Source organism: Canis lupus, chromosome 24, assembly GCF_048164855.1.
Source record: "Canis lupus baileyi chromosome 24, mCanLup2.hap1, whole genome shotgun sequence".
NCBI classification, from domain to species: domain Eukaryota; kingdom Metazoa; phylum Chordata; class Mammalia; order Carnivora; family Canidae; genus Canis; species Canis lupus.
In genome coordinates, this window is record NC_132861.1 from 11,022,996 (window position 1) to 11,309,635 (window position 286,640).

Here is a 286,640-nt window from a genome sequence, read left to right on the forward strand (position 1 = left end):
AATAAATAAATAAATAAATAAATAAATAAAATCGAGAAAAGAAACTTAGTTCCAACTAGCTTGGGCAAAAAGGGAAATTGGCTCAAAAAAATCCAAGGAACTGAACAATGAAAAGCTGAAAAGAACAGAGTTGTGGTTGGACCTTGGAGGCCGGCCATTGTCTCTCTCTCTCTCTCTCTCTTAGTTCTCTGTCCCTCAATCTCTCTCTTTCTCTCTCAACTTTCTCTTGGTTTGTCTGCTTTATTCTCTCTGTAGACCACTTTTCTCCACAGTGTAAAGAACTAACTTCTTGCATCTAAATTCTTAGAAAACCATCTCATCGGCCCTGACTAGTCACATATCATTCTTAGGACAACCAGATGGCAGGGAAATTAAAGTACCTGGTAGTTTCCATAATTGTCACCTGGTTTAGAGAGATCCTTCCCTAAAGAAAGATTGGGCGTGGGGAGGTGGTAGGGATGGAGGGATGCCGGGTTTATCCACTATCAGGCTGCGACTGTCCACCACTTATGATTCCAGATTGAAACACCCAGCTGTTAAAGAAGTTTCTCTATCACACAGCCTGACGGCTTTAAGGCTCAGTCTAGTCTCCTTGTTGCTTGGGTGTTTGTGTTCATGGCATGTTAAATGTGTGCCACCGTTTGCAGCCACATAAAGAACAACATAGACAGAATCCAATGAGGCTTTGGAAAATCATCCAAGCCTGGGTTCCTGGAACTCAGGAACCTGAGAAGGGGCAGCCTCTCCTCTGGCTTCCCAAGCCTCCGGAGACCCCGTAAAATGATGTGTTGGGGGTGGGGGGAGCATTTCCACTTTAGAAGGCTTGAGGGCCCTGGTAGGAGGCTCGGTAGCTGCGCCCCCTCCACGTCGGAGCTCCCTGGACTCACCCCGCCAGGGTGGGGAGCACGTGCCGATGGAGCGAGTCCACTTCACCCTGGAAAAGCGTTTTAATAGGCAGCCGCCAAGGCCATTAAATTACAGTGCGCACATTAAGATTCTGGCTGCCGCCGCAGAGGAACACTTATCAGAGGTGAAGCCTCTGGAAATGCCATTCATCTCAATAGAGAGCTGCTGAGACAGAACAAAAAGACAGGGGCGCCCGGGGAGCGGGGGAGGGAGCGCGGCCCTGCTCTCCGCCGCCTTCCTAACAGCGTGGTCTCGGGCCTGCAGACAGGCCCCGCAGGACGCGCCCGACCTGGCCCGGCACAGGAGCCCGGCCCTGAGCAGCTTGCACCTTTGCTCCTCTCCACACAGCCACCTCGGGACAGGTTACTCCTCCCGTTGCCCAAAGGATAAAACAGGTTCCAAGGACACACATGTGGTAAGGAGCAGAGCCGGGATTCCAACCCAGGCTTGTCCTACTTCAAAGTCTAGGTCCTTAACCACTCTGAATGCTGCTCCTGGAGCTTCTGGAATAGTTTTCAGAGCTCAAGACTCCCTTGTGTCTTCCTTCCTTCTCAGTGCTTGACCATCTCCTCAGAAGCTAGTATGAGCAATGTCCATCCCCCCAGGCCCTAAAGAGAGATTTTTAAAAAGAAAGGAAAGGAAAACAGATACCTGTCACAGGAAATGACAGATACCGCAGATACCCACTATTAGTAAAGGTAATTTACCAAGAAGTCTCCCACAGCTCTGAGCTGAGAGCTCACCCTCCCTGCTCCCAGACCCCTGCTCCCAGCACCTCCCTGGTTAGGCCTGTGCTGCACTTACAGCGTGTGACAGGTTAGCTAGACAAATGTGCTGGGAGTAGAGAAGGATAATTAGCACATTCATTAATTAGAGTACTGCTAGTAGTTTGACTGTGAAGGACAACCATTTGTCAACAGAGATCAGGACAGCTGGGGCCAAGCAGCCACTCAGGGGGACAGCAATTCAAAGCAAGCAGTGGCACTGACCGGCTGCTATAAAAAACATGGGCGCTGCTCAAACACTTAGCGACAACAGGCCTCCGTCGCCATGGCAACGTTGGGCCACATCGTCTGGCTGTCAAGCAACAACATTCACATATCCTTCATCTCACCTCGGATGCACGTTGCCGTTTCATGACATCTCTTCCCGTCGCTTTCTGTGCAGGTTCGCCCTCCGTGTTGATAAGGACGAGGCTTTCCGGGTACATAAAGGCTGGGAGTGAGGGAGCCGGCACAGAATCCTCCTGAGCTGGGGCATTGACACTAGCTGGGACGTAGAGGCATAGCTCAGGTCCACAGGTACGAGCTGTCCACGGGTACAAAGCAGTTCCTTTCATTTCAGCTGATCTAAAAACTATTCAGACCAACATTGATCTGAAAGAAGAGCAATATGAACAAAGACCAGGCCATGGTCTGTTCTAGATATCACACATCTGTCTTGTAGCAGTCAGTTTTACCAGAGAAACAGAGCCTCTAGGAGATTATGTATACAACCCATATATGTACATGGATGTGTTATAGGCATCTGGGTTTACACAATTGTGGGAGCTCGTGAAATAGTCCATGTGAATCTATTTGTTTTCTAGGGTTGCTGTAAAGAAACTTAAAACGATAAAAACTTACTGTGACACAGTCTCCAGGAGAACCAAATCAGCCTGGTTAAAATGTCAAATCTCCTTCCCCAGTCACGGTCAGATGGTCTTTCTTAACACGAATATCCAGTTTGGTCCTGGATTGAACTGAATTACATAGAGATGCCATTGCATAGATGAGGAAACTGAGGGACAGTGAATTTGCTGTAACCTCACTGCTATTGACTAAATTCCACACATGCTCAGAACACTGAGCTAGGTGCTTTACAAAACAAAATGACATTTACAGTTATGACCTCCATCCCCTAGACTTTTGAGCTGTAGGCTGCTAGTATCAGTGCAAGAAAGCAAATGGACCCAGACCCATAGAACCTCACACACTGCAGCGACCTAAGGTGGCATCCAGAAAGCATCTTCCTCCCCATATCACAAACACGCAAAACACACTGCATTGTTATGAGTTTGTGGAAAAATTAAGCATGTAATCAGAAGTGCAGCAACCATCAAAAACAGAGCTTATACGTGGGTTCCTTTCCCCAACTGTCAACTTAATTTGTCTTACAGGCTCTCTAAGGAAAGGAGATCAGTAGTGGGCATGACTGGACATGATAGCATTCAGTTCTAACAGAATTAAAAATTGTGAAGCTTGGAGCACCTGGGTGGTTCAATCGGTTAAGCATCTGCCTTCAGCTCAGGTCATGTTCCCAAGGTTCTGGGATGGAGCCCTGCATCAGGCTCCCTGCTCCCTCTCCCTCTGCCTGCTGCTCCCCCTGTTTGTGCTCTCTTTCTCTCTCTCTCTCTCTCTCTGTCAAATAAACAAATAAAATCTTTAAAAAACATTGTGAAGCTCATATATGGTCAACTAATTTTTGACAGAGTAATTCAATAAGGAAAGCAAAGTCTTTCAAACAAAGGGTGCTAGAACAACTGGATATTCACATGAGGAAGAAATGAACCTTGACTCTACCCCCACATCACACAAATATAACTAGAAATGAGTCTTCAACCTAAATATAAAAACTAAATCTATAAAACTTCTAGAAGAAAAAAAGGAAGTCTTTGTGACCATATGGAGAGCGAGGTGGGTTTTTTTTATTTTTTTATTTGGGTATAGTTGACATACAACATTACATTAGTTTCAGGTGTACAACATGGTGATTCAACTTCTCTATATGTTATTCTATGTTCACCACAAGTGTAGTTGCCATCTGTCACCAGATAATGCTATTACAATGTCATTGACTAGATTCCCTATGCTGTAAAAGTTTTTTTTTTTTAAAGACACGAAAGTGTGAGCTGTGTAAAGGAAAAAGAAGATCAGTAAATTAGATTTAATTAAAATTTAAATCATCTGTGCTCAAAAGGCACTATTAAGAAAATAAAAGGGCAAGCCACAGACAGGGAGAAAATATTTGTAATGCATACACTTGATGACAGACTTATATGCAGAATATATATAAAGAACTTATTCCCAGTAAATGACAAGAAGATGAATAATCTCCATTTTAAAAATGGGCAAATGACTTAAACAGACATTTCACAGGAAAAGGTCTACAAATGGCCAATAAGTGCATAAAAAGATGCTCATCATCATTAGTCACTGGGGACATGCAAAGTAAAAGATCCCATCATAAACCTCCGAGAATGGGTAGCAAGGATGTGGAGTAAAATGGGACTCTAATCCGTTGCTAGTCAGAGTGTAAAGAGGAAAATATAAAAATGGCAAAATATAAATAAAAACACTTTGGAAAAAGTTTGGTAGTTTCCTAAAAAGCTAAATACACATTTACTCTATGACCTAGCAATTCTACACTCTTAAGTGTTCCAAAAGAAATAAAAACACATGTCTTGTAGCAGTCAGTTTTACCAGAGAAACAGAACCTCTAGGAAATTATGTATACAATCCATATATGTACATGGATGCATTATAGGGCTTTGGGCTTACACAATTGTGGGAGCTCGTGAAATAGTCCCTGTGAATGTATTTGCTTTCTAGGGTTGCTGTAAAGAAACTTAAAACAATAAAAACTTACTGTGACACAGTTCTAGAGAGTAGAAGAAGTCTGAAATCAAGGTGTTGGCAGGGCCATGCTGCTTCTGCAACCTATTAGGAAAAGATCGATCCCTGCTTGCACCAGCTTCTGGTGGTCCCAAAGTCCTTGGCATGCCTTAGCCTGCAGCTGCAACAGTGCAGTCTCTGCACCTGTAACCCCCTGGAGCTCACCCCTTATGTTTCTGTCATCACATGGTCATCTTCTTAGAAGGACAACAATCATATTAGATCCAGAACCCTCTCTGCTCTGGTATGACCTTTCTTAACTAATTATATTTGCAATGACCCCATTCTCAGATAAGGTTACATTCTGAGATGCAGGAGGTTAGGACTTCAACAGGCCTTTGAAGGACACAGTTCAACCCTTAACAGTACCACTGCTGTTCTCCACTGCTGGTGCTGAAGCCTAAAATCCCAAAGGACAGGCAGCCCAGGTGGCTCAGCGGTTTAGTGCAGCCTTCAGCCCAGGGCCTGATCCAGGAGACTCCGGATCAAGTCCCACGTCAGGCTCCCTGCATGGAGCCTGCTTCTCCCTCTGCCTGTGTCTCTGCCTCTCTCTGTGTCTGTCATGAATAAATAAATAAAATATTTTAAAAAATAAATAAATAATCCCAAAGGGCAAGCCATCAGGCGAAGAGGGTCAAGTAAAGAGGGACATGAAATGGTGGAAGCCCAGATGCCTGGGTGGCTCAGAGGTTGAGCATCTGCCTTTGGCTCAGGGCATGATCCTGGAGTTCCGGGATCAAGTCCCACATCGGGCTCCCTGCATGGAGCCTGCTTCTCCCTCTGCCTATGTCTCTGCTTCTGTGTGTGTATGTGTGTCTCTCATGGATAAATAAATAAAATCTTTTAAAAAAGAGAGAGAGAAAGAAATGGGGGAAGCAAGAACTGAACTGACACTAAAATCTATGAGGAAACCGAGACGACAGGCTAGAACCCATGTCTGTCACACATTGACTTTAAGTCCAAACCTCAATGACCAAGCTTTCCACAGGAGAATCTGGTTCCTTCACCACAGCCCAGTCAGAGAAGCTGAAGGAGTTCCCAGAAGCTGAAGAACTGAAGGCCCCAGCCAAGTGGGCCCTAAGTCGACCAGTTGAGTCAGTAGATAAGCAAGAATGTGTCTCCAAGAGTCATGTAGCCTGCCTACCCTGCTAAGCATAAAAGATGTCTGCCACTTCACTCCCATCTTCCAACCCCCTGTAAGATGTCTCCTGTTGTCCACACTAACCCAGAACTATGTAATGAAATGAACTAAGGAAAACATGGCTCCAGCTTACCTAAACTGACACAATACAAATCTATCTACCACAGTCTACCTCTTGTCAATTTGGCATCCATGTAACCAAACTGACAGTAGCTTTCAAGAAAGTGATAAAATCATGCTTCCGTGTGACATAATGAAACTTTCTCTCATAAAATAGAAAATGCACTTACCCTTTCCTCCAAAAGGGGATATAAATCCTCTTATATCTCTCCTTATCTTTGGGTGTTTCTTATTCTGATTCTGAGTCACATTCTCTCAGATACCTCAGAGATATTGTGAGTTTGATTCCAGATCACCACAATAAAGTAAATATCTAAAAAAAAAAATGACTCAAATGAAGTTTTTGGTTCCCTAGTACATATAAAACTTAAGTTTATGCTATGTTGCAGTCTATTAAATAGCATTATGTCTTTAAAAAACAATGTATGTACCTTAATTAAAAAAGACTTTATTGCTAAAAAAAAAAAAATAAAACACCAACCATCATCTAAGCTTCCAATGAATCATAATCTTTTTGCTAGTGGAGAGTGTTGCCCCAGTGTCAATGGCTGCTGACTGATCAGGGTGGTGGTTGATGAATGCTGGAGTGGCTGTGGCAGTTTCTTAAAATAAAATAACACTGACGCTTGCCTCATTGACTGACTCTTCCTTTCACAACTTATTTCTCTGTAGTGTGTGATGCTGTCTGGTATCATTTCACCCACAGTAGAACTTCTTTCAAAATTGGAGTCAATTCTCTCAAACCCCACTGCCACTTTATCTACTAAGTTCATGTACTGTTCTAAATCCTTTGTTGTCATTGCAACAGTCTTCATGGCATCTTCACCAGGAATAGATTTCATTTCAAGAAACCACTTTCTTTGCTCACCCATTAGAAGGAACTCCTCAGCCGTTCAAGTTCGATCATGAGATGGCAGCAATGTGGTCCCATCTTCAGGCTCCACTTCTAATTCCAGTTCTCTTGCTGTCTCCAACCCATCTATAGTTACTGCCTCCACTGAAGCTTTAAACCCCTCCAAGTCATCCATGAGGGTTGGAACCAACTTCTTCCAAACTCCTGTGAATGTGGATATTTTTACCTCTTCCTACGAATCATGAATGTTCTCAATGACATCGAGAATGGTGAATCCTTTCCAGGTGTTCAATGGACTCTGCCCAGATCCATCAGAGGAATCACTCCCGATGGCAGCTATAGGCTTACAAAATGTATTTCTTGAGATTTGTAAATCAGATTTACTACTTTATCCATGAGCTGCAGAATGGATGTTGTGGTAGCACGTGTGAAAATAGCATGAATCTTTAAGAAATTAATAGCATTAATCTTTAAGAAATTAATTCCTTGTAATATCCATCAGAGTTCTTGGGTGACCAGGTGAATTGTCAATGAACATAATTTTTGGAAGGAATCTTTTTGACTGACCAGAAGATCTTAACAGTAGGCTTCAAATATTCAGTAAACCATGTTGCAAACAGATGTGCTATCATCTAGGCTTTCTAGTTCCACTTATAGAGCACAGACAGAGTAGACTTAACATAGTTCTTAAAGGCCCTAGGATTTTTGGAATGGTCAATGTGCATTGACTTCAACTTTAAGTCACAAGTTGTGTTATCCCCTTAACACGAGAATCAGCTGGTCCCTTGAAGCTTTGAAGTCAGGTACTGACGTCTCCTCTCTAGCTCTGAAAGTCTTCAATGCCATATTCTTCCAATAGAAGGCTGTTTTGTCTACAGTGAAAATCTATTGGTGAGTGTAGCCACCTTCATTATTGTTTTAGCAAGATAATTCTGGGTGATTTGCTGCAGCTTGTACACCAGCACTAGATGCTTTGCCTTGCACTTTATATTCTGAAGCTGATTTCTTTCCTTATATCTCCTGAACCAACCTCTGCCAACTTCAAACTTTCCTTCTGCAGCTTTTTCACCTCTCTCAGCCCTCACAGAATGACAGAGAGTTAGGGTCTTGCTCTGGATTAGGTTTTGGCTTAAGGGAAGGTTGTGGCTGATTTGATCTATCCAGACCACTCAAACTTTCTCCATATCAGTAGTAAAGCTGTTTCACTTTCTAATTTATATGTTCACTGGAGTAACACTTTCAATTTCCTGCAATAACTTTTTCTTCCATTCACAACTTGGCTACCTCTTTGGTACAAGAGGCCCAGCTTTTGGCCTGTCTGGGCTTCCAACATACCTTCCTCACTAAGCGTAATTGTTCTTAGTTTTTGATTTAAAGTGAGAGATGTGCAACTCTTTCTTTCAGCCGACTGCTCATAGGCCACTGTAGGGTTATGCATTGGCCAAATTTCAATATTGCTGTGTCTCAGGCAAAAGGGAGACCTGAGGAAAGGGAAAGAGAAAGGGGAATGGCTGGTTGGGGGTACAGTCAGAACACACACAACATCTATTGATTAATTTCACCATCTTACATTGCTGTGGTTTCTGGCAACCCAGGGGCACCTGGGTGGCTCCGTTGGTAAAGTGTCTGCCTTCAGTCTCAGGTCGTGATCTCAGGGTCCTCAGAGCAGGGAGTCTGCTTCTCCCTCTCCCTCTGTCTTTCCCTCTGTTGCTTTATGTAAATAAATAAAATCTTTAAAAAAAAAAAAAAAAGGAAAAATGGCACCGATAGACTTGCTCAATGCAGGGTTGCCACAAAGCTTCAACTTGTGAAAAAATGTAGTATCTGCAAAGTGTAATTAAATAAGGCATGCCTACAGTCTTTCAGTTGGGTGCATTACTGCCCTGAATAGAGATTTGGGTGAATGGGAAATGGATATGGAGTAGGAAACTATTTCAGCCCTCTTTACAGAAGATATTAGGAACATCTTCCCAGAAGAGGTGGTATATAAGATAAAACCTGAAGGATGAATAGAAATTAGTTTAGCAGAGACTTGAAGAAAGAGCAAAGGATGTGTTCAAAGATCTCGAGCAAGAGGAAGATCACAATGCAGTAGCAGAACTGAAACAATTTGCATTTACTGAAAGATAGATTGAGGAGATGGTATGGGAGGGGTTTGGGGAATGCATCACAAAGGGCCTTGCCTGGACTGTTTTGAAATGATCCCAGAAACAAAGAGAAGCCACTCTAGGACTTTAAGAGTTGTCTCAAAACAAGACTTGCATTCGAGATCACCTGACTAGGATGGAGAACAGATTGGAGGGGCCAGCATGGAGAAAGGGAGAGCAGTTAGGACACTGTTCCAGAAGTCTATGGAGAAAAAGAGATGAATTAGATTGGTGTGCTGGCAATGGTGTTGGGCAGAAGTTGGTGGATTTGAGGGATGTTTATTGAATAGTAACTACAAGGTTTAGTGAGGGAAGGGGGATAAGGAAGAGGAGTCAAAAATGATTCGGGTCACCTGGGCAGCTCAGTGCTTAAGCATCCAACTCTTGATTTCAGCTCAGGTCATGATCTTAGGGTCCTGGGACTGAGCCTCCTCCCCATCCCCTTGAGATTCTCTGGCTCCCTCTGCCCCTCCCCCCACCTGCTCTTACTCTATCTCAAAAAAAAAAAATAAAAAATAAAGAAAGAAGAATGATTCTCAGATTTCTGACCTTCCAGATGAGAGTTAGTATTCTGAGTTCTGGTGGTCTGAGAAGTTCCTCGAGACTCTTTCACTTGCAAATGTTATCCTTACAATGTTTTACCAGGGCTCCTGAGGGCCCATAGTTGAAGTTCCCAGGCCTGGTTGACTTTGGCTACTCACTGAGTGAATGTTTGCTAAGCACCCCAGCTCCCAAAGAACAATCGCTTGGCCAGATTACTGTGATGTGGCAAAATTAGACTCCACGCAGATGTGTGTGTATTAAAAATGAATGCCCATCTTTTTTGGTCTTGGGTAGGAAAGGACTAGAGGGAGGTGTGTGCAGCTAGCAGAAGGGAGGCACATGGAGCATACCCACAAAAGGTCCAAGAACCCCTGTGCACTGACAGAGAAGGAACTTACAAGCTTCATTTCCCCCAACGACCTGGCCCCACGGGGTTCCCAGCTCTAGATTTGGGGTGCAGCATCCACAGGGAACCACAATCCCCACAATCACAGGGCCCACAGAGAAGTAGGGGGAGACATTAGAAAGGTGGTTGTGCTCCCAGGAGGAAGCCCTCGGGCTGCAGACAGCTCAGTCTCCCAGCAAGGAGCAGAGAGAAAAGAGAAAAACTGCTGTGGTGGTTGTTCTGTCTTATTTTATTGACAGAAATTATGCAACAGCAAGGAAATAGAATACTTGGATTAAATGACTGGGCATTTAAAGATTCAGAAGTTAAACTTCTTCCCCCAGGAAAATTAGCGACCACAGTAACAGAATATATATAGCATTAGAGTGTTTCTTGTTCCTGTTTTCCTTTGGAAGAAACCAGCTGAAAACATTATTGTTTGTGGTGTTAAATGGATTTCATAACCAATACAGGATGTGGCTAAATTCATATTACTGTGATAATTTTAATTGAATTTCCTGATTCTTACATGCTTAATTGTCAACTTTTAACACTGCATTAAACATAAGTTTCCAGTGTTATTAATATGAAATGTTCACATTCCCTGAAGACTGTGATTATATTTTGCTTATCACTCATGAATGTTGTATTAAGTCTACCTAAAATATATCCCGGGAGGCCCTTATATGTTTACTGCATTAGAAGAAAAACAGATGTTTTCACATATCCTGAGAGATATTTCAATTTATGTTGTATATGAAGGTTGCTGAGGACCATTTAGAGATTTTTTTTTTTTTAGTTGGCCGGAGGGTTTAAGGTTTAAGTACTCCATAGTCTCCGATAGTGTGTAATATTATAAAATTCAAAACAAACACCAATCAAATTTTCCAAATGCAAGCACCCATTTGAAAAGGACACTTGGGCAGAAGGGAAACAAAGCATTTGAACCAGAGCCTTCTCAGGCTGTGTTTGAATCACAGGCACGGCCAAGTTTATCCATAGAACAGCTCAAACTGTCCCTCCCCACTCACCTGGAACTTGTCCATCAATCTCGTGTATGTAGGACCCGCAGTGAAATACTACATAACAAAGTCAATCCTGACCAACCCAAATAGATTTAACAGAGAATATTTGCTAAGTAGTATTTGACTCTCTGAAATGCCCTAAAAAAACTGGTCATTTTATATAGGATTGTAACAAGCTTAGTTGTCTGAAATCTATACCTACAGCAAGTGAATAAGGATATGGCAACATTTACCAAATGCAGCTAAATACAAGCCACCTTAGGCATGTTACTTTACTGAGTCCTTATAATAACCATATGAAGAGATACTGTTAACCCAATTTCCAGATGAGAATACTGATACTGAGGGATGACACAGTGAGCACGTGGTAAAACTGAAATCCCAGTTGAGGTTGGTTTGGCTGTAGAGAATCATAATAACAATAAATAATTACTAATAGGCCTTGGGGATTACTGCTGCTTTCCCCCTGCGTGGTCCTGACAGGGGCATCCAGGCTTAGGAGCAGGCCAGGACAGGTATGGAGATGTTCTCTGCACCCACCGCCTGAAAAAGTACTCGTCCCCTTCACCCTGGCCAGTGCAGTGTGTCACAGCTATGCTCATAGAACCTTCCTAATAACAAAAGATAACATTTATCAATTACAGTAACGGTATCAGGCACTGTGCCAATTGCTTTGTACCCAACGTCTCATTTAATATGGACAAAACTCTACTATTATTATTGCCCTTTTTATAGATGAGGAAAGCGAAGCTCAGAGAGCCCCAGTAACGTGTATGTGGTCACACAGCAAGTTAGAAGAGCGCACTCAAAGCTAGACTTGTCACTCTCCAAAGCCAGTGAGACTTAGCCATTTTTTGGAGGCCCAGGGGGCTTAGGCAACCAGTCCGCGACCCCCTATCAACCCAGAGAAGGAGGAAGGTGGCAAACTCCAAAGAAAAGGACAGTCCTCCTACATCTTGTAATAAGCTATAGCCAGTTGAGAAATGACCTGACCTCAGAGATGCCCACGCCCCAGCCAAGGGATAATCTCTCACAACCTTGATGCACACTCAAAGGTACAGCACAATACTGCAGTGAGCAATGAGCCAGAAGCCAGGAATGGCGTTGTTCACTTCGTAAAATGAACGCTTTGGCAAGCCCTGAGTTTCCTAACAAGAGCCAGAGACCGTAAGCTAAGTGGAGACACTCTGCCAAATGCCCGGGGCCCACTGGCAAGCAGTCTTTTAAGAGGCCACAGAAAGTCCCCAATGGCACCACCTGCCAATGCTTCCCACCTCTAGGGTCCCCCCTCTCTGGGTCGTTCACCAGAGCCTGTCAGCAGCCTGTACACCGTGTGTGGGGTCCCCAGAGCACTCCTTCGGCTCCCGGGCAGCTGGCAGCCTGGCAGGACTCTGCCTGCCAAGCCCCCACCTGCCACTGCCTCTGGGGCAGGAGCCAGGGGAGGCAGGGAGAAGGGGCGGAATGAGCACAGCCTCCAGAAATGGAGCACTCACACCCCACGATGACGAAGCGCTCACCCCAGTGGTTCCCACCACGTGGATGTCTCCTTCTCCTTGCCCCATCCCCCTCACCCCTGCACCAGCAAAGGCTTCTCTGTGAGGAGGGGAGGAGAGCTCTTCTCTGCCAAGGTGTCTTTCTTAGGAGAGACTGAAAAGGGATTCCCGGCATCTCCCTCCAGAGGAAGAGGGAGATGTTCTGAGCTTTTGACGAATCTCTGAATGCTCAGCTCAGGTCTTTTCTTTTAAGGTTACTACATGCATCATTTACCTTAATGCTTATTCAGCAGCCATTTATAAAGAGCCAGGGCTGGGAGTTATGTCCACAAGGCACCTTTCAGGGACACACAATTATTTAATGCAAGGCAGATAAGAATCCCTTAGCTGTTGACTAGGAATGTGACCTCATGATTCAGATTTATGGAACAAGACTTGAGAAGAAACTTGGTTCAGAAGCAGGTGGAGTTGGACATAGATCTCAGGACCACTCCGGCTGCTCTTCACACTTCTGGGAATGTCAGCTCTTAAAACCACTGCATGGGACCCTAGGGCTTAGAGGGTTTTCTAGGAGGCATGTAGAAGGTGCCTCCAACACACACACACACACACACACACACACACACACACACACACACACACGTACCACCTCAGAGACAGTCAAAGCCTTATATGTTTCCAAGGCTCCCCAAGGTGTCAAAAGATTTCCCCGATTCAGAGGGTATTAGATTTTCCTGTGCATGCCACCAGAGTCGCTGTTAAATGCTCACATTTTTGCTTCTGCTGACTTCCCAGAGTTTTACAATGCCCCATTTGCAGTGAAACTAACTACATAGTTCTTGAAGGATCATCCAGGTATGTCAGAACTCTCCCTTTTCACAGGATTGTGGGATGAAAGGGGAGAGAGCGGTGGAGGTGGGGGTGGGGAAATTGGGACCTGCAAGTTACCCCATAGCTAGAGTGGATGCCCCTTCAGTCCCATCTCTGCCAGAGCTGTGACACCTCCACTCCTATACTCCCGCATGATGGGAAGTGATTTCTGTTCCTTTTCCGGGTGCCTCTCTCCTCATTAGCCTTCCCCAGATTGAACCCACTCCAGACAAGGATGGCGGTAGGCAGAGCTTTCTCACTGTGGGGTTAGGAACAGTCCAAGAAGAGGACCAGAAGTTGCAATGTTATCTCACTTACTCATTTCCTTGTACCAGTCAGGGAGGAAGGCTCATAGATTCAGGTCTGCAGAAGGACAAGTGCCCCATGTAGACACTTCCTCTTTCCTAAGGTCTGTGTCACTCCACTTAATCTGTCTCTTTCTGCACCCCTGCAGCCCAGTGTCCTTGCTCCTTCCCCTCTTTAGGATGGTAATCCCCCCTCCAGTGCTTTTAGCCCCTTGATCCTCAGTCCCCAACCCCCCATTCCCAGGTGTCCCGTCTTATACCTTGGGAAGTCCAGCTCCTCAGGCTTTGCTCAAATGCACATAGAGCATCTCCTCTGCTCAATTTTTGCCAATTTAGAATTGGAGAAAATGAAATGCAGAAAGGGAAGATTTGCAGGCTCACATACCCAGGCATGGCTGGAGAGGAGTCAACCGTAGGCACCTCCAGAACCAGGACCCCCAAGTCCTCAGAATGCTCTCTACCTTCAGCTCTGCATCTTTGCGGGCCAGTTTCTTCCTCTCTGGCTGCAGCCAGGCTCTAATGCAAGAGCGAAGGAGGTGGAGGGGGTGTCATTCCAGTCCAGACTCCCCAGCAGTGAGAGTTGTGGCAGACCACCTCTGTTACAATCTAGAGTAGCAACCCAGTCTGGCCTGACGTGAGGAAAACATGTTCTTCCTGTTAACATGACTTGTTCCTGGACCTTGCAGAATGATAATCCTGGCATCTTGGTTCTGGCTCACCTCGCAAGCTCTGTGGTATGTCTTAGCAGCTGTTACCGGTTGAACTGTGTCCTCCAAAACCATATGCTCAAGCTCTGTTGCCTGGGACCCCAGAATGTGATCTTATTTGCAAATCGGGTCATTGCAGATGTAATTATTTAAGTTAAAGTGAACTCATACTGAAGCGAGATGGGCTATTATCCTTTATAAGAAGGAGTACAAGAGATACAGAGACAGACACTTGGGGGAGAACACCATGTGACAACAGAGACAGAGAACTGAGCAATGGATCTACAAGCCAAGGATGGCTGGCAGCACCAGAAGCTAAGAGAAAGGCATGGAACAGATTCTCTCCTGGGGCCTTCAGAGAGAGCAGGATCCCGATGACCCCTTGATTTTGGACTTCTAGCCTCCAGAATGGCCAGAGAATAAATTTCTGCTGTGTAAGCCCTCCCAGTTTCTGGTGCTTTGTTACAACAGCTCTGGGGAACAAATACAGCAGGAAACCTGGGTTGTGCCAGCTCAGATAGATTTTTAAAGACCACTAACTATCACCGTGATAGAAGATGCTTGTATCTCAAGTCACCCAACCAAATGGAAAACTGTTTGGATTCAGGCTTGCAAGGCTCTTGCCTGGTTACTGTCACTCAATTAATTTCTTCCAGGAACTAGGATGGGGTAATATTAAAGGCTAAACAAATGACTCAATAGCAGGCAGTGTAAATGGAGCTATAGGCAGGAAATAGTACAATATCCACACAGGGAACTTGAGCAGTACCTGCTGGGGACGGTAAGACAGTCAATCTGTAAGGGCCCTCTTCACTCTGTTACTCAGTGAATGAAAAGTAGGTTCTGAACAGAAGTGGCTGTGCTCACAAATGCCTCTGGGACCCAAACATTTGCCATAATGCTTTCTCTGGTTTTGAGTTTGTAAGACATTGGATCATTTAAGATATTACCTGGGCAGTCACCTTTTCAAGATTCAAATTTTGCTAATTTAATTAATGATCTGAAGAAGATATTGGTGCTTGTATTGCAGTGAGTAGGGGTAGGCTTGTGGAAGGAAGGTTGCAACTTTTGCAAAACTCTGTTCATGAGTCTTCTGCCCTCTTGTGTACCCTTACTAGGTTGAGAAGCCCTGATATAAAATTAACTGAAGAAGCAAAACTCAATTTAAATATATATATATATATATATATATATATATATATATATATATATATATTCTGGATGTTTCTCTTTGTCCTCACTTTTCACTGTCACCCCAAGACATTCTATAGCATCCTCATGGTTTGTGAGATTGACCCACCTCCAGCTCCAAGGGTGGGTTCTGACCTGCCCAATCTAATAGGTGCAAATCCCTCCCCTTTTGCCTCAGTGGCCAACACACTAATACAGTCAGGGCACAGCATGCAAATATTCCTCTCCTCAGTTTCCACTGCTGCCAGGGGTTGGCCATGTGACCAGCTCTAAGCTATAAACAGAATTCTAGTTGGGGCCTCAGGAAGCTTGATTGTTTGGCTTTTGGGACTTGGGGATTTCTTTTTCTTCTGATAAAAAGAGGCAGACTCAGCAGAACTGTGAACTCATTTGTTTTCTTCTTATCAGAAGCTAGCATGTGATGCCAATGAGGAAGCGGCCATCTTGCTACCTAGAAAACCAAAACCACTTGCTGAAAATGGTGGAGCAGAGAGTTACAAGGAACCCGGCTCTGAGCAGACAACTCCCTGGAGCAGCTTCACCAGCCCCAGCCCACCTACCTCTGGAAACAAAATAAGAGTCCTATCTGAATCACGAAGGTAGAAATTGGCATAAGCAAGAGTAAATCAGTAGATCAATAGAAGGAAACGGAGAGCTCAGAAATAGATCCATGCTGGCCATAAAATTAAAACCTGATCTACTGGTCTTCATCAAAATTTAAAGTTTCCACTCATCAAAGACATTAAGAATATGAACAGGCAAACCGCACACTGAGAGGAAATATTCACAATACATTTATCTGACAAATATCTTGTATTCAGAATACTTATACAGCTATACATTAAAAATAAAAGATAACAAAGAGAAATACAACACAATGTTTTCAAAGAATGAACAAAATAGTTCAATGGGCATGTCACAGAGGAAGCTGTAGAAATGGCCGATAAGCACATGAAAAGATATTCAATATTATCAGTTATCAGAGAAATATAATAACAACCACGCAGCATTTCACAACCACCAGAATGGCTAAAATATTTAAAACTGGCAAAAACTAACTATCATTGTGCATGTGGAACAACAGGATTCTCATACGTTGCCATTTTGGGAGTGTCAATGAGCATAGGCATTTTGAAAGACTGATGGGCAGTTTCTTAAAATATTAAATATGTACCTATATATTACCCAACAATTTTACTTCTGGTTACTTACCCCAGGGAAATAAAAACTTATACAAGACTTATACAAGAATGTTTTTAACTGCTTTATTCACAATGGGCAAAAAATGGAAACATTCTGAATATTTATTTGTGAACGGATACACAAATTGTGGTATATTATTCAATGGAATACTACTCAGCAATAAAAAGGGAAGAACTATTGAAACTTTCAACAACATGGATGAATCCCATGAATATTATGTTGAACAAAAGAAGTCAGACACAAAAAGCAAAAGAATACATTCTGTATTGTTCTGTTTATATGAAATTCTAGAAACAGGCAAAACTAAACTAGGGTAAGAGAAATCAGAACAGTGGTTGTATGGGGGAAAGGGGTCAGGATTCACAAGAAAGGGACACAAGCTCATTTTCTAGGGTGATAAAAATGTCTTGTATATTGATGGGGTGGTATTATGAGCTACACTATCTTTGTCAAAACCCATTGATCCATAAACTTAAAATGCGTGGATTTACACTCCCAAACAACACCTCATAAAAAAAATACATACCTTATTTGGTTAAGCCCCTACAGTCAGGTTTCTGTTAATGTGGCCAAATGCAATTTATCCAGATTCAGGAAGGAAAAATGAGAGTAAAAACATAAAGATAATAATGGGAAAATGAAGAATCAATAGCAGGCAGTGTGGTATACAGCAACACCTCCATCCACAAGTCCTTAAATCTTCAGAAGTACATACCATTCATTCCATTAATCACATGGTTTAAAGGATTTTTTTGTGTAGGTGGGTGAGCTCTGTGCACAAGTCACGTTGCATGGAAATAGGACACAGTCTTCCTTCAGGGAGACTGAGGCCCAAGAGAAGGTAAGCTACCTGACATTCCAGGTATCCTGGGATCAGCTTTAGAAATTCACAGCCAGGAGACTGGTGTGTAATCAAATGTACCCAAAGCTTTGAAATTCCAAGAGGCTCAAACTAAAATAAGAGTTGGATTTGTTAAGGGAGAAGGAGGGGTTATCCAGGGTGCTTTGACTCCTTCTGAGGTTCCCCTGGTGCTTCTGCCCCTATCCTGCATCCAACATATCCACCTATGCTGGGGTTTGGTTTCAGCTCAGGGCAGTGTTCACAGTAGTATGGGACCCTCCTGTGAAGGATCTCTTCCCTTGCCCGTTTATTACTACCCAATATATAAAGTGTGGTCCTCTGGTTCCAGGGCAGGTGATCACCCCAAATCCTCTTCTATCTCCCCCCTCCTCCAGCCCAGGTCAGCCCACCTGAGCCTCCAGGAAGAAAATCCTACAGTCGTCCATCTGCACCACACCATCCGGGCTAGACTTCTGTGATGCCTTCACATCATTAGCAACAGACCATTGTCTTCTGATCCCAACACATTCTCCCCATCCATGCAGTTCTCATGGAAAAGCAAGAACATCTTACTGCCTATACTTACATACCTCTACACCTATGCTTATACTATACACCTATACTATACCTATAATATACTATATACCCATACTGCCACCCCTGGAGCACACACCAGGGAAATACTTCGATGGTGATGGTGGTGATGAGGTCAGTGATTACTGCAGTGATTATATTCCCCCAAAGAGAGGCTCTTTTTCTTCAAAAACCCAAATATCAGGGACCACATTAGTTCAGAGTGACAAATGATACTGTTTCTGCTGAACCCTAATCCTCAAACTGAGAAGGTGGCCCCACCTGACCCTGGCAGCTTTGCTTCGAGCTGCTGCTACACCTTTGTTCGGACAGGGCTCAGAGATGTCACTTGGTCTCCACTTGACACAAATGCTTTGTTCTGTACTAAATCCATCTTTCATCTTTTCCATTACTCTGCAACCATCTTTAAAAATGCCACTTGGCATCAAAATGATCATAAACTCATTTGTGGCTGTGGGTCCTGAGGTGGCCAGGTAGTACTGCTACATAAAGAGGGCAGTCAGACAGCGCAGAACATGTGGATCCCAATCAGTGTAGATTACCAGAACAGGAAATAAACAATTTTAGAACTTTCGCAGAGAACTCATAATTCTGGGGTTGTCAGGTGTGTTCTCGTACCCTCAGCCTTGGCCATGGACTACAGATTCCATCTGAGAAACCTTCACCCTTTTCAAGTTTCCCTCAGTGTTTTCCTTTTTTTTTTTTTTTAAAGACTTTATTTATTTTGAGCAAGAGAAAGAGAGAGTGTGTGTGTATGAGCAGGGGAGAGAGGCAGAAGAAGAGGGACAAGCAGACTCCCCACTGAACAGGGAGCCTGACACAGGGCTCATGCCAGCGCCCTGAGATCATGACCTGAGCTGAAGGCAGATGAGTTACTGACTGAGCCACCCAGGAGCCACCCCACCCCACCCCCACCCATGCACCCCCAGTGCTTTCTTGCTTTGCTCCAAATCTGGCTCCATTTGATGAGATGGAACATGTTATAAATCCCAAAGGGATTTCACTCAGGCCTGTTCTAGGATCTATAAAAGCAATATTTATGTCCTGGTGGTTTTCTACCATTACCTGGCCAGGTATTACCTTCAGACTTGATATAACTGTCAAATAAGTAAATTGCATGAGACGCTTCCCTCCACTTGGGATTCATGAGCAGGCTTTCTTATTTCCCAGCTTCTGATTGGCACTGGAGCTGGTAAGCCTCGGCAGCAGACCAGAAGGGAATGAGATGGAGGCTTTTTGTAAAACTTGGGGTCTGACTTCCTCCCCCCACCCCCCGCCAGCAAATTGGCACTGCAACGGGGCTGTGGCTCGTCAGGCCAGCTGAAGCTCCCTCCTCCGTGGGTCACTGGCTGTCAGCTGGAGAAGGAGTTCCAGGAAGTAGATGCTGCTCTTCAGGCTCGGAAAGGCCACATGCTAAAAATATCTGTGGCAGAGGCTGTCACCAGGGAACACCCGGCAGTGAGGAAGATGTGCTGTGAAATGGAACAGCCTTGTCCTTTAGGAAGAGATTTTTCAACCAGCCTGATCTGTGAAGGAGCCTGGTGGTAGCCCTCCTCGGAGCTCTGCACTCAGGGAGCCCTGCTCGCTGGGAGATGGGCGCCCCCACTTCCTTATTCCTACCCATCCAGGCACCCAAACAGGTGCTCACTTCTGTGTTTCCTCTTTGGGTAAATGAGATAACGACTCCCCTGACTCCCCCGTCTTTCTGTGCTCAAAACCAAGGAGTCACGTTCCCTGCTTGTTGGCTCTCACTCCCCACATTGATGCACTTCTTTCTATTCCTCCCTCCCCAAGGTACCTCCACTTAGGCTCCCTCATCACCTCTGATCTGGACTACTGCAGCAGCCTCTTAAATTATCTTCCTGCTCCAGCACTTCTTTTGCCAACTTAGATCATGCACAGCACCAGAATTATCATCCTTTACAGTTTAAAAAAAAAAAAAAAAAAAAACCGATAACCCCGCTGCACAGAAGTACAGCCCTTTAAAAATTAAGGCTTCTCCCAGACTTCTCCCCAAGTCTTCATTTCTGCATAGTGTGTCTATTGATGCCTAACAAAGTGCCCTCAAAACTAGAGGCTTAAAGCATCAATAAAACACTTGTTACCTCAAAGTTACTGTGGGTCAGAATTCAGGACTGTCCTAGCTGAGCAGTTTTGGCTCAAGATCTCCCATCACTTTCAGTCATGGTGTCATCTGGACTGCAGTCACCTGAAGCCCTGGCCCAGTGCCAGGAAATCAACTTCTAAGACTGCTCATTCACACGGACCCACAGGTTGGTGCTGGCTCCTGGCAGGAGACTTCCGTTCCTTCCCCACACAAGTCTCTACCTAGGCCACTGTGTGTGCTCATGCCAAGGCAGCTGGCTTCCCGCAGAGTAGGTAATCCAGAATGCAGCAGGGAAGTGGTGACATCTTCTGTGACACAGTCTTAGAAGCCACACACCATCACTTCCACCATATCCCATTGGTCACACAGACCAAACCTGATAAAGAGCTGGGAGGACTACAAAAGAACATGAGTACCAGAAGGAGGGGATTATTGGGTGCCATCTTGGAGGCCATTTCCTACCTTGACCCTCACCCTCTCATCCTGTGCACTTGCATTGTAGTCACACAAATGATTCTCTTCCCACTTCTGCCTAACAAAATCCTACCTATCCCACCAGAACTCACTCTGCTGTGAAGCCTCCCAGATCCCATAAGCTGTAATAAATTCCTCTTCTCCTGTCCATTTAGCATTTCAACTTCTATTATAGTACTTATCACATTCTGCCTTGTATTATAGTTGGGTGCAAATGTATCCACCTCCAAAGACTCCTGAAAGAGAGAACCCATGACTTATTCTCATGCTCATTCAGTACATTGCAAAGTGCTTACAGGAGAAGATGCTGTGTGCAAGTTTATTGAACTGAATGTGTCTTCCTTCCTGTCGGGGTTACTGGTTGGGCTAAATCCTAAAAGAGAAGAGAATATTTTATTTATCATCATACTATGTACTTGCTATGTGCTAGGTGCTGGGGATAAATGTGGTCCTTGCTGACATAGTATTTCAGCCTAGTGAGACATTTGTAAATTCTCATAAATGATGAGATAAATGAAGACACATTTAAAATTCTCTACTCTGTCAACTGAGAAAATCAGAATATTCCAGAATATTCCTAATATTTGAAAACTATTTTACCTAGAAAATTTTGTGGCTCAATCTTTCCACTTTATTCTCAACCTTTTTATGATGGTTCCTATTCATTTGCCTACCTACTTATCCATTCACATACTCAGAAAACACTCACTGAGCAAGTCACTGTGGATATTCGAAGGTAAACAAGATGAAGTTTTTCCTTCTAAGACCTTTGAAATCCAGTGGAAGAGAAAAAGAGGTACACAAAAGACTATAACACAACTGCTGGCAAAGAAAACAGACTAGCATAACAGCCCCATATTCCAACAGCAATTCAGGAGATGCTTCTCAGCCTGCAGAATGAGGGGCAGAGCCACCCCTCTTTTGCTCTAGAAGCTGCTGAGAGCAAGAGTAACCACCACAAACTACATCAGAGCTAAACAGCTATGTCTTTTTTGTCCAGAAAGATCTGGACACCTTCCCCTGGTCCCCAGAACAAAACCTCCCTGCCAATTTTTCCCTCTTTCTATGCAGGGAATTGAGAGCCAAGAAAGGAAATGGGAACAGGATTCCTAGTCTCAATGGCAAAATTGAAGCTCAGCAGGTGAGAATTCTTGGCAGCATTCCTTCTCTGGAAAATGGATCAGCTCTCACCCCAGACTGCCCAGCACTGTCCTTCCCCACTCTGAACCTGGGAGACCAGTCTGGACAGCACAGGCATACTGATGATTCAGTTATTTGTGACTCTATGAATCTGGAACTTGCTGATCATCTAAGAAAGGAAAAAATAAAAAACATGCTCACATATTAATTCCTAGAAAATCAGTACTATTTCTATAGTTACCATATTTTTCTGATTCATGCATAAGAATACCTGGGCAGTCCCATTGTTTGGTATGTGGATCTAATAATGGATGGAATATTTTATTTCATTGTTTTCTTGGAACCCAGGGACATATGATTGCTAAAAGAAACCTCATAAATGCTCATTTATTTTTAATGCATTTATTTTAATGCATGCAAAATATATCATACACATAAAAAGGATTTATAAGACAAATGCACAGTTTAAAACTTAATAAAATGAACACCATGTACCACCACCCTGCTCAAGAAATATATGTCAGTTTGTTATTAATAAGAGTTAATATTTTCTGAGCACTTATTATGTGCCAGACACTGCTCTAAGCACTTTACATATATTATCTGACGGATCCTCACCACAACCTTATATGGTAAATATTACTATTATCATTTCACAAATGGGATAACAAGCCTCAGTGAGGGAGCTTGCTCAAGGACACACAGATAATAAGTAGTTGAGCCGGAATAGAAACCTAGACAATCTGCCTCTAGAGCCCACACTTTAAATTACTACACCATACAGAGGCCCTTCGTTGTACAGAATATTGGGACAAAATGACCATAAAATGAAATGTGTATGCAAACCAAATTTCTCCACTGTCTTCTCTACTCCTATGTAGAGGTAAGTTTGGAGACAGAACCAGGAGAGATACACTTAGAGGAGGCTAAGGAGTGTGGAAGGATGGGAGGAGAGGCAGGAGGGTCTGTACAGATGATCTATTTGTGTCAGGCTCTGTAGCCAACCTTTCCTTTCATGGTCACTCTTTTGATGTCCCAATGGCTCAGTGACTGTGTCCTGTCTCCTATAAAAAGGTAAGATCAATGTTCACTAGTGTGAGAAGTCTCTAAAAATTAGCCCCCACCTTTTGGTGCCTGGGTGACAGTCGATTAAGCCTCAGACTCTTGGTTGTGGCTCAGGTAGTGGTCTCAGGTTATAAGATGGAGCCAGTGCTCAGCCAGGAGTCATTTCCCCTCTCACCCTCCTCCCTACCTCCCCTCCCCGCTCCTGCACTCTCTCTGTCTCTCTCTCTCTCTAAAATAAATAAATCATAAAGAAAACAAGGACCCCCAAAGCTTTCTGAATACTCCACCCTTCTGCCCAACACTCATCTCTTTGCAAGTAATGAGAGCATCGTGCTTTCCTTCACCAAGACACATGAACAACCACAGTCATGTGTAAACAAGTCATGTGGACCGCCACAGTCATGGAGTAAACAAGAAAACTAATGTTTAGCAATGTGGCTCATTTACCTCTGTATGTCGGCTCACAGAATCTGCTACACTACAATTCAATAAGGTCTCCATGCCCACGAAAGTAAGCTATGCTGGATTTGAACGGGGCATTCAAGCCAATGTTTCTCTAGGTTCGTCTTTAACATGCTCTCTTCCAATAACTGATTACAGATAATTATTTTGGAGAATTCATTTCCTTCAGTTCTTCTCCTCAAAATCACCTTAATGGAAAAAAGTCAAATACTTCAGTTCCTGAAAAAGTCAACAGCAAACCAAGAGTAAGCGTTCACACCACTCTCCAGTGTGACAATGGATTGTAAAATCAAAGATTCTGAACTCGGGCCTCTTCCTCACCAGCCCCCACCACCCTCAGCCAATGTCATTTGGGAGGCCCAATGCAAGGAATTAGGGAAGAGAACTTGCCACTGAGCTTCCTAGATTAGCTTACCCAGCACATCTTCATGACACTGGCTTGGAGGAGGAGCTGGGATATCTTGGTAACTGGTGGACTGGCAGGAAGCCTTTGCACAGGAAAGTGATGCCCTTATTATTAGGAGGCAGGGTCCAGATTGTATCTCAGTGATGAGCTGGATCCTTCTGTGACAGGGCTCTCCAGATAAGCAGAAGCCACTGACCATCCACAAGGAGGAGGAGCTCTTCTGAAACCGGTTGCTGGAGAACCAGAATTGCCAGCCAGAGCAGGTGGCAGGCTCTGAGGTCTCCATGAAGCATCCAGGGGGCACAGAAAACTGTGCATATCTTGATGTCTAGGCACCTGGCCTGTCCTTAAGACAACTCTTACTATACAAGCAAGGACCAACCAGCACATCTGATGGCTCAGGAGAGCGGTGGCCCATGCTGGTGGTGGGTGGCCACATGCTTTATGTAGGTCCTTGAGAAGAGGTTATGGACTTTTTTTCACTTTCAAAATAACTTCCTCAGGACACATTTTGACAAAAGAAGATTGACGACTATAAAACGTCAAAGGAAATATTCAGGTTTCTAAATGGGATTCGAGCAGAGGAAAGAGCCAATGGGTAGTTTATGCCACAGGCACCTCTGGCCCAGGACTTATAGCAACATTTTCCCAATAAGCTAGCCCAAGACCCTGTCACAGAGCCAGGAGCCCATCGATGATTTGTTCCTATCAACAACAAAAAAAATCCTGAGACCCATGCTATGGTTGCCAAACAGCAGCAGAGTTAAAAGATGGAAATGCAGAAGCACAGGGCAGAAGCTGTAATGATAAAAAAAAAAAAAAAAAAAATCCCATTACCTGCACCTACAGGCACATATGCCTCATAGTTATTTTGCATCAGATGAAAACTATCCTGAAAAAGCCAAAAATGATGTTTAGAGCCTCAAAGATCATGGAAAATTTTAAATCCACAAATAACTATTAAGGGAAAAATGATTTCAATTGATATATTTATTCTAATCTCAGTAGAATGGCATGCAAGGAGTCATGGGCTTTCATTTTTTTCCCCAAATGTCCAAAGTCAGAGTATCGGTGGAAAGAAAAGGTCTTTTTAAATGACCCAGATTTAGAATGGCAGACAAAAGACCAGGAAGGTCTGTTTGTGAGCAGCAGGCAAGCACACCCTGGGATGGGGGTAGGGGGGTGCAGGGAGGAGGGCCCTATGGGCGAGGTCTGCCCTTCCTTCCCCTCCCCTCCTCCTCTTGTGATGCTTCTGTTCTTCCTCTCTGCCCTTCCCTTCTGACTTCCACTTTCTTTCTTCGCACTTACCCTCCACTGTACCAGCTACATTTATCATTTCTTCCACACTCATTCGTAGAATAACCTTCCATTCCTGTACCCAAATCCCTCTTCTGTCCACCCTTCAGACCTCTTGGGGAGCTCACTGAAGATGTGTAATGTGCCTCCATTAATGCTGGTTCAAAACTCCAAAGCACGGAGCACGTTACTGCAAGGACATTGGTAGACACGGTACAGATATGAACAAGACTGGGTCCTCCTGGCTTCCGACAACTTCCAGTCCAGAGAAGGAAGCAGACAAAAGCCCATAGAACTGAAATCCAGGCTGAGTGGGCTAAGGCCTAAAAGTGCTTCCTGGAGGAGGCAGTAACTGAGCAGAAGGGCAGGGGCCTGGCTTTCTTATCTCTGAAGTCTCCTGTGAGAATGCTCTAAAGAGATGTCTTCATGGAGGAGGGAGAAAGGGTTGACTGACAGTCTCAGCACCCACTTGTTTGACTGCAGGAGCCCGAGCTCTGCACACGACCACACTCTCGACTCCATTCCAGCTCACACAGCCAGCCCTCGGCTCCTCAGGATTCTGTCCAGAGGTGCAGGGTTCTGAGGGAGATTACCAGAAGGGCATGGAGAAACGATCTTAAAGATCTTCCCCTCCTCGACCTGGAATGAAGAATCAGACGCACCCGAGGACCTCAGCTTCATGCTAACCCACCCCCCGGGGGCCCATCTGAGGAGGGATTCCAGCCTGCCCATCCTGCAGTTCTGACTCAGGACAACAGGGGAGCTGAAGAAGTGGAGGGGAAGGAGGAAAGCAGATGATTCTTTCAAGAATCTGCTCTTGAGCAAACCACTTCCCCCTCTCTGGGCCTCAGTTTCCTCATCTGTAAAATGAGAAGGCTGGGCCTTGCCAGCCCAGTCGTGACAGCTGTGTTGTTTCCTTCCTGCTGTCCTTGAGCATATCTTTCTCTTGCAGTAAGATAGGGCTGCTTCCCACTTCCGGAAGGCCATCTGCCCGTCACTCTCCGTAACAAAAGAGCTCTTTCTCCCTCTCCTCCCCCCACCCTGCTTGGGCTCTTTTTCTGCATCCCCTTCATTCATTCTTTCTCAAAACTGTGGTTTTTCTTTTCCCTGCCTGGGCTTTACTGGGGGAAGCAGTCCATGCTGCTGTTACTCTGGGGCCGGCTCTTCTCAGTTCCCCTTCCTTCCTTTTTTTTTTTTTTTTTGTTTCTGTTTTAAGATTTTACTTATTTATTCATGAGAGACACACAGAGAGAGGCAGAGACACAGGCAGAGGGAGAAATAGGCTCCCTGCAGGGAGCCCAGTGCGGGACTCATTCCCAGGACCCAGGATCACAACCTGACCCAAAGGCAGATGCTCAACCACTGAGCCACCCAGGTGCCCCTCCTTCTTTCCTTCTGCCCACAGCTTTCAGTGGGGACCCCACCCCACCCCGCACCACACACACAGAGACACAGGAAGTAGGGATTTCAAACTGTGTGCTCAGGACTTGCAGGAGAGCCCTCAGATTTCTCAGTGGCTGCAAGAAAGAGCCATCAAGCCCAGTCTCACTCACAAAAGGGAATTTAGAATCTCTGAAAGGCCAGCAGAGCCAGATTGAGGAAACTGCCTTCTTCTAAAAAGGAAATAATAATAATCATGGTTTAGACTTCAAGAAAGAGAGAGTTAAGCATGCTTGTTGCAAGACAGAAGCAAGCAACCTCCAGACGGCAGCAAGTGACAGAGTCTGACACTGGTACACTATCAGCGCTGTGGATAAATGGGAGAATGAATGATCCTGCACAGGATACTCCCCCCTTTTAGCACCTTGTCAGAGAGATGGGCTTTCTAGGTACACTCCATACAGAAAGATAGGATAGCAGCCTTATGCAGGTAAGATACATCCCCCTTTGGATCTTTCTGCTGGAAACTTGCTCCTGCCTTCATTCTGCTGAAGGAGCTCCTGAAAGAACCCTGACGGAACACACTTGTTGGAAGGGCTTATAAAGCTGAGCAGGCTGCTAAGGTGACCCAGGCATGCAGCCGGCATAACCCTCCTCCATGTGGTCATTCGTCCATTCACTCCCACAATCCCACCTTTGTGTCCTCACCACCTCTCTGTCTCCCTGAGAATCCTGAATTGCAAGGCCGGCAGAACTTCCATCCCCACCCCAAAAGGCACGTCCCTCTATGCAAGGGGTGAGTCTTTATTTTATTTCAATTTTTATTTATTTAGTCACACAGAGAGAGAGAGAGAGAGAGGCAGAGACATAGGCAGAGGAAGAAGCAGGCTCCATGCACTGGGAGCCTGACGTGGAATTCGATCCCAGTCTCCAGGATCGCGCCCTGGGCCAAAGGCAGGCGCCAAACCGCTGCACCACCCAGGGATCCCTGGGGTGAGTCTTTAAATGAATGTCATAAATGTATCCATTCTTATCACTTATCATGGTCTTGACCTTCCCTACATGAAACTCCTTAAGCATTTACGTTCTGTAGCACAAGCCCAGCATCCAATAGACTCTGCCCTTCATCACTTTAATCCCTTTTGAAGTACGTGCCCAGTCTCCCCAACCAAACTGCAAGTTGCTCTGAAACGTGGACTGCACCTTGTTCACCTCTGTAACCCTACTCTCTATTAATGTGTCCCATTCATAGTCGATGTGTCTTGTTTATTTTTTATTTTGGTTTATTACCCAAATAAAACATGCTCACCATAGAATTACATGTTTATTGGCAGAGTAAATCACCAGTGAATAAAGTGCACTGCCTCCAAAGCAATTAAAGAAATGCAAATTTTAAAAAATGGAAGATATTCTTATACGTGTATTAAATTAAGACAAATCAATAAAAATGAAAAAATGCTATGCAGGAGTGATTATGGAAAAGAGTGTCTTTACACGGCATTGGAGAGGGGCTTGTCATTTGGTTCAAGACTCTTGAACACTCCCTGCTGACATCTCAGAGGAAGTATGAAGAGCCCCATGCCTTTTAATCGAGGAAGTGAGTGTCAGACCTGGCATCGGGGCATCCTAACACTTCTCCATTCTCCATTCTCCTTTCCTTGCTGCTTTTCTCTCTGTGTCTCTCTGTCTCTCTGTCTCCCCTTAAACTCTCTCATCTTCTCTCTGTGCATCTCCCCTGGCTGCAGACTTCCTTCTGCCACTCTGTCCTCAACTCCGTTACCAAGAGCCCATCCTCACTTTGCTCCAAAGTAGAAGGAGATTGCTCCCTGAGCTAGACTTTAACCGTCTGCCCTCCAGGTGGCTTCTCCAGTATCAGGTAAATCCTGACACTTTGTTCATGTTCCCCCTATCAGAAACTTCACCAAGCCCTCCAGGGTGAAACCAGTCATTCCCTGGGAGGCATCACCAAACACCAGCACTTCGTGTGAGAACCAGGTAGCCATCCTCTCCTCCCTGGCAGGGAGCATGTGCAGCGAAACCCAAGAGCAGAGACTCAGAGGCTGTCCGTGGGGGACCCCCAGGCCAAGGCCAGCAGCGAGTGTGTGGATGACATCCCCCACACTGCTTCCTCCCCAGCTTGCTCCCAGGATCAGAGGGAAAGAGAGATGGGGGGGATGGGGGTGGGAAGGAAATCCTTGTGTTGTTTTCTTACTTGGCTGGTACTGTTTGCTACTCTCTCTGCTGTCCAGTGCCTGCTGTCACAGCAGCACACATCATCCAAATGCCACCTACTTTTCATCTGAGTCAGTTTTGGAGGTTCCACTGTGATCCCTCCATTGGGAACTTCCCACAAACACATGGCCTTGGTTCAAATATTGTAGCAGATGCTGGAGGTGCCACGGCTGGAGGCCAGAAGCCCACTGAACTCTTCTGGGTGGGATGGCAAGTTCATTCATTTCTTTTCTTTTTTAGTTGGAGCTTAGTTGACATACAATGTTATATTAGTTTCAGGTGTTCAATGTAGTGAATTGACAATTCCGTACAATACGTAATGCTCACCACCATGAATGTAGTTACTATCTGTCAACGTTATTACAATATTATTGACTAATTCTTTTCATCCCTGTGACTTATTGATTTGATAAGTGGAGTGTGTATCTCTTAATCCTCTTCATTTATTTCACTCCTCTCTCCTACCTCTCCCCTCTGGCCGCAAGTTCTTTCTTGTAGAGAGAATCTGGGGTACCTGCAAGGCTGCAGCAATCATCTACTTCTAGGGATCCAGGAATGGAGATTTCTTTGAGGAGCAATGTTAGCCTAAAGTTCTAACACATTTTCCCTTCTTCTCCTTCCCTGAGACAGGAACTGGGTGCTTTCCTCCCCAAATCAAGTGAGAAGTGAAAGGAGATTTAAGGAAGCAGTTAGAAGAAAGTGGGAAGCCTCCTCACACGCAGAAGGACCTGTGCCCGGTGCTGCAAGAGCCTGATTTGTGTCTCTTGAGTTTGGGAGGCACAGACCCTGGTGCCAGGAACATGGGATGAGGGCAATAGTCGGAGCAGCCTGGATTCCTGAAATTTGTGGACAGAAGATGCACAGGTCTCCTATTGCACAACAATGTGAGTATAGTTAACTCTACTGATCTGGACATTTAAAAGTTGTTAAGATGGTGAAGTTAAGATGCCTGCCATCAAGAAACCTAAGGAGACAGGCTAGAACTGTCCTGGTTCTGGGGACAGGGACCAAGCCAAGCGATGGAAGGTCACCTGGAGAAAGATCACCCACTTGGAGGGGTAGACATGCACAGACTTGCCAGCAGAGGGGTCACTGTGGAACACTAGGGCCTGCCTATTTTGCCCCATGTGGTACACCTCTAGTGGTTGGTTGCTGGTCCAGAGGTCCCCGCTGGATTGGCCAACACTGTCTCAGATTTCCACCATCGTCTGCGGTTTCTCTCTGTCCAACCCGGTTTCCTCCATCATATTTTACAGCTATTGGTCCCCAATAAACCCCTTGCACTCATAACTCCAGCTCTGTGTCTGCTCCCAAGAGGAACCAAACTCACAATTTGAGAATTTCGGAACTGGTTTCCTAAATAGTGGTAAATGACAGAAGGTTGAGCTAGCATTTCTCCCAGAATGTGTGAGCAATTTTCACCCTTTTCCCTCTGCTCTGGAACACCAACACCTAATATCCTATTACAGATTGTATAAATGAATAGATAACAGTGTAGTAACAAAACTTAAAACTAGATAACAGTGTAGTAACAAAACTTAAAATCTCTGTGGCTTACAACAGCAGTTTATTTATATTTTTTAAAGACTTTATTTCTAAGTAACCTCTACATATAGTACAGGGCTTGAACTCACAACCCCAAGATCAAGAGTCACATGCTCTGCTGACTGAGCCAGCTGGGCACCCCAATAAAGGTTTGTTTCTAACTCAGTATATATGTTACCAGTCTCCTCTAGATGTCTTCTCATAACAGAATCCAGGCTAAAGGAAGCCTCTATCCTGGTTGTATCTTTCTAAAGGCAAAGGGGAGAGAGTAAAAATGCTGGGGGAAACATGCAATGTGCTTCAGGCTTCTCCCACTCACATTTTACTAGCCAAAGCAAGGCCAGTGGCCAAACCTGACAATGAGGCAGGGAACTATATCCCTGCCACAGTCCCAAGGCATCAAGCAGAATATATAATCCTCCTTTGGAAGAGCAAATATTTGAAAATATACAAAAATGCCAGGCCTGCGGTCTCTGCGAGTTCTTGGCCTTTCCTATGTTGTGCCAAGATGGCAGCTGCAGCTCCAGGAAACACAACCCTAATTCCACACAGGAAGGAAAAGAAAGGGGGAAAGGGGGGAAAAGATAAACAGGATGAATTGCTGGCTGAGTCTGTCTCCTTTTTTTTTTTTTTTTTCCAAGATTTTTATTTTTAAGCGATCTCCACACCCAGCATGGGGCTCAAACTCACAACCCCAAGATCAAGAGTCTCATGCTCTACTGACTAAGCCAGCCAGGTACCACAAGTGTATCTCCTTTAAAAATTGTGTTGTTCTTTTCTTTTCTTTCCTTTTTTGGGGGGCGGGCAGTCTCTCTTAATGATTTCCACTTACTTTTCATTGGCCACTTCTCTCTGCAAGGAAAGCTGGGGTATGTTATTCAGCCACCACTCCCAAGAATAGAGAGGTTTTGTTAGTAAGGAAGGTCATATGAATATCAGGTGCTCAGCTAGCAGTTTCTGCCACTCCAACAAAAGAGAAACAGCTATAGGTTTTTGGAAGCTGCAAGACAGAATGAAGCAAGTTGACTGATGAAACTCAAAGAGAAACCACAATCTAGAATCTTCTGTGGTTGTTGCAGAGATGCTGGAAACTGATCTACCTAATAGAACACCCTGACATGTTTCTGGGCTCAGAGTCAGCAGCTGGGTTAGAGGGTGGAAGCAAGAAGTGAGCTAAAAAGAGAGAACACATGAACATATTATATGAACTACCCTTAACCCTATCTTACCCATCACCGCCCAGAGAGTCAGCCATCAGCATTTACTCCCATGCGAAACAAAACAAAACCTAAAGATACTGAACAAAATATTTAAGCCCTATTGTGGCCTTTATTTGGAGGCCCCTGCAGCCTGACAGCTGACTTCTTGCCCACCTTACCAGAGCTCTGAATCCAAATGCTATGCAGTAGAAATCTTTGCCTGAAAATAGACACCAGCTCTGGAAACCCACATCAGCTACACAGTCTCTCTGCCTTATATGTGCAAACTGTTTGGCTTACCAGGCAAATGAGGGGCTCCACTGCAGGATCGGGCACAATTGCAGATGATGTTCTTGCAGATGATGCCACACCCAGAGCTGAGCATTAAGTGAAAATCCTACAGGCTGAACCATAGGCCTCCTAACCTGTTGTAGCCATGCAACAAGAACAGGTTGCTATGAAAATGGAACATTCAGAGAACCACAAAAGAGTGTTTACACATTCAAAAATTCTGCCTGCCACAAATATAAATATTAATACTGGGAAGAGGGTGGTAGACTGGGACAGTGCACAGTAAAATCTTCATATTCAAGAGTTAAAAATATAATGTCAACGTCTTCTAAATAGGCAGAGGCTAAATAATAGAAGTAACAACATATATCTAGAGTTGTGAAGATAGCCACAAGAAAAACTTAGTAAAGAAACTGTTTTGTAGGAAAGAAGGAAGGAAAAGAAAGGGAAAGAAAACATTTCCCCTGAGTTGTGGATTCAAAGAGGGGAGGAAACTAGAAGACCATGACTTTCCACTGTAACCTGCTCTGTATTATTTGATCTGTTGCCATGCACATGGACTAAGCATACCTATGCTTTCTGCAACATTATATTTTTACACATTTTTACAACATTATGATTTATACACATCAGTAAATAAAGGACCAATCCATTATTGAAACTGCTATATAGTATTGCAGTATCTAAATATACTGAGTTTATTTATCTACCTTCCTTTAAGATGAGCATCTGAGTCATTTAAAATGTTTCAATGTTAGGAACAATATTGGATCAAAGAGTCCTGTATATGTCCTTGTATACCTATCTCTGGGAAGGAAACTGCACTGGAAGAAATGAGTCTCTTTAACACCAGGAAACTGCTGCACCAATTCTATCCATAATAGATGAAAGTTCTAGGGCTCCACATCCTCACCAACTGACTTTGTCAAGTTTCTTAAATTTTGCCAATCTAATGGGTGTGAAATGACATCTCATTATGATTCTGGTTCCCAGATTATTAGAAAACTTGAGCACCTTCTCATGAGCTTATTGGCAATATGGATTTTCTCTTCATTGATGGCCTGTTTTTCTGGTTTTTGTCTTCCACTAATTGGTAGGCATTTTTTATGAAATCGGATACTAAGGCTTTGTTGGATACATGTGTTGAAAATTCTTCTCTCAATGCCTTGGTGGCTCCGTGGTTGAGCATCTGTCTTTGCCTTGGGTCGTGATCCTGGGGTCCTGGGATCGAGTGCATCAGGGTCTCTGCCTCTCTCGCTCTGTGTCTCTCATGAATAAACAAAAACAAAATCTTAAAGAAAATTCTTCTGTCAGTCTATGATTCACTTATTAAATTTACTTTTTGCTTATTTATTCAATATAAGTTTTACTACATTTTAAATTTAATCAAATACATCAACCCTTTCATTTACATTTATACTTATTTTGTGTTTACAAAATTCCCTCTTACTATGTTATTGTTCTGTCTTCCTCGGGGCACAAAGTAATGCCTCAGTTAATATATAAATAAATATATGAATAAATAAAATTCTTTCCAGGTTATTGGTCTCCAGGACATTACACAAATCCAATTTTCATTTTGTACAAGCACCTTGCTCATATAGGCAAATTTGTATTGCAAAATCGGACTTAAAGACAAATGTTACCGGGGTTGCTGCCATTTATCATAATGAAACCAAGCTGAAGGATGCCTTGCTTTACACATATGGAAGTGTATAATCGGCAGAAATAACTAATTATTCTTCTTCACAAAAGATACACTTGAGAAAGGGAGTTTTAATATATAGCAATATTTAGATTAGAAATCAGAAAGACAATCTTGTTAGTAAGGGCTATAGCAATAGAACAGAGCATGGAGCCTGTTCCTCCAGGAACAGCCCATGGAGTCAAAAATTTTATTAAGCCTCAATGATGGCAGGCCTGTAAGGAGAGTTGTGGAACTTCTTTCTTAGTGACTTAAATGTTCATCAAACAAAAACAAAAACCAATAATGTAAGCAATCATTAGATGTGATGACACAATAAAATTCTCAATGCCAGAGTTATTGCCATGGGTAGCACCAAGTCAATAGCTCCAACACACATGTTTATCAACGACATCCTATTGCTTCTCTTCTTAAGCCTTTGTCTTTCATCTCCTCTCCATTCCCCATGGCCCCATCCTAATGAGGCCTCTTGTCTTCACATCTGGTTTAGTTGAAACGGTCACCTAACTGTTCTTCCAGCCGCTCTCCCATCCTCCTGTGCTAGAGGAAGCTTCCCCCAAATTTGGCTGCTATCAAGTCTCCCTTTTCAAAATTTTCAGTGCATCTTCACTGCACATTATATAAATATGCCATAGAAATGTAGACATAGGGACATCTGGGTGGCTCAGTGGTTGAACATCTGCCTTTGGCTTGGGTCGTGACCCCAGCGTCCTGGGATTGAGTTCTGCATCAAGCTCCCTGCAGGGAGCCTGCTTCCCCCTCTGCCTGTCTCTGCCTCTCAATCTGTGTCTCATGAATAGATGAATAAAATCTTTTAAAAAAAAAAAAAAAAGAAAAGAAAAAGAAAAAGAAATGTAGACATGGTCCCTTTGATGAACATTTAAGTCACTAAAAATTGTCCAAATTGTGGACAGTACCGTTCATAATGTGAATTGTCTAGCCAGGTACTTGGTCACCCATTAGCTTATGTCCCATCATATCCTATGTAAATCCTCTGCTTCCTCTGGGCTGATGATCTGCCCTCTGCCTCTGTTCCTTGTCCTCCTCAACTAAAGGATCCTTCCAAGGACAGCCCAAGACTCACATCCTCCATAGGTTCTTTACTGACTGCTTAGTGATTATTCCCACCTGAAACACTTACCATCTGGGCCATGCAGTTAGCACTTACTGCCTCAAGATGTTTTTATAGATCTCCTGGTTCCCAAAGTAGATGAAAGTGATCTGTGGGCAGGGATGACGTGTCAGAGAGTCTTGGGCAGAAGGGTGGTCCCTGAGGCATCTAGCCCAGTTCCCAACGTATCTGCAGACTGCCATTTAGCCCACAATATATTAACTATCTCCTAGTATATTTATCAATGTCACAAAAAACTCTTAATATTCTCCTGTAGGTTGGGTTATATTTCCCAAATGAAAACAACTCATCATAAAGGAGTAAATAAAATTAATGCAAAGTGGTGTTTTTAGACATTCAGAAGAAATATAAGCCACCTAAAATCTCAGTCCCTCCCGTTCTTTTTTTTTTTTAAAGATTTTACTTATTCATGAGAGACAAAGATTTTATTTATTCATGAGAGACACAGAGAGAGAGAGAGAGAGAGGCAGAGACACAGGCAGAGGGAGAAGCAGGCTCCACGTGGGACTCCACCCTGGGTCTCCAGGATCAGGCCTTGGGCTCAAGGCAGCGCTAAACCGCTGAGTCACCCGGGCTGTCTCCTTCCTGTTCTTTTTAAGTGAAAGCATATTCATCCCTGAAGAATCACACGTTGTAAAACTTCCCTACAGAAGTGATTTACCTGTTCCTCAGACACCCTTTCCTCAAGAGGATGAAGACTTGGAGAAGGGAGGCCAACGTAACAGTAACACGGTGCTTGGCAGAGACTCCTAAGTATGCAGACTGGACTGTCAGAGTCACCTGCTCACACTGCTCGGGTCCTAGCCCCAGAAGGTGGGGCTGAGAATAACTTTGCCCACCACCCTCTATCTATAATTTAGGGAAACTACCACTTGCCACCTTTCATCCACTGGCTCCTTAAAAGTACTGCTTGCTGTAAATGCTTAAGAAAAGAGTGAAAAGGGGTAAAGAAGAAAAGAAAACTCACCACCCAGGGATGACCACTAACACTGTTGTGGAGAACTTGCCGGATACTACGCACACACGGACGCGGGCACACCACCCTGCAGTGGGCGGCTGTGTGGGTCAAGGTTAGCAGCGTGGCCGCAAGGAGCCTGAGTCCAGGTCTGAAACCCAGCCCTACCACTCACTGGCTCGGCTCTGTAACCTGAACAAATTGCTCCCTGCACACATTCTCTCACCTGTAAAGTGAGAATCATAGTATCCATCTCACAGGGTGCCCATGGGCTTAAGTGAGGTGATAGTCATGCGGTGCTTCCACCAGCAAGACGAGTAGAAAGCTTCTTGGAAAATATTGTTTTTACAATTATATGTTTCTCTAGCCTACTTTTTACTTAACATTTTATCATGCTTGTATGTTTTTAATATTCTTTTAAAAATTATTTCTGATGTCTTTTATAACTAATACTCTTTTCTAAATATACTACAATCTACCATTTTCTCCTGTTGTGGGACATCCAGGTTATTTCCTATTTATCTCTATTATATATATAATATTGTGACAATATTCTTAAAACTTCAGTCACACAATCTCTGCTTTCTTACGGATGGAATTCTAACATAGAATTTCTAGAACGATAGGGTATAAACGTTGTTTAATGTTTACATTATCAAACTGCTATCCAAAAAAGACATTCCAAGTTTACTCCTGCCAGTCCTGTGTGTGTGGCCTCTATGTCTGTGATAGTGTTTTAGTGTTACCTCTTTTTTTCCTTTTTTTGCTATTCAGGAAAAAGAATATTTTTATTTAATTTAATCTTGATTCTCATTACTAATGTAGCCAAACTTCAATGATTATTATTGGACACGTGTATTTCTTCTTTTGGGAATATTCTATTCATGTCCCAATTTTCTGGTGTTATGTTTGGGTGTTTTTTTTTTTTTTTTTTTTTGGCTGAATTATAGAGGGTTTTTTCATATTAATTTTAAAGTGCTCTTTATATATTAAGAATTTAATTTTTCTGTCACATTTTATTTTTTTCCAGTTTACTTTATGGCTTATGGTTTTCATTTTCTCATTAACTCAGCACATGGTTACTGAGAGCCTGCTATGTGCCAGGCACTGTTGTCGGTGCTAGGGTTTCAGCAGGGAGCAAAGTCGACCAAAATCTCTGTCCTTGGAGAGCTTACATGTTAGTGGGGGCTTCTAGTTGAGAGTGTAATTGCAGTCAACAGAACCATCTAATTCCTGGAATGCCTGTCTTACAGTTTTATAAGTACCTATTTCTTAGACATAATTAGCCTATTAATGTCGCCTTCCTTTCAGAAAACCATTATACCCACATGAATACAGAGGAAGAGAGGACCCCCCGGCGCTTAGCCTGATAGAGAAAATTAGATAGTATTTTCAAACAAGTATGACTGAAATGGCACCCATGGACTTTCAAATGGGACTTGGGGCATCAACAGCACACCTGGTGGTTCTTTCTTTTTTTTTTCCTTTCGCACAGGTACCTCACTTGTACATTGCATAGTTGGGGGCAAGAGAAGCAGAGGAGCGTGAGTGAGGGGGATGAGAAGAGAGTAGTCTGGGGTCCTGAGATGGCTCAGGCTGTCATAACAAAAGTACCACAGACTGGGTAGCTTATACACAGTAATGACTTATTTCTCACAGTTCCAGAGGCTGGAGGTCTCAGATCAGGGTGCTAATATGATCAGGTTTGGGTGAGAGCCTTCTTCTGAATTGTAGACCACTGACCTCTTATATCTTCAGATGGTGGGAAAAGACTGAGCCAGCTCTCTGGCCTCTTCTTAAAAGGGCACTAATCTTATTATTCATAAGGGCTCATCCAAATGCCTCCCAAAGGCCTCCCCTCCAAACACCATCACACTGGAGATTAGATTTGAAACTGTGAATCTGTAGGGAACATGAACAAGTTCCATATGTAGAGGGCACTGTGCCAGGAATGCCTTTATAGATGTGCCACCACCGTTCAGAGATCCTCATCCCTTAACGGATGCACAGGAGAGCTATGGGACCTGCAATGGGAGCAAAATTGCCTCGTCAGCAATCTCTGTGCCCAGGTGACTCAAGGACCAGATGAATGACCACCCTCTGAAGTGTTAGCCCTTGGAAACACCTCCAGGAAAGCAGACAGACAAGACAGAGAGAATCCTGAATTAACTGAGATTATGGTTTTGGCAGCAGCAGAATAGGAATGAAAATAAGAACTGACTGGAATTATAGAAAGTTCTATTTCTTATACATCTTAAAGATCTCACTCTGTTTTTAAGAGGAATCACAAAAGAAGAGATCATTATTTAAACACTTAAATAAGAATTCCCACAGAAGAGATCATTATTTAAACACTTAAATAAGAATTCCCACAGTTCTTAAACTGAAAATGCAAATGGAAAATTCTGCTAAAGGACCATAATTTTAGTTTAATTTTTACAAATGCAGTTCCGGAAAAAAAAAGAAAAAAGAAAAAAGAAAAAAAAACGTTCCAAGATGTACAAGGTGAAGGTCATCAATTTCTTCCTCACTATTGGCCACGCACAAGGAACACATACATAAATAGTCCTACAGAGTCAGGATAAACGTCATGGACGCGGAAAGTTGCCCAGCACAGGTGAATCTCCTGACAACAGCATCTCCAGATGGTCCTCCTCAGAAGATTCCTCCCTCACCTCACCTCCTTGCTCAGGCTCAGCCACGGGCTCCCATTTGCCCCTTTTGGTGATGATACTCAGCTGTCCTCCTCCATGAAGCAGAGCTAGCTCTCGCTCGGAGGAAATAAGTAAAACATTGGTCATGGAACCCAGATTCGAAAGAAGGGTTCAGAAAAGATGTTCAATCATTCGGGAACTGCAAATCAAAACCACAAGGAGATACCACTTCACACCCAATGAGAATATTAAAAAACAAAAAAAGGAAGGAAGGTTGGTGAGGATGTGGAGAAATAGAAACCCTTGCTAGTGTGAGTGTAAAATGGGGCGGTTGTTGTGGAAAAAGGTATGGTGGCTCCTCAGAAAACTTTAAAACAGGATTATCTTAGTTATACTTCTGGGGATACACTCAAAAGAACCGAGGGTAAGGTCTCAAAGAGATATTTGCACATCCGTGATCACTGCGGCATTATTTACAACTGAAATGTGGAAGCCACCCAAGTGTCCACTGACACATGAATGGGTAAAGAAAATGTGGGGTAGTCGTACAATGGAATACGATTCAGCCTTAGAAAAGAATGCGATTCTGGGCAGCCCGGGTGGCCCAGCGGTTTAGCGCCACCTTCGGTCCAGGGCGTGACCCTGGAGACCGAGGATCGAGTCCCACGTCGGGCTCACTGTGTGGAGCCTGCTTCTCCCTCTGCTTGTGTCTCTGACTCTCTGCGTCTCAGTAAATAAATACAATCTTTGAGAAAAGAATGAGATTCTGACACGTGCTACAACACGGATGAGCTCCAAAGACATCATGCTGAGTGAAATAAGCCAGTCACAAAAGGACAAACGCCAAACGCCCGCCATCTGATTCCACTCCCATGAGATACCTGGAACAGTCCAATTCACAGAGCCAGGAAGCAGAAGGGTCTGGGGGAAGAGGGGACCATGGGCTTAGTGTTTGGTGGGTACAGAGCCTCCTTGTGGAAGACGACCGGGTTCTGCAGATGGAGGGTGGAGATGGCTGCACAGCAATTTAGAGGTCCTTAATGACAGGGAACTGCGCGCTTTTAAATAGGGGGTAAGAGGAAGAACTAGGAGGAGGGCTGGGTCCGGGGTCACATCCGACGACACACGGAGCACAAGGCCGGGGTCTCCCACGTGGACAGCTAGAGCGAGTGTCCCATTCTCAGGGCGAGGAGGAGGAGCGCGGCGACGGGGCTGTCCAGGAGAACACGTGAGGCCGGGACGTGCTTTCCCGGCCCCGTCGCCCCGGTGGGGTGACCCGGGGTGGCCCGGGGGGTGTGGCAGCCGCCGCGGCCCCTGCCGCCTCCTGCTGGAGTACTGCGGCCACCGCACCCCGGACTCCAGGGGCTCAATTCACAAGTCGGGGCGGGGGGCCGCCTTCGGGGGCCAGATCGAACTCAAAGGCACGAAGCCCCTTCTGAGGCCCCCTAAACCCCGCGTTACCAACCGAGGCCACGTTCCCTCAGGGCGGGCGGAAGCTGGTTTCTTCGGAGGGGGCAGAATCTCACCTTTTTCTTTCAGGGCCAGGCACAAGTGCACGTTCGGCAAATTCCGAGACACGGTAGGTCTGTGGAATTAAAATCTGGCAGTGAGGGGTTGAGGGCGGGGGGCCCACACGAACGTGGAGAAACAACCCCACCGTTTGGGCCCCGACGCGCGCTCCGAGCCCCACCCCCAAGCCGCCCGGCCCTCGGCTCGTGCTCCCAGGCCTGACCCGACCGCCTCCGGGGAGCCGGGCTGCCCGCCGGGGTCCGACGCGCGGCGGTGCCCCCACGCGGCCCGCGCACGCGCGCACGGTGCGCCCCCTCGGCGCCCCAAGGCCCGGCGCGGGAAGGCGACCGGCTCGCGCCCCAGCGTCCCCGCGACACGGCCCCGGCGCCCCGCGCGGCCGCGGACTCGGCCTGACCCCCGCGGGCCACGTCAAGGCGCTGGGCCCCTCCCGCCGCCGCGGCTGCCGCCGCCGCCCCCGCGCGCGCCCCCGCGCGCTCCTCCGCAGAGCCGGCGCGCGGCGCCCTGGGCGGCCGCGGAAATCTGTATACACCGCGCGGCAGGGCGAGCAGCCGGGTCTCTGTGGCGCAATCGGTTAGCGCGTTCGGCTGTTAACCGAAAGGTTGGTGGTTCGAGCCCACCCAGGGACGGCGGCCTCATTTTCCTGAGACGGATTCGTTTTAGAACAGCAACCGTGAGATTTTCCATGGGAGTGCAACGCCGCTGTCCTTCTGGGACGGAGGCGACCGCGTCCTCTCGGTAGTTGTTGCTCAGCGGGAGTGGGGCGAAGAGCGACTCCGCTTCCGGGCCGGCCCGGGGGGGGGGGGGGGGGGGGCCCTGGGACCTCGGCCCCACCGTGTGCCCCGGGAGTGCGCGCACCGTGGGGAGACAGGCCTGCCCAAAGCTCCTGCTTCAACAGCGCTAATTGTAATGGAAGGGGAAGAAACTGCCCCTTGACAAGTGAGTGACTAAGTGCCCCTGGTTTCTTCCCGGAGAATCTGACGCCGTCAGAAAGCCAGTGTCCCTCGATGTTGCCTTACCTACTACCCAAAGGAGCGGAGGAGCTGTTCCATGAGAATATGGAAGGGGAGTCACCTAAAAGCATGTGGAGGCAAAATCAGCCTGGGCAGCTGTCCGCTGAATGAAGCTCTGTTACGGCTCCTGGACAATGGACTTGAACCCAGACGAAGGTGTTCATGTTTGCTTTAGCCTCGCTGACAGAATTTTCCCTGAAATTAAACTCGGTTAGAAATTGTTTGTATGGGTTCCTGTTAAAGGGGTTTTTGAATGTAGTTTCAACTCTAGTCTCACAGAAGACACAGATATTTTTCAAGCAGATGGTTCACATGAGACTTTCTATAAAGATAGAGAATCACGTGATATAACACGATAACGTGATGATAGAATTCCTTTCTGCCAAGATTGAGGTTAGGGGGTGCGTGCTTTGTCTCTGGGATGTACTTTTCATGGGTAGAATTTAGAGACCTGGAGGAGGGAATAGTGAAACTGCCTCACTCTGCTGTCCTTTAGGGAATGCCTTGGCAAATGCTGGCTGGTAAATATTCATCAAATAATTGTTGATAATAAAATGTCCTCTGTTGCCTAGTTAGGAGCCCTAAAAAAAAAAAAAAAAAAAGGAGAGAGAGACACAGTGTTGCAGTTGTAGAATTTTAGACAGAGTAAAGGGTAGCCCAGGAAAATATCTTAGGTAGGGGCCTCTCCGATGCTGAAAATTCTAAACTTTCCACTCCTACTTAAGGATAGCTTACAGTGGAAACATGAAAATGAGAGAAAATTAGGTCACAAGATCATTTATAAACTGCTCAAATCTAGTCTAACATTTCAAGATGAAGAAGGCATAATATCTCTAGTACTTAAATTATGGGGACTTAGGAAGCACAACCCTCCACTTTAAGCTGAGCGTATTTATACTAGGTTGTAAGCTCCTTGAGGGAAGAGACCATTTTCTGTTATTAATGACCACTTTAGGTTCCAAACTATTTCCTTAAGATGCAGTTCAATTTTTCTTAAGCTTAGCACACAAGGCCTTTCCCCTACCATGTTCCTGCTTGAAACCTTCTAGTAAGTTATATACATTTACCAGGAGCTTTAATGGCCCATGCTGCCTTGTACCCCCAGATGTCTTTACCTTTGCCCACCTCCTCTGTACTTACCTGGTAACATCTCCTGAGGAGTTAGCTTCTCAGGGAAGCCTCCCCTGACGCTGCCTCTGATGTAGGTGCCCCTTCTCTATGTATCCATTACAAGACCCTGAAACCAGGGAGTTACTTGTCACCTACACTTACTAGCTTACAAACCCCTGGAGTGTAGTGACTACGTCTTAATTACATTGTTTGCTCATATAGCACAGGCCTGTAACATAGCACATGCTCAGGACAGAAACATTCTCTGTCTTCTCGGAGTCTGTGATTAACAGATGGACAGTCAGATAAAGATGCATATGATGAAGTGTCAGTACAAGGGCCACACAATGTTTCCAGGTAGTAAAGGAAGAAGTCAACATAGGCTGGATTGTCTCTTCACGGAGGATCTGAAAGAACCTGGAAAGATCTGGATAGGCCAGAAGGCAGGGGAGGGCTATTTAAAGCTGGCAAAATTTGGAGGCAAAATGGGGGTGGGTAGATGAGCATAACCAGAATATAGAACAAATGTACTTAAATAGAGTGCACTGAAAATGTTCTTAGCTTGTGGAAGGGCCCTGAAGACCAAGGGATGAGGATAGACTTTACCCTATATAGCAAGGGAGTAATCGTTCAAGGTTTCTGTTTTAGGACATAAAGAAATTTATTTTAGATGGTTGGTCTGGCAACAGAATAGGAGAAATAAGAGATCAGAGAACAGATAAGAGGCAGTTATATTTCAAAGGAAATATCATCCTCCTAGAAAAGAAGGACATAATTCCATGGAAGATTGGGTAAGTTTTAGGGACTGAAACAGGAAGGAAGTAGGAAGGGTGATGCCTACATTTAGAGCCTGGGTACCCCCAGGAAATGGGGATAGTGGTGTTGCTTGATACTGCGAATTTGGAGGGGTCTTAAAGAAGTCTTGAAATTAGAGAAATTATCAATTGCCCATACTTTTAGCTTACCTTACTTGTGGCTGATTCTTCACCTTGGAGTTCATCTAAAATATAGTCCTAGACTCAACCTTCATTTTTTTTTTTAAGTTTCATTTCATTTTAAGTTAAAGTTCATTTACTTAAGGTAAACTTCCTAAGAGACTACTTTAGGGGTCCACAGAGCCCTGTGGAAATCTGAATGGGAAACTAAGGATCCTCTCCCCCAGAATATTCGCAGAAGAAAGTTTATTTACAGTGTCCAAGAGTGTCACAGCATCTGAAAGAGATTTCTAGCCGCTCGATTTTGAAGGCCCGGCTTTGTATTGTATTTATTCGATTTGTATTCTAGTTACTGGTCAAGGTACTTTACCAGTACTTTACCAGTTACTGGCAAAGTATGTCAAATCCAGAGTGTTTGGTATGGAAAATTACTAACCTGAAGATTTTAAGGTAATACAAAGAACTAGAATAGTCTAATACTATTGACAAGCCACAAAAAAACCAAATTTTTTCTTTTTCTGAACAGTTAAGTAGATAGATATGTAAAATTAATAATAAACGACTTGAGACAACAAAAGCTGCTTTGGAATTTTAACACTTAATATCTCATTGTTATAATCTGGAATGACAGGATGCAAAGGGCTTTACTATATTGATCCATTCAGGGTCACTTCTGTAGGGATTTACAGCGGCAACAGTTTCTAATTTGTATTTCTTTCCTTGCAACTTACTTAATGACAACCAGAAAACTGCCATATTTCATTACCCCGTTCTAGGAATTGAGCCACTTTTCACTTTTTTTTTTTTTTTTTTTTTTTTAGTAAAAACAGAAATTATTGTCTGTCATAGAGGACTCAAACTAGTTATTCCCAAAGATAAAGTGACAAAGTAAATCAAATACACACTTTAAGGAGATCTTCAACTACCTTAGTAATAAACTGAGAAGTAGACTCTTCTAGATAACCATATGGATGTGTGAGCATAATGGTAGTTTATTTAACAGAGCAACATATTCACGTGTACAAGATTATAGGGTAGTCTGATCATTGGAATTCACTCCTAATAAATACTACATAGGTGAAAATCTACACTGGATAGGACTCAACAAAGAACTGAAGTTTGAAATATAGAATTTCTCCACTAATTACCAAGCACGGAGATTCTTTGCATAGTCAGGGACATCAGTTTACAACTGCAAATGTTTTGACACCCTGCTGAATTGACCTGGTTTACATTGCCTTAGGCCTGGGAGAGCATGAAATATCTAGTGTATTGTAGAGACACTTGAACCTCCTCAGCATATTTAGATCATCTCTGTCCCCAAGCCCAAGAGAAAGGCTATCATAAAGACAAGACTGGCAAGAAGGGTGCTTTACCAAGCTATTACGTACCTGCAATAACCAAATAGAAAATGAATTTTCATTTTGAGATCTGAAGTATTTCATAGGAGCTCCTTTTCTCTTGATGACCTCTTGCTTCTGTGGTTGTAAACTCCTGATTACTGTATTTTAAACTTCTCCAGTACTAGATGTATTGTCACTTTAGCACTTGTGCTATGTTGCAGACATTGATAAGCCCCTTTTCATGGATCTGCTCTAAATAGAAGCATCCTCATGTGCCATTCAGCCCCCCTTGCCTCTTCTGTAGCTTCCTGAGGGAACACTGGTTGGGGGAAAAGGGGTACAGAGCTCCTGGTGCTCAAAAGCAGGAGAGTCAGGAAGATAGTCACAGAATAAGCTCGGTGAGGAGGCCTGTTTCAAAGCCAATCAACTATACTATGAGTGGTTCTTTACAGGTACCCACAGGAGGAATTGCCTCTGCAAACTGCTCAGAATGAAGTCACTAGTTTAACGTGACTTCTTTGGGATGCTTTCTCTAATCCACCAGATGGATCCCATCCTTCCTCCTCTTCCTCTTCTGCCATAACACATACTGATTTATGTTTTCTGGCCCCCAGCCTCTATTTTTAGAGAAGTCAGTTCATTTTGTGTTGCTTGCATTTGTGGTGCTCAGCAAAACTCTAAGTTAACTGAACTTGTTGCAGCTTTGCAGAGTGGCAGTATCGTAGCCAATGAGGTTCATCCAAGGCGTGATTATTGCTAACTGAAACTGAATTTGTTGCAGTAATCATTTCACCATATAAGTCAAACCATTATGCTGTCTGTATGCAGTGATGTATGTCAGTTATATATCCCAGTACAACTGGAAGCAAACAAAAATAGAACCAAACTCCTTTAAATCATATCTTCTACTTTTCATACAGTGTTTCTGATTTGTGGATTGTTATTGCGATAATGTTAACTCAAAGGAAAAACAGCTAAAATTTAGGAGACTTTCCTCCCAGTCTATTTTCTTCTGGAAATCTGGGATTTATACTCTTTAATTGGCATTCTGTAACTAAGCACCAATTTTTTTTTCCTACATAACCTCAACTTACTACAGGAATTAAACATTTGTTAAATTTAATAGGAAAGGTGAATGGTTTATTTTGTATGGTTAAAGAACAGTAAGGTTGATTCAGTAAATGGTGTTCAAACAAATTTACTGTCAGGGGAGAAAAAGAAACCTCAGTGTAACACACCACAATACATTCGAAAAGAATGAAAGATTCATGACCAAAAAAAGAAAAGAAACCTAGTTTCATCAGAAGATTATATGTATAGGGGGAATCCCTGGGTGGCTCAGCAGTTTGGTGTCTGCCTTTGGCCCCGGGCGTGATCCTGGAGTCCCGGGATCGAGTCCCGTGTCGGGCTCCCTGCATGGAGCCTGCTTCTCCCTCCTCCTGTGTCTCTGCCTCTCTCTTTCTCTATCTATCATGAATAAATAAATAAATAAATCTTAAAAAAGGAAGATAGATGTATATATTTATATATTTTGGGGGTGGAAATGACCTTCCTAAAACATGACACCAAAAGCAAAGGATTATAAAATAATGTAAAATTTGTTAAACCATTAAAAATGGTCAACTAGAAACCAAAATTGCCACACAGCAGAGAAAAGTTTAAACCCTTTAAAGAACAGATATGAATTATTAAGACTCCAATTCAACCACCAAAGGTTGGAAGGGAGGCCCACAGAGCTCTTCATACTCCTTCGCATACCTTTCTCCCAGTCTCCCTCTTCAAAAAACCCCCCTCTCAAGAGGGATGCTGCAATTAGAACTCATGGTCCTCCCAATCTCCCCTCCCAGAGAGATCTTATCATAACCTACACTCTGTTTATCTGTCACCCTGTGAACTCTAAGCCTCCCGGGACATTAAAGCTTTAGATCTCATCTCTCCCAACCTTCCACTCCTATCCAGCACTTTACCCACCCCCAGTGTCCTCTGGGATGCATGGTCTGTCACTGATAGGCCTTCCTGTGTCCTCAACTTCCTAAATGCTTTTCTTCTCTGCCCTATGCTAATGAACTCTGAACATCTGCTGAAGAAACAGCTCCCCCAACAGCCCTGTCAAGTGGTGGCTGTCCTGTGTTCCTGGCTCCTCATGGCTTTTTCAACCACTGTTCCCCTATCTTCATTATAACCCTTCAGTGCCTTTGAAGCACAAACCATTTGACTAAACCACCCACACTGCTCCTTTTGCTATCATTGCCCATTTTCATGACATTCTGTCTTTTCTTGAGGATTTTAGCTCCTGGCTTACTGCATATTTCTTTCTACCAGGACTCCTGCTGTCATTTAAATGAATTTGCCTTCCATAAAGACTATCTATAAACCACCCTGGCCTCTTGATTCTTTTATCTACTCACTTTTCATGGACTTCTCACCCAACCTTGGCCATCCACTTCCCTTGTTTATTTCAGGACTTGCATCACCAATAACTGCACTGTTCCCCAAAACTCAGTTTCAAGCACACTACTTTCTCACCAGCTTACTTGCTCCACTAATCTCACCCTGGCATTCTTTGAATCCACCTCCAATCCAGGGATCCGCCACCACTTTTTAAATGATCATCTGTCCTATGTCCTACATCCTTCCTTACCCATCACTATAATTATTTTCCTTTCGTAAAACCTTAATTCCTTTTCTCCTCTGTCCCATTTGCCTGGCAATACCTCTAACCTTGGATGAATCCAACTTCCCACCTACTCTAATTGGAGAAAAAAATAAACCATCTTGGCCCATCTCAGTTAAATTTATGGTCATAAACCTCTGGTGGGTTCTCAACACTGTCTAGCAAGCCTACTGCTATGTCCCTGTTCAATTAGCCCTCAAGACTAAAAATTCTAACCTCTTCTCCTCAATTTTCAACTTCTCCCCTCATACTCTCAGCTGGTAATTTTACTATGTCCCTGAGAAAATAAAAATGTGACCTTTCTCATCTCTAATCACCACATCTCCTAATATCTGTATCCATATACTTTGTCTTCCGTAGTATTAAAATGGATAAACTCTTCTAGTTCCTAGGAGATCACACCTCCTCTGACATCCTGGAGCTCAGCCCTGGGGAAATTTACTCCTGCAACTGTCCCTCCTCTCATCTACAACATCTATGGACGCTTTGGGTCCACACACACACATATTATGACATCCCCCACCTTAGAAACATTAACAAAAACCTAGATCCCACATTCTCTCACCAAGCACCAGGTGAATGTTTCAAAATGGTAGGTCTCTACCTGCACTTTCTTACCACCCCTTCTCTCTTGGGACCACTCACATTTCTTGTCCCAGCTTCACTGAACTGTCCTCGCCAAGTTACCAAGGACTTCCCAACTACCAAAGCCAATGTTTAATTGGACACCACACTTATCTGGTCTTCCTCCCATGGCCCCTCTTGTTCCCCAGAGCTATTTTAAGTCCTTAAGTGACCCCATCCTTTATTGTGACATTAAATACGACTCATGCATTCACAGTTCCTGAGAATCTCTAGTGTCCACTTCTCCTGAGTCAGAGTTGCAGATCCATCTTCCTATTAAAATGTCTCCATGTGCAAGTCTAATAGTAAACTTACATATCCAAGATTGAATGCTTTCCTTTTTTTCCTGCCCAGTCTGTCCTGTCTCAGTAAACGGCATGACCCACCTGCTCAAGCAACAAAATCTAAGGTTCCTCTTTCTGCCCCATATCCAACCCATCAACACATCCTGTTGGTTCTACTTTTGAAATGCAACAGTAATCCAGCTGCTTTTAAACACCTCCACAGCTATCACCCTAAACTCTGGGGAGGCTGTTAACAGACTACTGCTTCAATTCCTACTGGTTGTAGTCATTGTCCACACTTCAGTGATCCTTTCAGAACTGATACTAGATCTCGTTATGCCCTTATTGAAACCTCTCAATGGCTTCCATTATTCTCATGCATAGACAAGGTCTTCACTATGGCCCACAAAACCATACAAAAGCTGGCTTCTGTCATCAGCCTTAATCTCATTTTTTCCCTTTCTTACTCTGCTCAACCATAATGGCTTTTCCCTCTCCTCAATCATGCTAAGGACCCTCACTCCTCAGGACTTTTGTTATTCCTGGAATTCCCTCCCCCTACAGTCACATGTCCAACTCCCCAACTTCGTTAAAGTCCCTGCTCAAATGACACCCATCTCCAAGAAACTTTCCAAGTGCACTCAGTCTAAGGACTCTCTCATGCTCTCATTCGCCATTTTCCTCCATAGTATTTAGTACTGGTGTTATCTAGTCAAACCTCATTACTCAGATTCTGTATTTGATTTTGCCTACTTGCTAAGATTTAGAACCTTAAAAATCAACACAGGGGCACCTGGGTGGCACAGTAGGTTGGACTTCTGACTCTGGGTTTTGGCCGAGGTCCTGACCTCAGGGTTGTGAGAGGAGGCCCTATGCTGGGCTTTATGCAAAGCATGGAGTCTGCTTGAGACTCACTCTGCCCCTCACCACCCCTGCTCTCTAACAATCTTTACAAAAAACAAAACAAAAAACCAACACACAATGCTTTTGTGGTCATTATGGATACCCACAGTCGCCAACATGTGTGACCCCAGTTGAGGTCTAAAATCTTAACACCCTACCTTTTTGACTCCACTCTCATACTGCAAATACATGTTATTTTAATGTAGATCTAGCACATCTTTTGCCTTTTATTTGCCTTTTATTTGCCTTTTGTTGGTGATTTCACTGTTTAAATGGCCCCCAACTGTAAAGTGCTGTCTGGTATTCCTAAACACAAGATAGGTGTGGCATGCCTTACAGAAGAAATTCATGTGTTAGATAAGCTTCATTCAGGCATGACTTATAGTGCCTGTATTGGTTTTGTATTCAATGGGAATAAACCAATTAACGTATACTACACAAGGTCTTTAAACAGAAGCACACAAAATACAAAGATATGTGTTGATCACCTGACAATAATGTTGTGACCAGAAGCTCACAGGAACCTTTTATTTCCCCCTAGGAATAATGGGTTCATCTTTCATGTTCATGGAATGCTCATGGAAACTTTATAGAACAGAACCACCACAAGTAAGAATCAACTGTATCTCCTATGACCACTTAACATTATATATTTATTTCCTTGTTTAGAAAGAAGGCAAGTTCCTCTACTAGGCAGGAATACATATTTTTTTGACTGCTTGATCTCTGAAGTTTACAATACTGCTTGGCATTTAGCAGAAATCTAGAAATAATTAATAACAAGGATGAACAAGCAATTCTTCAGAGAAACTCAACTGGCCAATAAAGCTATAGAAAAAGTTACTTCACCAGTAATCACGGAAATGTAAATAAAAGCAGCTAAGATTTTTTTCACCCTCAATGCTACTACTTGGTGGTCAAGGTTCAGGAAAGTCAGTCATGCAATCACTAATACTTTAAAATGCATATCCATTGACCCAGGGATTCCACTCCTAAAAAATAAGACCTGGGTCTGCACAAAAAGTTAACAAGAGTAACTGCTGTGGCACAATTAATAGCAAAATGGTACAAATCACCTCAAAATCTAAGGACTGGTGAAACAATAATTCATACAACATAATTCATACAACATAATAATTCATACAACATTCATAGCTATCCAAAAGCTGTCAAAACCATAAGATGGAAAAGTGCTCATTAAACATTAAAAAGATCTTACAAATAGGTACGATATAATTTCTTTAAAGTCTATAAGCATAAAAATATGAAAATGCTTGTAAGTAGTTACCACTTAAAGTAGTGGTAAAGTAGCTAAAGTAGCTACCATTAAGATGGATGATCCAAAATCTCCATACTTCTATTTGCCCAGTTTCTCCTGACAATAAACATGCAGTACTTTTGTAATCAGAAAACAGGGAATGGAAGGGAGAACTGAGAATAAATTGGACAAATCAATCATGAAGTGCGGAGTCCCTAACAGAGTAGTCTATTCCAAGACTGCTACCCTTAAAACTTTAGTAACAACTCCTACTAACTCAAATCACTATAGCAGGGTGTGAAGTACCCGAACTTTAAATGAAAACTGACCAGTGGAACACGTACTTCTAACCGTTATAGTAATCACACTCCTCAATCCCAGCTCTACAATCTACTAAGCTTTGTTCTGTTTATGTTAAATGCGATAAAAGTATCTCACTCAGAGAAATGTTGAGGTTTAAATGAATTAGTGTTTCATATAAAACAGAACCCAACTTATATAGCAAGTCTCATAATCATCTGATTACCTCCCTGAACTGTTGCTTGCAGAAATACATGTGCTGCGAGAAACATATTTATGATAATGTCAACTCTTTGCATATCAAAGAAAATCAGGAAAATAGGTTATTTTCCTGTTAGAGATCATTTACTGACCATGTAACATTACTTAAAAATTCTAGTAACAAGGTTTCCTGCCATCTTTTATAGGTAGAGAAGGAAAGTTGTATGGGGGGGTAAGTTTACATTCCAAAGTACTCAACTGGTATAAGAAAACAGGTTTAGGGTCTTATATGATCACAGAATCATTACCAGTCACACATTCTGTATGCCATATACAAGGACTTAAGTTTGTACAAACTAGTGTTTTTCCTGAACCAGTGTAACCAAAATTTTTTTTTTTAATTTTTATTTATTTATGATAGTCACAGAGAGAGAGAGAGAGGCAGAGACACAGGCAGAGGGAGAAGCAGGCTCCATGCACCGGGAGCCTGATGTGGGATTCGATCCCGGGTCTCCAGGATCGCGCCCTGGGCCAAAGGTAGGCGCCAAACCGCTGCACCACCCAGGGATCCCCAGTGTAACCAAAATTAAAATGTAGAAATTTTATGTACCAGATTGTCAGAAACTAGATACTACTTTTCATTTGTAACATTCTGAAATCCTCATTCTACCACAAGACAAAAATGAGGCAAACAAGGAAAACAAATTCTCGATCATTTTAATTTATAAAATAGATGACATGCTTTGTGAGTAGAACCAAAGGTAAAATCTTCAGTAGCTTATATTTTGTTCATGACAAGGCCAGTGTGTAAACACTACTTAATAACATAGTAAGTTTTCCCAAGAGCAGTAATAAATATTAAACTAAAAAGAGGTAACATGCACTCAACAACTCTCAAACAGATATTCATCAAAATGAGGTAAGTCTGTGTCATTTGCTAAAGAATTTAATGCTGAAGTGGAAAAAAACTCATCAAAAATATCAGTCTTCATGGAACTTTCCAAGTTCAATGCCCTAATGCAGACATTAGTTGTCAGTGAGTCTGGCTGAACTTCACACTGATTTTTCTTGGTGGGGCTACAGTAATTATGGTCCTGTTTCAGATGTGTGTTTTGGGGAATATTGTTTAATTCAGTAGACACTGGTGCTGGGACGTTGTCATCTCCCATTTCTAAGTATCTAAAGTCTGCCTCCCCATTTTCTGAGTGCTCTGTTGAGACAACAGTTGCAGGAGACAATAATTCTGCTAAAATTTCTTCATGACTTTGACTACTGTATGGAAATCTGGTGCACCCGGATTTATTGTCAGCAGTATCAATTTGATACTGTAGTTCTTTTAACAAGTCTTCTATTGATTCACAATTGTTTCGAGACCCACAATGGGACACATGTTCTAATTTTTCACTTGGAAGTGTTCCTTTTTTGGGGGAAGACATAAGAGCAGCTAATTTCTTCTTTTTTGCCTTAAGTTTTTTAAGAAGTTTTAGACGAAGTTTATGAATCTGACCCTCAACAGAGTCTTCATGGTTTGCTGAAGAAATACCATTTTCTTTTATATAAGAATCGTGACTGCGGTGAGCTCCGTATGAGGCATTTTCACATTTCTTCAAAACATCTGAATCAGCAATAACATTAGCAGCACATACATGAGAAGTCATGCTACCAGATGATGGACGGCTTGATAGAGAATTACTAACTGTAGGAGGTTTACTTGCACACCTATTAACTTTCCTAGAAGCCCGGTTAGCCTTTTGGTTTACGCCTTTTGTTTTAAAACCACCAAAATTACTTGCCCCCTTAACTGAAGGCTGCAAATCAGTTACAGTGTTTCTATTATGAGCTGAAACACAAGGTGGCATAAAAGAAGCACCCTTGCTTAATAAGCCTTTAACCCAACTTCCTACAAATGGTTTCTTCTGAGTTTCTTTCAGAGTTGGATTCTGTACTGGCTTCATTATCATGCTTTGAGAAAATGTTGCAGTTTCATTTTTCATCAAATTAGATACCTGAGTTGTAACAGGTTGTTCTGGTTTTAATTTCTCAGTTTTGGGTGAAAGAAATTGTTTTAATGGAGTGTCCTCTAGGGCAACCGTACCCTCAACTTCTATTGGCTTTATTCCATGTATAGGAGGATCAGTAGCATGAGTACTATTCACAGGTTTAGTAATTACGTCTTTTGTATTCATCTGTGCCAACTGCATGTTTGCATCTACAATTTGAGATGGAAAGCTTAAATCCATGACTTGGTCTTGAGTAAGCTTTTCAACACATGGAGCTGATAATAAAGAAGCCACTCGTGACTCTTGTGATTGTGAAGTATTTGTTTTGCAGACTCCTGCATTTTCTGCAACATGTTCATTTAGGAAATGTTCAGAGTTAATCTGTATTTCTTCAAGTGTCAAAGACAAAATATCACTGTCAACCAAATCTTCTGGACCTGAAAATAAATGATGTCCACAAGCTACAGCTTCACCCTGCGAGAGACTGCTAGGAGCAATTGCCACATCAGTGGGGAGAGTTCTTGAGGACGGCCCAGCAGTGGCAGTATCACCCACAGAACACGATGTTGGAGAGGCTGGTTTCTCATCACTGAAAGCAGGCTCATCATTACTCTTTTTAAGTGGAAGGCAGGCAGATGCTTTATCTGTCATTTGGGATGTTTTTCTTTCCCAAATAACAATATGTATCTCTGAACCAAGAACTTCAAATTTCTCACGTCTTTCAGAACGTAGGCCTTTTAGGTCATCACATTCAAGCCAACTTCCTAGGGGATGAGGAAGTAAATAAGGTTAGACATTCAAAACTCACCAGCTTAGGTTCACTTTCTTCTGGCTTAGGTTCACTTTTCAGCTATATCCCTGAATATCCAGCAAAGGAGAACATTAGAGAACATGGTCTTATCCTTACGTCACCATTTTTCTCTGCCAAAGGCTAAAGTCTTATTTGGCTAATAAAAGTTACAGACTGGGACACCTGGGTGGCTCAACAGTTGAGTGTCTGCCTTTGGCTCAGGGAGGGATCGAGTCCCACATCTGGCTCCCTGCATGGAGCCTGCTTCTCCCTCTGCCTGTGTCTCTGCCTTTCTCTCTGTCTTTCTCATGAATAAATAAGGTCTTTAAAAAAAAAATCACAGTATTATCACCCAATTTACCCAACAATATCAGAAAACTGATTAAGTTTTTCCTTTTACACGAATTTTCAAGATAAATGAAGCCTGTAACCTCAAGTACCAATATTTGCTTCAATTGTTAATTTAGTTCAATTCTTCTTTTCCTTTTTTTGGTTAGGAAAAAAACTAGAGGTTTTTAGGTGTTTGCTTATATTATTTCTGAGCTTCTATTTTCTCATTTGTCAAGTGAAAATGAAGTGATGGATGACAAGAGAAGAGGGGACCCTCCTTTACACACAAAAATCCCTCCAAGAAAACCATTCACTAAATTTTACGGATATATCACATGAACCTACTATTTTTAATTCTATACCCATTAAAGCTTTGAGACTTTTGTTTGCTTCCATCAGTGGTTTTCTACCACACATGCACATTAGAATTACTTGATTCATATTCAAGCTTAATCCCCAGAGATTGATCCAATGACACATAGGAGAGTCAGGACATTTTTAAAACGTAATCATGATTTTTACATGTTCTCACGGATGGAAACCATATAACCATCTAACCTACCTGAAGAGGATCTCAGATTCCCTAGAATGCAGCAAAAAACTAAAATAAGTTGTTTTTTTTAGTTTTATTTACATTATTGAGAATTATTTCCCCCCTAATTCTGAAGTAGGGGAAAACTTTAGGTGACAGTATTTCTAAAGTGAGTTTTACTTTGCTAAGTGCCTTTATAACCCATTATTGTGTCATTCACCCAAAACATCCCTAAGAGGAAAACACAAAATATGAAAAGTGTCTAAACAATAGAAAAGAGAAAAAAAATATCAGAGACCCCTTACCAACAGCCTGATATAACACTTTATGGGGCTAGTGATCTTGTTTAAGACAAAATGAACACTTTGAGAAAAATAAACTCAATATTAAACCATATTAGATAAGTGGAAAGAAAAACTTAGCTGTACTTACGAGCTGTACTTTTAACTTTCTATTGAAAAATTTATTTAAATAAAGACTTTATCGTGACTATAGCAAATTATGAATTTCAGATATTCTATTTTAGTGAGAGAAGACTACATAGTTTGTAATGTCTAATAGTCTTAGATATAGATGTTTACTTCACTTTAAAAAATTTTTTTTTCTTTTTAAGTAGGCTCCATGCCCAATGTGGCACTGAGATCAAAAGTCACATGTTCTACGTAGTGAGCCAGCCAGGCACCCAATAGATGTTGATTTTTACTTATATTACTAACAACTGCAAACTAAGCAAAATTTGTTTTTGTTCTTTCTCAATTAAAAACCTTCAGTATGATGTACTTTCTTTCTAAAAGAAGTACATGGTTACATATCTAAACAAATCAAAATTGCCACCATTCACTTTTCTATACTGAACATATATTACTCATGGAGTAAAAGCAAACATACTAAGTGGAAAAAAGTAAACTGTAAACCAACACTAGTCTGTGATCTTCTCCTCTGTCTAGAAAAGAAATATGCATATGCATGTTTATACCCATACATCTACAAAGCAAAGATAGGAGTGTTTCTAAACCAGTGACAGAGGAGACGGGGGGTGGGCAGAAGAAAAGGCAAGGGCAAGAAGTGAGACGGGAAAAGTGTCAAGGCAAAGTTTGCCTTAAAAAAAAATCTGGAGTTTAGATTTCATGTATTATACAAGAAAGGAGGTGTTTTGTTTTTTTTTTTTTTTAGGCTTTTATTTATTCATGAGACACAGAGAGAGAGAGGGGCAGAGACATAGGCAGAGGGAGAAGCACGCTCCCTGCGGGGAACCTGATGTGGGACTTGATCCCAGGACCCCAGGATCATGACCTGAGCCAAAAGCAGACACTAAACCACCGAGCCACCCAGGTGCCCCAAGAAAAAGGTTTAAATAAACACTTACCATCAGGATCTAAAACCCACGTTATAAAATGATTATTTGCTTGGTACTGAATTACAGAAGTTATTTGATAAAGACAGCCTTCAAAATGAAATGAATAGTGCTGCAAGTCATTACGTGGCAAGCCTTCCACAAAGTGCAACATGAATACAGGAGATACTCTGTGGGAGAGAAAGGCAAATGAAGTCAAACAAATGTAATGTCCTGTGCCTGTTATACAAAAGATGATCTGAAGCAAGGAAGTCACACATAATACTCCCAAGGCTAACTGCACTAATTTTTCTTGAGAACCTCCAGATGTGTGCCTTAATTAGAAATGGAGAACTCACTCTACAAAGTATGTAACAGTAAACCCTTCTCAGAATGGTATCAGTGACAGTTGGAAGCCATCATGCAATAAGGTTCTAACACAGACCATTAAACAAAAATTGCTCTGTAAGCTGCAATGCTGCTTTGGCTTAAAGAAGATCTCTCTGTAACATAACTACTCTATAAAATCACAGGGAAAAATCCAGACTTTTTAGACTTTTCTTGGACATCTAGTGCCCAAATGAATTACTTTTATTAGATAGATAATAGGTAATATGTGAAGCAAAGTAACAAACCTAAGACATTAAACATTTTAAAAACCTCAACATGCTAATAATTTGGCCTATTTCACTGTTATCTCAGGAAGCAGACAGGTCCATCAAAGTACAACTTTCACTTAGGAATTTTAATTTGTACCTAAATAGAGAAGAAAATACAACATACTAGTTGATTTACTAGAAACTTTAAGACATCCATCATTTCAAAAATACACTTTATGATTACAGTAACATGACAAACCAGAACATATAACCCAAAGATGTCCCTCAAATAACCAAATTTAACAAAGCTTTCAGGATTTAAGAAAGATGTCGAAAATATCTCTTTTCCTAATATTTAAACAACTATCAAACTTACTTAGCTTATCAAAGTTTATTCAGCTGAAATGAACTTCAATGTCCAAAATGCAGATTATTCAGTGACAAGGAATGAGTAAGTTATCTCTTGTCAATCATTCTGTTAGAGGAATAATCAAGTCTTCAAAATTTAAGTACCTATAAATAAAAAGTCCTGTAAAACTGTCTATAATGCTAACCCGTTTTTTTGTCATACCTATTTAATTGATCTAAGATACCACCAATTATAACATATACCACTAGCGAAGAAAACTGCCAACTAAACTCTATCATGCCATCAATTCTTAGATGTACTCCCATTTCAAATATGTTAACATGTAAAGAGTGTGCTTTTGAATCAATGACCCACAGTGAAATTAGAGATAGGTTCTCACAGCTGGACATGCAGGCTTAGGCACCTGCCTGACTCTATAAGTACTAATACTTAGTTCTCTTGGTCTCATATGATACCTTTTCAAGATATCTTCTGAGGCCAGTTACTAAAACATTCTTTTGTTGATTCCTAGACTATACAAACTCATAAATTTCCTGCCTTCTTTGTGTAAGTTAAACATGGAAAGTGTTAAATAGGCAACATTTCTTTCTTAATGGCATATTTTTAAAAAATGGAACTTATAAACGATGGCATCTTGGATTCAATAAAATAAAGCATATGCCCCCTCCTCCTTATCTAGTTCATTTTTTTTCGGGGTCCCCTAGACTCTATCTAGTGTCCCTTAAAAGTCACAGGTTCCTCCTACCCATAATTCCAGCTGATCTCATTTCCAGCCACTCAGCTGAGAGTAGAACTTACTCCTACCTTAGCAATAGATATTGTTCTCAGGCTGCTGCTTACCCATAATGCCAGTCATGTCAAAGATGATGCTCAGAGCTGAGAGGATCAAGTTAGGTACTGACTCAACCATAAAAAAATTGGATGGGACAGGTTAACAGAACTGGAAAGAGAGTCACAAGAGATTTCAAGCTAAGATCCATTTGTATTCACCTCCCTACTTGAGATTAAACTCCTCTTATAAGGATCTACTCTCAAGAAAAGAGAAAACAGAAAATAGGGAAAGCAGCACACAGGAACTGTGCTAACTGCCCTGCTACCCACAGACAGCAGGGAAACACCAAGTCCCTGTCCCACAAAGAACAGCCACAGTCTCATGTGAATAGCCAAGAGGACTAGTGTTTTATTTTTATCCTAACAAATGCAATGTAGTAATTCATATTTTAGAAAATGCAATTTTAACGATGTGAATATATGTATTTCTGAACCATAAAAATATAGGCTTTAGGTAAAAAAAAATCTGCAAATGTAATTTTGAAATCTCCTTAAATTTTAGATCTAATTACATCACTGAATGATTTCATATTTCATACTGACAGAAAAATGAAAAATATGAGTAAAATCAGACATAATTAATTAGAATTGGTTCATATTAATTGTAAACAAAATACTTCTTCAGAAGTATTCAACTCTTCAACACAGGTTTACAACTGTATTCTTTAGAAGTAAGTTCAAGGATCTCAGAAATAATATAGCATTTTTCTTGCCACACAATAAAGACAATAAAGACTTAAATTAAGAAACATAATTTTAGGGATCCCTGGGTGGCGCAGCGGTTTGGCGCCTGCCTTTGGCCCAGGGCGCGATCCTGGAGACCCGGGATCGAATCCCACATCAGGCTCCCGGTGCATGGAGCCTGCTTCTCCCTCTGCCTGTGTCTCTGCCTCTCTCTCTCTCTGTGACTATCATAAATAAATTTAAAAAAAAAAAAAAAAAAAAAAAAAGAAACATAATTTTAATTATTTTATGTATAAGTACTCCATCCAAACTTTCATGACACTTTAATACGGTCTATAAACACAGAAAAGAAACATCTAATTTCTCTTCCTACCCTCTCCTACCCTTTACAGTCGTTAAAAAAATAAATAAAAATCACTGTTAAAAACGAAGTTTACATAAATAAGCTTTTCAAATGACAATCCAGCATAGTGTATGACAAGACTCCTAGAAGTGGTCATGGCAGTAGTGAGGTTCATTTTAAGAGTTTGTGAAGTAAAATTAAATCAGGTTCTAAGTTGGTGCTCCACAACACCATACTCTGAATATAATTCCTAAATAATTTACTTAAAGTAGAAGATGTGAACTTGTTAGATCTCATTCACCTGATTTATCAATGGACTCTTTCTAATGGGAACATATTAGAAGTGCAGATTACCTGAGACAAAGTGTTCAGAGAACTTATACTACTATTAATTTTTAGAATGCTATAAGGTTAAATTATGCATAATATCATGATGGACCTAATTACTTTTAAGTTATCCTTAAAAACGATATTAAATTTGTTTCTAAATTCTATTAGATATCAACAAATCAAGAATATGAATTTCAAAGTAAAAAACTACAGAGGACTTTATAAAGACCTTGTCATTTAATATTTAAATGAATTTTACATACTAGCTCAATTACTTTTGAATATAGTAAAAGTCCAAACTATAAATTCTGCTTATAAATTAGAACTCTAAACACATTTCACATCGAAACACTTACACCTAACAGATACATTGCCAGATCAGAGCATGAATCTTTAATGTTAAATAAAGCAACATATCTGTATAATGAAAAATTTTATCTTGCAATGCGATCAATTAACAGACAAAACAAAATAGTAGTATAATTTTATCTTCAATGCTGGGGCTTGAGAAAGAGCAGATATAGCTGTTAGATGAAATCACATACACCAGGAAGCTCCAAACAACCCAACGGTCCAGTATAGGATGGCAGATACCCACATCTTGTTGCCCTTTTACTACCTTTTCATCAAGGACAAGGCTTAAACAAAAAAAGGCTCCTGTAACACTTCAATCTAAAAGTTTGAAACCCCAGACAGCCACGAAAGACTATGGACCTCAGGTTAAAGGTTCTCCTTTTCTTTTCCACTCAAATGCTATCAAATGATAGTGAATGACCAAAAAAAGGAGGGTAATAAACCAAAAGAAGGAAAAGGAGACATAAGCAAACAAGGAAACAAGTATTCTGAAGGCAAACAGCAAGCAGGAAAGCGGTCACTTAGCAGACTGGATGAAGTGATGACATGAGTGCTATGGAGTGGGCACAATGATGAAAAGAGCATATGTATACCCCACAGATCCCTTGAAAGACTCAATACTGATAGGTGACAAATGAAGAATGTGGGGTTAAGGCCCGGATATAAAAACTGGGATTGTGACAGAATGAGTGTGTAAAGAGCACTCCCATGCACTAGGCACGGAGAAGAATCAGTATAACCTTGAACACTGAAGCAGCAGCATAAAAAGTGGCAGAAGAACGGTTTCTAGAAAAAAAGAGGTGGGTGGGTGGGGAAGAGGATTCAAAAACTGTGAAATGCTTAATTGTTTGGAAAATTTATTGATGGGTGTGTGAAGAATTTGGAAAAAATTCACAATGCATAAACAATGCAAATGAAAACACAAAGAAATTAGTAATTCCAGGAAAAATTAAAAGTTACAAAAGAAATGAAACATAACCATGTATACTGCTTGGATAGAGATGGAATATATGTATATTTATAATAATAAGCAGTACTGATTTAACAAAAAATGTAATCCTATAGGAAAGAGGACAGGGAGGGGCTACAGAGATGGGGCCCAGGTGTTAGGTGTAAGGCCCCAGTCCTCCACTACTATAAAAGAAGACTATATAAAGGTGGAAGAAGACTGTATAAATGTGGAATGAGCACACTGTTCTGAATTGCCCAAGTAAATACTACCTTAAAGGTGTCAAGTGGATGCTTAAAGGAGAGGAGGTAGGAGACGCACTGCTCTTTTTTCCTTGAGTCTGGGCACTGTTTTAGTACAGACTGAAGGATTTCCTGTCACATCCTCCAAGAGCATCAGAAAAGGTAAGAAAAGGTTAATGTGCCTGGTTTTTCAGGACACCAAATTATACCTCCAAACATTTCTTTACTGCAGAGTCAGAGGTGAGGTGACTAAACATGAAGGTTACAAAGGATGTCTAAGTGTGTGTGAGTATATTAACAAAGAGAGACAGACAAACTGCCTATAATGGAACTGACCTCTGAGTTTAAAATATGGGGCTTCTGGTGGTAGTTTTGGAGCAAGTAATTCCAACCAGTGGTCCCACCAAGGACAAAAAGAAAAGCTGGCAAAATATAATAAAAACACATCTGCTCAAAGGCAGCAGAAAGCTTATAAGAAGATGAAGAATTAGCTTGGGTTCTGGGAGAAGATAGGAATTCAGACAGATGAGCCTGTGGTTCATCTTTGAGTCATCTTAGTTCTTGAAATTAGATTAAGGGAATCACAGAATTCTAGTGACTCCAGGCACTTGGCAGAGGAGAGAAAAACTGGAAGATTAATATCCTTAAAGGGAGAAAAAAGGTAAAGGAAAGAAAGGCACCAGTAGAACAGGGTCATACAATCACCCCAAGACAGGTCTTCATTGGTATTTTGTCTGGGACAGTTTGCTTAGTGGCCAGAATAACTATGTTATTTAACTCAAACTTCTGAAAAGTAGGTTATAGTCATTACTTTCAATTCTACACACTAAATCCACCTTCATTTTTGTTCTAAAAAGAGTAAGGCAATTTTAACTCACTTTTCCAATATCATTTTTCTTATCTGTGACTTATTGCTGCAATTGTTACATGGACCAAAATGGGCAGCATTAAGTGGGTGCCACTCAGGGATGACATTTGTAAAAGTGACCAGATTCTTCATATATCTGCCAAAAAAAGAGACAAACTTAAATTCATTTAAATTCATTTACATTAATTTAAATCAATGCCTAAATCTTGGTTTATAATATAATAAATATAATAAATTCATATGCCAATGTTCCTTCCAAACCATAGTAAAGCTCTCTGTGAAGACTCTTCACAATAATTATCTCTATTTTTTCAGCTGTAAGATAAAGAAAATGTTCAAAGCAGGGTTTCTCAAGAGCAATACCAATGACATTTTACACTGGGTAATTCTTTGCTGTGAGGCACTGGTCCTGTGCAGAGGATGTTTAGCATCATCCCTGGCCTCTACCTAGTAGATGCCATTAACTGCCTCCAATTGTGGCGGTTAATGGCATTAGCTCCAAACACTACCAAATGTCTCCTGAGATACAAAATAGTCTCTAGTTGAGAGCCACTGTTTCCAAAATTATTAAGAGCTCATTCCTTCCTTTTAAGATTCACAATCTGGCTATCCATATTGACAACTAAAAAGGCATTTACAAATATATAATCAGGAATACATACAACTTAATTTTCTTAATCTTTAAAAAATTAGAATACCAGTTGTAATTGTTTCACTGGTTACAGAAGTTTTAAAATTGCATTTTAGCCTAAATACTTGACAGCAACAGGCACCTAGAAAGATGGTATTTAAAGATGTACACTACATCTCAACTGGATTCCCTTTAATAAAAATACCTTTAAAAGAGCAATTAATTACCAAAAAGACACTAGCTTTTTTTCTATATAATAACAAACACTGATCAATCATAAGTGACATAACCACAGACTGCTACAAATATACCAGTTCTCAGGGAAGCTAATATTTTAAAAGCAAAGGGGCATAATGTTATCACTAAAATGGAATGACTAATTTATACCAAATTCTTGGTTCTCAGAGACGATGACTGAGTAAAGGCTCCTATTTTTTGATCTATAAACAGGAATTTGTCTCAGCAAATAAATGTTAATTGCACCACATGACAGCGAACATTTTTGAGCACTTACTACGTGCAAAGCAGGGTACTGTGCTGTGCTAAGCACTCATCTCCCAAACAACCCTAAGTGGCAGGTACTATTCTCTCCATTTTATAGACAAGCAAAGTGAAATATAGAGCGTATATCATTTGATGACAAATGATAGACCTGAGATTTGAATATAGGGAATCTGACTCCAAACACGTTTTTAACTGTCTCCAAAATATACTTTGTAAATAAAGTAAAATCTTAAACTGGGCCTAAAAACAGCAGCATAAAACCATGAGTTTGCTGGATATTCTCCCATCAGATTTAGTGGAAACAGATTTAAACTATGATATACTAAGATGTATTTAATGAAATGCCACTTCATTTTAGCTTTTCCTCTTTAACTGCTTTTAGAATAGAAGAATTAACAAACAAACAGCAGCAAACCCAATTGGCCAGTAGTTTCCTTCCCTTGAGCCCTCAGAGTTTTTTTTTATACACCTCCAAAATGCACTTAACATTTTGCATCTAAAAGATCAAAAATAATTACTAAGTCACTGACCTTCAATTACGTGTTTATCTGTTATCTCACTAACTTTGGCCAGGATACAGATTATTTTTCTGTTGAGTTCCTAGCACACAAAATATACTCAATGAAAAGCTGTCAAACAACTCAGATGTGGATTTTGAAAAAGCTGTAATTAAGCTGCTTTTAATCAACAAATTTGTTTATATTATTTAAAATCCAGGTGGTGATTAAGGAATATACAACAGTCAGCAGGAAAGTCTGAGGCCAGGAAACCTAAGCCTGAATTTTGTCACTTAGTAGTGTGTCACTTTGGGCCTTAGGTATATATTTAACCCCTTTTCAAGGTTCACATTTGTCTTTCCACATTTATCAGATGAGGAAAAGATCAATGATATGATATGAATCAGTGACACAAGACCAGGAAATACTCGTTCTTATACTCATAAAAAATTATTTAAGTCCTAGGTATGAGTGAAATGCTTATTCTTACTCTCTTCTAGTCATTTTGAGCTAAGTGGTAAAAAGTTTTCTGGTTCTGTTACCTGCATACCAAAAATAATCTCAATTTAGATAGTATCTAAGCAATAGTTTCCACTTACATTTTTATGTAATAATTTTAAGAAGTTCTAAATTTTCTAATTTGCTAGTAGGTAAGAAAAGAGGAAAGGACTGAAATAATTATCTCTATTATAGTAATTTAAATAAATGACCAATAGAATCAGTTTGGTAATCTTTTTAACTGCCAGCCAGCAACTTTCTCTGTGCAATGAAAACTTTCTCTGACTCCTCTTCCAAAACATACTCTCCTTATTATATGGTCAGTGTATGGAAACAAAAGAAATCCACTGCCGCTTTCTTCTCACACGGTTCTTCCCAAGTCCCAATCTCAGAGCATTAATGACTGTGTGTCAATCACGATCCCTCTAATCCTCACCTAAAGGCATGAGAGAAGGAGAAAGTAGGCTGAGACAGCTCACATGCAAGAGGATTCTGCTGGTGGCTGGTCTCATGGAGGACTAGGAGAGCCAAAGTAACCTCTCAGGACTATTGCCAGATTCTGGAAGCCTAAAATCAGTTTCTACCATGATAAAAATGTAACCAAACAAAAACCCTAGTTGCTAACAGAGAAATAAAACCTATCATTTCAAAGAATTCTAAGAAGTATTCTAACTCAGCAGGGAATCTAGAGGGGGAGCTGTGAGAGGAATGTACTACTCTTCCCATTTGTCCCCCCTTCCACTGCAAAACTTAAGAAAAAACTCTTACTAATTAGTAATCTAGGCAAACCATGGTTTTTTTATTCTTCCAGTTTAAAGAAGCAAGTAAACTGTAGTTTCTGGGCATCAAATTTTTCCTTTTAATCTTAATGGTGAGGAGACTTCAAGATACGGAAGGAATTTTACGGAGCGCAGAAGGAACCACGGTGAGAGCAGTGCTATGAATGGAAGCGAGTTTTATTCAAATTTTATTACTTGGAACCATTTTTAATAAAATATGTCCATTTAAAAAAAGAGAGAAAGACTAACCTATTTTGATACTTGTGTCCACATTGTGAACAATCAAAATTCCATGAGAAAGAATACATGAAGAGCTTTTCAATGAGGGGTTCCATTTTTAAGAGCAGGGGAAGTGCAAACACGGGACTTTCCATATCACCTTTAAAAAGAAAGGGAAAATTATTGCTCATAATTAACTCAAAGAAGTAAAACAAAATTATTAACTTATCTTTTCTCACTATATTCACAGTACAAATATATGCAAAAATATATGACAGAGTAAGTTATGCACAGTTGGGCAAGGGGGAGTTTTTAAGAAAAAAAAGTTTTTTAAGAGAGAGCACAGGCACATGGAGGAGAAGGGCAGAGGGAAGAGAGAGAGAGAATCTCAAGTAGACTCCCACTGAGCATGGAGCCTGACGCAGGACTCAATCTCATGACCCTGAGGATGACATGAGCTGAAATCAAGAATCATACACTTAACTGACTGAGCCACTCAAGACAGAAAAGACCTAAAAAAATCTCCTCAGATCTATTTTAAAGTTTTTCTCCGGGAAAAAAAAAAAAAAAAAAATCCTCACAGCTTGAACAGCCCTAGAGTATAAGACAAAATTGTAATATAGGATTATAAAAACAAAATAAAAATATACAAACAGTTCACAACAAATACTAAAAACAATATATCTATCCAGTTTAACACTGCAGAATAGTGTCAGAGTGGACAAAACCATTAAAAAACCATTTCTAGGGACGCCTGGGTAGCTCAGCAGTTGAACGTCTTTCAGCTCAGGGCGTGATCCTGGAGTTCCAGGATCGAATCCACATCGGGTTCCCTGCATGGAGCCTGCTTCTCCCTCTGCCTGTGTCTCTGCCCCCCTCTCTCTGTCTCTCATGAATAAATAAATAAAATCTTAAAAAAAAAAAAAAGCCATTTCTAGTCCAACTCTCTTGTTCTGCATGTGGAGAGAACATGATACACAGGGTTAAAGGGCCTGCTTCAAATCACCCCACTGCTCATCTACCACTCTTCCTAAAATCTTTTAGGCTCATCTTTTAATAATTGAAATTAGGGGCATCTGGGTGGTTCAGCTGGTTGAGCATCAGCTCTTGATTTTGACTGTTGTGATCTCAGGCTATGAGACAGAGCCTCATGTAGGGCACTCTGAGTCTGCTTGAGAGTCTCTTTCTCTGCCCCTCTCCCTGCTCTCTAATAAATAACTTTCTCTCTCTAAAAAAAAATAAATAAAGTTCAATGACTTTAAGACTAGAGAAGATCTGAATTCTGGTGTCATTAAAACAAAAACTGAACCGTGAATCAATCCAGTCTTCCAGTTTTGAGATCAACAGACATTTTTTTATTTTTTTAAAGATTTTATTTTTATTTATTCATGACAGACACGGGGGTGGGGGTGGTTGCAGACACAGGCAGAGGGAGAAGCAGGCTCCATGCAGGGAGCCCGACGTGGGACTCGATCTCGGATCTCCAGGATCACGCCCTGGGCCAAAGGCAGGTGCTCAACCGCTGAGCCACCCAGGGATCCCTCAACAGGCATTTTAAATAGGATTTACATTCTACTCTTGTTTTCCAATTTATTTCTCACCTTCCTGTCCCCAGGGGAGCTTAGCTGCCACTCTACTGATTCAACCCTAGAAAGAATCAGAGTCCTTCCCTCCGCTGCCTCCCCTGGGACACTATCACTTCCATGGTCCAGCTCTCCCCCTAGCCTGGAGTGACAGTAGCCTGGAACATGGCCAGGAGGAGTCACCTTGGCAGGACTCAACAACAGAGCAGGAGGTGTTACTGCCTAAGCATGCTCTATAAATACCAATAGTTATTTTAACAATCACCTTTGTAGCGACTCTTCCACCACTACTTTTGTACAAAAATAAAAATCAAAATATTTTTTATAAATAGAAATAAATACAAATCAGTCTCCTAAACAGGAACACACACAGTAACAGCACACGCAAACTATTAAAACAGCACTTAATATAGCAGGAGTTTGTAATAGTTACTAGCATTTAAATCTTACCCTAAATATGAATTGAAAAGTAAATAATCTACTTCATAATGACAACATAGAATCTTCAGGTCTAAAAATACATATAATTCTCAGTGAATCAAAATATGAAAGAAAAAATATAATAAAAGAGCTCAGAACAGTGTTAAGTTATATGCCTACAGATTTTAAGGAATTTATCTAGCTCCTAAATGGATCCTAATTATTTTTCCTTTGTTTACAAATTTTATGGGTATTAAGCATAAAGCATCCACTAGAGAACATATAATACCAATTAATTCCAATTTTTATAACCTCCTGCTGCAATTAGTTAAGTGGTTTCTTTGCCTACAGTATCTTCATCCCAATGCCTACCCAACTACTAGTTTGCATATTTCCCTAAAATACCATCATTTGCCATGATACAAATCTTTCAGTGACTCTCTGCTGTCAAGTTTTCCCTTCTGGTAATTGCTCACTAACGTTTTCTGGCCAATTTTCTATCAATTTTCTTTTTTTAAAGCAATGCACAGAATTCTTTACAAGATAGCCAGGATTTATCTCCTTGTTCTATCTTTACCCAAAGGTTTCAAACTTCAATGTGATCATATCTACCGCTATTTTATGTAACTTATTTAAGAAACGCTTCTCCACTAAGTGGTATAATATTCACCCATATTTTTTCCCTAAGTTCTATAATTCTGCTTTTCCATGTTTATGTCTTTAAATAGGCTGAAGTTTCTTCTGATTACAGTGTCAAGTAGGGATCTAATTTCCCCCTTGTCAGGAACCAACTGTCCCAGCACCATTTACTAGACAGCTTTTCCTTTCCCCACTTAACTGCATCACCACCTCTGTCACATGATATGAGGTAATAAGCAAAAGGAGAGGGTTTACATCTGTACTCTATTCTGTTCTACAGTCTGTATATCCCTACACTGGCATACATATCTCAAAAACTAAATTACTCTTTAAAATTACATAAATAAGCACAAATCACAACAGTATATTTTTCCTTTAAAAAAATTAGACATTAGAAAGAAAAAACTAAATTGAAGAGAGCAGTTGCCTTTGTGGGGAGGTAAGGAAGAACTGAATGGGAAAAAGTACAAAAGGGGCTTCACATGTATTTGTAATATTTTATTTCTTAAACTACAGGTAGGGGGAACAGAAAAGATGGTTTATAATATACTTTTTAAAAACAATAATCAAAATGATACAATGACAGATCTTAAAAATTTAACCAACACTCAATCAGTAGACTCCATTCCTCTTTGTTTAGAACTTGAAAGTACATGTTAACATTCAGAATGAGAACACATACAATATAGGTTTTTAAAATGTACTCCAAAGCAAAGATTACATTTCATTAGTAAGATCTTCTGCTCTAACACAGCACCTATTAACTACTGAATGAGTAGTATGAACACAAACAAGAGAGGAATTCTATTGTATTAGAAGAGCTGTATGCTTGCCCAATTGCTATGATTGGAAGAATAATAATTTAAAAATTCCTTCTCTGTTACATAGAAAACCAGGCCCAAAGCCGCAGTGGAGCAAGATGCAACCATGTCCCAAATAAAATTATAAGGGCTAAGAAGAGTGCTGATTCAGACCTGGGGAGAAATCACTGTTGAATTCAAATGGGAACTGGAGTAGGGTCCCTGAATAAAACATATCAGGTCACTCCAGGAGGGAAAGGATACCTGCAAAAGGCACCACGGGAGCCTTGGTCTATACTCTGGTAATCTTAGGGAAAAGGCTCATTTTAAATGAATATACACCCAACAGATCAGTGGTTAGGGGTAAGAACAGAGGCTGAAGGAGCCTGAAGAAAACTTTTTTGGTAACAGAACTGTTCTCTATATTCTCTATTATTATTATTCATTTGAGAGAGAGAGACCAAGAGAGCACTATCAGAGGGAGAGGGAGAAGCAGAAACCCTGCTGAGCAGGGAGCCTGACATGGGGCTTGATCCCAGGACCTGGAGATCATGATTTATACTGAAGACAGACGCATAACCAGCTGAGCCACCCAAGAAACCACACAGATGCTCTCTCCCAATAATCTAATTACCCAAAGTAATAAAACAGTATTATATTTTCTTATAACGTAAGTACTTCTTTATGGTAGATGAGTAATACAGTAATAAATTTTACAAATTACTTACCTAAGGTGCATCTAAGCTGAGGCTGAAGCCTAATGAAAATTTCATCTCTGACTTCATTTAGACAGGCTTCTATCTTTGCAAATATTTCTGAAGTAAGTTTTTCACAATCTCCATCTAAAAATGAAGTACATATTATTAACTTATCAATCTATATCTTTCCACAGAAAATTAAAACATTACCAAGAATGTAAGTTCATCACAGTCAATAAATTTTGCAGAGACAAAATGGAAAACACTAAATTTCCTTAATTCTCATTCCTCTCTCTGCGCTATACCATATATTGCCTTAATATTCCCTCAGCCCAGTATCATTAGTACCAAATGCATGAGCCAGAATCAGGGCTTGAGTAAATCTCAGTGAAAGCCTTTCTCATCCAAATAGCCACAGGCCTAGTAAAAGAGCTACATATTCAGATATTCTGCCTATCCCTGAAATAAATGAAGCTATGTCTTTACATGTGATTATTACTCATTTTAGAGACAACATCTACCCATTTATTTCTTTGTATAACTTTTATTACCTCACATGAATTTGCGTCATTAAAAACTTTGTGGGTTAGTTATTACACTCCCAACTAAACCACAGTTTTTATTAACCCTTATCCTACTACTAGACATTTAGGTTGTTTCTTTTCTCACTATTATAAATATTACCATGATAAACATTTTCTAGGCACATATTTATCCATGTTTTTGTTCATTTCTTTAGGATTAAAGTCCTCAAAACAGAATTAATTGTTCCAGAAAACCAGCCCCCATATAAATCTGACTCTAATTATTCTTTTTTTTAAAAAGATATTATTTATTCATGAGAGAGACAGAGAGGCAGAGACACAGGCAGAGGGAGAAGCAGGCCCCATGCAGGGAGCCCGATGTGGGACTCCTTCCCAGGTCTCCAGGACCACACCCCGGGCTGAAGGCGGTGCTAAACATCTGAGCCACCCAGGCTGCCCTAACTCTAATTATTCTTAAGCTACAAAAGATTTCACCAAAATCTATTACAAATAATTCATATAGCCTGATCATACTCTGTTGATCTGTTTTACTATGAAACTATCTGTATTCTCCTATAACAAGAAGTAAGCATTAACCAGAATTTTTATTTGACCATGTCAAAAAAGGAGAAAACTATAAGCTTCAAAAACAACTTAAACAAATGCAATTACAACCAAGTTACAAAACTACAATTATTCTGCAAAAAATTAATATAACTGAACATACAACATGGTGAAATAAAGAAAATTAAGAGCATACTCACTAGGGTAAAGAACTGCTGAATCATTTCATTGTCTTGGGTTTACCAAGACTAATACAACACTGTATGTTAATTATGGTTCAAGAAAAAAAGAAACAAAAAATAAAGTGGCTATGCTTTATAAAAAAATATAATTAAAATTAATTCAATATTCAAGTCAAAATTTGAACAAGAAATATGCTCTTCTGTAATCATCGACTGAACTGTTACCTAATTCAGTACTGAGGTTCCTGTAATTATAGAGAACAGGAATACACAGAAGAAAAGGCAAAAGCAAAAATTCTTGTGAAAAACTGAATTTTAAAACTTAAATTAAAAAATTTAATCTCAAACTCAAACAGAGCATTTCTTATCCAACAAAATTATAACTTTAAAAAGGTCTATATTCAAAGGTGATCTGAGTGCTCTGGGATGTTTTCTTCTACATATGAAAATGGAATTATATGTTGATACAACCCTTCTGGAAAGCCATTCAGAAAGACTTTTTATATTTAAATTTTATTATCTCTTGTAGGATATAACCAGCAATGGATCCAAAGGATATGAATTATTTGTCACAGTCTTTATTCATAATTGCAAAAATAATAAGTACCCAGAATGGTCAATAATGGGAAAACAACATACAGGATTTATATATAAATGCACAACCCAAATCATGTTGAATAAAGGTAAGGATTCTTGCCCTACTAGATAGCAAGACCTAAAAAGCCACAATTAAAATAGTGTGGCATCAGTGCAGGGACAGAAAAATGGTCAACAATGGGGAACCAATGTACAAGATTTACATAAAACACTGCACAACCAAAAACAAATTGAATAAAGGTGAGGATTCTTCTACTATCAGACAGCAAGACATCAATAACCCTGGTAATTAAAATAGTGTGGTACTGACACTAGGATAGATAAAGTAACCAAGAAAACACATGTTTAGAGTTAATGAACAGCTACACACATATATGGAAGGCTATGTAACAAATGTGGCTTGGCAGATCAGTTGAGGAAAAAAGTGGAGATGGAAAGACTGGCTAGGCAATGGGGGGGGAGTGGAAGGGATCATTATCACATACAAAAATTAACTTTAGGTGAATTAAAATTCAAGGTCAGCAACAAAACTTTATGACTTTCCAGTGCAAATAGAGCTGAATGACTTTCTAATTTTGGAAAAGACTCCTTTTAAATGTCAGAAGTAGGGATCCCTGGGTGGCGCAGCGGTTTAGCGCCTGCCTTTGGCCCAGGGCGCGATCCAGGAGACCCGGGATCGGATCCCACGTCGGGCTCCCAGTGCATGGAGCCTGCTTCTCTCTCTGCCTGTATCTCTGTCTCTCTCTGTCTCTATCTCTCTGTGTGACTATCATAAATAAATAAAAATTAAAAAAATAAATAAATGTCAGAAGTATTACTAGCTACAAAAAATTAACAATTTCTGTACATCAAAAGATATCTTTATAAAAATAAAAATGTAAGATACAAATTGGGAGATTTAGCAACACATATCTGACACAAAGATAGCAACAAAGACATAGAAGCTCAAGTACATGACAATGAAACAAGTCAGGATAAGACACAAACAGGCATTGCACAAGAGGAAACATTATCAATTCTACACTTGAAGAGCTATCCAACCTCTTTAAAATTTAAGCAAGGCGAGAGTTGGGGTGGGGGGTAAAGAGGTGAGGGAACTAAAGAGTACACCTGTGATGAGTACCAGGTGATGTATGAACTGCTGAAGCACTGCACTGTATACACCTGAAACTAATATAACATTATGTTAACTGGAATTAAAATAAACATGTAAATAAAATAAAATAAAATTTGGGAAAGGCAAATCAAGACCACAAACCATTCTGCATCATTCAAATAGCAAAATTCTCCAAGTGTGAAAATAACCAAGGGAGAATATATGGATCAGGAAGATCTCTTACACATTGCTAATGGGAGTATTGATTGGTACAACCAGTTTGGACAACAATTTGCCATTATCTTGTAAATCTGAACTTAAAGCCAATGATTTAAGATTTTATTTATTTATCTAAGAGAGAGCACACATGCACACACTAACATAAGCTGGGGGGAGAGGGAGAGAGAGAAAATCTAAAGCATATTCTGCTTGAGACCTCTGTCCAGGTCCATGGGGCTCAATTCCACAACCCTGAGACCAAAACCTGAGTTGAAATCAAGTCAGATGCTTAACTGAATGAGCCACCCAGATGCCCCAGAGCCTATGCTTTGATTCTATTACTGTGGTATACCCAAGAATAGTTCTGGAAGCACTATTTATAATGGCAAACAACTCAATGACAAGTGAATGAATAAATATACTGATTTATTACAAAATGGTTATCTATAGCAATGAAAAATAAGGAACTACCAATTCAAGCAGTTTCATAAATAAATATTTATAAAAAGGAAAAAAAGGGGGCACCTAAGTGGCTCAGTTGGTTAAGCATCTGCCTTCAGCTCAGGTCATGATCCTGGGGTCCTGGCATCAAGGCCTGCATTGGCTTGCTGAGCAGGGAGACTCCTTCTTCCTTCTCCCTCTGTTGTCCCTGTTTGTACACTCTCTCTCTCTGTCAAATAAATAAATAAATCTTAAAAGAAAAAAAAAAGGTCCCAGGGACACCTATGTGGCTCAGTGGTTGAGCCTCTGGCTCAGGTCATGACTCCGGGGTCCTGGGATGGAGTCCCGCTGCCTTCTCCCTCTGCCTTTGTCTCTACCTCTCTCCCTTGTGTCTCTCATTAATAAATAAATACAATCTCAAAAAAAGAAAAAGGTCCCAGAAAACATACTGTACAACATTCTTATAAAATTAAAAACAAAGTAAAGCAGGCAATATGTTGTTTAGCAATACATATGGTAAAACAAAATATTTCAAAAAAGAAGAAATTATATAACACATTTCTGGTTAATAATTATCTTTGGAGGGGAGATGAGAATGGGATGGAGAAGACCACACAGGTAGATTAAGTTACTGGAAATATTTTAATTCTTTTGGGTTGGGAGGTGGGTTCATGGGAATCCTATTGAAAAAAATTATATATATCCTTTATTGTGAATAGAGATTCTTGGAGTTGTGGAATAGGGAGCGATTTGTAGCTGTATGTTCTCCAATTGTTATGAGACAAAACTGAACATTAACTTCTTTAAATATAAAAGATAAATTATTATTACTAACCTTTAATTCCATCCAATTGATTGGTGTGCAGAAGCTTATTAGCTTGATTATACTTCGTAAACAACTGCCAGAACACAGAGTCCTCATTAGGGCACAGGTCAGTCGCAGTGTTTTTTAACCCTTCCAAGTGTACCAAGGCTGACAGAATACAATCTAACCAACAGAGAGCATTAGCATTTTTCCATTGGACACATAAAGACTGGCAAAGTGATGTACATTTGCTCTCCAATGGCATTTCCAGTTCAGACATGCATCCTTCATTTTGAGGAGAAATCCCTCCAGTTCCAGAAACATCAACTGTAGAAGGATATCCTTCAGCAGCCAAATCAATAGTATCAGCCTCCAAAATCTCAGTCTGTTCCAAGGAATCAGCTGTCCTAACTGGATTCTGTGGACCAGTCTGTGGTAAATCAGGTAAGTGAGACGAGGTTTTATCATATGCTTCTCCATTATCTTTGCTGTTCAAAACTTGTTCACCAACAGTAACAATATGATTTTTAGTCTTTTTGGCATTTGCTAAAAGAGATGCATCTTTACACTTGGTTTCCAAGAACTTTCTTTTTTGAGGCTTATTTGGAGTGTGACAATCTTCCAAATCAGGAGAAATTAAGTTATTAAGTGATTTAGAGCCCAAAGGATAGATGCACTAGAAAGAAAAAATAAAATGATAAAAACTATAAATTCAAATAAGCTTACGTTTTATATTAGTATCTATGTCATAAAAAATAGAAAATTTTAGCATCAATACAATTTTACCAATCTAAAATTAAATGAACCAGGGAATAAACAAAATTTAATCAAAATTTTGGCTCCCTAAAGCATACTTTGCCCTAGTTAATTTGAACAATCAAGGGTTTAATCTGATCTACACTAAAGCAGCTAACAAAGAAAACATACGTACCTCTGGTTTAGTAAAAAACCTAACGTTGAGTGAACTTACAAATCTCAACAATTTAAGGAAACATTCTGTGATGGGTGCTATTCTTTTTGGGACAGGTACACTGCATAACATTAAAAACTGGAAAAATATTTTCATTTTTAGGGGGAAAATATTTCAAATAAAGAAATGTGCATTTGTAATTTCCATGTTTCTTAATTTAAAAATTGAATATTAATCTGAGAGCACATCTACATAACAATTTTTATATCTTTACTGGACTTAGAGGCAAACTGGCTGAATTTTAACAACTTCATCAAATCTCATTATCAACACGATTTCAGCCAAATATCAAAAGTGTAGACAAATCACCAAAATAACCAATTTTCCCCAAATTGGAAACTAGGAAAATATTTTAAAAGACAAATTCAAGAAATCTACGTACTATGTGTCTTCATTTAAAATAATGCCTTCTTCTATACAAACATGGTAACGGCAACTGCTACCCTGGTGGCCTCTAATGAACTGTAGAGCTAACCCTCCTGCTATCCATGCCCTGGTAGAGTTAAGCCCCAACTGCATCACTTGGGGCTTAGCCATGTGACCAGCTCTGATGTGATGTTAGCAAGCATGATGCACATGGAAGCCTGATAAGCATGGACTCACTGGGCTTGTCCTTTTGGAGCCTTCCTTCGGGAACACTCCTTAAAGAAACTTATCCATCATACGGTGAGGAGCCCAATTAGCCTCATGGAGAGACTGTCATGGAAAAGAACTGAGATCCTGGCTGACTGCTAGGGCTGTGTTCCAAGTTGGTAGCTATGTGGACATTTTAGGTTTCCCAGCCAACAACAGGTTAAGTGTTAAGAACTACCTGGGCAACCCACAGAATAATGAAGAATAGTAAGTCAAGCCATTAAGTTTTTTTAGTTAGTATGTTTTGAGCAACCGATACTGAAATGTGCTAAATCCTTTTTTTTTTTTCCTAAATCCTTTCTTAAAGTAAAGCTTCTTCTATACAAGTGAACACTATATTCATAATATTGTACTTAGGAAATTCTTTAGTTTCACAGGATAAGTTCTGGATTCTTCTCACTGTTACCAACTAGTAGTACACTCACCATCAACTAACAACTTGACCCTCAACTTTATACCTTGAGATTATTTCCTAAATCCTACCATGTCAGAAAATAGAGAACATTTTAAAACAGCAATAATAAAAAAAATAAAAATAAATAAATAAATAAATAAAACAGCAATAATTTTGTACTCATAGTCACAGACAGGTATATATCCAAAACAAAAAACAAAAACAAACAAACAAACAAAAAAACAAAACGAAAGCAGGACCTCAAAAAGGTATTTGCACACCCATACCCATTGCAGCATTATTCACAATAGCCTATAGGTAGAAGCTACCCAAATATCCATGAATGGACAAATGAATAAAAAAATGTGTATATACATACAACAAAATATAAGTCAGTCTTAAAAAGTAAGGAAATCTGGTCATAGGCTACAAAATGTATAAATATTGAGGACCTTATGCTAAGTAAAATAAGTCAGTCATAAAAAGACAGATATGGTATAATTCCACTTATATGAAGTACCTAGAGTAGTCAAATTCATAAAGACCAAACGCAGAATGGTAGTTTTCAAAGAATAGAAAAGGAAAGCTGTTATTCAATGGGTACAGAATTTGAGTTTTTCAAGACGAGAAAGTTCAAGAGATCTGCTGTATAATAACGTGAATACATCTAACACTCCTGAATTATACACTTAAAAAAATGATTAAGATGGCAAATTTCAGTTTCTTTTACAATTAAAATTTTTCTAAAAAACAAAAACAAAAAAAAATCTTTATCTCAAGCAGAGTCAAGATCATAGTGTGCACATCTTATCAGTACCCCGAATTAAAAACAATAAACAATAAAAGGGCCGTTGGGGCTGCAAAATTTAGTGGCCTAGATGGTTTCCCCCTATATTATTTGAAAATGTCTTAACAGACTTTTCTATCTATAATTTGTGCTCCAGTCATAGGGACAATTTAAAATACAATTTGTCCTTGCCTTGATTTTCCCTTTTATAAATTAATGCTTTCAGATTTTTCTCTTTATACCTTGACTTTAGCTACTACTTTGTATTTATAATGAACATATGCCATTTTGGTAACTAGAAGTTGTTAGCCTGTCTTCGAAAAAAGTAAAGTCATAAAACGATAATTCATATAGCATTAATTTTTCCATCTAGCCCAACCATGCAAGAGCATTTAAAATCTAAGGCTGAAAAAATCTAATGCTGTCTCTTTCATGGTTTTTGAGCAGCTTAAATACATTCCCGTTTTTATTCCTATAAAACAGAAAAAGGAAAACATTGCACATTACCTTATATTTGGAAAATCAGCTATAAGGTATGACTAAAAACAAAGTATAAAAATATTTACAAAAAAATTAACTTACATTTATTTTACAAATGAAAACCAAGAAAATGAATGTTTTCTTTGATGACTTAACAGTAACAACTTCAGAGCCTTATAAATTTCATGTTTTAAAAAAACTAAATATTCCAATAAAAGACTAAATAATGTAATAATAAAAAATGAGATAAAACTCCCTAGAGTTTTAAAAAACTTGAGTTTCGGGATCCCTGGGTGGCGCAGCGGTTTAGTGCTGCCTTTGGCCCAGGGCACGATCCTGGAGACCTGGGATCGAATCCCACGTCGGGCTCCCGGTGCATGGAGCCTGCTTCTCCCTCTACCTGTGTCTCTGCCTCTCTCTCTCTCTGTGTGTGTGACTATCATAAATAAATTTTAAAAAATTAAAAAAAAAAATTAAATAAATAAATAAATAAATAAATAAATAAATAAAAAATAAAAAACTTGAGTTTCAATTTATTAATTTGGAAGCAGAATCTCAATCTTAGTGCTTTTTTCAAATCAAGAAACTTCTGATGAAGAGGAGTTTCCATTGTGGTTCTTTGCAATTTGGTAAGTGAAAGAATGTTCAATGAGCTTCAAATTTTATAACAAAACTCAAAAGAAATGAACAAATTGAGTCAAAGGTCTCATAGACCAAAGATCAGTAAACTCTACCTGTAAAAGACCAGATAAATATTTCGGGCTTTGTGAGCTAGTCAAGGTCTCCAGCATTACTACTTAAGTCTGCCATTATAATACAAAAGCATCCACAGACAATGCAAAAATGATTCCATATGGCTTTATTCCAAGAAAATATTTTTATGGACACTGAAATATGAAATTCATATAACCTTCATGTATTATAAAATAGTATTTTCATTCTTGCCTAATTATTTAAAAACATATTGTTTTTAGCTTGTGGGTATCATATAGAGTTTGCTGACTCCTGGTCTAAACCAACTACTTCATAAAATATACACAGGGCTCTTACTGATTAGAACACTTTCTAAAAATTAGAGCAATAATTACTTTAAATTTTTTTTTTTACATCTGTAAAGTATAAACTTAAAATTCTTGGTTATATTATTATTTTCCTCATCACTTAAAAAAAAAATATGCTCCAAAACTAAAAATGCAAGTAATACCTCTAACTTTAACAGCCAAAATCTATGGCCCAAGGACAGGGACTTCTTTATTACAGCAGTCCATAATTAAAGAACTCTACTGAAATATTATACATTGGAAGAGGGGAAAAAAGTAGTTTTCTTCTAGAAAGATTTCTCTCTTTCCCATATTTACCATTCTACAACTTTGTTCTGAGCTAGTTAATGAGTAAATTATGTAGTCTATTTGGATAAGCTGTCAAACCCCCTAAAATCAAGCCCTCTCGTTGTTCAACAGAGCCCACTGTCTGCTTCAGAGATAGCTCTCCAGAAATTCCGTGACACTTTCTATTTTTCCCTCTCCACTGGATACAACCAACAAACGTGTTATTTTTCCCAACTTAAAAATTTCCTCCTCCAGGTACCACCTCACATCTGTATTTCTCAGTTTCTCCTCTCCGGTTTTCTATCACTAACTCCAACCAAGTTTTTACCTAATACTTTACTGAAACTATTCTCCTCAAGGTTCTCAGTGATGCCCACAACACTCCAGCCAATGGTGAGTTGAATCGTCATTCTCCTTGAGTTGAAGGTAAATAATTTCCTCCTTAAATATTTTTTTCATTTTACTTCCAGGACAAAATACTCTCCTCTTTCTGGGTTTACTTCTACCTCACTGTCCACTTCTTCTCTCACTCCTTTCCTAGTTTCACTTCATCTCTTCAATTTCTTAATGTGGGAGTGTAACAGGGCTTAATCCCTGGATCACTATCAATATTTCTAGGTAAGCTCATCCACTCTCATGGTTCAATTATTTACATGCTGATGACTCCCAAACTCTCTAACCTCATTCTCAACCTAATACCAGACACATAGATCCGACCACTTCTTTCTTTCTTTTAAAAAAAAAAAAAAAAAAAAAAAGATTTTATTTATTTATTCATGAGAGACAGAGAGAGAGAGAGAGAGAGGGAGAGAGAGGCAGAGATACAGGCAGAGGGAGAAGCAGGCTCCACGCAGGGAGCCCGATGTGGGACTCGATTCTGGTCTCCAGGATCACACCCCCAGCTGAAGGCTACACTAAACCGCTGAGCCACCGGGCTGCCCCGACCACTTATTTCATATACCTTTGAGTATTAGATACCTATCTCAAGCTTGACTGGTCCTAGCCTGACCATCCCCCCACCAAAATCTTTCTCTTTCCAAAGTCTTTCTCATTTTAGTAACTGGCAACTCCACTCTTCCAATTATTCAAGCCAAAAATCTGGTCATCATCCTTGACTCCTCTCTCTTCTACAATGTATCCCAGTCTTTCAAGAAATCCTTTTTGCCTCTACTTTCAAAATAGATAGATAATCCAACCATGTCCCATCACTTAAGCCACTATTTGCTCCTCATGGAATACTCTAATTGCCTTCCAACTAGCCCCCCTAACATCAGGTTTTGCCCATTACATATACTTTCAACACAGGAGCCACAGTGATCCTTTTAACATGCAAATCAGATTATGTCACTCCCTCTCCATTTCAGTCATAGCAAAAGCCAGACTATTTTACAATGATCTCTAGGACTCTACTTGGTCCAGCCCCCTCCTCATTATTTTCCTGACCCATCTTCATTACTGTATCACTTACTCAGATCCAGCTCTGCTAATTTCCTTGCAGTATAACAAACACACACAGGCAACCTTTACTCTCTCAGGGCCTTGTACCTGCTACTCTCCCTGCATGGAATGCTCATCCATCCCACATCCACATGACTTGTTCTCTTAGGTTTTGCTCAAACGTCACTTTCTCAATGGAGAGTTCCCTCTACCTCTCTATCTAAAATTGCTAACTACCCACTCCCTAACACTCCAGTCCCCGGGCTTGACTTTTCCCCATAGTACTTTTCATCACTTCACACACAAAAAATAAATTTTATTTATTGATTTTTTTTCCCATCTAGAATAGAACCACCTTCTTGAGGGTATATTTTTTTGCTTTATACATTGTATCCTATCCACTGAGTGCCAAAGTGGTGACACTCAAAAAAAAAAAAAAAAAAAAAAAGGTATTGAATAAATACAAAAAGAAATTTATTTCTATTTGTAAGAACGTCTGGGATTTTCTTCAAGTTATACCCAGCAAAAATATCTATCACAAACAGTATGATTTAGTTTAGAATTTTGCAAACTGATCGTTAGACTCATCTCTGCAAGTTAAAAACCTCTGTAATTCTGGGTCAACTCTACTAAATTTGGCATCTGGGGGTAAGACCCAGAAATTTTTAAAAAGTACTCTAGGTGATTCTGATAAACTGCTAGTTTACTTATAATAAAACATCTGAAATTAGAAGACTATACTCCAATTACAGTTCAGCCACCTTATGTTCCTAACTAACCCTCTGTATCTGATTTCTTATTCATAAGATGGAAATATCTACCTTTCAAAGTTCCAAGAACTAAACATGTATATAAGAGTTTCATAGTGGCACCCGGGTGGCTCAGGGGTTGAGCATCTCTACTTTTGCCTTAGGTTGTGATCCTGGGGTCCTAGGACTGAGTCCTTCATCAGGCTCCCCGAAGGGAGCCTGCTTCTCCCTCTGCCTATGTCTCTGCCTCTCCCTTATGAATAAATACAATCTTAAAAAAAAAAGTTTCACAAATTGTCAACTATGATAAAATATAGATTATGCAATTTGATGAACTCCTCTAATAAAATTTGTACCACTAGGGGCACCTGGGTGGCTCAGCCAATTAAGTACCTGATTTCAGCTCAGGTCATGATCTTGGGGTCCTGGGATCTGAGTCTTGCATGGGGCTCCCCACTCAGCAGGGAGTCTGCTTATCCTTTTCTTTCTGCCTCCACCCCCACTTATACTCTCTCTCAAATAAAATCTTCAAATAAAAAAATTATATCATTGGATACAAATTCTATAGTTAATTCTAAAAGACATTTAAATCTTTAAGTATATAATATTTAGAGATTAATAACTTTTCTAATTAAGTTCCAAAGTTTATAAACCAGAGAGATGAAAGGATAACCCTATATACCAACAACTAACAAAGACTCCCACAAGGTTAAAAAAAAAAAATCCATCTTGAAATTTTCTCCTCTCACAAGTCTAATGATAATAAAAACAAGTATCTTCATGCAGTAACTGAGGAAAAGTAACAGGAAATATTTAAAACTGTATACTAGACAGATGTAGAAACTCTGATTATCTATGTATTAAAAATATACAGTCTAAAATATACAAAACAAGTACAAATTTAAACACTGAAGGAATAAGAAAAAAGCTAAAACCTTAATACTATCTAAGATTAATACTTTACCTGCAGATCCTCACACAAAAAGATAGATTCTTGAAAACTAATTCGGTAAGTCTTTAAGGCTTTTAACTTTCCTTTCTCTCTACAAGCAGGGCAATACCCATCTGACGGGGCTTTAGCTGAATCATAATTCTAAAAAAGAAATAAAGTAAATTAAAATATAGACATTCCTAGATTGTAACAAATTACAAAAAGTTAAATGGAAAAGTAACCAAGAAAAAAAAATACAATTTTCACCTGAAAGTGTCCTGGCTACATATTTTAAACATGACAAATAAAAGAAATGCATACAGGCTTTAAATACAGCTTTTATTCCAAAAAGAATGTATCATAGTTTTAAATCTTAAATTTTAAGTGTTAAAAATAGCATCAGTTTTATTTGCAAGAAAAAAAAAAGTAATGTCAATTGTGAGGGAAAATATATGTCCCATATTTTCAGAGAATAATAAACCACAAGATCTATGTTTTATTTCTACTTTCACATATGAATAAAACACAGAGAGGTAAATACATTAATCTTTCGCCATTGCTGTAAGATTTCCGTGGAAGATACAACTTTTTAGAAGTTAATTGGTAAAATTAAAACCGAGTTTAAGTCTCAAAAAGAGGAGGGAAAAAACCAACTTTGCACTGAGGCAAAAAATAAGTTCACTAACTTTTCCCAAATACCCCACCATGTGGAGTGAAGAAATCCCTATATCAGTCCCTGGTCCAATCACTGGCAAACCATTTCCAATCTTCGGGAAATCCATCATTCCGAGTCATTGGCTAATTTATGTCACTTGAAACATGTCAATATCACTAAGGATTTTTTCAATGAACCCTGGAAAAAAAAAAGTCAATAGACAATTAAATAAAAATCCTATTTACTTTAAAAAAGAGCTATGCTATCTTATAAGATGTATATATACTAAATAAATTTGAAACTATACACCCCAAGATAAACATATTCTAAAATTGTAATCTTCAACTGAAAACCAATTACCTATATTTACTTATAAACCTAGTAAATTTGTTAGAAGATAGCAGACTAGCAATAAAGACAAAGTTTCAGACTCATTTCTATGCAAATTTATTAAAACTTATAATAAAGGCAAACTATTATTTAAATTAAAAATTATACTGATCAGAGTAAAAAAACCCAAGTTTTTAGAGTCTCTGCATAATCTAAAACAATTATGTCAGCATTATACTAAGAATGTATTTTAAAGACCCCACGTCTATTGTGCCATCGCTTGAAAGAGACAAAAGAACCCCTACTGCTTTCAACCACCAAAGTCACCAAGAAAATGCTATTTTTTTAAGTTTCCAACAATACACTAATTCATAATAAATGAACTGTACCAGACAAAAATATAGACCTGTCAATAGTACAAATTATACGTTACAAGCTTGCTTTGAGTAATTTCATGGAATAGAATCACATTCAGTAAAGTCAAAATTATAAGACTGGAGCTCAGGATAAGGAAAAATTAATTATTAAGAGTAGTTTAGATACTGATTTAAAATACTGGGAAAACAGACACAAAAGACTTTAAAGCAGAGTGAATTGCCACTTAGTAGGTATGTTGTAAAATAATTTCAAGCAAGTCTTTCCCAAATCTAAGAATTTCTTTGACAACCACCTCCTGGGAAAATGTGGCTTTCGGATACACTTTAAAAACCAGTTACTCTATTCTGTTTCAGAAGTATAAATTTTACACATATTTCAAGCCAAGGAATAATTTCAAAAATAAAAATGCTTCTAAGAAAAGTGGAAGTGAATCTCAATTTCCCATTCCTGAAGAAATATTGCTAAAGGTAGGATTTCTCAACCACAGCACTGTAGACATTTTAGACAAGATAATTCTTTGCTGTGAGGGCTGTCTTGTACACCGTAGGATGTTTAGCAACATCACTGACTTCTACCTACTAGATAGTTAAGTGCCATTGGCACTCCTCAGTTGTGACAACCAAGAAAGTCTCCAGACGCTGCCAAATGACCCCTGGGAAGCAAAGCTGTCCCTCTGAGAACTCCTGCCAAAAACATAAAAATAAGTTTGGTACTAACTTCTACTTCTTCAGTTCCTCACAGACAACACCAACTTATTATTTTTGGTTGGCTCTATCTTTAATGTACTTTAAAAAGGGAACTATAAAGGAAAAGAGTCAAACTGCTTATGGTTCCCGAGTGGCTCAAAGCATGGGCTTTATAACTGTACATCTGGGTTCAGAAATTTGTAAAACTGCTTTGTACTAACAATTTAATACAACAAAATATGTAAAATGCTTAGTACCTGAACAGACAGTATATTTTAACTCTTTATTCTGTGCTAATTTTATATTTCACTGTATGTAGCAAACATGCTGTTATCTTATAATTCTGCAGGATTCTCAAAAGAAAAATCAGTACTTTATGTATTCTGAGTAAAATGTTTCTGATGAAAATCTCTATCTGCCTGAAGGAACTAGAGAACTTTTTTGGCCTGTTTTATCTCTCAATTATAAAAGTAAAACGTAAGCCTTCAGATCGGCTCTGATCCTGATCCCAGCAGCCAACATTTCAACGGGAAAAGCAGACAGGTAGTTGAAATTCTGAATATGCAAAACCCCACAAAAGAAAATTCATTTAAGAAAATATCAAGAGGTAAGCTGTCCAGGTCTTCCAAAAACAATTTCGTTTGTCTTTTAACAAAAACCCTGGAGTGGTTCTTACAGGTTAACTTGCCCTCAGTGATGGTCTTCATTGTTCTCCCTACCAAAGTAACCTGATCCTTTTTCTTGTATCCCACCTAGATTTTGCTATCTTCCTCTCCGTAAACACACAGACTAGAAAATAGAAAATTTGAGTGGTTGTCTAAACTTTCACTCCCCACTTGTTCATGCAGTAAGTCACCAAATTCTGTGGACAGTTCTTTGGAAGCCTCAAATCCCCCCTCTCCAAGCCATCCTCACTCTATCACTGCCAAAGTGACGCTTGTAATAAGTCCGAGGTCTGCCAACGGCTCGGCTTAAATTCATCTATTTACTCCAACATCCAATGGCTCGGCTTAAAGTCATCTATTTACTCCAACCTGATTATGGAAAATTCCAAACAGCTCAGTATGAACCTGAGGATCATACTATGCATATTGCCTACTACGCTCATTGCACTCGCGACCAACCTCGCTCTCCAATCTCACCATGCTCTACTCCACTTTACCCTCAGCACCTTTCTCCAGACGCCCTTTTTTCATTACTCCCGTAAGCCACGGATACTCCCGGACGCCGACAGTGCACTACTTAGCCTCATATGAACTCAGTTACAGCACAATGAAATGTGTAAAGCTGGCCCTGGGAATGACGAAAGCCATGCAATTAAGCTTGTTTCCCAGTCCCGTGTGCACAATGGGGAGACCCAGAGAACCAGCTGCTCCGAGAAGAGCCTTAAGCCCATTGAGTTTGCACACACCCCTCCGTCTCCCCGCCAGCAGGCGGGCTCTGCACAGGAATTGGCTAAAAGGTAAAGCCACAGCAGACCCGAAGCCGAGGAAGGGGGTCGAGGGTCGGCTTTGGGCGCCCGGCCCGGCACCGAAACCCAGCCGTCCGGAATCCTAGACGCACAGGGCCAAGGCACGTTGGTCTCAAAACCCAACCTTAGAAACCCGAGGAGGCGCAGGGTTCGTTGACCCTCCCCACCTCCGCGCTCTTTGGGAGAGCGAAAAACAACACAACTCTGGTTTCTCTTCAGCATTTACCTCTCGGAGCCAAAACGAACCAGTAACTCTGTAACTGCATTAGCAGCCCTTCCCCGCGAGCCGCGTCCCAGCCCCTTCCCCCCCCCCCCACCCCCGCCTAGCCCACCTTTTTGGCGCGCCGACTGCCCCACAGGCGGCCCTTCTTCCCCCGCTCCGTCCGCCTTCCCGACTTCGGGACCCGGCGGAAACTACTTCCTCTCCTCCCTCACCTGCCGCGCGCACTCCCCTTCTTGGCACCAGGTCGGTCCGCACTCCCGTTCCAGCCTGGGTCCACGACACCCTCCGCAACGTTCAACCCACGTTCCCCTCGGCCCGCTCCTCCCCCACCGGCCTCTCCGCTACAAAAGCGGCTTCCGGTCTGAGTCCGCCGCAAAAGAGTTCCCCTTCCTGCTGGGCGCGGGGCCCGAAAGGACGTCAGCGAGGCGGGGAAGACGAGAGCGGGAGCGCTTCCGGGCGGCCTCTGCAGAGGCGTGGCTGTCCGCCTAGCAGTCGCAGTCGCAGGTTTCCGCTGCGGCGACGGCTAGGGGCGGGGCCGGTGGCTGCCGAGCCCGGCATCTGTGAGTGGCTGGGTTTGGGGAGGCGACGGTTCTGGAAGCTGCTGGAAAGCGCTCGAGTGGCGGAGGTGACGCCAGCGGCCAGGGGGTGGGGCGTGATTAAAACTAGTGCGCGTCCGGCAGCGGAGGGATTACGCTGAGGAGAGAGTCCGGCGCGCGCCGCGTCGCGCCCTGGCCCGGGCGAGCCCGGGTTGGAAGCGGCCGCGGCGGAGAGTGACCTGGGTGGGTGGGCGGGCGAGGGACGGGCTCCCTGGCCTGCAGAGGTGGCGCGTGCCTGCCGCGCCGCGGCCTCGCCGGACGGGCGTGGGTCGCGCGCGGCCCCCGTACTCCGCTCTCCTAAAGCCTCGGTGCGAGCCGAGCAGCCAAAGAGCGTGTGTTCACACAGGGTCACCACACACGGAGCTGCCCCTCCCTGTCTCCCCAAACCCCAGCCTCGAGGCCAGGGGCTTTTCTGCCAGGATTCTGGGGTGTTTCTCCTCCTTTCCTCCCTCCCAGATCTTCTAACGGTAAGGGGAGTAGCCAGAGCGCAGGGACGTTGCTCTCCACGACCCGTCCCGAGTGGTCAGCAGCCCGCCTGTCCCTGCTGCGCTCGTCTCAACTGCCCTGCCTTGTTCTCAGGAAGGGAGAATTCTCATTTAGTGGATAAGTGTGAGACTCTGCTTTCGCAGGAAGGTCATGTGGTTTAGGGGACATGGTGCCCGCGTGGGCTATTTCTGACCTGCGTTCTGCATCTTGGAGCAGCGTATTCGAGAAGTCCTTTTGGGCGATTGCTTTTGTGTCCTAGAGTGATACGTAGTTTCTGACCGTTTCTTCTTACAGAGTGACCACCGTTGGCATTTGGGACTGTGGGGGTATTTCTAGTGGTCTCAAAACTAAACTATATTCTGGAATAATGCTGGTAATTTTGATAGGACGGTATAGAGGACACAAGTCCTGTAACTAAGGAATTCCTCAGTAAAAAGGATTTTAGTTTTCGGTACTTAAACGACTGCATGTGGCCAAGAAATCCAATAGAGAGTTTGTTATTCTCCAGACTGAAAAGCAGGCTGGTTAGGTTTTGTTTACCTTCTATCGTTGTACTTGATTATTAATATACTGGTATGTTTGTTGTAAGATATAGCTAGTTTTCTTTTTCAAATGAATTATGAAAATACGAGAATGTAGTATTTCCTTCTTGAAGTGATAGCCAAACTCAGAGTTTTTCCTGTTCACCGTTGCTGTTTCCATTTTTAGGATGGGAAACACTTTTTTTTTTTTTTTTTTTTGTAATAAATGCTTGCTGAAGTGTTTGTCAGTTGAACAAAGATAATTCATTCGGTTAAAAATTGTAACTTAAATTTTAATATTGAGAAATCAACATCGCCAAACTGAATTTTGATATAACTTATAATTAAATTTGATATAATATAATGAAACGTTTGTAAAGTTGATTTATGTCTTTTAGTGCAAATTTGATTTTTTTTTTTTCTTGCCAGGAAAAAGTATGTAATAGTAACAGAAACAAAATGGATGTGGGGTTTGGGATGTGGAAAGAAAACAGGATTTTAGCATATGCTGAGTTTTGACGCCAGAGCTTTTCCCCTCTTGTAAAAGATTTGAAAAGTTCTGAAAGACTTGATAAGGTAAAAAGAATGATGGCATCATAGGACAATCCGTTAGAAGACCTTGCCTAGAAAGGCTCCTTTCATTTAAAGTAGCAGGCCCAGGTTGAGAAAAATAAATACATTTATGTTTTTTCTTTACTAGTGTATTTGAATGCCCCTTCCTATGTACACTAGTCCCAGAAAAAGAATTAAAGCAATCTCCTTGTCAGCAGTGTGGGACAGAAGTTTTATTTACCTGTTTCCAATTAAAAACTAACAATCTAATTAAAGAGATTTTATTAAGTTAATGAACAGCTACAATAGGAATATAATGTACAATTAAGGTTTTCTTTCCTTCCTTTTTTTTTTTTTTTTTTTATAAACTTCTCATAATGTCAGGTTTTGTCCCATCTGCTAGGTTGGATTCCTTAATCACAAGCCAAGTCTTCAGCCCAAACCTGGGATATAAAAGCAGCCTGCTGTGATTGGTTATTCTGATCTCCTCAAAAAGATGAGAGCTAAAGTGACTAACCATGGTTTTTAGCAGCACCTTTATGAGTACAGTCTATTTAATCTCTTATTTCATTCCAACATTCAGGAGGCTTTACAAACCAAGAACTTTTTAAACTTGGAGACAAAATTCATTTGGTAATAAAATATGACCTGAGTAAATGAGAAGTTTTTTATAGTTTTTATCCCATATGTTTTGCTGAAGAAATATTTTTATGTTTGCTTATGGGGTGCTACCCTTGGCCACTGGTATGGGAGGTGTAAGTTACATAATGATTTGTGTACCTTGTAACATTTTTATATTTCAAGGAATTATTATTTTTAAAACACATCCAGACTCTGGGTTTTGGTTAAGGAATGTGAACCCATATTCGTATTTTTGGCAGTACACATGTGTTGGTATTTGCATATTTAGAAAATTAAAACACTTTAGTTCTTGCCCTAAACTGAATTCAGTTGAGAGAGGATAGAAAAAAGTATACATGTCATACTGTAATATGCGCAGCCATGGAGATATGCACAGCCTATTTGTAAGTGTAGCCACATCAAGGTCACATGAGAAATTCATAGTCTGAGGATTTGAGGTTATTTCACACTTTAGACAAAACATGACAACCCATTATGTAGCCTAAACTTGTTTGCATTTTGTATGGACAAAATATTGAGAAAACAGTACGATTCTCAAGAGTCACAGAGTAGATACTGGAATATCTGATTTCTAATCCTCTTTTGCTGTGTGACCTTACATGAGTCACATAATTTTCGAGGCCTTGGTTTACAGATCTGTAAGTGAGAAGTTTAGAATAGATGGTCATTTATAGTTCCAATATTCTATCTGTAGATATTTATCCTTAGCACTATGCCTACTTTTTGTAAATGTTTTCCATTAAAAGCATGATCCTATTTTGTCTCAAACTACGTTAGATGATCTAAATTTTGTATTTTTGGGGGGTTAGGTAATATTTCTCACTGTTCAAAATTCAAAATGAATATGCAGTGAAAACTTTTCCTTTCTGCTCCTGCCCCTAAGCCACCTAGTTCCTTGCCTACGAAGTAACCAATGTGAAGAGTATCTTGTGTATTTTTCCGAAAAAAAGTGCATGTATATATAAGCAAATACTACATATTTTTTTGCATTTTTTATGTAAATGGTATTATACACAGTTTATGTACTTTATATTTTTTCGTTTATCTTGAAGTTCTGTGTCATATGAGGTGGCTTCTTACTCATTTTTATGGCAGCATAATATTCCATTGTATGATGTATCGCTTCATCAGTCTTCTCCTTTTGGGCATTTACATTTTTTTGCTTGGTTTTTATTAAAAGCATTATGCGGTGAATAACTTTGTACATTCATCATTTTCAATATATGTGAATGTCTTTTCCCTAAACAGTGGCACAGCTCTATTGGGATAGTGACATAGTTGATAAAATATGTTATTTAGTTACCAATAACAAAAAATTGATGGCTCAGGGTCTCAACAGTAATTACCAGGGTTCCATCAACTTTGACTTATGTTGCTGTCTCTGCCATTATAGTATAGTGGCATAGCTAGAGTAAACATATCAATAAATCACATCATCTGAATGGCTGTTTATTTGAGCCTTAGATGAAGCAAGTAGATTATATGTAGGGACCTTGTCCTAAACAATCAAATAAGAATATATGTAAGTATATGTAAATGTTTATGTAAATGTTTAAACACTAAAATCATGCAGCAGAGCAAGATTTTCAATGAGAGGCTTATAAGAATGAAGACTAATTGATGTAACAACATATTTCTGCTTTCCAGCTCATGTTTATTCCTGGGTGTATACTCATTGAGTACTATTTAAATTTATATTTTTCTTTTAAACTACTTTACCAAGCACATACATTTGACTTTATGTAAGATACAACTTTTATAGTATTCCCACTTTACCAATAAAAAAAACTAAACCTAGAAGTAAACAAATGACCCGGATTTGCATAGCAAAGTGGCAGACCTGGGACTCGAACCTGCATCCTCTAATTTCTAACAGAGGGCTTTTCCCAGTATATCACATGCTCTTATCATTTCACGTGTAGCTATAGCAGTAGATCTGAAAATGCCCAGTGGTTAGAGACTGCTTTAGGTACATCTCCTCTGCCTAAGTATAGCAGTAGATCTGAAAATGCCCAGTGGTTAGAGACTGCTTTAGGTACATCTCCTCTGCCTAAGCTCCAGAGCAACCTAGAGTACAGAAAGCAGCAGGGTGTTTTTCTGAAGACAAAAGAACATTTTATAAGTAATTATTGAAGTAATTACACAACATGTTGATTAGCAATCAGGAGGACTCCAAATCAAAAAATTAAAGCTGATCTAGAGAAACACTCTTCTTTCCTAATTGGGACACAGTCATCACTTGGAGATGAATTTATCAGTCATAAGGACTGGAGAGAAATTAGGATTATTTGGAAACAGTCTGACATTCATGCCAGAATTCATGCCATTTTTAAATTTAGCCAGGAAAATCTGAACCATCAGAAAAGGAGAATTGGTGAGTGAAAGAACTGCAAGAGACTTGGTAAATAGAAGGATGGAGAATGTGCTGTAGTAACTACATTCCCCTGAAGTTGGAATTGTAACATATGACCACCACCCCTGCTTTAGGGCCTTAATTCTGGCTGTTCCCCTTTTCCCTGCAAATTTGACTCTTACCCTTCAAGTGTCAGCCTCAGTTTCACTTGTCAAGCTGTCCACCCTATCTGAGTAGTAATCTGTCTGCCACCCCTATCCTAATACCTAATTACCACCTGCTCTTTGTTTTCTTAATTGTTTGTGTGTGTGTTGTCAGTCTCCACTAAGTTGTGTGTTCTGTGAGGGCAAGGACTACATCTGTTTTGTTCACTGTTATTCCATAGTTATAGTACATATTTGTTGATCAATGAACCATCTTCATGATTTCCAATTCATATGGCTGACAAAACCTACTCTTAAAATGGAATGTTTTCAACAGTATATTTCCCCACATTTTTATATTTGTTCAGCATTGTTTTAGAAGATGTGTATGTCATTTATGTGCTCATCTTCTTACTGAGAAAAATATTTGTCAACAAGCTTTTATCGTATATGCAAAGAACTATGCTAACTGCAGGGTGAATACAAAGGTGAATAATACATAATCCTTCTCCCTAAAGAAAAGTAGAAACATTTGTAAACATAGTTTTTATACAAAAGCAAAATGAATTAATACTAAATAGAGATGTGCAAAAAAAAAAAATAGAGATGTGCAAGAAATATTCAGAAGCAACAATGAAGAAAATGGTTAATTTTAATTATAGGAAGTGCCTCACAGAGTTGAATTTTGACTTTGGTCTTAAGGATAGAAACAGTTGAGATGCTTATCGATATAGAGAATAGGGATAAATAAGTCTTTAGCTTTACTTGTTAGAAAGCCTTTAAAATAGTAATATTTAACACAAAGAAGTCTTATAAAATATTGTCATAAAGCGATCTTTATAAATGTCAGTAATAGGGATGCCTGGTGGCTCAGTGGTTGAGTGTCTGCCTTTGGCTCAGGTGGTGATCCTGGGGTCCTGGGATTGAGTCCTGCATCGGGCTCCCTATGGGAAGCCTGCTTCTCCCTCTTTCTATGTGTCTGCCTCTTTCCGTGTTTCTCATGAATGAATAAACTAAATCTTTTAAGAAATCTAAAATATATAATAAAAATTTCAGTAATAAAATTAATCTGGCCTTAAATATTATACTTCTGAATTGAGATTAACTTTAAAATAATTTGACTGTTTTGAGTAGGTTGATGCTTTCCAGCTAGTTGCTAAGTTATGGGTTCAATCTAAGAATTAGATTCTGATTGCTAATTGAAATTAGTAATTATTTAGTAAACTAATCAAGACAAACTGTTGAATGATTTTTTAAATTCTTTTTTTAAGTGATTTTCAAGCCATTGGTGATCTTTAACGTATGGTTCTCTGACCACACAAGTTAAAATGTGGACTATTTTTTGATGGTCTAATTTGGATTTCTTTTTTAAGTTTATAGTTGCTTTCCTACTCTTGTGTATTTTCCTAATATATAGATTCTCCCTCCTCTTACAAAAAAAAACAAAACAAAACAGGCTTTAGATTCACAGACCTGATTTCAACTTGTCCACTTATTAATCACAGTTCTGCTACTTTACAATTTTGTTTCTTCCAACAAAATACTTAACTTCCCTGAGGCCTAAGTTTCATCCATATGATGAAAATATCTACAATCCCACTGTGTCATTTAACTATTTTTGTGACCTAAGGTAAATTATTTAATCTGTCTGAGCCTCAGTTTTCCCATGTATGAAATGAAATGATCTTAAATGAGGTGATACATGGAACAGTGCCTGGCAGTTAATAACCCTCAGCAAATGTTGGTTTCCCTCCATTATCTTCCATTTCATCTAAGCCCTGCATGTCTCTTAAAATTTGCTTGAAGTTCTGTTTGCTATAATCTTTCCTTTGATAACTCACAGCAGTCTCTTTTTTCCCCAAAGTCATTGCACTCACTGTGTATACCCTGGTTCTTAAATTGGTATGGATCAATGTTATATCGGGAACTTACTAAAAATGCAATTGCTTGGGTCCTATTCCTGATTCTTTGGGTTTGGCGTGGGGTCTGGGCATCTGTGTTTTTTTGCCTCTCTCCAGATTTTCTGATGCTTACCAGTGATCATAATTTCTCACTTACTTGTTAGTTATATGCTTCTTATAGTTTATATTTGTTAGGCAATTATTATATTACTATTTAACCCTTCAGGTTGTCTTAGTTTACATACCAAATATACTGTACAGTTCATAAGAGCATGAAATACCCATGATAATGCTCTGTTTTTGGTTTAGAGGTTGATAGTAATGCCACCCGTTGCTGAAGTAGAGATCCAGTTAAGACATAAAATGCAGAGATCGCACAGATGAGGGGTCAAATACAAGTTTAATTCTGAAAAAGTTGTTTGGGAAATGTGGCTGAGTTTTGCAGCAACAATGAATTTCTAGTATTGCACTCCAAAATAAGGCTGATTTAAACCTCAAGTTTCTTCTGTCTGCAAGAATGGAGCTTGTCCTCCTATGTTTACTGTGTGATAGACAATAGCCCAGAATAAATGTCTGTCTTCTTAGACAAATTCCAAATGGAAAGGAAATAGAAAGTGGCTGAGCCTCAGAATTTTTTTCTTTCAAATTTATCAGACCAGTTATTCCCTCCTCTGCCAGGGAGGAGGTCAGCTATGAGTATTACTCGAAGAAAGTTTCATGTGGAGATGTGGAGTATGCCAGAACTCTCATGTCCCCTGTGGTATTCAATAGGCATACTTGTCGATGGATTTTTTTTAATACCTTGAATTGCATCAGGATACTGTGATTTTTAATATTTAAGTGGGACATTATAAAGCTACAATTTCAGTTAAATTAATTTATATCATTATATTTTACTATGCAAGAAAGTACCCCAAAATAGCTTAAACTACAAGTATTTATTTCACACCATTTCTGATGGGCAGGAATTTGGGAGTGGTTTAACTGAGTAGTTCCAATTCAGGATCTCATGTGGTTGTATTCATCTGAAGGCTGCATAAGTGTCTCTCAACATGATAGCTGGCTGTCCTCCAGAGCAGGTGATCTAAAAGAGAGGCAGAAACCAGTGTCTTATTTATAACCTACCTTTAGAAGTGATATGCCATCACTTTCTTGCTCAGACCCACTCTCATATACTGTGGGAGGGACCCACACAGGGTGTGAATACCAGGAGGCAGGGCTTGTTGGAGGCCCGCTTGGAGGCTGGCTGCACAATTACATAACATGTTAGTTTGAGGGACACCGGGATGGCTCAGCAGTTGAGCATCTGCTTTCGGCTCAGGACATGATCCTGGGGTCTGGGGATCTAGTCCCTCATTCAGCTCCCTGCATGGACCCTGCTTCTCCCTCTGCCTCTCTGTGTGTCTCTCATGTATGAAATGAAATAAATATAAAATTTTAAGATTTTATAAATAAAATCTTAAAAAAAATAAAAGTTTGATTTTGTTACCTCACATTGCTTCAACTGAGAGCAAGTAATTTAATAATGTTATAGTTTCCTAGCTGGAGATAAGAGGATGATTTTCTGCTACTGGCCTCTCCTTCCTGTCTAGCTCTGTCTAAATTAGAAATTTACAAAGTATGATCAAGAACTATCTGTGGTTTGTATGATCTTCCAGAGAGTCTGAAAGTTCAGGTGATCTATAGGCAGACTTATAATTACAGGTGATAATACCTATAATTTTTATTTTAATATGAATTAACTTATTTCTGGGAGGTGCGTCGTGAAGTACAATCCGTAGCTTCTGATTTATTCAAGCAAGGGTTTTCTTTTTGTAGCGGTAGTCTGAATGAGGTGGACTAAATGGCTAGTGAAGGTCATTTTCCTTACTAAAATAAACCACTGGCCCAAAGGGGTTAAAAAACACTTTAAGTAAGCATCAGTGGTGCCAAAGCACTAAAGAAGATCAAGTTAGTGAAATGAAATGGTATAAAATCATTCACCATTTGGGGGCACCTGGCTGTCTCAGTCAGTAGAGCTTGTGATTCTTAATCTTGGTATTGTGTTCAAACCCACATTGGGTGTAAAAATTACTTAAAAATAAAACTTTTGGGGAAAAAATCATTAACATTTTATTTTACTCATTTATTTCACCACGTGAGGTGAACTGTTTTATTTCATTATGAACTCATTTATCATAATTTATATTTCATATAATCTAAATGCAGGTTTTGTAAGATAGCAAGACATACATAGCAGTGTAAGTTTGGGGGATTTGAAATGTTTACTGAATTAAACAGTATAAAATTCATTTGTATAAAATCATTTATATAAAAAAATTCTTTTTTTAATGTTTTCCAACATCATGGAAAAGATAACTTGAAGATTGTGGCAGAAAATGTTTTGAGATATATTGATAATGCTTAAATGTTCTTTAAAATTCTAGGCATAAACTTTGTTCGGTCAGTTTTCATTTTAAGTTCCTTAAAGAACATCCATTAAGTTGTTTAAAGAATTTATACATGAATGACCAGTTATAGAAGCCTAGATAAAAGCATAATCAGATCTTCCACCTGTATTTAAGCTGTTTACTACATAGAAGCGTGTATAGAGTATACCTGCACCAGACCCAGTGCTCTCATTTGGCTCTTGTAATTTCCCATCAGGTAGGCATATTGGACAGCAACTTTCACCCTCAGTTATTAGGAGGCAGTATTTTGCTAGTCAGGGAAGAAATTTCTGAGAATTCATTTAACTTTCCAAATGTAGTTTGTTGTGCCTAATCCATAAAATGTTTAGTTTGGGTACTGATTAGCTTTGGGATGAGATCTCCCATGATTCTTACCATAAATGAGAGGTGGTAGTATATTTTTTCTGACTGTGGAATAGATAAACCCCCCTCAGTTGAGTCTTCAGAGCTTAGAGGTGACAGTTAAATGGGAAAAACAAACACAAACCCTAAAATAAGTTGAGAATTTTCTGAAAAAAAGGGCAGAGAAATACAGGAAAGTTGGGAGGTGTTAATCTTAGGATACTGTGCCAGCAATAATGAATATATTTACTACTTTCAGAAGCTCGTTTCCAAGACAGAAGAACAAGCTAAGTGGCTTCACCAAGAATCAGTCGGATCCATTCTGTAAGACCGGTCTTTTCAAAAACTCATTAAGAGACACCAAAGAAACATAATCAAATGCAATGCATGGACTTTGATTAAATCCTGGTTTGAGAAGAACTGCTGCAAAGCATGTTTGGGGGTAATTTTAATAAGCCTAGTTATAGAATATGTGAGTGTATTTTTTATTTTCCATATGTATTAATGGTAATAATTATGTATGTAGGAGAATTGTCCTTTTTTTAGGAGATGTATCTAAGTATTTAGAGGTGAAGTTATCTTCAATATTTAGAAGGGATGTGTGTGTGTGCATGTGTGTGTATATATATATGTACAAATAGGAAAAACAAATGTGTGTTTGCTAATGTGTGTAGTGAATCTCTGTGATAGATAATGCGGGGGTGTTGTCATACTATAGTTTTCTACTTGCTTTACAAAGGACTCCTGAGAGTGTATCTTGTATAGCTACTGTCTCTACCTTCTTCTGTTAGCTCTTTGGCATCCAGGCCAGTTAGACTTTTCATTCCTAGTCCCCCACCACCACCACCCCCGCCACACACACACACACACACACACACTATTCCTTTCCACATCATTGACATCCATGTTGCCAGATTTCAGGGTCATTTCTGAGTTGCCATTCTCCTTTTCCCTTTCCACAGCATTTGACATGGTTGTTGATTCCTTCTTACTCTCAGTACTCTTACTTCAAGTCGTCATCGTCTTCACCTTTTTAGTATTTTGTACTGGTTTCCCTCCTCTTTAAACATTGGAATGGCTCAGAATTCAGATATCTTCTCATTTTAATTCACTAATCTTGTCTTGTAGCTTTTAGTAGTATAAAGTAGTATATCTTCAGCCCCAACTTCTCCCCAGAATTTCAAGTTCACTTATCAATCAGCCTACCTGATATATTCACTTGACACCAAGTAGATAGATTTAAAATTTAGTATGTCTGATAAATGCTCGAGTCTCAACAGTCACTTCTACTCATCCACAAACAAAGCAGAGCACCTGTTTCTAACTACCACTCCCACATTCTTCCTCATCTCAGTGCTAGGCACGTCATTGATCTAGTTGGTCAGGTGAGAAAGCTTGGTATCATCTCTGACTCCTTTTTCCCCTTACAGTATACATTTAATCTAGCACATATGGTTAGCTCTACTTTTAAAATATATCTAGAATTTTGCACTTCTTCAACTCTCACCACTACCATCTTTTAAATCTTTTTTTTTTTAAGATTTTATTTATTCATGAGAGACACGCAGAGAGAGGCAGAGATATAGGCAGAGAGAGAAGCAGGCTCCATGCAGGGAGCCTGATGTGGGACTCGATCCGGGACTACAGGATCACGCCACTGAGCCACTCGGGTATCCCTCACCACTACCATCTTAATCCAAGCCACCATTCTATGACAGATAATAGAGTCTCTCAACTTAAGCACTACTGACATTTGAGGCCAATAGTTCTTTTTAGGGGGATGGGCTGTCCTGTGCATTGTAGGATGCTTAGCGTATCCTAGCTATTACCTGCTAGATACAAGTAGCAACTGCCTCTCCCATGGTTGTGATAATCAAAAATGTCACCAGACATAGCTAACATGTCCCTGAGTGTGGGGGGAGGATTGCCTTCAGTTGAGGACCATTGGATTATAGCAATAGCCTCCAGTTCTCCCTAATTCCTTGCCTCTCCACAGTTTATTCTCCACCTAGCAACCAGTGTATCATATAAACATATCAGTAAGATCATGTCATTCCTTTGCTCAAAATATTGCAGTGGCTTCCCATCTCAGGCTCAAATCTGTAAGTGTCTACAGATTCCTTCCCTACACGCACACACCTGTGGAAGAGCAGGTTATTCCCATTGTTCAAAACGTTCTCTCTTTATACAAATTGGAAAGGACACCCCTTTCACTAGGTAGATACAGCCCCTTACCCTACTTTATTTTTCTTTACTGCATCATTTACCAGTTTGCATCTTACATTTATTGAATGACTAGTAAAATTGGAATTGCAATAATATATACAAAGTCTATAGTTTTAGTAATGTGCACAGTTGTAATGATGTGCCAAGATAAGTGCTAAAATTTCAAGAAAGGCTTAGCGCCTAACCTAGCCCAGAGATTTTTTTTTTAAGATTTTATTTATTCTTGAGAGATACAGAGAGACACACAGAGGGAGAAGACATAGAGACATAGGCAGAGGGAGAACCAGGCTTCATGCAGGGAGCCCGATGTGGGACTTGATCCCGGGAATCCTGGATCATGCCCTGAGCCAAAGGCAGATGTTCAACTGCTGAGCCACCCACGTGTTTCTAGCTGAGCGATTCTTAAAAGATCTCTCAGAATAAATGTCTAAATAGGACTTAGTCTGGTAGTATAGAAGAAGAGAAAGGTATTAATAGAAGAATAGAAAGAGGGGAGCAAATGATTAGTTCAGTTTTGAACGGATTCCAGGATCCGTCCATGAAATTATTTCATCAGGTGGTAGAGAGGTATAAGTTTTGATCTCTCAAGAGACATCTGGGCTGTAGATACAGGTTTAAGAGTAATCAGTAAGTAGACAGAAATGAGAGAATGTTTACATGTCCTAATTGGAAGGATAGGCCTGAAATGTAGTCTCATAACCTAAGGAAATTCCCTAATCACTTACCACAGGGGAAAATGTAGGGGGGTGGGGGGAGATAAAAGACTGCTGATGTGCTTCCCTAAGACAAGGGAAACGAATGAGATTGAGTTAGTTGGTCATTGTACTTTAGAACTCTTTCCCTTACTTCAGTCTGGTTTAAACTGAATAATTGTTCTTCCTCAGGGCTTATCAAAGTGTTGATTAGATCAGACCAATAGAGCCTGCTGGTTATGACTAGTAATAGATACCAAGACTCTAACTTCCATACCTTAGAAAAATCAGTTTTTCAAACTTGGAAATTTGGAGGTGGAAACTTTAAAGTATAGATTATGAAGTGTTTTTATTTCATTCTTACACTCTTAACTGGAGATAGTAAACTAGCATGTTTTAGTCTAACAGTGATCTGTTCAGCAAACTACAAAACCTTGTGGCTTTAAAAAAATGCTTATTTCTAATAATTCTGTAGGTCACTGTAAAGTTCTACTGGTCTCACCTGGGTCCTGTCATGCAAGCCGCAGTCAGTCGGCAATGTGGCCTGGGACTGAAGGGTCTCAGGATGGCTACACTGGCATATCTGAGGCCATGGTGCTCCCTGTCAGTTGGGCATCTCTCTCCCTCTCCAGGCAGTCTCCTCATTCATGATCTCCCTTGGGCTTTCCAACATGGCAACAGAAGTATTCCAAGAGGGCAAAGCCTACAAGGCTTCTTTAGGCCTAGTCTCAGAAGTTGCATAAGATCAATTCTCTTGCATTCTACCACACTATTATATATGCAGATTCTCAAACCTCACAACAATGCTGCAGAAAGTGGGTACCATTATTATTTTCATTTTTAAAGTGCAGAAACTAAAGCTCAGCACTAGTAGTTTGACCACAGACACCAAAAAGGCAAGTCACAAAACCAAACGTGGGTTTCAGATTCTCTTTACCAATTAGCTAACTTTGTGATGTTGATTGATCTGAGCCTGACTCCTCACCTATAAAACAGTAATACTACTATATAGAATTATTTTCAGGATTGAATGATTTGCCCTCTGAAGTACTTAGTAGAAGCAGTTCAAGGTCATAGCATAGGAAGATCCTAAACTCTTCTCCTCCCACAGACACACCAAATCTACAGCTATATATGGAACAGTTCCCTTTGGAAAAGACCTAAAAACTAACCAGAGGGTTCTTCTACAAAAATTCCTCTAAAAGGCTACGTAGAGACCAGTTGGAGAGGCAGAGATGTGGTCTCACTAAAAACCCCATCTCCAGCATTGCAACTCACAATTGGGTGAGGTCATACAAATAACAGCACTTCTCTGTGAGGAGCAGGAGATTCCTGCCTCATGTTGGTCACTCCAATTCTTGTGACCTGCATCAAAGAGACCCCCAAAACACCTGGCTTTGAGAATCAATGAGACTTACACATCCAGGAGAACCAAAAGGCTATAAAGGATTCCACTTTTAAAGGACTTGCATGCAGACTCACTCATCCCAGCACAAAAGCAGCAGTTTGCAAAGCACCTAGACTTTGTATGAAGAAGATTAATTTGTTAATCTTAAAGCATCTGCCAGAAGGTAGGGGCTGGTTTCAGTTTTCTTTGGGGAAAGAGGCACTGTTAGCACCAGCAGGCACATAACAGTCACAGCACTCTCCTGCTGCCCGGTTAAAGCTGGCAAGAACACCAATATACTTCCCCACCACATTGCTAAAGCTGGCAGGCATGTCCCAGCCCTGTGCTCTCCTGCTGCCTTGCTAAAGCTGTAGCTATATAATCCACATAGGGGATGCCCTTTGATTACTTGGCTCTGGAACAGACATTCAGGTCCAGGAAGCTCAGAGAATTCCAAATAAGATGACCCCAAAGAGAGACCTACTCCAAAATAAACTAATTAAGTGTCAAAGAGAATTTTAAAAGCAGCAAGAGAGAAACGACATTATATACAAGGGAACCCCCATGCAACTATCAGCAGATTTTTTAGCCAAAACTTTGCAGGCCAGAAAGGAGTGGCATGGTATATTCAAAGTGCTGAAAGAAAAAAAAAAAAACTTCCAGCCAAAAATATTCTACCCAGCAAGGTTATCACTCAGAATTAAGGGGAGATAAAGCATTTTCCAGACAAGGATAAACTGACGGAATTTATCACCACTAAACTGGCCTTATAAGAAATGTTAAAGAAACTTCTTTAAGCTGAAAAGAAAGGACACAGAAAACCTGTGAAAGCAAAAATCTTCCTGGTAAGGGTAAAAGTAGTGGATTAATCATTTAGAAACCTTAGTATGAAGGTTAAAAGACAAAAGCAGTAAAAGTAACTAAAACAATAATAATTAAGGAATACACAAAAGATATGTGACCTCAAAACATGGGCAGGGGTATAAAAATGTAGACTTTTAGGATATGTTCAAACTTAACTTGCTATCAACTCAGACTGTTAGATATAATATGTTTATGTTAAACATAAACCTCATGGTAACCATAGGACAGAGACTTAACATAAGTTACACAAAATATAATGAAAAAGGAATCTAAGCACAACACTACAAAAAATTATCAAACCACAAAGGAAGAGAGCAAGAATAGAATAAAGCAACAGGAGCTACAAAACAGAAAACAATGAACAAAATGGCAATAAATACATACCTATCAATAGTTACATGTAAATGGACTAAATCTCTAACCAAAAGGGACAGAGTAACAGAATGGATAAGAAAAACAAGGGATGCCTAGGTGGCTCAGTGGTTGACTGTCTGCCTTTGATTTAGGTCATGATCCTGGTGTCCTGGGATCGAGTCCCACATCAAGTTTCCTGTGAGAAACCTGCTTCTCTCTCTGCCTATGTCTCTGCCTCTCTGTCTCAATATCTCATGAATAGATAAATAAAATCTTTAAAAATAAAAGGAAAACAAGACTCATCTATATGCTGCCTACAAGAGACTTCAGGTGTAGGTTACATAGACTGTGAAAGGAGAGGGGTGGAAAAAGCCGTTTCATGCAAACGGAAACCAGAAGAAAGCTGGGAGAGTAATATTTCTATCAGACAAAGAAAAGCTATTTTATGATATCTCTTCAAAAAATAAACAAGATTGGGGCATCTGGGTGGCTCAGTTAAGTGTCTGCCTTTGTCTCAGATCATGATCCCAGGGTCCTGGGATTGAGCACCACATCAGGTTCCCTGATCAGCAGGGAGAATGCTTCTCCCTCTCTACTGCTTGTGCTCTTTTGTGCTTATGTGCGCTCTCTCTCTCTGAAATAAATAAAATCTTTTAAAATAAAACATTGACAGACTTTCAGACTAAGAAAAAAAAAGGGGGCTCAAATAAAATCTGAAGTGAAAAGGGAGAAATTACAAATGATATCAAAGAAATGCAAAAGATCCTAAGGGACTACTATGAATGATTATATGCCAACAAATTGGACAACCTAGAAGAAATGGACAAATTCCTAGAAGCATACAATTTTCTAAGACTGAATCATGAAGAAACAGAAAATCTGAATAGACCAGTTACTAGTAAGGAAAGTGAATCGGTAATCAAAAAATCTCCCAACAGGACACCTGGGTGGCTCAGTGGTTGAGCATCTGCCTTTGGCTTTGGTGGTGATCCTGGGGTTCTGGGATCATGTCCCACACCAGGCTCCCCACAGGAAGTCTGCTTCTCCTACCTACATCTCTGCCTCTTTCTGTGTCTCATGAAAAAATAAATAAAATCTTAAAAAAAGAAGAAAAAACTCTTCCAACAAACAAAAGTCCAGCACCAGACAGCTTCACTAGTGAATTCTACCATTCAAAGAAGATTTAATACCTATCCCTCTCAGATGCTTCCAAAAAATTGAAGAGGAGGGAACACTTACTCATGTACAAGGCCAACATTACCTTGATACCACAAGACACCACACACAAAAAATTACAGGCCAACAACCCTGATGAACATAAATGCAGAAATTCTCAACACAGTATTGGCAAACCAAAATTCAACATGTGTTAAAAGGATCACGTATCATAAGTGGGATTTATTCCAGTGATGCAAGGATGGTTGAACATCTGTAAATCAGTCAGCGTTCTACACCACAGTACAAAATGAAGAATTAAAAATCTGATCACCTCCATAGATGCAGATAAAGCATCTGACAAAACTTAACACCCATTTATGATAAAAAACTCCCAACAGGTTGGATGTGGAGGGGACATATATTAATATAATACAGGTCATGTGGTCACTTCATTTACAATAAAGGAGCCAAGAATATACAGTGGGGAAGGGACAGTTACTTCAATAAATGATGTTGAGAAAACTGGACAGTTATATGCAGAAGAATTAGTGTATTATCCATAAACAAAATTTATAAATAACACCATAAGCAAAAACTAATTCAAAATAGTTGACAGACTTAAATGTAAGACCTGAAATATAAGACTTAATTAAGACCATAAACTCCTAGAAGAAAACATTAGGTGGTAAGCTCCTTGACATCAATCTCAACAATGATTTTTTGGATTTGACTCCCAAAGGCAAAGTCAGTGGCAACAAAAGCAAATATAAACAAGTTGGACATCAAACTAAAAAGCCAGCACAGGCACTTGGGTAGTTCAGTCAATTAAGCTTCTGCCTTCAGCTCAGGTCATGATCCCGCAGTCCTGGGATTGAGCCCTGTGTTGGGCTCCCTGCTCAGCGGGGGAGTCTGCTTCTGCTCACTCCACTGTACTCACACCCTCACTTTCTCCCTCAAATCTTTAAAATTTAAGAAAATAAGCTGCTGCACAGCAAAGGAAACTATCAACAAAATGAAAAGGCAGCCTACTGAATAGGAAAAAAAATATTTGCAAATCATATGTCCAATAGGGGGTTAATATCCAAAAATACATAAAGAACTCATACTACTTAATAGCAGAAAAAGCAGCCCAATTAAAAAGTGGGCAGAGAAACTGAAGAGATATTTTTCCAAAGAAGACATACAGATGATCAACAGGTACCTGAAAAGATGCTCAACATCACTAGTCATCAAAGAAATGCAAATCAAAACCACAATGAAATATCACTCCACACCTGTTGGAGTGACTGTTACCAAAAAAAATGAGATAACAAGTGTTGGTGAGGATGTATGGAAAGGGAATCCATATGCACTGTTAGTGGGAATGTAAATTGGTGCAGCCACTGTGGAAAACAGTATAGAGGTTCCTCAGAAAATTAAAAATAGAGTTACCATATGATCCAATAATTCCACTTCTGGGTATTTATCTGAAGAATATGAAAACAGTAATTTGAAAAGATAGATACATCCCTATGCTCATTGTAGCATTATTTACAATAGCCAAGATACAGGAACAAGTGACCTACACACACAATGGAATACTACTTGTTTATAAAAAGAATGAAAACCTGCTATTTGTGACAACATGGATGGAACTTGAAGAAATTATGCTAAGGAAGATAAGTCACGAATACGAATACCTTATGATTTCACTTAAATGTGGAATCTATAAAAACAAAACTCATAAATACAGAGACCAGATTGTGGGTTGCCAGGGAGGATGGGTTTTGAGGGGTGAGCAAAATGGGTGTGAAAGAGGTCAAGAGGTGCAAACTTCCAGTTACAAGTATATGATAGGATGTAATGTACAGTATGGTGACTATTGTCAATAATATGTTGCATATTTGAAAGTTGCTAAGAGGAAATCTCAAGTTTCACTAGAAAAAAAATGTTCTTATGTTGTACGGTGACAGAGGGTAACTAAACGTATTGTGGTGATCATTTCCTGGTGAATACAAATATTAAATCATTATGTTTTACACCTGAAACTCATAAGTGTTATATTGCCAATTATACCTCAGTTTAAAAAATAATGAGGGGCAGCCCGGGTGGCTCCAGCAGTTTAGCACTGCCTTCAGCCCAGGGCATGATCCTGGAGACCTGGGATCGAATCCCGCATCGGGCTCCCTGCATGGAGCCTGCTTCTCCCTCTCTCTCTGCCTGTGTCTGTGCCTCTCTTTCTCTGTGTCTCTCATGAATAAATAAAATCTTAAAAATAAATAAATAAAAATAATGAAAATTAAGCACTTAAAGTGCATGATACAAAGCAGGTACTCAAAAATGTTAATTTTACAACCTTTCTCATACTCTTCTCAAGTTCCTTTATTAAGAAATGCTTTTATACATGTTATTTGTCTCGTTATCTTTTAAAAAAATTTCAATGACCCAGACTAGAATTATTATCAAAGGAGACTGTCATTAACATTCTAATAGTAGAGCAATAATAAACTTCATCTGATGGAACTAGTTATTATAAAAATGCAGCCCTAGCTGTTCTACCCTAAGGTGTTAGTGGCTGATGATCACTTAATATATTACTCTTCCAGAAATTATTTACATTTTCAGAGGAAATAAAATGCCAATAAAGGAATAGAATAAAAGAATTTTAGGTTTTGTGGCAAGCCAATGAGGAAGCTATGATTAGGAAAGGGATCTTATGGTGGTACTCCTTGTGGTCTGCCTATGTCCATGGGCAGCCCTGGCAATTTATTAAGTCAGTCATATATACAATTCATAGATTTGGGTTTGTATAGAGAAAAAAAGATTCCTTTTAATGAATTCAGATTGTCATGTGATATGTGATATTTCATTTGCATATGTGACATTTAGGTAAATACAGATGCAGTCACTGTACTATAAATGCAAACTCCAGTGCTGACAAATTAAGGTTTGGGCCTTTTATGGGCTGAATTGTGTCCCCTTCCCAAATTCATATATTGAAGATTTAATTCCCCATTCCTCAGAATGTGACTATATTTAGAGATAAGGTCTTTAAAAGGGTGATTAAGTTAAAATGAAATCTTAAGGTTGAGCCTTAATCCGTTATGACTGGTGTTTTCATAAAGAAAGGAGATTAGGACACAGACCTGCACATATACAGAGGGAAGACCACATAAGGATACAGTGAGAGGATGACCATCTACAAACCAAGGAGAAAGGCCTCAGAGGAAACCCAACCTGCTGACACCTTGATCTTGGACTTCTAGCCTTCAGAAATAAATTTCTGGGCGTGCCGGCTGGCTAAGTGAGTGGGGCATATGATTCTTATCTCCAGGTCATGAGTTTGAGCCCCATGTTGAGTGTAGAGATTACTTAAAATCTTTTAAAAAATAGGGCAGCCTGGGTGGCTCAATGGTTTAGCGCCACTTCGGCCTAGGGCGTGATCCTAGAGACCTGGGAATCCCATGTCGGGCTCCCTGCATGGAGCCTGCTTCTCCCTCTGCCTGTGTCTCTGCCTCTCTCTCTCTCTCTCTCTCTCTCTCTCTCTCTGTCTCTCATGAATAAATAAATAAAACCTTTACAAAAATCTTTTAAAAAATAATAAATTTTTGTTATAAGGCACTCAATCTATGATATTTTGTTATGGCAGCCCTTGCAAACTAATACAGGGGCTAGGCCATTTTCTACACATACAACACAGTATGTAATGATTGGTATTTTTTCAAAGCCAAAAATATTTGTTAATCAGAAATCAGAAATGCATTATAGGAAACTTTTCTTACAAAGTAACCAAATTATGATGTAGCATTCGAAATAGAACAGATTAGAAATGTGTTTTTAGGGGATCCCTGGGTGGCGCAGCGGTTTAGCGCCTGCCTTTGGCCCAGGGTGTGATCCTGGAGACCCGGGATCAAATCCCACATCGGGCTCCTGGTGCATGGAGCCTGCTTCTCCCTCTGCCTATGTCTCTGCCTCTCTCTCTGTGTGACTATCATAAATAAATAAAAATTAAAAAAAAAAAAGAAAAGAAATGTGTTTTTATCCTTTATCTTACCACCATGGCTATAACTCTTTTACTTATATTTCTTTGCCCTATCACCCTACCCTACACTGCCTTGTCCAACACACATGCACACCAGGTGGCTGGCTCTTTTGCCTTCAGTCCTTATATTTTCAGATCTACTCTCTTAACAAGCTTTAGTTATTTTTTTAAGCTACAAGAGAATTATCCATGTTGCTTTTCTGCCTTCACTCTCTAGAATAAACACATGAGTAGCCCAGTTGAAGGAGGAGAGAAAGCCTTAACATTTATGGAGCACCTGTTTTATGCTAGGTACTATGTTGTGCACTTTACATAAACCATCCACTTTAGTGAGAAAACAGCAGTGGCCCAATTTAGAAAAGGAGAAGGAAAAGCAACAGTAATAGACTTGTGACATCACTGGAACTTTGTGTCTCTGGCCAGTGCCCTACTTTCTATATACTCAGCCCTGCCATTATCAGATAGATCCACAATACCTGATGGTTCTGAAAAGTATCTTAACTATTGAAATTTCTAGATGTAAATTGTTTTATGAGATATGAAAGCTGCATATCCTTGCAGAGTACCTTTGGGGAATGGCCCTAGAAATAGCATGGGGTGCTAGTGCTTCTGAGAGTATGTCACTGACGGTCATAAGGAATTTGCATATGCATATGCCTTTCTTAATGGAGAGTAACTGGAGGAAAAATGGAAAAAGTTGTTATCCTTTGAACTACTATGATAGTTATAATAGTTACAATAGTGAAGAAAAGACAGCTAGCTATAAGGACATGCCTGGTCTGGTATAAAATATCTTCCACCTAGCTATGAAAAAAATGTGAAATGGTTTCTTTGGGCTTGATATTCTGAAGAAAAGGATCCTAAGGGAAAAGAAGCTTGTTAGCCTTAAATTTTAGGGTTCAGCAAATTATGGCCAGTGGGTTTGATTTGGACTGAGGCCTGTTTTTGTGTGTCCCTTGGCTTAAGAATGAATTTTACATTTTTAAAGAGTTGCTTAAAAATATGATGGAGACCTTGTATGGCCCACAAAACCTAAAATACTATCTGACTCTGCAGAAAGTTTGTCATCCCTTGCATATTATTAAAGAGGATCTGTTTTGTGTTTCCTGTTGAAAGACTGGTGGTGTACTATAAATACGAGAATTTTTTCTGAACACTTGTAGTATTTCATAGAATTATTCAATTTTATGGTGTCTGAGTGGCTCAGTTGATTAACATCCACCTTCAGCTCAGGTCATGACCCAAGGGTCCTGGGATCAAGCCCTGCATTGGGCTCCCTGCTCAGCGAGGAGTCTGCTGCTCCCTCTGCCTCTGCCTTCCGCTCCCCCTGCTTGTGCTCACTCTCTGTCACATAAGTAAATAAAATCTAAAAACACACACACACACACACAAAAACTCTTCAGTTTTAGAGCCTCTAGAAGGTTGGGAAATAACTTCTCCTATGGTAGTTTGCCAGGACTGTTGTAACAAAGTACCACAAACTGGGTGGCTTAAAATAACAGAAATATATTGTCCCATGGTTCTGGAGGCCAATGTCCAAAATCAGTGTGTCAGTATTGATGGTTCATTGGGAGGGCTGTTCCATGTCTCTTCCTAGCTTCTGGTGGTTTACTAGCATACTTTGGTGTTTCTTGGCTTGTAGACATGTCACCCTGATCTCTGTCTTCATGTGCACATGGTATTCTCCTTGTATTTCTTCTGTCTCTGTGTCCAAATTTCTCCTTGCATGGACTCTATCGTACTGGTGTAGGGCCCATCTTAGTGACCTCATCTTAACTTTATGCTCTGCTAAGACCCTCTTTCCATATAGGGTCATATTCACAGGTATTGAGGCTTAGGACCTCAGCATCTTTTTGGAGAACATGAATCAACCCATAACATTTTCTAAGCCTTTGTTGCGCAGATAAGAACACCAAAGCCAAGAAAGTGCAAAGAAGTCATTCAGGTCCTACAACTATTTAGGAGCAGAACTAGTTAAAATGTAGATCTTCTGACTGGTCCACTACTTGTTCACCTACATGCTTTAAACCATGATACACAATTGATAATAGACTAATGAGGTTCAAATCAAGTGCAGTACTTGCTTGTACTAGTTACATTATTCCAGTCATCTTTTATGTGCCTTCCAATAATCACAGAAGAATAAATTATAGATGGATCAGAATTAATCCATCATTTCCATTACAGAAACAAGCACATCATGTACTAATTTGAGGTTAAAACCATTTTCATATAATGCTTAGTTTAAATAAGTCAGAGAAAGACAAATACTATATGATTTCATTCATGTGGAATTTAGGAAACAAAACAAATGAACAAGGAAAAAAAGAGACAAACCAGAAAACAGACTCTTAACAATAGAGAACAAACAGATGGTTACCAGAAGGGAGGTGGATGGGGGGCTGGGTGAAAAAAGTGAAGGAGACTAAGAACACACTTACCATGATGAGCACTGAGTAATGTATAGAATTTTGAAGCTGTATATTTTACACCTGAAACTAATATAACAATGTATGTTAATTATACTGGAATTAAATTTTTTAAAAAATCTTCGTATATTTAGTTCAGAAAATTTCCTGAAGGTATGTTATCCCTAGAGAATAAGCATACATATACAATATAAGCTAGATAGTGGTTGCTGGAAATCTGTAGAGAGCATGCATTGGTCTGGAACTGTATTTTGCCTGTTTCGACAGCATCTGTGGCTATCTGTGGTAGGTGGCTCATCCAGAGGTTCTAGTCACAACACTGTTGCAGGTTCTAAGATTCAATATTCATTTTTTACCTGTGACAAAAATCACTTTAAGCCTTAATACCTATTTCTTTAAAAGAAGGGATGGGCTTTTCAGAAGTGCCTTGTGCATCTAGGATTATAAGATCCTAATTCTGTGAATATGATCAGCCCCTCTTGCATTTGGAATATCTGTTGACTGAGGACAATACATTTAATTTCATGCTACAGCATATTTGGTAAACCTCTATACAGATTAGGCTTTATCTAGGCAATCTGGAGTAGTACATATGAGTGTTAATTGTGGAGCCCCCAGTATTTAATTATAAAAACTGTCTGTAAATTTCTCTTCGGATACATTGCAGTGTATGCTAGATTATAAGCAGGAAGAATATTACTGCACTGTTGTATTTTCTGTTACAATTATGGGCCAGATTTCCAAGTATAGAACTAACTTTAAAAGGCTGTACCCCAGGGGTGCCTGGCTGGCTCAGTTGGTTAAGTGTCCAACTCTTAGTTTCAGCTCAGGTCGTGACCTCATGGGTTGTGAGATCAAGCCCTGTGTGGGGCTCTGTGCTCAACAGGGACTTTTCTTAAAGATTCATTCCTTCTGCCCCTCCCTCATCTGCATGAGCGAATGTACATTCTTTCTCCCTCTCTCTCTAAAATAAATCTTAAAAAAATAATAATAATAAAAGGCTATACCCCAGAGATATACATAGTATGTCTTAACATTGCCATCCCAAGGAATGGAGTTTAATTGCACTTCCTTTGCCCTCTTGGTATTTTTTTTTTTTTTTTACCTCTCCTACAACCTTTTGTGGTAGTTAACCTCCAAGATGGCCCACAGTGATTCTGCCCATGTGAGGTCCCCTCCTGTGCTAAATAGGACTTACCTGTGTAACCAGTAGGATGTTGCAGAAATGACAGTGTGTGACTTCTGAGGTTAGGTCATAAAAAGACATTTTAGCTTCCAGTTTGCTCTCTTGAATCACTAGTCTAGGAGGAGTTCAATGCCTTGTCAAAAGGAGAGGTGCAGCCCTGTGGAGAGGTCCCAGGGATGAGGAACTAAGGCCTCCTCCCAATAACCAGTGCTAACTTGCCTGGCGTGAGGAAGCTACCTGGGAAGTGGATCATGCAGCCCTCAGCAAGCCCCAGCCAACATCTTGTCTGCCACTGAGCCACATCCAGAGCTTGGATTCTTGGCTGCAGAAACATTAATAATAAATGTTTGTTGTTTTAAGAAACTAAGTTTGGGGCAAGTGTGTTATGCAAAAATAGGTAACAATACCACCTTTGTTTATTTTGCTCTTATTTTCAGATCATTGTTTATATCTTTATCTCCCAATAGATTTTTATCTACTGAAGGGCAGAGTTCATGTCTTAACTCACTTTTGTATGCCTTAACTGAGGTTATTACAGTTCTCTGGAAATAGGTTTAATTTAATGTGATTGATTTATATAAAGGCTAGAATACCTGGGTTGCACCTATTGCTTTTGTTGGAAAGATGTAAATTACCTTTACTATTTTAAAATTTAAATTCAATTATCATATAGTATGTTACTAGTTTCAGAGGTGGAGTTCAGTGATTCATCAGTTGTACATAACACCCAGCTCTCATTACATCAGGTGCCCTCCTTTATGCCTGTCACTCAGTTACCCCCTCCTCACCCCCACCTCCTCTCTAGCAGCCCTCTGTTTGTTTCCTACCTTTCCTATTTGGAAATAAATGTAGTATTTTAAATAGATTTAAATAGATCTAAAAATAAGTTAGAGTGTTTAAAAGATGTAAGTGAAACAAAAATAGTTATTTATATGGGTCTTAATATTTTAACAAGTATGTAAACAAATAGAAGAGACTCAGAACCAGAAAGAGCTGTTAAAGTTCATCACCTTTAAATGATTTACTGAGAATCTTTTAAAAGAGAATGTCCTTTTTTGCTTTTTAGTTCGTTTTTACCCTTTATTTGAAAATAATTTCAAATACAGGTAAGGTGAAAAAAACAACACAGAGAGCACCTGGACACCCTCTACCTAGATTCACCTAGTAAGATCTTGCCTCATTTGCTTTATCATTTATGTTTCTCTGTCATCTTGCTCTCACTGATGTGTCTATAGCTGTATATGTGTATATGTCTACATGTCTACATACACAATATTTTTTCTAAATCACTTCAGGGTAGCTCACGTATATCATACCCCTGTATCCCTAAATTCTTAAGTGTTTAGTTCCTAATAATTACAGTTAAACTTTGATTAAGTTAAACATTGGTACTTTAGTATTTGTACTCCGGCTTTGTCAGTTGATCCAATAATGTCCTTTTTGCCATTTTTCCCCTTCCATTACAGGACAGTGCAAGTATGGGGTCATGCATTTAGTGCATTTCTGCTCTCCTTTAATCTGTAACTTTCCCAAAGATTTTGTCTTTTATGGCATTGGTGTTTTGGAAGAACACATGTTCCACACACACACACTTTTTGGTAGAATGTTCCTCATTTGGGGCTTACCTGGTGTTTTCTTGTAATAGGATTCAGCATCCTCTTATGTGTTCTAAAGTGAGAAAACAGTATTCCATTCCAGGCATCAATATAAAGAAAAATTGAGGTCATGCTTAGTTTGAAAGAATTATTGGAAATTGAAATGGAAATCCAAAACCTGTTGTAGAATCAACTTCTTAGAAAGTATTTGGGATAAGAGCATTTTCAGTCTTTCATGTTACTGTAAATGGTATTGATTGGCCCAACAACTGGATTTTTTTTGAAGTCAAGAAATGTATTGGCATTGGGATGACCTTATTTAGCTATCCAAAAGCCAGTGGTATCTTTCTGTGGAAACAAAGGATGTTCCAACTAATACTGAATTTTCATGGGACATTGCAAAGTTCTCACCATCTGTCAGACATTGGAGTGGATCCTGGAGATAAAAAGAGGGATGTAACACATACCTCCTATGCCTCTTCTGTATGTTAGAAGACCACAAGAGAAGCTAGTCTGGCAGAGAGGACAGGAGCCTGTGCTTGGGGATAGTCTATAACTGTGCTGGATGCTCCTTTCTACCCAAAAGGAATTCCTGTTACTCCTAGAAGAGTCACATCCATCTGTAAAAAAAAAACTTAATCTTGCTGCTGCTTGACAGTTTTTACCTGTTCTGGTGCATTGTGATAATGACTAAATCACATTGGATAGTGTAGTGCAAGCAATCTCTTTAAAAGACTGCAGGATAAGATTGTTTCTTTTAGGGATCCCTGGGTGGCGCAGCGGTTTGGCGCCTGCCTTTGGCCCAGGGCGCGATCCTGAAGACACAGGATCGGATCCCACGTCGGGCTTCTGGTGCATGGAGCCTGCTTCTCCCTCTGCCTTTGTCTCTGCTTCTCTCTCTCTCTGTGTGTGACTATCATAAATAAATAAATAAATAAATAAATAAATAAATAAAAGATTGTTTCTTTTAATGCTTAAATTCTTTTTTTTTTTAATGCTTAAATTCTTGAATTGTCAGTTGTACTATATAGAATGTCCAGGAATTCACTTTTTAAAAAATAGCATAAATTTTTAATTGTATTTCTATTATGCATCATTTCCAGCAATATCACAGGTGAATGGTTCAACATTATTTTAAGGTGAAAATGATTTTTAAAAATTTTTTAGAATATTTTATTTTTTAAATAGAGCACAAGCCAGGTGAGAGGGAGAAGTAGAGTTCCCAGTGAGCAGGGAGCCTGATGTGTGGTTCAATCCCAGGACCCTGGGATCATGACCTGAGCAAAGGCAGATGCTTTACCAACTGAGCCACACAGGCGCCCCTGAAAATTATTTTTTAAGTCTGAGTATAAAACAGCTTTGTATCTTCTGATGCAGTGATCATAGTTATGGCTTTGTTTTTGACTCTTTACGTGGCAGTATCTTAGGCAATTACCTGGAAAGATTGATGTTTTCATGGAATTCTCAATATAAAAATTAAGAAGGGGGCAGCCCCGGTGGCGCAGTGGTTTAGCGCCACTTGCAGCTTGGGGTGTGATCCTGGAGACCCAGGATTGAGTCCCACATCGGGCTCCCTTCATGGAGCCTGCTTCTCCCTCTGCCTGTGTCTCTCCCTCTCTCTCTATTTCTCATGAATAAATTAAAAAAAAATTAAGAAGGGACACCTGGGTGGCTCAGATTAAGCGTCTACCTTTGGCTGGGGGCGTGATTCCAGGGGTCCTGGGATCGAGTCCCACATCAAGCTCCCTGTGAGGAGCCTGCTTCTCCCTCTGCTTATGTCTCTGCCTCTCTCTCTGTCTCTCATGAGTAAATAAATAAAATCTTTAAAATAAAAAAAGAATTAAAAATGTTATCTATTTAAGATTCTATGTTTCATTAATAATAGAGTAACTAAATACCAGGCTCAAGCAAAGGATCTGTGGGTTTTAATTTTTTTTGTTTTAAAGATTTTATTTATTTGAGAGAGAGCGTGAATACACACATGAGAAAGTATGAATGGAGAAGGGGGAGAAGCAGATGGAGAGGGAGAGGCAGATTCTTCACTGAGCAGGGAGCCTGATGCAAGACTTGACCCTGGGATCATGACCTGTGCCGAAAACAGGCACTTAACTGACTGAGCCATCCAGATGCCCCAGATCTGTGGTTTTATATTGTCAGAAAAATGACTTTAAAAGGCACCTAGAGAACAGAAAGGAATTCAAGAATCCATAAATCTAAGATTTGGAAAGATTTTTTTTTTTAAGTAGCTGTATATTTGTCCTTTCTTCTATGTTGGTAAATACTGGCAAAGAGAAATATTTTATTGATAAACATATATCTTAGTCAAAATAATTCTCTGGTAAGACTCTCAACCTAATTTTGGCAATTTTCCTTTCATTAACATTGAAAGGAAAGGAGCACAGATATTTTTAAATCATGTAGTTTTCAGTGCAGTTAACTATAGTATATAAGTATAATTGATCTTTCAAACTACCTTAGTTGTTGGGCTTCCCACAGTAGGACAGTATTGTAAAGTGTAAGGTAAGCTCTGAATCTGATTATAAATGGAATGTAGATTACCTAGAAGTTATTTCTTATTTATATTGTTAATAGTAAGAAATGACTAGGTTATCTTAAATTTAAAAATTCCTACTGCTTTGCACAGAACTTAGCAGAATGTGTTTTAAATTCCATAGCACACATAGTGAGCTATTAAACTGCCAGGTGATTCTTTTTTAAATGAAAACTGGTTGAATATTGGAAATTTTATATGATTCAATCTTAAAATGGGTTTCCTTGTAACATCGCTTCTGCCTCCCTCTCTAGCCTCCTGTCCTGCTTCAGCCCACCTTAAACTTCTAGCAACTTGAAACAGCTGGTCATTTCCTTGCTCATGTCTAACTTCCGCAGTTTAGAGGTGCACTGTCCACTCTGATAGCCACTACCTGCATGTAGCTATTTAAATTTAAGTTTAAATGCATTAAAATTAAGTTAAAACCCCAGTTCCTGTTGTGCTAACCATGTGTGATGAACTAAAAGCCATACGTGACTAGCAGCTACCTTACTGGACAGTGCAGATAGCAGATATTTCCATCACCGCAGAAAGGCCTACAAGATGGTCCCTAGAGCCTTTTGTTCCGCACTCTCTGCCCACTACAACTTTCTCTTCCTTGTCTACTTAAAGCCTACTTTTCCTTCAAGATTTATATCTTGTGTCATTTAATGCAGGAAACATTTGTACCCAGTCCTGTTTATTCCCAATGTCTGGGTTAGATTTCTCCTTTATTTTAGCACTTTGCCTTCATTATTAAGGCACTCTACTGTTGAAAATTTAGGTTTATATCATGTATGTCTTCCCTTCTAGACTGTACTCATCAAATTTCACCTTTTAAATATTTCTTGAGTCCATCTACTTCACTTTAAATATAGTGGAAACAGCATAGTCTCAGGAATGAAACATCTCATTTTGAATCCTGGTTCCTCCACTTAACTACCTTAGTGACCTTCGCTTTAATCCTGTCCAGCCTTAGTTTTCTTATGTATAAAATAGAAATGGTAAACTTCAACTTTATGATTGAAGGTTGTTATGGACTGAGTGTTTGTGTCCCTCCGAAATTCCTGTGTTGAAATCCTAACACCAAGTATGGTTGTATTAGGAGGTGGGGCCTTTGGAAAGTAATTAGGTCAGCAGGGTGTAGCCCTCAGGAATGGGATTAGCTTCCTAATAAAAGAGACCTCAGAGAGCTCTCTTTCCACCATGGGAGGCTACAACAAGAAAACAGCAGTCTGCAACTGAAAGAGGGCTCTCACCAGAACCCAACCATGCACCCTAATCCTGAACTTCCAGCCTCCAGAACTCTGCGAAATGAATTTCTGTTGTTTATAAGGCCCTCCACCCCCACCCTCCAGACAGTCTATGGTATTCTTCGTAGCAGCATGAACTAAGACAGAGGTCATAAATGTATATAATTAGAAAAGAACAGGGGGCACCTGGGTAGCTCAGTGGTTGGGCATCTGTCTTTGGCTCAGGTCTTGATCCTGGGATCAAGTCCCGCATCAGTCTCCCTGCAGGGAGCCTGCTTCTCCCTCTGCCTGTGTCTCTGCCTCTCTCTCTCTGTCTCTCATGAATAAATAAATAAAATCTTAAAAAAAAAAAGTAAATGCTATTTTTTTAAAAGAAGAATGCAGCACAGGAGGGGGAAGCACATAATTTTTAAAGTACTATGATCTATTTTTTTCTACTTTCTGATTTATCTTTAAATAACTCATTTTTATTAAATTAATTGTTTCTAAATAATTATACATCCAGCCTTCTCAGTTCTTTGAGTTTTATGGAAAGAGAGATTTTCTAATGAACTTTTGGGCCTACCATATATTTTTCCCAAACATGTATTTCATATTGATAGGACCAACCGTGTATCCAACATTTTCTTTTTTTTTTTTTTTTTAAATTTTTATTTATTTATGATAGGCACAGAGAGAGAGAGAGAGAGAGGCAGAGACACAGGCAGAGGGAGAAGCAGGCTCCATGCACCGGGAGCCTGACGTGGGATTCGATCCAGGGTCTCCAGGATCACGCCCTGGGCCAAAGGCAGGCGCCAAACCGCTGCGCCACCCAGGGATCCCTAACATTTTCTTTTGAATGTCTATTGCCATCTTCTTTATCCAAGCCCTCCTAAGTACATAACCTTCTAACTTCCTAGATTCTAGGCCCTTCCTGTTTTAATCCATCCTTTATGCTAAATTTATTTAAATGTGTCATTTCAAATGAAGATTTTTATTTGAAAGAGGGTGGGGGAGGAGCAGAGGGAAAGGGGCAAGCAGACTCTGCTCTGAGTGCAGGGCCTGATGTGGGGCTCCATCTCAGGACCCTAAGATCATGACCTGAACTGAAACTAAGAGTTGGACACTCAGCTGACTCACCCACTCCAGTGCCCCACCTTGTCTTATTTTTTAACCTTCTATTTCCTATGTTATAGTTGTAGCTTTTTGCCTTAACAGTAAAACCTTTAGTATCCTCGCTCTACCTTTAGTATCCTCTAGTGTCAAGTCTTTTAATCATGTAACTTCCTATTATTCTTTTTTTACCACAGAGGCAGATTTTTTTTTCTGTCCTATTAATATGCCATGCTCAGTCCTGCCTCCTAGTTTTTAATTATGTTGTGTGTTGTATGGAACAGTATGGCATATATAATAGAAATATGGAAATTTGACATTAACTATATTCATTTAATATTACCTTTATAATCATTTCAAGTAGGAAGTAACAAGAGTTGTGTCTGGTGCCTTATCGATAAAGTGCATGGGCTTTGGTCTAAAACTAAACTCTATTAACTCTTCTCTCATGAGAGCAGGGTGACCTTGGGCAAGTTCTTCAGTATGAGCATTAGCTTCCTTTATTTGTAAAATGGGAAAAAAGATAACTGCTCTAAGGTTGTTGTTAGGCTTATACGATATACCTACGGAAAACACAACACAGTGGAACATGGATGTAAATATTGTGGCTAAATATTTAGAAATAGATTCAATTCTGGATGGCAGAAAACTCTAAATTACAATGGCTTAACAAGCTGGAAGTTTATTTCTTTCACCACGTAAGACTGCATAGGGATCTAAGACAGGTGTAACATTCTAAGATATAAAGGAACTAAACTTCTGGCTTGTTGCCATGCTATCTTTGGCTTCAAACTCATGGTTGAGGATGGTGGTATTTGCATTCTAGGTATCAGGATAAAGGTATGAAAATAAAGGAAAAACCATGCCTATGCCCTCTCTCTTTTGGGTAGGCATCCTGAAGATATCGCATGACATTTCCATTTACGCATCATTTGCTAGAACTTGTTCACACAGCTATATGCTTAGCTGCAAGGGAAGCTGAGAAATGCAGTGTTGTCAGCAGCAGTATTTTTTGATTGCCAGTATTCAAGCTAAAAATTTCATTGTAATATAAGATGGCAAAATATCTTGCTATATACTATGCTTATTAAAATTGTAAGATTATGAGTTCTTTGACACCAATATTGGTTTGGTTCATTGTTTTTACAGAGAAATACTAAATGGAACACAAGGAGAAAGCCTAGTTTTAACAAAGTAGAGAAGTTATATTACTTAACATTGATCTCTGTTTAAAAGAATAATTCTAGGGGTGCCTGTGTGGCTCCATCAGTTAAGCAACTGATTCTTGATCTCAGCTCAGGTCTTGATCTCAGGGTTCTGAGTCCAGGCCCTGTATTGGGCTCCACACTAGGTGTTGGAGCCTACTAAAATAATAATAATCCTATGTGTGAAGTTTTTAGAGTAAATGTAACATTTTAATCACAACAACTAGGGAGAAAAGAATTTTTTAGTAAACTTACAACAACATATACTTACAGAACAAGCATTTATTCAGTATATGAATACAGAATGGTAATGTTATTTATTGAAGGAGATAGGGACAGGTTTAGGAGAGAAAGTCAAGTTTGTTCATTTGTTGAACACTTTAAGTTTGAGTTGCCTATTAAAGATCCAAGTAGAGGGACACCTGAGTGACTCAGCGGTTGAGTGTCTGCCTTCGGCTCAGAGCGTGTGCCTGGAGTTCTGGAATCAAGTCCCGCATCGGGCTCCCTGCATGGAGCCTGCTTCTCCTTCTGCCTGTGTCTCTACCTCTCTCTATGTGTCTCTCATGAATAAATAAATAAAATCTTAAAAAAAAAAAAATCCCAAGTAGGGAGGGCCTGAATGACACAGTTGGTTGAAGCATCTGACTCTTGGTTTTGGCTGAGGTCATGTGATCTCAGGATCATGAAATCAAGATTCATGTTGGCTCTAGGCTCAGCGCAGAGTCTTCTTTAGGTCCTCTCTCCCTCTCCTTCTCCTTCTAAAAAAGTGTTTTTTTAAAAAAATCCCAAGTGGAAGTGTCAAGTAGATCAATTATTTTAAGAGAACCTAGGGAAAAAATTGGGATATAACCGTGTCTTTTCAGCCTATAGGTAGTATTTAAGGCATGAAACTGAATGAGATCACCCAGAAGAAACACAGGGAGGGAAAAGGAAATGGGTCCAGTCCTTGAGGTGTTCTTAATATTTAGAGGTCAGTGAAAGAGAAGCATACAAGAGTAGGAAGTAGTGGGAAAATAGTAGAGTTGGGTATTTTTAAAAGTCAAAAAGAGAGTGTTTTAAGGAGGGAATTATCAGCATGTCAAGTGCTTCTGTGACATTTGTAAATTGAGAGGAAATGTCCACTGGATTTGGCAACATAGACATTATTGATAGTGGCCTTCATAAAAAGCAGTTTTAGTGGAGGAATACTGAGAACTGATGTCATACTAGAGTGGGCTAAAGGTAAGTAAGTGGATCAAGAGGAAACACAATTATCTTGAGAAGTTTTGCTGTGTAAAAAAGAGAAATGAGTAGACAAGTCACAGGATAGTATTTTGGTGGGAATGAATTAGCAGTCAATTTTAAACCTGTACATATTGGAGCTTTGTGATTGTTGTTAAAAGAGATATTTACGCTTTAAAAGTCCCTGCAGAATGGGGCACCTGCCTGGCTTAGTCAGTGGAGCGTGCAACTCTTGATCTTAAGGTTGTGAGTTCGAGCCCTATGTTAGGTGTAGAGATTACTTTAAAATAAATAAAAATTGAAGATTTTTTTAAAAAGCCCCTGCAGAATTAATTGTATATGTTTTTTATATACATACTTTCCCCAATGTAGGGACTTAAAGTACCACATTGCATTGCTTTTTATAAATGAAAAAGAGTTTACTATATTCTGTCTAAACTTAAAAAAATTCAATGTATTCTGTCCAGTCATGAATACATGTTTCTAAAAAAAAAACTTGGCGTTAATGTAAACATTTTTAGAAGCTACCCAACTGCTAAAACCCTACAGTGTGGGGCAGCCCGATGGCTCAGCAGTTTAGTGCTGCCTTCAGCCCAGGGTGTGATCCTGGAGGCCTGGGATCGAGTCTCATGTCGGGCTCCCTGCATGGAGCCTGCTTCTCCCTCTGCCTGTGTCTGCCCCTCTCTCTCTCTCTGTGTCTCTCATGAATAAACAAATAAAATCTTAAAAAAACAACAACACTACAATGTAATGCGTGTAGTTGACCAAAATAATATTTTATTTTAAAAATTGGAAAATACCTGCAAAATACCAATATTTGTTTAATTACATTTCAGTGCATGTGTTTTGATGATAAAATGAAATTAAGTAGAATATTTCATAGCTAGTCAATGAACAAATTTATATCAGACTCTGCTATGTTCCAGGCACTGCTTTAGCTGCTGATAATACGGGAGTGGAAAGGTCTCTGCTTCCCAGAAATGCTTATATTTTAGAAGGTGGGAGCAAGACAATAAGAACATACTACTTAATATAGTACACAGTACTTGGTACTTAATATAACACTTCAGTACTAAACATAGTATTAGCAAGTACTATGAATAAACTAAGATGGAAGAATGTAGTAGAGTGATTTTGTTAAGTGATAAAAGCTTCTTTGAGGTGACCTTTGAATAATGACTAAACAATGGGTCAAGGAGGTTTGAGTGTAAATGTCTTTTTTAAGATTTTATTTATTTAGGGTAGACATAGAGAGAGGCAGAGGGAGAAGCAGGCTCCACACCGGGAGCCAGACGCAGGACTCGATCCTGGGATCTCAGGGCCGCGTGCCAAAGGCAGGCGCTAAACCACTGAGCCACCCAGGGATTCCCTTGAGTGTGAATGTCTTGATTCAGGATTGTATTTGGCTGGTAACAAGAAGATAAGACTAGTATGCCTGCAATATGGAATAATCTAGGAATAGAATGGTAGAAGTTCAGGGAGTTCATTGGGATCGAGTTTTGTTGTTTAGGACAAGGAACTTGGATTTGGGTCATGGTTTGTTTTGTTTTTTTGTTTTTGTTTAGAGACACAAGGTAGAGCAGGGAGGAGCAGCGGAAGAGAGAAAAAGAGACTCTTAAGCAAGCTCCACCCTCAGTGCTGGGCTTGATCTCATGACCCTGAGGTCATGACCTGAGCTTAAATCAAGAGTCTGACACTTAACTGATAGAGCCACTCAGGTGCCCCTGAGAGGTTTTAATCAGGGAAGGGACAGGATTGGATTTTTAAAGGTTTTGATTGCAAAAACAAAGAGATATTGTGCCAATTCCAATAGAGGCCATTGTTTTATCAACATTCCTACGTATATCTTCCTGTTCAAGTGTCCAGCTCCTAGCACCCTGAAACATACCACATAAAAGCTTCCACAGATAGTTCTAAACCACTCCACCTCTCTTACTCCTGTCTTGTTTTGCTCTCCCTCCTTGCTATTGTCTCTAGCTTTGATGCCCGTTTACTCTGGCATAAGATGATGATTCTGTTGAAAATGATAAAACACTCCTATCACTAAGTCCTGAGACCCTTTTTTTATTCCATCTTCCCCTACTTCCCAGAAAGTCTTGGAGCTTATTGAAGAAAGCAATCTCTGCTAAGGAGAACCATCCGTAGAAGCATAGTTAACAGATTAAATACAGCTGAGCACTTGTTCACATGTTAAAATGGACTCAAAACTTCTTCCTGCAGAAAATTCTGACTTTGCCTGCATGTGTCTCCCTCCTCACTAATAACCTGCTATCAAAGCAGGAGCCCTGATTAGGAACATCTATCTCCCTTACAGAGTATTAGCCTTATCACCTGCTTGTCTGGCCTCTGATACATGTAGGTGTGCTCTTAATCAGCAACATATAATACTTGCTCTCTCCAAGGGTCAGCAGACTCTCTGTAAAGAGTCTGTTATGGACTGAATGCTTGTGCACCCCCAAATTCATATGTTGAAACCCTGCAGTGTGATGGTATTAGGAAGCAGAGCCTTTGGGCAATAGTTAGCATTAGCTGAGGTTATGAGGGTCGAGCCCTTATGAATGGTATTAATGTCCTTATCACCTCATCTAATCCTAATCTTAGTCAAAAACTCACTTCCTTTCTCTGTCCTCCACTGTGAGGGTGAGGAAATAGCAAGGAGTTGGCAGTCGGCTACCTGGAAGAGGGCTCTCACCAGAGCCCTACTGTGCTGGCACCTCAATCTTAGACTTCTAGCCTCCAGAACAATGAGAAATAAATTTCTGTTGTTTGTGAGCCACCCAACTTATGATATTTTGTTACAGTAGCCCAGGCTGCCTAATGCAGGGTCAGATGATAAATATTTTTACAGCAGCCCAAGCTGTCTAATATAGGTGATAAATATGGCATCTGGCACAATTATCCAATTTTGCTGTTACAGCTTGGAAGCAGCCATTGACAATACAAAAATGAGTGAGCATACCTGTGTTCTAATAAAACTTTATTTACAAAAACCAGCAGCAGGAAGGATTTGGCCCACAAAGCATTGCTTACTGAACCCTTTTCTCTAGGCCTTTGTTAGACAAACTGGTACACTGTTCAGCTATCCTCAAAATCTGGACTGTGCTATTTATGGAATACAATTAGAAGGAGCTATCATATATCCACTCCTGTAAGTCATCCAAATTATAAGATTCAGTTCTTGGGTTTGGTTCCCTCTTTTGTCCATTAAAATTTTTTTTTTGGTATTAGGCAGGAGGCATACAGCTATAAGTCTGCATCATCTATGATAGAAATGTGGAAGAGGAGAAATGTCCTTATTCAGCTAGTAGTTTCCAGGGAAAGGATGTCTTAATTATAATGACCAATGATGATTAGCTATGTGGAAAACCAGAATAGACAAAGGCAACCTATGGTTGTCTTTAGTAAGACCACATCAAGAGCGAAATACGATAGAAATTCTCAAAAAGCCAACTTGACTCTTTCGTGACTCTTGGATGTTATTCTAGTTTCTAATTTTATTCAACTGATGGTTAAATGTCTGCTGTGTGCAAGACACAAAAATGTGTGCAAGGCATGGTGCTCAGCAATGTCTCCCGAGAATATTTTTTTACTAGGAAAAAGTGTTTATTGGTATTTGCTTTCCTGCGTATAGAGCTCATTCCCTGATATGTAGGGAAATGCTCAATAAATATTTGTGGCTGAATTAATATCTCCCATTACAAATCAATAAATTGATATTATTTGTGATAACAATAGATTTAATTAACATGAATCAGTGGATGAATTGATAAGTAAAACAAGCCAAAGCCAATATCCAACCATGAACCTGGGGTAGGTAAGTCCAAATACCTGTGATGTCTGTTTTAACAAGATTACTGAAATATCTCTTATACTGCACTGAAATATGTAAAGGGAAGTGATGAATTAAATATCTAGAAGAGACTTGTTTAGGAAAAGAAATAAGAGCTATTTTGGGTGTTAGAACCAGGTGGGTATCTGCTGGCAAATAAAGCAGAACTAATAGTTCTTTTTGAACACCTACTAAGTTCTGATTTCTGGTGTTGTACGAGTACTTTTTTTAAAATGAAAAACTCTGAAATTGTAGTTATATGTTTTTACTAATGAAAAACTGAATCCAAAAGAGATGAAGTCATTTATTTGAGGGAAGCCCTCTTTTCTTGCTATCTCTTTGTGTTGGAGATAAAGCCTTGGTCTAGGAGATTGATAATGTGATGTTTTCTTTCTTTTGTCATATGTAAGGTTCACATTCACTTGCATTATTTTCCTTTTTTCTCCAATTGAGTCATTGCACTGTCAAACCAGGTGAACCTGGCTTTGTTAATAAGTATTCAGTACTTTTTTTTTTTAAAGATTTTATTTATTTATTCACGAGAGACACAGAGAATGAGAGAAGCAGAGACACAAGCAGAAGGAGAAGCAGGCTCCATGCAGGGAGCCCGATGTGGGACTCGATCTAGGGTCTCCAGGATCACGCCCTGGGCTGAAGGCGGCGCTAAACCGCTGAGCCACCCGGGCTGCCCAGTATTCACTACTTTTATACAGTGGTTATTTTAATCAATTTACTTATTTTGGAGAGAGTAAGGAGGATTAGAAAGGAGAGGGAAAAAGAGAATCTCAAGCAAGCTCTCTGCCCAGCTCAGAGCCCAATGTGGGGCTCAATCTCGCAACCCTAAGATCATGACCTGAGCCAAAATCAAGAGTCAGACATTTAACCAACTGAACCCTCCTACAGTAGTCATTTTTTATTTTAATCTGCCTTTCTAAGATGTCAGCAGTAACCTCCTGCCTAATATAGTACCGGCAGTCTATTTAAGTTTATTTGATCAAGGGAGGAACTAACATTTCCTTTAATGTCTTATGTGCTGGGTACTGTGCAATCATCATCAACATCATCACCATTGCTAAAGATTTACTGAGTAAAAAGCATGGTGATTGGTACTTGGAGGCTTTACATACAATTACATACAGTATCTCATTATCTCCACCCTGTGAGGAGGGAATACTATTATTGTCTTTTGGGTGATTTTGATGAGGAAACTGAAACCTGTGGGTAAGGCCAAAGGGGGAAATTTTGGAAGGTATCCCAGTTGAGCTATGATACAGACCCAGTCTTTCTCACAAGTTTTCACATCTCATTGAATGTTCCCAAAACTCTACATGGTGGACATTATGTTGTAGTTGGGGTCGTTACAAAAACTAATAAACTAGAAGTGACCATATGTTGTGTTTTCCAAGCTTTTTTTAAAAAAACACACCCCTTCATGGGAATTTACATTTCTACCCAGTGCGTGTACACATGCACACATAGGGAGCTGGAACAAAAATTGTGCAAACTCATGCCCAACTTTGCTGTATGTGATGCCCTCTGAGGTTTTCTACTATTCAAATTCTTTTTTATATTGGATCAGGACCTACAGTTTGAAATATAGTGATCTAATGTGCATCTACTCAGGATGTGTTCTTAGTATGACAGTTTGGTACTAAGTCTGAGTTTCTTCTTTTTTTAGCCATTCTGTTCATAAATTTATCTAAAAAGATGTTTATGCCTATGAAGTGCTTACTACACGTCAAATGAAGTTCTAGGTCTCAGGATATACAAAGGTGAGGATGATTCAGTCCTTGCCCTTGAACTTAAAAGGAAAAGACAGACAATAATTATAATAACTTTTAGTCCAGATGGCCCTTGAATAAGATGGGGCCTAGTGGCGCTGACCTCCTGTGCAATTGAAAATCTTCATATAACTTCTGATTCCCAAAAACTTAACTGCTAGTAGCCTACTGTTGACTGGAAGCCTTACCAATAACATAAACAGGTGATTAATACATATTTTGTATATGTATTATATATTATAATAAAATAAGCTAGAAAAAAGAAAATGTTATTAGGAAAATCATAAGATAGAGAAAAAGTACATTTATTTATTGAAAAAAATCCGTGTATAATCAAACCTGCATTGTTCCAAGGTCACCTGTATTGTATCAGTATGAACAATGTGCTATAGGAACAGAGGAGCAAGCAACTAACTCTCCCCAGCTGAAATCCAAGAAAGGCTTGGTGAGGGAGGTAACAACGAAAATAGGTCGTAGAGAATGAATGAGGATTTTCCAGCATGAGAGAGAACGGCGTTTGTGGCAAAGGGACCTGTGTATGCACGGGCAGGGAGATTTGAAAGGCTGGACGTGTTCCAGCAACAGTAAGAGGTTCAGTGTAGCAAGAAGGAGCATGAAGGGGAGTGAGACAGAGGGGTGGGTTGAAGGACCTGTGTGCCTTACGAAAGAAATTATTAGACTCTTATGCAGGGAGAAGCCCAGAGACCTTTCCAATCTAAGCTGTGTAAGATAAGATATTTGTGCCGTTAGGAAAACCATTCTGACAGCTGCTTAAAGAATAGTATGGAGAAGAGAGAGGTTAGAGGCAGGAGATTCCTCTGGAAGGTAGAAGTCCGAGATGAAGGTGCTGTCAAGACTGGGTTCTGGAACGACTCTCTTTCTAGCTTGTAGATGGTTGCCTTTTTGCTGTGTCCTCACATAGCCTTTCCTCTGTGTATGCAGGTAGCATAGGAGAGCAAGCTCTCCAAGTGTCTCTCATAAGGACACTAATCCTGTCAAATCAGGGTCCCACCCTTCCTGATCTCATTTAACCTTAATTACATCGTTAAAGGCTTTGCATCTCCAAATCAACGACATATGGAGTTAGGGCTTCAACATGAATGGGGGGCAGGGGACACAAACACTCGGTCTATGACAGCCACATTCCAGAAACCACTTAGAGGATAAAATCACAAGTTGGTGACTGATTTGGTGTGGAAAGCGAGGGAGAAGGAAGAGTTTTGGATGACTCGTATTTCTCACAAAGGACACAGAAAGAGGCACGTGAGGGGCTCAGTCTGGTTAAGTGTCTGACTCTAGATTTCAGCTCAAGTCATGACCTCAACCTCATGAGATGAAGCCCTTGCACATCGGTCTATTGTGTCTGTCTCTGTCTCTCTCTAATAAATAAATAAATCTTAAAAAAAAAAAGTAAAAGGAGCAAATCTATGGGGTGGTAGTGGGGAGGAAAGGATAGCTCTGTTGTGGTTATAGAAAATCAGGAGAATCTGGAAGCATCCAGGAGCTAGCTGGCAGTGCTGATGCAAAGAGAGGCACCAGCGTGTGAATGGCAGTGGAAGCCACAGATTGGATCACATCATGGAGAGAAAACATGTAGGGTAAAAAGGAGGTAGTATTGCCAAGGATGGAAAACAATGTGCCAGGTACACAAGAGATCAACAAAGAGAGACTTAAGAAAAAAAGAGACCTTTATGGCTGAATCCAAAGCAAGAGAATTTCAAACAATAGGGAATCTAACACTCAGGTTCTGTAGCCTCTTGTGTGTCTGATTTGTATTCTTAGGTGAGGAAAGGAAACAGTCATAGAATCACAGCATTTCATTGCCTAATAGCACCAGAGAGATGATTTTACAGTCCTCTCACTCCATAAACAAGGAAGCTGAAGACTCGCAAAGCCTACTGATTTGTCTCTTTCATGGCCTGGGCAGAACTAGAATTTAGGTCTCCCAAGCCTCTTGATGTCAATCCAGTACTTTTAACAATATATCAAATGGAATCCATCACTGTGGGGTTTGAAAATTAGGTATAAGTTGTTTTTAAAAATTCCATTAAATAAAATAGAGAAAGAAACATCACATTGTTGCTATGCTATGCATTTGGGGAGAGGAAGAAGTAGTATATAAAACATATAAAACTTTGTTTAAGAGGAGAGATTAATAGTGTTGGCCTTGGATAATGATAAGAAAATTGACTTGTGGAAGAGGGCTTAGAGACCAGGATGTCCCTGTTACATTTAGAGTGGAAATGGCACATTGACAGGGGTGTCTGTTATGCTTTGGGCACACAGGGGCTTTTTTGTTGTTGTTGTGTTGTGTTTGGCTTTTGGGGATAGATGTTTTTAGATGTGACTCATTTTGTGTTTTTTCCTATTACTAGCCCCATATTAGATATATAACAATACTGGTAATTAGAAAATTAATTTTAAGTCAGTACTTTCTTATAGCCTTGAAACTGATAGACTTCATTACTTATGGAGAAGAGTGGTTCTCTCTTCTACAGGATTTCAGAGTTGCCTTCAGCCGTATAGAACCGCCCCCCCCCAAGTGAAAACTTCTGTCAATAATAGTTTATCTTGTAATTCAGTTAGTGAAGTATTTTTGAGTATCTGTCATAAATAAAGCACTGTGTTAAGCACTTTGGGTTGTATTAATGAATTGAGTAGCGTCCCTCTGTAAGACTAGTAGAGCCTGTTGCAGGTAGGAACAATGTCCTGTGAACGTTTAGACTCACAAATATTTTAATGATGTCAAGAGTGTTACTATGTACTCTTCAGTACATATGATGGGAAATATGTGAGCTCACTTTGGTTTATATTTATCACTTCCAAATTTTAAAAAACAAAAACTAAAGCAGGTTGAGCCACCAACTTGCCTTATGTTTTACTTGCTTCTTGTTTCTTACCAAGTAAGCAAACATAAATTTGACTTAATAACACTACTTTTTCTATTTTAGAACTCTGTGTTTCATAAGTATATACAGATATTTAAAATATTAAGTATATACCATAAAGATACTCTTAGTCTGTACTTATATTTTTGGTAGATTTTAATATATTGATTAAGATAGAATTATATAGAGTAATAGCTGATTCACCGACAGACACAATGTTAGTACTAGGTCATTAACAGAATTTTTATGTGGTGCATGCATATTACAAAGAACACATTATATGGAAAATAAAGCAAACTTGGTATGCATAAGCATTATATGAAAGAACTAGATAGCATGTAGTTAGCATCGTAAAAAGAGTTTTCATATGTGACATAGTAGAAGTTTCTGCATCAGGCCCTCAACAAAATTATGAATTATGTAAAGCATAGTTTCAGAAAGTAGCAGAATCTTGGCATAACTGGTTATATGTTATATGGTTATTCCAAATATGAAATCTGAAGGCATTTCTTGAAAAACTTGACCTATAATGCTGCCCCAGTTGAAACTTTCAGTAGAAAGGGAAGCTTACCACAATTGTGTTATATTCCCATCCTAGAGCAGTCCATGGAAATGAGGTTTTCAGTAAATGTTTATTAAATGAATGTGTTCTGTTTATTAAGTAAAACATTAAGAAATTTTGACTGGGGATTGTATTAACATAGTGCTATTATCATAAGAAGATTTAATTAGCAACCATTTATTGGACATCATTTGTGTGTGAATGCTGTGCTGGCACTAGGAATAAGACAGGCCTTCCAGCAGTGAGATTGGGGAAGAGTAGATGGAAGAGGGGAAAAAAAACACTCGTAAGCAAATATGATGATTGGTGCTAGAGAAGAAATATGAAGACAACTATAAAATAATGCAATAATACAAAATATCTATAAACAAAATATAGTTATATCATGATCAAAACATGAAGAAAGTGCTATGTGAACCCAGAAGAAAAGTTAATTCCAATTGGTGGTAGGAGTATTTGACAAGATTTCACAGGGGAAGTGAGTTTTGATCTTGGGCATCTCAAATCCACTGTGTCCATTGGTATTGTTTTGCCCTTCCACGCATCTGTCCTAGATCTACATGTCTGATAGTCTTAAACATGATTACTGATTGACCCCTGGCCTGGATTCTTCCCTTTGGGAAGTGCAAGGATCAGTGGACTCCGTCTTTTTCCCCTCCAATATTAACTTGGTCACTATGGTGACTAATTGACAGGTTTTTATAATAGATATACTTTGTTCATAATCAGAAGTTTATCAAAAATATGTGAGTATATAATGTATAATTACATATTTTAAATTTTGTTAAATTGTACAAAAGTCATATTTTCAAACAATTCCCTCTTTTTTCCACATTGAAAGAAATACAATTTTATCTAAAAAATATATAGAAAATTGTAAAGAGCTTATTATTACAGAAAAGCTATCCTGGTTAGCAGTCACAGAAGTGTTTTTATTTTAAATAATGCTATTCTTCTAGGAATATATATTTTTAAAATTTGTGCCTATCTCTACAAAACCATAAAATTTTAACACTACTGTAGAATTTCTAGAGAGTAGTACATTTCTGCTGCCATTTGGAGGAGCCTGCATCACAGAGTAATGAGGAGTTGAGTCTGACTTGCAAAGATGCCTCCATTTGAAATTCAGACACCTCCCCCCCCCAGAAGAATTGTAAGTCAGATTCCCATAATTAATGAATTGTGTCTTCCACATTTCTCTGGTACTAAATCTAATGCAAGTTACAATTATAATTAATAATTTTGTAAAGGCTCTGATGACGTTCTTACACTACTGAAACAATAGATATTCTGAAAGCTGAAAGTGAAACTGTCAGCCCTTGGCATCGAGAGTTAACTACTTAAGAGTTCTGTTGATAGATATCTAGGTAATTGTGAGATTAAACCAACAGTGTGGGAGGCCTCCGTGCTTCTCTAATGAAACCATTTAAGTTCTGTTAAAATTCATGAAGCATAATCATGGTCTCTTTTAATCCAAATTTTAAAATAGGAGCTATAAATACTTATTCTCTAGAGTAGTCTTAGGAGTTAGATGAAAGTAGAAGTATATGAGAATTTCATTCACTTTCTCCTTAAACCTGATTCAAGAGTTACAAAGAATTAGCAAAGTTCATCAAGATGAGATTTTACCCAACTGATAACTTGCTCTGGTGAAATACTAGAAAAATGTTTTGAAGAAGTCAAAGGCAGATGTGAGAGTTAAAGGAAAGTTCAGATAATGAACATTAAAATGTATCAAAATAATCTCACCATGACTGTGAAGTCTTGAATTCTAATTTTGCTTTTGCTAATGTTAATGCTAATATATTTTACCTAATTTTAAAAATTCATAATAAATACACAGTTCAGTTTCTATCAATAAGATGGAGAGTTTGCATTTAGAAGGGCCTTCAAAATTAAATAAATTATTACGCCTTTACAAATGTAACTGAACGGTATCTACAAGGCCAAGATGAACACTTTATCTCTGGTGTGTTCTTGCAGTCTGTTGCTGATGCGTATGAGAGAAGAAGGTTAATTGGCACTTGGGTGGCTCAGTTGGTTAAGTGTCTGCCTTCAGCTCAGGTGGTGATCCCAGGGTCTTGGGATTGAGACCCACATCAGGACTCCCTGGTCATCAGGGAGTCTGCTTCTCCCTCTACCTCTCCCGCTCCCCCTGCTTGTGCTCTCGTGCGCCCTCTCTCTCTCTCTCTCTCTCTCTCTGTCAAATAAAATCTTTTAAAAAGAGAGAGAGAGAGAAAGTTACTTCCTAATTGGAATATTCATTTGCACCGCTTACTCCCAATACTCTGAACAGTCCTGGAGTTCTTCTTATACCTGGTGACATCACACTCATCCTTAAACTTTTAACTCAGAGTCAGCTCTTTGAAGTCATGCTTACTCTTTTATCGTAAGCTCACAAAAATCTGCTTGAAGCTACTTTTATTTCCTCCTGACTAGCGCCTGCTATTCAGTTTGTATCAATACAGACACAGTCTCAGGTGTAGTTTCATGGTCCCTATAGCTAGACTAATGATACAGACTAAATTTACTGAGAGCAAATATAAGCAGTTTTCCATTAAATTATTTTAAAACATACATATAACTCATGAGAAGTGTTCAAATGTAAATATTAGCTGTCAAAATCATATTTTAAATAATATGAATACTTGCAAAATATACTAGAATGTATTAATTTTCTTACTATTCTTAAACTGTTTTCATTCTGTTTAGGCAACCTTAGTTTTCTCTAGACTTGAATAGATTTAAATGCTTTTTATTACCCTGTCTGTGGCTTCAAAACCACAAAATACTATGCCATCTATTATAAGGGGAGCTTTATTCTTGAGCTTAATTGTCCAAAACAGAACTTAGTCATTTTTTGTTAATCCCAGAAGAGTGCATTTCTACACTTCTTTTACCTCTATAAGTTGTCAGACTTCCTACATCATTTTTTGCCTGCCAATCAAAAATAAAGCAATAAAATGTCTGTCTCTGTCAAAAATTTCCTTATGACTGTGCATTTCTAGCAGAATATTATTTTTCTATCACATTCCAGCTATTCTTACTCTTTTAAGTTTGAATTTATGAGACTATAATTTATAACAAATACACACTTTTATTCATGAGACTGACTTTTGAACATAACTATTTGTAAAGGGCCCATGATACTAAATTTTGAGAATTATATGAAAAATTGTACAAGGATATGAAAATGAAAATTGCCTTTACTTAGGAAGAGAGAATTACATGAAATCAGAACTCCCCCTGGAAAATATGGAATATATAATCATCTCTACAGAGCATGGGCTGTAGCTATTTGATGCATCATGGTAGAGTACCTAGCACAGTAGCAGGAAAAGATGGACATTTAATAAAAGCTTTTAAAAATTAGGAGATGAACTTCTTTTGATATAAAGAAGTAACCAAAATTGTTTTTATTCGTACTGCCCCAAAAAGTGTAGGAAGCAGAGCATTTAATATAGTGCTTGAACAAGAAAGCACACAAAATCAGAAGTATACCATGTGGAGAGATGGAGATGTATGGGGGCCCAATTACATGAAGGATATGTAAGTGGAGTCCCATGTGTCAGTGTGTGCACACAAACTGATTAAGTTAGACACTTACTGAAATTACTATCTGAAAGCTAAGTGATCATAAAATGCAGAAGTTCAAAGTGAAAAAGTTATCTTGGACTTAAGAGTAAAATGAGAACCCAAAAATGCACTAAAGCAGTTCAACATGTAAAAGTTTTCACTGACATCTAGAAATTCACAAGTGATATTTTTAAAGAATGAGAATTTGAATCATTTGTTGCTTTCTTTATTAGTATACTTGTTTAAGCAGAAGAGTTGCTTCTGTGCAATGCCTCAGACTTCTTTTCCACTCCCACTCTCTGCTTGTGAGTCATGAAGACTAATGCGCTTTCGCATACAAAGAAAATGCTGTTGACCCATTGTCTTAGCTCAGGCTGCTGTAACAAATTACCATAGACCGGGTGGCTTAAATAACACACATTTATATCTCACAGTTCTGGAGGCTGGAAGTCTGAGATGAGTGCCAGCCTGATCAAGTTCTGGTGAAGGTCCTCTTCCTGATTTACAGGCTGTCGTCTTCTTACTCTGTATCCTCAGATCTCTGTATCTGTGTCTTTCTTTCCTTCTTTCCTTCTCTCTCTCTCTCTCTCTCTCTCTCCCTTTCCCCCCTCTTCTTGTAAGGGCACTAATCCCATTCATGAGGGCTCCACCCTCATGATCTAATTACCTCTCAAAGGCACAACCTCCAAGAACCATCACATTGGAGAATTGGGCTTCAGCCTGTGGATTGGGTTGAGGCAGGGTAGGGGTGGGGGGGAGGACACACAAACACTCATCATCAGGATCAGGGAATGCACTGATTTTGCAGTCATATTCTCTGCTTTATCCCATCTTCCTTCTAATCAAGTCCACATACTTAAAAACTTCATGGCAGGTTAGAGAACTGTGGGTAGCTAGACTCTCCCTAGATCCATCTTAGTTTTCTCCAGACATAAGTGAAGTTGAACAAACATACAGAGATGAAATGGATGGCCTTTGGCCTCATTAGCACAAGAACTGATTCAAGTTGTATATACATTTGGTTTTGGTGTCTTAAAGCCTTACTTTTTCATTTTCTTATCTTCTTTTTTCTCTTGTGACCATGCTTATGTTCTTCATCCATCAAACCACACTCTCTGAAAAGTAATATAGGAAAGGCATTATCATCATTAAGAATGGAGGTTTGGTGAATCAGACTCAGAGTAGTTTATGGCCTGGCTCTGCCACATAGTAAGTGTATCCTCTCAAGCAAATCTTAATGACATTGCTTTCTCAGTTTTCTCATCTGTAAAGTAGGTATAATGCCTACCTCACAGAATCCTATAGAAGTTAAACAAGGTAGTACATCTAAAGTGCTTAGTGTACTGCCAAGTTATAGAAATGCATGCTAAATAACTAAAAACAAAAAGAACTAGACTTGTTTACAGTAAGACTCATACATTTAACTTATAATGTTTTGCCTCTGAAAAATTCACCTTTTAACAGGGTATAATGACATAATTTCTAAATATGAAATTAGGAATTCCACACAATTGGTAGAAAAGATTTTTGTTTTAAAAGAGCTTATCCCAGGGATGCCTGGGTGGCTTAGTGGTTAAGCGTCTCCCTTTAGCTCAGGGCATGATCCCAGAGTCCCAGGATCAAGTCCCACATCGGGCTCCCTGCATGGAGCCTGCTTTTTCCCTCTCCCTGTGTCTCTGCCTCTCTCTTTCTGTATCTCTCACTAATAAATAAATAAAATCTTAAAAAAAAAAAGCTTATCCCAGTAACCCTATAGTAGAGGCACATGCCTGTTTTGCTGAATACAAAACTGAAGCCCTTAATTAACCTCTTTTTGCTACTTATAAATTGACTAGGTCCTAGGATGAGCCATTTTTACTTTTTTAATACCATGAATTGGTTTCCTAATGCTGCCATAACAAATTACCCACAAATTTGGTGGCTTTAAACAACATAAATTTATTCTGCAGAGTTCTAGGGTTCAGAAGTCCAAAATCAAGGTGTCAGCAGGGTTGATTCCTTCTAGAAGCTCTGAAGGAGAGATTATCCATGCATCTCTCCTAGCTTCTGTCTGTTGCTGGCATTCCTTGGCTTGTAGCTGCATCCCTCCAGTCTCTGCTTCTCTTTTCACATGGCCTTCCCTTTGATGCCCATCTCAGTTACAAAGAAACCTGCCATTAGATATAGGGCCCACTCTAAATCCAGGATGATCTCATTCAGGATCCTCAATTTCATTATATCTGCAAAGACAATTTTTCCAAGTAAAGTCACAAGTTCCAGTGTTAGGGCATGGACAGATCTTTTTGGAGGATTGCCATTCAACCACTATATAAGAGACCACTATGTAAGAAAAAGAATCACAGTCTGAGGTGAAAGAAAGAATGAACTGGTTATGGAAAACTATACTTCCTGAAGATTCCGCCCAGTGAGCATATTAGAGCTTCATTGTCAGTGTTGTCATGGAACCCCCTAAAGATTAATTTTCCAGGTACAGTTAAATCTCTGCCCATTGGGCAGGTCATCATCTTCAGCTGTGGGTGAACTTCTGTTTGGATTTGTCTAGTTTTCTAAGTATGTCAATACTATCTAGTTTCTGGAGCCTATTAACTATATTTGGGGAAAGAACAAGAAGTGGAGCTAGAAGCACATGCATGTGATTTGGGCTTGAGAGCCGTGACAGAATGTTCTAAGAAGCATCAGCTAAAGAAGATATCAGTAGCCATCAGTACTGTTTAGACCCTTCCATCACCTTACCACCACCTCCCTTTTTTAGTAAGAATTAAGCTTAAGATGCCTGGGTGGCTCAGCGGTTGAGCATCTGCCTTCGGCTTAGGGTGTGATCCTGGGGTCTGGGATCAGGTCCCACATCGGGCTCCCCTCAAGGAGCTTGCTTCTCCCTCCTCCTGTGTCTCTGCCTCTCTCTGTCTGTGTCTATCTTAAATAAATAAATAAATAAATAAATAAATAAATAAATAAATAAATAAATAAATCTTTAAAAAAAAGAATTTACCTTGCCTCAGGCATGCATAATTGGAAATTTGATTAACAAGAAAATAAGTGGAGGAGATGAATATTTTTGACATTTGGGGTTTTGCTCTGAATGGAGCCATGGAATTGACGATCAGTGCTGAATAAGGAAAGATAGGAAATCACTGAATTTCTTTCACCACAATAGTGTGACATGTGACTGAAAAAAGGGCAGTGCCAATATGAGGACCCTTTGCCTGGGACTTAGAATTTGAACACTTAGAACACTGGTGTATCTATCTAAAATGGTCTGGAGCAGTAGTTCAAGAAAACTCAGGTTATAGAGAGTTATAACTCTATTATGATAAAATTTTCCACCAATATGCATAGCAAGCTGCCCATAAAAACAGCATTGCACAAAATTTTAAAATCAAAACTCGCTTTATTGTCAGATCTCTTGACCAAGATATCCTCAGAGTTAATAACTGCCTTGTTCCATTTGCATGTGGTTCTTATTTGGGAGATGTTTAACCAGCCAATTATTTACTATATTCCATCACTGCTCACCTTTTAAATTGCTATGATTGATTTCCATAAAGATCAAAATATTGAGAAAGTAAATGACATGATCTAAATGTTGGATTGAGTAAGTACAGATTCTTCATTTTTCAGAATAACTTCTGTTGAGTTGGTGTGAAGAAATAAATGCATGGTTTCAAGGAGAAAGTGTGTTGGCATAAATCAGATCAAGGTATTAATGCTTCAGAAAAAGTGTCAGCAAAATATAGCCAGTGGGCCAAACCAAGGTCACTGCCTAATTTTGTATGACCTGCAGGCTAAAAGTGATTGTCACCTTTTTAAACAATTGGACAAAAATCAGAAGAAGAAAAATATTTTATGGCATGTGGAAAGTATATGAAATTCAGAAATTCCAGGTCCCACAGATAAAGTTTTATCAGAACAGAGCTCATTCATTTCTGTATTATCCGTGACTACCTTTGCCCTATAGTGACAAAGTTGAGTAGTTGTGGTGGAGACCATATGTGGCCCAGAAAGCCAAAAACATTTACTCTCTGACATTTTATAGAAGTCTGCCATACTGTCAACACCTTCTGTAGTGCTATCAGAATGCTGATTCTTGAACTTCAGAATATCAAGAACTTGAGTTTGTCCCTCAGTTTGTGGTTTGTCTTCAGAAAATAGGGATGCATTGTGTTACATAGCTGCCAGACTTCCCTCCTGTGGACTGAGGGGAGCGTACAGGCATTTGTAAGTTGGGCACAGACACTCCACAGTGTTCAGAAACTGGTCAGATACTGCTAGGCAGGTGAATCAAGGAATTGACATTGAACTCTGAATGCCACCCAGGCTGGGAATGATTTCTAAACTATCCTTGCATCTCCACAATATAGCCTTAAGGAGCATGGCCCTAGAAAGGAGGTTTCTGGTTGGCCTGACCTAGGCCACGTACCCATACCTTGTTGTCAGGGTATGGGAGAATGAGGTACTTAATGATCCTAATTTGCTAATTCTCAATTCATCTCTCCCAGGATGATGCACAAAGAGATTTCCCCTAAATGGGAAGCCATGCTAGGCAGCTAGAGAATATAAATCAAACATCTTCTGTCTTTGCTACCCTAAGCAAAGACTAGCCGTATCACCAGGCCTCACCTGAGAGCCTGGTAGAAAGGCTGCCTCTCAGGCCCATCCCCAGACTTAACTGAATCAGATTCAAATTTTAACATGATCTCCAGGTGATTTGTATGTGCATTAAAAATTGAGATGAGGGACGCCTGGGTGGCTCAGCGGTTTGGCACCTGCCTTTGGCCCAGGCCTTGATCATGGAGACCCGGGATCGAGTCCTGCGTTGGGCTCCCTGCATGGAGCCTGCTTCTCTCTCTCTGCCTATCTCTCATGAATAAATAAAATCTTTTTTAAAAAAATTGAGATGAGACCCAAATAAAGTTCTAATTTGGCAGGATTTCTGGGAATATCATGAAGTGAAAGGACATAGACAATTTGGGGGCAAGTATTTTTGGTCCTGGGAGGTTACCCATAAACATGCCAGCTGTATCTGGGAACCTGCTCACGTAGGTGAGGCCTGCTTTTTGGTATCTTCCTTTATTAAACCCTCAGATTTAAAACCTCCAGAATTGGGGCATTTCCCATGGCAGTGCACCGGGAGTCCCATCAGTGAAAGTGGACAGTGAGGAGGAACAGGGGCTTTTTTGTAAGTGGTGGCTTGCCTCTGTAGGTCACAAGGCCAAAGGTGAGTTATTGGCCTAATACAAATTCAAAAACACAAGTTTCCTATGATCCCAGTTGTAGTTGGAGTCAAGTCCCAGCTCAGTTGCTTATTTTGTGATTTTTTAATATTTATATAACTTTCCTGAGCCAAAATTTTCTCATATCTCAAATGGGGTTAATAATATGAGAGAGAATCTACGTGAAGGAGATACCACTATGTCCAGCAAGAACTATGTACTCCAGTAATTATGGCCATCATTATTTGTTTTAATTTGCAGTATCAGGAGACCATGATACTTTATGCTTTAGTTAACTAAAGTATTAGGGCTTACTAACTCATTTTGCAGTAGAATTGTTACAGTCCCTAACGTTGAGTAATTCATGATGAGTTTTCAGATTACAGATATTTAGACATTCAGTTTCTACTGTTGCCTCCAGTTTCTGTCAACATGAGGCATCATATAGTTGTTTATATCCTCAGGTCAATTTGATAAATTGCAATCATGAATATTAGTAAAATAAAAGTACATATTTGAAAAACTGCTGAGTGTACCAAGTGTATTCTTTAAATATGACTTCTGGAATATTGCCACAACTGACTATAATACAAAAATCTCAGCAGAACCTTTCTGTTGGACAGAAATGATTACTCTTAGTTATCATAAACTGACTAAAATTTACTTCCAATGATCTTTAGAACTGAAGAACATATCTTTACAAGCATAGGACAGTGGTTAAGCATGTGTTGTCCTGATCATTTGTCTCCATTTCCTTTGAGAATCTATCACCTCAATAAAATCAGTCCTTTAAAAATGTGAATTGGATTTATTTCCACAACTAAAATGTTTTGGGCACAGGGCCCCTGAAGTTATTAAAATAAGGTTTTCATTGAAAAGCAAGATAGGTTTTCCAGTTACTATTTTAATTTTTATTGCCTTGTAAATTAAAGAAGAATGCAGTTATAGAGTAGAAAACCAGCTAATAAAGCTTAAAGAAGTTATTTATAAATGAACTGGATACATGAAATCCTCAAACCATATCCCAGCTGTGAGGTATCTTTATTCTCAATTGATTAATACATTTCTTCCATGCAGCAGTTGTATCCAAGACACCTCCAACATGAATGTCCTACCTTCCTTTTGGTTAGAATCTAAATGCAGGTTTGCAGAAAAATAACTCTACTAGCCTTTGAAGCACATTGCTTTAATGTACTAAATGACAGAAAATATTTTATTATTAATACCCAGGCAATATTATTAATACTGGGGAGACAGTGTAGGAGACACCCTGTCAGAAGTTAAATTTGTGGGGATTCCCCCCATTCTTTGACAAGAAAACTTCTAGATGCTTCTATAAATGCAGGAATCTATTATTGACCTTGAAGCAAATCTTTCCTAGTAAAATTTGCTTGAGAATTGGCCTTAGAATGTGGAGCTAGTAGGCTTCGTGCTATGACTACTACATGGGATCTTAAGTACTGTGCCCTGGAGGCTGACACCTTTATTTATAGCCTAAGCTGTAGAATATACATCCCAGTTCCAATCTGAATATGGTATAGTCATTAATTCTTAATCTACTCCCTTTTCTCTTCTGGAGCAAATCTTATGGTTTACCGATCTTATGCCTTCTGTAAACCATCTTAACCATTACCCTTTTGGAATCTGCTAGTCTAAAGCCGAAAACTTTCCTCTTGATTTGTTGCTTGCCACAGATGCCAAGCCCCTGCCATTGGATAGGAGTACCTCCTCCAGCCAACCTGGGGGCAGTTCCATCATCTTTAAATGTGTTAGCCAATCCTATCCCCAATGTCTCCAAGAATGAGGTCTATCTTCAGGATCTGTGAATTCTATCCCACCCAACACTTAAACATGTTTAAGTCTCTTCTGTCTTACTAAAACTAAACAAAACAACAAAACAAAAAACCACCAATCTTTCTCAGCCACACGTTCCTTTCTAGCTGTTTCCCTTTCTTGCATAACTGTGCTTCTTAAATGCCTTAGGAGAGTGGTCCTGTTTCCATTCACATGCTTCTCACTCTCTTCTCACCCCTCACCCCAATGTCATCTGTCTGCTCTTCTGCCACTGACTTTGCTCTCAGCAGGGTCTTTGGAGATTTCCTCATCACCAGTTGGTCGACAGTTGACAGCAGTCTCACTGTTACTCATTTGTCCTCCCTTCTGGAAACATCTTCCCTCGTCTTCCCTGAGTCCACTGTCCTGCTAACAGCTGCTCCGCCTCCTTTGCAAGCCTCTCTCGTATTTCCACTACTGCCACACTTACTGTTCCTCAAGAACTTCTCCCGGTCCTTTCTCTTCACATTCAGCACACCCAGGCTGGGTAATCTGAGCTACCTCCATGACTCTAATCCCATCAGTTAGAGTTGCCTTCTCCTTCCCAGCTCCAGACAAGGAAGTCATGGACATTCCCACCTTTGTGAAATACCCTCTTCTGTTGCCTTTCCTGATTCCAGAATACCTTGATTGCCTCCTATTTTCTTTGGCAAATATTCCTGTCTTAAATCTGTCACTTTCCTGCTTAAAACACTTCATTGATTTGAATTCAGTGTAAATTATCAGACTCTTCCTTACTTATCCAGCCCTCATACCAGAATTTTCTCAGTCACCTCCTTAATACTTAGAAATTTACCTCCATGGGAATCTTACCCATTCTTCCTTATTTCCTGACTTTTCAGGAATGTGTTCTAACTTCTTTGTTGATACTGGCTTTTGTCTCAAGTAGTTTTGTCCAATGTTAGACTCTAATGCTCCTTGGAAAAGAATAGTCGCTTGACTCCAGATTTCCTTCTAGCTGCTGACCTATCTTTGCTTCCCTTCAGAATCAAGAGTGACTTATAATTGGCTATCCCCACTCCTTTATGCCTGTTCTATTCCCCAACTCACTGCCATTAGCTTCTGTTCCCAAAACGCTGATGAAATGATTCTTGCTAACTTGCCAGTAAGCTTCATATTTGCCAAAACCATTGGGCAGGGGTTTTTTGTTTTGTTTTGTTTTGTTTTGTTTTTTATCTTTACCTTACATTGTGCCTTTGTAATATTAGGCACTGCTGACCACCCCTCCGTGGAACTTTTTTCTCCTTTGATCTACATGATCCTACTTTTCTCTGGTACTTTTCCCATATTCCTAGCTTTTTCCTCTGCAGCCTCTATGAGGGTCCTTTTCATTTATTGATTTAGCAGATATTTATTGAGCTAGACCTTGGAGCTGCAATGATGAGTAGGTTTTAATCCCTGCCTTCATGGAGTTTCTAGGTACAAGAAATGAGAGACAGCTGAATAATCACACAAATAACCAGAAATCATCATGAATTGTGGTAAGTGCTGTGAGAGCATGTGTGAGGGGCCCGATCTAGTCTTCATGGACCTGAGAGTTGAAGCATAATAGGCATTATCCTTTATACTCTACTACTTTTCTTCCTTTTTCAGTATATTTTGGTGAATGAATGCATATTCATCTCAGTCATATCCTTAATTATTTAATAACTGTCAGTCACATACCCTTTCACAATCTGCTGTTTCCAAATGGAGATATTTTTAGCCTTTTTATGTACAGTCTTCTCAGCCTATTAGTAGTTATGTAGAGTTGGGCTTAGATACATTTTCATAAATTTTCTTTGATTCACTTACACTGTACTTGAGCAGCCACAGAATGCCACAGCATACCAGGTGCCCATCTATTTGAAACTGAATTCCATCCTCTGTCTTGAAAAGTGAATTTTCCACATGTAGCTTTCTGAATTTAGGTCTCACGAGTTAGAGTAGGCAGCCTACTACAAGTACATCTAGAAGTCTCCTTAAGAAGCCATATTGTTGAAGAGGTGTGGACAGAGTACACAGGTGGTTCGAGTCTGACCTCCATTGTTTAGCAATTTTGACAAACTATCTGAATTTGCTGCCTACAGAAGCACTGAAAATCAGCATTAAAATTCTGGCAATCTGATTGAGATTGGGAGTTTAACAGGTAAAATAGTCCATTGTTTTGTAAATAGTCATTGTCATGGCAAGAAAGCACTTCTCTCCTGGTGCGCTTCCCTATCCATTCTAAGAATAGAGAGAGGCAAGTACCTTCTCTATGCTGGTAAGTAGTGATCTAAAGCAATGGTTCTCAACAGGGGAGGCTTTTGCTACCCACTCCTGGGTATGTTTGGCAATGTGTGGGGACATTTTTGATTCTCCTGACTGGGTGGATGCTATTGGCATCTTGGTAGAGGTAGAGGCCAAGAGTGTTGCTAAACATCACACAATGCAGGAGACACACTCCCACAACGAAGAATTGATCCAGTCCCAAATATCAAAGCTGAGAAAAAATACCAAGTTTGAAAAATCCTAACTTCAAGAGTAATGGAAATGTAATAATTTAGTGACTCTGTACCAAAAGTAGATGCAAGAAACAGATTTCACTTATTTCTGGTGAGGTACTCAAAACGTAGTTTTAATTTTAAAAAACATAGATTCAGAGTTTCTGGGGAAATGTGTAGGCCAGTCATTCACCTCTGAGCCATGTGTCAGAGTTTCAGCTCTCAATAAGCTTCAGTCCCTGCCCATAATCTAGTGTACAGTGGTAGTCTTTAAAGTGCAGCAGAATCTCCTAGAAGCTTGTTAAACTCCATCTCTGGGCCCCACCACCAGAGTTTCTGATTCAGTAAGTTGGTCTGGGGTGGGACCCAAGAATTTGCATTTTTCTAACAAGTTCCCAACTAGTGCCAATGAAGCTGGTCCAGAATAACACTTTGAGAACCATTGCACTGAGCTGTGCACACTGCTGTGGTTTTGTTATGAATTGCATGTTTGTGTCCTCCCCCTGCCCTCAAATTCATGGTTTGAAATCTTAACCCTCAATCTGATAGTATTAGAAGGCCTTTAGGAAGCCTTTGGGGAGGTGACAGAGGTCATGAAGGTGGAGTTAATGCCTTATGAGAAGAGACAGGGGGAGAGCGTCTTTTCTCTGTCTCTGCTCTTTGCCTGGTGAAGCTACGTAAGAAGATGGCCACCTGGAATCTAGGAAGTGGGCTGTTGCCAGAAATTTATCAGGCTGGCATCCTGATCTTGGACTTCCAGCCTCCAGAACGGTGAGAAATAAATGTTTGTTGTTTAAACCACCCAGTCTATGGCAATGCGTTATGGCAGCTGAGCTAAAACAGATTTTGAGGATTAACATTTGCAGTAATTATGGACACTTGAAAGATTTGATTGTATCTGTCAGAATGCTTTTGGAGGAAGGAAGACTTCATAGCCCGTGGCTGCTAAAGATAGACTTGGTGTTTGACTGAGAACTAGTATTATTGCTAAAAGCCCAGCTCTTTTAATTTATAGTTGTCTAAAGCCAACAAGGTTGAACACTTTTCATCCTAAAATGTTTATCTCTTTTTTATGTGAATTACGTGTTCATTTCAATTATCTTTTTATATATTTCTCCTGAGGTCTTGGTGAGCAAATGATTTTAAACTCCATAATTTTGGCTAACAATGAGATGCAAGATATAGTCACTAGTTCTTAAAATTCAGCACTGTTCAATTTTGCCAAGTGAACATAAACTAAATTGCATCAAATTACAGAGAACAAGTATCTAGAGTATTTTATTTGATCATTTTTACCTTTTCATTGAAAAATATAGTCAGGCAATCAAGGTAGCAAATCTCAAGTTAGCAAGGGTTAAGTTTCCAGATTGCCACAAGTCAGAATTGACAGAAAAAGCTTTTCATTCCATATCTGCTCCAAGGGAAAGGCAAGAAGCAGCAACTCAAATTCTTGTTCCCTTCATTATCCTTTTTTTAATAGCTTTTGCATAGGCTCGATTTTTTGGAAAGTTGTATGATGCTAATTTCGGTATATATGTCATTACAGTTTTAGCATGGATCCTTCTCCGGCATACACAAGATATGCCAGACATGTGAAAAGGGGAGGGAACAAGCACAGGAACCTCGGGGGCACTGGCATAACAATATTCCAAACTCAGAAGCCATTTCAACACCTACTGAATTGATAGACCTGTGGTTCAAGTTCATCTCTAAACATGGAGGGATAACCCTTCTTCCTGCCTCTCTCCCTGAGGTTCCCTGCTCTGTCCCTAATTGTATTCAGCATAATCCCTAAGGTGAGACCTAGAACCAATGGACAAAAAGACTAAAAAAAGGCAAAATCTGACTCCATTTGATGATTATGTAACAGTTATCTCTGTTGTGGTTAATGAAATCGTTTGGACACAGAGGCATTCTTTCCTTTGATGTGTTTTTGCAGAAACTGGCTGTTCATAACTTAGGGTGGTAGTTAGAGAATTGGGTTAGATGACCTCCAAAGGCCTTTTAACTATAGTTTAAGATATATCTATAACTCGAGGATTCTTTGGTCAGCATTCATTGGCGCACAGCCGTGGACAGAGCATTGTGCAGCTGTTGGGCATACACAAAAGACTTAAAACCTGTTCTTTGCCTTTAAGGGGCGTATACATATATACATACATAAAAATTGAGTAACAGTGCAAAGTAATATAGGCAAAGCATCATTTTTTTCGCCCTGGAACGAAAAAAGGATGTGTAAAGGATCACAATGAATATGTTTGGACTTGAATTTTAAGAGATTACATTATTTAGACTTATGTGCAGCAACCAAGGAATTTTTTTGTTAACTACAATTGGGGAATTTATTTCCATTAGAACACTGCTTATATAAAAGTAAAGGTGGAAAAAAAAGTAAAGATGAGAAGCAGGGAGAAAGGTAACTCTAAAAGAATGTGGAATTCAGTGCAAATTTTATTAGCCTACCAAAACATACAAGTATTATTCTTCCCCACTATACACATTTGAAATAGTTACCTAAAATAATAAAAAGCTATGATGTTAAAAAAAACATTAGAATAAGAAATAATCTCTTTCATTTGTTGGGTAAGTAAATTAATTTTGGTGTCTGAAGAATTCAATAAATTGTTTTAATGAATTCTTTCTAAATACTTGCTGGTGTGTTCTGCTTATTGATGGCTATGGCAGCAGCTTGCAAAAGCTACTTTTTTTTCTGAGGCCTATGTGGCCTCCATTCTTCCATTGAGAAAATAGACTCTTTCTTTTGAATAATTCTCATTGCCCACTTCTTCCATTGAGAAAGTAGACTCTTTATTTTGAATAATTCTCATTGCCCACTAAGTGTATAAACAACCCAGAGTATTTTGTGAGGTCCATACAGATTAATATTTCAAGCACAATAATCCTTATACATTCTTGTTTGACTATAGAGATTATGGTAGTGAATATAAAGTTTTGAATTAAGACTACTTTTGAGGTCCCAAAGCTTCAGAAATCTCAGGTAGAGATTTGATGTCATACTAGTTTTCTTAAATTTCTCACCTACAGATTGAGAATTTCTTCCTGAAATTTAGATTTACTATATCATATATTGTGAAATGTGGTTTGCCTTTTCCTAAATGTAGGGATTAGTTTCTTTGTTTTTAGAGAGCATGCATGCAAGCCAATGGAAGGAAAGGTGGTGTGGAGAGGGGCAGAAGAAGGAGAGAGTGAGTCCCAAGTGCCAGCATGGGGTTCAAACTCATGACCCTGAGATCCTGACCTGAGCCAGAATCAAGAGTCAGATGCTTACCAGCTGAGCCATCCAAGTGCCCTTAGGATGATTATTTTTAAAAATAATTCTGGACGTTGATTATTGAGGTATTGGTGTATTCAGTGCATTAGAACTGAACTTTGGTTGCTAATAAAAGTGGCTGAAATTAGCCAGTGCAAAAAAAGGATGGAGGTAAAAGAATTCATTTAGGCCCCAGGAAGGGAATGGACCCTGGAACTACAAGCCATCAAAATTCCAGGAAGTTCTTTCTCACATCCTCTCTGTCTCTGGTCTCTGTGTCTTCATGAAGTATCATAATGAAGTACTATGCTTTGTATTTGCTTCTTTCTATAAATCAGATGTCTGTGCTCCTTCATCCACATGACAGTATGACTGGCCACTCCACAGATCCTGGATTTCATTTTATAGCTAAAGCCATATGAGAGGCTAACTGCCTCTTTCTTGATCTTAAATTCAATTTCTCAGATAAAAAATCTACTCCATAGTTTAATTAGCTATGGCTGGAGGAGGAGGATGACGAAGTCTCCTAGTAAAAATGTGGACACATGAGCCCACTTCCAGGGAACTGTGGGGAAGAATAGTAAGTTTTAAGAGAAATAGGAAAGGGGAAGATGTCTTCTAAGCTGGGCAGACATCCAGTGTGTTTTATTATAGTCAAGTATTATTCTAGGAATCTCTCTCTCTGTGTGTATTATATATGGGGGGAGGGAATTTCTAATTTCTGATTATCACAATCCTGCAAGGTATTATCTTCTTTTTAAACTGAGGCAAGTGAGGCTGAGAGATTAAATGAGCTGCCGAAGATCACAGGTGGTGAATGACTGAACTTAGATTCAAGTTCAAGTCCGCCTGACTCCCAAGACCGTGCTCTATTCACCCCACTACACTCTGTTAGTCTGGGCTCTGCTATAGGTATCTTATTTGAGAGTGTGATACTAGAGAACAGTCTATGAGAAACAGAGGGATGACTCCAAGAAGGAGGGAAAGCCAATCTCTCCTTTTTAAATTGGCAACCATTATGAATATCTGCTACTTGATCCTGTGGCAGCTTCTGAGGAACCTTGCAGAATGCATCTCAGAACTGGCCACCCCGGGGATCCAAAACTGGAGGAGGATTTTTTATGAGCTCTTGTCCCTCAGTGGTGGCCCTATAGACCCTGACTACCTGGTTTCCAGATTGTGCATATCTGAGGGCCTGGTGGTTCCTTGGGAATCCTTGCCACCATACCAGAAGAGTGCTGGGCTCAGAAACAAGAGTTCCCAGCACAGGCTCAAAGCATGATGCTGTCAGGCTGCATCTTAACAAAGCTGATAGAAGCCTGTGCAGGACTGGGCATCAGTGACAGCTTTTGAAATAAGAGATGAAACTGCGAAGACATGAGTGGCGGCCAGAAAGCTCTGAGATTCATTGACCGGCTAGAAAGAGAAAATAGAATGGAAATCTCGAATGTCACCATTTCTTTGTCCATTTAGTCAACAATCAGTGCCAAGTAGTATGTGAAGTGCAAGAGAACTTGAAGTGAATTTAGCTGAGTTTCAGATACTAACTAAAAAGGAAATAGACGATATGGTAGAGCATAGTATGTACTTCAGTAGAAGAATGCAAAAGGTAATAAACATATAGAAGAGAGACATCTAACATAGAGAGAGAGAGAGTGTGTGTGTGTGTGTGTGTGTGTGTGTGTGTTAGAATGTCATGTCATTTTACTTAAGCTTGGTCTTAAAACAAATAGTACCCAATTGGGGAATTGGGGGGAGTTTAACTATTGACTGTGTGTTCCAATTAAATTTTAACATTTCAACATTACATTTCCCAAGTGAGATTGTTGTGTTGTGGTTATGTAAGAGAATGTCTTATTTTTAGGAGATACATGCTGAAGAATTTAAGAGTAAGGTGTCATAATGTCTGCAACTTACTCAAATGATTCAGCAAAAGCGAATACAGTGTATGGCAGTCAGGAGAGAGCAGATGAACACAATGTGGCAAAATGTTAACAACTGATAAATATAGGTGATGGGGTTAATGAGTGTTTATGTACTGATCTTATAACTTTTTGAAATTTTCCAATATAAAAAAGAGCGAGCTGAGTGAAGTAAGTCAATCGGAGAAGGACAAACATTATATGTTCTCATTCATTTGGGGAATATAAATAATAGTGAAAGGGAATATAAGGGAAGGGAGAAGAAATGTGTGGGAAATATCAGAAAGGGAGACAGAACGTAAAGACTGCTAACTCTGGGAAACGAACTAAGGGTGGTAGAAGGGGAGGAGGGCGGGGGGTGGGAGTGAATGGGTGACGGGCACTGGGGGTTATTCTGTATGTTGGTAAATTGAACACCAATAAAAAATAAATTAAAAAAAAAGAGTGAAACTGGATGAAAAAATTAATTGGGGACCATGGGGAGGGGTTGGGAGAAGGTGAGGAGGAGCAGTCTAGAATGAGAGGGTGAAAGGCACTGAAGCACGAGGAAGCTTGGGGATTTTCAGAAATGACAAGTGGTTGGGTATGACTAGAACAGAGACAGCTGATGGTGGGAGTGGCAAAAGTGAGGTGAGAGAAAGCAGTGAGCTGCGCATGTCAGGGCTGCATTCTGAAGGTCTTGGGGTGACATTGAAGGATTCCACGTGTCTTTTGTGTTTTAGGTTGGTCATGTCAGCAGGAGTTTTAACAAGATTGGATTAGAAAGAGGTAAAATCATGGCAGAAGGATTAGTTCACAGGACATTACAATAGTTCCAGGGACAAATTCTGTAGGCCTAGAGGAGAATGTGCCAAAGATTAGGTGGAGAAGACACTTTTGAACTAGATAGGGCAGAAGAATGAACAGGACTTGGCCATCAAGTTCACTCGGAGGAGGAGAAGGCTGACATGATTCAGTTGGGTTGATGACTCTTTTAAACCCAAAGGAAAGGAAGAACTGTAGAGCTTCTCTAGCCATGACTGATAAATTAAGGAGATTGGTTTGTGCATCATAGATTTACTTCTCTTTTGTCTCCATATCTGGTATTGCTTGGCATATAGTAGGTATTCAATACATTTTTATAAAAATTATTTTTTAGAAATCACAATAGTGGATAGTAACATGCTTCTTTCTATTGCTGATACTCAGAGGAAATATGCTCTATATTTTCTTAATGTTTTCTCCCTGAGGGTTAGGCATTTGGTGAACATCTGTCTCCTAACACCTGTTGAACTGGTTTACGTGCAATTCACAATGAACACATGCCAGGGTAGGGCCACTTAAAGTACCTGCACTTTTTAAATCTATCGGATGTGTCTGGAATTCGTTTTGTCTTCGATCAGTTACTTTATTGCCTCAGGTTAGAAAGTACAGATATTCCTATGTCTTGGTAAACTCGGTATGTCAAATGTGCATCTACAGAATTTGCAAAGTAGGAAACACTTCTATTTCATGTAACACGAATTTTCAAATGTAAAAATTTCCTCCTAGTAGTGATTCCTGTACTTGAGTAGCAGTAACAGAACAGATATGCTATGAAGCCAAACTCACCCAGACATTGCAGATACCTGGCAAAAGAGGTGGCCTGGGTATGTCATCAGATGAATCCTTGGGATGGGAGCAGTTCCTTCAGTGAGTGGCGAACTGCACAAAGAAGGCAAATAAATGGTAGATCGTTACAGAGGGAGACTCCCTAAGTCAAGGAAACACTGAAGATGTCAGACCTAAATTTAGATTTTCTGTCCTTGACATCTCTCCCCACCATGTTAGGGAGACCGCATGCGTCCATCCCGCTCAGCCACAGATTTATCACACCTGTTATAATAGCTGGTAATTGCTTTCCTCTTTTGACTTTGCATAAGTGCTATGAAAGCCACCCACCTCTGTGTCTCTAGCATGTGATATGGTGCCTAGTGCAAGGTCAGTACTCCATAGTTTTTACATGTGTCAATGAACATATGGACAAGGGAACACACATGACTTTCTAAAAGGATCACAACTCCCAAGAGGCAAAACAGGAGCAACCATTTTCTTTGTAATGAGTTTCAATGTAGTGTTCTAAAGAAAATGAGTTTTTTTTTTTTTTGGTAGTGCACACGCACGCATACATTCCACTTAGAGTCCTTCTAGTAAATATGAATATTAACTTGTGAAGTCATCTAAGTCCATGTGCTTTAAAAATTAGTTATGTATTACTTAAAATGTTGTTTGAGGATCTGCCAAATACAGGGCTGCCACCCCAGGCCTTTCAGATGCTGAGAAGACCTTTTCTCTGATTCTTTTGATTCCAATAAAAATAAAATTTCAGGACACCAAGCAGCCAAAAGGAGCTCACACTGTCCCTTTATTTACTATCAGGGACACTGTTAATAGTGACTGCTCTCAGCTCTCTGCACAATGCCATCCAAGGCCAGAGCTTCCTATTGATCTTCGGGACAGACCCTGAGGAGTTAGTGCACAACTCATAACACAGCTTTGAGGTCAACTGCTTCCATGAAAGACATGCTCTGACTCTTTCACATGTCCCCGAGGGCAACAACTGCACGTCCCAAGTGACATCTTATCATAACTCAGTGGAAACACTGAGAAGCAAGCAAGCATAATTTTGGGCAAAGAAGAGCTTCTCATAAAATTTTTGCAAACAATAAAACATATTCTCTCATTTTGTTACAGTGGGTATAATTTATCTTTTGGGAAAGAAGCACACAGATCTTGATGTAATTCGTGTACCAGTCACTGCTTATTAATGAAATATCCTTCTTAGTTGAAGAGAAAAAAATATTATGATTCCAGAGTTTCCTATGATGGATGCTAATGTCCCTGTATTTAAAAACCTGAAATATAGCAGTGTTCTTATTGCAAGTTCTTACAGGAAAATACCATTAGAGAAAATGCAAAAAATAAATAATTAAATAAATAAATAAAAAGAGAAAGGGCTTTCCATTATAGAGAGAGAATTTTTATTTTATCCTAAATGTAGGTGACTGAGACCTTCATTTTATTATTTTTAATACTAGAGTCCTGTTGGTAAAGGCCCTCATCCCCTGTTATTAAACAGCTTTTGCAGCAATAATGCTGTGTAACAAATTACCCCAAACAAAGTGGTTTACATAAGCACGTATTTATTTTCATAGTCATGGGTCCTAAGATTGATCAAGGGTGGCTTAAACAAGATGGGCTCAGCTGGGTTGCTCTGCTTCAGGCTGTTCATAAAGGATACTAGTATTTAGTCAAATGAAAATAACTTTGCCCTCTATGCTGTTCATTAGGTTTTGTTAGCATATGTAATTATTAAGTTTTCACTAAAAGTGTTTAGCAACAGCATTTTATGAAAGGAAAGGATAAAGTAAGGAAAGTTATAATAGAGTAGTGCCTTGCCTGCAATAAGTTCTTAAATAATATTTGGGAAAAGATAAAGCAATGGAATATAAAAAATCAGAAAAAATAATTCTCTGAAAACTATAACACTTAAGAGCACACCTTGGGGAAATTCTGCTTGACAAAGCTGAGCAGCAGACCACTTGGTACCCACTCAATTTGTTGTTAGTTATATTCAAAACCTTCTCAGGATGATTTAAGGTTTAACATGGCCGATTGAACATGTTTATCTCTACCCCCTGCCTAAAACACATTTAAAATGGTAGTAAATTAATAAAATAGGTGTAAATACATTTTGAAAGGTGGAAGACGGATGGACAAATGGTAACAGCAAAAAGCTGAAACCTACCTTCAAGAGTGTTTGCTTGAGTGGAGGGAAAGTGGTTAAGTCAAATTTCAAAAATGGAGGCCTTTCAGTTCCTGTGAAGTTGGGTTTGGGGCATGGTTGAAAGCTAAAGAATTAATTTTAAAAATCATATAAAAAGTCATCAAGAGGTGCTTGGGTGGCTCAGTCAGCTAAGCATCTGCCTTGGGCTCAGGTCATGATTCCGGGGTCCTGGGATCAAGCCCCGCTTGAGGCTCCCTGCTCAGCCAAAAGCCTGCTTCTCTCTCTCTCTCCCCCCCCCCCCTCGTGCTCTCTCTCTTGCTCACTGTCTCTCAAAAATATACATGCAATTTTAAAAAAAGGTCATCAAACTTTCAGATCCCCTTACCCAACAATACAGTTAAAAGAACTCCCAAAGCTTAAGAGGTGGTGTTCAGTCTCAAGCACTAACAGAACTTTCTGTGATGAGGGAAATGTTTTGTATCAGCATTGCCCATCATCACATGGTTCAATGGCCAGTGTGGCTGGTGTGACTGAGCAACTAAGTTTTTACTTTAATTTTAATTAATTTAAATTCAAATGGCCACATGTGGCTAGCAGCTACCCTGCCGAAGAGTAGAGCTCTAGACCAGGGATACCAGGCACTGACAAGAACAGGGATGGATTATCTTACTGAGTAATGGAAATTAAATAAAATTCTTCATAGTGAATAGTAAGATTTCTCAATCCTCTCTATTGTTTGGGGCCCAGATTGAAGGATTCTTTCCTGAGGAAATGGACCTGCCAGAGAGGAAAGATCTATAACCCTCACAGCATGTCTGGTACTCCGCCTCCTCATCCTGTGTATGGCAGGCATCCCCACACACATACCTGAACTCCAGGTCTGTTTTTTAAATGCCTCATTCTTAAATATGACAAGGCAACCAAGGATCACCACACATTTGAGAAAAGCAGGCCCAGCCAAAGAGAGACAAAGAAACAGAAAAAGGGAGCTGAAAGCAAGATATTAGAGTGTAAGAAAAAAAAAATTTTAATTTTAAAAGATATTGCAACAATGAAACAAGATAAGGAGGCTGTTTTAAAAATCAGAAAAAGAATTTTAAATCTCTTGAAGTTGAAAAAATAGGACAACAATGCAGTAGAGAAATTGGAAGATAAAGTTGAGATGTTCTCTCAGAAAATAAACCAAAAAAAAAATATGAGAGGAAATTTATGAGTCTTAGAATTCCAGAAAGAAAGAAGAAATAGAAAAGAAAAATTCTTTTTTCTTTTACCGAAAGAAAATTTACCAAAAAAGCAGTTTCAGAAAATCTCTCGAAAATGAAAAAAGTAAATATTCAGATTAAAAAGGCTGAGTCCCTGGCCAAAAAAATGGGGGAAAGCCTCATGCCAGCCAACAGAAGTGCATATATCTCTTCAGCAAAGGCCATGTACAAAAATGTTTATAGCATCCCCATCTTTAATAGTCAGAAACTGAAAACAATCAAAAGCCTATCAACATTAGTGTTGGGTAAGTTAATCACAGTATGTTCATATAATGAACAAGAATGAATTAATTACCCCTACATGCAAGTGACATAGCTGACTCACAAACTTAATGGTGAATGGAAGAGACCTGTAGTAAAAAAAAAGGGGGGGGGGAATCCCTGGGTGGCTCAGCGGTTTAGCGCCTGCCTTTGGCCAGGGCGTGATCCTGGAGCCCCTGGGATCGAGTCCCACGTCAGGCTCCCTGCATGGAGCCTGCTTCTCCCTCTGCCTGTGTCTCTGCCCCTCTCACTCTCTCTCTCTCTCTCTCTCTTTTTTTCTCTCTCTCTCTCATGAATAAATAAATAAAATCTTTTAAAAAAATAGTCTTTAAAAAAGGCATATTGTGTGACTTCATCTCTATTAAAACTCAAAAACAGGCAAACTCTATAATCTATGGTGTTAGAAATTAGGGTAGTGGTTCCCACCAGGGGCAGCTAGTGGCTGCAAGCAGCAGGCTCGGTAGTAGTCTCTTTCTTAATCTAGGTACTAGTTTCACAATATGTGTGAATTTTGTAAAAACTCATCAAGTTCTCAAGTTCATATTTATGATTCATGCCGTCTTCTGTAAGTACATTATTCCTCAATAAAAAGCTAACACTTCTGAAAGTTCCATACCCCAAACACATCATAGTGAAATTTACAACCAGAGATAAAAGCCTTGAGTGTGATGGGGGGAGTGTGGGGTGGAGCAATAAAAGGATGAAGACAGGAATGCCTGGTTGGCTCAGTGGTTGAGCATCTGCCTTCGGCTCAGGATGTGATCCCGGGGCCCTGGGATGGTGTCTCACATTGGGTTCCCTACAAGGAGCCTGCTTCTTCCTCTGCCTTTGTCTCTGCCTCTCTCTGTGTGTCTCTCATGAATAAATAAATAAAATCTTTACCAAGAAAAAGGATGAAGACAGAAAATAATTTAAGACTTCTTAACAGGGATAAAAGAAACTACAATACAGTGGAGGAGTGCCTGTAACATCCCAAGGGATTATTATTTTCAACCACCCACCATGCAACAGGTTGACAGTGCGTCTTTGTGACTTATGGCAGGAGGACAAGAGGTCTAGAAGGAATACTGCTGAGATGTAGTCTGAGTTGTGGGAGGAGATGTACAGCTTTCTTGGAGAGCAGGTTGATCAATGGGGATGAGTGTGTAGAGACATAAGCAAATGAAAACAAAAAAGATAATTACTGACTATAGGAAAATGATGTATAGGAAAGGAAATGTCATGATGGCACATGGCAGTTAACAATATTTACATTTTATAATATAAGTGTTGAATCACGACTTAATTTTTTTAAACCTTCCTATTAGGAAATTAAGGGGGGGAAAAGTGCATTGTGTCATGAGGAAGAAGTGAGGAATACAGCCTTGAGTCCTAATAGACTATGCTAGAAGTCAATACTATGTGTGTGTTTAATACATTGATAATTAATTTTCAAAACACTGATCATCAGAAGAAAAATAATTGGTCCATCTGCAACACAAAGAAGAGTTGCTTCTTACAGTAACTTCCATTTATTTGGGGAAAATAAAGTTTTCCATTTTTTGGTCATGAAGTGCACTCTAGTGTTTTTGTCTAGTTCTGTAAATGTCAGAAAATCAAATCTAAGGCACAATGTTAGAAAATCAAATTTGAAACATGCTTCTGTTTTCTGAGTTAATGCTTTTTGCAGTAATTACAAAAGTGGACTTAACATTATTTGACTGCATTGCTTAGTTTTGCTTGTAGGGTATTCCTGTCACAACTGTGTAGAAGAAAGAAAAAAGGTGTGCATTAGTTCAAATAAGTGGAATAATAAAATTTAGTATGCACGGCACCTAACATCTTTGCAGTTTTCCTGCTGAAGCAGTTAATCCTAGAATTTTTTTTTCCAAAGTCCCAGGTGGTTAAAATAGGCCCAGAGGGAAAAAATGCTTCTCTTCTTCTCTTCTTAGGAGCATTACTCATCCTTCTGGCTTCAAGAAGGTAGCAACACACACACAGGCACATGCACACACCTTTTCATGAAGTCTTCAATTCCCCCAATTGGTGAATTTCGCAAAAAGCTCTCTTATCATTTTCATGAGAAGTAATTTATTTTTTTTTCAACTCTTGACAATTATGAAACTTCAGAATGAACCGTGAAAGTTTGGAAGTTCCCCTTATCTTCTCTGTGGGCTGACAAAGCAGAGCTTCAGATGAACTCCCTCAGTCTGTACTGGAGGCTTGTCAAGACCGGGTTTGATGTTTGTGATCACTTTGTGAGAGGGCAGACAGAGAAAGCCCAAATGGGGAAAGTGTTAGAGAGGAGCCTTCTTATCCAAGTTGTCATGATCAGGGTCCCCACAGAAATACGAATAACGCGATACAGACTTGGGAAATCAGTGCTCAATCACATTCCTTCTCTCAACCTAGGTCAGCCACTGACCAGCCTCTCCACTGTTGTAAACAGGAGACAGTGCAAACCAAATTGATAGCGGAATGAAAATGCAGATCTTCAAAAAGATGGAAGATTCCATGGAGTCTATGAAAGTGTCATTTGAAAACCGCCTGAATCACAGGCAAGAGCTAGATTCACAGAAAAAGAATTGATAAGGATAATACCATGAGAGATGCCTCAAAAAAAAATGATGTGAATTTTTAAAAATTTGAGGGAGGCCCTTGGAAAATTGATGAGCCCTTCCCTTAATATTTGTGGAAAAAAAATGACCATTTTAGTAATTAAACTATACAACTCAAACTTGAAGTGAAAGATATTACGTTGTGCAAGCATAAATTTTTGTCAGCTAAAATATCCTCTGAAGTCAGTAATTGACTCACTTTGTTCATTCTGAGAACTAGCATGATACTACTGCAATAGTATCTAAATTTTGATTAACATAAAATGAAGTCAACATTTTCATAATTTTCATCAATTCACTCTTTTTCCCCAAAAAGATTTTATTACATTTCGTTATTACGTTTATTACACTATCTTTTTTAAGATTTCATTTATTTATTTGAGAGAGAGCAAGTGCAGGTGCACAAGCAGGGGTCTGGGGGAGAGACAGAGGTCAAGGGACAGGCTGACTCCTGCAAGCATGACGTGGGCCTCTATCCTAAGACTCCAAGATCGTGACCTGAGCCAAAGTCAGACAGTGAACCCAACTGAGCCACCCCGGCGCCCCCAAGTGAACTCGTTTATGTGGACTTCTCTTTTGTCATATTTTTGGTTATAAGGATCTCCTGGAGTACTTTTATCTTATTTTTTTTTAAGATTATATTTATTCATGAGAGAGGCAGAGACATAGGCAGAGGGAGAAGTGGGCTCCCTGAGGGGACCCCGATGTGGAACTCAGTCCCAGGACTTTGGATCATGATGTGAGCCAAAGGCAACCACTGAGCCATCCAGGCGCCCCTCCTAGAGTACTTTTTAAATGTATTCTTTTAGCGGTGTTTCTGTTATTTTTCACATGAATTAGTATGTATGTGTATGCTTAAAGAACATGTACCATGACTCAGTAGTGTAGCCTTATAGTATTTAACACCTTTCAACAGATTAAAGCACAGCTAACACTAAACATAGTCTTTTACTTGCTTAACATGAGACATACAGAGATATTTCATGAAGCTGTCTTCATACAGCTCACAGTCTAACAGGGAAAACAAAATGATACAAATAACCACTCTGCAAACACTTGGTAAAATGTACATAGATGGCACTGAAGAAGAGATTGTCTGAGGGGACAAAGGAAGTATTTTCTTTAGAAAAGAAGGGCTTCAGGGTGCCTAGGTGGCTGCCTTTGGCTCAGATTTTGATCTTGGGGTCCTGGGATCGAGCCCCGTGTCTGGCTCCTCACTCAGCGGGGAGTCTGCTTCTCCCTCTCCCTCTGTCCTTTCCCACCCCACTGCTTGCATGCTCTCTGTCTCAAATAAGTAAAATCTTTTTTTAAAGAGGGGTTTCAAAATACAAATCTTTGAATATTATGTTGTCTTCACTGATTTGCATTTTGATGCTCTGCCCTTTAATGAAATGCTTTTATTAAAGGGCATTGTAATAAATATATATATAATGAAATTCATATATATAATGAAATTCTAACTGCATTTGCTGTAGGAAGGCAGTTTAGAACATTGTTTTCACCATCATTTTTGTGAAATCTACACCCCACCCCTCAACCCCTACCCCTTCCCCACACACCCAGATAAATAGGGCTCCAGATGTGGGCACCTTGCCCTGAGGTCCACTAAGTGGAAAGCCTGGGTTGAATGCAAGGGTGAATGTCATAGGCTCTATGACCAAGGGTGAAAGATACTACAAAGCCCAGGGGGCCCAAAGAAGAGTAAAAAGGTTTCACGAAAGCTTGGAGGCAGAAACTAGAGCCATTTCCTCAGCCAAGGAAGATACTGCACTTGTTTTTACTAAAGGCAGCTGTGGCCCGGGACTAGATGGGAGGGGAATATAGCTCACTGCTTGAGATTCTTTTAGAACATAGGCAGAACTCTAGATCCCTGGGGGGGTGTATGATTCTTCTCTAATCATAAAATTATGTCATTCTCTCCCCCTCTTGCCCTTTGTTTTAAATTGGGGTAAAACACACATAAAATTTATCATCTTAACCATTTTTAAATGTGTAATTTAGTAGTGTTTGGAGTGGTAGAGTATGGATTTTGAGAACTTTCTCATTTTGCAAAAATGAAACTCAGTAAACTCTGTGTAAACAAGAGCAGCCATTTCCCTCTACCCTCAGCGCCCGGCAACCATCATTCTACTTTCTGTTTCTATGAGTTTGACTAGTTTAGATACCTCACATAAGTGGAATCTTGCAGTATTTGTCTTTTTTTGACTGGCTTATTTCACCGATGATAATGTCTCCAAGGTTCATCCATGTTATAGCAAGTGACAGAATTTCCTTCCTTTTTAAGGCTGAATAATATTCTGTTGTGTAGATAGACTATGTTTTGCTTATGAACATTTGGGTTGCTTACATCTTTTAACTATTGTGAAGAATTCTGTTATGAACATAGGTATAAAACTATCTCTTTGAGATACTGCTTTCAATTCTTTTGGGTACATCCAGAGTGGGATTGCTGGGTTCTTTTGTAACTTTTTTTTAATTTTTTGAGGAGCCACCATACTGTTTTCCATGTGGCTATCAACAATGCACAGGGGTACAATTTCTCCACATCCTTGCCAACATTTGTTATTTTCTAGGTTGTTTGTTTATGTATATAGTAGCCATCCTGATGGGTGTGAGTTGGCATCTAATTGTGGTTTTGATTTGCATTTTTGGGATGGTGAATGATTTTGAGCATCTTCTCACATGCTTTTGGCCATCTTTATATCATCTTTGGAGAAATATCTATTAAGTTTCTTGCCCATTATTAAGTCATGTTATTTGATTTTTGTTGTCTTGAGTTGTAGGAGTTCTCCACTTATCTGGATATTAACTCCTTATTAGATATGATTTGCAGATATTTTCACCCTTATGTGGATTGCTTTTTCACCCTGTTGATTGTATCCTTTGATGCACAGAAGTTGATATTTTTGATGTCCCATTTGTCTTTTGTGCTTTTTTGCCTGTGCTTTTTTTTTTTTTTTTATGGTGGCATATCTAAGAAATAATTGTCAAATCCAATGTAGCAGAGTTTCCTCCCCCCTGTTTTTTCTAGGATTTTTTGTGATTTTAGGTCTTTAATGCATTTTGAGTTAATTTTTGTATGGTGTAAGGTAACTTCCATTTCATTCTTTTGCATGTGGATATCCAGTTTTCCCAACACCATTTGTTGAAAAGACTTGTCCTTTCCCCCAGTGAATGGTCTTAGCTCCCTTGTTGAAAACCATTTGACCATATATTTGAGGGTTTATTTCTGGGCTCTCTATTCTATTCCATTGGTCTATATCTCTATCTTTAATCCCCTTTACCTTTGATGGTCAGGAAGCTTCCCAGCTAAATTCAGAGCTCAACTATAACATTGATGTGGACCTTCATGATGTGAAAGTTGATGTTCTCTTTTCTTCTTGCCATGGCCTTGAACTTTTTCTCTTATTTAAGTTTTTCTTGGTCCAGATTCTTGATTCCTGTTTCTTTTTTATTAGTATGCTGTGGTCTGTGCTCTTAACATGAAGTACCCTATATCCTTTATGGACAGAATGAGGCAGCACATCACTCATATGATCCATCAATCACATACAGGCACTAGGATGCTCACGATCTCATTGAAGAGGCATGGCCTCACACGTGGAATAATGGAAGACAGAATCTGTGTCACCACATGCAGGTTCAGGTATTAAGCTCTGAGAGATAGAAAAGGAAGAGAACAACGTGGCACAGAATGTCCAGGGCAGGTTGTACTCGGGCTAGATGTCTAAGGAATGTTACTGTTTGGGTTGATAGCCACAGAGGGCAGATAAAACAGAGCTTTCCCTCAAAAGGGGGAGTCTTGTAAGGTTAAAATGACAAGGCAGGACTGACTCTGGCCTAAGCCAAAGGGTGCAACTTAACTGAGGATGTGTGAAATGGCTAAGAATGGGAACATGGGAGGGGACCAGCTCATGAAAGAACACCAGAATGAGGAATTTGGATGAACTTTAATCTTTTTTCATATGTCCACACCTACCTTCCAGGATATAGTGGAGAATTTTCAAACTAGAGATTTTGACCAGCATTGTTTTTTCATGAAAGAGAACATTTCACAATGCTCTGCAGATAGCAAGTAGAAGTATTGTCGCAGTTGCATGTGTGTGGACGTTGCTGGGTCACAGGGTGAACTGCAATCAAAAAGTTTAAAAGACACTAGTGTGGAAGAAACTCTATGGTTCTGTTACAGATTTAAAATGGAAAGCCTGGGAACCCTGGGTGACGCAGCGGTTTAGCGCCTGCCTTTGGCCCAGGGCACGATCCTGGAGACCCGGGATCGAATCCCACGTTGGGCTCCCGGTGCATGGAGCCTGCTTCTCCCTCTGCCTATGTCTCTGCCTCTCTCTCTCTCTCTCTCTCTCTGTGTGTGACTATCATAAATAAATTAAAATTTTTTAAAAAATTAAAAAAAATAAAAGTAAAATGGAAAGCCCTACATTGAACCACATTAGAGCACACCACAGTACTGTAAAGTCTCGAGCTGTGGTGACACAGATGCCCCCCCACGTGTCCAATCCCAGCACCTCCCAACAGGGGACATGGCAAGGGATACTGGCTTCAGGACCCTTTCTTTACTAAGTCCCTCTCCTCGCTTTCAGCGAATCCTTCACTTGACCTTCCTGAAGGTGAAGGCATGTAGTATGATACGTACTGGAAAGAGTGTCTGTTTTAGACTCAGCAGATCTGGGCTTGAAGCTAGTTCAGCCACTTACTAGCAAAGTTGTGAAGCCATTCAGAGGCCTGGTTGCCTCTTCTGTAAAAATGGGGAGAAATAATACCTATCTGATAGAGTCATAGTGAAGATTTAATGTCCCCTTAAATAAGCTATATGTATTCTACTTCCAGATGTGTATCTATGTAAGTACTCATGTACCAAGATACATATACATGGATGGTTGGCTGCGGTCTCATTTATAGAACCAAAACTTTAGAAGCACATAAATCTCTAATAGGGGATTGATTTTTTTTAGTTATGTTACATCAGTTGAATGGAATACCATGTAGCTACTAAGAATGCGGTAGACTAGATCTACTGATATGGAAAGATACTTACAACACTATTAAGTGGAAAAAAAAAAAAACAAGTTGTAAAACCATGATCACATTTTTATTTATATATTTTTTTTATTTTAAGATTTTATTTACTTATTCATGATAGACACAGAGAGAGAGATAGAGAGAGAGAGGGAGAGGCAGAGACACAGGCAAAGGGAGAAGCAGGCTCCACGTAGGGAGCTCGATGTGGGACTCGATCTTGGACTCGATCCTGGAACTCCAGGATCACACCCTGAGCCGAAGGCATACGTTCAACCACTGAGCCACCCAGGCATCCCTATTTATATATTTTTAAAGATTTTATTTATTTGAGAGAGACATAGAGCATACATGAGTGGGAGGAGGGGCAGAGGGAGAGGGAGAAGCAGACTCCCCAATGAGCAGGGCCTCCATTCCAGAACCCTGAGATCATGACCTGAGCCGAACTGACTGAACCACCTAGGGGCCCCTCCATTTTAAAAAATACATAGTTTTTTTTTTTTTTTTTGATATGCATAAAGAAATGCTACAGTAGCCTAAAAGCAGCTAGTAGTGATCTCTGGAAGCCAGAATAATGAGGAATTCTAAATTCCTGTTTTGTCAGTGTTTCTGTTTTTACAGTGGGCATATGTGAATTTTATATTCAGAAATAAATTAGCTGGATATATACATACATGCATGCACATGCTTGTGTTTCCTAGCACAGAAATTCCAGGCAAATAATTAGGCCCTCTTGGTAGTTAGTAGTTATTATATGTGTTCACTTTCAGCATGGGTGGTGTGTATCTTTAAATTGAATATTTCTGAAGCAGTGGAACCATTGTGCCTGGAGTTTCTGAATATTTCTGAAGCAGTGGAACCATTGTGCCTGGAGTTTCTATGTGAAGATATACCCATTTTTCCTTCCTGATGATTATAGTTGAGGCCTGTTCTTTTTCCCCTTTTAATCAGTGGGCTCAGGGCACCTTCACAGGATATGCCATCATTCATTTTAATTTTTCAAATTATAATAGCAATTTAAGCCCATCTTATATATTCAAACAATACTGAAGTTTATAAGGTAAAAACTGAAAGTCACCATTCTCACCCCTGCCTTTCAGTCCCACTATCCAAGAATGGAGATGGTTCAGTGTATAGTCTTCAAAATGTCTATGCGTGTGCAAATGTCTATGTGTGTAGTTTTGTTACATAAATAAAATCATATCATGTATACCAATAAGTACCTTCCCATATTATAGATTTAGATATAGTGTACCCTTTATAAGAACAACTTAATTGTCTGTTTTGTAGGTGTATCATAATTTATTTCACCATTTCCTCTATTATAATTCTTGCTATTGCCAGCAGTGCTCCAAAAATATTTTTACATATAGGATTGCCCATTTCAGTGAGAAGATCTGTAGGATAGATTCTTACAAGTGGAATTAGTATTATTCAAAAGATACCTATGTGAATAATAATTATCATGTTGCACTGATTTATACTTCTATCAGTAGTGACTATATCAGTTCTTTCCACCACACACCCCTCCACCTAGATTGTAAATCTTGTTCAGTTCTGATATATGAAAATGGATCTAATGGTTTAATTTGAATTTTCTTTGACTGAAGATGGACATGTCTTTGTCGCCACACCTATTTGGAAATCCTACGCATGTCTGCAGATCCAGCAGACAGGATGGCCTGGAGTCCATCGTTTTGGTTAAATGGTGGTAGGGATATATTAATGTGCTTAGAAACGTAGTCCAGGATAGAGCATTAAGAAGAATAAACAGAGCAGATGGTACAATCTGGTATATTCATGGTTTCATATTTGGACATCCGTGGCAGGAATGAGGGACAGGTTAGACAATGGCATATTTCTGTGCACAGAAATCAGTAACTGTATGGCTGCTAAATCTGTTGTTCTTGAGTCTCTCACCTGACTAAACTGGGTCATTTATTCCAGTTCAACTTTTTCTGAAACTACAGAAATCTTGTCCATTTATTCTTTATGTACTTTTCCCCATAATATTGATTCAGCATCTGAAAGAACCAATACCAGTTTATCAAGCCTGTATGCATCAGTTGGCGGTGCCTCATATGCCTAAGGGATTCCATGAAACTTCATTAGAATTACTGCTTGAAATGGTCATATTTTAAACCTCTGTAAAGAAACTGGTCAATGTGGCAAAATGTAGGCAGAGCTTTTGATGCAGAAAGTGTGTTCAGATATCTTTACAACCTGTTCTTTGGTGATAACTCGGTCACTTCTTATTTCCTGAGTTGTCAATGGTATATAGGGCATGCATTACCCAGCATATGTGAACTATTAAGTTTGTTGTCATACACATTACTTCCACCTTTCAGAGCTAGTAGCCTTGGTTCAAGTGAAAGGCTCTCTGAGCAGAGACATCACTAAAGGGGGAGATGAGTAGAGAGACTGGCCTCTGGGCACATGGTGATGGGACCAGGCAAGGAACTCACAGCCACCACTGTACTGTTCACCAGTTAGGACATCCTTATTGGTTTCACTATCTTAGGATCCAGAGATACCTGCTGACTACTCAAGACCTCCAAAAGCATTTCAACCTCAGGGCACCTGGGTAGCTCAGTTGTTTAAGTGTCCAACTCTTGTTTTCAGCTCAAGTCATGATCTCAGGGATGTGGGATTGAGCCTAGTGTCATGCTCTGCACTCAGTGTGGAGCCTGCTTGGGCTTCTCTCTCCCTCCCCCTCTGCCCCCACCCTCTCCCACTTTGCTCTCTCTCTTAAAAAAGGGGCGGGGGGCATTTCAATCTCATGCAGATCTGTTGAGAAATTTTCCCCTGTTTTTTGTTTTTGTTTTTTAGCTTCCACGGAGTAAGCCTAGTGGTTCTCATCTATTTTTATACCTGTCAGTTTTTCCCCTGTGGATTTCATGTCTTGAGATTTAGATTTCATGTCTTCCAAGCACACTATATTCACAACTAGTTCATTATTATTATTTTTTTTTAATCAAGCAGATATGTATACAACTGCACATAGGACTTCTGGTCAACCTGCGGCAACTAGTGTTACCTCACAAGTTTATGTAAACTCAGTCAAAAGCAGGGGAAGGTGCTATGTTAGTACTTTTGTGGGTAAACATGGTCTTACCCTCCCCCCACCACAGTAGTCACCTTCTTTGTTTTCCTAAAAAGGAAAACTTCTCATTCTGGCCTGAGAATGCCTTAAGTTATCACTTTTAAATGGTATGAATTTCCTTTACCCTATCCCTCTGACTTTCCAGTTAGTTTGTGGTTGGCTAATCACCCGCTGCACCCCTGCACCCGAAAAAAGACAGTGCACATTTACATGTTGCTGGCAACAGAAAGCCCGAATGGAAAGTTTTACATAGAAAACAGCCTCAAAAGTGAGTGGCCTGGTCTCCCGGCACTGCAGCACACCGAGTTCCCTGTTTGGGATCAGGTTGTTAAGACCATGTGCAGAGGAGATGCTGTAAAAGTGTCTGCCTTTTCCAGTTCAGTTTTACTTGGGTACATAAATCCACTGACAGTTTTCTTTAAACCGTTTTTTCTCCACTTTAAATAAAACTTAAGAATAATTAACACCTGGTTTGCTTTTTAAACAGTTTGGTATCTGACGTAGGGCTGGGAAGGGTATAGATTTGGGGGTTACAGAAGTCGCTATAAGCAAAGGACATGAGTTTTTCGTGCTAAGGCATATTTGACTTTAAACCATGGCTTTACCAAGTATTTGGCTATGTGACCTTGGCAAAGTTACTTCAAAGCCTTGATTTGCTTATCTGTGAGTGGGAATACAACTTGGTCACGGTCTCGCTGTGAACTATGAATAACAAGTATGGAAAGGCCCAGCGCCATGCCTGGTGTGGGTCCGGGCTCAGGGAGGCATAGCTTGCCTGTCTCCCTTCCCACGTCTTTGTATGTCACATGGGATTGGCAGAGCCTTCTATTTGTGTGTATTTAAGGGAGCCCTGGATGCTGCATGGTGATGCTGACTGAGAAGTGGTCAGTGAGGGGAGAAGGGGGTAGCAGATAGGCAGTGCTGTTTGACCCATAGGGGCAAGTTCCCTGAGCCACTGCAGACTAGGGGACCTCAGAGGAAGTTCAGAAGAGGCTCAGCAGTGGAAGCTTTCACCATATTCAGGCTGGACTCACCTGGGCATACCACCAGCTCAGGTGTGGCCCGGTCATCCTCTGTAGCGAAGGGGAAGCTGTGCCTGCTGGGATTAGCGGAAGGGCCAGGTGAGAGTAGGTTGAGAGTTCTGTCCATCTCCCTGCTCTGGCCAAAGCCTTCTCCCCCTGAAGTCTCTCTTAAAACTAAAGGTTCAATTCTGGCCAACAGGAGCCAATGGTCCTATATCCAGGTCCCAGCAACTGGCTCCCCAGACAGGGTCCTGAGATAAATATTCCTTTCAGCTTTCTCTCCTGCCTCCCTGGAGAGCCAGCCAGGAGGCTCAGCACCTGACCCACGGCCACTGCAGACTCTGCTCTGGTGAGGCTTCTTGAGCTGCCCATGCCCCAGGCTGCTTGCTCCAAGTGCATGCTCTCAGTCTCTTCTTGACCTACCTGGCCCAGAAGCCTACATGGCTGTGGGAAAGACCATCAGCGGCAGGATGTGTTGAAAACATGGAGATAAGAAAGACCTCAGGCTGATTGTGATCTGAGAAGCTGAGACAAAACAGCGCTGAGTATTTCTAAGTCACTAGGACAATTGTGGAGAATAGCAAGAGAATGAAGATGTTCAATCCTTTAACGTGACTCTGCCACAGGAAGGCAGTGTGGTACAGTGGGGGAAAAGTAGACACTGTGGCATCAGCTAGACCAGGCCTCTTTCTGGCCTCTGTCCCCGGGGCAAGTGTCTTCACAGCGATAGTGGAGATGAATCTGCACTAGTTCTTGCTGTTCACAGTATTGAGGTCTTCCCCTGTGCCAAGCAGTGTTAGGTACTTTCTTGTCTGCAAAATGGGAATTAAATAAATGCGCCTCATAGAGTTGGAGAAATAACGAAGTTTCCATCAAGTCGGTGGTATACAAGAGCTGTTCGGTAAATATAAAACTTTCTTCTATGAGGACGGGTCCTAATGAAATAATAAAAAGGAGCAAAAGATCTTGTACAAGGACGTAGCCTGGAAGCCATCGTCTCTCTTTAGGTCTGTTAATATTTGCTTTACATATTTAGGTGCTCCTCTGTTGGGTGCATTAATATTTACAGGTTTTATATCCTCTTGTTGGATTGACCCCTTTGTCTTTATGTAATGCCCTTCTTTGTCTTTTATTATAGTCTTTGTCTTAAAGTCTGTTTTGTCTGATGTTAGTATAGGCTACTCCAGCTCTCTTTTGGTTTCCATTTCCATGGAATATCTTTTTCCTTTCCTTCACTTTCACTCTGTTTGTGTCCTTACATCCGAAGTGAGTCTCTTGTAGGCAGCAGATAGATGGGTCTTGTGGAAGCCACCTTCGTGTCCAAAAATAGGAAAGGGTTTAACAGATTATGACAGAATGTTACACAGCCACTAAAATATTTATGAGAAAAATAGAAAATGGAAAGTGTTTATGATATTATGTCAGATCAATAAAGCAAAATGCAAAATTACTGATGTACATCAATTACGACTATATAAATGAAAGCATAGACAAGGATTTGGAAACAAAATGTAATAATTAAAAGTTATTAGACATAGGTTCTTTATTGTTGTTGTCTACTGCCTTCCAATTTAAACAAAAACCAAAAAAGCCCAACAGAAACAAAAGCAGTGCCAGGTGCTGCAAGTAGCAGCTGCTGTCAGCACGATCAGGATCACCTTAGCAGGTGTCAGATATGAAAAGGATTCCAGTCCTTTAACCACACCAGCATATGCAGAGAGTGAGCCCTATCAATAACATCACATCGTTCTTATACTAAGAACAGAACACATCTCTGGAACAAATCCTGAAAAAAACATTTTTTTTTTCGATACATATACTCCACATGCTAATCAACCTGTTGGACTCTGTTAACTCAGTATAATGTCATGGTTCAATGATGAGAATTTGACTACTAGTGAGGTAAGGATGCTCTGTGTAAAGGCCTTTTGCCTCACCCAGCCAGGGTTTAGTAACATGCAGATTTTCTTTGACTAGAAAGACTGGAGCTATAGTGCTTAACCTCCAAGGAGATTATTTCATAAAATATTGATTTTTTTTTTGCACATAAAGGAGATAGTTCATGAATAGAAAATGTAAGCATAAGCAAAAATTCTTTCGTTCTCTCAGTTTATGAACACTAAATGTAATGAATCCAGCTCACCGACTGAGGCTGACATCTATTGTTCCTATTGCGGGGTGGGCAGAGCTGGAATATTATTCCTCTCTGATGTCATAATTCCAAGAAGAGATATGCCCAAAAGAGACTAACCTGGACTGTACAGCCTTTTACTACAAGCTGTGAAGACCACGTCATAGACTTCGTTGCAAGTTGTAGACTTGTTTGCCTCTGTACTTCCCAAGCTACAACTGGGCCTTTTCCCAAAATCAGACTCACGTTAGTGAGCTGTTGCTGGCCAATATGGTTTACTAGCTGTTGCTGTCTTGTGAAAGCCAGCAGCAACACCACAGCATCTCACGGCATGGCGCAGTACTGTGTCCTGCACCAACCCCAACCTCCCCGCCTTCCCCAGCTTACCTGTGATCTGTCATCACTCTTGCCCTTACTCAGTAGCAGGTAGCTAGTGGTTCCAACAGCCAGGTGTGGAGGAGGAGCAGTGGTCCCAGAATCTAGAAGCACTTTGGCTCACGTGCTGTCCCGAACTGAGCTATCTTGAGCAAGTTGGTGAATCAGTCCTAGTGTTTACTTCCGTGACTGTGGGTAAGGAATGGTGACAGATGTTCTGCAGATCAAATGAGAAAATGCAAGTGAAAATGCTTTTAAAAATAAATGCAGTGGCCACAATGAGCTACTCATTCACACCCACTAAGGACGGCAACAAGCAAAAAGACAAGATAATAACAAATGTTGACAAGGATGGGGGGGAAATTGGAACCCTCATATTTTGCCAGCTGGTGGATTGTAAAATGGTACAGCTGCTTTGGAAAAACAGTCTGGCAGTTCCTCAAACAGTTAAACATAGAGTCACCATAAGACCTAGCAATTCTACTCTTGGGGATGTGCCCAGGAGCGATGAAAACATACATCTACACAAAAACTTGCACGTGAATGTTTGTGGCAGCCTTGTTTATCACAGCCAATAAGTAGAAACAACCCAAATGTCCATCGGCTCGCAAGTGGATGAATCACATGTGGTATATCCATACAATTGAATGTTGTTTGACCAGCAAAGGGTAGGGAGAACTGACCTGCGCTCCAGTAGGGATGAATCTTGAAAGCATTATGCAAAGTGAAAGAAGCCAGTCACAAAAGGCCATGTATTTTGTGATTCCATTTATGTAAAATATCCAGAATAGGCAAGTCCATAAAAATGAAAAGTAGATTAATTGTTGGAGGGCCAGGAGTTGGGGGGAAGAATTGGTAGCGGCTGCGAATGGGTCCAGGATTTCTCTTTGGGATGATAAGGTTGTTCTAAAATTGATGTGTTGGCATACACTGCGAATATACCAAAAACCATAGAATTTTGTGCTTTAAATGAGTAAACAGTATGGTTTGCGAATTTTATCTCAATAAAGCTGTTATGGAAAACAAATAAGTACAATGTGAAAGCCATTAAAAGTAATACTGTGTTTTCTGCAATTACCAAACAGAGCTGAACCTCAGCGAGGATCCGTTCAGGGCCTCATTGATTTATTACCAACATCTGTGAAATCAAGATGCATCTTATAATCGAAGATGCCTCCCAGTCCATTGGCCAGGCACAGTTGTCATTGCCTGCATGTCCAGGAACTTCAAATGCACCAGTGTCCAAACTTGGGAAATGGGTGTCCATTGCTTGCAGTAAATTCCCATAAGGAAGAGTGAAGCACTCTTTCAATCTCAAGAACCAAATGTTTATGAAAGAGGGAGTGGGGAAAATGAATCATCACATGCTTGGTAGTATTCTTTTTTTTTTTTTTTTTAAGATTTTGTTTATTTATTCATGAGAGACATAGGTAGAGGGATAGGCTCCCTGTGGGGAGCCTGATACAAGACTCGATCCTAGGACCCTGGGATCACGCCCTAAGCCAAATGTAGACACTCAACCTCTGAGCCACCCAGACATCCTGCTTTGTAGTATTCTTGAAGCAGGAATCAAAAATAAGGAAGCAAAGAGTCCAGTCACAAGAGTTTTTCGTACTTTAGGATTCTCTTAAGTAATGCCGCCTCACCAGTGCCTCTGATAGTACCAAGGGTGACATTGAATAAGCAGTGACCCAGACTCTGAGTCAAACAAGTGATTCAGAGGACAGGAGCTCTGAATGTGAAGACAAAGTAGGAATATTTGAAATCAGCTTCTTTTGCCTATGCTTTCTTTTTTTTTTTTTTTAAAGAATTATTTATTTATTCATGAGAGACACAGAGAGAGAAAGAGGTAGAGACACAGGCAGAGGGAGAAGCAGGCTCCATGCAAGGAGCCCGACGTGGGACTCTATCCCGGGTCTCCAGGATCACACCGAGGGCTGAAGGCGGCGCTAAACTGCTGAGCCACTCGGGCTACCCTTATGCTTTCCTTTTTAAAAATCAAAGTCTGAAAGAGCAACTTCCTAAGGTACAAAATGAAAATTGTGAGAAGGAAGTGTCTTCTGATGGTTTAATTGACTTTTTTCTAAGCTCTACATAATATGATGCTGTGTCTTAGAATTGGAGGTTTTATATTTGATAATATCTGGTACTTATTAAAGATAGTTCATGAGAGTGGGGGAACCTCTGAGTTCTTACATTGAAAAATGTTATAGTGGTGGAAGGACCAGCCCTGCCCACCTGGGCATCCATCAAGAGGAGAAAACAAATAAGCAAATAAACATTTAGTATAATTCTAGCTTCCCAAGCATTAAATTGACACCTATTCTAGAACTTTTATTGCATTTTTATTAGTATAGTAGTAAGGGCTGTTTTCTGTTTATGACCTCTTAGTCTGCCAGACACTATATATATACTTTTCGTGTATTTTCTTATTGGTGCCTAATAACAATGAGATGTAGAAGATAGTACTATTTCCTATTTTATATAAAAGGAAGCTGAAGTTTAGGAAATATTAAATAACCCTCCCAGGGTCATTCAGCAATAAATGACAGAGTGAGGATTTGAATCCATCTGACCTAGAAGATCATGCTCTTGACTACTCTGCCAGAACACATTTATGATTGATTCTAAATTGAATCATAAAATCACAGGCAAGTAAACAAATGGGCATAGAAGTTATACGGTAGTTGCAGGCTTCTGGCCATTCCCTAATTACACTAATGATCAGCAAGGCCAACACTGCATTACCCATGTTCTAGAAGTTGGAGCAAGAGAAGTGAGAATCTATAGTTCAAGGCTCCAGCTTTCTCTTTCTGTCAATTCTGCTGATCAGCTGTTAAAACTAATTTAAGTTTCTGTCTTCTACCTTCATTCTCTGAACATTCTGGTTTTGCTTTGGTGTGCTGAAACACCCATAGAGGATTTGAGATGTAGAGCCAGAACAAGGGTATCTTACAACAAAATCCGCAAACACAGAGCTTTAGAGCTAAATGGAATCTCAGACACTGGCGCACATCAAAACCACCTATGCAGCTTTTTCTCAGACCTGTCAAGTGAGAATCTCAAGGGAATTGGTATAAGAATTAGATTCTCCATGGCTATTGAAACGGGGTTACTGGACCAGCAGCTTCAGCATTACCTGGGAACTTGTTAGAAATACAGATTCTTGGGCCCCTCCCCAGAACTGTGGATCAGAGACTCTGGGGCTGTGGCCCAATGATCAGTGCTTTACCAAGTCTTCCAGTAGTTTCTGAAGCCTCCTAGAGTTTGCGAACCACTGACCTACAAGCAGAAATTTGGGTAGGAGCCTAAGTTATTCCTCCTTTTTGAAATAGATTGCAGCTCTATTTCAAATTCAATTTAAAAAATATTTGTTTTCAAGGGGCCTGGGTGGCTCAGTGGTTGAGCGTCTGCCTTTGGCTCAGGTCATGATATCCCAGGGTCCTGGGATCAAGTCCCACATTGGGCTTCCTGCGTGGAGCCTGCTTCTCCCTCTGCCTATGTTTCTGCCTCTCTCTCTGTCTCATGAATAAATAAATAAAATCTTTTTTAAAAAATTTGTTTACATACTTTATACATAAAATCTCTTTTAGAATTTGGAGTATTTAAAAGCACAAGAATCCTAGCCTAAAATTCTAATATTCTCCTACTCTCCTCCTTGGGGCCTTACTCAACTTGACAATGCTGACTAAAGGATCTTTTCTTAAAAATTTGTTTAGTCTGATGTGTTTTCTGCATTCAATTATACAGTAGTAGATGACAGAAATCACCTTGTTCCACTTATATCTGAAACATACCCATTGGTGCATAAATGGGTGTATAGTATCACTAAGACTATTCTAGAGATGCATAAATAGGTATGATATCACTAAAACTATTCTAGAAAGTTCCTTGGGAATCCTTTGGCTATATAGGTATTTTCTTAATATAGCTGTGAAAAATCATTTTTCCCACTTACTGATAGTAGGAAGAAAAATAGTGAAAAGTTGATAAGTTGCTATAGCCAATAGAGAAAGAAGAGGGGACACTTTCCCGACTCCCAAATATCTTTAACCAATTCAGTTTCTGAAACATATCATTCCCTGCTAATATATTGATTTGATATTTGGTCTGGGGAAGCGAATTTGTTTAGGTCAGCATTTCCCGAATGGTGTTCCTACCAGATATCAAGTTGTGTCTCAAAGCAAAGATTTTGTGGTAAATACATCTGGGAAATCCTGTATTTAAAAAATAAAAAATTAAGTAGATTCACTTCATGACTGTTTTGAATTCTTAGTATGGTAATATGCGGTGTGACTCTCCAAAGGGGTATGTAGTACACAGCACTTGACAGATTTTTCAAATAAAAATTTTTGGAAACAAACCAACAAAGCATTGTTTCTAAGGATCTTCTGCACTGACATGGAAATAGAATTGTTACATGGAATCCTTTTTTGTAATGGTAATTTATGCAAAGAAATTTTACCTGTAAATTCCTTTGATGATTACCTTAGTTTGTAAAATATTTTGCTAGCTGACTTTTGGTGTCCTGAAACTTAAATATAGCCCTTGGGTATATGAAATGTGTATCTAGGTGCACATTTAAATAATCTTTAAATAATTCCTTTTTGTGTTTTATAAAAACATCAATTCTGGAATAATGTGTTTTAAGCAATTTAATAAATATAAACCGAGCATGACAGATATTGCTTAAAATAAAATCTTTGTTAAATCTTTTTTTAATTTTTTTAAATAATAGAGAAGACGTTGACATTCTGACATTACTGGTGATAAGGTAAAGTTATTTCAGCTATTAATGTTTCTCAATGAATATGTATCTACTGTACTGTTAAATAATGTGTTAATAATTAAGACATTAAAAAGTATTAGTCTTCTATTGCTACATATCAAAAATTGTCACAAATGGAGGCTTCAAACAACCCCCACGCATCAGCTTGCAGTTCTGCAGGTGTTAAATCCAGCTAGGCATAGCCAGGTTCTCTGCTCATGGTATCAAGAAGCTGAAATCAAGATGTTGGCCCAGCTGAGTCTGGAGGTTTGGGGAAAAAATCCATTTCCAGGCTTGTTAAGTTATTGTCCGAATCTGGCTCCTTGCCACTCTATAATTGAGGTCACCATTTTCTTGTTGATTGTCTTAGGGCATCGCTCCCTGGTCCTAAAGGCTGCTTTCAGGTTGTCTGCCTTCAGGCCTGCAAGGGCATGCCCAACTCCTTCCTGTGCTTTGAATCTCTGACTTCCTCTTCTGCCTTTAGCCAGAGAAAACTCTCTGCTTTTAGTGATATAATGTAATTAGATCATTAGTGATATAATGTAATCTCCCTTTCTTAAGTCAGCTGTGCTATCTAACATGACCTAATCGTGAGAATAATATCACATTCACAGATTCCACCAACATTAAAAGGGGAGGGGATTCTACAAGTAAGAGGGGTTATGTGGGGTCATCATAGAAGTCTGTCTACCCCAAAATATAAGACACACACCAGTTGTCCAGTGTCTAAAAATGCATCAGTGGGTGGATATACAAACATGAACATAATATACATTTTTAAATAAATAGTACAGGTAGTGTAGCAGTACTTTATAGAAGGGCAACATCATTGCAATCAGTTGGTTAGAAAGGTCACATAGAGTTTAAAAAGAAATTGCACTTGACCTTAAGGGATAATAGTAGTAATGGCTAACATTTATTGAGTTATGAGACCTGGGTACTGTGCTGTTTATGTGTATTATCTCATTTGATCTTTACAAAGTCCAACTATAATTATTCCTGTTTTAAATTCAAAGAAACAGAAGCTTAGAGAGCCAAAAGCACCAGCATGTGGTAGAGCTGGGAGCAGAGTAGTGCCAAGCCCATTGTGCTCCTTGTCACCATCAGTGTGAAGGACCTCTGCTAGGTCTTTGTCCTGTGCTAGGCAGTCTGCTAGGTGCCCTTAATACAAAAGTAAACTACAATTCCTGTCCTTGGGACTTCACAGTAAGAGAGAGGGTCAGGGGAACAAATCATCACCTTAGAGTACGTAAGGCACAATGAGAGAGCATGTATTAAGTAGAATGGCTTCACAAAACAAGGAGGAATCAACTCTTTAGTGAGTCACCAAGGGCTTCTCAGAGTGTGACACTAGAGCTACATCTGAAGAATGAATAGTTCTTCAGGAGAATGTGGAGCATTGGGATGGACAAGGAAAAACCTCAGATAGGAGCAAAGGCAAGAATGAAACCATGGGGTCCATTTAGGGAAATGCTGGTGTACCTGGTGGTTCTATATGGCCCAATCTCAGGGAACTGGGAAAGAAAGATGAGGCTGGAAAAAAGGCCAGGGATCTCGATCATAAAGGGACTTTTATGACATAATGACCAGTTTGGATTTATCCCATAGATAGGGAATCCATTGAGCTATTTTACATAGGAGAATAACATGTACAGAGTTGTCCTCCAAAATGATAATTGAAGCATTCACATGGAGGATGTATTTGAGAAGAACAAAAGTAGAGCAAGGAGACTGTTTAAAGATGACCATCATAGTCTAGATGAGCATCAAGGGCCTGAGGTAAAAGGCAGAGCAGACAAATATGAAGGGACAACGGTTAGATGAGATTTAGTGACTGATGAGATGTGGGACATGAACAAGAAAGGGAATTTAGGATGACTCCTGGGTCTGATTTAGCATCCAATCTTTGGATGATTATACCATTAATTGGCATAAGGAGGGAAAAGTAAGTTCAGCATTTGCTCAAATAAGGCTAGGTTATCTGTATCACATCCAAGCAGAGATGTCCAAACACATGTGCAGGTGTCACAGTGTCATGGTGGGCACACGCACAGCATCCTAGAACATTCATGGGGAGTGACTCCCTAAAACAGCTGATTCCAGGGAGATAGGAGTAAAACCAGGAGGGAATAGTGGAAGGGATCTTCTGTAGAGCAAGTGAAAAGTGACTCGAGAGCCAAAAATTGGAGCAACTAGAAAGAAAATGGAATCCAGATTAAGGTAGTTCTGTGTTTATGGTGTGGTTTTACCATAGTGCACTCAGCATGGAGTGATGTATAGACTGTGCCTAGATAGTGAGCAGACTCTCCACTGTGAGGCCTTCCCTGAACACATTTACCTTGGTCAGTTCACTGTGGTCCTGGAGCTCTTCCTCAGGCTCAGAAATTTGGTTTATTTTATTTGTTGAATATCATTATTGTTGGAGTGGAAGTGGCTACTGCAGGGGGAACTATGATCAGCCATCTGCCTGACTGACAAGGACCCAGTCCATGGGAAGCCAGTCTGCCAGGATCTTGCTCTGGGACCATGGGCTAGTAAAGGCAATTGTTAGGTAACTCCTGTGCTCAATAGTGTCAGGGCCTGAGTTCTCACGTTCTCCCTCAACGGTGGGGGCAGACGTTCTGGTTGACTTAACAGATAGGTGTTACCTGCTTCTTGCTCCTTAGGTTTCCTTTGCTGGCCCTTCTAGTCACTCTTTTTCTCTTAACCAGGTTCATCATTTGCTTCTGCTTGCCAAATGACAGTTACCTTTTAGTCTAACTTCCATGGTATGACTCCCAAGTTTGGATTGGAGTTTGGCATTGTCCCCAGGTCTACAGTCACTCATTTCCGGAGCAGGTATTCTTTTGATTCAGTCCTGCCGGTGTTATGTCCATTGTGTAGAGCTTTACACAGGTAAATCATGATGACAACTCCCCAGGACTTAAGGGGCAGTCCACAGTCACTTCCCCTGTGAAGAAGAGTCAGAGAGCTTAGACCAGTAGTGTAGGCTAAGATTTAAAAGTTCTTGAATATCTGGCTTAGGAGTGTGTCCCTTGTCCTATGGAGCACAAAGGAGCCCCTGGAAATGTGGCTGGGATGGTGAGATGGTTTGATGAAATCCATATTGTGGGGAGGTTGATCTGGGGCTGAGGGTAAACTGCACTCAAATCAGGTGAAACAAAAGCCGAGAGCCCAGCTAGGAAACTGAGATGACGCACTTAGATGAAATATTCAAGGCCAGGACTAAAATGGTGACAGGGCATGGAAAGGAGATGCCATGTTGAATTGTCATCCAAAAGACAGAAGCAACGAGTCTTGGTGACTGAAGAGCTAGAGAGAATAAAAAATTGGAAAACATTGGTATACTCTCTTTCTTGAGTCATATGATTGTTATCGGCAGTGTTTTGGATACTTAACTATTCTCATTTTAGGTGTGTGTTTATAGGCACTACGTAGGTAGTAAAACTGTGGTTTCTGTGTGATGAGCCGTTTGTCAGAGTCTGGCACTCTCACTCTGCTTTACTTAGGATAGTTAATAGAATGAGCAACTTCTTTTTTTTAAAAGATTTATTTATTTATTTATTTATTTATTTATTTATTTATTTATTTATGAAAGACACAGAGAGAGGCAAAGGGAGAAGCAGGCTCCCCATAGGGAGCCCAATGCAAGACTCGATCCCAGGACCCCAGGATCACTACCTGCCAAAGGCATATTCTCAACCATTGAGCCATCCAGGTACCCCTGAATGAGCAACTTTAAAAACAATTCCAATCTGTAGGTTAATCTAGATTGTTTTCCTTTCTCAGATCTCTTAGGAGGAAATGTTCCTGATCATAAGCAGTAAGTTGCAAAGGATAAGGACTAGATTCAGAGAGAAACTCTAGGTACTGAAGAGTGAAGTGGGGGTGGGAGAAAGAGTCATTCAGTAAGCCTTTACTGGATGCCTGAGGTGGTGTGAGGTGTTGTGAAGGCCACAAAAGCTCTGTAACAGCTCCTTTTTGTAAGAGCTTAACGCCTTCTCCAGAGCCGGATCCTTCTATAAGAAATCACCAGAAGCCAGCAACATAAAAGAGTCTATCACTGAGCCGCTAAGCTAAGCCGTGCATAGAGATTAACAGTATTTACGTACAGACTGAGTGATGGGCCTTTGGAAGCCATAGCAGAGAAAACAACAAGGTTAGGAGGACAAAAAAATCATAGCTTGAAAGGAATAGGCAAACTAGGGCTGGTAAGTTTAGTAACAGATTCCAGAGGGATTTATCCTGTCTATCCCACCACCACCACCCCGGAGGTTTATTCTTTGCAGAACACTTTTATGTGTATTAATCTCATTTTAACCTCAACACAATCCAGCAAGGGAGGCAAGGTAAGGATTATAAAGGGGGGAAGGATTTGAGAGAGATTTATGCTGTAGAAACAGCAGGATTTTATATCCAATTAATCTGGTTGAGGGTGAAGGACGAATGGAGGATGATGTGCCCCCACCCATTCACTCATTCACTCATTAAATCACTCGTATGAGTACTTCTCGAGCGTCTGTTACTTATCTGCTCCACACTCCCATGCTGGGTTTCCAGATTCCTGGCTAGGCTACCAGGTGGATTATTGTGCCATTGCCTACCCCAGGTGACAGTGCAGGCAGATTGCCGGATCCTAGTGGGCCTTCAGATGTCAACCCTGTGAATTCAGGTCACCTGTGTGACACCCAGGTGAAATTGGGAGGTAGGTGATTTTACAGAAAAGTTTGGCTTTTGCAGGAAAGAGCTCTGGGATATGATATCCATTTGGAAATCATTAGCCTATAGGTGAGCATTAAAACCCAGAGTGAATTAGGTGACCTAGGGAGATCTTGGTTAAGATGTTTAACGATTCTGAGTTTTCAGTTTCCTTCCCTGGGAGATGGAGATAATATCTACATCACAGGATCATCTTCAGTCAGATGAATGTGAATGGGCCTGGACAATAGCAAAGCGTTATAGAAACTGAAAATATCATCACTGACATCTCATTACTATAGTATCAGCACCTTCTCACCACCTTAGCAAATTCCTTAAAGAAGACCAAATTTTGCAGTAATATCCCTCTGTTATCTTATCATCACACTTCCAGGCAGAGGTCAAGAGCTGAATATGAACAGGTCTTGATATTTTGGCTTTGACTGGGAATTAAGAATACTAGACTAGTTCATAAATATATTCTAGAGATGAGAGATGTGTCTGATCAGGAACCAAGGCAGGAAGATAACGCAAAGCAGAAGGTTGTACTTTTATTCAGCATGGTTTCTAAAAACACAACTAATGAATAATTAATAGGCAAGAAATATTTTCAGATATTCTGACTATCGAAGAGGGAGGGAAATTTAGAGAAATTTGAGCGAAAAATTCAAGTTATGATCAGGAAACTCCCTGACTGTCAAAGTGAAAGCCAGGGGGAAAGCCAGGATACCTTTAGAAAAATACTCAAATTTGAAGGAGACTAAATTCAAGAGTGCTGTTTTGATTGAATGCAAGGATGAAATAGATGATAAAGAGGTTTGTTTTGTTTTGTTTTTTTAAGATCTTTTTTTCCCCCCATTTTCAACTCCATAAGACTGTGGTTTAAAAACAACTTTATTAGATGAATCTTTTTTAAAAAAAGATTTGTATTTATTTATTCATAAGAGACACACAGAGGCAGAGACATAGGCTGAGGGAGAAGCAGGCTCCCTGTGGGGAGCCCGATTCAGGACTCAATCCCAGGACTCTATCCTGGGACTCTGGGATCACAACCTGAGCCAAAGGCAAATGCTCAACCACTGAGCCACCCAGGTGTCCCTCTTAGATGAATCTTTTATTTTTCAGATGATGTTACTGCAACTAACTTTATGGGTTAGAGCCTGACTGGGAATATTAAGGAACACATTTACACCCAACTTTTAATTGTTTATACAGTATGATACAAGAGCAGTGGCTTAGTGCTACGGCCAGTCAGTCTATTGAGTTTTCTGGATGAAACTCTCATTCTAATTAGTGACTGGGGGCATAGGTACATCTACTGTGCAAGTAGTACTCAGAAGTTCAACAGAGGAAGGAAGACAGGTAACCATATGCTGGAAATGTGCTTACTACCACCAAAACATAGTAGGTCATTTCCTGAAATTTTAATTTTTGAGACCTTAGATACTCAAAGTGCAATATTCATCTTCCCCAGACCACAGAAATTAGCATGAAGTGTCGGTTAATTTGTGTTTCTGCAGTGACAGAAAGTGAAGGAACCAGATACTTGATTTCCTCCTCCAACATAAACAGGTGTTTTTATGCCAGACATTGTGCTAATTGCTAGACACAGATGAATGAAGTCCTTGCTCTTAGGAACCTTCCAGGCTAGAGAAGAAGACAATGCCAGGATTAGGATCAGAGCACATTTCACACAAATAGTTACCACGAAATCTGAGTCCTCAAGGATCAGCAGGAAAGAAAAAAAAAAAAAAGATCAGCAGGACATGGTCAGTGGGTTAGGGGTTCAAATCCTAGCCAAGGGAGAGAACCTGCAACATGAGAGAATTCAGTACGGGGCTTGGAGAAGTTCACATTGTAGGGGGAGGTTGTATGCTTATTGACAGAAGGTTGAACTGGAGAGCTAGTTCAAGGCTAGGAGGACCTCACATGTCATTCTAAAATAATCTGGATTGTTACCTTGCATGTGATGGGAGGCCTCCTGAAGAACAGTTAGTAGGCAAACACTCTGATCTCCTTGCTTTGGGGGAGACTCTTCTCTGTAGACCGAATTACTTTGAGAGCAGAGGTGGTTTTGTTCACCTTTGTGTCCCCATTGTACCCCTCAAACGTTTAAGAGACTTGTGAGCCAGTACCCTGAGAGCCAGGGATACAGGAGAAACCTGACTTAGTCCCTGCCACCAGGGCCTCAGCCCAGCTAGGAGAGAGAGATGCTAACATGCACCTGTGCATGGAGGGCCCGCAGGATGCTCGAGACTCAGATGTGGCAGGTGCCTGGAGATGCGCCCCCGCCCCCAACTCTCTTGAGAAAGGTGGTATGTCATGGGTTCCCTGAAGAGGGTGAGGCTTTGGAGAATAAGCAGTCCAGCAAGGGGAGAGAGGACAAGAGTGTGGTGTTCAGGTGTGTGGCGGAGCAAACGCAGCATGACAGCAGGAGCAGCGCCCTGGAGGAGGTGGGAGGACACCCGGAGAGCTGAAAGTAGACTTGCTGGCCAGGAAAGAAGAGGATCACATCCTCCTGTGAGATCGGAGGACAAGAAGTGAGGGTGGATGTGACTACGGATTGGTTTAAAGAAGGGATTGGTAATAAAGTTTCAATAAACATCTGCTTATTCAATCACATTTGGATATCCTTAGCATCACAGGAGCCAGAATGAGCGTCAGCAGGTCTTAGATGCTTCTCCCAAAAAGTTGCGCCTCCCCCTCCTCTGACCCTCCCAGGTTTGTGATCTCCTCCATTCAAAGGCCCCCCTCCCCTGTCAGAGGTCCCAGGTGCCCCCATGTGGCAAGGGGGTGAAGAAGCCTTTTAAGCCGTAGTTCCACCTCTCAGCCCCGGAGAAGCTCTGCTCTGCCTTTTCCTGGTTCTGTCCTGATTCAAAGGGCTTTGCCTGTCTCCCTTCCAGCCAGTTTGGTATTTCCATGGAGATCTTTTCTTCTTCCTCAAATCTGTCTCCTTGTTGTCCTCAGATTACCCCTCAAAAAGATGGGAGTGTGTGAAGGGAAAGAGGGAATCCAAAAAGGCTTGAGGTTCACTGAAGTCATTGAAGATGACACGGTGGCCTCAAAATAACCCAGTCAGTGGCAGTATGGATGAAAACAGGACTGGTGTGTGCTGCTGAAGCTGGGCGATGGGTTCACAGGGCTGCATTACACTCTCATTTCTATTCCTTTGCAGCTTCCCATGATAAAAAGTAAAATGGTACTTTAATTGTGAATTTACAATAATACCTCATTTTTGACAGTTAAAGTGAAAAAAAACCCATACATTATTTGCAATGTAAAAAAAAAATGCAGGAAGTGTCTTATGAGAGCATTGCTGGGTTGGTCCTCTCCTTCCCTCTCACCTCTGGCTCCAGTCTTTGGTGGTATCATCTGGTATTTTTCTTTCTTGTTGGTTTTTTTTTTTTTTTTAAGAATTGTATTTATTTATTCATGAGAGACACAGAGACATAGGCAGAGGAAGAAGCAGGCTCCCTGCGGGGAGCCTGATGTGGGACTTGATCCCAGGACCCCCAGAATCATGACCTGAGCCAAAGACAGATGGTCAACCCCTGAGCCACCCAGGCATTCCCCCTTCTTGGTTTTAATCAGAATCACCCTATAATTTCATCCCTTCTGTCTGAGCATGCTTGTGAAAGGAGCACCTTCCTGTATCTCTGTTCAAAATTGGAAAGGGTAACCCTATTGTAAGGAAGGTGCCATTTATACCTAACCCAAGCCTTCCCTGGTCTGGGCTCTTCTTTCCACTCCAGCTATGACTTTGATGCAATGAGGAGTTGCTGGTTGTCCTACTCATTTTTCAATCACCCCCCCTTTGGGCATTTCGAAATGAATCCTTTTTTTGTCCAGCTTTTTTTCACAGGTTTCTGATGTTTCAAAAAGCGGTGTCTAGAACTTCTCCAGCACTGAAAAAATGCTTCACGATATTAAGCATGCAAAGCAAATTTCAGATATAAAAGATTATTTTCAGTTGAGACCACATTGTAATTGAGAAACTTGAAGACAAGTAACTTTATGAGTCAAAAGATAAGGAACCGAGGAGCAAGAACAGCAGATGTTTTGGGTGGAGCCTGTCACACGCTGGGACGGAATAGTTCACATTCAGCCTTCTAACTGCCCTTTCCTCCAGGGCTACCCTCTTCCATTCCACCTTCTAAATGGCTCTACATTTTCTTCAGGATAAAACCCAAATGTGTCTTAAAGGGCATATCAAAGTCATTGAGACCTGTGTATGTCTCCACTTGCATCTCTAAGTTTCCTTCCTGGAAGCCTTCCTTGACGCCTTGAAACCATGCTGATTTCTCCATTGGTGCTTCCAAAGCTTTGATCTATTATACCACACCCTGACTAGTATTTTCCCTGCTACAAGTTTTCTGGGCTCAGGTTTAGTCTTGGTTATTTTTGTGGTATCTGTGTTTGGCACCTACCGGGTTCCCCCAAAAAGCCTAGTGGCATCAGCTACCCTACAGAATGGTAGCAGCCCCAAATGAAGACAGCTCATTAAACAAACTCTTAGGGTGGAAACAAATACTAGTTTTCTAATAGTATAAAGACATTCATCCTAATGTATATGACAATATAATTGTCTTGTTTGTTTATTCACCCTTACGGTGTGCTTACCATGAACCAGCCACTAAGCAAAACACTTCTGCCTACTTTTCCTCAAGTACTTTTGTCTTAAACTACTCCCTCTCTTTCACCCACCTGCACCTCTAGGTTCCATCAAATTAGAGTGTGGGCTCTGAAGCCCAGTCAGCCTCTTTCTAGCTTATAACTTTAGTGGGCAAATTACCTTCTTGTGCCTTAATCTCCACATCTGTTAAATGGGTACCATAACAGTAAATACCTAAAATGGAATTGTCGTGAGAACTTTAGCAGTTGTCAGAACTTACATATTGAGGTTTTAGAACAGTATCTTGGCCACAGTCAATGTTATATAACTGTTAGCTATTCGTATCACTATTTCAGGATACATACTCAAAATTGCTGTTTTGTGTGTTTGTTTTTTTTTAATTTATTCCCTGCCCTTTTTTTCCCCCTCCATTTTCCAGTTCATTTTTGGACTCAAGATTTTGTAAATCAACTGACGTCTCTGTCTATTGAAATCACAGGATCACCAAAAACAATCCTATCTAATTGCAGTCTCTGAGCATTCTTTTTCTAAGGAAACTGAGAAGATGGCCTCTCTTTTTAGAAAGTAATCACAAATCTTTCCATGTTGACATTGAGAAAACATCTTCAAGAAGGTTTAGCACTAAGTAGAAAATGAAAGTTAAATATCCATATATATCCATGTATCACTGTAATCTAAGTAACTGAGTTTTTAAATAAATTATATATACAATATTATATATATATAAAATTTTAAAATTCACTTACCTAGATCATGATGATGGTTGTACAGACCTGAAGATTTACCAAAAAGCATTGAATTGTACATTTGACACGAGTGAACTTTATATGTGTATATATACATATAGTATGTACATTACATCGCAATAAAGCTGATTTTAAAATTCTGTATAAGCTTCTGTGTAAAGAAAACATCTGGCAGAAAATACATTAAACTGGTAATAGTATTATCTATATAATTATAACAGTTACTATAAAGAGAAGAACTGAGATGGGGTGGGCCCTCAGGAGAACAACTTTGCTTTTTTATTCTATACACTTCTTTAGCTAAATGTTTTATAATGAGCCTATATTTATGTATTTTTATATATTTTTCATCTGTTCTATTCACTGCTGTTACTCTAGCACCTAGATCAGTGCCTCCATATAGCAGAGGATCAATAAATATTTGTCAAATTAATGGATAAATAAATTATATTGTAAATGTAAAAAAATAAATATTAGTGTGCACAATAACTTGATAGGTTTGTGTATGGCTGACTCAAACTTGATAATGTTTAAAATCCATTTTCAAGATAGATTTATGGAAGTGATGCTTTCCAGCAATTTGAGAACTATTCTTGGAATACTCTGAATGGATCCCGGTTTAAAAAATTCAGGCTCTGAATTTGATTTTTGGCTGCAAAACTTGACTATGAAAGGAGTTTTCACAGAATGTCTTTTAATCAATCTGTTATAAAGCATGCAAAATAATTTATTTTTCTTATTTGATACAGGAAGATGAAATGCCATAACTGAGGAAAATGTGATTATATTTATATTACCTTTGAATAACTTGATTAAAGTATTTCTTAGACATTAGACAATAGCAGAAGTACATCAGCCATTTTCAATCTAAGCTAAAATATGTATTTGACCTTCCCCTTCCCAGATAAATTTGTTTGATGTATATTAAAGGTAAATACTTGTGGGTAGGTACTGGCAATGCTGGAATAATACGTCAGTATTAGTGTTTAAACATGGTCACTGATCATGTTATGATTATAGTATCTGATGTGTTTCATCTTTTTGTTTGCAGAAATGGAAGTTTTTTTTGCTATTTTAATGCATTTGTAAGCATATAAAATGATATTTTGATTTCAATCTTCCCTTTTCTCTAAAACAAAAGTTCTTTTTCTTAAAGATTTTACTTATTCATGAGAGACACAGAGAGAGGCAGAGACAGGAAAAGCAGGCTACGGGATTCGATCCTGGGATTCCAAGATCACGCCCTGAGCCAAAGGTAGATGCTCAACCACTGAGCCACAGAGGCGTCCCTAAAACAAAAGTTCTTAAAACTTTTGAAGGCCATAAAGCCCTTAAGGATCTGCGAGAAGCAATGAACTTTTGCAGCAGAAAAATGTACACGTTTGAAGATGGTCCACACCCCAGGTTAATCACTTGTGTTCTAAATTATTAAAATGCATAGAGATATCCATAGATATCTTCACACCCATAGTTTTCCGTTTATACATTCACATGTACATTTAACTTAAAAGCATGCAATTTGACCTAGGCTCTTACTTAGCTTTTGTATAGATGGAGACTTTCATCTGTAACCTGTGGCTCTTCAAGCTAGCAAGTTCCTTGATGAGAATATCATAATCACTTCTCCAGAAGTGAGCTACTCAAATGACTCTAAGATGGTTGGCAGATGGACTTCATATTCACATTGACCAAACTCCAGCAGCTTAGGACAGATTTAATTTAATTTTGTTTAAGTGAATTCAACAGTTTTCTGAATTCTTCAGATAGTCATTACATAATTATTTAAAGTAATATAACTGAAGACTTGGCCTCACAAGATTCCTTTTTCGGTCATATGATCCTAAGAAGTTTAAGACTAGCAACTCTTTAAAAAAACAAAACAAAACAAAAAAAAAAAAAACTAACAACTCTGATGTTGAAAGACAAGAGAACCTGCGATTAATGAAGGGTTATTTCTCATGCTTTGTGCTCCTGTGAGAACAAGAGAAGAGTATTGTGGCTTTGAAAAGTGGTTCGGGGAATGCTATGATAATGGAAAGATCAGTGTTGGGACAGACCGCAAGGTCTGATGAAAGACAATGATAGAAACTCAGTTTAAAATAAGAAAAAAGAAAACCAAAGAAGACATTAGATTAAGGACCAAGGATAGGTCAGAATAGCAATTTGTGCACTGGTGATCCAGAGACATTCTGGTGAAGAGCCACCCAATCTAGAGATGAGAGATTCTGTGGGCCCATCACAGATTGATGCATGGCTCTCATTCAGTTCTGTTAGTAAGGAATGGAAGGGGTTGGGTGATTACTGTTCCCGTATTCAGAACAAAGAATTTGCTGATTTTCTACACTAAAAATATTCTAGTTTTGTGGTATTTGGGACAAAATGGATTGGAATCATATCCTGCTCCATAACTAGATACGGGGGGAGGGTACCTTAAGAAGGTAGAGTAATGATAATCTTCAGAGGATAACAAGCCCAGCAATCTCTCTCACCCCAGCAGCTATTCCTCCTCTCAAGTCTCTCCCACTTTGGCTGGACCCTAACAGGATAAGCAAAAGTATACGAGAAGATAAATTCCAAAAGACCATGGATTTGGTCCAACTAAAGGCCCTTATTGACCTTAGGAAATATATTTTTGTAGGTTAGTGAAAACGGAGTAAGTGGTGAATCTGAGGTAGCAATAAATGTTGGATAATCATTTGAAGTGCTCAGCAAGTGAGAAGAGAGAGATGAGTTGGTGCAGTGGTTTTTGCATTGAAATATGTCTTCCACATTGGAGAGTCCTGGTTATATTTAAAGGGGAGGAGGAAAGACCCAATGGAAAGTGCTAGGGGATAATTTTGGAAGAAGAGGTAACTAAGGACCTTATGGTCTCTCTCCAGGATTGAAGAGGAAAAAGGCTGAGAAGGGGAGGGGATAGCTTTCCTGTGTAGAGGAGTATTAGCACTAAGAGTAGAAGAGACATTATTACATGCAAGACTCTGGGAATGATGAATATATTGGTGGTGTGTGTTAGGAGGGTGCGGGTGGCTGATCTGATGAAAGGCATATCTACGTGGAGGAACAAATGACTATCAGCCTGAAGTTGACCATAGAGGGGAAAAGTGCCAAAACTTTGTTCCATTGTCTTTCCTCTTTAAACAACTCAAAAGTTTCAAGGAAAGTACCTGGAAAAGCAATCCTTCTTTTTGCCTGTCGAATATATTGTACTTTACTTTGGAAAATTCAACAAAAATAAACAATGCTCCTAAAGAATCTTCTCTCCTGATAGCTTAGCTTTTTAGCTTCACAGAGATAGCTTAGCTTTTTAGCTTCACAGAGAAAGCAAGCTAGAAGACTGGTTTATTGGTCCATTCCCCTGCACATTTTTGGGGAAGGCTTTTATTTAGTGCACAGAGTCTGAACTTCCAGGTATTTTGCATAAATGCACTTCCCGGTATATGTCTTTTATGACCATTGTCAACCAATTTCTGCTTCTAATCATCTGCCACAGTGCCCAATAGCTATCAGGGACAGCACTGATGGTGTGAGGAGGAGGCCCCTATGTCAGATTGTGCATCTTGGCAGATTGTTGAAAAAGCAGTTACTTAACTAAAGGCTAGAGTTTGGTGAGTAACAGATAGGAGGCCTGAAGGGAGGAGTGGGTGTGGTGGTGACCTGCATTTGTATCGGGAGCTGTGAACATTTAATAAATATGCAAAACTGGCAAGGACAGTTCTTTCCTATCTCAGCTCTCACTCTCTTCTTTCCTTTGGCCACTCCTTTCTTCAGGTGCCCAACAGCATTGTCAAAATTTATCTGGGGAAAAAAAATCCTTAATATTTGAATTTACTGCAGGTTAATATATCATCAACTTTGGAGATAAAAGATATTAATGGCCTGTTAGACTGCATTTCAGTAGTAGAGCAGAAGAAAAGAGACATCCCACTTTCTTGCTATAGGATTATATTTAGGCATCCCGTTTTCAAAGGGACACACACAGCCCAACTTGGATCACATCAGAGACTAGCTGGGGCCACCATGTTATCTGAAGAATGAGCAAAGGCTTAGATAAAGAAGGCCCGGTGGCTGTCTTCAGGAACTCATGGGTTGTCTGCCATGTAGAAGGGGGAAGTACTGTTATTCAGTGTTGCCCTGGAGGGCAGAACCAGGAGCAATGGGAGGAATTGATGAGGAAATACATATTGGATTAAAATAAGGAAAAAAAATGGTACTAATCAGAGTTATTCAAAAGTAGAGTGGGAAAAACAAATTTCAGAACAAAATGAGACATTTGATTCCATTTTAGTTTGAAATTCTACACAAAGGCCTTTTGAGTAATGGAGGCACAAAATCACTGCTTTAGCAAAAAGATGCTGCTGGCAGTAGGTAAGAAGATGCGTGAAAGAAGACAGGAGATCCAGTTAGTCGAGCAGTGAAATAATCCAGGTGAGCGATGATGTGACCTGAAGCTGGGGTAGTAGCAGTGGGCATTCACAGTTAGAGATGACCCACATGTCCATCAACGGATAAATGGACCAACAACCTATGGTGTGTACATGCAGTGGAATATTCCATGGCCTTCAAAAGGAAAGAAATTTTGACAACATGCTATATAACATGGATGGACAATGAAGTCATTATTCTAGGTCAAATAAAACCAGTTATGAAGGACAAATATTGCATGATTCCACTTAGAAAGGGACCCTGAGGGGCACCTGGGTGGCTCAGTGGTTGAGTGTCTGCCTTTGGCTTGGGTCATGATCCTCAGGTCCTGGGATTGTACCCCGCGTCTGGCTTCCTGCAGGGAGCTTGCTTCTCCCTCTGCCTGTGTCTCTACTTCTCTCTGTGTCTCTCATGAATAAATAAATAAAATCTTAAAAAAAAAGGGGGGGGGGGACTTGAGTCAAATTCATAGAGACAGTGGAATGGAGGTTGCCAGAGACTGGGGAGGGAAGAGAATGCGAGGGTGAGGGGTTCACTTTAGGGAGATGAAGAGGCTCCAGATATGGGTGGTAGTGATGGCTGCATCACAATGTGAGTGTACTTAATGTCACCGAACTGTACATTTTTAAGTGGTTAAAATGGTCAATTTTATGTTATGCACAAGTTTAAAATACACTTTTCTGAATTTTTTTTAAAGGAGAGATAAATTTGAGAAAGGGAGTAAAGGTGTGGAGGAGGAGTGAATGTGGTTGCCAAGCTGTCTAGCTTAGCTGACTGGGTAGAAGGCAAGGCAATTAGTCAAGAAAGAGCATTAAACCAAAAAAAAAGAAGAAGAAGAAGAGAGAGAGAGAGAGAGAGAGAGAGAGAAGCAGGCTTGGAAGGGGCTTATGAGCTTGGTTTTAGAAATATGAAATTTGAGTAACCTAAAGAACATTCAATTGGAGATTTAAAAAATAATTTATGGAGTTGTACACAATGCAAATTGCATCTAAAGTATACAGTTCAAAGACTTTTGACCAATACGTGCTCTCATGTATCTATCACAGCCAAGATACCAAATATTTCTATCATCCCAAAGGTTTTCTGGTCCCCCTGACCCCCTTCCACTCCTGTCCCAGACAATGACTGATCTTTCTTCCACTTATAGATTAGTTTGCATTTTTTAGAATTTTATTTAAATGGAATCAATCATGCAACTTGTACTTTTTGTGTGTCTGACCTATTTCACTCAGCACAATTATTTTGACAATCATCGTGTTGTATCAGTACTTCGGTCTTTTTATTAATGACTGATAGTTTACTGTATGGATATGCACAACTGGTTTATCCGTGCATCTATCTGTCCTTGGGCATTTGGTTTGTTTCTAGTTTTTGACTATTACAAATAAAGCTACTATAAACGTTCCTGTAACGTGTTTGGGTGGACATCCCATTTCATTTCTCTCAAGGAAATACCTAGGAGTAAAATGACCAGGTTGAATGGTAGGTGTACCTTTCACTTTTTAAGAAACTGTTAGTCATCCAAAGTATTTGTACTATTTTATATTCTTACCAGCAGTTGTTCCATATCTTTGTCAGCACTTGATATTGTCAGCTCTTTAACTTTAGCCATTTTATTTAGGTGTGTGGTAGTATCTCATTGTGGTCCTAATTTGCATTTTCCCTATGACTAATGATGTTGACTACTTTTTCATGTGCTTATCACTTTGTAAAGTGGCTGTTCAAATCTTTACCCACTAAAAATATTGCATGGGTTGTCTCCCTCCTATTGAACTGTAATCTTTATATATTCTGGTTACCAAATCTTTATTACATTTATGTACTGAAGATCTTTAGCCATTCTGTGCCTTATCTTTTCATTTCTTAAAAGTATCTTTTCAAAAGTGAATTTTAAAACTTCGGTAAAGCTCAGTTTATCAATTTTCTTGTTTACCAAGACATTTTTGTTTCCTTCAATATTAAATAGATTTTCTCCTTTGTTTAGCCCTAGGAGCCTTCTAGTTTCAGGTTTTACATTTAGGTCTATCATTAATTTTTATTTAGGGGCCTCTGGGTGGCTTAGTCAGTTAAGTATCTGAATTTGGCTTGGGTCATGATCTCAGGGTCCTGGGATTGACCCTACCCCACCCCGACTCGGGCTCCCAGCTCAGCAGAAGTCTGCTTCTCTCTCCCTTCCCCCCATCCCTTGTGCTCTCTGTCTCTCTCTTGAATAAATAAATAAAATATTTTAAATTTTTTTTGAAATTTTTCTATAGAGGGTGAAGTAAGGGTCAGTGTTCATCCTCCTCCCGCCCCAATAGGACTATGTAGTTGCCTATCAGAATTTATTGAAAAGATTTTCCTTTTCCCCATTAAATTGTCGTACCACCTTTATTGAAAATCAGTTGACCATTTATGTGTGGGTGTATTTCTGGAGTCTCTATTCTATTCCACATGGAGGTTATCTAGTGAGATGATTCAAGTAGGGAATTGAAGTAGGGAATACTTTTTTGGTGAATATTAGCCTTGTATCTCTGCCTGGCCCCTGGAGAAAAGCATCTTTCCTTACCTCTGTTAGGTTTGCTTGTCAATTCTTAAATTCTTGAGTGAAATACATATTTCTTATGAGTTAACATTAGAGGCAAGACCTACACCAATGAGGCAAAGGAAAATATGAAAACTTGGGTGTAGACTTGGTCAAATGCACCATGTCACAAAGTATTTTGGGGACCTAATTGTTTACAATACTAAATTTATTCATATATTATTTCTGTGAGCAAATTTACAGGTTAAAGGACTCAAAGTGCCTGAAGACAACTTAAGGATCTGGGAACTTTCTCTGCAAAGACAATCAGGAATCTGGACATTGGCAATCTACCCAGCCTTTTCTTATTCCAGTTTATCCACAAAAAGTCATCTTTCAGGGAACCAGGATCACGGGCTGTGTTTTCCTGGCACTGGTGTAGATGTGTGGGCCTTTCTATCTCTAGAGCCCAAGAGAAGCAAGTGCTTGGCAGAAATGGATTCAACCACCTCTAAGAATAGTGCCCGACCCATGTCATAGGGGTTCAAGAAATACTTTTTGTTCCCATAAAGGGTCTCCTTATTTCCCTACATTTATCTGGGTATAATGGCCTGAGGAAAGAAGAAACTAGTCCAATTTATTATAAACAAGAGTTTAAAATAAGTATGAGAGCAGTTTTGAGGACATAAGAGTGGAAGAGACTAAATATGAAGTTCAATTTTAGTGGATAATTTAAAAGGATAGAGAATATGTTGAAGAATGTGTATTTAGAAGCATGGGGCCTGGGGACAGAGAGTCTAAGTTTGTACTCCAACTTGGGCAAACATCTCTTAATGAGAACTGCACATGCTATTAGGAGCAGGACATAATGACTGCTTCACTATGCTTATTTAATGACAAGTAAATTTAGAAATATATTCTAGACAAATCCTTTTCCACTTACACATGCAGTGGGTTTTTTTTGTTGCTTTTTGGTTTTTGCTTTCACACTTTAGATTTTGACCCTCTTTCCATGAGTACAATTACATCTTCTTGGTAGAAAACGTCAACTCAGGAATTGATTTTATAGCCTTCAACAAGAGTCTTCGGAAGTTAAAGTTACAGGGTTTGAAACTGTTAATGATCTTCTGAAGAGTGTCACATCCACTACTTGCTAAGCCTATGCCCTTGAAGGTCCTCAAAAATGTAGTAAAACTCCCAGGCCGTAAGATGAAAGGAAAAAAATTTTTTCCAACATTTGTGTTTTTGAATACTGGCTGTGGTAAATATTTACACTAAATGTTCACGTTTAACCTTTTGTCTAATTATTTGAATTCAGGTCCTCTTAGGCTATTGCAGTGTGTGTGTGTGTGTGTGTGTGTGTGTGTGTGTGTGATGGTAGGTGTGTGGAGGATGGCATAAGATACCTTAAGTTTCTATAATTGCAAAAGTTGTTAGTTGCCTTGAATCATGGTGAGCCAATGGATTTTTTTTAGTAATAAATATTTATTGATATTTGCCTAATTTGGACCTTATTGAAATGATTGCTTTTAGCTTGGCTTCAGTCATCACCCAACAGACAAATGCGTGGATTAATTACTAAAGTAAATCACCTTCACCAAGTTCTATTTATCTCCTCTATAACCAGAGGTATTTTCAAAGACTCAACTATAAATTTTTATTTAAATTCAGCCAACATACAGTACATCATCAATTTCAGATGTGGTGTTCAATAATCAGTCAGTGGATACTTTTTAAGCATTGTCTATTCATGACAAGTTCTTGATTTCCTACTTTGAATATTTTGAATCTGGAACTTTTTGTAGTTTATCTCCATAGCAATTCTGATCCATTTCTTCATGATGTTGCAATTTCTGTCTTAGCATCCAAATTAGAAAATAAAACTAATTGCTGGTAGTAGTTTGTTTTTGTTTTGTTTCAAATGAGGGTTTCCAATTGTGTTTTTATTATTTAAAGTTTGCCAGTAGTAGGATATAATTACTTCCATTTTGGACATCATTTATGTATAAACATCAAGTTTATAGACCACGTCATGTATTTGGTGGGGTCCAAAGGTTACACAACAATTCTGTAACTCTTGAAAGACTTTGGCCACGTGGTTTTTTTTCCCCCTCAATCTTAAGTCATTATTTTGTAAGGAAATTTAATTAGAAAAAAAATGTTTTTTTTAAGTGCAGGTCCCTCCATTGAGCCAATAAAGAATTTGTTTGAAAATAATTCCCAGCTTTTAGAACTACTAAGAGTATAAATTTTTCCCCTTTAATTAGTATCTTAGATTTTTTTTTTAACTGATGCCAAATGCAATGTGAGCTCAAGTTTTTTAGTTCAGTTCTAAACTTAGAACCCGTGATTTTCAAGTGGGTTCTAAATTTGGCAAAATGTCTTCTCCCAGCCATAGTAGCTGGTGTTTTCCCATTCTTAAGGGTTCATACATCTTATTTTCTAAGCAAACAGTACTGTTTTTCTGCACTTTTTAATAATTTTTTCCCATTTCCCTTTTAGGGAATACCAAATGTGATGCAACCTTTTTTAGACTGTAAAATCAACTAGATATGGCAGCTTTTTGAAAGAGAAGGGAGAGTGGTAAGGGATAGAGGGTAGTCATTTAGCTTCTTCCTTACAACGAAAAGATAAATATCATATGTCTTAGATATCAGAGTTGTATGAAGTTTATGTACAGTTTGGTCGAAATCTCCCCATCAGAGTTCAATTTAAATACTTATCTTTTCTGCAAATTTCTGCATATAGATAGACCAATGAGTCCCAGCCCCATCCTGAGAAAAACGTGTGAAAGAGCGTCACGTTTGGTCACCACTTCAAGAAGTGTGTCCTACAAAGCCATAAAAGCCATCTCCTGCAGTCTGCTCTGTGCTAAACTTAATCCCACTCCTTGCAGATAAGGACCCCAGGCCAAGTGCTCAATGCAGACCTGTTGGGGGCAGAACGTAGGCCCTGGCCACCGCGGAGTCCCGGCTGTTGGTGGATAGGTGTTGTTAACAGTTGTAGACACTTCCTTATTCTGCAAGGTGTCACAGAGAAGGACACCAACACCTCTCCCCCAAACAGGCACAGGCACACGCACACATCCCCCACTCACCTGCACTTATTTCTGCCCTCCAGCTCCAGGCTCAGATCTCTCACTATCCTAGTCCACATATCTCTTTTTCCTCCCAGTACCACCATATTTTCATGAAAATAAACCGAATCAGAGGAAAGAAGACCAGCACGAAGAGAAAGGTGAAACTGGACTCTTTCTCTGCAGGGGCCAGACTTGGGGATTTGATCCCTAGCTGCACACCTCTGTAGCGGCGTGCATCTGTCTGAGCAGCCTCCTTTTCTACCTGGGATTACGTTGTCTGGAAGCATTTGTGTCCGCCACCCCAGCACAGAATGCGAAGCAGAAGCATGATCAGAGAGTGTTTCCCAGCACCTGCTTGGAGATCTTGGCAAATAGCATCCCATGCACTCAGGTCTCTCCAGCCCAGGCTCACTTCTCTGTTCCTCTTCTTTCCGGGCCTCTTCTAGCCGATGGCAGCCTCCAACAACAAGAGAGTGACCTCAACGGTCTTGTCCAACAGGTTCCTCTGCTTTATTCTCTCTCTTGCTCCTGCAGTGCCAAGAGGGGAGGACTGGAATACTTAAGATATTTCCCACTCCCAGTCTGCCTGGGTACTAAGCGTCTTGACTACCATACTCCCCACGGAGGCAGCAGCAGAATTTTCTGGGATGGATGGCCCTCCCATCCTCCATCCACTGCCACTGGCAGCTGTCTCCCCTCCCCACCCTGCAAGTGTTGGTAGAATTCCATTGACCTCAACATTCCTAGAGTGGCTGCAGTTGGCTTGGACATCCAACCTTGAAGGGAATGCAGCCATGTGAGTGAACCAGCCTATGCTCTGCCCCAGTGCAGATCATTGGAGTCCAAGGAATAGGTGCTCCGAGAGAGAAACGCCAATCAGTTTATGGATCTGCATGTCACCCAGGCTAGTCTTTTGCCTCTGACAAGTAGTTCAAATGGCTATTTTGGGAGAAAACAGTGTTGCTCTCTCCCATGTCAGCCGCACACTTTGAGGGTTACTGCACACGACATGCTGGCTTTCCTTCACAATATATTATTTATCTGGCCCTTCCTCCCAACTTTTCTATTTTGGGGCTCTATCGTCTGTCACAGTGTTTTTTATAGGAAATAATCTAAAGAAAATAGCATTAACTAGGCTAGGCGTAAGAAGTCTTGGGTTTAATATGTAGCTCTGCCATAAGGTGATGTATGAGCTCCAACAAGGCCTACTTCTGAGTTCCCTGGGCCTACTTCCTTCATCTAAAATGCGGGAGCAGCTGCATTGATTATAACCATGTTCTAAAATTTCTTCCATGAACTGAGGCACCTGGATGGCTCAGTCAGTTGGGCATCTGCCCTCAGCTCAGGTCATGATCCCAGGATCCTGGGATCGAGTCCCACATCAGGCTCCCTGCTCAGTGGGGAGTCTGCTTCTCTCTCTCTCTCTGCCTGCACTCCCCCTGCTTGTGCTCTGTCAAATGAATAAATAAAATATTTAAAAAATAAAAATAAAATAATAAAATTCCATGAAGCTTCTTTAAACTGCTACTGAATAGTATGGTAAATGGACTATGCTATTTAAAACACCACCGTGAGAGTGTACTTCCCCCACAATGGTCCCTAAATTACTTTGGTCACACTTTAAGAAGCAGTGCTATTTCTGGTCTTCCAGGTTCACCTGCCATTCAGTTTATTACTGAATTAACTTCCTCATACTCCCTCTTTTTCTTCAGCTTTACTGATTGCAGATCTACTGTCTTTTTTTCTCTTTGTTAATCTACTTTTATTTAGAAAGTCTCAAAATGCTCGATTGTCTTTGCTACCCATCTCTAGGGACACCCCAGCTCTGAAGGAAGCAGTATGTACTGAAGGCAGGATTATGGTGTTTTCCGTTTGTTTCTTCATGATACTCCAGTCTGGTGGCATTGTGATGGCAGCCAGCACCCTGAGGTGGTGCCTTTTGGGGCTACCCACAATGTAGCCCCAAGATGCCTTTCCTATATTATAAATAGGAGCTCATAGTCCATCATCTTCTAAGTACATCTGAAAATTTTTTGCTCGAATACTTTACTCTTGGCCACAGGAATACCTGTCTTCCACTTTTTGCCTATTCACAGAGCTTTGAGAGATCTTTTGGTGCTTTATGCCGTTGGCCCTTCATCACCTTGAAGAGGAATCACCTACAGAATTAAAGATTGCCCTGTGTATTGCCACTTGCATGTCATTTTTTTTTTTAATTCTGAAAAACTGTCAGGGCACCTAGGTGGCTCAGGCAGTTAAGCCCCCAACTTTTGATTTCGGCTCAGGTCATGATCCTGACCATGACTGTGACCATGATCTTGAGATTGAGCTCCACATCACGCTCTGTGTGCAGTGCAGTCTGCTTGTCCCTTGCTCCTCCTCTGCTCCTTCCCTTGCATGCTGTCTCTCAAACAAATAAAACTTTATTGTTATTTATTTATTTATTTATTTATTTATTTATTTATTTATTTATTTTACAAATAAAACTTTAAAAAGATTTGGGGCTCCTGGGTGGCTCAGTCAGTCAAGAGTCTGTCTGCCTGCCTTCAGCGCAGGCCATGATCCCTGCATCAGGCTCCCTGCTTAGTGAGGAATCTGCTTCTCCCTCTCCCTCTGTCCCTCCCCCACCTTGTGCTTTCTCTGTCTCTCTCTCAAATAAATAGTCTTTAAAAGGGGGGGGGAGGGTTTCTCTCCCTCTGCCTTTGCCCCTCTCTCCTCTAAAAAATAAAATAAATAAACTCTCATACTCATCCTGATTCCTGGGAGTGGGTAGCAGTCAGTGGGGGATAGTGAGTGAGGAACAAGGTGAAGATCCTTTTTAAAGGAGGGGAAAACAGCACTTCATTTTACCATGGATTCTAGGAGCAGGTTATACAGAAGTTAGTGGCAAAGTCATGATTAGACTCACATCTCTTAATTACTTTCTCCACTTGGTTATATGTAAGCATTTATTCATGAATTGAGTAGCTCCTATAAGCCAGGCTTTAGGCTAAACACTGAGGAAAATGGTGAATAAAGCACACCCTGCCCCAGAAGGACTTACAGAGTTGAAGTGTGGATGGTTGCAGGCCTGGGTGAGAGCATGCCGAGATCAGAAGAGTGGAGTAGGAGCTTTGCAGGGAATGCCACACCCAGGCTTGGGCACAGATCAGGGTAGTAAAGAAAGGCTTCTGGAAGCAGTGACATCTATGATGAAAGACAAGCTGAAGTTGCTTCATTGGAAGATTATCATAACCGAAGGAATTGCAAGTGACTGAGGAAGCATATACATCTCAGGACCTTCCAATGGTTCAAGATGATGAGACCATAGACCATGGGGCTGGAGAAAGGGGCAGATGCTGGCCATGAAAGGCCTAGGATGTTCTGCTAAGGAGTTTGAATTTGAATGTTCTGCAGACAATGGGAAGTTCTGGAGGGATTTTTTAAAGTAGGGATATATTGTGATCATATCATATTTACTTCAGAAGAAAAGCCACCTGGAGTTTTCTAAAGCCAAGACCCAGGGACATTAGATGGTTAGAAATTGTTTAAGTAGACCAAGCTTCAGCTAAAACCGTGGCCTTTGAAATGGACAGAAGTGAGTAAATCAGACGCATAAATGAAAGAGGCAGGATCCACAGAACTTGATGGTTTGTTGATGGTTGGGAGTTAGGGAAAGAGAGGAATCAGTGATGAAATAAGTGGGCTTGGGGGCCAGGATAATTGAGTGGTAAAGCACCATGAGAGGGTGTCCATGGTGAGTGCAGAGGTGAATGAAGTCTCGACTCTTCATGGCTACCCGAAAGTATCACCAAGTTTCTAAGTCATGGTGTACCCAGAACCATAAGGGACTATCTGAATAATGAAATGGATTTTCTGTGTCTCCTTGGCCCACTTACCTTTTTGGCAAAGTGTACTGGGCACTAGCCCTTGGCTAAATTCTCTGACCTATCATCTGTTCCATTAGGATTTCTCCTCACTAAGTTGTAAAGAACATTGGCTTCTTCATTTCCTTTGGAATGTCTCTCATTGTGATTGATGTGTTAGGGTGCCAAAGCAGAGAGTATAAGGAGACATCCATACAAGGTGTCATGGCTTTGGAGCCAGAGAGACCAACTGGGTAAGCCCTAAGCAACCTTAATTCCCTCCTCTGTAAAACAAGGAAAGCATCAACTCCAAGGACTTGCCACAAGAATTATAATGAAATAAAGCATGTCTGGTGTCCAACAGGTGGTAGATGCACAATAAACGTTAATTTCTGCCCCCACAAGCCCCATCCATGGGTACTTAAACAGTCGAAACAATACAGCCTTCCCCTCTAATAAATGCTGCTCTTACCTTTACCATCTTGCTGATAACTGGTTTGCTCCTGTTGCTACTTTTAATTTCTTAGACAATGGAGAGAAAAAGGAGAAAAGGGGAAGGAATCCAAATCCAATTTAGCAACTTTTCTGAGTGGAAGTTTTGCCTGAAAGAGTTCCTTCAAATGCCTTGATATCTGTTAACCTGCAGCTTGTGACAATCATGTGTGTCTATGGTAGCACATTTAAAAAGACTAAGAATACTTGAATGGAGCTGGAATGGCCAGCCAATGGGTAGGACGATAGCTTCTTTTTCTTCATAGGCTGACTTTGCCCCACCACTCTTTGTCCTTGAATCTTACAGTTTGAATATATGATGCGATTGGCATCTCACTTTCAAAAAATGCAGGTTCTTCTGCCTTGAGTCCTCTCCAAATGTTTCAGCTTTTGGAGATATGGATGTAAATTCTTTCTTATTATTCTTCCTGGATATAGATAGCATCTAACTCTTGCATTTATGGCTCACAAACTCCCTCAGGCCACCTTTCTTAGATGTTGGATGGATTTAGGGAACATTTTTGAGTGGAACAGTCTTTGGCGCTGGCTTCCACTTCTACAGCCTCCCCTACCCCTTCTTGGCATTCTTTCTTCTGTTGTCCTAGTAGTTCCTTTTCTAGGCTCATTTGTATTATTTTGCCCCATTAAAAAAAAAAATAAAAGAAAAAAAAAGCACCCTCTGAGAAAGATGAAGTTCACTTTCAGCCACTTGGTTGCTTTGCTTTTTACTGGGATTTTAATAGCTACATAAAATGTTCTTTAAATCTTCTGTCATTAATAAACATAGCTTAGGAAGACAACTTGCCACCATATACTACTTAGGTCAGGATACCATTTCTACCTACCCTACCCACATTTCTGTAGGTAAGGTAAGAAGACACAAAAGGAAAAAGATTGAAGAGACTAATATTCTACCTCTTCTAAAAGAGAGGCTGGAAACCATAAAGGTAGCCTCTCAAAAATCTATTCTTCTGTGTGGGATGAGATTATTAATTTCCTTAGTTACTATTTTTCCCTGAAGTGTTGAAATAAGTGCCTTTTGATGCTTAGGCTTGAGAAAAGCTTGTTCCCCCAAAGCCACTTGGCAAATATAAATCCCAGGAACTCGGTGTTTTAAGCACTGTTTGTGAAGCTGCAACCATTGTTGGGAGAGGAGGGTGGGAAAAGCGTAGAGAGGGTGAGGGAGGGTGGCAGGGCTGGGTGGGGAGGTGGTGGTGACAGTAAAAGGAACTAACAATGGGTGGGAATGACCAAAACACAAGAGAGTAGGTCCTTACAGGGACCTTGCTGGTGGAGCTTGTTTGGCTTTCCTCTTTCTACCACCACCCGGTTCACCTAGGGTACCTACTGGTCCACTTAAATCCTGGAGTACTTTCATGCAAATCTAAACTGGTTTGTTGTTGTTGTTATCGTTCCAAATCTAAAAGCTACATGGAATTCCTTGAATTCAGTAAACACACACTTTGGTGTCAAAGTAGATTTTCTACGCAAGAACAATGCTAACATTTTAGGGGAGTTTATGAGCTTCTGTGATATCTGACAATATGGAGAAAAAAATGTGTGTGAAACTCCAAAAGCAGCTTTGTTGCCACACAAATGCAACCATTTACTATTTTGATTTTAAAGATTTTTAGTAAAATACATGAATTAAAATATGAATATATTTACGAGCTTATGAACTATCACAACCCCTCACCAAGTAAAAAGCTAAAAAGAAAATCTGTTAAGACACAGTTCATAAAAACATTGCCCCAAATAAATGATCAAGATAGGGGCCAACCTAAACAGAATTGAACATGAAGTTGCCAATATCAATTGATTTTGACCAGAAAAATGACAACAAAATACATTTTGCTCCATGTCCCTAAAGTCAACATACTAGAATGTAATTTAATCTGTGAATTTATTAGCAAGGGAATTTTAGATATCATCTCTTAAAATTGAATATCAACAACATGATACGTGTAGACAGAAAGTTGAACCTCATCTTTACGTTCAGTCAATATTGAGTGCCTATGATGGACAAAGTGCTGGAGAAACACGAGGAAGAGAGCATAATATGTGATATGTTTATATAGGTTACAAATAGTATAATGTTAAATAGATTGTTGTCCTATGCACGACACTATAGGACCATTGGAAACTCAGAGTTCCAAAATTAAGGAAAGCTCACCAAGTTGAGAATTATAAAAGATTGGGAAGGGGGGGATTCCCTGGGTGGCTCAGCGGTTTGGCGCCTGCCTTCGGCCCAGGGCACGATCCTGGAGACCCAGGATCGAGTCCCACGTCAGGCTTCCTGCATGGAGCCTGCTTCTCCCTCCTCCTGTCTCTGCCTCTCTCTCTCTCTCTCTCTCTATCACAAATAAAATAAATAAATCTTAAAAAAAAAAAAAAAAAGTTTGGGAAGGTTTTAAAGGACAGGTTGGATTTCAGCAGAGGTGGGGGTAGGACTCCCAGCAAAAGAAACAACGTGACTAGAAGCTCGAAAGAAGGAGAGTACAAGGTCCAGGTTGATTGGAAAATAGGCAAGCAGTGAAGGGAAAGCAGAGAGAAATGTGCTTTGATAGGGAGGGCCCTGAAGGCCAGGTGAGGATCATGTAGTTAATTTAGATGAAAATGTTGTAATTAAATGGAAAGTTTTTAAGCAGTGGTTTTTATGCATTAGGAAAATATTAAAAATACCAGTTTTTCAAGTAATCAAAAATAGACAGCCAACATCTGTTGATCATCTACAGCATTCTAAGCAATTTACATACTAGGCTCAGCTCTTTATGTATATGAGCTAATTTAAACTCAGCTAATTTAATATTCCCTTTTCAAAGGGGAGTATTATCCATTTTACAGGAGCACTTGAGGCTCAGAGAGGTTAATTCACCTGGCTCAAAGTGACACAGCTAGTTAGTGCCACGGCCAGGATTTTTAAACTATGGGGTCTGGTTCCAAACTCTCTTTTCTGAACCACAAAATAACAAACGTCAGAACTAGAGTTAGGACCAATAAAAATGGGGAAAAAAAGGAAATGATTCAAAGTATTGTGACAAAGATGTTAAAGAACTTAATGCGAGGAAAGAACTGGAAGGGGGAATCGCAGACTCCTGGGAAAGCTGGAGTAAGTGGGGAAATCAGAAAGAGGCGTGCTCTAGAGAGTAGGCAGGTGAGCTTGAGAAACTGGTAGGTGGGGGATCCCTGGGTGGCTCAGTGGTTTAGCACTGCCTTCAGCCCAGGGTGTGATCCGGGGGTCTCAGGTCCTGGGGTCTCAGGATCGAGTCCCACATCAGACTCCCTGCATGAAGCCTGCCTCTCTCTCTCATTAATAAATAAATAAATAAAATATTTTTCTTAAAAAAAGAAACTGGTAAGTGGTGGGAGTCCAGGAGAGAGCCTAAGGGTGAAAGGGGAGTTTAGGGTCATTTACCTAGAGATGGGGGTTAAGCCTCAACATGAGGTCACCTAGGTCTCTAAGAGAGAAGAGAAGCAGAAAGCTGACTGGGGACTGAATTATGGGGGGGGAGAAGGACTATCCCCTGAGGAAGACACATCAATAGATTCGAGAGGTAAAAGTTATTTCAAGTAGACTCTGATACTTTTCCTTCCAAGATACCTAATTCTGATTTGTGTTATCAGGGTGGTCACCTTTTGATAACAATGGGGATGCCTTTACTGCAACGCTATGATAAATATGCATGATTTATATATATATATATATATAGTACAGCTACTATATTTATGTGTACACATTGCATATATATATGTGTGTGTGTATTTCTCTTATAGGGAAGAGTTTCTAGAGTAATGAAGTCTGAATTTTTCAAAATGATCTGAATCTTTGAGTCTTTTATTAGCAGATTTCTTATTTAAAAAAATTGATTTTATTTGCTAGTTACAGAAGATATATAAATTGTAGAAAACTGAGGAGTTTAGGGAGAAAACAAAGATAACTTTTTTTTTTTTAGATTTTTAAAATGTATTTACTCATGAGAGACACCGATATAGGCAGAGGGAGAAGCAGGCTTCCTGAGGGGAGCCTGATGCAGGACTCAATCCCCTAGGACCCCAGGATCACGACCTGAGCTGAAGGCAGATGCTTAACCACTGAGCCACCCAGACACCCCAACAAAGATAGCTTTGCACAAGAAAATAAATACTAATAAATAAATAAATCCACCTGGGGCGGTCAATGGGTAAGGTATCTGCCTTCAGCTCAGGTCATGATCCCAGAGTCCTGGGATCCAGCCCCACCCCCATCAACGCCCTCCCCACCCCATGGAGCCCCCACATCAGACTCCCTGCTCATCAGGAAGCCTGCTTCTCCCTCTGCACCACCCCCAATACACGTGCTTTCTTGCTTGCTCGCTCTACACACTCTCTCTCAAATAAAATCGTTTTAAAAAAAGAAAACACTATTAACATTTTTTAGTATATTCTTCCATTCTTTTTTGGATTTACATACACACTTTTTTTTCAAACCAGGGATCCTTCATAAGATATTATTAGTATTTCTCCATGGCATTAAATTTTATATTCATAACAATTAGATGGTAGCATCCTCGTAATTGTCATCATAATGGTGGACCAGAATTTATTTCACCAAGCCCCTGTCATTGGGTATGTAGGTTGTTTCCACGTTATAGATAATGCTGCAGTTAATATTCTTAATCAAACTTTTGCGTTTTTTTACTACTTTCTTATTTTCTAAATACTTCCTAGAAGCAAAATCACTGGTCAAATACCATGAATGCTTCCAAATCAGTTCCACTTCTGAGTGTAGTATCAATTTGCTGGTAGTACTTATGTTAGAATCTACTAAATCGGTTTATCGCCTTCCTACTTCCTCATTCCCATCATTGCAAGTCAAAAGAAAACCTTAGAACAAAGATCAACAGCAACCTTTCAGAAAAAGCATACACTTTTTTTGTTGTTGATTTTTTTAATTAACATCTTCATGAGCAACAGGTATGGGGCAGCAATCACCTTCTCTTTAGCCCCACAAGCCATTCTAAGAGCTCAGTGGTTTTTGTTTATTTATTTGACAGCTTACAGAGGAGAGGGAGATGCAGGCTCCTTGCTGAGCAGGGAGCCAGATGTGGGACTCATCCCAAGACCCTGAGATCAGGACTTGAGATCAGGACCTGAGCTGAAGGCAGACACTTAACTGAGCCACCCAGGCACCTTGCGCTCAGTGTTTTTTAAACAAAATGCCTGGTCCCTCGGGACATGAGGCCACCTTCCCAAGCAGTCCAGCTCCTGATTGGCAGAGGGACTCCTGTGCTTCTGGCCTCTCACTTTCATTAGAGGCCAATCCAAGGTAGGGAATATCATCCCAGGTGAGGATGATATTTATCAGGGCTGCAAGGATGGCTCTCCTGGGCCTGGGTGATTTGCGGGCATCTTCTTTGCATTTCCCAGAGGCCTCTGTCCTGGAGCACTAGTTTCTGTCTTGGGTCTCCCTAGCAGAGCAAAGCCCTCCCTTTTCCTGTCTCCAGAGTCTTTCTCTGGGTTTGGGACAGCCCCACAATCTTGGTGCCAAACTGGTTTGCTGTACTGGGAGGCTGTGGCTGCAGGTGGTGGATGCTAGGCCTGTCTCCCAGCCCTCCCTCCCTCCCTCTTCAGTCCTGTTTGTTCAGTCTGCCAGCAGCACCTGCTCTTGTCATCTAAGGCTGATGGCACCCTTGATGGGAAATGGGGCTTATTGACCATAGCTCTAATGCATGTTTTGCAAACTGTGGGGCCCACTGGTGGGCTGGGAAGTAAATTTAGGATTTTAAGGAAAAAAAGTCAGACTGTATCACAACAGTGGTAGATATTTTTTTAAGAAACTTTTTCTCAAACGTTGTCTATACAAACTATCTTGGTCCCATCCAAAACCCTTGAAAGCCAAAGCTGTAAACTCAAGTCAGGATTCCCATGAGGATGTGGTGGCTACTTAGGTGGGAAAATGTGACCTTATTAAAAATTTTATTAGCTAAGCTAATAACTGGAAGGTCATGTGGCTTAGTGGAGAAAACTTTAGCTTTGGGGTCAGAACTGGGTCAATATTGTTGCTTTCTCGCAACAATAAAGAGATAAATAATAATATCAATTTGCTGGTAGTATTTATATTAGAATATATTAAATTTCTCTTGAGCCTCCTTGTCATTTTTAAAAAATAAAACACAATGAAAAATAAATAATTAAAAAAAAAAAAGCAATAAGCATCCTGACCTGTAGGCTCACTGTGGAGGATTAAATGAAATCTATGTGTAGTGCTCAGTACATAGGAGACACATGATAAATAAAGCTTATTTTTTCTAGTCTTTTGTCTAGGCCATAAGACATCCTCTGCAGCATAGCCAGACTCCTCCTTCATTCCTCATCAAGAATATGTGCTACCTATGATATCACCCAAGATGGTTCCATTTCTCACCCGAGGAACCCCTCTGCTTCAGTTTCCTACTCCCTGTGTTCTCTGTGATAACAAGTGTTTCCTATGAAAGGAATCCCTAATCAAGAAAATTGCAGAATCACAAGTCAGAGCCATAATTTAATAAGGACCCAACTCAGGACATGCAGGCTCAAGTGTCTACCCCTGTAGACAGGCCAGGCAGGTAGCATGAGTGGATAAAAAGTCAAGTAGAAAGCTTAGGTAGTGGTGGGGATTGTGGCTAACTACAGGACATATGCCCCCATTAAGGAGGCAGCCACTATTCATGCTGCAAGATTGTCACTCTATCGAAATGTGGATGCAAGCTTTTCAGATCTCTTATTTTTCAAAAGAAGCCAAATATCTGGATTTCTTTAACGTGGAAAAAATCCAACTTTTAAAAACACTGTGTTAGCCAAATGAAACATCCGTGCATCAGATAAGGCCAGAGGCCTGCCAGTTTGCACTCTGACCTAACCTTTATGGCTCACCTGCTTTATTGCAGTCACCCCAGGCTCTAAAGAAAAACCTCCCAAGGTACCCTTGGGAAGTGCTCTTAATATTATTTTATACCAAAAATGCACTGTATGCACATAATATATAATTCCAATAATAGATGAGATTTCCACCTACTGAAGAGGAAGGCCACCATTGTCACAAGGTGTTCAACATGAGGGGCAACAGCAGGATAGGACTGGACAAAATTAGCTAGTAGGTAGAGTTCTGTTATCCCCTTCTATGTTCATTTGGTTAGCCAAAACCACTCAGAAAACGTTTATTCCTTTTTATAAAAGATAGCTATAAGTCACATACAATTCAGTGATTTTTGGTATAGGCACAGGGTTATACAACCATTACTATAATCTGATTTTAGAACATTTTTGTCCTCCTAAAAACAGCCCCATAACCAGTAGCATCACTCCCCTTCTTCCAACTCACTTTCAACTCCTCGCTACCACTAATCTACTTTCCATCTTTATAAATTTCTGTATTCTGGACATTTCATGTGAATGGAATCCAATGTGGCCTTTGGCCCCTGGCTTTTTTCACTTAGCCTAATGTTCCCAAGGTTCATCCATGCTGTAGCATGAATGAGTCCTTCACTTCCCCCATTGCCAATAATATCCAGCCACATAGATGTACCACATTTCATTTATCCACTCATCAGTTGATGGGCATTTGGGTTGTTTCCACTTTTTGACTATTACAAATAAGGCTGCTGTGAACATTTATGGCAAGTTTTTGTGTGGACATGTTTTTGTTTCTCTTGGATATATACCTAGGAGTGGGAATTGCTGGGTTATATGGTAATTCTGGATTTAACCTTTGTTTTCCAAAACAGCTGCAGCATTTTACATGCTCACCAGCCGTGTATGACATTTCCAGTTTCCCCACATCCTCACCCACACTTGCTGTCATCTTTTTCCTTATAGCCATCCTCGTAGGTGTGTTAAAACATTTATTCTTAAGGTTTATGACACTTTCAATACAGCAGCTGAATTTGGTCTGTTGATGTGCATCTTGAGATCAAGACCTAAAATAGTGATCTTTTTTTAATTGAGATCATCATTTTATAAAAGTTTTACTAATAAAGTTTCCCCTCTGCATGTATACCATTCTTTTAGTAGCCATAGAAAAGGTATCTTTTTAAGAAAAGGTATGATATCTCTTTCTTATCAGTGAAATATTCCAATTCTAGAGAGATTATTGGTATACATTAGCTTCAGGACTGTTTTCTCTGCCTCGGCCATCAGTGCAACCCAGCGATGAAGCCACTGCATTCCCCACCTGCAAGTCACATTCAGACAAAACTCAGGCTGGAGCAGAAGTATTTAAGCAATTCCAGACCAGGTTCTCCTGATTCCACACACTGACAAATATACCACCACTTCTCTGCCCTCCACCTCAAGTCTTGTTTTGTGCCTATCCTGCAACATCCTTTCAAGTTAGATAAGGTATCAGTCCTAAGTAAGAGTTGGGGAAATGGAGCACAGAGCTTAGGGGGCTACCCAGAAGTCCCTACGTGGTGGATTGGGAGGCTTGGAAATCAGTGGCCTAGCTTGTAGTCCAGACTTCACAAACATGTCTCTTTCTGAATTCCTCTTTTCTTTATTTTCAGCACCCCCCAAAAAATTGTTTTTTTCATGAAAAAAAAATTTTAAGTATGTATGATCTGTAATATGGTTGACCTCATCAGACATTTTGGTTTATTGCTCTTACTCCTTTTCAGAACCTGGCCCTTTTCAGGAAGGAGAGAAAATAAGAGAACTCACCTAGCTTGACTTTAGCACTGGGGAAAAATCAGTATCCTTCAGTCAAAGACTTAACAGCCCCATCTGCATTTTATGTTTTTTTTTTTTACATTAGAATTAAGTTTTAAATACCTGTTAGAAGCAACCTTTGGGCAGACATTCTTGCAGTTTTCTGTGATAAATTCTTATTTGGCTTGCCATAGTTCACTATATCCAAGAAGGAGTAACCTTGGCCTATTTGGAAACTGCTAAATGCTGAAAATGTATGTGTTTATCTAAATTCAAGATCCGCTCCAGCCCAACCCCATGTCCCCCTTTTTAAATTATAAGAATGAGGTGCAATTGGCATCTGCCTCAAACTTAGTATCCTAACATTTACTTACTACTTATTATTCTATTTTCCTGCCTTCTGATTTAGAGAGACCCAAATGCTTATCTCCAAAGATGGAAGAGGAAGATTAAAACAATAATTTGCAGTAAGTACTCTTTCAGCTGTTAATTCATTTATTCAGCAGACTTTATTTAGTGCTTATAGATGCCAGGCACCCTGCTAGGTGCTAGGGTCCCTGCCTTCAAAGACTGCAGTGCAATAGGACAAACAGGCATATAACTGGATAAGTGCACTTGTGAACACAGTAATTAATGTGCAGAATATTATGGGATTGCAGAAGAGAGGGGTTTCACCTGTCCTAGAGGAGATTGAGGCGGCTTCAGGAAGGATATAAACTATATTAATGAAGATCTGTAATTCAGTCAGCTAAATCAGGTAGGGAGAGAGTGTCAGTCTTTTTGAATTAGCTATCTTTGTAATTTAGGACAAAACACCCACTAACTCTAAAGTAAAATATATGCCAATTCCTGGTGGACTCGTGTTAAAGAAGGAAGGGGTTTAACATCATGAATAAGTGAACATCAAGGTTGCGGAATTAGAGCTAGAAGTTTAGGATTTACTTAAAAATTTCTTTCCCGGGATCCCTGGGTGGCGCAGTGGTTTAGCGCCTGCCTTTGGCCCAGGGCACGATCCTGGAGACCCAGAATCGAATCCCACGTCGGGCTCCCGGTGCATGGAGCCTGCTTCTCCCTCTGCCTATGTCTCTGCCTCTCTCTCTCTCTCTGTGACTATCATAAATTTAAAAAAAAAAATTTCCTTCCCTGCCTAAATCATGGAAAAAACAAATATGAGAAATTCTGTGCCTATAAGTGGAACTTTTTATATTCTTCTCTCTGACGTGGCTTCTGTTACACTTAGGAATATGTAAAGGCATCATCACTAGAATGAATGAAAATTAGTATTGAGACTAGGATTTTTAAAAAAAAAAAGCTTAATTAGATTTGCAACCACTGCCCTCATATAAAATTAAAATAATCGAGAAAAAAATCAAGTTTAATTGCACTTGATGTTTTCTAAGTCATGGGTTTGAAGGGATCAGCATGACATAATCTGAAACCTTTGAACAAAAAGTTTAATCTTTACAACCCTGTGATCACCTCCATTTGATAGCTGAGAGAATTGAAGCACAAAGTGATTTAAAAAAAAACTTGCCTACAATTATACAGCTAAGTAGCACAGCTGGGATTTGAACCCAGTTCTAGTTGAACCCAGTGTCTATCCCTCACCATATCATTCTGCTTAAATAGAAACCTGTGTGGGCTCATTGCTTTCCTGTGGTTCTGTGATCGTGAACTTAGCCTGGGAAGCAAGCTATTAGAGAAAACTGGTAAAAGTGTGTGGTTGGGACAAAGCAAATCCAACATTGCTCCTGCAAAATATTGGTGGTAACGTCTTCAAATAATAGTCAAATTTTAGTATCATGGATGCCATTTAAAACGTCAACGATTTTTATGAATATTTTGTAATATAGGCCCTGAGAATGTGAAGCAGAATTGAAGTAAATGTCTAGATTTGAATAGAGCGCAAAATTTGATTCATAGGGAAAGTAGACAAGAGTAAATACATGTGAAGATAATAATATAAAAGCTACCTTGAGATGTTTACTTTTTAAATAGCGCTCTTACGTTATACTAGTTTATATATCCTTTAATATTATACTCATTTTCATATGCATGTGCCATGTATTGTCCACTCAGTGAGACTATAATCCCTGAGACCAGTCATGTATTTTTTTTAAAAAAAAGGAGTAAGCATTAAAACCATAGGTCACGAAAGGTTATCTAAGCCTATTCTCAAACAGTTTAATAAATGGGAGCAAATACATTAGGTTATGGATGCTTTGAGTAGATACAAGAAATGAATTAACATAATAAAATGATTTGTTTTTAACTTTGATCTATTACATTGGGAGGAATTGGCTGGTGGATTTAGAAGTATTATAAACACACCATTAGAGAGTGAAAAAGGGGAAGTCTGTTATAACTGAACAGGGGTGTGGTCTGCTTAGGCTAAGGAGGAATAGATAATCGTTTCATAAAAGACCAATAGAACTATAGTCTTCAGAACTGACCATTATAGCTAGTACATTTTCTTTACAGACATAGTAAGTATGTCTATTAATACCAGCCAGCTTGGCGAGTTAGAGAAACCACAGCCTGTGGATTTGGGCATATGCACTCTCTGCCTGCATCTAATCCTCCGGGTAACAATATACGTACAACTGCTGTAATCCTAGAGCAGTTACATGGATGCACTAAGTGGTGTGATGGGAGAGAAAGATAGCATCACAAGGATTCGTTTGATTATAACAGTAATCCACACCAAGTCAAATAAAATAGCCAAACAGGCAAAAATGTGGTCTCTAATGAATTTGCTAATTCTAGCAGGCCCTCACAAACATTTCCTGCTAGAGTACCCCATATCAAAACGAAGTAGCTGTGCTTTAATTACATGGGATAATTATTTGATTTCCAGGAAGTTAAGACAGTGCTTTGTATTTAAATAAAAAGTTCTAGACATGCTGTGAAACTCGATCAAACCAAGAAAAAGAGTGAAACTGAATGCCTGTTCAGTGAGTCAAGATTTCAGCTGCTCAGCAAGCTTGACGTTACGGCTTATGAGCCCAGAAATGGGGTATTTTAAAACCGGCTGACTGGATCATGTCACTTTGCTGCAGGAAAAGCCCTACCTTTCCAGAGATCTCAAGTGTAATGCAACCATATGCTGTTGAGGGGCTCGAATCTTGGCTGCCTTTGCCCCTCTGCACTAGCCGATACCCCAATTTTCAGGGGACGTGATCTCAAACTGTCGCACTCACTTTTGAAGGTCTGTTAAAATTCTGGGGCCTCTTATTTCAATGGCTTTGGAAGTGAGTTTGGGGTAAGAAGGGGGGGGGAGGCCTGTGAGTGTCTCTTTTGCCTGAGGAGTTGGGGACACTTGTGGAAAAGTCAGGCACTTTTCGCTCCGGCGGCCGCTCCGGTGTGGGGCTGGCTTGGGTTAGACACATGCACACATACACCATAGAGCTCTGCTTTCCCGTAGCAGCTGCTGCCTCTGCCTCTGCCTCTCCCGCCTCAGCCTCTTTGCCCGGCATACACACACATTCAGATTTGCGCGCTGTTTCAATCCTTGATGACGTGTCCCCGGAGACAGCCAATAGCAAACGGGCTCTGGTCAGGACAATGGGAGGTATCGGGCCAATGAGCGAGCCCCGTGAGTTGGCGGTAGCCAATAGGAGCCGCGCTGGCTGGAGAGTAATGTTACAGAGCGGAGAGAGTGAGGAGGCTGCGTCTGGCTCCCGCTCTCACAGCCATTGCAGTACATTGAGCTCCATAGAGACAGCGCCGGGGCAAGTGAGAGCCAGACGGGCACTGGGCGACTCTGTGCCTCGCTGAGGGTGAGTCTGGGGCAGCGCCGCGGCGGGGAGAGCGCCTCCGGCAGCTCCCCACCCCGCGCGGTGGCCGGATCCCCGCGGCCGGGAGCCGGCGGGTCAGGATCCACACAAAGGCAAATGAGGGGGGACCGTGGGGGGAACTGCGCACGGAGCGAGCCTCTTCTCGGGCGCCGGGAGCCCTGCCCCGCGCCGGAACCCCGGCCCACAGGCTGCCTGAGGCGCTGCGAACCCCGAGCCCCGCGAGTTTCCACCCCCGGCGGCGTCCGCGCTGACTGGCGCAAAAAAAATTTTTTTTAATTAAAAAAATTTTTTTCAACGTGTTTTGGGCCCCCGGGCCGAGTGTTCGAGCGGCCGGCGTGCGCGGGGGGCGGCGGGCGGCGGGGCCGGCGGCGGGAGGGCAGGCGGGCGGGCGGACAGGCGGGCAGGCGGCGGCGCTTCCACGGGCTGCATTGGCCGCCGCAGAGAGCCGGGCGCCGGCGGCGAGCGCGGGCGGGCGGGCGGGCGCTGCGGGCGAGGCGGCGCGGTGGGCCGGGGGCGGCGGCGCGGGGCCGAGCCCGCCGGCCTGTGCCCGGGCGCGGCGGCGGCGGTGGCGGCGGCGGCGGCGGCGGCTCGGCGGCGGGGGGAGCGGCGCCGCTGCGCTCGCTGGAACATGGCTGACTCGGCCCGGCGCTGCTGGCTGGAGAGAAAACAAGGCGGGCGGGAGCGGGCGGGGGACCTGGGCGCAGCAGTTCCGAGGCAACTTTTTTTTCCTCTCTAACCAGCCCCGCGTTCTCCGTGCGGGGGCGGCCGGGGCGCGCGGGCCCACGCCGAGGGGGCCGGGGAGCGGCGGGCCGGTGGGCGCCTCCCGGGGCGGCCCCCTCCCCCGCGGGCCGGGAGGGGGAGGGTCCGGGCCCGCGCGCCCCCCGCCCCTCCCCCCCGGCTGTAATGGCCGAGTGTGTGCGCCAGAGCGCGGCGCGCACCCCGCCCGCCTGCGCTCACACTCACACACTCGCTCACACACACACACACACACACACACACACACAAAGGGAAGGAGCCATATTCTCGCTCGCGCTCGCCCTCGCGGCGGCGGCGGCGGCGGCGGCGCAGGCGGGGAAGACGCGCAGCGGCCATTCCGTGCGCGGCGGCCCCGGCGGCCGCGGGCGGAGCCAGCCCCCATTTCGAGCGGGGCTTCTCCCTCCGCCGAGCTGACAAAATGGGGGAGGCCTGCGGGGCCTGCGCCGGCGGGCAGACGGGCGGGCGCACGTGGCGGGGCCGGCGCGGGCGGCCCGAGGCCTGGAGGCTGGGCCGCGGCCCCGCGGCGGCTCGGCCGCCCCGCCGCCACCGAAGTTCGGGGGGTGGGGGCCGAGTGGCGGGAAGGTGTGCGGCGCCCGCCTCGAGCGGCGCCCCGACTTCCACAGATTATTAAAAAAATACTCCCCTGGTGGCTGGGGGGGGCAGGCAGAGCAGCGAGCAGGAGTGGCTTTTGTCCCTCATCCTTGTTTACTCGAAGAAACTTCAGACCGGACGTGTTTAGTCAGAACTGAAATACATCTCGGGGCCAAACCGATAGGAAACGAGGCTGCCTCGCGGTGGCAGCCGCACAAATACCGCCGCCACCCCCCGGCCTGGGTCCGAGCCGGAGCTTCCTACGCCTCCCTCCTCCCAGCAAAGTTTTGTGCGGAGAGTATTTTTAAAAGTGCCTATTGGGAAAACTTCAGGTAGACGGTGACTTAGGCCCATGATTTGGAAAAAGTCTACCCACAGAGCTCCTGTCCATGTGTATTCCTTCTGTGATGCAGATCCTCGAGCCGGCAGCGTTAGTTTTGTGGTCTTTGGTTTTGGGGATTAAACATGGTTTTGTACGTTTAAAAAGTTTCTAAGTGACCGGTTAGGTGTTCATTTAGAGCAGATACAGGCAGATGAGTAACGAATACCGTATGAGGATGCCCTTGTGTCTACACTTTTTTGAGCTCACACTGAAGGACTGGTTTTTTTGTCGTCGTTGTTGTTGTTGTTGTTTTGTTTTGCTTGGCATAGCCTCTTCTAGGAATTGGCCATCACTGCCATTTTCTTGTTTAGGATTGTTTAGGAGGCTAATGTCACTGCTATGTTAAATAATCAATACTTTGGTTTTCATTCACTCCCCCACGAAGTTGAAGTGCTCTTAAAGTGCCATAATTTCATTGCTAACGTCAAACATTACTTTATCTCTTTTTAGAAAATAATTAAACATGGGCAAAGGAGATCCTAAGAAGCCGAGAGGCAAAATGTCATCATATGCATTCTTTGTGCAAACTTGCCGAGAGGAGCACAAGAAGAAGCACCCAGATGCTTCAGTCAACTTCTCAGAGTTTTCTAAGAAGTGCTCAGAAAGGTGGAAGGTAAGGGGGCTTGAAAAATATTAAGGAGGTGATTTTTTTTAATGTTAAATCCAAATTAAGATTTTTTAAAAGCGTGGGTGCCATTTGCATAACATGAGTAGTGATGTTTAGAACAGGCTGCAGGATAACCAGCAAAGAGAGTAGTTTTAGTCTTTATACTTCAATACTTTGAGGACAATTTAAGATTTCATTATCTACTTAAGTTTACAAATAATTCTTTTGTAGACCATGTCTGCTAAAGAGAAAGGAAAATTTGAAGACATGGCTAAGGCGGACAAGGCCCGTTATGAAAGAGAAATGAAAACTTATATCCCCCCTAAAGGGGAAACAAAAAAGAAGTTCAAGGATCCCAATGCACCCAAGAGGCCTCCGTAAGTATCTTGCCAAGGAGGGTTTTTGTTTTTTTTTTTTTTTTTTTTTTTTCAAGGAGGGTTTTGCATTGGAATAAGATAGAAATTTTAGCAAGCCACCTTGTGGGTTTAGAGTGTAAAATCAAAGTTTCTTACCTGGTAAGTGTCTCACATTGGTATATTTGAATATTGCAAGTAAAATTCCTGTCGAATGGGAGTTTTTAGCCAGAGCGTTTGGATTAGACACTTGCCTCCTTCACTTAATATATCTTCTAAATGTAACATTCTTTTGTTTAGAAATATCTATCTGAAATACTTAGTGATTTGCAGAGCTGTTTCTGGAGCTTTAACATTTATCAATAGTACACATTCAAGTAGTAATAGCTAGTTGATAAGTTAAATAGCTGCAAATTAAACTTTGGTTATGAAGGACATTAGGCATACAATATCCACACCCTGTTGGGTACCTGGTAGAAATTAGAAGCGGCTTTTATAGAACAGTACAATTAGATAGTAAACTTAAAATCCTAAAATTAAATTTCTTTTTAGCTCGGCCTTTTTCTTGTTTTGTTCTGAGTATCGCCCAAAAATCAAAGGAGAGCATCCCGGCCTATCCATTGGTGATGTTGCAAAGAAACTGGGAGAGATGTGGAATAACACTGCTGCAGATGACAAGCAGCCTTATGAAAAGAAGGCTGCTAAGCTGAAGGAAAAATATGAAAAGGTAAGAAGTATGGATTTGTTCGGTGCAGTGATGAAAAGGTATGTCAGATGTAGATTGTTCTTGGTAGCTCATTTCAATTTCTCATTTTCTTGTGGAATTCTAAGTAAGTTTGGGGTGTAATGCAGTTTTTAGATTAACAACTACATTCAGTATGCTAGTGACTGTAGTCTTAATTCTTTTCCATCTTTCAAAGAGTACAAAAGATCAAATTGTTACTTTTTTTTTTTTTAATTGGGTTCAAAGGCATACACTTGAGCTGGTTGTTTGCGTTCTCTAGTACTTCCAAATTTGTGAAAATTTTGGTGGTCACTTTGAGTCAGATGATTACCTACGTTAAATTATAAGACATGCATCATAAATATATTCTGGGCAAAGTAATACAGACTGTGTATCCTTCGTAAACCTACCCTAAAACACTTACTTTACTTAAATAACAAAAATCCCAATTTAATTAAAAAGAAAAGTTAAAAGTCTGTTGATCTATGTAGTAAGTTGATAAAGAGAAAGCTATGGCTCCTATACTTTGAGTTGGAATATTAAGTTGCATTTTAGCTTATTTAGTTATCTGGGAAAATGTTGATTTGTAGATGTTTCTGAACATGACTGCATGCTTACTGGCAAATTACCTTTTTTTTTTTTTTTAAGACAAAATTTTCTATTGTGAATTAGGGTCTGATATAAACCTGTAGAATGCTGTTTTGCATTCAGAAGGTGGCAGTGTCTACCCTTTAATCAAAGTCTACATTCTAGTTTTAATAAAGTTAGGATGTGATACATAATTGTACTTCAGTGAGGCATAACACTGCAAAAACTAGAGTGTGTCATTCCATGAGTTATAGATCATTAATTGCAACTATCTCCTAGTATTTTTATTTGCTTTCCTCAGTCCTACTTACATACGGAATTGGGGTGAGTGTATAGATACATGGTATTTTTGTGTAATTGAGATCTTGATGTTTTCCTTGAGTTTTCCTCAAATTCAGTGTTACTTTTCTTTCTCCCCTTACTTAACTGTTTTGTCTTTTCTTCCACTTTCTCCTGCCTTTATCTTGGAAGGATATTGCTGCGTACCGAGCTAAAGGAAAGCCTGATGCGGCAAAAAAGGGAGTTGTCAAGGCTGAAAAGAGCAAGAAAAAGAAGGAAGAGGAGGAAGACGAGGAGGATGAAGAGGATGAGGAGGAGGAAGAAGATGAAGAAGATGAAGATGAAGAAGAAGATGATGATGATGAATAAGTTGGTTCTAGCGCAGTTTTTTTTTCTTGTCTATAAAGCATTTAACCCCCCTGTACACAACTCACTCCTTTTAAAGAAAAAAATTGAAATGTAAGGCTGTGTAAGATTTGTTTTTAAACTGTACAGTGTCTTTTTTTGTATAGTTAACACACTACCGAATGTGTCTTTAGATAGCCCTGTCCTGGTGGTATTTTCAATAGCCACTAACCTTGCCTGGTACAGTATGGGGGTTGTAAATTGGCATGGAAATTTAAAGCAGGTTCTTGTTGGTGCACAGCACAAATTAGTTATATATGGGGATGGTAGTTTTTTCATCTTCAGTTGTCTCTGATGCAGCTTCTACGAAATAATTGTTGTTCTGTTAACTGAATACCACTCTGTAATTGCAAAAAAAAAAAAAAGTTGCAGCTGTTTTGTTGACATTCTGAATGCTTCTAAGTAAATACAATTTTTTTTATTAGTATTGTTGTCCTTTTCATAGGTCTGAAATTTTTCTTCTTGAGGGGAAGCTAGTCTTGCTTTTGCCCATTTTGGATCACATGGATTATTACAGTGTTTATCTTTTCATATAGTTAGCTGATAGAAAGCTTTTGTCTGCACCCTGCATATTCATGATGAGGGTAATAAAAGTCGAATTGAGACAGTTTTCATCCATAACTGAAACTCAAATCTTGATCAATTGATACCAGATCTCACATAGCCCGGTCACATTTATAAAGTGAAGAGTAACCAGTCTATTCACAGCATGGGATTAGTAGAATCAATCATTTTGAAAGTCTGTCCTTGAAGGACTAAGAAAAGTATGTTCTAATCTTTACATGAGGACTCTACATTCTTTAACTCCCATTACCATGTAATGGCAGTTATATTTGCAGTTCCCACATTAAAGAAGACCTGAGAATGTATCCCCAAAAGCGTGAGCTTAAAATACAAGACTGCCATATTAAATGTTTTGTTGACATTAGTCCCAGCAAAGGCTCTGGAAAACAGAAAAAAAAAAAAAAAAGTGCTGGCTGTAAATGTCTTCTATTTATCTAAATGTGGATTTCTAAGGAAACTTGACTCTCCATTAAAGGTATTTTTAATTAATTGGGCCAACTTCTAAAATGTATGCCACATTTAAAATCAGGTATATTTTCCTATATTAGAGTTTGCTCCTTTAAGTCAAATAGACGTAAAGGAAGAAGACCCTTAAAACTTGGTATTTCAGTATGATTTATCTGATTTGAATTTGATTTTTCTTACAAAACCCAAACTCATTCATTAGAGTCATGTTTATCTACTTAGCAGTTTAGGGAACAATTTGGCAATTTTGTGGTTTTTTGAGATTATCGTTCTCTTAAAGTGCCAGTGTTTTAAAATAGCGTTCTTGTAATTTTACACGCTTTTGTGATGGAGTGCTGTTTTGTTATATAATTTTGACTTGGATTCTTTCCATTTGCATTTGTTTATGTAATTTCAGGAAGAATACTGAACATCTGAGTCCTGGATGATACTAATAAACTAATAATTGCAGAGGTTTTAAATATTAGTTAAATGGCTTTCGCTTAAGATTTTAAGATTTTGTTATATACATATTTTCATATTTTCAGTAGTATCTCTTAGCAACACCATTTAAGCAAGTATAAGGTCTGGCAAAGTTTTTCCCTGTAAAAATACTTGGTTTATAAATAGGTTAATGATAACAATTTTTGTCAAACTGTTCTCAGGGGATTTTATATATATATATATATATTTATATGTATATATATAGATAGATGCAGAAAAATTAAATTTACTTTCAGAATGCTGGGTTAAACAAGATAGTTTTTCAAAACAAGGCATGTGCAATTAAAAAATGTGATGATAAGTCTATCAGTTTTCTAAATCCATGGAGGACCTCCATAGAAAGGCCATGATTGTGTAAAAATTAAGCAAGTTTTTAGTCCAGAGGAGCAAGTCCCTATCCTTACATGGATGTTTCTGCTTCTAGCTATAGCACAACTGTCAACATCTGTTGCTAGTAAGTGATCCAATTAAAAGTGAATTCTGCCTCAAGGAAACTTGTAACTTTAGTGTGTCATGACAACTACCAGTTTCTTAAGATGTTGAGAATGGGAATGGAGTTTTTTTGTGTTAACTGGCTTCAGATCTTGACAGAAAAAAAAACCACCTCTTCAATCTGGAAACTAATACAGTTCTCTGTATTAGTTCTCGCAGTATCCCTAGGGCTTGAAATTTTAGGTAGTTTAGTGTAAAGCCTTGGGATGATTTGTTAAAGTTAATGTATAGCAACTATCTTAATGTTCAGAAATAGTTACAGTACTCTGGGGATAAAGGTTTTCTAAATCAAACCAGTATAAATTTTAGTATTAAGTTTTGGGCAGTTAAACCAATATGGTTTAAAACCTAACTAAATCTCAATTCCCTAACTTTCCTTTGTAGAGGTTGGGCACTATGGCAGATTGGTCGCTGTAATCTTCCATCAAGGTGTTGATATTTGCTATAGTTACTCATTTTCTTAGAGTGAAATCTTAAAAGAAAAGTTTTTTTGTGCCCTGTGCACCACAGGGATGAAAAATACTTGGGTAGCAGTGGCCATTTGACAAATATTTCCCTCACTGCTTAGAGAATTTTAAGTATTGCTCAGATGTTAGGGTAGCAGCTAGCTTTATTGGAAACTACACTGGAGCGACAAAATAGTAATTTTTTTTTTTTTTTAATGAAATACATGGCCAACTCCCTTGTTTGGCATCACAATCTATGATGAGAGTTTGGATACAGGTCAGATCCGTACAACATACCCTCTGAAAGGGCCTGAAATAGCTCTTTTTCACTACGGGCCAGGCACTTTTTGCATATGATGGTATCACTACAAATATGCATAAATCAAATACAGCCTATATCTTGGCATTACCTTTGAGCTGTGAACCATCGGCTAGTTATGAGGCTATTTTGTTAATAAGAGTGGTAAGTCCAAGCTTTTTTTCATATTGGTGTCTTTTCATTTGTCAAATGACCTGAAGTGCCTTTTAAAACTACATAAAAGCCAGCAAATGGTTTGGATACCTATGCAACAAAAGATGCAGGCTGGTTCATTCTCTCATCCTCTTCTAATAGCAAAGACTGAACAGTAGTGCTAACATTTGCCACAACTTGGGAAATTCCCTGGGTCTGAGCCAGGTTGCTCCCTGGAGTTAAAAGGCAAAGATGTGGTTCAGTTCTAGAAATGCTGCTGTTTAGCCATGCACCGTGATACAGAAATACCACACAACACCGGATAACAAGCATAATTTCCTATGCCACACCAAACATTGAATTCCCATATCTCAGTCTGAAGTAGGTCATGTCAACCAGGAGGAAGTGTAATCACTCAGGCCTTTAGATATGTCCACTGGTTTGGACCTTCTCTGTAAGTTGAATTTATTGGTCACTCACTGAAAATGAGGAATTCCTAATAGAGATCTGGAAGTGGCCGCAAGGGGAATGGTAGGCAGGGGCCCAGTATGGAGGCTGAATGCCAGTAACGGCCAGAGAATCTGTGAAGGGAGGTAAAGAGATCCTTGTAGATTTTTATGATGTACTTAGTTTTATTTTTCTCCTTAGTCACACAATTCAGACATAAGTGACATTGAATAGTATGATGCCCCATAATCTATTTGATCATTACTGATGGTCATTCATGGTTCCTAGTTTTTGGTGTTTCTAATTACTGCTGTGAGCATCTGTACATTCCTCTTAGGCATAAGTAAGTCTGTAGACATCTCTAAGTAGAATTGCTAACTTGAAAGATAAGTATGTTTAAAATTTTTGGCAGGTACTGACAAATTACCCCCCTCCCAAAAGGTTACACTTAACCATGAAACATTTTAACAATTTTTATGATAGATTAAGATTTTTACCAGTTATTCTTTGGGTTCATGAAATACTATCCATCTTTTAAAGATGAGAAATTCAAATACTGAAATACTGTTGTTTGTTCAGAGCCACCCAAATACAAGAAGGCAGAAACAGAACTGAAAGCCTCTTGGATTGGCTATTGATTATTAAACTACTGAACAGAGTCTTAAAAGTTACTGCAAAAGTAAATATTTAAGTTCTCTACTGGTTAGAGATGAGAAGCTTCCTTCCCATTTTGGCACCCTTCATCCTAAATGGAAGTATCTGGTAGTTTTATCAGGGGGCTTTTTTTTTTCTTTTTTTTTTAAGCAAAGATGGTGTGTCGATCTTTATAGTCGCTGCAGTTTTGGGAAGGGAGGGGTCTGCTACAAAATTGTAGTCAAGAATCCTGTGGGCCAGATCCTGGGCATTAGAAGGATGACATGTTATTTTGAAAAGTGAAATGGATATTTAGGATCTGCCTGAAATGGAATAAACTTGATCACTGCTTCACCTCCTTGCTGGAGAGGGTACTTTAGGAAGAGGGTCACACTCCAAATGTATTTATAAATGCAATTGTATTAAGAGGCTTTAAAGTGGAATTAAACTTACTCTCTTAGAGTTACATAGACTCTCTCATTACAGGCTTTCCTTATTTTTGTTCATTGGGTTTCAGTTAGAAATCATAAAGTGTTCTGAACAAAACCAGGTAAGAGAATGAAAGTCCTAAAACAAAATAACTTGAGTGTGAGAGAATACTCCTACTAAAGGTAAAGAAAAACAGCGGGATGTATGGGTGGCTCAGTTGGTTGGGTGTCCGCAGTCAGCTCAGGTCATGGTCCCAGGGTCCTGGCATCAAGCCTTGAATTGGGCTCCCTGCTAGTGGGAAGCCTGCTTCTCCCTCTCCCTTTGTCTGCCACTTCTCCTGCTTGTGCTCGCTATCTCTCTCTCTCTCCCTAAAATAAATAAAATCTTAAAAAAAAGAAAGAAAGAAAGAAGAAAGAAAGAAAGAAAGAAAGAAAGAAAGAAAGAAAGAAAGAAAGAGAAAGAAAGAAGAAAGAAAGAAAGAAAGAAAGAAAGAAAGAAAGAAAGAAGAAAGAAAGAAAGGAAGAAAGAAAGAAAAGAAAGAAAGAAAGAAAAAGAAAGAAAGAAAGAAAGAAGAAAGAAAGAAAGAAAGAAAGAGAAAGAAAGAAAGAAAGAAAAAGAAAGAAAGAAGAAAGAAAGAAAGAAAAGGAAAACAGCTTAATTACTACAGGCCTTCAGGTGTCAGTGTAATGCCCAGGAAGGTGTGAAGAGTTAAGATTAAAGGTTACTCAGAGCCAGGACATCCAGTGCCCACCCCACTCCCAACCCGAACTTCAGGGAGACTCAGGCCTTGCCCTGCCATCTGGAGTAGGCCTTCCTGGGATTTGGGCATAGTGAAAGGCTAGGCACACCCAGGCTGAGAAGCAGGGAGGCAGACCAGAGAAGATAGCCCTTTTTTTACAAGAGGACCAAAAGATGCCATTGCTTTGGGGGCCTTCAATAGAATAAAGTATAGCACCAGTGCAGGCTCATAGCACATGAGTGGTAAAAGGCTCCAAGGGCTCTTGCAGTCCCTGTGCATTTTGGCAAACAAGTGGCAAAGAAGTCCATAGAGATTCCGAGGCTTGCTGGAGGACCAAAAGCAACATCAAAACAATCTTGCAGGGCAGCCTGGGTGGCTCAGCAGTTTAGCACCGTCTTCAGCCCAGGGCCTGATCCTGGAGACCTGGGATCGAGTCCTGCCTGCTTCTCCCTCTTCCTGTGTCTCTGCTTCTCTCTGTCTCTGTCTCTCATGAATAAATAAAATCTTTAAAAAAAATCTTGCAGCGCCAGGTTCACAGTAGGTGCAAAGTGTGAGTTCCTTCCCTTTTCCTTTAGGACCATGAGAAGGAGTTGGAAGACTTCCTCTTTACTCCTTCCTTTCATGCCTGGGTTCTCCTGCAATGGCTACAGTTGATATGCAAGCATAGCCAGCACATTCTATCAGTGTGATTCTTCTCAGGCCCTTCACCTTCTATTTTCTTGGACTTAACACTTCCAAACAAAACAAAAATATTGCCAATCACAGGAACGTATAAGCTACCTGATTCTAAAGAGCTGGGAAGGATTAGAAGAATGTGTGCTGCTAATGTGTCCTTAGAATCGCAGCATGAACTTAAACACAGACAGAAGGAAGGATTGCAACACACTACATACTATGGTAACTTCTGAAAGACTGTTTACCCTTATTATGAATGAAATTATCTTTCACTGAAAGATAACATGAAAATAAAAATCTCGTATTAGACTAGTACTGTGTGCCCTTGTAGCTTTTTATATATGATATAGGTAGTTTTAATTTAATATCTATTATATATAATTTTACAAATTGAGGGGAGATTTACATCACATAATAGCCATTTTGAAATGAACAATTCAGTGACAGTAGATTCACAATATTGTGCGACCACCCCCTCAGTCTAGTTCCAAACATCATCACCCCGAAAGGAGGTTTCATACCTATTAATTTCCTCCTCCCCTAGAGCCTTTGGCAGAAACTGATCTGCATCATCTCTACGGATTTACCTATTCTTGATATTTCTTATTAATTCAATCATACATGGCCTTTTGTGTCTGGCTTTTGTCACTTAGCATAATGTTTTCAATGTTTGTCCACATTGTAATATGTATCAGTATTCCATTCCAGCTGGATAATATTCCCTGATTTATATGTATCACAATTCATTTATTCACTCATCCAGTGATGGACAACTTGGCCTGTTGTCCCCTTTTAGTTATCGTGACTAGTGCTACTATGAACATACATACATGGACACACATTTGTTTGAATCCCTATTTTCAGTTCTTTAGGGCATATAGCTAGGAGTGGACTTGCTAGCTCATATGGTAATTCTATGTTTAACTTAAGAAGGATCACCAAACTCTTCCACAGCAGCCGAACCATTTTACATTCCCTAGAGTAATGTATTAGTGTTCCAATTTCTCCACAACCTCACCAACACTTCTGTGTTTGGCTACTGAGCTGGTTTGGTTGATTAGTTTGTTCTTTCTTTCCTTCTTTCTTAATAACAGCCATCCTACTAGGTGTGAAGTGATACCATTGTGGTTTTGGTTCTCATTTCCCTAATTATTAATGATGCTGAGCATCTCTTCATTGCTTGTTGGCCATTTGTATACCTTCTTTGGAAAACTAATTCAAGTCCCTTGCCCATTTTTAAATTGGGTTATTTTTTGGTAAATTGCATATATTTTGTTTTACAAAAATGGCAATATGTTTGTAAACATTCTATTTATACACTTTTTCTGCTTAATAGTCTCTCTTTAAAAAAGTTTATGTCATTGTATATTCTTATTTTGCACTGCATTATTTTTAATAGCTGCACGGTATCCCACTGAATGGATGTAAAATACCATAAATGACCAGTACATCCCATATTCTGACATTTGTGTCATTTCTGATTTTTTACCATCATGAATAAGGCTAAGATGACGTTATACCCATACCTTTGTGCCCATGATTATTTTGTGGGATATGAATATATTCCTCAACATGAAACTGCTGAATCAAAGCATGAGCCAAATTTAGGGGATTTAACCAAGCTGCCTTTGGAAAGTTTTCACCCAAATGTAATAACTTCTTAAAAAGGCTATTCAGACAATTTTTACATATAAGGGATACAGAGTAGGGTCATGGCTTCTAAGGTTTTATAAAGGTTCGAGCCTACAGCAATGGGGGAAATTGTGAAAGGGGTAAACCTTCAAAAGCCAGCAGATGAAAAGCTTGAAAAGCCTGAAGAGCCATTGGGTTGAAATGTCCATTCCCCTTTATACTTCTGTTATTTTACTACTTTTCAGGTTGAAGATTAACAGAAAGGGCTTTTATATTCAAGTAATTGCAGGACTGCAAAAAGAGAATGTGTAGATCAATTGGAATGCGTGAAAAAACTGAAAATTTTACAAAAGCACTAGAGCTTTCTTGCTTTTCATTTCATAGTATTCATTGTATGTTCCTACACATAATTGACATAATTTCCAAAACTTATTAATTAATCCTTTGTATCAGAATTCTTTTCCTTAAATAAGGCAAACTGTATTTTCACATTTCATTTAAGACCAAGACATAGATCAACAGTTTTTCTGGAGAGTACGTGTCTTACTGAATGGTGACCAACAAGTCAACACAAAATTGGATTAATTATAGAAAGCTCATTTTCTAGTCAATCCCATAGGAATCCATTTCGTACATTGATGAGGATTGGACTTTACTATACAGACCAAATCTGAAAAGTAAAGTATAATTTTTGTGTTTCTTTTAAGAACCTAAACTTTAGAGATCAACATTCCAAAACTTTATGTCATGAATTTTTATGCACTGAGCTTCTATGGATAATTAAAATGGACCATTAGAAATAAAATTGATTTTATTTTTTAAAATTAGACATATGTTATTGTACCATAGCTCTATTATAAGTATAATACTTAAAGTTTTTTTTTTAATTAAACATTAAGGTCCTGAGGGTTTTTAAAGAATTACAGTTAAGATCAACTAACTAGAAAAAAAGAGAGGTACAATTTGTTTACTGTTATTTTTTTGTTGTGTCTTCATTGTTAAGCCAAATCTAATTTTTTCTCACCTTTAAGACCAGGCAGTCTTAGTAGGTTGTTAATAATAATACTGTTTAAAACCTCACTAAAGGGGTGCCTGGGTGGCTTGAGCACCTCAACCTAGTGGTTGAGCATCTATCTGCCTTTGGCTCAGGAGTTCCAGGATTGAGTCCCTCATCGGGCTTCCCACAGGGAGCCTGCTTCTCCCTCTGCCTGTGTTTCTGCCTCTCTTCTCTGTGTCTCTCATGAAAAAATAAAATCTTTAAAAAAATTTTTTTAAAATAAAACCTCACTAAAATCATAAGAACATTTCTGTTTTGTGTTATTATAAATATCTCTTCTTTTAATGGGAAAAAGTATTAAGAAACTTCTGGTACAAAGACAAATCTCAAAATATATCTTTACTAGCTCTCATGCCTCCACCATCAAATAGGATGAAAAGATGAAAAAAAAGAATGCATAAACGCTCATGTGAGAGTTTAATATGTGACTTTTCTTCTTTTCATTTAAACCCGTAAACAAGAGTAAAGCAAGTGATAACTACATGGACTTGCCCAGGAGCCTGTGATATGATGTAGGAGTTTGGTGATGGTCTAGTCATGCTTTGGCAGGCTAGGGGACAGCACACGGGAGGGATGATGACAGATGCAGGGTAACTTCCTCAGCTCCAACAGGACCTCCCATGTAACTGGGTCTGGAGGACCTGTTCCAGGGAACGTTTTCTACAACTGTTAGCATTTCCTTGATGAACAAGACTTACTGAGCACCCAGGCAAAGCATTTCCTTTGTGATGGAACAGCCCCTTTGGAGCCATGTTCCAGGGAAAGAAAATCTGGAATCATGTTCTCTAGAGGTAGGCAACCTGCTGCTAGGTGCAGCATGTTGGGATTTCACTGGAGTAGACTTCCAGGAGTAGCTTCTACCGGTTTTCAGAAGTACAAAGAAATTCCTAAAACTGTTATTTTTCCTCTTGAGGGCTCAGAAATGTGGATTTCTATTATAAAGTTTCTGGTCTCTTAATTCCAGGGAGGAAGGCAGGCAGGTAAGTAACATAAATTGTCAGATGACCATCATCATCATCTACTCTAGATTCTTTTCCAGGACCCAATTTTAGCTAGACATGTAAAATAATACCCTTCTGGCACCACTCGAGAGTTAAGAGAAAGCCTGAAGAAGATTTTTTTTTTTAAGAAGATTTTTAAGAGAGAAATTAGCAAAATACACTCATAATAAAGCTGATCAAAATTACAGTTGCAATCTAAGCTCACACCCAGTACAAATAAGTCTTCCAATTTTTTATAAAAGGATTTAAAATTCTATTCACCAAAATTAGGGCTGCTTTAAGTACATGATGTTGTACCATCAATGTATGCATGATTTTACTCTGTAGAGGTGTCCCCTTGCTAACTTGAACTGATCTAGTATGACTTCTAACAAAAAATGATCAAAACAGGGCAAACACTCAAATATCTTTTCCTTGAGAAAGTCCATGGTGTGAAAGAATGTCCCCTGACCTGTAAATTCTGTGATGAGACTGAACCCTGTCTCTCCTTTCCACTCAGTTTGGTTCTGCTGATCCATCCAGATCCTTACTCTCCTGACACACATCTCCAAAGAAACAGGTGCTCATGGGCAATGAGGGAGCTGATGAGAACCTCGGACAACTCTATGACCCACAGACTTCTCCAGTGGGGTCAATAGATGTGGTAGCCATATTCCCCTCACCCCACCCCCACTCCAAATTCTGGACTCCCAAAATCCAGAGGTGTTGGATCACTATCTATAGGCAAATCCTTGTGCACTAGATTTCTATTTTCCAGTTTTATTTTAAAAGCAGGGTAAGGGATGCCTGGGAGGCTCAGCAACTGATCATCTGCCTTTGGCTCAGGTTGTGATCCCGGGGTCCCAGGATGGAGTTGCACCTCTGGTTCCCCGCATGGAGCCTGCTTCTCCCTCTGCCTATGTCTCTGACTCTCTCTCTCTCTCTCTGCGTCTCTCATGAATACATAAATAAAATCTTTAAAAAATAAAAATAAAAAGCAGGGAGGGAGTCAAAATGCAATTCAAATTACTTAGTTGATTGAGACGTTGTTCAGATGGTGTGGTAACATTTTGAAGTAGGGCTGTCAGTTCCAGGAGGGCTGGCACAGTTCCTGTCTTGTTGGCTGCTGGCTCAGCTGGGTAGGTGCTCGTAAAGAAGAGCATCTACATGAATATATTCTGCTTTCTACTCTAGCAAACTACAAACTTTTAACATGTTGGTTCTATTACTGAACAAGACACAAGTCACTTCTAGAAGCAAGGTGACATGCTCTACCGTGTAGTTGCCTGGAAGGGTTTGGGAAGAGGCTAGCAAAAACTGGGGACGATTCATTATAATTACAGAGGAATAGGTAGTGAACTCCGAGATCTTGGAAAGAACAGACCTTATTACGTCCAACATATATAATTTTCACAGTATCTCCAAATTGCAGACATCATCATCAGATATAACTGTCACTTTTGACAAGCCTTCTCTTTTCAGTGGATTTTCTCATTGAGTGTAAAATATTTAAGTTTAGAGAACATTTGCTTTTAGTGTTAAGACTCCTTCTTTTCCATTAATGAATAAAGGTAATTTTATGAATGTCATTAAATCTTCCTTCATGGGCTGAATTCTTATTAAATACAACAGACTATGTCGGATCTGTCACTAAGTCAAATTCGCTGAATTGAATTGAATTGAGTCTTTCTCAAATTTATTTTCATCAATTTTTAGGAGAAAGTCTTCCTCTCAATGATTATGTACATGCCAAAAAAGTACATATGGGACTTTCTACCGCCTGTGGGTTGCCAGGGGTTCTGAGGGGTGCAGCCCTCTCCTTATGGCTCCAATTTTCTAAATACGTCAATAAAGTATCTGTTTACAGACTCTAAAAAAAAGTTTTGATATATTATTGTCACTTTCTAGTTTCCCTAGAATTTAACCTTTTTAAAATGATGTGAGATTATATTAAATAGTAACAAGTGGCACACATCACATAAAGAAACTGTAAAGATCACTAATATTGGGACGTCTGGGTGGCTCAGTGGCTGAGCATCTGTCTTCAGCTCAGGTCATGATCCCGGGTCAGGGGATCGAGTCCTGTATCAGGCTCCCCAGAGGGAGCCTGCTTCTGTTTCTGCCTCTCTCTGTGCGTCTCTCATGAATAAATAAATAAAATCTTAAAAAAAAAAAAAAAAAAAAAAGGTCACTGTAATGCCTGGGTGGCTCAGTGGTTGAGCATCTGCCTTCAGCTCAGGGCGTGACACCCCAGCGTTCCAGGATCGAGTCCCACATCAGGCTCCCTGCATGGAGGCTGCTTCTCCCTCTTCCCTCTGCCTGTGTCTCTCCCTTCTCTCTGTGTCTCTCATGAATAAATAAATAAAATCTTAAAAAAAAAAGATCACTCATATTTAGTCAGATCCCATTGTGTGGGTTGGAAAATATATAAGCCCCTAAAGAATGAATTTTTTTTATGGCCAAATAAATCTAGTTGCTCTCCATAGGTTTCTGACAGCACCTCCTTACAATATGAAATTGAGAAATCCAACTCCTTGGTGGATTAGGAGGCAGCTGGCTCCTTGGGTCCCGTTCATTCATTTACAAAGGAGCCAGGCACTGTGTTTGGCACGAAAGAAACAGACCAGGTGCCTCCGTCACCACCGTCTATGAGCTTCCAGTTCCGTGGACAAGACAGACGATGAACAGGCAAACAGATAAGAAAGAGAAGTTCTGGGGATCCCTGGATGGTTCAGCGGTTTGGCGCCTGCCTCTGGCCCCGGGCGATCCTGGAGTCCCGGGATCGAATCCCGCGTCGGGCTCCTGGTGTGGAGCCTGCTTCTCCGTCCTCCTGTGTCTCTGCCTCTCTCTTTCTCTCTCTACATCTATCATGAATAAATAAGTAAATACATCTAAAAAAAGAAAGAAAGAAAGAGAAGTTCTGATGCCGCTAAGGGCATCTGAAAATAATAAAACAGGGTAAGGGGGCTCCGGGTGAATGATAGCGCGGGCTGCCTGGAGTCTGGAAAGGGCTCTCGGGAGACCACAGCAGGGGGTCAGGTCAGTTCATTCATCTTCAGACTCCGCTAGTAGTTCTCGGGTCGGCGCGGTGAGGACCCCGGGGGTGCGGGGTCGGGGCCCGGTTCCCAGCTGCCCCAGGCCCTTCCCCGGTCCGGGAAGGCCCGGCCCACCTTCGCAGCCCCCTCCCCGCCGCCCCCTCACTGCGCGCGCCGGTCACTCACGCCCTCTGGGAGGGGCCTCCGCGGCCGGCGCTCGGGAGCCGGGGGCAGGCGGCAGGGCCGCGGCGCGGGAGGAGGCCGCCCCGAGGGGAGCCAGCGCCGCCGCCGCCGCCGCCGCCGCGCAGCCCCGCCGAGCCCTGCGGCAGCCGGGCCGCCCGCCCGCGCACACCGCGCCTTTGCTTTTCTCATTGGGGCGCGCGTGATGATGGAAGGCGGGCCAAGAAGAGAGGAAACGTGCGCCCCGAGACGTCTCCTGTTTCTCTTCAACACACACTCAGGGGTCGCTCAGCACAGATGATTCAGGCTTTTGTACCAGGCGAAGGGACGCGACTGAGGAGAAGGCACCGGGGGTCAAGCCGCACCCTCTGTTCTCGCGCCGGGGCCTTGCCTCAGGACGCGGCCAGTCTTTTTCCATTATCACCTTAAAAGATTTCCCGCCTGAGATTTCCCGCCAGTTTCAAGATCCACATTCTCCTCAGGCCATCTTCCTAAACTCAAAAATCCAAGTATTATTTATAAGGCACCATGAGAAATCTTTTTTATTTTTTTAGATTGTATTTATTTATTCCTGAGAGGCACTGGAAGAGAGGCAGGCTTCGGGACTGGAGCCCGGTGTGGGACTCGATCCCAGGACCCTGGATCATGACCTGACCCAGAGGCAGCCGCCCGACGACTGAACCACCCGGGTGCCCCAGGAACTACCTCTGTCTTTAAGGAAGGAAGCGTGAAAGGAGTTGAAAGCAGACCCCTCGGCCTGCCCCACACAGCAGAGACGGGCCCAGTCCTGCAGCCCCGCCAGCCTGCCCGGGGGAAAGTGGGTGAGGAGGCCCCCAGGGACCGGAGCGTAGTTGGTTCCCAGGGCCTTGACCCATCTCCAAGGTTGGTGCGCATCGGCTCGGGTGTGTGCGTCTGCCCAAAGCTGGAGGCCACGCCGGCCATCACTGAGCTGGGAGGCGGATGCTCGCCCCTCGCGGGACCTCCCCTTCCATGAGGATGTGGACCGCTGCTTCCCGGGGCCCTTGTGAGGCCCAGGTGCCTTGGCAGGTAGCAGGAGCCCCCGGGGAGGTGGGGGTGCTGTGCACCCAGCCTCGTGGGGGCAGGGCCCTCCCTCCCTCCGCCCGGATGCCGGCTGTGCTGGGTGTCCCCGAGCAAAAATCCTGCTCTCCTGAGGTAAGTGGGTTGAAGAAAAAACACAACCGCCGAGATTGGCCCAGATTCTGCTCTGACGGTCGGCCTTGGTCCTGGGGGAGCTTCTCAGGGCAGTTTTAGCTCCTCTCAGCTTTTATATGAAAAGGAGAAAGAAGACAGAATTCAGAAATTCGTGTACAGCCTCGTAATTGTCACAGGAAACTGCTGCTGCAAATGACCGTGACATTATATTGTATTCTCATATCTCTTTCTTCCTTTTGTTTTTTCATTATGCAACAAAAAACAGTGATGTTTATCATCTAAATATTAAGCTTTTAGATGCTGGTATTTAATACATGTTACTTAGGGCAACTACCTCAAAAAATAAAAAAAATAAACTCCAAATAACTTTTTAAACAAACCATGCAGGTTGACAAGTTGCCACAGAAGATTTTATGAAATAACAAGATTTGCTGTGAATGGGAAGTACTCTTTTTCAATTAAATTTTAAACACACTTAGCAAATATGCCTGTTTCCTCCAGGTGGGAGGTTTGTTTCAGGTTTCCACATGCTGCCTAAGAGTGCTTTAAGTATGCCCAAAACTCCCCTGAGAGAGCAGGAGATCGTAATGTGGAATATTAACTCTTCTGCCTGTTATAACCATAAAGCCAGGCCTACCTCTCTCCCAGGGGCATCAGAAATTGCTTTTGTGTGCTGCTCGGAAAGGCCTTGGAATCCAGAAACGAAGAAAAGTGAAACAACCCAATGCCCTGCCAAAGAGATAAGATAGTGAGTCCAAAGACCTAAAGAAACAGAGTTTTAAGTGACTGGTTTTTAAAAAACAATTCAGGGATCCCTGGGTGGCGCAGCGGTTTAGTGCCTGCCTTTGGCCCAGGGCGTGATCCTGGAGACCCGGGATCGAATCCCACCTCGGGCTCCCAGTGCATGGAGCCTGCTTCTCCCTCTGCCTGTGTCTCTGCCTCTCTCTCTCACTGTGTGCCTATCATAAATAAATAAAATAAAAAAATTTAAAAAAAAATAAAAATAAAAAAACAATTCAAGTACAGCCACACACTGCTTTGCGCCAGCCCTCACGTGGCCACGTGCTAGTTAGGTATCCTTGGACAACTATTTGACCTCTTCTTCCTCAATTTCCCTACTTGTAAAATGGGCATAATAATTGTAATGATTTCATAAGCTTTCACTGGCATGTGTGAGAATTTAGCAAAAAAATCCACATAAAAAAAAATCCACATAAAATCCTTGGCGTGGTGCTTGGTGCTTGTTTAGAACTCAACAAATAGTTAGCTATTACTTTTTAAAATAATAACAACTAATGATATAATAAATTATTAACTTATAGTAAATACTCTTATATTACAGCCTAGTCCCATTCTTTTCTCCTTCTCCAACTTAGGCTTCACCTTAAGGCCAAACATATTGTAGTGGCTTCATTCCTATTTATTTGAACCTGATGTCAGGCCTTCCCAATCACCTAGGTTGCTTATAAAGGCCCAATGCCTGTGTCTCATCTCCAAGATTCTGACTTAATTTAAAAATTTAAAAAAAAATTTTTTTTTTAAATTTTTATGATAGTCACAGAGAGAGAGAGAGAGAGAGAGAGAGGCAGAGGGAGAAGCAGGCTCCATGCACCGGGAGCCCGACGTGACTTAATTGATCTTGGTGTGGCCTGGGCTTTAGAAGGTTTGGAAGCTCCTGCAGGTGACTCTAATGTACAGCCAACTTTGGAAACCAGCACTTTTCGGTGTTGTCCTGCTCAAAGAGGCACACAGATGTGTATAGTTTAAATCAAATTAAAATGGCATGTCTTCTGAGCTAATAATGTGACTCATTTTGCTGCATTAGCCATTCAAATCAGCCAATCAATCTGACTTATTTTTTCACTGAATTCATAGGTTTTGACTGATTTGACCAATTAATTCAGTAAAAAGTTTGATTCATTATAATTATATGGTCATAGCCTCAAGTAAATTGAATTTTCTGGAAACCAGCTATGATTGAGTGGATGTTTGGAACCTTTTAGATGATACATTACCATAGAAGTTCACATTATTTAATTCCATTCTATACATTGATAAGAAACTGGATATTAAATAAAAATGCTGATAGCTCTGGATTGATTTAACCAATTCATTTAATAAAAATTTGATTTTTCAAACTCTCGTAGCCATAGCCTAAAGAAAATTGGATTTGTTGGGGATGACCTAGGATTTTAAGTGTAATTTAGAATATAAATCACTACAGGAGTACACATTATTTAATTCCATCCTGCACATTTGCTAACCAACTGGATGTTAAATCAAAATGCTGATAGTTGGAATAAGATTAATGTTGTCTCATCCCTTTGATCTCGTCCTGGGGGCTTTTGAAGGCTTCTAGGTTGCTATTGGATTTGCACACTGCTGCCTATTATTAACCTCTTTAAAAAATTAATGAGCGTGTTGATCCACTTAGCGCTTTGGTCATACTGATCCATCAGATGAATCATGAGTGAGGTAGCATTCACAGCTTCTATCAACATCCTGTCAACATTTTCCGTTACAGGCACCAAATGCTACATTCGAAAAAGTCCCTGAACCTAGAAGTTTTGCATCTGGCTGTGAACCTGTGGCATCATGATCTCTGGAACTAGCTGGGCAGACCAAACCGCTCTGGGATATACCCACAGTTGGACAAAACCAAATTCAACAACCACTTGTCTCTAAGCATTTATATTGAAAATAGAAAACAATGGAGTTAAAAATCAGGCAATGTGTTGTATATGGACTACTTCTCCCACAGTGGAACAAGTTATTTGTCTGTGAGAGCATTTATTTGTAGGATGCACAGGAATGATGTCACTAGAAATTGGAGGACATAAGAAAAGTCTTTTAAAATTTCCCTTCTGATAGTTTTATGAAAAAGAGAATTTTGGCTAAAGAGTGAATAAAAAAAATTCATAGTGGTCAAAGGGGTAGGAACGGTATGAATATTTAGTAAGTGCTTATTATGTGCTAGACTCTTTCTGTACATAATCTCCTTTAACCTTTATAACAACTCCTCAGATTGTATCAGTCCCAATTCATGGATAGGGTTATTGAAGTTCAGAGAGATTAGTTAACTTGCTCAAAACTGCACAGCGTGAAGTCACAAAAATACATTTGAACCAAGTCTGTCTGTTCCAGACCCCACCCTGTATGTCAGGGTGACTGATGCTCCTGGTTTACCCAGGACTGATTTCCCAGAACATGGAACTCAGTTTTAAAGTCATGATAGTCCCTGGAAAACCAGAACAAGTTGGCTACTATACTTGGTGACCAGAGGTTACTACTCCCTTAGCCAGCCAGCCAGCCAGATTTTAGGCCCTACATCTGCCCCTCGGGGGGAAGCACACATGGGAGGCCTAGCTCAGCTCACTCCCTCATTTCAGAAAATATATATCCAACCATATTACATTTCTAAACTTTTTTAAAGATTTATTTATTTATTTATTTATTTATTTATTTATTTATTTATTCATGAGCGATACAGAGGGAGAGGCAGAGACACAGGCAGAGGGAGAAGCAGGCTCCCCATGGGAAGCCCGATGCTGGACTTGATCCCAGGACCCCAGGATCACAATCTGAGCCAAAGGCAGATAATCCACCACTGAGCCTCCCAGGTGCCCCTACATTTCCAAGTTAATGGCACTTCTAGACAAATTACTGTATCCTTAGATCGTGTAGGTGAAGGATCAGCAAATGTTCCCCCTAAAAAGCCTTTTTTTAATTTTGTGGGTCACAGAATCTCCGTCACAACCACTCAACTCTGCCATGGTAATGGAAAGCATCCACAGACAATACAAAAACGAACAGATAGGGCTGTGTTCCAAGAAAATACTACTTACCAAAACCAGAGCTGGGCTGGATCTGGCCCGTGGCTAAATTATCAAACCCTGACATAGATTATTTGTAAAGAATCCTCTGTGTAGATAATGCAGTTTTGAAGAATTATTTCTGGAAGTTACTTTAATTGGGGTAGGGCCAGCAGGCTGTTGGGAGCTGTCTTTGGATCAACCTATTGGAGTTAGCTGTGCTTGTTTGGGGGCTATCAAATTTGACTTTTCTGATCCTTCCCCCAAAGCACTTAGTGTGTGTCTGTGTGAAGGAGCAGCATGGTATCTCCCATCGCAAATGTATATCCCTTCCTTGTCACATTCATTTTTCTCTTGCCTTTTCAGATTTTATTTCCAAACACCATTTAAAAAGTCATTCCTGGGGCACCTGCGTGGCTCAGTTGGTTAAGCATCTGCCTTTGGCTCAGGTCAGGATCCCAGGGTCCTGGGATGAAGCCCCGCATTGGGTTTCCCGGTCACCAGGGAGTCTGCTTCTCCCTCTCCCTCTGTGCATGTGCTCTCTCTCTCTCTCTCTCTCTCTTAAATAAACAAACAAATAATAAATCTTTTTAAAAAATAAAGTCATTTCTATTAGCACTCTATGTAAACTTCAGATATACTCATTTGCTTCAATATAGCATTTTCTTTTTTAATGTGTGCAGGGAAAATACTGAAGTTGTTCTATACTGAAAAGCAAATACCACTTTAGCACCAGAGCAGCCTCTACCAACCCAACATTCATTGTTGTGTGCCTTCCTCTGCTCACAGGGTCCTCACAGAGCAGTCAGTCGCCTGCACAGTGTGAAGTCACAAAAACAGGATTTGAGGGGCCCCTCAAGACCTCATGCCCTAAACACAGATCTGGCCCAAAGAGGAGAAGTGTATAACCAACATATTCTCAAATGTGAAAGGAATAGCAGGCATGGCTTGAGGACGCAGGTGGGGTGGGGAGGAGGTGTAAATCTGGGGGGCAAATAGCAACAGGTAAGGTTTGGGCTCGGGATTAGCCAGGCAGAGAGGCGGCTGATACATAGATTAGCTCAGGAAGAGAAGAAGCAGGTGCTCAGCCTTTGGAGACAGTGACGGGTCATTAGGAGGATGTAATTGTTAAAGCAAGCAGAGGCCCACTGTGCATTCTCAAGCAGGAGGGGATCCACGGACAGTGATAAGGTGGACACCATGGGCAGGGGGTCCTACTGGTGTTGAAGTTAGGAGACTGGGGCAGAGTGTGGCAGCTGAAATGGACGGTAAGGGACGGGGTCCAAAAAACTTCCCCAGAATCTGGAGGATGGTGGTAGTGTAGCTAATTCCAGAAAAATTGGGAAGAGGTGATGCTCATTTATGAAAATGACTTCAAGCTTTAGCTTGAAAACCTGTGATATTTCCATGCCCCTTGAAAACAACTGTTCTCTGGGCAAGCAGGTAGGAGATCAGAGCTTCATGCAGATTTTTTTTTTAAGTAAGCTCTAAAAAACATGGAACACATTACAAATTTGCATATCATCCTTGTGCAGGGCCGTGCTAATCTTCCGTGTATCATTCCGATTTTAGTATATGTGCTGCCAAAGTGAGCCCTCTGTGCAGATTTTACGTAGAACTCCACAGATGATAACTGAGCCAGGCAAGGAGTTCCTATGCTTTTTTTGGCCATTTATTTCCCTAATGACCCCTGCCTAAACTCTTCCGTGTTTGGTTGAAGAGCAACACATCAGGATTATTGTCTCTTTTGGTTTGCTCTGGCTGCCCCATGCATAAACTTGCAGACAACATCCCCATCAAACACTTCTCTACTAACTCTAGGATCTCCAGATCATGGTTCCTGAGTTAACCCATAAACCAACTGAATCATCAGCTCTGGCAAGGGTGGGTTCTGACAACTGGTTTCTTTTTTTTTTTTTTTTTTTAATTTATGATAGTCACACAGGGGGAGAGAGAGAGGCAGAGACACAGGCAGAGGGAGAAGCAGGCTCCATGCACCGGGAGCCCGACGTGGGATTCGATCCCGGGTCTCCAGGATCGCGCCCTGGGCCAAAGGCAGGCGCTAAACCGCTGCGCCACCCAGGGACCCCCGACAACTGGTTTCTTAATCCTGGCCACACTAGCCGCTGAATTGGTATCGGTAAGTTTGCACTTGACTTAGGAAACTGAATTGAGCTGCTTATGACCTTCAAAGAGAATCAGTTAAAGAAGGTATCATGGGGCACCCAGGTGGTTCAGTGGTTGAGCATTTACCTTCAGCTGAGGTCATGATCCTGGGGTCCTGGGATCTAGTCTGGCATCAGGTTCCCCAAAGGGAGCCTGCTTCTCTCTCTGCCTATGTCTCTGCCTCTCTCTGTGTCTCTCATGAATACATACATAAAAATCTTAAAAAACGGTATCACAACAGTTAAGGATATATAAACATATATTAGGTAGATATTTAGATAATGCACGCATTAAGCAAAGCGCTATTTCTATTTAATGACAAAAGCAGAATCAACTATGCACCTGAAAACACTTCATAATTGTTTAGTTTATCAATTTAACCCACTGACTTCAATTTTCCAACCTTACACTTGTAAGGAAGGCATTAATATTGAAGATTATAGTGATATCCAGTAGAGAATACAGTAATAAATAATTTAGCTTCTTTATGCTTTAGTTGCTTTCCTAAATTACTTATGAAACAGCAACAAATACTACTGGTGCTATTGGGAAAGCTGACATTATCCATTTCTTATTTAACAATGGAGTCATAAAAAAAGAGAGAGAGAAGGGAGGCTGGGAGCGAGAAACTCATTATTGTATTAAATACAGATCCTGGTATCTTGAGAAGCAGCATGTTTGATTTGGCTAAAGAATATCAAAAGCCACAAAGCAAGAAAAGGACATTTGTTGTAGCCAAAGTAAACAGTTTTTATTTGTTTTCCATATGCAAGCACATGAGTAGAACCCAGCATATTTTATATTTGTACATTTTGGGGAAACATGTAGAATTTTAGTCATCATAACATAAACCATGTCCCTTCTGCTACTTTATGTTTATCAACCGGGAGTGTTACATGAGCAAAGCATGTGGAAATCAGTGATCCTATGACATTTCAGGACACCATATGGAATTTGTCAAGCCCCAGACTGAAAGAAGTACACCTGAATTGTCTCGGTTGTGTGAAAATGTATTCTATAACTGTTTCCAGAATATGCGATTCAAATATCATAGTGACTTATCAAATATAATCCTTGTTGCCAGGGAATATTTCCTTGAGCCTTATTGACTTATTAATTTTTTTTTATCTCACTAGAGATGGCTGTGTCTCCCATCTTCCAGAAACTCTAAGATTTTCCCTCTCTCTCCAAAACAGGAGAGTTTTTGGAGAAAAAAACCCCTGCCCCTCAATATGAACATGATCAAATGCATGCATTTCTAAAGAGGGCTTTAACCAAAGATCAGAAAAATTGAGGGTGCTTTTTTTGAAATATTATTTCCCACATTCTAACAGTTATGCCTGCCAGACAAGATGTCTACAGTAAACTTTATAAACCTCCATATTTTGAGAAATCAATTGTGGATGTTAAGATGGAAGTAGAAGAAATTCATTTTAAAAAGTTACTGATAATGTAAATAAAGCCTTTAACAGTGCTTGGCACATAATATGTGCTCAATAAACACAATGTTAGCTATTGTAATTTTATTATTTGGGATATTCACAATTAATGACAAATGGTAACATGTATGTACATATGTATAAATGTACACACAGATTTATGTATATAACAGGTATGTATAAACAGAGAAGTGCCTAACTTTTGTAATTGCCAAAAATAATCTTTGCTTGTGAATTAATTCATTGCCATTCGCTATTTGTTTTCCTGTTGCAAGTTGGAAAGGAGAACACCAGCAGAGGTGTGAAATGGCTCATTTATTTCAGTGAATTATTAACCCAGAAGACTTGCCACAATTATTCTAATCAGAGCAGTGAAGCAACTCTGGCCATTGAGGAAACACCAAATCAATGAATTTAAATCGTGAAACAGGCTGCCCAGTGCCACCTTAATCACAGAATAATAAAACATTAGGATCAGAAGGGCCTTCAGAAACAAATAATGAGGGATGCCTGCGTAGCTTAGCGGTACAGCATCTGCCTTTGCCCTGGGACGTGATCCTGGAGTCCTGGAATTGAGGCCCACATCAGGCTCCCTGCATGGAGCCTGCTTCTCCCTCTGCCTGTGTCTCTGCCTCTCTCTCTGTGTCTTTCATGAATAAATAAATAAAATCTTAAAAAAATAACAACAACAACAACAAAAAATCATGAGAGACCCGAAACTATAGAGCACAAACTGAGGGTAGATGGAGACAGGTGGGTGGAGGATGGGCTGGAGGGGGGATGGGCATTAAAGAGGGCACTTGTTAGGAAGAGCACCGGGTATTATATGTAAATAACAAGCCACTGAACTCTACTCCTGAAACCAATGTTGAATTTTATGTCATCTAAACAAAAATTAATTAAAAAAGAAAAAAAAGAAGAAGAAGAGCCATCAGATGTCATCCAACATAATGTCTTCATCTTACAAGTGAGGAATCTGGGGCCCAAAGAGGTAGGGTGACTTGCTGGAGCACATAGTTGGTACCAGAAGAGTCATTCCAACATTGGGCTTTTGTCTCCACATCCGGGCTCTGCTCAGTCTCATCTGTATGGTATTTCTTTCCCTCTAAAAAAATAAGTCTATCTAATTGCACTGAGTCTGTGTGAAGCCATTACAGCTGGATTTGCCTCGTTGGCCTCTTGTGGGTGACAGCCTTGTTAGCTTCTCAAATATTGAGAAGATGGATTATGATTTAAGATCATTGAACCAAAGGGGCCCCAACAAGTATCCCTTTAACCTCACCTTTTCTGATCTCCTATTGTCGATATCCAGGATATATGGGTGCACATCACTTCACTTTAGAATTAAAACGTCCACTATTTGGCTTTTGTTTTCCAAGTGTATTTTTAAATGAAGCCTTTGAAACAGATCACAGGAATCTCTTTCTTATATCTAGATAGGCTCCACATCCAGCATGGAGCCCTATGTGGGGCCTAGACTTATGACCCTGAGATCAAGACCTGAGCTAAAAAAAAAAAGGGCCTGAGCTGAGCTAAGAGTTGGATGCTTAACTGACTTAGCTACCCAGGCACCCCTAGACATGGCCTTTTTAGTGAGAATTATTGATTAGTTGGAGAAATCACTTGTCCCTGATTCCAGTGTTCAGGATACGTGATCCAGATGGCGAAATTAGCTTAAATCCACACAGGCAGAACCCACAGTGGAGTGGGGCTGGAGGTTCCTGAACACAGGATTTGGTCTCCTTTACATTTGTATCTCCTGCACGAAGCACAGTGCTTGCTTGGTACATTGTAGGTACTCAATACAGTTAGTTGGACAAATTAATGAAAGAATAAGCAAATTAAATTTCTGGTTCTCCAAACTTTCCATAGGAAGAGAAGAGTAGCTTCACCTGAAGACAGGCATTTATGCTCTGAAGTTGGGTTTCCCAAACTTGATGGGCTGGTGGCTACTTTGGAGAGACCAAGAAACCAACCAGCCAGACAACCAGAAAAACAAACATTTTTTCAAGACTTTTCCGTCCACTTTTGGTAGCCACTACAAAGCACATTTCCATGCCTAAAGGGACATCCTTGAACTTCAGTGGATGACTTCAGAATGCATCCCTGCACCCCTCAACTTCCTTCAGAATGCTATGCTATTCTGAGATGCTGGCCTCTGTCTTTTGTTCATTATAGAGGCCAGTTGACCAGCTGCTTGTAGCATCTTACCTTTTTCAGACCTAACTATGGGAAAGCCCACATCCAAGTTTCTCACCTTAGCAGGTTTTTGCGTAGTCTGGTGTTCCCATGAAGAAAAAAATGAACACTTGTTTCCTTTTAAACAATTCTTTGGGGTGCCAGTGGCTCAGTCAGTTAAGGCACCCAACTTTTACTTTCAGCTCAGGTCTTGATCTCCGTGTCCTGGGATAGAGCCCTGAGTTGGGCTCTGTGCTTGGTGCAGAGTCTGCTTGGGACTCTCTCTCTCTCTCTAAATAAATAAACAAATCTAAAAAAAAAGAATTAAACAGGGCTGCCTGGGTGGCTCAGTTGGCGTATGCCTTTGGCTCAGGTCATGATCCCAAGGTCCTGGGATTGACTCCCACATCAGACTCCTCCCCCCTGAGGGTGAGAGTCTGTTTCTCCCTCTGCCTGCGGCTCTCCCTACTTGTGCTCTCGTTCTCTCTGTCAAATAGATAAATAAAATCTTTTTTAAAAAGAAATTTAAAAAAAAGAATTAAACAATTCCTCTTTAATAAAGCCTTTGCCTCTCTGTCATTGGAATCCCAGCCAGCCTGACTTATGATTAAATTTCTCCATTAAGTGGTGGAAGATGGTTCAGAGTGTATACTGCTTGAAAGATGGCCATTCAGACAGCCATGTGTTGTAAAACTATTTTGTGCATGTGGCCCACTCATAGGGAAAGGCATTCCAGCACAGAGTATGTGTGTGTCAGCGCTGGCAAGAGACCACGCTGGGGCATGAATATGTATGTTTTAAGGAAGGAGCAACAGTTGAGAATGGACGAAAGACATAGCCTGGGCGCCCTCCCAATGCCTATAATTACACCACTAACCCTCCCCTAGGGAAAGCTCGGTTCTGCTCATTTTCAGAGAGGTGAAATTGGCATCTGAAGACATGTTTTTGAGATTTGAACACTGAGGTCTCTTTATGTAAGCATCAGCAATAAAACATCTTTATGTTGACCACATTTTCTTTCCCAGAGACACGAGAAAAGAACAGGATTTGCCTCGTAGGCCTAAAAAGAACACTCTGCTTCCTTTCTTAAAATCTTCCATGGTGTTTTTCTACCTTTGGTTTTGAGTTATAGAGAGATGGATATTTTTGTTCCTGAGCCAAGAAGCCTGTGTGCCATGTGTCTTTCACACAGCAGCTACATTTCACAAAAAGAAGTGTTTTTTTACCTGATTTTTCCTGTGGCATTTAAAAAATCTGCACTGAACTTTGCCACATTCATTTTTTCCGACCCAAAGGCACCAGTGTGAGTTGGTGGGAGGAAAAACATTAACTTCACTTAAGCCTGGAGAGAGGTCAGTGGACATGTCCAGAATCACACAGTGACTCAGAATACCTGCCTAGGCACTTTCTTAATCAGTCTGAAAGGCTGGCCATTTAAACAACAGGAGAGATTTACTCATTTTGGAAGTCTCTTAGGCTGTGTTTCTAAATGGTCAACATCTAGTTTCAGGCGAGCAAATGAAGTGTCATTTTTACTCATTATTCCAAGTCAACAAAGTGAAAATAAAAATATATCCAAAAAGTTTGTAAAAAGCTTCTCTCATGATAAATCTATAGTTGGTTTTGATTAAGTTGGAAAAGTCTATTTGAAAGATGTCTTGGGACGCCTGGATGGCTCAGCGGTTGAGTGTCTGCCTTTGGCCCAGGACAGGATCCTGCAGTCCCGGGATCGAGTCCTGCATCGGACTCCCTGCACGGAGCTTGCTTCTCCCTCTGCCTGTGTCTCTGCCTCTCTCTGTGTGTGTCTCTCATGAATAAATAAATAAAATCTTTAAAAAAAAGAAAAAGAAAGATGTCTCAAGCTTTAGAAGTTGATTTCACGGAGTAGCTCTCCACTCTCATGACTTACCCCATCCCCATCCCAACAGTCAACTGTGAGCAAAGCACCCCAAATGGCAAGACTCACATCTGAGCCCACTTGACATTTTACAATTTTTTTTAATGTCTGGGCGAAAGCTGACTTTCCAGGTATCTGGTAGCCACTTTTTTGGTATTTACCTAGATGCTTATACTACAGACAAAAGAATAGAGAACACAAAAGGCAATTTAACACCTTTCCTCCACACTCCAGCAGTTTGGGATACCACCCTTAGGTCAGTTTATGTCAAGAAATCAACTCATAGCAATGCTTGGTTCTAAATTTAAAGTTTCTCCCTTTATGTTCAGCTGTGGTTAAAATTCGTGTTTTCTCTGAATTTGCACTTCTAGTGGGACACAGTTCTCTTACCCCTACTTTACCCTTTGCATGCTAAACAATTCCAGTTCCTTCAACCATCCAATCTTTTTCTAGCTCCCTCTCCAGCCTGCTGTAGTACTCCTCTCTGGGACTGCTATGAGTTTCCCAATTAGGTTCTCTTGGGTAGTCTGGAAATCTACCCACACCAGTGGACCTCGCCCCCCAAAACAAAAACAAAGCAACTCACACACATTCCCCCAAACCAACAGGAGGAGCAGCTCACCTTTCCCAGTTGGCATGTGTCATTTATTTCATATGTATTAGTATATGTAGTCATCTGTGGGTTTCTTTGGCCATCTTATTGAGCAAATTAAATTCTAAGACAGTCAAAAGTTTAGTAATGTAACCAGAAAACTCTTAGCCACTGAATATGGCAATGACATGACATGTCTTTCAAGAAGAAATTGGCTATGACAATGACCAAAGAAGAAAATCCCTAGAGTCCCTGGCAACGTGGCAACTTAACGTTGCTTACTGAGAGGTATGGGTTTCTTCTAGCTTATGATAATCACAAGAGCTGGTTCTACTGGATGTAAAAAGGAGGAGCTTGAAGGAAAAGTTTCTTTACAAGTTGAAAGTAAACTAAGCTAGGCTGATGATCATTTCCATAGATTTTAGATATAAAAAATTATAGAAACTGGTTTCAGTTATTAAAAAGCATGAGCATAAGCCTTTTGATCCCTTAATTAAAGTTCTTGTTCAAAAACTGTGTTCAAACAAAACCTTTAACAGCTCAATTTCTAAAATAATATCATAAAAGCAGGAGAGGGAACAGATCTGTATGTATCTGTACTATACGAGAAATCTTATCGCCAATTTCTAAAGGGAAAGGCAGGAGTCCCAGGGTGCCTGTTAAAGATTTTACTGGAGAGGTACTGGGCGGGGAAGGGGGGCATGAAAATGTCATTAAGGAGAATGAAAGCCTAGGTATGCTAAAAAATACAGCCTTGCAGAGCCGCCTAGCAAAACCTGGAGCGAGAGACACTACTTTTTTTGGTCTGTGAGGTTTGCATTTGTTCCCTTTACCAAAGCCATCTGAGCCCCTTGCACCCCATCTCCTGTTGTCTCCATCTTTGGCCTTAAACAAAGACATCCAGGTCACGGTGTGCATTTCAGGTCTTCTAATCACTAAGTGTCAGTTCAGTGAGGGGAAATATCAGTTAATACAAAAGTGGATTTCTCACAGTGGTGGCTGGTACAGATCCAGGTTCAGATTTTTCACCTTTACTCCACATCACCTCTCAACCCTTCATGCCCAGGGGATTTAAAAAAAAAAAAAAGGAATAGAAAGGCATGGAGCACATAATTTCTTTTCTTTCAGGTTCTCTAAGTAAACCCCGGGTTCTGGTTGGACCGTGTGTCGATATCATGATGTCTGAATTCTCATCGTTATCAGAGTAGCCAGAGCTTACTGTTTTTAAAACTCCAATTGCTCTGATGGGTAGTTCCATCTACCAAAGGCAACTCTCAATGGTGCATGTGCACAGACTCTCAAATTAAGTTCAAATTAGCAGTTTGAACTTGGGCTCAGCACAGCAACCTGCAAGCTTTTTAGAGTGACCATCTGTGGTTCATCCTATCTTAACATTACCTGCATAGTCACCAGTTGACTGAAGACTAATGCTTCGTCCAAATTAAATCGCTTATCTTGTATTGTACTTCAAAGCCAAAAGTGAAATCCTTGGTGAATTTGTTCCTCAAAGAATTTCCATTAACCCAGTTTGTATTTCTCAACAGGAAATCATATAGACTTGGAAAATGATAAAAGTCATGTAACTGAGAGCCGAAGATGAGAACAGACAGGTCAAATATACAAATATACCCATGCAAAGAGATAGGAAGAAGATATTTGGGGGCATTGTCACAAAAAGGTTGCCTCTTTATTTATTTTTTTATATTTTATTTATTTACATGAGAGAGAGAGAGCACAGAGGGAGAGGGAGAAGCAGACTCTCCACTGAGCAGGGGCAACTTTTAGAACATCTGGGTGGCTCAGTCGGTTAAGCATCTGCCTTCGGCTCAGGTCGTGATCCTGGGGTCCTGAGATCAAGTCCCTCATCGGGCTCCCTGCAGGGAGCCTGCTTCTCCCTCTTTCAATGTCTCTGCCTCTCTCTCCGTGTCTCTCATGAATAAATAAATAAAATCTTAAAAAAAAAAAGTTGCCCCTTCAGAGAAGAAATTAAAATTACACTCCTTACCTGAATTTTCAGATGTAGCACACTTCATAGAGTATTTGGAAAACTGAAATCCCCTCTCATTTTTGTGATGAAATTAGACTTGTATTTCTCTAAAACCAGTATTAGACCCAGAGAAACACAAAGTGCAAGAGGAATGCAGCAAAACATATGTCCCCCCCAAATCACATATTTAAAGGTAAGATTATCTTTTACTGATAAATTATGAAAAGTACTACTCAAAATAAGTTACAGAATATGCATGCAAAGTGGAGTCATTTTTATTTTTGGTGTAATAGCTAAGAAACTTAAAAAGAAAGCAATATTGCAACAGAACAAAATAAATGAGAGACTGTGGAGTCACTTAGCTTCTGTCACGACTTTCCTTAATATTCTGTGAAGAGAGAACATACAAGCTGCATTAGCTGCATTTAAAAAAAAAATAGCCTGTTGTGGAAGCTTCTGGTGTTTGGAAATGAATGGTCGATCTTGGTTAAAGCCTAGAGGAGATGCAGACACTTTGATTCAAAATGCAATAGGATATCTGAAAGCTCTCCAGCCACAGGGCAAGGCTTGTGTAGAGCAGAGTTGGGCAAGAAGTCCATCTGGCAAGGAACTAAGGTAGGAGTCAAAACAAACAAGATTGCAGCAAATTTCAGGCTACAGACAGCAATCAAATACACAAGAAGTCAAAACAGGTTGTTTATATGGCCTCTCTTCCCCAACTGGAAGACAAGTTCCATGTGCACAGGAATTTTTGATTTTTGTTTACAATCGCATCCCCAGCTTCTAGAACAATTCCTCGCTCAAATATCTGATGACTGAATGAACATCTAAGTTCCAGAAGATAGACTTGTCAAAGAAATGAAATTCCACAAATATCTAGTGATCACCTAAGCAGCGCCATGTTAAGCGTCCACATACAGTAACATATACAGCACTGCAATGTGACATGAAAATGCATAATGCAAGGTGAGGGGAGGACAGGCCAGTGATGGTATAAAGGACTGTCGTTGTTAAGAATGGCATGGGTCGGAAAGGCTGAAATCTGTGCCAGGCCCCCAGCTTGGTATTCAGTTCCCTGAGATCCCTGCACAGAAACCACTTCATCTACTGTATACCTAAGTGTACTTCATCATATACCTAAGTGTACTTCTAGTAGGTGCTCAGTAAATGTCTGGGAATTAATGAGAAGGCAATAAGGGACCCAAAGAGAACATGCGATTTAGCTTCAGGGTTAGAATATTGGCCAGGACCAGCCAGAAAATCGGCCCAGGGTTCCCTCCTTGTTCCCTCCTTCTCCTTCAATGGAATGACCGTAGCCAGTCCAGATCTCAGACTGTCAGAGTGAAGTCTGAGACCTCCAGGCCTAGAATTAAATACCAAAATGTGAAACCCCAGGGCTCTATTTAAGACTTCCCAAATCAGTGGTGCCTGAATGGCTCAGCTAGTTAAGCATCTGCCTTCTGCTCAAGTCATAATCCGTAGGTCCTGCTATCAAGCCCTGGGTGGGGCTCCCTGCTCAGTGTGGAACCTGCTTCTCCCTCTCCCTCTGCTGTTCCCTGCTCCCTCCCCCCATATAAATAAATAAAATCTTTTTAAATTTTTGAAAAAAAAAAAAAAAAAGACTTCTTCAATCAAAATCCTGGATGGGGGACCCAGAAACTAACATCTTATGCAAGTACCCAGGTAAATCTTCTGCATGACAAAGTTTGGATTCGACTAAAGTAGGATTTTGTAGACAAGTAAAAAGATCTAATAAGGATTCTCTCAGGTCCCTATATTAGTAACTGAAATCCCAAGGGCAAGGAAAACTAATATTTTGGGTGGTTACTGTAGACCAGGTACTATTCAAGATGCTGTCACATATAATAATTTAATATTCAAAAATCCAAGGTGGTAGTTTCATTACATCTATTTTTAAAGAAACAAGCTTAAGAACAACAAATAACTTGCCTAACATTGCACAAGTCCTTAGTGGGATTCCAAATCATGTTTAATTTCTGAGATCACATGCTCCCCTACGTCTTGCTGCAACTTTTGGAAAGGCAAAATTGAGTGAACTGGGACATTCTGTAGTGCCTGTCTTTAAGAAATGTACATAGAATCTGTTACTGATTGGATGAATCCGCCAAGATAAATTTCTAGAAATGAAGATTTGAGTCATATATTGCTGGGCTCCAGCCAACCAGCCCTCTCCAGTGGCCAGGTCTCATATTTTAAAGAAACGCCAAAAGTCCAGCTTTGCATGTGAAATATCCTGATTTTTAAATATAGATAACTAATTCAAAAGTTTAAAACATAGGGATCCCTGGGTGGCTCAGTGGTTTAGTGCCTGTTCCTCCCAGGGCAAGATCCTGGGGTCCAGGGATCAAGTCCTGGGATCGAGTCCCACATCCGACTCCCTGCATGGAGCCTGCTTCTCCCTTTGCCTGTGTCTCTGCCTCTCTCTATGTGTCTCTCACGAATAAATAAAATCTTAAAAAAAAAAGTTTAAAATACATCTCAAAAGTCAAACAGGTCTGGAAAACAAAATCTCTACTTTGGAGTATACAAATCCCAGGGAATTAAGGTGCATAGAACAACTGGGATACTATTTAGTGTAAAATGCTTTAGAACAGAGACATGTGTCCATGCATTCTGCTTACAAGAAGCTATATCCTATCACTACTTCTGGTTTAATTTGATAAAACCTGCATTGCATCATCTTTTGATTTTATACAGATGTCTCAGATATGGCCCAAAGGCCAAATTTTTGTAAATTGAACTGGACCTATTAACTTACCATCCTGGAGGTGAAAACCTTACTATTCCGGTTTGGGAGTGACCATCGATTAGCATTGACCAATTTTAAATTTGTGATCCCCTGCTTTTCCAATACGTTTTAAAGGAAAATGGAGTAAACTCTGGGGGAAGAACTTTCCGTTTAGTAAGCACTCCATACTGCATCTGCTTTCTAATAATTGCATTTGTGGATTTCTCAAGTGGAACTTCTCGGTACCAAAGTGAGCCCTGTTTCAGAGCAGAAATTCTCTCCCACACCCAAAGACCTAATAACGAGTGATTTACTACGTAGGATATATGTTCTAAAACAGCAAGTTTGCAATAACTGAGTTTTCATCCCTATTATTATTTAATGATTCCATAGCGCTAACTTACGAATGACAATAAACAAGCCAACGAGCTTTTGTTGTTTCTAACATATCCATGGTCTAAATAATACTCCACTCTTCCGATATTGGGGATTTTTTTTCTTAATCTATTTTACCGCAGGGTTAAAAAGATACCTCTCCTTCGGTGTCTTCAGGTTTGCAACGTGTAGACATTTATTTCAGGTTATCAAGTGAGGCGACGTTAACGGACCCAGGCAGAAACCATCACTAAGTTAATACAGCGTCACAACGTCACCAGTCAAAGGATGTTAAAGGCAGTACAGAGGCGCGAGCATCAGTGTGGACAGATGAGAAAGGCACTTCCAAGGATGACCCGCAAAGATTCCTAGTCTCAAGACCCCACAGAAAGCCTCCAGGGAGTGAAGTCGGCAGGTTCTAATTTCACTTATTTTCATGGCTATGTTTGGGGGGTTTTTTGTTCTTTTTTGTTTCTGTTTTTGTTTTTTCAATTATTATTGTAGTTTTCCACTGCAAAAGCAAAGCGCATCAGAGGAGTCGGGCGGATTTCTGAGCAGAAAAGCCTCGTCTCTCCCGGAAGCGTGACGGCGCCGAGTTCCCGGAGCCGCGCGGGCCCGGCCACAGGGCAGCGCCCCGCCCGCCCCGCCGCCCCCCTACCACCGGCGGGGCTGCACCGGGCGGGGCTGCACCGGGCGGGGCTGCACCGGGCGGGGCTGCACCGGGCGGGCGGGGCGGGGCTCCGGCTGCTGCCCGAGAGCTCCGCGGCGCTCCCCGGCCCGCGGCCGCCGGCGTTGGAGAAACTAGGGGACTTGCTCGGCGCGCCCGGGTTCCCGAAGCGCCTCGCTGCCGGCAGCAGGGCTCGCGCCGGGCGCCGGGCCTCCAGCCCCCGCCGGCTCTGCGCCCTCGGCCCGCGCGCGCTCCTCCTCCCTCCACCCCCGCCCCGCCCCCCCGCTCTTACTCACCCCTTCTTCCCCCGCCCCCGGCTCCCACCGCCGCCCACCCGCGACCTCCCCTCCGCGTCTCCCCCTTCTCCTCACTTCTCCCTCCCGCCTCCTCCTACCCGCTTCCTCCGCCTCCGCCCCTCCCCCGCCGCTCACCTCCGTCCTTCACTTCTTCCCTCTGCCACCTCCTCCTGCACCCCTTCCTTCCCACGTCCTCTTACCTCCACTTCATCCTCCCCACCCTCTTCTTACTCACCCCTTCTTCCTGTCTCCTGCCCTTTCTTCCTCCCCCATACCTCCTTCCCCTCACTTCTTCCCTCCCCTACCTCCTCCCCCTTCTCCCTTCCTCTTCCCTCTCCAGCCCCTCCTCCCCTTCTCACTTCCCCTGCCTCCCATCTCCTCCCACCCCCCTTCCTCCACCTTTGCCCCCACTTCCTGCCACCTTCCTCCCCCTCCCACTTTCTCTCTCCCACTTCTCCCACTTCCTTCTTCCCTCTCCCACCTCCTCCAACCCTTCCTTCCTCCACGTCGGTTCAACCCCTCTTCTGATGCATCCATTCTTCCTACCCCCCTCCCCTCCTTCCAAACCCCCGGACTCCCACCCCTCTCCTTCTCCTTCTCCTCCTCCCCTCCCCTCCCCCACGCGTCTGCTCCTGCCCTGCGCCCCTCCCCCTCTCACCTCCCACCTCATTGCCCCCACCTCCTGCCCCTCCCTCTCCTCCCTTCTCCCCTGGGGGCCGCCTCCCTCATTTCGGGAAACCCAGATTTGGGCAGAATGTGGTTTCAGGGCTCAGTCACGAAATCCGAGGAGAAGGTTTACAGGCAGCTCCACCGCGGGGTGGCCTGGAGCCCCAGGCAGCCTTGGCGTTTGCGCCCGCAAAACTCTGAGCTTCTGTGGGGCGGGGGTCCCAGCCCCAAGGGCAGCGCCCGGCTCTTCTCAGATGAACGACGGTTCTGCTCTGGAAGTTTCGCACGGATCAAAGCGCAGCAGTACTTTTGGTTTTAGAGAGAAATGAGGACCCAGGAGAGGACTGAGAGAGAGAGGCCCGGGGAGGCAAGAGAACAGGGGGAGCAAGATGGTCCTGGTGTGCTCTAGACCGGACCCTTTAGAGCGGAATTTCATATTTGGACACCTGGGGGGGGGGGTAGGTAGATGTAAAGATAAGGTGGCCTGGACAGCAGAATCCCACAGAAGGACAGTGTGGCATTTCCGCCACCAGAAATGGTGGCCACAGGGTCTTGTTTCCCCCAGCCTCCCATCCCCATCCAGTTCAGTCGGTCGCGTAGGTCTCTTTGATCTTGCGTTTAGCACATCGGGACACTGAGGCCAGGGTAGGCTAAGAGATTTGGCCATGACCACACAGGTCTTAGCGGCAGACCCAAGACTCAAATCTGTATCTGACTCCCAGACTCAAAACCTGACTTAGTATAAGCTGGTGTTCGGCTTGAACACAGTTTGAACTGACGCCTGGTTTGGAGGACAGTCAGGTAGCTCTGCAGGTAGGTACCTGCTCACAGTTCTTCCAGACTTGTGTTTCACAACGGACATAATGAGGGCATCTTTTCCCCCCAAGGGATGTTCCTGAGGCCTTTCATTAGCAGGAATCTCTGAATTCCTAGCCTCTCTCCAGAGCTCTATAAGGGTACTTATAGAGCTATTATCTCTAGTTAACCCAAATCTCCTTAGGGCTCATTAGGGAAATTCCTTGGGCCCTAGGCTGGCATCCCAAAGCAAAAGTACTGGACTATCCCATAGTTTTTTTTGCTCTCCCCCAAATAACCATTCTGCTGCAAAGGAAATAAATAGTAGTGAGGAGGGGTAGACCAACAAGACAAGTGAAACTGAGGTTTAATGGGGCCCTTGCAGTACATCCAGAATCTCCACTGGACTGTGAAGAACACCTCGGGGAAAACTGGGATTCTCTGTTCCTATTCCTATGGTATGCAACGGGGTGACTTACTCTGGAGACCAGGGAGACCTGAGTGGTGAGGGTGATGGGATATTTGTGGTTCAGAACGTATGTGTGTTCCTTTCCTGTTTAAATATAAAACACACTTGTTTCTGTTAGGCTCCTCTGATGATTTTGTGTTTTGTTTTGTTTTGTTTTGTTTTCAGAATGTTTCAAGATACCATGCAGGATGTTTTATGCTTCAGATATATTTTCATTACTAGTTGACATCTATATACTCATGTGTCACCAGAACACACCCTAATCCTCACCCAAAAATGAGATAAAGTCTCAGTGGGTTAAGCATCTGCCTTTGGCTCAGGTCATGATCTCAGGGTCCTAGGATGGAGTCCTGAGTCAGGCTCCCTGCTCAGGGAGGAGTCTACTTGTCTCTCTGCCTGTCCCTCCTCCCCTCGCTTGTGTTGTCTCTCTCTGTCTCTCAAATAAATACATAAATAAAATCTTTTAAAGAAAATGAGATATGTGGCTCAGCAGTTGGGCATCTGCCTTCGGCTCAGGGGTGTAATCCTGGACTCCCAGGATTGAGTCCCACAGCGGGCTCCCTGAATGGAGGCTGCTTCTCCCTCTGCCTATGTCTCTGCCTCTCTCTCTCTCTGTCTCTCATGAATAAATCAAATCTTTAAAAAGAAAAAAAGGAAATAAGATAAAGTTTTGACAAGCCCAGCCTTCTAAGAAAGTCAGTGGGAAGACTGGCTGTTAAATATAATGTTCTACACATGTTCTAATGGAGTGCAGAGGGAATTTGTGTTTAAAATGCTGTGTCGTGGAATACCTCAGGGTGCCATCTGATGGTTCATTTATTTCTAAACTTCGTACAGCTACCATATTGATAAATAAATCCCCCACAGGAGTGCTAGGAAGTTCTCCTGGTTACCCTTTCTCCATTTTTATAGGTTAAGAATCAAAGCCACCAGAAAGAGGTCGACAACATACAACCTGATACCCAAGCCTTGTTTTTGGTGGTGGGTAGTGAGGCTGTAGGCCTGAGGTTCCTTAGGCGAACAATGGAGTGAAGAAAGTAAATGGTTCTGCCTGCCATCTCTAAGAGTAGTCACGAATCCCCGCTATGGATGGAAGGGCCTTCTGGTCCCAGCAGCTGCTCCACAACAGAATCAGGCCATTTTCTCCAAGGTGGCCAACTATCCCTAATCTTTTTGTCATGTCAGACTCCATGGTAGAAGATGCAACTGAGGGGGCTGCCTCTAAGGACCTTCTCCTCCTACAGGGGCCTAATGTCCTGCTTTCTGGTACTGAGGAGGGAGCCATGGAAACTGGTCAGAGAACCTCCTCCTTCCTGCAGGAAGAGAAAGAGAATCAGGCAAATCAAAATGAAGCAAGGCCTAGGGCAGTGCCCAAAGCTGACAGGCCACCACCCTATGCAAATACAGTTGACTAAGACTCAAGTTGTTCATCTGGCCCTTGGCCACCCTGCAGACTCTGCCGGTGAGGCCTGTCAGCCACTGGGATGCCCTGGGCCCCAGACCTCTCCTGGCAGTTGTACCTCTGCTGGATACCATTCCTGGTATCATTCCTAGGGAATCTGGAGGCAAGTCCAGGCTTATGTGCTCAGTGAGAAACAGTGGGCATGTGTTTGCCATTTGACTGAGACCATCAACAAACAAGGCTTGGATCCCAGGTCTGGCTCTGAGGCCCGGGAGCTTCAGGCCTTTGCAGTGGCAGAACAGTGAGGGAGGTACTCCGGGCTTTCAGCACCTCTTAAATCATGCCAGAGAGAGAGCCACTTACTTCCACACGCACAGGCTGCCGCTGGCTCTGTCACAAGAAGATGAACTACAAGTAATAAAATCAAGATGAAGTTCTGTGTAAATCTTTCTAGCTCACAAAGACTGTAGAAAGTTGAAGATGAAAGGCATATTAAAGACCATCGAGTCCTATCTTCTCATCCCGCATCTGCAAACCTTCGGCCCTGAGAAGTGAGTGGACCACCCCACCATCACGCAGCCCCTCCAAGGCGGCAGTGGCGCTGACTTTCCGTGGATGTCACACCACATCCTTGCCGGCCTGCTAGTCACACGTTATCTCACGACTTCAGAAAACAGGTAAGGAGAAATCAGTCCTCCAGGATCTTTATCTCTCCCTTCGTTGTTTCCAGCTGCTAAAAATTGGCACGGTTAAAAGTGGGTCGCCCTGCCAGTCACGGAGGGTCAGTGCTTTGGGAACAACAGGCAGGTGCTCAGAAGCGTAATTGCCAGTCTTCTCCCTGGCACCTGGGGATTTCTGTCACTCAAGTCCCTGGGTATGTGCCCTCAGCAAAAACTACCCCACGAAGTCAATTGCCAGCTCCAATCATCTGTACATTTACCCTCTGGGGATGGAAAGCCAGAGGAAATGCGATTTCCTAATCTAATTGGCCTCGGACACAACAGAGGTTTTTGCCTGATAAAAGCCCTCAGAGAGTCCATGCATATTTAGGACCTACAATGCTCTCCAGGATCCTTCATGGGACCAGGCTGTACAGAGAAAAACACCTCACAGATGGCTCTGGCTCTCTCTTGGCCTCAGTTAAGACCTTGGTTGAGACAAGTTTGAGACCTTGGTTGCCAGTGATCAGCTCAGCTGGGTTAGGCAGCAAGGGAAATGAAATCTTTAAAATAAAAATAAAATCTTTAAATAAAATCTTTAAAAAAAAAAGTGCGACTATCCTAGACTTCAAATTAGTTATTGATATAGAAGAAGTGACTGGTGCAGGTGCAGGTGGGAGTTTTGAGGCACAATTCAGACACTGGAGCCTAATTTACTTATTTATTTCCTTTTTTTTTTTTTTAAGATTTTATTTATTCATTCATGAGAGACACAGAGAGAGAGAGAGGCAGAGACACAGGCAGAGGGAGAAGCAGGCTCCACACAGGGAGCCCAACGTGGGACTTGATCTTGGGTCTCCAGGATCAGGCCCTGGACTGAAGGCGGCACTAAACCGCTGAGCCACCCTGGCTGCCCTGGAGCCTAATTTCTTGAGGGATAAATTGTCTATCATAGAGCTGAAGCCATTTAGATAGCAGTTTCCTGGAGATTCCACTCCTATCCTCTGGGCTCTATTAAGAAAGCCCGTCAAACAAACATCTTGATCTTTTATGTGACTATCATATATATTTTCTTCCTGTTGACGTGTGCTAGTTAGCTAGTGTAATTTTAAACTTCTGTGTGTCAAGATATGTAAATGCACATATACATGTGCTTAAAAACCCAAACCTATTTCCAAGAAGGATTAGAAGCAACTAATAAAAACACAGAAGAAGGAGCACCTGGGTGGCTCAGTCAGTTGGATGTCTGCCTTTGGCTCAGGTCATGACCTCGAGGTCCTGGGATCAAGCCTTCCCCATAGGACTCTCTGCTCAGCAGGGAGCCTGCTTCTCCCTCTCACTCTGCCTAGTGCTCCCCCTGCTTGTGCTCTCTATCTCTCTCTGTCAAATAAATAAATAAAATCTTTAACAACAACAAAATGACCAAAAGCCATTAACACTAAAAAAGAAGTAAAAACTATGTAGCAAACAGCTTGTGATTGAACAGAGTGATAAAAGACGGCAGGCTATAATTCCTGACCTGAACTGATTAGTAAACCTAGTTATGAACTTTATAACATTCAAGGCGAAGAAGAAAATGTTATGAATTAAATCACTCTTATTATTTAAACAGTGTGAACCTCTAAAATAGTTCTTAAAATATAGTCCAGGAAACATTGTGGTCCTCAAAACGCTTTCTGGGGGCCCACAGATCAAAACTATTTTCTTTTTTTTTTTAATAAAATAATTTTTATTGGTGTTCAATTTACCAACATACAGAATAACACCCAGTGCTCATCCTATCAAGTGTCCCCCTCAGTGCCCATCACCCACTCACCCCCACCCCCCACCCTCCTCCCCTTCCACCACCCCTAGTATTTTCATAATACTAAGGCATTGCTTGCCCCTTTCTCTCTCGTTCTGTCATGAGTGTCTAGTGAATTTTGTGGAGGCTACATGTCATGTAATATTACCACAGACAGAATGCAAAAGCACATATACAAATCCAACTGTCTTCTACTGAACCAGATATTCAAGAGATTGGCAAAAATTTAAAACAGTGTCACTCTTTTCACTATTTTTGTTTTGAAAACTTATTTTCATAAAACATACTTTTGTTGGTGTATTTTGGGCTTATTGCAATTATTTTAAATGAATTAGAAAATATTTAAATTTTTAAAAAATTCTAATATGGTAAGCCTTGTAGATATATTCTAGATAAGAAAAAAACTCTTTGAGATTCTCAATGATTTTTGTAAGAGTGTATAGGGATTCTGAGACCACATGTTTAAGAATTGCTAATCAAGAGTTTTACTATTATTTATGCATCAGACGTGATTTTTGAAGTTTCTTTCTAGAAGGCAGTGGTCATGGCTACATTTGATCCCAAGCAAAATTAAAATCATTTTATGAACAAATGAAGTATCATTTTTTACACATATTCATTTATTCCTCATTTTATCTGTTCCAGAAATATCAACTGAGCACCAGTACATAGGTTCTGTGTATTGTGCCTTATTCTGTGAAGACAGTGAAGGGTAAAACAAATACGATCCCTGTCCTCACAGAGATCTGTGATCTGGTTTGCAAAGGAGAAACAATGATGATGTGAAAATTCAAGATCAATGTAAAACTAGATGAAACTGCTTTTGTTTATGTTCACATAAACTACCAATTTAAAAGAATACTGTTTATTTTACAGAGTCTGAAGACTTGAGGTTGAAGAGTTTCCTGTCAGGAGGACATCATTTGATAGGTATTAGATTTACTGGTGATTCAAGTTACAGCAGCCCTAGTCTGTTATCATTGTGTTTAAAAGTATGATATGTTTTGAGGAAATTCACTGTAGGTAAACAAATCTACATTAGAAAGCACTGTACTTGCATTACGAAAAGGTTTTTCATTTTAGAAATACTATACTGGTCTTACAGAGGGAGTGATCAATAACCTTATTGACTGAATGAACAGCTCATTGTACACCTAAAATTTGATTCATATTATCACAATTGATTCACAACCTTTCAGTTATGTGTATAATACATTTAAGAAGATGAAATTGTATTGTGCAGTTACAGTAAAAAGGAGAAAGCAAGCTTCCAGTTGTGACCAATGACTGATGTTAGTTGAGCCTTAGGCCAGGAAGAAAAGCCTAGAATTGGTAAAAGAGAGGTGCCAAAGAAAATGGAAACTGTGAGGTGTAAGTAGAACTTCATTCATTTGTTTGACAGCATGGTTGGGCTGGAGGGTCAAAGTAATGCATGTACATTTCAGTATGGCATTAGTCAAAAATCTTTTAGAGTGTCCTTGTCAATTCATGGAGAGATATAGGGTAGAAGTAGGGCAAATTAGATTGATTTGTAGCTGGTTGAACAGTCACTTCCCAAAAGTCTTGAAATGGATCCATTTCAATTTTGATGGAGGTCCCTAGTGACTTGCCACAGAAATCTACCTTCAGCCTCACTCAGTACAATATTGTTATAAATGATATCCTGAAGAAGTCTGTTGGTGACAAATATGGGGAAAAAAGTTTATATGTGAAGAGACTAGAAGCCAGGGTCCAAAAATGTTTTTAAAGGGAACAATGTGGGCAGCCCCAGTGGCTCAGCGGTTTAGTGCCACCTTCGGCCCAGGGTCTGATCCTGGAGACCCGGGATGAGTCCCACATCGGGCTCCCGGCATGGAGCCTGCTTCTCCCTCTGCCTGTGTCTCTGCCTCTCTCTCTCTCTCTCTCTCTCTCTCTCTCTGTGTCTTTCATGAATAAATAAATAAAATCTTAAAAAAAATAAAATAAAATACAGAGAACAATGTGTCAAATCTAATAAGAATTTAATAGAGAAGTATCCCACAGTTATGCACCTAAAAGTTATTCAAACAGGTTCAGGGTGTTTGGAACCTGGAATGTTTAAGTGAAACAAGGATAAAGCAAATGTAAAAATGTACCTGTAAAGATTTTGTTAGGAGTCGGCCACCAGTTGGTGCTTAGGATGTTTCCCAAAGCTCCACTATAACAGTAGATGTTAGTCTAGAGAACAGGAAGATGAGGGTGGAGAAGAGACTCGGGTAGGGAGTGTGGTTTAAGAGTCCAATATGCAAAAGAAAAAATAAATGACTTCTTAAAATACTACATGAGAAGCCTTGGATTGTATTAATAGAAATATTATGTCCAGGGACGCCTGGGTGGCTCAGTGGTTAGGCTCTGGGATCAAGTCCCACATCGGGCTCCTGTGAAGAGCCTGCTTCTCCTTCTGCCTATGTCTCTCCCTCTCTCCATGTCTCCCATGAATAAATAAATAAATCTTAAAAAAAAAAAAAAGAAATATTATGTCCAGAATAAAGGAGGGTATGGTCTTGCTCTACTCTGCATGTTAGGCCTCTCCTGGATACTGAAGGCAATTCTGGGTGACTATATTTTATGGTGGCTTTGATCAGCTAGACTATGTAGAGAAGACAGCAAACTAATATGGAGTCTTTTTTTTTTTTCATTGGAGTTCAATTTGCCAACATATAGCATAATACCCAGTGGTCATCCCACCAAGTGCCCCCCTCAGTGCCCATCACCCAGTCACCCAACCCCCCGCCCACCGCCCCTTCCACTACCCCTTGTTCGTTTCCCAAAGTTAGGAGTCTCTCATGTTTTGTCACCCTCACTGATATTTTCACTCATTTTCTCTCCTTTTCCCTTCATTCCCTTTCACTAATTTTTATATTCCCCAAATGAATGAGACCATATAATGTTTGTCCTTCTCCGATTGACTTATTTCACTCAGCATAATACCCTCCAGTTCCATCGACGTTGAAGCAAATGGTGGGTATTTGTCATTTCTAATGGCTGAGGAATATTCCATTGTATACCTAGACCACATCTTCTTTATCCATTCATCTTTCGATGGACACCGAGGCTCCTTCCACAGTTTGGCTATTGTGGCCATTGCTGCTAGAAACATCGGGGTGCAGGTGTCCCAGCGTTTCATTGCATCTGTATCTTTGGGGTAAATCCCCAGCAGTGCAATTGCTGGGTCGTAGGGCAGGTCTATTTTTAACTCTTTGAGGAACCTCCACACAGTTTTCCAGAGTGGCTGCACCAGGTCACATTCCCACCAACAGTGCAGGAGGGTTCCCCTTTCTCCACATCCTCTCCAACATTTGTGGTTTCCTGCCTTGTTAATTTTCCCCATTCTCACTGGTGTGAGGTGGTATCTCATTGTGGTTTTGATTTGTATTTCCCTGATGGCCAGTGATGCGGAGCATTTTCTCATGTGCTTGTTGGCCATGTCTATGTCTCCTTTGGTGAAACTTCTGTTCATGTCTTTTGCCCATTTCATGATTGGATTGTTTGTTTCTTTGCTGTTGAGTTTAATAAGTTCTTTATAGATCTTGGATACTAGCTTATATGGAAAGAGTCTTGAAGTTATGTTGTGTCCCTGCTCTCAAGACAGCAAAGTGTGGCCCTAGACCTTCAAGGCCACATGACTACTGGCTACCCTTCTGATTTCTCTCTTTTTCTCCATTTCAGTGTGGCTGGCCTCCTTGATACTTCTCAAACATCAAGCATTTATCTTGTAGGGTCTTTGCTCTTCCCCTCACATGTCACATGGTTCATCCCCTCCATTCAGTCAGGTCTTTGCTCAAAAGTCACCTCCTCATTTAGACCTCCTTTACCTCCCAATCTAAAGAAACATTCCTATTTCCCAGTCTCTTTACCTTGCTTGTCCTTTAGTATATTAATCAGTACCTAACATTATGTTATAAATATACTTAACTGTTTATTGTCTGTCTTCACAATAGAATGTAAGATCCAGGAGGGCTGGGGCTTTGTTTGCTTCCCTGATCCATCGCTTGTTCCTGATATACCTTAGGTTCCCAATGAGCACATTTTGATAAACTCAAAGGCCATACTGCAAACTCACAAAAACAGCCTCTGAGAGCTGTCAAACATTGGAAGAGCTGCTTGCTGGAAGGGGCCTCTCCCACCCACATGGCTAGGTTAGAATGAGTAGGCACTCAAGGCAAGGAACTTTGGGACTCTCAGGTTCTATATAAATAAATATTTCTAAGCATTGGAAGGAGTGGGCCACTTGGAGCCTCCCTGCCATAGGGCACGTTTCCTCAGGTGTGAGAAAGTCACTTGTCAGAGGCATTGTTTGGGACTTGAATTCAATGAGACCTATTCCAAATTTTATGAGATTGTCCCAGGCCACCTCCTTCTTGTTGAAACATTTCTGAATGTGGTCTACTGAAATAGTTTTCCTGTGTGAACACATTTTCAATGTTTTGAATGGGATAATGGGATTCAATTTGTAGAAACGATGCCTATTTTCTGAAGCGTGCTTAGGAATATGTGAGATTTAGAGGAGAAAGACTGATCTTATGTGAATTGTGTGTCATTCTCTGTTCTCTGACAGCATCTCAAGAATGATCAAAATGTACCTAATTTTTCTTATTCACATGCCCAATGTGCTCACCAGCCTTATAAATAATCACAAATGTTGCTTTCTCAGTATCTTTCTAGATAAGACATGGCATCTGTCCCAAGGAGAATGATTTTAGCACTCAGCAGCTGAGAAAGGAAATGAATTATCCCATTGTGACTACTAGAGCAATTTAGGTAGTCAGGAATTATCCTGGTATGGACAGATAGACAAAGAGTCAACAAGATGTTGGTATGCTTTTTCAATGAGGCAAACGTTTTCTTTTGGAAAATAGCACTAAATGTATAACACAGAGCTCAGAGAATATTGAACATAGAGATCTATGTGTTTTTATAAATTAAAACAAAACAAAACAAAAACCATAAAGGGGCTTGCAGAGGACTGCGTTTCTCACTTGGGGAAAAGGGGACAAAATATCAGTGTGGAGGGATTCCAGGCGCCTTACAGTTAATATCTCCAGCAATGACTTACTCCCACAGTCCTGAAGCAGGCCAAGAACAGAGATAGAGCTTGAAAGTGTGTCATGGGAATTTGTGACTGTTTCTCTGGCTGCGTGATGAGAATTTTGCTGTCTGTAAATGGCTGAGGTTGGAACCCCACGGCTCGTGTTCTGTTAACCTAAAAGTCTTTCCTGAAACTCTAAATTTGTAAAATTTATTTTAAAAAGCAAACAAGCCCAAACATAATTTCAGCACATTAAAACAGCAACTCCTGAGCCATATAAAGGCAGACATGCGAGTGAACCTTCTTTTTCTCCCAACATCAGCTTGATTCTAGAACAAAGTTTCATGAGAAGGAAAGGGTAGTATATGGATGTGTGACACTAATTCTTAGGAACTTTCCAGGAAATGAATTTGTACAGCAATGGGTTAATGAAGCCAGAACAGACCCAAGATGAGAAATTGGGATGCTTCTATTACTTGGTCCTGAAGTATGAAACAATGGTTGTTCTTCCCTGGGCATCACCTTTTCATGCTGGCTTTCCTGTGGGACTCTGTATTGTTTGGGCTGGCTTTTGGGCCTACCCAGTGCTGGTGGCTAGGCCTCTCTTTCCTGGGTCCTCTTGTGCCTTACTGACTAAATTAGTGGAATCAAGACAGCTAGCCAGGGTGGCACCAGGGTCAGATCGAAATTGTCCTCTATGCTTTACTGGTCTACGGCACACAGGGTTGATCGTTTCTTAAGGACAGGGGTGCAGCGTGTTACCATTATATCCCCAGCACCTAGCACAACCCCAGCCCCAAATTCAGTCCTCAGTAAAGGTTGTGTTTGTTTGTTTGTTACTATTAAATGACCTGAGAAGTTCCAAAGGAATGCATGCCTGCATTAACCTTTTTCTAACCAATGGCACAGATTGCATATTTTGGTATGAGGGTGGTTTTTTTCTTCCATATTGTTTTGGATTCTCAAATAATGGACACCACATACATCTTGTGACCTGAAAACCCATTTCTTCTTCTTCTTCTTTTTTTTTTAAGATTTTATTTATGTATTTATGAGACACAGACAAAAAGAGAGGCAGAGACATAGGCAAAGGGAGAAGTAGGCTCCCTGCGGAGAACCTGATACAGGACTGGATCCCAGAATCCTGGGACTACCACCTGAGGGGAGGGCTCAACCACTAACACACCCAGGGTCCCTGAGAACTCATTTCCTTGGTGGTCTGGATAATGAGGGAAGGATCTAAGTCCTTGCTCATTGCTCACCACTGAATCTCCCATACTGTGCCCAGGACCCCATCCACAATCAATAAACATTTGTTAAATAAATAAAAACATAAAAACTTTAAAAACTAAGAAGAATAATAAGGTACAACGGGCCCCACTTGCACCTACCCAGCTGCTGACATTGCCCAATAAATGGGCCTCTTTCAAAACAGGACATGTTAGGAAACTGAATATCCCTAAAGGGAAAAGATGTTAGGACAGCAGGCCCTCCTTCCTACCGGTTTTGGGAAGGTGAGCGGAAATATGGGACAGAACGGCCCAGGGTACCGGTCCTGCACTGACTGACGGGCTTGCAGCGGTCACCGGGCGCCCGGCCGCGCTCCGCAGCCCGCAGGAGCCCGAGGGGGCAGGGCCCGCAGGTCCGCAGGCCGGGGAGGCTGGTCGAGTCCGCCGCCGCCCGCGGCTAGTGGCTGCTCGGCTCCCGCCCACTCCCGCGCCGCCACCAAGCGTTTCGAAGGTGACGCTGGGGGCGGGGGGGGGGGGGGGGGCGGGATGCGGCGGGGACAGAGGGCGGCCCGGCGGGGCGCGGGGCCCGCGCTGCCCCCGCCTCCCGGAGCCTCCATTTGGGGAGTTCACGGCGGGCCCCGGAGCCAGGAGAGAGACACCTGCCGGTGGCACGCGGCAGTGCAGGTCCCCGCCCCCCCCCCACCCCCGCCGGCGGGGAGGGGCCGCTCGGCGCGGAACCCGGAACCCGCTCCTCTGCCAGACACTTCTGGATTCCGTTTCCAAGGACCCAACACGATCTTTTCTTTGGACCTTCTTCGAAAAGATTTTTTTTTTAATTCCATCTTTTTGTTCATTAGAGACACACAGAGGCAGAGACACAGGCAGAGGTTCTCGAGAAGCAGGCTCCCTGGTAGCCCGACGGGGACTCGATCCCAGGACCCCGCGACCCCAGGATCACGCCCTGAGCCAAAGGCGGATGCTCAACCGCTGGGACACCCAGGTGCCCTTCGAAAAGATTTTTTTAAATGGACTCATGTTCACGTACAGGGGAGCCCAAATGCCCCCCTGCCGTGGCCCTCCTGGACATCCTTAGCCAGCCAGCCCACACCTGTTCCTGGCGCAGCGCGGCCAAGTCAGCACAAGGACCCGCCTCCGCAATCAGCCGGTCCTTGAAAGAGAGGGCAAAGTCTCACTAGTCTCACTCCTTTTTTTTTTCTTTAAGTGATTTTTTTTTAATAGTAATCTCTACACCCAACTTGGGGCTCAAACTCACGATCAGAGATCAAGAGTCACATGCTCTTCCAACTGACCAGCCAGGCGATCCTCACTAGGTTTCTTTTAAGCTCACCTACCGAGGTTAGCCAGGTGACTCTCTGGGAAACATTGACCTGGGCTGTCTGCTTCAGGCCGAGCCCCAAACCAGTGCTTGCCCCCTTGTGTGTGTGTGTGTGTGTGTGTGTGTGTGTGTGTGTATGTGGTGCGTTTCAGCGCGGGTATAGGAAAGCGTGTAAGGTGAAAGGTGGATGTGCTAGAAGTCACAATGAAAGAAGGGAACAAAGTGCACTGAGAACAAATAAGAACAACTCGCTATGAACCAGTCTAGGACCCTGGGAGCACCCTCTGGTGAGAAAGGAAGGAAACCTGGCAATTCTAATCATCAACTTTCATTACCCACCAAGTACCAGAAGAAAGAACTCCATGAAGGCTGAAGAAGTAAAAAGTGTTTTGGGGTTGCTGGTCTGGAGATAATCCCTGCACAATGGGGGAGATTTGAGTCCTTGCAAGGAGATGGGACAAACAGGGCTTTCCATTTCCCGAGAGTGGGGGGTGGGTGGGGGGTGGGTAGGGTAACAGGCTTAAGGTGCCGCTGACTAGGTAGGGAGTGTGGATATTCCCACGTGACCCACAGGGAGCCACTGCTGGTTCTCCACAGTCCAGGAAGCACATGGTACCTCTGAAATTCATCTATGAACGCATCCAGTCTCAAAGCAGTTTGAGCCTCACCTGGGAACTTGTTAGACATGCAAAATTGAGGTGCCCCCCCCTCTTGACCTACTGGATCAGAGTCTCTGGGGGTGGGTCCTAGGGATCTGTCTTTAACAAGCCCTATGGGTGATTCTGGTGTTTTCTAAAATTTGGGAACCACTGGATTGGGAAATAGAGAAGAAAGGAGCTGACTGGATGACATTCCACGTGTAGGGCAGCAAGCTCCCCGCGTATAAATAAGGGGGAAGACAGGTATACCAGTGACAGGTACAGGAGGGGAAGGGGATTCAGTTTGTGAGGGGAAGAGCATGAAGTAAAGGTCCTTTTGGTCCTGTAGAGTTTAGCATGAAAGCAAGGTACCCACCTCAAAATTCCTTGAGGCAGCTGGAAGTCAAGGCCTTACATGGCCAGGAGAGCAAGGATGAGGTCACCTATGTGCAGGGGAAAAAAAGAGGGGGTCAGCTCAGTGTGATCAGACAGACAGGGGAGAACAGAGAGTCGAAGAACCTACAAGGAAGAGCTGGTCAGAGAGGAAGCAAAAACAAACAAACAAAACCAACAATCTGCATGGTGTCACTGAGGCAGAGAAAGGAAAGAGAGTCCAGAAAGAACAGGTCAGAGGAAGAAGATCTCCAGTGTCAGCTGGCCTGGGCGGTGTTTTCTCACCCATTAGAGGACTGTGAAACAATATGGCTATAAAACCAGCATTTAAAATAATAACAGAAAATGTCAGAGTGTATCTCACATAGCAAGGATACAGTTTCATGAAATTTCTGTGTAAGATATATTTTTGTGTCAACTGCACTTCAATCTCAAAAAGATATATTTGGGGGGGGCTGCATTATTTCTGTGGCATTCTTGCTAAAAATGTCTGACTTCAGTGCAATTTTGAAAAAATATCAGACAAACTGCAGTGGAGGGACATTTGACAACATAACTGATCAACACTCTTTATGTGTCGAGGTCATAAAAGTCAACAAAAGACTGATGAACTCACATAGATTCAGGAGACCAAGGAGAAATGACGAAATGCAATATGAGACACTGAAGGGGTCCTGGTACAGGAAAGGGACATTAGTGGGAAATTGGGGTCTCTGGTCTGGTTAATAGTCCAGCTCCAACGTTAGTTTCCTGGTTTTGATCATTGTACTAGAGGAAGCGGGATGAGAATGGCTTCGTCTATTCCAGCTGCTATAATAAAATGCCAAAGATTGGGTGGCATATAAACAGCAGTTTATTTCTAACAGATCTGTTGGTTGGAAGTCCAAGGTCCTGGTGCTGGCAGATTCCATATCTGGTGAGGACCCACTTCCTTGTTCATAGATGGTGCCTTCTTGCTGTGTCCTCAGTGGGTGGAAGGGCCCAGGGAGCTCTCTGGAGCTCCCCTTTGTAAGGGCACTAATCTCATTCTTGTAGGCTCCTTCCTCATGGCCTACTCACCTCCCAAGGCCATACCCTTTAATACCATCGCTTTGTGCATTAAATTCCAACGTAGGAATTCTGGGGTGATACAAGCATCTGGACCATAGCAAAGTATATATGGAAGTTGTCTGCAGGATTTTTGCAACTTTTCTGCAAGTCCAAAATAAATTCAGATCACGGCTTAAAAACACAATGTATTTTTGTATATGAGAACTGGCGGGGGGAGGGGACATAATGGAAAATACGGTAAGCCATGGTGAAAAAAGTTTGAAAGCCACACCATCTGGGGTATGCACCAGGCAGGGAGGGTAACTCCTGCAGCTGAGGTCCTGGCAGGCTGTGTGCCTGGGTGCGTGTTGTCGGGGAGGATGAGGAGTTGCAGGTAATGGGCCTTGGTCAGAGAGGGAACTGGCGTTATCACAGTGCGTGCAGGTGGCTAGGTGCAGGCCTCAGTTCTGCTGTTTGACAGATGCTGTGGATTCCAGAAGGAGAGAAATTCTGACCCCAGGAAGTCTGAGAGGTGGGTAGGCAATGTGGATGTTAAAGCTGTCACAGCCACATACTGTTACAGTCAACCACAGCCACGTGGAGGGGGAGTTATATGCCAGAAACAGATCCCCTGCCACCCAGGGGAGGGTCACATTTGATAGTCTAGGGGATATGTTATTTCTTTGATTTTTGTTTTTCCTGGGTGAGGGAGGGGGATCTAATTTCATAATCTAAGTTTCATAGTCAAAGTTAGGATCGAAGTTCACCTGTTTTATAATAGAAGACTCTCTGAAATCCTAAAAGCCCTAGGCCAATAATTGTCCCTCCTTCATGAGGAATCTTTCAAGCAACTTGGAGGAATGAAAGATTCTGGTAGTGCAGTAGTTTCTAACGTGCTTTGCAAATGTTTTCATTTAGAGCCACGGTTCTCCACTAAGGGCGATTTTGCCTCCCTTCCCCCCTCATTTGGCACTGTCTGAAGACATTTTCAATCGTCACAACTGGGTGTGCGCACGCCTGCACTAATGGTATTTCGGGGAGGCCCAGGATGGTGCTAAACACCTGTGGTGCACAAAACAGCCTGTCTACCCCACAGCAGAAAATTATCCAGCCCAGAATGTCAATAATGCCAAAGTTGAGAAACCCTGAATTAGAGGAGATGAAAATCTGAGGTCTGTTTATGGTTAGGAACGTTGCCTGGGTGCTTCTCACAAAAGAAGGGTATTAAACTTCATTTCTTGGCTTCATTTCAAGTGGATAATTATAACCTGCCTACCTAAAATTTACACTTTAATTTTCAATGGGTATCTTTCTTCAGTTCATGCTTAAACAGGCTTGGGGTGGCTGTATTCTTGACAACTGGGCAATATTCTGTGCCTGAGCCAGTTATAGGTCAATGGTGGGTGAGACAATTGGTCTTGAAGTGATTCGAAATCTTTGGGCGATAGGCACTAAAAGAAGAAACATAGGACATTATCATCATTATTAATTCTTAGTACTATCACAGCGCTCATTCAGCCACTCTCAGGATTCCCACAGGATTGCCATTAGTACTAAGGTCAAAAGCAGATTCGTGACCTTTGGTCTCACCAGACACCACCCAGAATTAATATATTAGCCGTTAAAAGCCGGGAGCTCTCACTCTGCAGCGCCTTGCTGCCTGCTCCCAGCCTTCGGGAGAGGTTCTACATTGGCAACATTGAGCTTCAAAGCAAATCTTCAATCTTCTATTTGTACTGGCTGTTCCCATATTTAGAACAGAGCAGCACATACTTATCTATTGCTTCAAGGCAAGAGCAAATTCTGAAGGTATTAAGTAGAGACTCACTTCAAGCAAACAAGAGAGCCCAGAACAAGTTAAGGGCAAGACTTTCCCTCTCTCTTTCCTTACATTTTAAAGCTTTATGATAATTTGGATAGCAAAACTTAAAATCCCAAGTCAGGCTGCCAACTAATTGACAAACCAAATGCTTGCTTTTTGTGAGCCACGCTGATCAGTTTGTGAAAATTGATTTGGCTTTTTTTTTTTTTTTTAATAATATTTTAAAGTCAAACAAGCCGGGGTGGCTACATGCAATATAAGAAAAGCAGGTTGGGGGCAGCCCCGGTGGCTCAGCGGTTTAAGCGCCACCTTCAGTCCAGGGCGTGATCCTGCAGACCCGGGATCTGGATCGAGTCCCGCGTCGGGCTCCCTGCGTGGAGCCTGCTTCTCCCTCTGCCTGTGTCTCTGCCTCTCTCTCTGTGTCTCTCATGAATAAAGAAATAAAATCTTAAAAATAAAATAAAATAAAAGCAGTCTGGGTTTTCCTCTACAGGTCTAAGAGCAGGTTGGGTTTTCTTTCTGTCATTTGTCAAGTTGTGGTTTTTTGTTTTGTTTTGTTTTCACTTTGAAGTTTTGTTTGCTTTCCCTAGGATTTCTGTCTTTGAAAGATTGTATCAAGATCATCCTTAGTTACCTGGAACTTTGGTAAAATATGACTCTGGGGATCATAAATAGTGATATATGGTGCTTCTCTGCTTGATGCGTCTTTATTGAAATAGGTTTGGAGTGGAGACTCTCCTGGCACAATTCTTCCCTAAAAGTCCAGATTATTTCACAGTTGAAGTGCTGCCTTTCACAAATGGATAAGATGTCACTGACTTTAATCTGATTTTTTATGAGCTGCCCGCTCCACATCCGCTGGCCCAGGTCCTCAAAAACATGCATTTTGAAGGTGTTAGCTGAGGGGAGAAGCAGATATTTTATTCAGGGGACAGAGTCTGTCTTTGCAAAACAACTGACTGGAGTATCCTGGACAGAGCCTGAGATCCAGGGTTCCTGGTGGGAACAATCTAAACCATAATAAGTGTTCATATTCCCTGGCTATTTAGTATGTGGCAAGCTGACCCCCAAGTTTATCTGTGGAATGATTCATTTCAGCTTTGTCACAACTCCCTGACCAAGGAGTTACTTGGAGCTTCTACTTCATGGTTGAGGATCCTGAGGCTCAGACAGGTCAGGTACTTTACCCAAGGTCATGGAGCAGAAAGACTTGCTAGAATTTGCAACAAGCCATCTGTGTCTAGGGGCCTTGCTCTTGACTTTTCCCAGCAAATGTGATCTTAAAAACCTGAAAAAGATTAGCAGGGAATAATGATATGTTTTGTTTTTTAAATGTTGCAAGCTATTTTCACATTCATTCCCTCTTTTGCTCAGGAGGCATGATGGTAACTAGAATCCGGGAAGGTGTCTTTTCATAAAGGTTGGATTTAAAGACGGCTAGACATGAGCACACGCACTCCCTTTCCTAATACAACTTGAATGGGAGGCCTGCTTGAGAAAATTGGGTGCCCCAAGAAATCACTCCACTTTATTTTCTTTCTCCCAAAGATGAATTTAGGTGGCGGGATGTTTGAGTTTGCCTTTCAGTAATGCCTTTCTTTTTCTACACTTTTCTTGAAGGTGATGCAATTAATACCCTTTTGAAGTTTAATTATACCTCTGGCATTGCATTGCATGAAGCATTTACTCACGGCTGTGTTTTTGGAAGCTAAGTGTATGGCAGGAACGACATATTTATCTTGGAATTGAGACTTGAGAAGCGAGTTCCTCCCTTGAACGTGGCCTAAGATGTATCACCTCCCCATCTGGGATTCCAGCCTCAGGTACATAAGGAAGCCAACAGTAAAGTTGAAGAGTAAAAAGAGCAAGAAGACATCTTCCATGAATGGAGCTAAAAGCTGATGAGGGAAAGTACAGCCATCCAACATTTTTGCAGTTTAGTACTGGTATGTCCACCCCATCCTGCGCCCTCCCATTCACCATCCTCCACTTATCCTAAAGATAAGAATGGTTGCCAAATCACCACTTTCAACAATGTCTATTCCAGCTTAAATATGGCCCTGGTGCCTCAAGTTGAGTATAGAACAAGTTGATAACATACGGACAATTCTATGCTCATGAGACATGTAGCAACCTGTCGGTATCACCTACGAGGCCCTCTGAAATAAGTCCCCATCCTGTGTGGCTGGCTGAGTTAGTAGAGCATTTGACTCTTTTTTTTTTTTTTTTTTTTGAGCATTTGACTCTTGATCTTCAGGGTCATGAGTTCAAGCCCCATGTTGGGCAGAGAGTTTAATTAAAAAATAAATAAATAAATAAATAAATAAATAAATAAATAAATAAATAGGGGCACTTGGGTGACTCAGTGTCTGCCTTTGGCTCAGGCCGTGATCCTGGGGTCCTGGGATTGAGTCCTTACATCAGGCTCCCTGTAGGAGGGTGGAGGCTCTCCCTCTGCCTGTGTCTCTGCCTCTCTCTCTCTCTGTCTCTCATGAATAAATAAATAAAATCTTTAAAATAAATAAATTAAATTAAATTTTAAAAAATGGAATTAGTCCCCAAACCTTCCTTTCTAGATCTAGCACCTCCCTACCCTGCAGCTATACTTAGATGGCCTGCACCATTTTACTCCAAGTGGGGTAAAAGGTCAGTTGCGGCCACGTTTCAGAATTCCACGGATTGATTTTCTACCTTCTCTAGGCTGCACTTTTGAGACTTAGAAACAAGACTAGGATGGGTAATGTGGGCCCAAGATAACCAACTCGGGCAGCCCAAACTCACAGACACAGGGAGTTCAATATCTTAATTTCATGCCGCCACACATCAATTTAATTCATGTAGATCTCTCATCCTGGGATGCCTTCCTTCACTTTGTCTCTAGAATTATACTTTTCCTTCAGTATCCAATCATTTTCCAGTGACCCAACCCTCTGAGATGCCCCTCCATGCTGCCATAACACTCCGGGCTTCCCTGCGTTATAGCACGCACCACATGGAGGCCTCTTGCTATTGCTTTTTCTACCTTCTCACTAAATTTCTATTAATTCATTTTGGCTAATAGTAGGGGATCAATATAGTTGTTGAATAAATGAATGAATCTTTCTTTCTGATAGAGCCTATTTGGGAAATTCAAGTCAGAAGATTAATGAGTGAATATAGAAGGCCTGGGATGAGCTGAGCCAGAAATGCCCCAAATCCATGTCTGAGACCAGCAGCCCTGTCCCATAGCATTGCTACTCTGCCAGGTTGTTCCAGATTCTTCAAACTCTCCATTTTTTGATGCTGTGATTACCTCTGTCAGCTCTGGTCCTATCAAATGGACCCCCAAGTAGGTCCTAATATCTTTGGTTTTAAACTTGGCCAGGATTGCAGAAAAGAAGAAAACCCAAGAAGGCTCTAGTCGCCTATGTTGAAGAAGTTATGTTACTTTTCACAACTTGGGATCATGAGTTGAGCTGGACCAGCTTTGTGGGGTGTTCCACCTGCAGGTTCCCCCACCCACATCTGCCTTTGGGCCCCAAAGACCTTGTTTTTCAAAGGGGTATAGGAATGCTCCTGGGCTAGTGGCTACATAGGACACAGCTATGAGGAAGAGAATTCTCCGCTCAGAGGCAGCCCTGCATGAAAGCAAAGGAGATGGCCTCCATCAGCCCATCGCCAAATCCAAAGTCTAAGAGAGGGCAGCCGGGGTGGCTCAGCAGTTTAGCACTGCCTTTGGCCCAGACTGTGATCCCGGAGTCCTGGGATCGAGTCTCACGTCGGGCTCCCTGCACGGAGCCTGCTTCTCCCTCTGCCTGTGTCTCTGCCCTCTCTGTGTATCTTTCATGAATAAATAAATAAAATTTTTAAAATAAATTAAATAAAATTAAATTTAAAAAAAAGTCTAAGAGAGGGGGCTTTTGGAAGTAGGAGTCTATTAATCTCTGCTAACACATTAGCGCTAATCTGTTGTTCAGGGACAGGAAGGCTCCTATAGGAGCCTTTTGATCATTTTGACCATGTAGAAGGCTCCTGAAATATCTGTAAGTGCAAGGAAAATAGAGACTTCTGGGTAGCATGAGAATCTGAGCTTGGATCATGGGCATTCTCTTGGTCATGTTGGAGGGCTCGGCCAGGTTCTCCCTCTGTAATTTTTGTCCTGTAGTTTTGCATGGAAATTATTCTGTACCTCCTGGGGATCTAATCAAATGTAAATACCTTAAAATGCCATCAAAAGCCTTAGAGGCACTGGTCAGGTATTATCAGTGACTAAGAGTGAATCTGAATTACAAGATTTCAAGTAGTATTCCATTGTGTAGATGTAGCACATCTTCTTTATCCGTTCATCTCTCAAAAAATTGCCATTCACAACAACATGGATGGAACTATAGGGCATTATGCTAAGTGAAGTAAGTCAGAGAGAGAAAGACAAATATTTTGTGATCTCTCTTATATTTAGAATCTAGGAAACAAAACAAATGAACCAACACACAAACAACAACAACAACAAAAATAACAGATTCATAAATGTGGACAGTAAACTGGCGGTTGCCAGAGGGGAGGGGTAGGGGGTGACTGAAGAGGCCAAATAGGTGAAGGGGCTTAAGAGGTAACAAAATTCCAATTATGAAATAAATAAGTCACAGGTGTGGGAAGGACAGCATAGAGAATATAGTCAATAATATTGTAATAACTTTTTAATGGAGATAGATGATAACTATACCTATCACAGTGAGCATTTCATAATGTATATCATTGTTGAATCATATATTGTACATCTGAAACTTGTATCGTATGTCCATTATACTTCAACTAAAAATATTTTTAAAAATAGTGAATCTGAGCTCCTCTGAATCTCTGATGCTCAGCACAAGGGCAGCCCTTCCCATACCCTCCTGTCCCTGAGCTTCTGGAAGGTCTGGGCCATCTCTTTTTTGTTTTTTTTTTTTTATTCCCCATGGCACTCAACTCAGTATTTTACGTTTAGGTGCTCAAAGGGTGTTTGTGAATGGAATTGAATGCAACAAGGATTTGCATTTGGTTGAACTACCACCTTTGTAGATCCCCAAAAATATGGGAACTTGGGCAGATTTCATAGTTTAACTGGAGTGGTCTGTCAATGGAGAGCCCATGAGACTGGCTACACAGAGCCTGGACTTTTCTAGATAGCCTTGGTTTGAAATAATCTATCTTGCTGTCTACCTAAGTATACTGTACAAATCTTATACTAGAAGTTCTTAATTTGGGACTTGAAAAACGTGATTGCTCTATGTGTGGGACATCCAGAATAACAACAATAACAATAATAATGCCACCCAATAAAGAAAACATTTGTTAAGTGCCAAGCGTGGAGCTAAGAAGCACTCTTCCATGTAGGATGATCACCGAGGGACCAGGTCAGTGAGAGGTTAGGCAATATCTTTATTTATGGCTCTCATCCATACATTTTTCCTAAAGAGTTTTCCGCCTACTTGAGGTTCTTCATCACAGGCTCAGTATAGGTCTGACTTGATGAAGGAGGATGCAGAGATCAGGTCTGCTGGAAAGCTACCACAGACATCCCCCAGATCGGACCTGTTTTCGTGTTTATGGATTACTCATGGCTACTGTCAGCGATTAATATAGAGAACAATTTGAGGCCATCCTAACCACCAACTTACTTTTTCCAAGGAGGTCTGGGGCTTTCCCAAATGAGGATTATTCTTCTTTTCTAAAAATTCAATTGTTGCTAACTTAGAATTCTGAGGTACAAGCTTTTTTTTTTTTTTTTTCAAGATTTTGTTTACTTATTTGACAGAGCGAGAGAGAGCATAAGCAGGGGGAGTGGGAGAGGGACAAGCAGGCTCCCCACCAAGCAGGGAGCTGGGTCCCAGGACCCTGAGATAATGACCTGAGCCAAAGGCAGATGGTTAATGGATTGAGCCACTCAGGTGCCCCAAGTTTTATATAAGAGTAGAATATTCGGGATGGCTGGGTGGTTCAGCAGTTTAGTGCCTGCCTCTGGCCCGGGGCATGATCCTGGAGACCCACTATCGAGTCCCACTCAGGGCTCCCTGCATGGAGGCTGCTTCTCCCTCTGCCTGTATCTCTACCTCTCTCTCTCTCTGTGTGTCTCTCATGAATAAAAAAAAATAATTTTTAAAAAAGGAAAAAAAGAATATTCTATTCTTTTGTTTTGTTTTGTTTTGTTTTAAGAATAGAATAGTCTTTATAGTTTCCGGTAACATGCACTATATTATTGTATGTTAAGTCAGAAAGCCAGGGCAGAGGACATTTAAAACTCAATGTCTATAATCTTTCCTCTCATGCTTTCTGGGATCTTCTTCCTTCATATCCCTTGAAGCCCAACTGTTTTGCTAACACTCCATCAAATATTTCCTATGACCTGCAAAATCTGTCTATTAATAGGTGAGAAAAAAACTCACTAGTGCAGGCAACAAATTTTATCCCAAATCTTGAACATTTTCTACTGGAGGCAGTGAAAACTGGTTGGGCAGCAGAGTTGAATCCTTCCTTAATCTTTCTCCTTCTATGCCACCGATTCTCTTTCTAGCAAATCAGATCAATGGGCTGGGTGAGGATGACGATGGTCTGATGAAGGTAAGGCCCTCACCTCTCTGAGCTGTTGGCATCACAGAACCCAGGTGAAAGGACAAGAGAGATGGTACAACAATCAACATAATTTCATCTCCTTGGACATCAGAAGGGATAGGATCGATGGGTAACTCCTAGGGATCCTGCTGATACACCGAGTACGATACACAGGGCAAAATTTTTTTGAGATTACCTGAAGCTCTAAAAATGTGCAAGTGATACTCGGACACCCTTTGAAGCTTCTTATTTGGGTAAAATATACGCTGCATCATTAGAACACTTTAAAGCATACATTTCCACGGCACTAAGTACATTTCCGTGTTGTGAATCACCATTTCATCTTCCCAAACTGAAGCTCTGTCCTGCTCAAATACTAACTCACCATTCTCCCCTCAACCCATGCCCTGACAACCACCGTTCTATTTTCTGTTTCTATGAATTCAACTCCTTTAGGTACCTCATGTAAATGGAATTATACAGTATTTGTCTTATTGTGATGGGTTTATTTCACTTAGCATCATGTCCTCAAGGTCACCCATGTTGTAGTACTCATCAGAATTTCCTCCCTTTTGAAAGCTGAATAATATTCACTTGTATGTGGACAGCACATTTGTTTATCCCTTCATCCATGGACACTTGGGCTGTTTCCACCTTTTGGCCAGTATGAATAATGCCTCTATGAACATAGGTGTACAAGCATCTGTTTGAGTCCCTGCTCTCCATTCTTGTGGACATATGCCCAGAAGTGGAACTGTTGGATCGTATGGCAATTCCATGTTTAACTTTTTGAAGAACTGTCATATTGTTTTCTGTAGAGGCTGCACCATTCTGATTCTCTTGCTGGTGCTCATCTTTACAAGAGGTGAGCCTGGAGAAGACATAAATTTTATCTTTGATTTTCTACCACTGGGGCTGTTACCATGCTTCTATCTTAGGTTCCCCACCTGCAGAAGGAAGATAGCAGTTAACTGTTTCTCTTGGGAAACCAAGGGACCATGGGAAATATTATTGAGATTGGCTAGGAGAAGACATTTGGTTCAAAATACCTTGAGTTCCAAGGCCAGAACCTGTGCCTGTCTGCCTCCTTTCTCCAGCTTGAGTTGCCTCTCCTTCCACTACACAGGTCAGGGTGGGGGTGGCTGGAGGCTACGTCTGGGGTCCGATATCCATCCTGCTTATCATACATGATATCAAGGACCTTCTCCGGGACGCCAGTGTGGCTCAGTTGGTTAAGCATCTGCCTTTGGCTCAGGTCATGTTCCCAGGGTCCTGGATTGAGCCCCTCATTGGTCTCCCTGCTCAGTGGGGAACCTGTTTCTCCCTCCCCCTTTGCCTCTTCCCCTGCTTCTACTCTCTATGTCAGATAAATAAAATCTTAAAAAAAAAAAAAAGGACCTTCTCCGAGACCTTGGTATAAAGGACCATCCTCAGCCACCAGACCATTGTGCCTGCATTTCTAACTTTTGTTTAAAGTTGCTGTATTCCCTTTCCTTTGGTGTGGTATGTGGTTCCATAGAGTAGTGTCCACTGAACGATCAGTTCATCAAAGTCCAATCGAGATTTCATCAAGAACTCGGGAGCTCCATTCTTTCCCTCTGTCTTGCCCTTCCTGTGACCTGGTAATTTCTTATTCAGCATGTCAAAAGCTCTGCCATTTTCAGAACACAATTTCACTCTCTCATCCACATCGGGGCTTGTCAAAAGAGGGAAGGCCCCATACTACCATTGAGCTGCCATTGAGGAATAGAAGCAGGATTGGCATCCTGTCCTTGGGAGGGCAAGGACCTCACCCCTCTGGCACTGTGGACAGGCTGGCCTTTTGGGTAGCTCCTGCCAGAGTTGCTGGGGTGTCCTTGGATGGGAGACTGCGGAGAAACAGGGAAGCAGAAGGAAGGCATTGATGCTTCAGCTGGAACTCTGGCAGTGAGTTGGTCGCAGCTCAAGGAGGGATCACTCCCAAACAGCTCTGCTGTATTTTTGGCCATGCTGCTGGCAGCAGTGAGACATCTACACAATACACAAAGACTCTTGTCCATGTAGGATCAGAAACGGAGAGCAAGGACTCCTCAGGGCTGGCTGGAAGGTGTCTAAGAAACAAGATCACACCTGTATCTGCCAGCAAAGATTGACTTCTATTTCCAAATCATCAGCTGGCAAATTAATTAACCTTTAGTGGCCCCATCATTTGAGCAATGGCTGTAATGCAGAAGGGACTTTCACATGCTGTGCCCCCCCTGCCCCCCCCCCAGCCCTGCCTCCTGGCCAGCTCAGGCCAGGCCTCCTGGGCTTGGGCTTTTGGAGGTAACCCTGTCACTGGAGTGAGGCCCCACCTCGGCATGGATCCGGCTCCCTTGTTCACAGCTGCTTCCTCAGCACCTGGAAGAATGCCAGGCAGGGGAGGCACTCAGTCAGTATTTGCAGAATGAATGAATCCACAGCTGAAATCTGGCCTGGGCTGGTAAACGGACCCGCCTCCTGTTCTAGAGGACAGAGGCTGCTGGAGAAGTGACTGCTATGGAGAATCGCTTTGCAGTTCCATTCAGAGAAGACCTTGGACTAGAGATAACCAATGTTATCTCCTCCGTGGTCCTCCTCCTGTAACTGAGGCATCACTGAAGACTACCCTTAGAGACAGGGCAAAGCAAAATATTGCAGGCCTTCTACGGCCTTGGGGGAGGGGAGTGGGAGAGTTTTACAACGTGCCTAGAAGGATGTCACCTTCTGGGTATTGGAGGGGGCCCCTTTTGAGGCAAATCTGCATATATTTGCATACCGGTGTCCACAGACACTAACCTGCAAAGAGACAGCCAACTCTTCCCACCTATAAACAGACTAATCCTTCTGCTGTCTCCTTAGGGGATGTGCTGAATCAAAATTTAACTGCCAATGTTCTAGAAATCTTAGGGGAAACAAAAAAAAAACACAAAATGAACACGCCATTAAAATTTTAAATTTAAAAATATCGTTTTCAGTTTACATTTTTTCTAAGTAGAAAAGAGTATATATTTTGAAGACTCCAGAGAGGGAAATAATCAAAGGTCAAAACAATCCCGAATCTTCTGTTGCAAAAAGGATTGGATCTCCTGGTTTTTTCCTTTATTCGTGTGCGTGCAATAGGGCTCCTAACCTTAACCTAAGAAGAAAGCTCGGAGAAATTGGGTCTCTTCCTTTTTCAAGATCATCAGACGTTTTCCAAGGGGAAAATGGACTCTCACTTTGGAAAACATAAAACCCTATTTGTTTTAAGTCTCTCAGAAAACAGCTCCTTGCGCCGGGCGGAGGCCGGCTGGGCGCTGGAAGCCGGAGCTCGGGGCTGCAGCGCGTTGTGTAACCCGCCTGGGAATCACGTTGCACTGACGAGATCCGCAGGCTTTTAGTGCAATAATAAGCTTGATCTTTTTTATTCAAATACAAGGAACAACCACAGCCGGCTCCAAGTCACGTGCCCCGGTCACATGGTGCCGAGACACAGAAACCGGCTGGCAATCATTAACTAATGCTTACTCCCAGGGCGAAAATGCGGGTTTTAAAGACCCGAGCTCTGTTTTTGTAAAACAAGCAGCCCTGCAAGAGAAGGTACACACGGGGGTGGGGCGTCTTGAGCTCGCCAAGCGCTTTCCAAGGAAAGGGAACGAGCCCGCGGACCGTCCCGGGGGCTGCTCCGCTCCCACCCGCGGGACTTGCTCGGGGCCACCCCCTTCCCCGGGCCCGGAGGGGCGGCGGGGCCGAGCATCCGAGGGAGGGGCCGCCGACCTGGCGCGGGGCCCGAGCGTTTGCGAAACGGAAGACAGAGCTCCGAAATTAGCCGGGGAGCTGCGTCGGCCGGGCCTTGTGAAATTCACGCTTCTGGGGGGCGGCGGCGGCGTTCGGGCGGGGGCGGGGGCGGGGGCGGGGGCGGGGGCGGGGCGGGCCGGGCCGGGCCTTCGCAGTAAAAGGACAAGCAGCCTCCGCAGTGTGGTTTCTCCAAGTCTTCCGGTGGCGAGAAGCAGACCTGCGAGGGCTCTGCCGACCTGAATGTTTCCTTGTTCGGGCGTTTGAATTTAGAAAATTCTTTCACTTTCTCCGACTCGTGGAGCGTTACTCTGTGCTTTCAAAAGCTAATTATCCGGCCGAGTTTGTTTGATTTGGGTGTAGACGCGACAATGGGAAGCGGGGAATGGAGTTTAGAGTGTCTGCTGGAGGGAGGGGATAGATAAAGCACAGATAAAAGACTAGCAGAAACTGACTTAAAAAAATTTTTTTTAAAAGCTAGGTGTGTTTTATTTCACATTATAAAAAAGTACTTTCCCCCCAAACACTGTGTGGTATGGGCTCAGCCTGGTGAGAAAATCCACCAGGATAAGGTGGAGCCTTATATTCTTATTTCATTTAAATCTTTTCAGAAAGAACAGATACTCAAGGAATTTCCAGTTTTGTAGGTTCCCTGTCTGACTGACATAGAAAAATTTCAGGAAATTTACTTAGGGAGTTCAGTTTTCTCTATTCTCACCTTCCCCTCAACTCTACCCTCCTTTTTTTTTTTTTTTTTTTTTTAAGATTTTATTTATTTATTCATGAGACACAGAGAGAGGCAGAGGGAGAAGCAGGCTCCGTGTAGGGAGCCTGATGTGGGACTTGATCCCAAGACCCTGGGATCATGCCCTGAGCCGAAGGCAGATGCTCAACTGCTGAGCCACCGAGGCATCCCACCACTCTACCCTCTTGAAAGAGATAAAAGTCCATGCTTTTAAGGGATGGACCTAGGTTTTACAGTAGGGCCTGAAGCTTATACAATCCGAGAAGCCCTTTTGAAGAGGGTGTAACATTATATATACAAAATTAGGTATTAAAGTATCCCCAAATTCAGAAAAATACTTGTGGTATTTGCTTACCACATCTCTAACTTTTTTTTTTTTTGGGTCCTGGAGTGGGGGGGGTGGGGATGGGGAGCATGTTTCTTAGGAGGTCTGAGGTTCATTGTGACCAGTTATCAATTTTAAGTGTGCCTACAGTTGCACAGGTTTGATGGTTGGAAAAATTTCCCCCAGGCCAGCTTCTGATTAGTCTGTTCTGGCTCTGTCTATTCCACATCTTGATTTCCCTGCCCAGGCCCACACTACCTCTCGTGCCAGACACCACAGGACACACTCATATTGAGATATGACCTCTGGATCTGAGCCTTCCCATCTCCATACCGGGTGGGTGGGCCCAGTGGGCCAGAGGAATATTGCTGGAAACCTTCCCTGCTTGAGAACAGCCAGCAGTGACTGAAGTATAAATATAGTTTATAAATTTGTAAATACCTCTTAACCCAAAGTAAAGGTATCTCTGACTCCATTTCCTCTTACCCAGAACCCAAATATGCCCACGGCCCTTCCAAAGTCACCTAAAAGCTGGGGAAACGTGGCCAAAGGGAAGTCAGAGTAGAAAGAGGCAGCGATCTTAAGCGATCAAAGCAATCAAGGTCAGGGTATCTTGCCACCGCCAAGTTTACAAAGGCAAATGGCCTGAGTGTGTTGCTGGGGCTCCTGCGTGGGTGAGAGGCTTGGAGCTTCATGTTCCTCAGCTCCAGGTAAATCTGTTTCAGGTGACCCTGGGTGCATAACGAGTCTATCTCAGGGAGTCATTTCCTGGGTCCTAGGATCAAAGAGCCTAGTGTGAGGCAGGCTTGCTTATCTGGGCCTCTCGTGGGAATGATCTGTCAAAGTCAATTCCATTAATAAAAAGCCTCTGTTGGGCTGTGACTCAGCCCCTCGCCCGGTGCCTTCACCCAGGCAGGCTGGCAGGGAAGCCCCATCTCCGTGTCCGCACGTGCGAGGGAGGGGAGGCGGCGAGGAGCGGCCGCGCGTTTGCTCCGCGTGTTTCCTGTGCCCCGCGCCACCCAGAAGTTCTTTTGTCCCACACAGCACAGCCTGTCGCCAGGACGACCGCGCCGAGCGGCTGTTGCGAGGCGCCCGGTGCCGCGGGGGGCCGCGGGGGGCCACGGAGGCGCGGGGAGATGCTGTTCTGCCCGCGGGCACAGGCGACAGCTTTGCCAGCGGGAGCTCGGAGCCGTCGGTGACGCCCAGGCTGGCTCCTGGGTGCGCGCGGCGTCGAGGCCACACGCGTGCGGCTTTGGTTTCCATAGGGGGGCGGTATCCGGCGAGAGCTCCCCTCCCCGGGGCGCGGCCGTCCCTGCGGAGCGTGATCCCGCCGCCTGTGAAAATAATTAGGCCCTGGACCAATGAGATTCCTCGCCTGGCTTTAAAGTGCCTCTCCTCCCCCTGACGCCCATGCGCTTCCCCCGCTTTACCTGTGCCCCCCCCCCGCCACCCTGTGGAGCGCCCCTAGAATCTGCCACCCGCCTCCACCTGGCACAGCAGACAGTCACCTTGTCGAATCACTTGCTTCGCTTGTCAGGACAGTATTTTGAATCTGGAGTGGCTCGCCGGCGTGCGCCTCATGGGGGAGAGGAGGCTGTCAGTTCAGACAATCCGCAAGGGTACTAATTAGTTGGATGGAAAAAGCCCAAGCGCAGGCGGTAGCATCTCCCCTGCAGAGGAGATAACCCATCTGACCCAGTTTCCTGACTGCGGTAGCAGTGATTTTTTTTTTTTTTTTTTTTCCCAGGCCAGGCTGGGGACCAGGGCTCCTGAGCGTTCTAAGCCACTGACATCTGGGGCTGGATTGGAGCTGAGGGTGTGGGGGAGCTGGCTCATGCCTCGTAGGATGTTTAGTAGGATCCCTGGCTACCATTTAATACTTCCTCCGCCCCCCCCACCCCCCAACTGGGGTAATCAATAATATCTTCCCACGTTGCCAAATGTCCCTGGGGTGGGGGTGGGGGTGGGCAAAATTGCCCCTGGTTGAGAACCGCTTCCTGAGCCCTGTCAACACAAGGCCACCAATAGCTTCCAATTGTGTTGATTCCTAAGATGTGGGGGCAAGAGACCGAGTGGCTTTGGCTCTCATAGAGAGGTGACTCACAGTGGGAATGTTCTCAGGTAGACACAAGGCTCCTGGTGGCAGCCCTCCTGCGTGAGAGTATTGTAAAGAAAAAGGTGAAGCCTTTGAGCACAGAAGCACATTCGTTTCTCCAGTCATTTAACCTGAGGTGAGGTGATTACCTGAAAAGGTTCAGTGGTTAAGAGTTATGTGGTCAGAGACTCCGGTTTGAATCCCAGCTTTGCTCTTAATTAGCAGTGTGTCTTTGGATAAGTTACTTTACCTACCTGTGCCTTGGTTTCCTTACTTGGAATATGGGAATGAGAATATAGCATAGTTGTTCAAAGAATTCAAGGAGATAATGCATGTGCTTGATGCATAGTAAGTATTTAACCAATGTAACCTAGTTTTTTGAAAATTTCTGGACCAATCTTTGATGATGATGATTGTTTTTTTTGTTGTTGTTGTTTTTTGTTTTTTAGTATGGATAAGAAGATTTCTGCCCAGATTCTCCAGATAATTGTGTCAACCTCCTGCTTGGTTGATTCTGGAAACAGTGTACCAAGTAGCAACTTCAGAGTCTCCTCTTGCTCTTTTTTTTTTTTTTTTTTTTTTTTTTTTTTAAGTTTTATGTTTTAAGTAGGATCCACTCACAACCCCAGGATCATCCTTCTGGCTCTTTTTGGGAAGTACAGACACCCTTTCCTTGAGCTCTTCCATGGTTATCAACAAATCTCTACTGTCTGGAGAAAGTTCTGCTCACCACCAATGCCCATTCAGGATTCTTGGCTATAAGCCCCTTGGTCTACAGTGTGTTTGCTCTGATCATGCTAAGCCTGAGGTGTTTTGCAAACATTTTAACCCCGTCATGTCCATGTAAGGGTTTACAATATATTCAATTTAAACAAGAGAGATAATTTTTAAAAACTGGAAGCCAAAAAAAAAAAAAAAAAAAAAACTGGAAGCCAGTGAAAAATAATGAACGTTGCCCTTCTGTATGGATTGAGTCATTAGAGAAGTTCAAAAGGACAAAGGGTAATTATGTAATATAGAAAAGCTGCCTTGCTTCTTTGGTCAATAATCCACAAGAGATAGGACAAGCAGTAGACAGAAACGAAAGGGTTCAGTGTCATGGCTCAGAGGCTTGCATCAAGAAAGAGCCTACCAGCCTCTGTCAGGACCATGGCAGGAGTTTGAAGACACAGAGGCCAGAGCAATGGCATGCCTGCTCCAGGCCATGGATGTTTCCTCTGCACAAGGCCCCCTTTGAATGTGCCTGACTTCAAAGTGTGGCAGGCTGGTGGATACGAAGTTAAGGAGATTCTTAACAATATTTGCAGATACTCTCTCTTTCAATGTGTTTTCAATGCAGAAAAAAAAAAAAAAAAACCTCCCACAAAATTGTTGGGGGAAATACACCCGAGAGAACATATATCAGTGAAGAGAAGGAGCGTGTACTTGACTTTAAAACACTCTTATTTGATGGACATCAATCAGAAGGCTGCCAGCGGAAACCCCTCCTAGGCAACTGGGATGACAAACAGTGCGCTTAAGAAAACCTTTCAGGACCTGACCTGCTTCTATGTGGAGGAGCTTCTGAACATGAAGAGTCTTGCAACTGCCTGGCAGCTGCTTTGTTATTGGCCTACAAATGTGACATGTAAGCTCAGATCTGTAAACATAGGGATTGCTTTTAAAATTCTGAGGGCATAAACAAATGGCATGGTTAGAACCAAGACCTCTATCCGTCTGCGATATTTTGGACACAAGAAGAGAGTGGCTTCCTTGGAAGTTGGAGCTGTGCAGAGCCGGAGCTCAAAGCAGCTTAGAAGTGCACAGGGAAAGGGTGCTTGGGTGGCTCAGCCGATTTAACGTCTGACTTTTGATTTTGGCTCAGGTCATGATCTGAGAATCCTGGGATCGAGCCCCATGTTGGGCTCCGGCGGGAGGCTGCTTATCTCCCTCTGCCTCTGGCCCTCCCCCTGCTTGCACTTGCTTTTTCTCTCTCTCAAACAAATAAATAAATCTTAAAATTAAAAACTAAAAAAAGAGGCGCACAAGAAAACAGGTTCCATCTTAAGGGCTGTTTGCTTTCCTTTCCTATAACTTTTTCTAGTCCAGCAAAAGTCCAAGACCTTTTAGCCAAACCTGTTGGCTGATGTAGAAAAATGTTCAATGAGAATGACCAGGCAGCTGGCCCAGGCACCAACTCTGAATTCACTAGAATTGACTATTGCTATAACTTACATCCATACGTCCACATCATTACTAAATAAACCTTAGAAGCTAGCTGTGATACATCAGCTGAGGATGGAAAATGACATTTTAACATAGGATATATTTCTTTAAAGTTTTTCATTTTTATTTATTTTGGGGGGCAGATGGGCAGAGGAAGAGGGTGAGAGAGATACTTAAGCAAGTTCCACGTCCAGTGCAGAGTCCAACGTGGGGCTCAATCTCACGATCCTGAGATCATGACCCGAGCCCAAATCAAGAGTCAGATGCTTAACTGACTGAGCCACCCAGGGGCTCCGAAAGTTCTTTATTTATTTAAGTACTCTACACCCCACATGGCGCTCGAACTCATGACCCCGAGATTAAGAGTGGCATGGTCTGACTGAGCAGCCAGCTGCCCCATAGTATGTACTTTAAAAAAACAAAACAAAACAAAAAAACAAAAAAAACTTTTATTTTGCAATAATTTTAGACTTACAGAAAAGTAAAAATAGTGCAGAGGATTTTCATATATCCCTCACCCACCTTCCCCTAATGTTTACATCTCATAAAATTATAGTACAATGATCAAAACCAAGAAATTAATGCTATTAACTAAACTATGGGTTTATGTGGAGTTTGCCAGTTTTTTCACTAATACCCCATTCTCAGGATCCACATCGCATTTAACTATTTCTCCTTCTTTTCCTCCAATCTGTCCAAGTCTTTGGTCTTTCCTTGTTGTTCGTGATTTTGTGACCATTAAAAAAAATACCAGTGAGTTATTTTGTAGAATGTCCCTCTATTTGGGTTTGCCTGTTGATTTCTCATGACTCTTTAGCAAGGACACCACGGAAGTAATGTGCACCTCCCAGTGCCTCAGACTAACAGATTCATGACATTGATAATTCTTATAAGTAGGGATGTTTACCTTGATTGCTTGACTAAGGGGCAGGGTTTCTCTGCTGTAAAGTTCTTCTTTTTCCTTTTTTAGTTAATAAATATCTTGAGGGAGATACTGGTAGGTTGTACAAGTATCCTGTTTCTTCTCAAATTTCTGCCCACTCATTGTGGCATCCACTGGAGAATCTTGCCTGCAACAATGACTTCTGTGGTGTTGTAATGGTGGTTCTGTCTTTTCCTCATTTCTTCTACAATTGTTAATTGGAATTCTTCTGTAAGGAAGAGCTATCCTCTTCTTCCTTCCTTCCTTCCTTCCTTCCTTCCTTCCTTCCTTCCTTCCTTCCTTCCTTCCTTCCTTCATGTGTTTATATTGGTATGAACTAATATATTTATTTTAGTCTATGGGCTATAATCTAATTATATTATATTTATATTGTACCTCAGATTGTTCCAGCTTTGGCCATTGGAAGTGCTTTCAGGTTTGTTCCTGTGTTCTTTGTTTTAAGATTTTATTTATTTATTCATGAGAGACATACACACAGAGAGGCAGAAATACAGGCAGAGGGAGAAGCAGGCTCCCTGCAGGGAGCCTGATGTGGGACTTGATCTCAGGACCCTGGGATCATGACCTGAGCCGAAGGCAGACACTCAACCACTGAGCTACCCAGGTGCCCCTCCTGTGTTCTTTGAATCTTGTGCCTTCATCCTTCCTTGGGCACTTTCTTACCTTCTAGCACCACAAGATACTCCCGACTTATCTCATGTCTCCACTCTCCAAACTGCATCAGCCACTTCTCAAAGAGCCTTGGTTCCCTTGAATGGATCATAGTCCAAAGACCAACATCTAGGCACTAGGTGGGCTCACTGTTTTTGGGATGTCATGTCTTCTAGGCCTTCTTAGCACACAGAGCTAGGAAATATATGTATGTATATTTATAAGCCAAGTATATATACATATTTGCTTGTTTCTTTATCTATTGAACTGTATACATATTTAAAAACGATGAGAGTTCATACCAATACCTCTAATTCCAGCCCAGCACCACAGGGTTTATCCCAGCCTTTCCCCTTTCCCTATCTATAGCTTCTTTCTCTGACAGTGAGAAACCTGGCTCTTATGACCAACACTGTATTTATCATTCTGTTCAACCATAGTAAACACATAAAGTAATTTTTTAAAAAATATATTTATTTATGTATTCATGAGAGGCACAGAGGGAGAGAGGCAGAGACACAGGCAGAGGGAGAAGCAGGCTCCCTGCAGGGGGCCAGATGCAGGGTTCTATCCCAGATCCTGGGATCATGCCCTGAGCCAAAGGCAGACGCTCAACTGCTGAGCCACCCAGGTGTCCCCACAGAAAGTAATTTGAGAGCTGCTAACCTGGGCTTCTGAGAAACACATTTACTGACTAGACGCAGTATTTGCATACAGTTCTTTCTGTCTTAAGCCTTATAGTATCATGTTAAAATACTGCTTTCAGAGTTCCAAACATCCTTTGCAGTGGTTATGGTATTCATTTATCATACACTTAGATTAATTTGTAATGGGGAACATTCCTTTTGGGTTCCCTCCCAGAGTCTGATTCATTTGGTTTTAAATCTACTTACAACAAACTTCACACTCTGTGGTGTCCAGGTCTGTGGGTTTTGACAAATGCACTGAGTTGTGTATCTACCACCACAGTCATGACACAGAATAATTCTACCACAAAATTTCCCTCACGCTGCCGCCTTTCCAGCCAACCCCTCCCTGAACTTCATCCCCTGGCAATCACTGATCTGCTTTCTGTCCCTGTAGTGTGGCCTTTTCCAGAAAGTGAAATGAATGGAATTCTGTAATAGTCTTTTGCATCTAGCTTATGTCACTAAGCAAAATGCATCTCAGAGTCAGCCATTCGATTGCATGAATCAATAATTTGTTCCTTTTTATTGCTGAATAATATTCCACTTATTAGGTATGTCAGGCTGCTCTTGCCATTGCTGTCACACTGACTTGATCACAACTGGGTCCTCCAGAAGAAAAAATGATACTCACACTGCTGGTTGGGTGCTACCCTGGACTCTGGTCTCCTTTCTCAACTGCCTGCTGCTGTTTACTTTTTGGATTCCCCAAACAGATGTTATATCGTTCTGTCCAGGTTTTATGAAGACCACCCATGGGAGAGTCCAGGCAGAGGGTGTATTCACCATCGTACCCAGAGCCAGGCCTTCTGTCTTTTGTCTTTTTGCTTTTAGAAGTCTGAAGTCAATGTGTTTCCTGATCCTTATAATTGATCTATTTCATTTTTGTGGAAACCCATAGGATCGTTTTTGTTCCCAGTGGGTTTCCAGTGGTTAGAAATTGCCTAATGATGTTCCCTGAACAATTTTCATCCATTGTATTGGGTACTTGGTAGAGTTTTTCATTCTAGAATGATATGTCCTGTTCCAGGAAAACTACTTGAATAATTTTGTCGATGATTTTCCTCCTATTTCTCTTTTCACTCTTTCTGAGATTTCTTCTGTTATTTAAATGTCAGACTTCCTGGACTCACCCTCTACTTTCCTCTTCTCCTTCATTTTTTATCACGTTGTCTTTTTGCAATGTTTCTGGGATACTTACCATCAACTTTGTTTTCCGGTCTATTTAATTTGTCATCTATGCAGTCATGTTTTTAGTTCCCAAGAGCCTTTTGGCTGTTCTCTAGATTTCTTTTCTTTTCTTTTTTTTTTTTTTTGAGAGAGAGAGAGAGAGAGAGAGAGGGAGTGGGGGTGGGGGGCAGAGGGCCAGGGGGAATCCTCAAGCAGATTCCCTGCTGAGCAGAGAGCCTGAGGTAGGGGCTCGATCTTCACTTGAGGTCAAGAGTCAGGCACTTAACTGACTAAGCCACCCAGTGGCCTCTCTCCTTCTCCTTTTTTATAGCATTCTGTTTTTTTTTGCTTAGATCTTCTGTCATTTCTCTGAGAAGATCAATGATTTTGGGGAAAGCTTTCCTCTCCCTCCATAGACTCCTGTTGCCTTTTTCTTTTGTTTGTGGTATAGCTATGTCCACCATAGAGTTGAGAACCAACAAGCTAACTGGAAGCTCTGAGCTCAAGGCAGGGGTTTGGTGACTGTGAGCCTCACTGTGGGGTGAGCTGGCTCGGTGGACTATGGGTTGAGCATTCCCTAATTTCAGTATCTTTGGCTGGTTTCTCTTGGGCTGGTCAGATTCTCCAGAGCAGAACTTTAATCTTCTGCTTGGAATTTTAACATCTGGCTGCCAAAGCTCTGGGAGCTAAGTTGGAGAAAGAGAGCTGGAGGTCTCAGCAGCTGGCACTCATCGTGTATACTGTCATTTGTTTTGTTTTAAAGATTTTATTTATTTATTCATGAGAGACACAGAGAGGGCAGAGACACAGGCAAAGGGAGAAGCAGGCTACTCGCACGGAGCCCGATTCAGGACTCGATCCCCAGACAGTCATGCCCTGAGCTGAAGGCAGATGCTCAACCACTGAGCCACCCAGGCATCCCTGTCATTTGGTTTTAACATGGTGGATCCAGGCAACATGGTACATCCAGGGGCTCCCAGGTGGCTCCAGGGTTCGAGGCCCACATTAGGCTCCTTGCATGGAGCCTGCTTCTCCCTCTGCCTGTATCTCTGCCTCTCTCTCTCTCTCTCTCTCTCTCTCTCGTGAATAAATAAATAAATAAAATATTTTTTTTAAAACAACCTATGGTGCATCCAAGTTCCTAGTCCACAGACATCTATGGTATACTCTTAGGAGGGGAAAATCTCTAAATTATGGTTAAATGGTGGTAAAAGCAGTCTCCTGGTGTACAGGGTGGGGGCAGGTAGCTAGAGATCTGTGTCTCTGGGGGCTTTCATTCAATCCTTATTCTAGTCACCCTTTTTATACCTCCATTTCCAAAGGTACCTGGTGCTGTTGGTTTCTGAGTTTTTTGAAGATTTTCTAATGTGAAATAAGTTCATCCTTACCTTTATCTACTGCAAATTCAAGGTCGGGTAAATCTTAGATCATATGCTCACCTACTTCCTAGTTTCTCTAATTTTTTTCTTTTCTTTTCTTTTTTTTATTATTGGTGTTCAATTTACCAACATACAGAATAACCCCCAGTGCCCGTCACCCAATCACTCCCACCCCCCGCCCTCCTCCCCTTCTACCACCCCTAGTTCGTTTCCCAGAGTTAGCAGTTCTGTCTCCCTTTCTGATATTTCCCACCCATTTCTTCTCCCTTCCCTTATATTCCCTTTCACTATTATTTATATTGCCCACATGAATGAGAACATATAATGTTTGTCCTTCTCCGACTGACTTACTTCACTCAGCTAGTTTCTCTAATTTTGTTGCTGTTTTTGCCTCCCCTATGCTGCCTATCTTTGTGGGGGTGTGTCTTAAAACAATCTCTTTACTGTATTATTAGTGTATTTTGGGAGGAAGCAAGTTAGATGAGATATTCACTCTGGCATTTTAAAAAGGAAGTCTAGAATGCATTTTTTTAAATATAAGAAATCATAACTCTTTACGCTACAATGGGACTTGGATACCACTTTTGCTGGGCCTCAGTTGGGCAGGTGACTTGTACAAATCCACACATAGCTAGTTAAGGAAGAGCAGCTTTTGAACCTGGGGACTGACTTGCCTAATTCTGTTTGTACTATACCAACAGAGTGCCCCTTATGATCATTTTGAAATAACATAAAAAAAAACTTTTATTTTGAACTAGTTTAAGACTCCTGAAAAGTTCCAAAAAATAATAGAGAGTTCCCATGTGCCCTTTACTCAGCCTCCCCCAACAACAGTCTTATATGACAACAGTATATTGTCAAAACCAGGAGCTTGACGTTGCAACAATACTCTGATGAAGATCAAGTACAGACCTTCAAGTAACATTTTGAATGTATTAAATTTGTGTATTCTGGGCAGCCTGGGTGGCTCAGTGGTTTAGTGCCACCTTCGGCCCAGGGCGTGATACTGGAGACCCAGGATCGAGTCCCACGTCCAGCTCCCTGCATGGAGCCTGCTTCTCCCTCTGTGTCTCTGCCTCTCTCTCTCCCTGTGTCTCTCATGAATAAATAAATAAATAAAATCTTTAAAATAAAATAAAATTAAATTTTAAAAAAATTGTGTATTCTGCTAAAGAAGAGCCAGAAGAAGACTCAATCTTCTCATATTAAGGAGGCTACAGTCTAAATAGACATATAAAGAGAACTCACCAAATAACACTAAAATACAGTCCAAAAATATATTTTAGGGTTCTCTTCCAGAAAAGTAACAGGTGGTCAAAAGAGGATGGGCTTTGAAATCTGACAAATCTAAGTCCGAATTCTTCTTCACTGCTTAAGATTTATGTGTCCCTGGGCAAGGAATTTCCCTGAGCCTCATTTTCTTAATGTAAAATGGTGAATATTATACGGATTTCTTAACATGGTGAGAATGAAATCATATATATTACAGTCTAGAACAGTGCCTGGTACATAGTAGATGTTCAATAAATGGTCACCATAATAGTTATTAGTAGAATAATAATCCTTAACAATCATAATCCTCTAGTTGTTCACTTGACCTCGTGTCCAGCTCAAACACCAGGTAGGTTTCTACCTCCTAATTTACTCTGTTGGATTTAGATAGAAATCAAAGAACAATTTCTTGTGAAGAGAGGCCTCAGAGAGCAGTATGACTGCCCCAAATTAGGGGCACAGGTGTGTCCTCTGAGCCTACTAATCTTCCCATCAGTATTTCAGGAAAGTATGGAAGAAGGTCAAACATTTAACTAAAGGCAAGTAATTTATTTACCTTTTCTTTTAAAGTAAACTTTGGAAAATGACTAGGATTCTTTTAGTTGTAATAGAAAGTAAGGGTGCGTACCTAATGGCCAAGAGAATGCTGTTTATCTCTTGCCCACATTATCACTTTACAAGCAGTTCAGTTCAAGCCCAGATAAAGACACTTGCTCCTTTCCCAGTACTCCTCCGACTGCTCCCCCACCCCCTACTGTTACACATGCAAGTCCAAGGGTCTCAGCCCATAGAGGAAGTGGGCTTCACAGGCACAGCAAGAATGCTTTGGAATTAGAAACCCATGGAAATTCTAAATTGAGCTTTGTTTGATTATCTGAACAAAAGCACTTGCAAGTCAGTGTGTGAACTAGCAACTGGAGGCTTTTCAAAGGCCCACACTTGGGCCCCACTCAGCAGGTGGTTGTCCGAGGAGCATCCTGCTTTACATCACACCTGATCCCCCCACCTGCCTACCTCGGGCTTGAATTTCCTGCCCTTGTCATCAACAGAAAGAGGGTTTTGTCAAGGTGGCAGCTTCCAGCTTGTCCCGACAGCGAGGAAGGAGCTCTGCTGGCAAACTTGGCCATTTGTTTAAATTGTAAAGTCAGGCTTTTCCTTTGGGGGTCAGGGTGATCCTGCAGTCCATTTGGGTCCACCCAAGCAGGCTGATGGACAGGATCTGAGGATAAAGAAAAAGCTACTTTGTGATCCTGTCTCTTTTCCTGTTCCTATTGCCTGTCATTTGAAGGAATAACTTCCAGGCCTTCTTTTATGTCTCCAACGTGTTCCTCCCCTACCATCTCACAAAAGATTACATTTCCTTCTGCCGGTTTATCTCATCATCTATCGGTTTTTTAGGGATTCAGGTACAGCTTTTGATAGGTTAGCAGAACTGCTAATTCAAGAAAATCTCTCTCCTATTCATCACGCAACTCACATAACCAGAATGTTCTCAAAGAAATTAGGCTACCTCTACATTAACGGTGTGGTAAGTGCTGTAATATAAATGGAAAACATGGGATGTCTGGGTGGCTCAGTGGTTAAGCATCTGCCTTTGGCTCAGTTTGTAACCCCAGGGTCCTGGGATCAAATCCTACCCAGGACCTGCTTCTCCCTCTGCCTGTGTCTCTGCCTCTCTCTCTCTCTTTCTCTCTCTCTGTCTCTCATGAATAAATAAATGAAATCTTAAAAAAAAGAAAGAAAGAAAAGAAAGAAAGAAAGGAAGGAAGGAGGGAAGGAAGGGAGGAAGGAAGAAAGAAAGAAAGAAAACAGTGTGTATCACGGCCTGAATTGTGCCATCTCCCCCCTCTCCCACGCTATGTTGAAATCCCAACCCCCAGTACCTCAGAATATGACTACATATTTGGAGACAGGGATTTTAAAGAGATGATTAAGTTAAAAGGGAGCCTTTAGGGTGGGATCTAATCCTATATGACTCGAAGGAAAGGATATTGAGACGCAGGAGAGTGCACAGAGGGAAGACCATATGGGTGGGATTGACAAGTCAAGGAGACAGGTCTCAGAAGAACCCAACCCTGTTGACACCTTGATCTTGGCCTTGTAGCCTCCAGAACTGTAAGGCAATAAATCTCTGTTACTTAAGCCGCCCAGTCTGCGGTTCTTTCTCACGGCAGTCCTAGCAGCCCTGAACATGTCTTAATCATAATTGTACTGTGATTTCATCAATCAACTCACAAAAGTTAATGGACACCTATTTTTTTTTTAAATCACCATGTAAATTGAGTGTACTTGTTTTATTTTGTTTTCTTTTTAACAGCTTAACTAAGGGATAACTCACACCCAATAAACTGTATGCACTTTAAGGGTACAATCTGATAAATGTTGACATCTCTTTACACTCATAAAACCATCACCACAATTAAGATAATGAACATATCTGTCATCTTCAAGAGTTTCCCTGAGCTCCTTTCTACTTTCTCTGTTCTCTTCTTCTCCTTCCCCATTTTTCCGGCCACCATTGAATCTGCTTTTTGTCACTAGAGATTAATTTGCCACTTCTAGAGTTTTATATAAATGGAATCATATAGCATGCATTTTTTTTTTTTTTGTCTAATTGCTTTCACTTTATTTAATTATTTGGAGATTCATCCAGGTGGTTGTGTATGTCAATAGTAGTATTCCATGGTATGCGTTCACAGAATGGACAGTCCATTTACATGCGAAATGTAAATGTTTAGGGCCTGTTTTGTTTTCTTTCTAATAAAGAAGTTTTCATTCCTTAATAATATAAAGTGATTAGGTACCACATTGTCTTTATTTACTGTCTTATCCGTGTTATTTTATTTTAAGAATATGAAAAGAATTGTAATAGTGTTTCTGATGATAGCAAGGAGTCCCTATTGTTTTCCAATAGGGGTTTCATTTCTTAATTATTGGAATGCCCTAGAATAGGGATTTCAAGAACATGACCTGGATTTTAGTTGATTCTTAGTTATTATCTTTTACCATAATGTTTTTTTTTTTCCCTTTTTCACCCGATTTAATCAATTGTTCAGTTTACAATTGTTTGAGATTCAGATAGAGCTGCTGTAAACTTACATGCACAAGTCTTTCTGTAGGCATATGCTCTCTTTTCGTTTGGGAAAATACAAAGAAGTGAAATGGTTGGATCCTATGCAAGGTGTGTTTAACTTTTTAAAAATTGCCAAACTTTTCCCAAAATGACTCTCCCATTTTGTACTATTACCAGTAGTATATGAGAGTTCCAGTTCCTCTTCATCTTTGCCAATACTTGGAAAAAATTTTTTTTTAATTTTAGCCATTCTAATAGGAATGTAGTGACATATCGTTTTTTGATGTTAATTTGCATATTCCTAATGATGTTGAGTAGCATCGCCATCCATATATATATTTTTTAGATGACATGTCTGCTTAGATCTTTTGCCTATTTTTAAACTGGGCTGTTTTCTTACAATTGAATTTTGAGAGTTAATTATTCCGGATGCAGGTCTTTTATCAGATACAGACTTTGCATATATTTTTTCTAGCCTGTGACTTGTATTTTCATTCTCTTAATAGTGTCTTTCAAACAGCAGAATTTTTAATTTTGATGAAATCCAATTTATCACCCTTTCCTTTTATAGATTGTGCTTGTGGTGTCACATCTAAGAAATCTTTGCCTAAACTTGTCACCAACATTTTCTTCTGTTTTCTTCAAAAAGTGTCAGGCTTTTAGGTCTCATACTTGGGAATATAGCCCATTTTGAGTTAATGTTTATATAAGATATGAGGTATGAATCAAAATTCTTTTATTTTTATTTTTTGCATGTGGGTGTTGGACTGTGTCAGTACCATTTGTTACAAAGACTGTTCTTCCTCTGGTGTATTGCCTTTTGATCATTGTAAATCGGTTGTCCTTATATGTATGGGTTTCTTTTTTAGACATTTTATTTTATTTAAAGATTTTATTTATTTATTCTTGAGAGACACAGACAGAGAGAGAGAGAGGCAGAGACACAGGCAGAGGGAGAAACAGGCTCCCACGCAGGGAGCCCGATGTGGGACTCGATCGTGGGTTTCCAGGATCAGGCCCTGGGCGGAAGGCGGTGCTAAACCGCTGAGCCACCCGGGCTGCCCATTTTATTTTATTTTTAAATATTTTATTTATTTATTTATTTATTTATTTGAGAGAGAGAGAGAGAGGGAGAGAGAGAGTGAGCACATGCAAGTTGCAGAGGGAGAGGGAGAAGCAGACTTTACGCTGAATTGGGAGCCTGATGCGAGCTCCATCCCAGGACCCTGGGATCATGACCTGAGCTGAAGGCAGACACTTAACTGACTGAGCCACCCAGGTGCCATCTTTTTGGACATTTTATTCCATTCTATTGATATTTTTGTCTGTCTTTATTTCAACAGTATACCGTCTTGATTGCTATAGCTTTATAGTAACTCTTGAAATTAGAAGTGTTAGCTCTCCAACGTTGTTCTTCTGAATGTCCTTAGTAAATAGTCTAATCATTAACTCCTCCTTTATTTACACTCAGAGATCCTTTTGGGTGGGCTTCATTAATTTTCTCTCTGAATCTCCAAGGGGGCACTTATAGATTGGTGTGCTTCTGCTAACGCCCCTACCCTGCCTCTGTTTCTCTCACTCACTCTTAGTTCTGGACTTTGCCCCCAGTCTGGCCCAAAAGTAGAGGCCATCAGCTGAGAGCTTCCTGAACTGTTACACTTCCCCCAACTATATGGTTTTCTACATTTGCCCTAATCCATACCTGCTTCCTTCCTAGTTCAGAGAACAATACCAATTATAATAACGATCAGATAATTACAGTTACAAAAACTGAGTTCTTTCAATAGGCCAAACGCTTTATGCACTTTATGCCATTTCTCATTTCATCTGCAGATCTCTATCCGATAGAAATACTGTCCTTGACCTCATATTACAAAGGACATTCAGAAAAACAAAGTTCTAAAAATGAAGGTAAAAATTCTACTTCAAAAAAAAAAAAATTCTACTTCACAATGTTGTCTTCTGAGCTAAATGACTGTTTTAGTTGCTCAATAATAATTACCACTATTCTCATTATTGTCGTCATTGTCGCCATCATCATCTCCTATTTTCCCTCTTTTTTTTTAAGGATTTTATTTATTTATTCACGAGAGACACAGAGAAAGAGAGAGAATGAGAGAGAGAGAGGCAGAGA

General features: G+C 41.0%; 2 protein-coding genes, 6 long non-coding RNA genes, 2 other non-coding genes and 1 pseudogene across 25 annotated transcripts; 7 read left to right on the forward strand and 4 right to left on the reverse strand.

Annotated features, from left to right (window-relative positions):
* Positions 1-30,674: 30,674 nt before the first annotated feature.
* On the reverse strand, positions 30,675-39,797 carry LOC140615745 (uncharacterized). Its single transcript, XR_012016227.1, has 3 exons — positions 39,547-39,797; positions 34,421-34,500; positions 30,675-32,839 (listed from the first exon to the last, which is right to left on the reverse strand). It is a non-coding gene; the product is annotated as an uncharacterized lncRNA (long non-coding RNA).
* Positions 39,798-40,000: 203 nt separating this feature from the next.
* On the forward strand, positions 40,001-40,783 carry LOC140615744 (uncharacterized). The gene is made up of 2 exons (XR_012016226.1): positions 40,001-40,285; positions 40,522-40,783. It is a non-coding gene; the product is annotated as an uncharacterized lncRNA (long non-coding RNA).
* TRNAN-GUU (transfer RNA asparagine (anticodon GUU)) lies at positions 40,103-40,176 on the forward strand. The gene has a single exon. It is a non-coding gene; the product is annotated as a tRNA-Asn (tRNA).
* Positions 40,784-44,647: 3,864 nt separating the features above from the next.
* LOC140616668 (U4 spliceosomal RNA) lies at positions 44,648-44,722 on the forward strand (annotated as a pseudogene).
* Positions 44,723-50,893: 6,171 nt separating this feature from the next.
* On the reverse strand, positions 50,894-84,477 carry USPL1 (ubiquitin specific peptidase like 1). 7 transcript variants are annotated; one of them, XM_072795577.1, is made up of 9 exons: positions 84,108-84,448; positions 80,857-81,005; positions 80,186-80,314; positions 72,474-73,119; positions 68,046-68,159; positions 63,906-64,035; positions 60,758-60,883; positions 55,211-55,368; positions 50,894-52,956 (listed from the first exon to the last, which is right to left on the reverse strand). In XM_072795577.1, exons 2-9 carry the CDS (start codon positions 80,935-80,937, stop codon positions 51,077-51,079), a joined length of 3,264 nt encoding a protein of 1,087 aa, XP_072651678.1. In that variant the 5' UTR covers positions 80,938-81,005; positions 84,108-84,448; the 3' UTR covers positions 50,894-51,076. The 7 variants fall into 7 exon arrangements, with proteins under 7 accessions (XP_072651678.1, XP_072651675.1, XP_072651676.1 ...); XM_072795574.1 differs by having other exon boundaries at positions 80,839-81,005; positions 84,108-84,447; XM_072795575.1 differs by lacking the exon at positions 84,108-84,448 and adding an exon at positions 84,005-84,105 and having other exon boundaries at positions 80,839-81,005.
* HMGB1 (high mobility group box 1) lies at positions 84,359-210,714 on the forward strand. 7 transcript variants are annotated; one of them, XM_072795584.1, is made up of 7 exons: positions 84,811-84,958; positions 94,141-94,205; positions 202,218-202,275; positions 207,785-207,947; positions 208,173-208,318; positions 208,847-209,021; positions 210,078-210,714. In XM_072795584.1, the coding sequence occupies exons 4-7, from the start codon at positions 207,798-207,800 to the stop codon at positions 210,252-210,254; spliced, it is 648 nt and encodes a 215-aa protein (XP_072651685.1). In that variant the 5' UTR covers positions 84,811-84,958; positions 94,141-94,205; positions 202,218-202,275; positions 207,785-207,797; the 3' UTR covers positions 210,255-210,714. The 7 variants fall into 7 exon arrangements, with proteins under 7 accessions (XP_072651687.1, XP_072651686.1, XP_072651684.1 ...); XM_072795586.1 differs by lacking the exons at positions 84,811-84,958; positions 94,141-94,205 and adding an exon at positions 84,359-84,455; XM_072795585.1 differs by lacking the exons at positions 84,811-84,958; positions 94,141-94,205 and adding an exon at positions 84,593-84,674.
* Positions 210,715-223,063: 12,349 nt separating this feature from the next.
* LOC140615746 (uncharacterized) lies at positions 223,064-232,539 on the forward strand. Of its 2 annotated transcripts, XR_012016229.1 has the most exons (3): positions 223,087-224,171; positions 226,696-230,123; positions 231,864-232,539. It is a non-coding gene; the product is annotated as an uncharacterized lncRNA (long non-coding RNA). The 2 variants fall into 2 exon arrangements; XR_012016228.1 differs by having other exon boundaries at positions 223,064-224,171; positions 226,696-232,539.
* LOC140615747 (uncharacterized) lies at positions 223,143-242,578 on the reverse strand. Its single transcript, XR_012016230.1, has 3 exons — positions 242,465-242,578; positions 224,809-224,900; positions 223,143-224,280 (listed from the first exon to the last, which is right to left on the reverse strand). It is a non-coding gene; the product is annotated as an uncharacterized lncRNA (long non-coding RNA).
* Positions 229,474-229,579, reverse strand: LOC140616677 (U6 spliceosomal RNA). The gene has a single exon (XR_012017081.1). It is a non-coding gene; the product is annotated as a U6 spliceosomal RNA (small nuclear RNA).
* Positions 241,618-263,555, forward strand: LOC140615748 (uncharacterized). The gene is made up of 5 exons (XR_012016231.1): positions 241,618-241,781; positions 246,116-246,338; positions 249,001-249,054; positions 261,239-261,564; positions 262,732-263,555. It is a non-coding gene; the product is annotated as an uncharacterized lncRNA (long non-coding RNA).
* A 6,097-nt stretch (positions 263,556-269,652) lies between these two features.
* LOC140615749 (uncharacterized) lies at positions 269,653-276,089 on the forward strand. 3 transcript variants are annotated; one of them, XR_012016234.1, is made up of 3 exons: positions 272,098-272,250; positions 273,154-273,263; positions 273,577-276,089. It is a non-coding gene; the product is annotated as an uncharacterized lncRNA (long non-coding RNA). The 3 variants fall into 3 exon arrangements; XR_012016233.1 differs by lacking the exon at positions 272,098-272,250 and adding an exon at positions 272,300-272,744; XR_012016232.1 differs by lacking the exons at positions 272,098-272,250; positions 273,154-273,263 and adding an exon at positions 269,653-269,767.
* The last annotated feature ends 10,551 nt before the right edge of the window (positions 276,090-286,640 follow it).

Bases quoted from the DNA above. Each gene is read 5' to 3' on its own strand.
- USPL1 (XM_072795574.1), bottom strand. From the start codon at position 80,937: ATGATGGATTTCCCGAAGATTGGAAATGGTTTGCCAGTGATTGGACCA. The intron at 60,884-63,905 runs GTTAGTCTTTCT...TTTTTTTGGCAG, and splicing joins GGACACAAGTATCAAAATAG to ATATATGAAGAATCTGGTCA. The intron at 55,369-60,757 runs GTGAGTTAAAAT...TCTCTCCCACAG, and splicing joins AGAAAAATGATATTGGAAAA to AGTATCTCCTGTATTCATGT.
- HMGB1 (XM_072795586.1), top strand. From the start codon at position 207,798: ATGGGCAAAGGAGATCCTAAGAAGCCGAGAGGCAAAATGTCATCATAT. The intron at 207,948-208,172 runs GTAAGGGGGCTT...ATTCTTTTGTAG, and splicing joins AGTGCTCAGAAAGGTGGAAG to ACCATGTCTGCTAAAGAGAA. The intron at 208,319-208,846 runs GTAAGTATCTTG...ATTTCTTTTTAG, and splicing joins AATGCACCCAAGAGGCCTCC to CTCGGCCTTTTTCTTGTTTT.